At 40.3% G+C, this 272,683-nt stretch overlaps 11 protein-coding genes and 1 long non-coding RNA gene across 18 annotated transcripts; 5 read left to right on the top strand and 7 right to left on the bottom strand.

Annotated features, from left to right (window-relative positions):
• Nucleotides 1-4,655: 4,655 nt before the first annotated feature.
• abhd18 (abhydrolase domain containing 18) lies at nt 4,656-17,757 on the bottom strand. The gene is made up of 14 exons (XM_084718566.1): nt 17,598-17,757; nt 14,904-15,012; nt 14,128-14,212; nt 13,947-14,047; nt 12,363-12,438; nt 11,957-12,041; nt 11,258-11,285; nt 10,744-10,882; nt 10,504-10,593; nt 9,144-9,245; nt 8,020-8,258; nt 7,657-7,793; nt 6,770-6,932; nt 4,656-5,369 (listed from the first exon to the last, which is right to left on the bottom strand). The coding sequence occupies exons 2-14, from the start codon at nt 14,993-14,995 to the stop codon at nt 5,312-5,314; spliced, it is 1,395 nt and encodes a 464-aa protein (XP_084574692.1). The 5' UTR covers nt 14,996-15,012; nt 17,598-17,757; the 3' UTR covers nt 4,656-5,311.
• A 2,315-nt stretch (nt 17,758-20,072) lies between these two features.
• On the bottom strand, nt 20,073-25,376 carry igbp1 (immunoglobulin (CD79A) binding protein 1). Its single transcript, XM_084718565.1, has 3 exons — nt 24,882-25,376; nt 21,435-21,767; nt 20,073-20,712 (listed from the first exon to the last, which is right to left on the bottom strand). The coding sequence occupies exons 1-3, from the start codon at nt 25,338-25,340 to the stop codon at nt 20,440-20,442; spliced, it is 1,065 nt and encodes a 354-aa protein (XP_084574691.1). The 5' UTR covers nt 25,341-25,376; the 3' UTR covers nt 20,073-20,439.
• A 5,167-nt stretch (nt 25,377-30,543) lies between these two features.
• Nucleotides 30,544-35,184, bottom strand: magt1 (magnesium transporter 1). The gene is made up of 10 exons (XM_084718564.1): nt 35,039-35,184; nt 33,969-34,138; nt 33,772-33,889; nt 33,112-33,252; nt 32,868-33,008; nt 32,088-32,177; nt 31,940-32,003; nt 31,527-31,601; nt 31,143-31,233; nt 30,544-31,027 (listed from the first exon to the last, which is right to left on the bottom strand). The coding sequence occupies exons 1-10, from the start codon at nt 35,117-35,119 to the stop codon at nt 31,012-31,014; spliced, it is 987 nt and encodes a 328-aa protein (XP_084574690.1). The 5' UTR covers nt 35,120-35,184; the 3' UTR covers nt 30,544-31,011.
• Nucleotides 35,185-37,312: 2,128 nt separating this feature from the next.
• fbxo38 (F-box protein 38) lies at nt 37,313-54,770 on the top strand. Its single transcript, XM_084718563.1, has 21 exons — nt 37,313-37,457; nt 40,144-40,353; nt 40,530-40,663; nt 41,189-41,352; nt 42,518-42,683; nt 43,085-43,360; nt 44,056-44,149; nt 44,575-44,705; nt 45,012-45,182; nt 45,768-45,910; nt 47,688-47,922; nt 48,754-48,957; nt 49,065-49,220; nt 49,601-50,305; nt 51,024-51,124; nt 51,663-51,765; nt 52,246-52,412; nt 53,056-53,201; nt 53,992-54,095; nt 54,271-54,384; nt 54,533-54,770. The coding sequence occupies exons 2-21, from the start codon at nt 40,220-40,222 to the stop codon at nt 54,709-54,711; spliced, it is 3,627 nt and encodes a 1,208-aa protein (XP_084574689.1). The 5' UTR covers nt 37,313-37,457; nt 40,144-40,219; the 3' UTR covers nt 54,712-54,770.
• Nucleotides 54,771-65,876: 11,106 nt separating this feature from the next.
• LOC146326321 (uncharacterized) lies at nt 65,877-75,900 on the top strand. The gene is made up of 3 exons (XR_014770570.1): nt 65,877-66,122; nt 68,500-68,594; nt 75,555-75,900. It is a non-coding gene; the product is annotated as an uncharacterized LOC146326321 (long non-coding RNA).
• A 19,728-nt stretch (nt 75,901-95,628) lies between these two features.
• On the bottom strand, nt 95,629-131,004 carry csnk1a1 (casein kinase 1, alpha 1). Of its 3 annotated transcripts, none has more exons than XM_084718560.1 (11): nt 130,289-131,004; nt 129,895-130,001; nt 120,782-120,908; nt 118,818-118,916; nt 112,472-112,555; nt 105,420-105,559; nt 105,024-105,102; nt 104,553-104,627; nt 104,360-104,466; nt 103,063-103,211; nt 95,629-96,415 (listed from the first exon to the last, which is right to left on the bottom strand). In XM_084718560.1, exons 1-11 carry the CDS (start codon nt 130,409-130,411, stop codon nt 96,408-96,410), a joined length of 1,098 nt encoding a protein of 365 aa, XP_084574686.1. In that variant the 5' UTR covers nt 130,412-131,004; the 3' UTR covers nt 95,629-96,407. The 3 variants fall into 3 exon arrangements, with proteins under 3 accessions (XP_084574686.1, XP_084574687.1, XP_084574688.1); XM_084718561.1 differs by having other exon boundaries at nt 103,099-103,211; XM_084718562.1 differs by lacking the exon at nt 112,472-112,555.
• A 5,389-nt stretch (nt 131,005-136,393) lies between these two features.
• Nucleotides 136,394-140,603, top strand: LOC146326319 (serine protease inhibitor Kazal-type 1-like). The gene is made up of 4 exons (XM_084719801.1): nt 136,394-136,442; nt 136,677-136,765; nt 139,153-139,262; nt 140,473-140,603. Exons 1-4 carry the CDS (start codon nt 136,394-136,396, stop codon nt 140,522-140,524), a joined length of 300 nt encoding a protein of 99 aa, XP_084575927.1. The 3' UTR covers nt 140,525-140,603.
• A 3,316-nt stretch (nt 140,604-143,919) lies between these two features.
• LOC146326318 (storkhead-box protein 2-like) lies at nt 143,920-194,772 on the top strand. Of its 3 annotated transcripts, none has more exons than XM_084718557.1 (4): nt 143,920-144,776; nt 178,327-178,479; nt 186,889-189,313; nt 194,302-194,772. In XM_084718557.1, the coding sequence occupies exons 1-4, from the start codon at nt 144,437-144,439 to the stop codon at nt 194,504-194,506; spliced, it is 3,123 nt and encodes a 1,040-aa protein (XP_084574683.1). In that variant the 5' UTR covers nt 143,920-144,436; the 3' UTR covers nt 194,507-194,772. The 3 variants fall into 3 exon arrangements, with proteins under 3 accessions (XP_084574683.1, XP_084574684.1, XP_084574685.1); XM_084718558.1 differs by lacking the exon at nt 143,920-144,776 and adding an exon at nt 154,077-155,211; XM_084718559.1 differs by lacking the exon at nt 143,920-144,776 and adding an exon at nt 167,226-167,401.
• A 7,585-nt stretch (nt 194,773-202,357) lies between these two features.
• Nucleotides 202,358-222,006, bottom strand: enpp6 (ectonucleotide pyrophosphatase/phosphodiesterase 6). The gene is made up of 8 exons (XM_084718555.1): nt 221,677-222,006; nt 211,782-211,961; nt 208,897-209,008; nt 207,342-207,483; nt 207,064-207,243; nt 205,490-205,627; nt 203,325-203,448; nt 202,358-203,056 (listed from the first exon to the last, which is right to left on the bottom strand). Exons 1-8 carry the CDS (start codon nt 221,930-221,932, stop codon nt 202,845-202,847), a joined length of 1,344 nt encoding a protein of 447 aa, XP_084574681.1. The 5' UTR covers nt 221,933-222,006; the 3' UTR covers nt 202,358-202,844.
• A 788-nt stretch (nt 222,007-222,794) lies between these two features.
• On the top strand, nt 222,795-236,886 carry elp1 (elongator acetyltransferase complex subunit 1). The gene is made up of 36 exons (XM_084718553.1): nt 222,795-222,929; nt 223,757-223,969; nt 224,244-224,396; nt 225,178-225,259; nt 225,530-225,610; nt 225,749-225,834; nt 225,935-226,125; nt 226,330-226,453; nt 226,547-226,640; nt 227,004-227,234; nt 227,316-227,486; nt 227,649-227,727; nt 227,855-228,010; nt 228,124-228,230; nt 228,630-228,733; nt 228,834-228,887; nt 228,985-229,090; nt 229,252-229,367; nt 229,555-229,628; nt 230,308-230,386; nt 230,762-230,841; nt 230,944-231,081; nt 231,251-231,336; nt 231,487-231,635; nt 231,979-232,102; nt 232,435-232,532; nt 232,946-233,147; nt 233,281-233,342; nt 233,487-233,549; nt 234,319-234,379; nt 234,511-234,624; nt 234,889-234,988; nt 235,075-235,202; nt 235,818-235,969; nt 236,566-236,644; nt 236,743-236,886. The coding sequence occupies exons 2-36, from the start codon at nt 223,820-223,822 to the stop codon at nt 236,808-236,810; spliced, it is 3,942 nt and encodes a 1,313-aa protein (XP_084574679.1). The 5' UTR covers nt 222,795-222,929; nt 223,757-223,819; the 3' UTR covers nt 236,811-236,886.
• Nucleotides 236,887-237,744: 858 nt separating this feature from the next.
• Nucleotides 237,745-268,600, bottom strand: cpxm1b (carboxypeptidase X (M14 family), member 1b). Of its 3 annotated transcripts, XM_084718550.1 has the most exons (15): nt 268,216-268,589; nt 264,666-264,821; nt 257,418-257,527; nt 257,171-257,310; nt 256,408-256,492; nt 248,469-248,628; nt 248,277-248,368; nt 246,410-246,533; nt 241,206-241,402; nt 240,931-241,110; nt 240,400-240,597; nt 240,214-240,310; nt 239,922-240,061; nt 239,552-239,654; nt 237,745-238,404 (listed from the first exon to the last, which is right to left on the bottom strand). In XM_084718550.1, exons 1-15 carry the CDS (start codon nt 268,535-268,537, stop codon nt 238,100-238,102), a joined length of 2,409 nt encoding a protein of 802 aa, XP_084574676.1. In that variant the 5' UTR covers nt 268,538-268,589; the 3' UTR covers nt 237,745-238,099. The 3 variants fall into 3 exon arrangements, with proteins under 3 accessions (XP_084574676.1, XP_084574677.1, XP_084574678.1); XM_084718551.1 differs by lacking the exon at nt 264,666-264,821; XM_084718552.1 differs by lacking the exons at nt 237,745-238,404; nt 239,552-239,654 and having other exon boundaries at nt 240,206-240,310; nt 268,216-268,600.
• LOC146326315 (uncharacterized) lies at nt 250,672-255,419 on the bottom strand. The gene is made up of 3 exons (XM_084718554.1): nt 255,074-255,419; nt 253,497-253,678; nt 250,672-252,907 (listed from the first exon to the last, which is right to left on the bottom strand). The coding sequence occupies exons 1-3, from the start codon at nt 255,290-255,292 to the stop codon at nt 251,113-251,115; spliced, it is 2,196 nt and encodes a 731-aa protein (XP_084574680.1). The 5' UTR covers nt 255,293-255,419; the 3' UTR covers nt 250,672-251,112.
• Nucleotides 268,601-272,683: the final 4,083 nt, after the last annotated feature.

Genomic DNA, 272,683 nt, shown 5'->3' with positions numbered 1-272,683 from the left:
AACAATGTTCAAATTGGAAAAGGAAGGTTCTTTTTCACTTATGCACCATTATGGTACAATGTTGCCTACAGACAACGAACCCCAAAAACTTCCAAAAATAAAAATAAAAATAAAAATAAAATTTCTTCAGATTATGTTTATTTAGTCTATTTTGAGACATAAAAACACTCCAAACATTTTTTCCCTCACTGGTATCATAATGTGTATCATAGAGGGTTAAAATTACATCTACTTCTACTCCCACAAAAGAAAAAGAAAGAGTATAAATTAATTTAAAAAGTTTAACTACTGGATAAAAGATGTCTCCTCCGTCATAAGAGTCAATTCTCAGTGTGTGTCTGTGTGTGTGTGTGTGTGTGCACACTCTTGTGTAAAATGCACACTGGACCACTACTGACTTACAAAAACTATCTCAAAATATAAAGATGAGCACAGGACCCCTCAAACATGATGTTTCAACCCATCAAAAGGTGTTTATCCTCATGAATGAACTGCAAACAGAGGAAGTTTCTCCCTCCAACAGAAACTATTCAATATTCATATCAGTGAATGAGACTGAGAAATACACTGGGTTCTGCTGTAGATTTCAGAATGGGACTCATGTTTACAAGCGACAAGTGTATTATTCTATATAGTATGATATATTTAACACTTGCAGACGTCACTCAGGAGTGTGCCGGGTAACCTGAAAAGAATATTTTGGATGTTTCAGTGCTTCAGTGAGCATGTGTGGCAGCTGGACATTGTGTGTGTGATTGAAAATAAACTCCAGTGTGTGTGTGTGTGTGTGTGTGTGTGTGTGTGTGTGTGTGTGTGTTTATGGCGATGAAGGAACATGTCAGTCAGTGCAACAGTGTGGCTCACTGATGTGTTTTAATGGCTTTTGGATAACAGTGGAGCTCTATGGCACAGAGGAAGAAGAGATATCAGGCTGTGACACACATACAACACTTATTAGCAGGAGAAATAACATTGTTGTACCACAGTTCTCTATTAATTCTGACAAAACTGTCATTTTACAGATGTGACATTTTGCACAGCAGTGTGTTCTGGATCTGTAGCACCACTTCATTAGTGTAGTCGAGGTTTTAAAATCTGTCAAAACCAGTAGAAATCCAAGCACTTCATTTTAAAATACTAACTTTATTAGATCCTACTAACAACAGAGTTTTATCAGAATCAGACATACTTTATTAATTCAAGCAGGAATGAATCATTCAATGCTAACTTTCACAAATTGTACAAATGTATAGATATATATATTAAAAAATCAAGCTGCTGAATTAGCTGAATTGTGGTGGAAACGGGCAGGTCAGGACAGAGGAGGTCTGCTGTGTCAGTGGCAACATCACAGAAAAAACACAAGAAATGAACAACAGTATGGCACAGTTAACTGAAGGGTGACTGCGGGTCAAAGAGAAACAGTACAACATTTTTTTAAAAACTCAAAAAAGGGAGGTGGGGGTTGTTTCAACACATCCTGCTGTGGTCGGTGATATTAATTCTGCGTGCAGTAACATTTACAGCCACACTGACCTCCTGCTTTTCTGTCAACAATGTCAACATGGAACCAATTTTTTTATCAGCTCTGTGTGAAAATGGAGGAAATCAAATGTCAAAATATTTTTGTTAATTTGATATCTGGAAACAGAGGGGGGAGCAACATTAACAAGAAACACTGGGAGAAAAAGCATGAAGCATTTAGTCTATAATGGAGACATCATTTTCCCTGAAACTCATTATCATCATGTGGACACACAGTTGGAGGCTGAAGGGAGATTAGTTTCAAAATTATCATGCCGATTAAATTTAATCATTGAGAAAAATGGAGAGAGTCCCTGCACCAGTTGGAGCCAAAGCCAGGAGAGCAACGGATGCAGTAAAAGTGCAAAGGAAGTTATTTTTTTATCATCTGAAGAACAAAGTAAAAAAATTACATCATGTTCATAGCTTGCCAAGTCAAATTATTTGGCATTTAAAGAATACAGCATGTTGTCAGTGACAACGAGCGAGAAGAAGAAAAGAAAAGCTTATTGTGGATGAAGAGCAGGTGGTCACAGTGCAGGAGGAGTGGGGACAGACAGCAGAAGAAGAGCAGTGGTCAGTGTGTCTGATCTGAGGAAACACTTCCTCTCATACTTTACATGTTCATGCTATCCTCGATGCAGACGTATGTCTAATGCCACACATACATAAGTGTACGTAACTTTCACTTTATTATGATCTGTTGACATGCTGCACGTAACATGTATGTGGACTGAAGCCGTTCCCATCTGTCACCATGTCCTGTCACATACAGTACATCAAAAAACAGAGGCCTCTCGTTTCAAAGTGGTATGTTCTGGTACAAAGACTGGTTGGTGGCAGTAATACGACTGAAAAGGTGGAGCATCACAGACATCGACGCAGTTTAACACAACTTCACTGAGAGCTGTCATCCTCCTCACACACTCCTCATATTTCCTTGAAGTCAGGTCATCTTGGGGCCTCAGCGACCCGGCACTTATTTTATTCAAATTAAGCTGTTTATCCTTATAATCATGTTAATGATTAATCATTAATCATGTTGTAAACTTTTCGGAATGTATTATCAACAATATAAAATACACAAAAATATATTTTTGCTATTTATGAATTTTCTACAATCATTTATACATGTCAGAAAAATAGTTTGTTTTTGTTTTTTTATTAGGGATGTTACAATACTGGACTGTGACAATATCTACCATGATATTATATGATTTGTTATTTTATTATTTTATAAAAGTACTGCCACTAACTGCTGCATTGTTTTTGTTTTGCAGTGGCACAAAATTCAAGAAGGAAAGTAGAAACACTTTAAGTTAAAAGGAAAAAATGATTTTATATGAACAAGAAATGCTGCTCATGTCAGGTTTTTATTTAATACAGGACAATTTTTTCAAGCTGTTATTTTTCTTGGACTTGGGACTTTTTATCATGGTATTATTGTACCATGAGTCTCTGGTTGTTGTCACATCCCTACCTGTTATATTTCACTTTTATCCTGCACTATCTTGAACACTTGAGCACTGTAACGTCTCACAGTCTGGCACCATAATCACAGATCACAGCTGGCACATCACATGGTTGTGCCCATTGTGTGTGGATGGACAGACGTGGCGTCCCCAGTGTGGGAGTTCATCAGCTCGGACAAACTACTACAAACTTTTTTAGCGTTTGTCAGATTAATTGGGAAGTTGTGGAACCTCTTTCCTCCAGTCATAAACACAACAGCTGAAGATCAGGAAAATGTTCAACCTGTCATATCTTCTGGCTTCCCAAGGAAACTTGGCCAAGAAAACTACCTGAATGTTTATCGCAGCAGGGTGGAGGCAGCTGAGGTAACTACACAAAGTTTCCTCATTAGTCCTACTTGGACGGCATGTTGAGCTTTGTCACATTCAGAGCTCGAGGCCAAACAGGAAAACACAATACCTGCTATCACTTTCATCCAGCATACCCCAAATAAACACATAGAACACTTATATCCCCTGAATACTGAGCGTCCCTTTAAAGGTTTTAGAGAAAAACATTAGAAAAACAATGCTTTTAAAATCATATTTGACATTTTGACACCAGAACCTTGTTAAAACAAATAGAGTAATACTACAGAGTTGAGTACGAATGGACCCAAGGTTTGTAAGGGGTTTGCATGTAAGGGTTAAAACTGCATGAAACAATATTTTTACCTTTAAGATGAATAAAACGACTATGCATGATGAGAAAGACGTTGCAGCTAGTGATAAACAGATGGTTATCACAAACCGTGCAGTTCCCCTCAGCTCTACAGAGATTTGAAACCTCTTTGTTTTGGATTTATGCCTCGTTTCACTGCTTTTATCAACCTCGCCTCTCGCCACAGCTGGCGACAAATCATCAGCTCTGCTAAACTCACTGTGCACCCTCTGCACCAAACAGCACACAGACACAGTTACTAGCTGAGACTAGCTGCTGAAATAAGTGGAACATCCAGCGGCTACAAAACCAGAGCTGGGTGGAAACGGAGCTAAACATTTGCCATAACAATTTTATAATATTACATTAACAGGTCATTCTGCTGTTGCAGAATACTGCTTTAAAAATAAGGAAATGTGTCTCACACACCATCACATTCATATTCATATGGCATCTCTCTTAAAGTTGTAATCTTTAAGTTCTCAGTCTGGCTGATTAGACGTCGCCTGTGGATAACAGATAACAGTTAGTGTGGTTTAATTCCACAGAAAGCAATGGTTGAGCAGCTACTTCGTGAGAAATACAACAGAAGAGCAGCTGGTGTATCTGTTGACGGTGCAGCAAAACTCATCTGACTTCACGCTGCACCTGGAGACGTAGTTTTCCACACAGCTGGAGGTGTGCAGCCTGTCACACACTGAATGTGAAGCAGCAGCTGTAACTGAACAGCTCTGATACGTCTGTAGGAGTGTCAATGAGGCTGGTATCAATGAATCCTGTGAATCCCTCATGTTCATGAGTCATTTTAACCCTGTGGTGTACCTCCAATACAAACAATGAAAACTTACACAGAGTTAGTTACTGACTGTTAATAAAATTAATGGTAGCTGCAGAAAAATTGGTCACCATATATGGTATAAAACAGGGTTGAATTTCTATTTCCTTTTCTATAACTGTGAAATTTGTTTGAATTATTTATTTCACTTCTCTGCCATGTAAACAGCTTTGCAGTGAGCTCAACTTCTTTTGTATAATTCCTAACATTTGTTATATTTTACAATATTTCTCTGTCATCAGAATTGTATTTATACCTCGTACCTTTGTCTTGAAATTTATCAGATACTGCGGTCATCTTTGCAACAGTGACCTGGCACTTTTCTCATAGATATCAGTATAATATCACAAGGATTAGCTGTGTGCAGCGTCAGGATGGACTCGTCCAGCAGGGTGGTGTGGACCAGTGGAAACAGGAGAACACACTGCCACACATTATTGTCTGTTAATACCAGTTTACCAAAGTGAAACTAGAGGCCTGAGTGTTGCTTTGACAACCACACACTGAACAGTCAACGACAGCTTTGATTCTTTCAAAGTTCCAGTCACTTAGATTTGTTTGAATGCACCGCGGCTCCGTTTGTAGGAATAGAAAAAGTACAGAATAACAAAGTGATTGTGCTCAGCTGACCATTATCTAAAGATATGCTCAGGCACATCAGGTCTCAGTAGAAGACATGTGAACTGCCATACTTCCTGCTGAGGCCTCTGCTCTGTGGACAGGCTGTCCAACCACAGGTCCTGGTGCTGTCACAGGGGGCGGGGCTTCAGTTTGCCACAGCTAGTGCAGGTTGGGATACTTCAAACAGAATCTGTTGAATGCATCGTATATGGCCTGTCTGGAAATAAAACACATATACAATCAATTTTACAGCAAAAACACAGCAAGAGTTAGCATGGAAAGAGAAGACCATGCAGAAAAATGACTGGAGTTTATGAAACAGTCTGGGATTTGACCAGCTTGAGCTTGAGTTTGTTCTTTTTCCATGCAAATAAGATTTCAGCCTCATTCATAGAAATGGAGGTCGACAGGAGATGTTAAATCAACAGCTGTCTGACACAGTGTCAACAAAAACTGAACACAGCCATCTTCACGAGGATAAGCTCTATGGTAAAAACCAAAGCAACACAGATTGTAAAAGTGTTGCTAATTTTCAGAAAGTTCTGTGTATACTGTGTAAACTTAAGTCCAAATCACAAGTCAAGTCTAAGTGCTAAACTTTGTGTTCAGAGTCCTGAACAAGCTCTTCACCTGATTTAAAGTGATTTAACATTTTTATACACTTACAGAAATAACTAACAGAGGTCACTCAGTGGAGTGCAGATATCTGCCAGGCAACCCGAAAGAAATATTTGGATGTAACCCCTCTGTAATCACCAATACTTTGATTATTTTGTAATTAAACTACGTGTAACTAGTTACTCTCCAGCACTGCTAACATCCTAGTAGACATCTGTGAGAAATTTTCTCATAATTACCGTATTGAATTCTTCAGTTATGGCCAAAAATATGCTTTGTGAAGTCACAGCGACCAAAATCTAACCAGTTCATCGCTGAACCTGAGCGGTCCTGTTCTCAGAGGAGCCATAAAAAAAGTTTTTCAAGGTTTTTCAAGTCATGAATGTGCACAAAAAAATTAGGCTGATTAGTCCAGTCGTATGATCAGGTGTGCTTTGGTTTGTTATTCCTGTGACCTGGGTTCAAATCTCACATCACATTCTTTTGAAAAAAAGCTTTCAACATTTGTGACAAAAGGTAAAAATAACAAAACCGTTAAAATATTTCAGATTCTGATGTCGGATGTCTAGTTTTTGTTGGCTGTAGACAGTTAATCAGATCTTTTTGAATGTCTGATTAATGTTTACCAATCAACAGCTACAACCTGTACATAAAATAGGCAGTGGAAAATATGAAATGTTGATAAAACATGTATCTGACACATTGAAATAACAGCTGCAGCCTTCTTACATTTGTACACCTTAGTTTTCACAGGCTACTTGTTTTAAATGCCTGAATTCATGATAATTGACTCTGGAGCAAGTCATGTGACTCCAGTCAACACCTCTGGGCTTTACTCACACTGGACTTGTTGCTGCTAGGATGAGAAAGGAGTGAGGGTTGTACAGGCAGAGCTTTACTCCAACAAACATTAAGCGTGTCTCTAAACACTCAGCACACCCGACACACCTGATCCCTGAGCACACAGGCCTTTAGATATTCTTTGAGTCGGTGTTTTACCTGAAGACGTTCTGTTTAAACAGGTATGCACTGATGTGTCCTCCATTCAGATATCTGACTTCACATCCGGGCCAGATCTCCTGCAGACTGAGCACTCCTGTACGAGGGATGTAGGCGTCCTCTTTGGCCTGGACCACGATGATGAGACTGGTGTCTACAGGCACTGGGACAGATATAATTAATAACACATGCTGCCACTGGGACGTACAGATGATTCAGAGTGCAGACTCAGATCCTGGGGTACGTCTCTGCTGCTGTCCGAGTCCTGGCTAAAGGTAACCGTCCCTTACAGTCAGGGACCCTCACATCTTGAGCTCCCAACCTAAAGATCTGAGGTTTGCAGAGCCTGCCATCTTTCAAATCACTATTGAAAGCTTATCCTTTCTTTTCCTTTTTGTTTTTTTTTTTATTAATGCTTGTACAACCTTTTGATATTACAGTTTTTATCTGTGCTGTCCCTGTTTCCAACTGAACACACCATAAAAACATAATCTCCCATAATCCTCTGTGGCCATAGCAACCACAGAAACCACAGTAAGAGAATTGATACGGCAGGTGATTTTTCAGCTATCTGAGTTCCCTGAATGACACACCTCTTCACCAGCAGACAACAGACAGATCAATACAGAGAAATGGTACCAGAGCGACATCAGCTCCACGGTCTGATTATCCGCTCCGGGACAATAAACAATGTTTATAAGTTGGCAAAACCTGCACAACTTAAAGTGTCAAGTTGTTAAACATTTCTTCTATTTAAACCATCTGCTCTATGTAGGTGAATCTATCTGAACACCACCTGTAAGAGCACTATAACATCTGCTTTCCTCTGTCCTGTTTGTGTTGTCCTGCCTGTAAATGTGTCTGTCTGTCTGCACCACCTAACTTACCAGAGAAGTTGGCCATGTGTGTGCATTCGTCCATCACTCCCTTCATGAAGCTTATAGACTCTCTATGTAGTGATGGCCGACAGCATTTGGTTGAATCCGTCTTCTTCCCATGCAGTGTGTTATTTGCCTCAGGGCTTCTAAGAAAAGAAAAAAAGATTTTAGATCAAACCTAAATAATGAAGCCTAGTGTCACAGATGGCGACAGGGCGAAGGTGTGACATGTAAAGTTCTTTAGTCCACTTGGATAATTGCAATGTGAAACCAAAACACATCAAACCAAGTGTAAACACAAAAAACTCAACTCAAAAAATGACCTTAGTCTGGACTTTTAGGTGTGAAAGCAGCCTAAGTTAAACTGATTACCTTGACAGACTGTCCAAGCTGATCCCACTGCTGTTCACTGATGATAACAACTGATGTACGCTGCCTCCAACCCCGCCCCCTTCAGGGACTTGGCCAATCAGCAGGCCTCGTCCAGCCTCAGGTCTGCCTGCTGCGTTGGAGTTCTGGTCCACTGACGGTCTGTCGTCAGACAGGCCCAGCAGCTGCTCTAAAGACTCTGTGTTCTTCACAACCTCTGGACCCATCTTAAAGGAATCAGCCTGATAGAAGAGGACACAGACCAAAACACAGATACAGTTTACCTACTGATGCTAACGTGTGTTCGTGGAAGTGTTCTGCAGCAGAACCCTTGTGGCTGCTCTGACTGCTCTAACTGTAGGGCCAGTTGTTGTAGATGGACCCTAACACAAATGTTTCGGACTGAAACATGAAAAATGGCCATCACATGTGAGCAAAGCTCAGATAAGATTTACAATATTGCAATATTGCAATAATTGCAATTACAATTATTGTAAAGTAGGCTTCTTGTGCATTTTAGCCAAACAGTCTGCAAATAGCTATTAATATCTAAAACCACAACTATTACTGATCAAAACTTTTATAATTAAGAATTAAAATATGAAAGACATGATTTGGGGAGCCTGAAATTAACTTGCATAATTGGTAAATGCCAAAAAAAAATACAAAAGTGTTGCAAGTCATTTGAAACTGGAGAACTACAATGTGAGGCAGAGGTAGAACCTACATTTTCTTCATATGACACAGACCTATTACTGACAACATGACCTGTGCTGACTGCCTGTTTCAAACACTGAAGAAAACTCTGTTCAGTTCAGTTCAGATCAGTTTAATTTTAGACATTCTGAATTTTTTAGTTTAGAAAACAGAATAGTTATATTAATCCGGACAGACAAATATTTTTCCATTCTCTCTTTTCCTCTTTTTTATACTTATCAAGATCTGGAAATGACTAAAATCAAATTCCAAACTTGTCCATACTCTGTAAGAACCCTGTACATAACCATCTTTGTCATAACTGATCATTTTCTTTTGATTGATAACTGAACTTACACATTCAGTTCCATATAAAATTCTGGAGATTTTCAGAGATCACTGTGTGAGAGTGTGAGTGGAGGAGGACATACCCCACAGTACTCCAACAGCTTAATGATTTCCTCTTCATATACTGAGTTGATGGCATACTGCTTCTCCAGCTCCCTCCAGTTCACTGCTTTACTCAGCACTCCCTGCACACACACAGGAAAAAATATAGATTTAATAGATATAAAACAAACACATGAGCAACTAGGCTGCAGTCATCTGTTGAGAAAACCCAGACTAGACTCCCATTTTGTCAGCTGAATCTCTGCGGTTTAGTTTTTTAGCCGTGTAACTGTACACAGACATTAAAAGACAGGTTCACCTTTTCTTCAAGGCTATCTTAAAACAATACTCACACACATGTATGTGCATTAAAATAGTTACTGATCTCATAACTGCTCCACACTGTGGATGGAGAGATCCTTCCTAACGTGATTCCAATGCACACATTTCAATACGAGGCTTCAGCAGATTGATTTTGATCAGCTTAGTGGGTGTTTTCTAATATTACAGTGTTTTAGCATCAAGAAGTTCCCACTTTGTGTTACTGTCTCTACCAGCTGTGTAGGCAGTGGCCATTTCTCGTGTGTTTGGCCTGATAGTAGCTGGGACAGCCAGAGGGCTTAAACTAATTAAATCTCTTAGAATAAAAACAAATCACCAGTACCAGTTCTACCTGTGCCGTGAAATTACAGCAACCAGTAACTCCTTCAGCTTACAGACAAGAAAAAATGTGAACCTATCACTTTGAATGAGCATGGACCATTCTGCAAAGTTTGCACATTTTCATTCACAGAGAGGAACATTTTTTAAACTGAACAAAAAAAAATCAGTTTCTCAGTTGATCCCATAATCGATTAAAAATCATGGAATGAACACACATTACAGTGTTTTCAAAAGGTGTATTTGATTTGCTCATCTTGTTCTCATCTATGATCAAACTGCTCATTTGTTTCTATTACAGAATCATAACAAAATGTCATCAACTTCAAAATAAATGGAGAAAATTTACCACCATTGCTAAATGTCCTTTGTCTGACAAGTTGGTGAACTATTCACAGCTTCAGCATATATAAAGGAATTATAAAAGCTCTTCAAACTTCAGACCATTGCTACAGAGTTCATGTTGATGGGAAGGCAGTTTTAGTAAGACAGAAACTGCAGTGTAATACGGCTCATCATTAGAGCTGATCACATCAGGCCTGAGCACAGGACTTATTATCATTGTTTAGACAAAAATCATTTAGGCAAATTCAAAGCAGTTTGATTTTTAAAGGCACGAGTGGATAAAATCAGATTTAGAAGGGTTCGGGGGAGAAGCACAAAGGTACAATAAACCTTAATGCAGCTCTAATAACTGAACTTGTCCTTATTGATCTCTGTCAGGTAGAAAGAGTGTGTTACCGTGGTGAAGACGCTAGAGGCAGTGGACCAGGACAAACAGGGAATCAGAGGGATCGGCTTTGGCCAGTTAGTCACTGCCAGGGACGCCATCTGGACACGAAGACATGCACGGAAAATATTTATTTTTAAAGTTTTAGCAAGCCGTGAGGGATGAGTCATTATTTAGTGCAGAACTGGCAAAACACAGCATACGGCTTTGATAAAAGGAGATCAAAGTGAAATGAACATGGAGGGACTCACGTATCCTCCCATGGAGATGCCGGTCATTCCTAGTGGCCAGTAACCTTCTCTCTCCAGCCAGCGAAGGAGCACCGTCGACTCCAGGATCAACGCCCCTCCCATCACAAACAGGTCGGACACATTCTTCAGACAGGAGCGCCTGAAATACTCACAAATAAAGTCCCCAGTTACTTTATACTGAAATTATCCCAGCTCTTTATATATCATTATTATACATATAGATTTTTTTTTACTAAACTCTCAAATATCAATATCTGTATCAGCTTCAATAATATTTTAGGTTATATAATCAAAATACAGAAAAAAAAAACGTTAGCTTGAGTTAGCTTGATAGCATGTATTCTTTTTTTTACATTTTTTTTACAATTTCTCATTTGTTTCTCTTTTTTAAAACAGAAAAGCTCACTTTTATCTACTTCTGTCTGAAATTAAAAACCCAACCAATTGCCAAATTGATTATCAATCAATCGATCAATCAATCAAGTCAGTAGATTGTGATGGGGAGTTAACTTACAGCTGGTCTTTGGGTTTACGATAGCCATGTGAATGGTCCGTCAAGGAATAACAAAATGGTCAAAGACAGCAGACATCAGAAACATGTAACAAGAAAAGTAAGAACAGAGGGTAGCATTCACATATTTCTGAAATGTCTACATGCCAGAGCATATTCTCCTCTATGCTTATTGATTAATGTGCCTATTTAATCAGGACAGACACTAACTGTCTTCATCATTATTGTATGTTGAGGGCATCAGCAGTGACAGCCTCACAAACTTAGAAATCACACCAAAGCAGAGGCACGTTCAATACCAAAAAGTGTGCATCACTTTGCAACATTTTCCAGACTGAATGGCACGTTTCCCCAAAACGGTACGCAACAGTCTGCAAAGAGCTTTGATATACGTTACATTACAAACAGCAGAATCCTCCAGATCTACTTCTTCTTCTCAGATTTCTGTCTGGATTTTCCAAAAACAACCAGATTCAAATGAACGACCACTTTTTAAAATAGGGCCCTTAGTGTTTTTGGAGCTTGTCCCACCCTGTCAGAGAAGCCAGGATGTCTCGACCTGGTTGGCTTTCTGACAGTTCTTTCAGTCTGTTGTGAGTTACGGTTAAGATACAGTTTATCAGAGGTTGAATTATTTTCAAGGGAAATTTAAAAAAAAAAGAAAGAAGAAGCAGCAAATGTGAGAAGATAATAAAAGGATATAATAAGGGTTCTCCAGAAGCAGCGAAGCCATTCCTGCCTCTTTGATCATGGGCCGGGCCATCAGGGTCCGCCGGCGCCAGAAAAACTATAAACACACACACAGACACACACACAGCACAAGTCATTAATACTTAAGAGTCAGAGAGTACAGATAAAGAGGATGAAGTTAACATCACAGTTGTGTGTACAGGCTTCTACTGCCAGAGGGCGTTAGTGTCCAGAGCATGGTACTAATGGACGCAGCTCAAAACTGGTCCCCATAGCATCTGCTGCATTTTATATCAAGAAGACGAGGCCAGAGGACAAGAAAAACGAGGCCAATATCAGGACTTCAACTGTGGGGGCTGGAGGGGGGTTACACTTTACAGTTCAGGTTCTGCTGAGGTGAAAAGGTTTAGAGCCTTACGTGGTCTCCAGTCCCAGCCAAGTGGATACATACTGGTCTGTCCTTGTGCCATCTCTTAGGAACTATAAACTGAAACCTGAAACAACACACACACACACACACACAAACATGCAAACACAGAGTGAGAAATCGCTTAGATACCACAACACCCAAACATGAGTGATCAGTGGTAATTTGTTTAGTTATGTGAAAGTCAACAGAGGCGGATGTGGTTTCCTTTAGCCTATTTAACAGGAACAAACCAGAACACACTGACTGCATCACATTTAATGGCTGTTTTCACACCATTTATCTTGACCGACAGACACTCTGTGATAAAAAGCAGCAAAACAGACCGGAAAGCTTTTGGAGATAAAAACATCTGGAGTGAAAATAAATGTTCTGCAATAAACTTATCTGTTTGAAACATTTCTTCAACTGTTTCAAAATTTTAAGGTAAACGCACCACCAGCCACTTATTTGCCGTTCGTTGGACATGGACGAAGTGAAGACCTGACATTCAATTTATCCATCAACTTGTTCCTGACACTTAGACAACTAATGAGCTACTTAGGGTTTCCAAGTGGCATTATTGTTGTCTCGAAATGTTTCCCTGTTGATATGTGTTCCCCCTTACCTTTCTCTGCTACACCTAACCATAACCCACCCCTGAACCGCAGAGGGTACCACTACAGGAAACGCTACCTGACAGGGGAACAGACTTCGACACAACGCCAGATCGCTTTCTGTTTCCACAGAGTCAGAGCCTCGCTCTGTGAAGAAATTATCAACACCACTTTGGAAATAAGAGAGAGGAAAGAAGCATAAACATTTTTATGTTGCACCAGAGGTGTTTGGCGTTGGGGTGGAGGAACGTTCTTTGATTTAGTCCATAATAACCATTACACATTTACTTCATAATGATAAGTCAAAGCAGAAAACTTCAATATGTATTCTATAACAGCCATTCCCAAACACTGGGTCGGGACCCACAGGTGGGTCACAGGAGATTGTATTTGGGTGCCCATATTAATAAAAGACTGTGAAGGAAATTCAGCAAATTTAAGATCTGCAGTACACCTTTAATAAAGCATTTAAAAGATGTATATTGTTTTACTGATGAGAGGAAACAAAAAGATCCTGTTAATTCTGTCTAAATGAACTTTGTTTGGTCTAATTTAGGCTGAATGTCCTATGTTGTCTTCCTGATAAGAGCAAAAAACAATGGTATGGTCTGTTAACTCAGCCTAAATGAACGTGTATATTTTCAATAAAGCCTCAAGATGATATAGGATAACATAAAACAGCAGTAAAAATTATCAGGAAAGTTTATTTATGCACTGAACATGAACAATGGACTGGCCTGGGTCACGATGGTTTGTCATTTTTAATATGTGGGTCTCCAAGAAAAAGTTTTGAGAAAGACTGCTGTATTCTATCTGTCACAACTTTCTGCTCAGGTTTTGCTTTTGTCATTTTTCCAAGCTTGTATTTCAAAGAGAACAGTCCCTTTACAGCTTCCAGTGATCACAGAGTTCATATCCGCTGCTGTGACAGCCTCACATTAGCAGCAGTAGCAGCAGAGGACAACGTCATGTTGCGTACCTGGCTTTGACGGCCTCTGGTGGCAGGATTCCAGGGACCAGGTGCTCCAGAGGAGAGATGAAGAACCCATCGTGGATCTGACAGTCAGTGTGATCCTCTGTCTACACACACAAACAAATATCTGTGAGAACATAAAGCAGATTTATTCTAGTGAGAAGTGCGTAGAGGACAGATGGAGCACCTTATTTATGTAAACTGGATAATCCTTAGGCACCAGAGTCTTGCACTTCTCTCTGTCTCCAATGATCTTACGGAACTCAAAGATTCTGTAAAACACAAACAGGAGAGAACATGTCAGTTGAACATCAGCGCAGATCTGTCTGTTCACCACTGACTCCATAACAGGCCGGGGCATCAAATTTATATCAGAAGACACTGTCATAATTTGTTTGATATTGACCGCAGACTCCTCTAGCTGAGGCTGATTTTCCCCACTGGTTGGCTGCTCCACATCCTTGTGCAGAGAAAGTATATTTCCCAGCCGCCCGAGGAGCACTTAGAGATCATCCAGGAGGAACTGGTGGAGGCTACTCAGTTTCCTCCCTTCTCATTATGTTCATCTGTATATGATGAATCTTGACAGTTGTAGTTAAGACTGTACAATTCATCAAAAATTTTATCAAAATCGCAGCATGACATTCTGCAATTTTTGAATTGCTGGAGGTGCAATATTTGTTTAAGGCAAAATGCGTGTCAAAAAGGCAGAGGCAGATATGTCCTGTCCTACAAATTAAATTCTACAGACTTAAAAAACATCTTCATTTGGTACAGATTCCTGCAAAAAACAAACATCACACTATATTCATTTTAACAAGTTGTAAATTATGTAAAAATTACCACTACCTCTAATATCACAAATTATATCGCGATTGCAATGAGTCAAAATAAATGCAATTAGATATTGTTTCAGAATTGTTCAGCACTCTTCGTAGCTGTTTTCTGTTGTGTTGTCTGTACCTCTTGAGGTCTTCAGGCTTCCCCCAACCCCCAATGAAGAGTTTGGTGAGGAGCAGCCTTCTGTAGAAAACATCCAGTCGGCTCAAACCCATGGACCAGCACCTGGCATCTACACACACACACACACACACACACACACACACACACACACACACACACACACACACACACACACACACACACACACACACACACACACACACATACACCTTACTCAGAATGTCCAGAAAACAGTTGCTCCAGCAGAATATAGCAGTCAGACTCTCATATGTCCCAGTATGCAAAGTTTACACTACCTGTCCAGCACAAAAGATGAAGATAACAAATGGCCAGCAACTGGAGAGGCTCTTTTGTCAGAGCTGGTGGAACCAACCAGAGGTCCAAAGATAAATACTGGATTTATCAGGAGTCCATCTAACTCTCACTTCTGGTTTTCTTCATTTCATAGAAGTTTGAACAGAGAGACGTGTTCTATACTGCTGCCTTTTCATGACTGACCTAGTTTGTTGCCTAGCTTGAACATTGAACATTGATCAACATTTGATACAGCTGTGATACAGCTCTTGTACTCTTGGCTTTCACTCTTACACAACATACTGGTGGTGTGACTACAATATATACTGCAATTTCAAAAGCTGATTGTCAGAGATATCAGAATGTCCTCAGAAACATGTCTGACCATGCTGAAGCACCCTTTGAAGGGGTTTATGTGTCTAATCTGGAGCATGTGTGTCTAACACTTGCCCCCTATTCCCAGACTAAACAATCATCGTCCCAAACTGTTCTTTTTCCTCAAAAGTTCTTTTTTTTGCCATTTGACATCAGGGACAGACACTAGTATTTTAAGCGCTGGTCCCACAGGCCACCAAGCCCCTAAATTTGGTGGCTAAAGTACATTGGTGGCACAAATGTATGCCGGTGCCAGTAACTGGAAAAGACAACTACACTGTTTACTGCAGCTTCACTGCCCGCCTGCCAGGAGCAAGTAAAATGACATGTCAGGTAAGTAAAAGTGGCAGCTTGTCCAACCGGGCAAGTGGTTAGAAAAGATTAATAAATAATTAAACTACGAACTTTTTTGATAACTGATACTAATGATTAGAATTATTTTCAAGTAAAAATAGCAGAAAATGCCATTTTCAGCCTCTCAAACAGGAAGGTATCTCACTTTTCTTTTCTCTGAATATCTTTGGATAACAAGATATGTCAAAACAAGATATGTCACATTGGGCATCAACTGGGATGAAAATTTGTCATACAATAAACACAGAAATTAACTTTGGTCTTTCTTGTTATTTGATGACTGCTACTCTATATACAGATCTCAACAGGGGCAAATAAAAATTAAGTAAGACAGGCAGATTTATGACCCACTTGGCTACCTGGGCAACTGAAAACAAAAACAAAACACTGAACCCTGAAATCACCACATACACACATTATTATTTGCCTTTACCCAGTCTCATTGGGTTAATGTTTTGTAAAAGCACAACAGTCATCCTGATAATAATGTTGCGATAGAGATATTTGGTCAAAAACATTGTGATATTTACTTGTTTTATCCCCTCAGCCACTTCCACCCCTTGGAGTACAAAGCATGTTGTCAGTCACAACCTATATGAAACGTCAGTATCGTGGTAGACTTTTCAGCTGTATGGCTCAGGCCAAAATGTCAAAGTGTTAGTATGCAGACTGACACTGCAGATGACTTCTACCATTTCAAAACTGAGAGAATGAGTTCACATTTCACTCACATACATTTGCAGTCAGAATCCACCAGGACCTGCAGCAAATCATGACAGATAACTGCTGGAGAGATGAAAATGACTTCACTGTTTTTCAGTGCCCATTGACGGCACAATTGCCTTAACCTATTTTTCTATGCAGAAAGGAACAGCAGGACGAGTTCATTTTGGTTAGTGGACAGTCAATGACGTCCTGAACACGGAACAACTGGAGATCTCCTCTCACATGAACCTGTTTTACAAATTAAGTGTTCTGTGGCAACAAATGATCACATTTAAAACACGTTCTTGCTTAAAGCACGTGACACGCTACAGATAGCGCAGATAGAGTTAAGGTGAACCTTCAGTGGTGCTTCTTGGTTGCGCCTTGCATGTGAACCGTAATGACAAGAATAGCGACGCAACAGAATGTAAACGGCGGCTGGCTTGATGCTGTGAGACGATTAACAGAAGGCAGAAATCAAATATAATAATTTACACGTTTTCCTGACATAGAGCTCGTCTCGTCATAATGTGGCTTTAGTTTGTTGTAGCATTCAGATGCGATAAATACAACATTAAAAACGATGCACTGAGCTGCCAGTCGCTGTCATTAAAGAATGGCATGTTGACAGTTGATACGTGCTACAGTAGTTACGTTAGTTAGCTGACAACAATGTCAATGAATACTGTTCAAAAATAACAAAGCGTGACCTTTACAACTGTGACTGCCGTTACATGACACCTGTTCCAGGGTGCTGTGTGAGAACATGGAAACCAAACACATTCTCACCCATATCAGCTCACAGACACGCTATAAAACAATGATCTGCCAGCCGTCCGAAGTTCAACTTAGCTAAGTTCAGTAAACGTTAGCTCACTTAGCCTTGGTCATTCATTACGGGTAGTGTGTCAGAGCACGTAGGCTACAGACAGACAGACACACGGAGTAACGTCCCACTAACGTTACCTCAAACTGTCCACGGTCGTCTGTTGTCCTCGGTCCTGGTGTCTCCGTACAGCTAGCTAACAGCCACTGTTCTCCTTCTGAGGGCGAATAACTGAACCGTTCGTCAAACTAACACTGTCACCGGTCTGATTCAGTCTGCATCCTCTCTAACCAACCAGTAATGTCAAGGTACTTCCGTTCAGAACCTTCAAAATAAAGCAGTGCCAAACACAGCTAATGTTAATCATGTCCTCAATCAAAACTCACCACTCGTGTCAACATTAAAATATCTGTTATATCATGTGTGGTCAGAGATGTTCTCTATAGGGCACTTCTACTGTTGGTCACCCTTTCTGAACCATGTGATGAATTGTGGGCTAATATTTTGTTGGCAATGTCCAAAACTTGATGTTTTAAAGTGTACTGCTGCATACAGGTTGCAATGACCGTAGCAGCAAAAGCAGAACAACTTAAACAGCATGAATATACACCCAGTGTAATATGAAAGATAGTTAATTATCATTACCAACAAACACAGTACTAACCCCTTTCAAAATAAAGGTCTGATAAATGGTAAGCAAATTGCTGTTAACTGTCTTTGCTAGATTTTTAACTTTTGGTATTTCAAGTTACCTTTCAGTGGGCTGCATTTTCCCCAGGTCTGATGTAGATCACATGTCTAACCACTGCAAAGTGGTGTCTGAATGTAAAAGTTCATATATTTATTCAGCATTAGTGAAGTACAGCACTGATGTTGGGTGTTAAGGCATTTCAGTTTATCCCAAAGGTGCTGGGCCACGTTGAGGTCAGTCTGCGCAGCCCAGTCAAGTTCTTCCACACAAACATTTCTTTATGTACCTGGTTCTGTGCACAGGCTGCTGACCATGACACAAGGTCAGAAGCAGTGCAAAAACCAACCTATTCTTAGGTTTACTAAACTTACACAGACGACTCAGTCAATCCTGGGAGCCAATTAAGTGATTGAAGTACTTCTGTAATATATTTTGAATTAGCTGGAGCTCTAACTGGCAAAGAGAACAGAAATGTAACCTGTTAACCACTTTCTTATCAGTAATTTATAATACAGGTCCTCAAACTTTGATGTCTTGATGAGTTCAGAATAATTGATACAAGCATCTCAGTTGATATGTGAACATCCAGTAATTGATACCATTGATACAGATAGTAAGCTTTTTGAGATTATCAGAAGAGAGGTGTAGTGTATCATTTGCAAAATGATGACAGTAGGTTTTGTTTAATTATAAAGTTGCCAAGGAAGTGCATGTATAAATAAAAAAGGCAGTGGTCCAAAGGTTGTCCCTTGTAGAACACTAATAAAGTTTATTTTTCAACAGATTTCAAACCACTGATGTAAACAGAATCTTCTTTCTGTGGGAAGAAGTCTTTAGAGTGAGTTAGAACATTATATAATCAACAGTGATTTCAAACTGAACTAAAAGATGAATTACTGTTCTTCAGGTCAGTGACTTGAGTAAAGAAGTGTTTCTGGGGATCTGAGATCTTACGTGAGCACACTGATGGTAAGAAACTGTCCCATTAAATACATTTTTAGCAACATGAAAAAAATACCAGGTGCTTAGAGTTGCAAATTAGTAAACTCCAGGTTGAGCTCTTAAAGTCAAACTAGTAAAAAAGGGGAAAGCCACTTGAAAAATGATGCTGAATGGTTTGGATCCACACGGGGACTTCTTCAGGGCGTGAACAGAAACAGGTGGTTGATGATCTTCTGATTTTTTTTTTTACTTTGACATGCACTAAATAATAAAGGCATTCCTATTCCTCTGGTTCTGTGCAAGTGTGCCTGAAGTAAGCACTGTGGCTTCCCCTTTTTTTTTTTTTTTTTTTACATTTCTAGCATTTTGATAAATGTTTAGATTAGTCTGTGCTAATTAGTAATTAAAAACTGATAGATGTTCTTTTTCTTCAGTAATGCTGAAATAGCAGCAGCAGCAATGACCTCATCATTACATGACACATTTCAGACAATTTAACTGGTTAGTGTAGTCTTCACTTATCAGATTGTGTTGTGACATGATTTGAATTAAAGGAGCAATATGTTGCAGTTACACGTGTAAAAATGAGTACAGCAGTCCAAACAGTGAGCTGGAGCCATAGACTGTATATTATATAGGTTGAAATCCTATGTAATACATGACCTATAGCTGACAAAAGTTGTTCCCCCCTTTGATTCTAATGACATCATTGTCATTAAATGATTTATTACAGTAAACATATTTCAGATTTCTCCTTGAAGACACAGTGAAGTTCTAAACCTGCCTCATTGTGTCACATTACATGCTAAATATGTTCAAAACATCTTTTAAGTATTGTCTATTAAAATCCCTTTGTTCTTTGAATGTTTGATCGTGGAGTGACTGCTTGGCCTGAAGAGAAAAGAGCAGTCCCACATAAGACACATACCTGTGGTACAGATTCTTATCAGATTGTGTACACACTGATTTTCTTGCCTCATGGTTTGGTCAGTCTCTTTATTTTCCAATGACAGTGTTAGGAGAATACACACTACAGAGCAGAAACATTGGCATCGTGGCTGGGCTCTACTGTAGATTTTTATTGAGACTCACTGACAATCATGGCTGTGGTCCCAGAGGATAGTTGAGTCCAACCTTGTAAATGACTGACAACAAAAGATGTAACATTATTAGATTAGCTGTAGTGTCTACCTGCAGCTCACTCGGCAGGTGTGTTGTGATGCTGTGGGTTTCTTGGATTGGTGACCTTTACATACCAACAGTTTTAAGGATCAGATTTATGAAGAATGTCCTCTTCCAGGACTGAGTAGAGTTGAAATGAAGGCAGGCCAGGTATGTGCTGGGATCAGTTAGCCCATGTTTTGGCGGTTTCCATAACCTCTGCGATGAGTGTCTTTCCAGTCATCCCAGTTTCTGGCTTTCAGCAGAGCCTCCTCGTCATCTTGTTCAGCTTTTTTCTCTTTTTCCTCTTCCTCCCTCTCCTTTGCGTCAGTGTCCTCGTCTACAGCGACCCTCCTGGGTATCCCCTGGTCAGGCAGGGCTCCATGTTTCCTGTGCTGTTCATACCAGTCATCTACTGTCATGGTGGGAAGGCTGGGGTAACCGGCCCCGAACACCTGAGCCTGTGGATGAAGCACATTCTATCAAACGCTGTGGCACAGCATAGTTAACTAGCTAACTAACACTCCATGAGGCACATTTTGTTCCTTGTTTTTCTAGACTTCTGTCAGTTAACACATGAATGAGATACAGAGATGAACCTTGACTGTGAGGCATGAAATCTTTTGTTGCCAGCTTCAGTGACGTGGCACCATGGCTTTACTAAAGGAGATACTGTTACTGTCACTATGAGCAGGTCTTTGTTCTGTTAGGTATTATGTGCAATTACACCTGTGATTGATTACTAATCAGGCTAATTATCAGCTAGTTGCACTAACCCTGTTTTGTATTTATCAAAGACCAAAATAGTTCAAATAATAAAACATCTATATTATATTTTTTAGGTTGACACTAATTTTGAAATTTATTTTTAAAAATGTAACAAAAATATATTTGTCAATACTGTTTTAAAATGAACCCATGAACAATATTTATACAGATCCTTTAGTTATTTTTATTAGATACATACCAAGTATAGTTAATCAATGTACTTGTCTGTTAACATTGTTGTGGTGTCAATGTTTCTAAATGACTTTGAACCAGGTTTGGCATTTCTGTACAGCACATTCATGTTCCATATCAGCCGATATAACTGCAATAAGTTAATATCGGTCTAGTTCTAGTCTATAAATTATTCTGCAGTCACCAGCAGCTCTTCTTATTGCTTCTGTCTATACAGTCTCACCTGTAAAGCGTCCTTGGTGAGAATGAAGGGTTTCATGGGAGGCCTGGGCGGCTGAGGTGGCTGCTTGGCAGCGCCCAGCTTCAGACCATCCATATTCTTGAGGATCTCCACCTCCTGGTCGATGCTTTCTATTTCCTCCAGACACACAGTCACCCATCTCTGGACATTCAGAAGGTAAAAATCTCTGATGACTTCATCGTCGGCCTGTCCGCTGTCCACAGCTCTCCGAACGTCTGACAGTCTGGTCTCCAGCTGCTTCTTCTGACGGTACCGCTCAATCTTTGCTTGTCTCTGTGCTGCCATGGAAACCAGGTCTGCAGAGCGGGGGACAGGCTGAAACAAGAAGCACACATCATAGCTTGGAGTAACACGTGATTCATTTTCAAACTTTTTAACAGAAACAGTGCTCCTTTTATTTCTCTCCCTTTACGTCCATTCACTTGTGCACATGTTGTTCCATCTGTTCTGCTCTCTTCACCATCAGCTAAAGCTATTATTTATATTGTTTAAATGGACACTTTGTGCATGCCCTTCACAATAAAAGCGTCTTAATTTGAAGGCAGTGATAGGCTATAACAGTTAATCAATGTTAGCTCATATCATCAAAAGACATTTTCAGGACTTTTGTTGGAAAGAATTAAACAATATAAGGGTGTAATAGATTCTAATACATCACTGATGAAGCACTACTTAGACTGTTGCATTAAACAACTTGTCAGTCACCTGTCTACACAGCTGTTTTCCATTACTCATATGTCCCAGTACACACTCTGTTGCCAGTCTATTAGGCAAAGCTGGCTAAAATTAAACCAGTGTGATACAACAGCTCTGCCATAAATGCTGCCTTCAGCGAGGTTATGTTTACTTTTTGTTTGAACAGTTGTTGATTCCATTTTATGACCATTTGGGAGGCTGAAATTTGTTGTGCTGTTGAGTTACATGACATTATTCTGACACGTGTTTCTAATATCTTGTCCACATTTATGTGAAACGTAGAAATGCAGGCTAAATATTAGAAAGAGCCTCCAAAGTGATCATGCGGTTGAATCATCAGCTGTCTAAAACAGTTTAAACAAAACCTGAACATTAGAATCTTCATGAGCTGCAATAAATCATCTCGATTTATTGAAGGACTTGTCTATAAGACTACATTGTAACTGAGTGTGTCCACACCATTCCCAATCAGATTAACCATATTGTATTCTAGCCTTGTCTATTTTTGCTTGTCTGCATTTGGCCTCTGTCCACCTGTCTGTGGTTCTATTTGTAGTGTATAAGTACTATTATTTAAACAATGGCGGGGCCATTGTATCCAACTGTAACCAGTCAACCCAACCTCTCTGTCCCACTGTAAACAATCTACTCTGTAACCAGTCCTCTCAACCTCTCTGTCCCACTGTAACCAGTCTAATCAGCCTCTCTGCCCCACTGTAACCAGTCCTCTCAACCTCTCTGTCCCACTGTAACCAGTCTAATCAGCCTCTCTGCCCCACTGTAACCAGTCCTCTCAACCTCTCTGTCCCACTGTAACCAGTCTAATCAGCCTCTCTGTCCCACTGTAACCAGTCTAATCAGCCTCTCTATCCCACTGTAACCAGTCCACTAAGCCTGTGAAGTAAAAGTAAAATTGTTATTTGATGCGTGTAACCTATCACACACTTGATTCTCATGTATTAAATCATAAAATTATGCATTATTTTGATTTAAATATAAATATGCTAGTACTCAGAAACTTAGCTAAACACCGAAAGAGTTGATTCCTATTAGCTATGGACTAATAATGATCAATCTAAAGTTAATTGCATGAAAACAGTACATCACTTCGCATCTACTGCCATGTACGTCTCCCTGGTGATTTATGGTATGTCGCTGCTGTGTGCCACATGCTCTACAGGTGTTGTGCTAGCAAAGGCATCCCTGCCATTACCCCCTCCTGCATACTGGGGTCCATAAACAGTATAAGAATATTATAAACTAGGTCTGACTGAAGAACTGACACTAGTGTGGATTCAATGTGCCTCATGCATAGTAGCCATTTCAGTGTAGTGACACTATTTTTTGAAACACTCACTATATAAAATGACCTACAGTGACCTCTAGGATAACCACAGCCTTGTGAAAATTCACAACTACAAACTAGAGACCTGCAGCGTTCAGAAGATGGATAACTTTCCTACATATACTGAAAATAAGAGGGTCTCTATACAGTCACCAATAACAGGGGTGCTTGTAAGCCAGTTGCTCCAAAATACAATTCTTAAAGAAATCTCCAAATGTCAAATGTTTTTGCTGCAGGTTTTATTGTCTTAGTGTGATATCTTGGGTGGATTTTGACCATTTTTATCAAATCTCTAGTGGATAAATATGGCTTTACATTCATACAGTCTTTATAATAACCTAAGTTTTATACACTAAGATTTCAAAATGTGAATAGGCACCTACAGAAAACACAACGTTTTTTTAGAAACCTATGACCAGAGGGTCCTACCAGGATATGCCACTACTGACTGTGGTATCCAGTGTTGGGCAGTGATATATTATTCTGTAATACATTACTGTAATATTACTTTTACCAGTAACAAGTAGCATAACAGATAACAATTTTCAAAACAGTAATAATATTACAGCTTCTATTTCAAGTAACTCTGAGTTACTTTTTTACCTAAGCTATCCTATGATGATGTGTATGTGTAGCAGGTCAGGGCAAGTCATGTCTGCTGCTAGCACAAAAGCTAAACAAGGGATGGAGAATGAAGGAGAGGGACATAGTCATTACTTTGAGTTTGTTTGGCTCCTCAACAGAGAATACATGACAGTGGGATCTAATTTTAAGGCCACACTCTGGACAGCCAACAACTAAAGCTTTCCTGGTGTTCACTGGATAGGATGGACAGGATTGCCACCCTCAGTGTGGTAAAATAAGGGACACCTTGCCAGCGACTCCAGGCAGAACACAAATCAAGCAGGGGGTCTTGTTGTCCTGCCTCAAACATTTTATTTCCTACAATAAGAGAGAAGTAACGCGCAAGTCTCCGTAACCATGACAACAAGGAAGTTGAGCGACAGACAACCTGTAATTCTTATTAGTAGTGTCATGCATTAGAGCAGGGTGTGCCTAAACATAAGGGACAGATTGCACCTCGTATTGATTCAGTCAGCGACAGTGCAGTTTATTATTATTACCTGGATCAGCTGTGAAACTTGCCCAATCAAATAACTGTACAAATAAAAGAGGAAAATGTCACTATATCATGCCCGTTGGTGAAACTTAGCTAACGTTAGCGTTGGACAAAGCAAACTTTACGTAACACTCACTATGCTCGCCGTTAGCCACGCGGCTAACTCGACTCAGATAAGTCACATTAAAACGGTTCAGAACATCTATGACAGTTACCTAAGCTACATGCTAACATCAGTATAATGTTCAGCTAACACTGAAGCTCTTACCGGGGCTCTGGAGAGTCCATTTTCTGACGCTTCGTCGGAACTTGTGTTGTCATTGTTGCTCTTTGGCAGTTCAAACTGGGAAACGTTGTACTCTTTACATCTCGTCAAGAAATCAATGAAGTAAGCCCGGGCTGTGAGCACTATCTCCAGCCGTTTGTCTCGGCTGGTCTGCTTTAAGCCCAGAGCTCCTAACAGGGCGGGCAGCAGCAGGTACTTGAGGTCCACCGTGGCCACCTCCTCCAGCTCTTCATTCCGGCTGAACAGCTCGAGCTGAGCCGCCATCCTGCTCGCTTCTTCCAGCATACTCAGCCCGCGTTTCACCCTGACCTGGACACTGTTAGAACCAAGTGGTTCGTCCGTGCTGTCCACCTGCTCGAATATCTTCCACCCACCATCCAGCAAGTCTGACAATTTGGGAGGTTGTGCGTCTTCATCGTTCTTCTTCTCACATTCCGCCATCTTGTCATAACTTCCGGGTCCGTCTTCTTCGCTTGTATTTTTTTTTGTGACGCAATGTCTCAAGGAATGGTACTGTCCTCCACAGGGCAAATATAACACAGCATAATAACATGTTCAATACTGGTGATTATTACATGGCTTTATTGAATACTAGATTTTGATTGGTCAATCACAGCATTCTAAGATCTGTTATTGGGTGTGAATGCTGAAAGCATTCAAACCCTTTGTTCTTCTACTACCAAAATTCTTTATTTTTTTATTATTATTATTTTTCCGCCGCGTTTTTCAAAGTCCTGTAACTTCAGCATACTTCAACCGATTCAAACCGTTCAAATTTCAATTTATTCAGATTTATTATGACACGATTGGAAACCTCTTCAATTTTCCGTAACATTCAAATTTTCCGAAATATTCCACGTTAAAATTCCCATCCCTATTAAATCCCATTCAAAAAAAGCTTTGTAACGCTTCTTCTTCCACAAATTTCAACCGATTCAAACCATTTCAAGTCATGACGTTCATCTGAATTTTTAGGACAACCAATGTATATTTGAAGCCGTTGCGTTCAATACTTTCCGAGATATTCCAGGTTTTTTCCGAACGGCGTTCCCATTGAAAATGAATTACGGAATCTTCAGAAATCTCAAAATTTCACCTTTTTTCAAATGTTGACTACCAATTCATACTTTGAGCTAGAAACTCCATTCAAACTGGAAAATATTCAACATTTCGCTGACTTTTTATATTTGTTTCAACTTCTTAATCCCATTCAAACTTTAAAAATTATTCACCGTTTTCTGAAATTTGGTTATAATGGAAGTCAATGAGAAAATCCTTCAAACTCGCTCGACTTCACCCTGTCGCCATGGATTCATTTATTCACGTAGAAACTCCATTCCAACTCTCAAAGGCTTACAATCACGTGGACTTTTGGTCACTAATTCCGATTTTCGATATCTCTTTTAGTTTTTCCACAGCAGCAGTTTAAAAAACATGAAAATTTCATCTCTTCTCAGACTTTATAATGGGTGTGTATTGCGTGCGGTCGTTAAAGCTAGAGTGGGTGATGTCATCGCTAGAGTGGAGAGGGGGTACAAAATCATCCAGAAATTTTCTCTTCAACTCGCCGCTACGGCCACACCTTTCGCTCTACATACACAATTTTTACAGCATTTTGTAGGAAAAGCCGTGCCGGTCGCAGAGGTGTGACCGCCGAAGCCAATGGACAAACGGTTTGGGCTGAGCGGGGTCCGAAAGGGCGCCAAGTCGAACCGGCTGCCCTATTCGCTCCCATGTTAAGCGAGAGCCCAACATTTCTGGAAGAAAGCAGATGATCCCTGTTTTTTCCATCGCCCTACCGGCCTCATTTTTCACACTACAGAAATAAAATTTGCACCACCGCGTTCGCCATCTCATCCTCTCACTCACCGTATCCGGTTTTTAGCTGTAGCAATTACGGTTGTTTGTTAAACGGCTGGAGTTTGAGTGGTACGTTTTCTCAATTTTTGCCTTTGTTTGGAGTATTTGAAATTGAATGTGCGGTTGCTTGCAGGCGATTGGCTGATTCAACCAACAGCAGTTAGGCTGAAATTGACCAATCGCCTGTGTGTTACAGAACATTTAAATTTGAATACTGAGAGGACCTGAGTTCTTAAAACCTCATGCAGAGACAATTACACCTGAAGCAGCTCAAGGTTTGAAATGACTAGCAGTTTAGAAAGACTGTTTATCTATCTCTGTCTGCCACTCTCCATACCTGTCTGTCTCTGTCTCTCTAGAATTGAATGTGCTGTGTGTTCGTCTATCTCTGTCTCTCTATCTCTGTCTGCCTAGAATTGAATGTGCTGTTGCTTGCAGGCGATTGGCTGATTCAACCAACAGCAGTTAGGCTGAAATTGACCAATCGCCTGTGTGTTACAGAACATTCAAATTTGAATACTTTGAGGACCTGAGTGAAAACCTCATGCAGAGACAATTGCACCTGAAGCAGTTCCAGGTTTGAAATGACTAACAGTTTAAAAAGACTGTTTGTCTATCTCTGTGTCTCTATCTCTGTCTGCCTAGAATTGAATGTGCTGTTGCTCACAGGCGATTGGCGGATTCAACCAACAGCAGTTAGGTCCTCTCAGTATTCAAATTTGAACGTTCTGTAACACACAGGCGATTGGTCAATTTCACCAGCCTGAGTTCTTAGCAGTTAAAACCTCATAGAGAGACAATTACACCTGAAGCAGGTCAAGGTGTTTGAAATTATCAGTTTAAAAAGTCTGTCTGTCTGTCTCTCTCTGTTGCTCTGCATGTCTGTCTTTGTCTTTCTGTCTGTCTGTGTCTTTCTGTGTCCACCTTGGACATTTTAGACTGCAGTCTTTTTTAACTGTCAAAGTTTCAGTTGCTTCATGTAAAATTGTTACCTTTCTTTCTTCAGATTTAGTTCTTTCAGCTTTCTAACATTCAAATTTTACACATAATTATAACATTATTGTATTTTCATATCAGCTATTCAGCGTGGCTTTGGCTTTTTAACTAATATTCAAATATTCTACATGATTCAAATATCGATTTATTGTCAGCGCAGCTATTCAGAGTGGTTTCAGTGTTTCAATAAAAATTCAAATATTATACTAAATTCAAATATTAATTTATTTTCATGGCAGGTATTCAGTGTGGCGTGATCCTTTCTTCAAACATTCAAACATTTCACATAATTCAAACCTTCTTATATCATTCAGGCAGCTATTCGGTGTGGCGTCAGCCTTTCTACATACATTCAAACATTCAAATCGTTCAAAACTTTATTGTATTCAAGGCAGCATTGCAGTTTGGCTTCAGCTTGAAGCATTCACACCCGCAATTTCTTCAGAAATTGCTTTTCTAGTTTCTTTATAGTAGACCGTTGTTATATATAACGAACCGTTGATATGAAGAACAGACCATTGCTATGGACACAGTTCTGATCATACACTCCGTAAGAAGAATAAAATCATTGATAAATCACTGAAATCATTTTAAAATTAATATCTTATGTCAAATTATTAATTTTTTAACAAGCAGGATAATTTACAGCGAGCAGGTCACTATTAAAGATAAAGTGATCAATTAAAATTGAAGTTACTGCCTTTTGCTTTGGTATGACCCAATATTTTTTGGTAAGCTCTGCAAAGGCAGAATTCAGTAATTTCTAAATAAGGATCAGAGGTCAAATCAGAGGTGAGGATTAATATGTATAAAGAATAACCTAATATATTGCCATAAAACTGCCTACAACTGTTTCTTTTTTTTTCATTCTGTGTCTCACCACAAGCAATGCCTCCCTTGTGTGTTCTGGGCTTTGTTCCAGAAACTGAGTGAAGAAGAAAGAAACTAACACTGACAGGCAGTTAAGGCACTTTAATATAAGAAATAATCACATCAAATCAAATATTCTCTCCTGGTACAAACTGATAAGGCAACCACAAACATTTAAAGCACTTTGTTTTATACAACAGAAAAATATATACTTTCTGATGAAGTATTCTGATGAATGAATTTATATACTTCTCATGATGAATAAAAACTCGGGGGTTAAGGCTATTTAAAAACCGTTTTTTAACAGGAAGTGTGACGATTCCATTTTAACCGAACACCAGCTCACTGCAGGCTTATTACAGGTGGACAGAATAAAGGTGTATTACACTAAACCCATGTGAAAAATAATTCACTGTCATGTGATTTGGTAAATCCAAACAAGGCTTAATTAAAGTAGAGGTTTGCTCATTCTTCAGTTAACCAATCTCTCATTTGTTAATTTGAAAATGAATGGTGGAATAAACTTTGGAAAGCTTCCATCCCTCCATCTACTCATACTTCATAGTAAACTCCAGGGTTTTGTAGGAAACCCTGAGAGCGCGAGTGAACACATTGATTTTGATTTCTGAAAAAACAGCAAAAAGGCATTTCACCACTTGTGCATCCACCACACAGGAGCCATTTATTTGAACACAGTAACGTGTTCGACTGACCTCGCAGAGTGGGAGAAGTGATGAGTCACTTCACTGGCTCCAGTTCAAGCTGCTTTCAGATTTACTCAAATCACTTGACAGTTAATCACAATTACATTCAGGTCAGGAGCAAACATGTCATCAGACAGCCAGAGGGGTCATCAGTGTAAGGCACAGAGCTTATAGAGCAGCAGAGTGGGGGGCAGCTGATGTTCCAACATCAGTGTTCATTCACACAGAAACAATTATTACAACATGTACAGGGCTCTGTTATCACCACAGGTTAGGAGTATTTCTATTTTGCTTCCATGAAATCACGTTACCTTTGGTTTCATAAATTGGACTAAATACTACAGTTCCCACCAACTGTAGGAACATGAATACTTTGTAAATAGGAACCATCAGAGGAAGTGAATGTTTGTCTGGTTGGTAACGCAGCCAGGCAAAGGAGCAGCTGAGCTCCAGGCTTACTGTGTCTCCACTGGTTTAGACTGATGTCACGGAAAATGTGTTTGGGGGTGTGCACTACTAACACACAAGAAAAAACTGAAATGAGGGTCTTCAAGTTCAAATTTAAGATTCTGAATATTAAAGACAATTTCACTCTCTACATGTATTGAGAGCGCTCAACAGGGCAGCGGGGCATTATAGGCAACTGGTTTTTATGCCTGGTGGTCAGATGTTTCTTACTGCCTCCTGGGAGATCTTCAGGTTTTTGCACACTCTCTGAAAAGCTGCAATGAAGCCCAATTTTCTTACCTGTGTTGCACTGAAATGACGCAGCGACCCAAATCACAGCCTGCCTGAAGCTATTTTATGGGTCCCACTAGTGAAAACATTTCAAGAGAGGAACTGAGAGGGTCCTGGATGGAAAATATGCACGGTGGAACTAATTAACAACAACAAAGACTAAACTTAACTATATTAAATTTGTCTGCATGTGATTAAATAATCAGAAGTGAGCATACATTTTAACATATGTGGAGCATAAAGGTCCCAGTGATAAATACATATTTGAAAGGAGTTATTTTATTTACTTAATAGTGGCCCATTTTAGTTGCTGGTTCTTTCTTTAAAACTTGAATAAATGAGTGGGTATTTATGAAACTACAGGACCTGTAGTTTCATAAATACTATAAGGGTGAATTACTGCTCCCAGTCTGCTACTCCATAAATCTAATATCCTGGTTCAAGTTCAGCCACACAAACAAACAACTAATACAGAACAAAGTCCACAGCCTGTTTATGGTCCCAACAGTTTAAAGAATAAAGAGACAGATTGACATTTGTGGCCAGCAGCAGCTGGACTAAACCCTAACCCATCAATTTAAGAAATTCTGATTTTGTTTTTTTCCAAACTTCTAATCTACAAAACGTGTTTTGGCACAACTGCATACAGATGATGAATGAACTGCTTGCGGAGTCTTTGTAAAGGCACAGTGTGTATGTGTGTGTGTGCGTGTGTGTGTGTCTGTGTCTGTGTCTGTGTGTGTGTGTGTGTGTGTGTGTGTGTGTGTGTGTGTGTGACACACAGACTTTTGGCTCAACGGATCAGAAGACAAACCATGGCTTAGCAAACAGAGAAAAGGCATCGTAGCCATGGACAGCACCCTGCTTGTGGACAGCATTCTGAGGACCCTCCTCAAGTCCTCAGGTTCATACTCGCTGTGACGCTGGAGGATGTTGACTCAGTTTTAACTCATCAGGAAGCTGCAACAGAGACAACAGGACTTCAACAAACCAATCGGAAATAAGGCATTTTTCTCAGCTAATCACAGGAGGTGAGACAAGTTGAACAGATAGAAATGAGTCCGTCTGTGTCTACCTGTATGGGTATCCGTGGTACTTTGCTCTGAAAATGGACAGCAGCCAGCTGAAGAAGAGCATCACCAGACCAATACCTGCTACACACATAACTGACACACACACAGACACACCAAGACAGACAGAGGTTTGGTTTATAGTATAACTGTGTGCTTGTCCACTCATATTCAGCAACTTCATCAGCAAATCAATAAAACCCCTTTTCATTTCAGCATCAGCAATAAACCACAGAAGTCGATACTAAACTTATTAGGGTGTTTTCAGACCTGCAGTTTGTTTGCTCCAAGGAAATAACAGCTGGGAACCACTGATCTAGAGTGTACAAGTATACACAAAAAGACTGAAGGAAACAGGAATAATCTGTGTGTGTGCGTGCGTGTCATACTTTTTCTCTTGCCGATGTCCATGTCAGAGGTAGCAGCCTCACACAGCAGCACCATCCCCATGGTAACAGCAGCATCTGACAGTTAGGGTCAAGGTTTAGACAACAAATGTACATGATGCATGACGTCATTTATTTAAAACCCCACTCCAGGTCTGACAGGTGGTGCTGTGGGGTGACGTCTGGGGGAACGGAGGTGGTCTGCTGAAACTGAGAGAATTAGTTTAGAATAAAAATACAGCAAAGCTGGAAGAGTGAAGGAAATCTAAAACAGGACTAGTTTTTATCTGTGTATTTTATAAAAGTTCATACGTAACACAATGTTTGGTTGAATATGTGCTAACTGTAACTGTGTGTGTGTGTGTGTGTGTGTGTGTGTGTGTGTGTGTGCGCGCGCGCACACAGCTGAAGGATACTGAAGAGCAGGACGATGTGCGTCTCGGCCACAAACTGAGCCTGACTGCTGCCGTGGATGTAACTCTGGAAACACAAACACAGTTTATCTTAATTTACTGATAGCTAGTTCACATATTATATCGTGAAATTGTTGCGTCTCAGTCTTACAACTTGGCCGGTGCTGGGGTTTTTGTGTGCATAAGGCGGCCCCCTGATGTGGTTCCACATCTGGCCTGAAGTCATGATCAGGACAAAGCACTGAAACACACAGAAGCACAAAAGATGAGGATATATTCATCAGAAACTTCATCACTTCCTCCACACTTTCTATATAATGGGCATGTTTCTACTATTAACAGATAAATTGATATCACAACATTATCACATTCAATGCATTTCTCTCTGTTTTCTCAGGAATCAGAGGTGCACATCTGTGTGTAATACAAAGCCAAATTCACAGTGGAGAAGCAGCTGGATATTCATTCTTTTTGAACAAAACACCTCAGTTTGATCTTCATTGTGTTCTATTAGATATTCATTACATGTATCTGTTAGGATGATGACGACTGATTGATTGATACTTTTGCCAAAACAAGTTTGAAATTTGTCCTGGTAGCTCTGTTTGCAGCATCACAGATAAACATAGCACAGCATACACTTAAACTGATCATTTTTTTTTAGGCAGCTGAAACACATTTTGCTGCTGACCCTGTCCACAGCAGTAATACACTGACTGTGATTAAGTTTTTCATATAACCCCACTTAAAATGATCTGATCCATCCATTTAAGTGGCTGAATATTTGTGTCATTTCAGTTTTTTTTAATAAATGTCCAAACATTTCTAAACTCAAAATGGTCAGTGCTGAGACATATTCACTTTAAAGCAGTCTAGCAGTCTGGTGGTGGGTGGATGTGTGTGTGTGTGTGTGTGTGTGTGATGTAGTTACCAGTGCAGAGAAGGCCCAGACGTTCTTGTTGAAGAGAAACTCCAGATTGTGTCTCCGTAGATATGCCAGGCCACCAATCACGGCCAGGAGGAAGCCCAGCAGGAGAGGCCCTGCGTAATTAGGAGGACGAATGACACGGATCTGAAAACCAGACGAACATAACAATCAGTGTCAGAGAGGAGGGGGGTCTGAGAGGAGATTGATTGCTTTATTTCTCAGATTTAAAGGTATGTTCTGCAGTTACCTGCACATCAGTCCTGTCTGCAACCCATCTGGCCAGCTGCTCAGCTGCAAAGCCTCTGACCTGCAGCTCGTAGGTATCAGACCTGCGAGGTTTCCCTTTGGATGGGAAGTGGAGGAAGGTCGGGGCAGAATTCATATTTAACTGCAACACAAACGCAGCCAAAACATTTATTACATGTTGCAATGATGGAATCCAGGTTGAGCCTCAGAGTTTTCAATAACAACAAACATGATAAATTAAAACGAAGCAAAAGTTGCTTATGTACACTTGTGATTCTGAGCCTTTAAAGCAGAGGGATGATAAAAATTTCACAAAAACCTCAAAGCACCGCTCATCCTTTCATTGTTCATCAGTTATCATCATCATCATCATCATCAGGTTCTACTGCCTGACTGTCACTGTGAACATCCCCGACCATTTTATGATACAATATTCAGGGTTCCTACACATTTTCCATAACAGAAAAAAGAAACCCCCAAAAAAACAACTTGGCATGTCGAGGCTTTAGGAGACTTGGATTACTTGGATTATTAGCTGCTGATCTGAAATCAGCTGCTCCAATGTTTGGTTGGACTCTCTGGACCCTCATGTACAGACAGCACAGTCTCCGAAAACAAAAAGCTTAAAGTCGAGTCTCTGAGAACAAGAGGAATGTCTCACCATCTGGAAGACGTCTGATCCTTCATCAAAATCCACAGATGCAAAGAAGACTTTGTTGGTAAAGGCAGAGGAGTAACGCCAGGAGTTAGCCAGCACCTGGAACTCCTCATCAGCTTGTCTGAAATGAGATTCATGATTGATTGTCAATTCAGAGATTAGAACTGAAGTAACGTGTTCCTGTTGCTCGTGCTTCTTACCTGCAGACCCCACACTGTCTCTGTGGCTGCAGAGCTGTAAACATGATCACCACCGAGTAGTTTCTGGGAGGAGCCTTGACAAAGCGACGGAATTTGTCTCCATTCATCCTGATGACTGAACGCTTGGAGGCCCACTCCATCATCTGAGTCACCTTCTCCGACAGCAGAGTCTGCACGGACGGAGACACGAAGACAGCTGATGGTGTTAGACGCAAAAACAGGAGGATGGAGAACAAAGTCCACACTGAAACTACAGGCTTCATACAAGATTTTTAGAGGAGGCTGCACAACACATCCAAGATATTTGTCCACATGACACAAAATGTTGATTGATGTCACAAAAATGATTATAACTCATTTTTGACGAAGTTTGAAGTTACTGTTTTTTCCTTTGTGGGGCTGTATAGTGATGTCGATTTAAATAATTATTTTAGAGAGCAAAAAAGTGGTGCCATGGTATGATTAACAAACGCCTTTATCACTCATGAAAGTCTCCTCTACAACATACAAAAGTCCTAAGAGATCCAAGTAGTGGATCTACGCATTGGTCAGATTTTATGTTGTAATTTGTGAGAGGTTCACGCCTTTTATCTCATCACATTACTGTATTAAAAAGACTGTTTTTGTAAGGATCATATTTAGGCAATTGTCAAATCTTCATACGAATCCTTCAGACTTTCTTTTCTCACACAGGAGACAAAAACTCTGTTGAGTTTGTGAATGTTGAGGCACACTGTTTTCACTGTGTTTAGTTGACGTTAGCTCTGACCGGTGAATGTGTCACAGAAACAAGTTGAAGTGGATCCACTCACACTGACTGGACTTATGACTCGTCTCAATACTACGTTACAGTCAGTACTGCGATTTAACGAACCTCACAGTGTCTATGAATGAACATCAAACTAGGTTCAGGTCATTTATTGAAAACTAGTAACTGCCACACAAAAGTACACGTTAGCCTTCTGCTGTTAGCTTAGCTTCTGAGACCGGGCGGACGACAGTCAACTTTAAAACACGTCTCATCGTCTCTTCGTGAACTTTGTCCGCTCGGCGTGATGAAGGTGTGTTACCTCTTTCTTCTTCTGTGCCTCAGCAGCCTCATTGTAGAGAAGAAAGAGGACAGACAGCGAAATGAAAAGTTTTCCAAACATTCTGCAACACCGCTGCTGCCGACCATACACACTACAGTCCTCTGTCAGCTTCCTATTGGTCACGTCTCAGCCAATCACAGAGAGCTGTCATTCCCGTTTCCTTCTTCTGTCATTTCTCTGGGTTACATTGGCGTTTTGCTGCCCTCTATTGTCTATTATAATTATTGTTCCTTTTGAAAGTAATATATATATATATATATATATATATATATATATATATATATATATATATATATATATATATATATATATATATATACATGTACATACATAAATTGTTTTTTAAAATTTATTTATTTATTTATTTTCTCTTTCTGAGAGGTTTTGCTATTTTTTTTGTGTACATTGTTTTTTGTTTCTCTAATTGTTAACTGTGTTCTTGTGTCTTATTTGTGCATACGATGTCACTGAATATTTCATACAATACTGTAATTTATGTTACACAGTGTGCATAGTGTCTTATCTCACTTTTCACCCCATCTTTCCTTAGCTCCATTTTACGTGCAAAGGCTTGAAGGTCAACTTTGTAACGTTCAGCTCTGTAGCTGTCGTCTGTACTTCTCCATAAAACAGTCTCTGAGTGAAGACAACAAGTTTCTCACTGGAAATAATTTGCATTTAACTAGTTACATTTAATTTACAAAAAATAAATAAAATGAAAACATATATAAATAAATGTAACCGTAATCCAGTACAGTTACTGGGGAAAAAAAATTATTAAATTACAGTTCTTAATCAAAATGTCAGTGATTAAAAAGGGGTTATATCCAGATATTCTTTTCAGGTCCCCTTGCAGAAATCTGCACTCTTCTGAATGACCTCCGCTCGTTTAAAGGGACAGTTCACCCCAAAGTTAAAAATAAGTATATTTTCCCCTGGCCTGTAGTGCCATTAGCCAAGTTTTGAAGATATTGGCCATAGAGATATCTGCCTTCTCCCTAATATAATGGATTAAATGTCACTTGCTTTGAGCACCACAAGCAGAGTGCTACTTCAGTTCCATTACATTAGAGAGACTTTAAGATGAACTCTTCCTTTAAGTGAGACGTGTCTGCTGGCCCATCGACAAAACACCCATAATCAAGTACTGATCTTATCAAAGCCCTGTACATATCTATCTATTTATGCCTGTTTATGTATTCCCCAGCTGTACACTGTAAAACTGAATGATCAGATTAATTAATTGTAAGTAGGGAGAATTGGTTTAGAAATTCTAATAACTTAAAAATGATGAGTTCCAGTAGAATTCCCTTTTTTGTATTTATTAAACAAAACTTTTTGGTTGATATGAAATATCATATACTTAACTGAACACGATCTAATGAGTTTTTACACTAGTTCTGTACTCTAAAAAATGTTTAGAAAACTTGTTTTAAATCACACTCAAACTCTTAAGTTTTGAAATAAACTTAACAAACATTTGCCCACTTATCTTTTGTTGAGATCATTTACTTTTTTCTTTTTCTTTTTTTTTTGATAAACTTGAATCTTTGAGTTTTAGAAATCCCTTCCCAGAAATCTGTATTTCAAAAAATGTTCAAATTGAGCTGTGGACCTGATTTTACTCAACAGTTTAGTTTAGAGTAGTTTAGTTTATTTGATTTATAAAAGGACAGTGTGCAAAGACATTGATCTTTTACAAGAAATGAAAACATGGTAGCACCAGATTTAGCGAGATGCTAAGTTCCATCTGTAGTCCTACAGTGGGTTTTCAAAAACTCAAACACTCAAGTTTATCTAAAACAGAAAAATAAACCATCTCAACCAAAGATATTTAGTCAGTTTAACTTTTCTAAAACCCAAGAGTTTGAGTTTGAGTCAAAACTAAAAAAAAAACTATTAAAGTAAGTAGCCTTGAAATTTTGAGTTTTCTAAACTTTTTCAGTGTGTGATAAATGAAAGTTGTTGCATTTAGTGAAATTATTTGAGTTAGCTTAATCGGTTATTTTAATTTAATTGTAATGAAAGAGTACATGTAAAACTAACTATATTTAAGCTCCGATCGTGTCCAACCTTTGAGTTAATCAACTTTAAAAAGTGTTTAAATTACTAATTACAGTTAGCCTAACAGTTTGTTTGTAATTTTGTGTCTTCCATGTTCATATCTGGTATTTATTTCCTTTTTTCCAGTCATGCTGACGCTGCACACTCCGGGACAGTAGGAGGCGCCGTGCGGCCTTCATGTCGGTTTGCACCGAGCCTCCAAACACAAAGAAGAAGAAGACGACAGAGAAGAAAAAGTGCTAAAGCGGAGCTGGAGTGTTTCGCCCGAGCTCTGCTGTAACACAGGATGGCTGAAGAGAAGCGACACCAGCGCGGCTCTGACAGAAGCTCAGCGGTATGTTAGCTCCACGGCTACAGGCCGTGTTGAGGCTGATACGGCTCCAGTCGGCGTGCTCTCTCTACTGTTTACTGTGTGCTTCTGTCTTTGTGTACACTGTTAGCCGCGGCTATGCTAACTGTAAGCTAGCTTTGACAAAGAGCAGGTAGAACTTTACAGCATGGGGACGTTCAGCGAGTCTGACAGCTGTGGACTAACGGCACGTCTTTAACGTTAACGTTAGTCCGTTGTCACCGTGCAGATAAAGCTGTGTGTCTACTGTTCGTCAGCTGGATAACACACATGAAGAAGGGGCGCTGTGTTGGTGATTGTGCTCAAAGCTTCACACATACACTGACATGCGTTTACCTACCTAACCTACCTAACCGTGCCATCGGTGAGCTGTTCCCTTTTGGACTGTAAAATGTGCACACACTGGCATTTAAGCTAAATCCACATGTGTGTCTGAAAATAATGAGAATTGGTGTTAAAGTTACCTGACGGCACAAAACTTTACTGAGTAGTTCACTGGTGTGTTGACGGAAGTCTCGCCTACATTTAAGTAACTGCTGTTAGTCACATTCTTTGTTTTTGTAAGTCATCCTTACTCACTGACGAGGGCGAGGTTCCATTTAAACTGTGTCGGTACTGGTGCAGTAACATGCACTTAAAGGCGACATTTTCCTAAACAAATATGTAGCATCTGACCCAGTGTCAGTGTGAGGTGGTGTCTGTCTGCAGAGACACGGGAATGACGACATGGGAATGACTCAACAATCAACTATTTTTTTTCTGATGCGTTTACGAACGGCTCAGAAAAATCCCTACTACTTCTGAGCCAAACGTCTGAAACCCCTTCTTATTTAATGAGATCTTAAAGGGATGGTTCACCCCAAAAGTTAAAGTTCAGTCATTAGCTCCTCTGTCTCGCACCGACTGAAGGTTAGGTTTCTGTTTTTTAGTCCACAAAACACTGCTGGACTTAAACAGGAAAACAATGTTGCAAAATCTCTCAAACGATGGAAGTGAATGGTGACCAGTTTTCAAATGTAAAAAAAAAACAACAGAAAATAAACATAAAATGCCTCCATACTGCTCGGCTGGTGTGATCAAAGTCTCCCAAAACATGGATATGTCAAGTTGACTTGAAATATGTCATTTACATCATGTTTATAGTTTAAATTTTTACTGTAGATCCTTAGCTTAGAGCCACATTCACATGCACATGCACACTGTTGGAACTGAGTGTGTGTGGTGTGTCTGGTGTGCAAACAGCATGTCAGGGCTTTAGGAGTCTTAGATTCTGCCAGACAAGCAGTATAGAGGCATTTTAGTCTGTTTTTTCCCCCCATTTGTTTATTACATTTAAAAACTGGTCACCATTCACTTCTATTGTTGGGGAGGTGCTGCAGCGCTGTTTTCCTGTGAAACTCCAGCAGTGTTTTGTGGACTAAAAAACTAAACCTGACCTTCAAGTGTAATTGGAGAAAAAAGGTAAACCTAGCCTTCAATCAGTATGAGATTGAGTAGATAATGACTTTTGATTTTTTTTGTTTTTTGGTGAACTGTCCCTTTAACAGTTGCACTAGAAGCATGTCTAAATATAACACAATAGATGATCAATGACATTATTAGGGTTTTGAATGTAGCCTATACAGTGATGTATTACTGCATTTCCATGAAGTTGTTGGACTCACAACCGATACGAGTTATCAAAGTTGTTGCAAGAGAGGCTGAGATATCCTGACTGATATCCTGAAGACACCGGACTCTAAAAGTCCCATGATTAGTGCTTAAAATTAAGGATGTCTTTGGGACTAAAGCAGCTGGGACACAATGATACAGTGTCTGCTAACATGGCTGCATGCTGTCAGAAGTGACAAGGGCACTAGCTACATGCAAAACTAGAGAAAAATCAGTCAGGAAGGATAAAGAGAGAGAAATGGTCTTTGGCCACCACCACCTGCAAATTCCTTTTCTGGAGGTTGTCTTGCTGTTGCCTCTCCTGTCCACCTGTTGTGGGTATTATTTGCACCAAAGAAGGTGAAATTGATTTAGAATCGCTCACGCCTCGTAACTGGACAGATAGATGTCCTAGAAGTTTAATTTACTTGGTGTTCTACTATTATGGTTAAGTTTTCCCTCAGTGTTTTTTGAGCAGTGTATATACCAAAAAGAAACAGGATTACACTTTTTGCAGTGCAGTTTGAAAATCCACTACAGAATGAAGCAAACAACAACTTCAGTTCAGGACAGTGGTTGTTCAGACTGGGACAGTTGAAAGTGGAGTTTCCATAGACCCCTGATGTAAACCCACATATTTCAAAATCTGTACCAGTTTGTATTTATTTAGGCTCTCTGTTATAAAATTGTAGTATCCAAGCCCAAACTGAGAGAACCTTGATAAAATCAGTATGACATAGCCAGACATTTAAAGGGGGTTCAGATTCAGCTGATGAGATTGCTACGGTAACTAGAGGCGGCAATTTCTGAAGAAATTGTGGTGTGAATGCTGAATGTTGAAAAACTGATGCTGACCTGCATTGCTGGCTGTAAGAGTTGAAGAATACCAATAATGTATGAAAGATGTGCAATATTTTAAGGTTTGTTGAAAAGCAGACACTGAACTGAGTTGCTGGTATTAATGTGCATGGTCTTCCCTTACTCCCATTAACTTGTCCTCCTTTGTACTGTGTTTGTCCAGAACTGAGGTTCATGCTCTGGAAATAGTTTCCAGGCTGCAGGAGGGAGGAAGCGTGTGCATAGAGGCCTGAGCAGGGATGGGTCCTCGAAGGAAGGCCTCTAAACTCCAGCCTGTAGGGGGCAGTGGTGGAGAGGAACTGGTCCTGAGACCCAGTGAGCCCAAAGACTACATCAATGAGCTGTCTCATGAAGTCCTCTGTCATATATTCAGGTACAATGACCTGCAGCTATACCATCCTGCTGTGTACTTTACAGTATATTCTGGGGCTGGGTGGGATTCTACAATATCCATGGTTTTATTTGTTTTAAAAACTTAAAATTATGATTACTATGTGAAAGATGTTTGAAAAAAACGATTAAAAGTTTGAACATTGTTTGGTTTTGTAGGTACCTTCCCATGAAGGACATCATGTGTATGGAGTGTCTGTCCAGAAAGCTTCGAGAAGCTGTAACTCTGTACCTGAGAGTGGTCAAGGTGGTGGATCTGTGTGCTGGTCGCTGGTGGGAGTACATGCCCTCAGGTAAGAGCTCACAGCACAAACTCTGCATCCCTGACAAAGAACGTGACTGAAAGTATGTCCAGTGATGAAGTCTAACTGCTTGTTTTAACGAAATGACAGTAGGAAGTTCTATCATGTGATTTGTCTGTCATGAAAGATGGACAGTGACTCTGCTGTACTGACGTCAGTGGGGAGATAAATCCATAGATATCGGAACATTAGGTGCTGTGTTTGTGATTTGACATGTGTCATGTTGGAGTGGTCAAGATACAGTGCACATTTGTTTACCATGCTTTGTATGGGTGTGTCACCAGGGTGCAAAATATTTTTTTTGTGTACTGGTTAAATGGCAAGTGACTGTTCAGATTCTACCAGCCAGTCAGGTGGCTGTTTTTTGACTGGTGACAGAAGCAAATCTACCAGCCACTTATTTACATATTTTACAAGCTTTTGGCTGGAGGCTGGTGCTCATATTGTGCCCTGCGTGTCACCATTCATATCTATATGATTATATAAGCATAAACCGTGTTGTGTCTTCTGGTTTAGGTTTCACAGACAGCAGCTTTCTGCTCCTCTTGAAGAAGATGCCTGACCTGGAGCAGCTGTATGGCCTCCACCCTCGATACCTGGAGAGAAGACGAGTCAGAGGCTACGAGGCTTTCAGTATACCTGGAGTCCTGGAGGCACTACAAGCCTGCCCCAATCTGCTGGTCAGTATGTAGGCAGAGAGGTGCACTGATACATCACACAGAGCTGAGAGGATGCAAGTTTTCAATCTAACCAACAAATGAATCTACTGACTGGCCCCTCTTCTTTGGTTGCTGGTGTTTTAATCAGCGAAATGAGCCTCTGTCTCTGTGTACTTTGTGACACACAGCAGCCAGTCCTTGCCCCACAGGCTTGTGATAATTTTTTTTAGTCTGCAGAGGGTCAGTTTTTGCTCTAGTGAGAGGCTGAAGGAAGCATTGTAGATCCTCATGAGTTAGTTGTTCCTTTCAGTCACCAACATTGTTGCGTTCTTATTGAGGTAGTCTGCTTCTAGAGAGGAGTGTAAACCCTAAACAGGATGAAGATCAGAAATATTCAAAGGGCCTTTTAACTTCCATTGTAAAGATAAACTGTGCTTTTTAAAGAGTATGGCCCAATCCCAGTGTCCCTCCTCACGCTGTACACCTGAACCCTCCTGGATTTATCCGACACCTCCTGGAAGTGCTCGACTGTGAGAAATGGACAGCACTTTGAGACATGTCACCTTACCTTGTGGTTTTGGGACTTTTTATTTTGTGTTTTTCACTGCCCACACAACCAAGGCATTTAAAGGGATAGTTCACCCCCAAAAAAACTTTGGAACACAGAATAATGAAATGAAGATATTCAGCAGTGCTTCTGAGCTGAGCTTCTGGGGCTCCTGTGCTGACCTATGTAATGTCACAACACTATGAACTGTGGGTAATTTTCAAAGTGTGCAGAAATGCAGACTTTGGAAAGTGTGCATACAGGGCTCAAAAAGTCTGTCATGGACTTACATGATTTGACAGAGGGACAGGTCTTGCAGACTTATCGGGAATGTGTTTCAAAGTCTGCGAGTCGATCAGTGTGGACATTGGGATTGGGCCCAAACCTTTTGGCTTAGACCATCTGTCATACTCTGCACAGGATAATACAGTATATTATGTACTAACTACTTAGAAGTTATTTCCAAAGCTTTAAAGTGCATGTCAGACATCCTCAGTGGATGGTGATGAGAGGTGAGCTAGTGATATCACAACTCAGCAAACTCTATCTACCGAGGAAAACTAACGAAATAGGGTTGAATAAACAAAGCTCGTAATTGACCTTGATGAAGATTGTTAAGGTGATTTGATCTGATTTCAGGGTGTGGAGACGTCTCATCTGGAGCTGGTGGAAGCCATATGGAACTACATGCCTCAGGTTCACATCCTGGGAAAGTTCCGCAACCGGAACGGGGCTTTTCCCATTCCTGCTGAGAACAAACTGACTATCCCTATAACTGCCAAGATCCAGACCCTGCATCTAGTGGGTAAGGAGGACAAGACGACACACTGACACTTCCTGCTGCTGCCTCAACATTTTAAGCTGAAATAGCTGAAATACAACGTAATGTAAACTAGTAAGAAATACCAGCCCCTTCCACACTGCCTATTTAAGGCAGGAATGTTGTATCTTTGGTGTGGCTTTATGCCGGCAATACTTTGATGACTTTAAAAACACAAAGGTGGCATTGAGGTGAGCCTTCATTGCAGTAATATTGTGTGATTTATGTGTTTATAACTCAGCCTCATCGCTGTTAGTTCATGACCTCTGTGATGAACACCCGGGTCAGAGAAGTTCCCCTGTTGGCTCAGAAGGGGCCACGCTGCTTTAGTTTTAATAAGACTGTTTGTGTATGAGTGTACGTCACATGCTGTGTGTTTGTTGTAGGTGTGAATGTCCCAGAGATTCCCTGTGTGTCCATGCTGCGCCACCTGTACCTGAAGTGGGTCCGTCTCACCAAACCACAGCCATTCAAGGACTTTCTGTGTGTGAGCCTGAGAACCTTCGTCATGCGGAACTGTGCAGGGCCGACCAACTCCCTCAAGTATGTCCCTCTGGTTACTGGTTTAGCATCAGCCCGGAACCTGGAGCAGCTGGAGCTGGTGAGGGTGCCCTTCCTGGGAGGGCTGATCCAGCATGTGGTGGAGGACAGCTGGAGGTCAGGTGAGAAGAGCATGGGTTCATAAACCTGAGGGATGTGTGTTTTAATGAAGTGATTCAGTGCCTTGTTATCAGGACTGAAAAAAAAAACAAACTAGTTAGTAGGATTCGTTGTTGGTTTGGTTTGGTCTTGGTATTTCTTTCTAGTTCTACTCCACTACAAATATACTTTTTATTCCTCTACATTTTTCTGACAGCTTTAGTTACTTTTGAAATGACAGTTTTTCATACCCTTCCAGTCCAGTGCAAACCATGTTCTTTATCTTTTACCTTATTTCTCATGCAGATTACCATGTAATTGGCATCTGTAGTTAGTTACATAAATATAAAGTGATGAAACCGACAGCCTCGCTATTTACAGAATTTTATTTTAATGTTCAAATATACAGCATGACTGTTTCAAACACATTTAAATGCCTGGACTGTGTATAATTCAACAGCCCAGTACTGTATATACATGTAGCTTACTGTAGTTTCGCTGCTGCATCTCATTGGCTCGTTTCTGGAGACTAAGTTTATTCTTCCCAAAACAGAATACATAATAGTAAAACACTGACAGACACAATGACAACTTTTAATGTTTACAGTGTATTTTGCTAATAGTATGTAATACTTTTACTAAAGTAACATTTTGCATGCAGGACCTTTACTCATATTGGAATATTTTTACAATGTATATGCTGTGTGTGTGTCTCCAGGAGGATTTCGGAACCTGCACACCATTGTGTTCGGAGCCTGTAAGAACGCTCTGGAAGTGGACTTGGGCTACCTCATCATCACGGCTGCTCGCAGGTGCTTCTTTAAACTGGCGCTGGTCCATAGACAGCTCATGATTTTAAAGCAAAACGCAAATGCTTTATGTGTTGTTCATGTTGGTGAAACTTGCAAAGCAATCTGTAACAAAGTCTCAACATTGAAAGTAAGAAGTTCGGTAATACTTATATTTATATACAGCTCCTCATACGGAGCGTGCTCTGTCAACATTACAAATATCTGTGGGCACCACAGTATAATCAGTACACAACATGATGTCAGAATAATTATCACAGCAGTATCTTGCTGTCCATATATTAGAACTTTTATTTAAATGCACATTGTGGGGTTCTTGTTAACATTTAATAGAAAACATGACATGTTGTAAAGTATTGGCTATGGCTTAATATGAAGTAGCATAAAACCATCGATTTAATGACATGATTTCTGTGTTTTTTTAACAGGCTTCATGAGCTGCGCATCCAGCCTTCACTGACAAAAGATGGAGTCTTCTCAGCTCTCAAAATGGCTGAACTAGAGTTTCCTCAGTTTGAGACACTTCATCTGGGATACGTGGACGAGTTCCTGCTGCAATGTTAGTCCCCTCTCTAAAGTATCATGTTCTCAGAGAATGTTGGGTACTTTCTCTCACCTCAGAAATAAGTGATTCTTACGGGTTCTCCTGACCATTTTTTGGCATTTTGCCTTTTGGTCACAGTACAGACGCAGACAGGAAATGATGATCAGGACACTCCTGCCGCAACTGATAGAGTTGAGATAAATTGCCGCAACTTTTAAAAATCTAAAGTTCACTGTAAGAAAGTCTAATTCTGGTTTAGTTTAGTTTACAGGTGTGTGTAAAAGCATAATGTCTTATCTGTGTTTGTGTGTCTAAATTCAGGTAAGATGAGTCATTCGGAGCTGGTGAAGTACGGTCTGGCTGACGTCATTGAGAACCCAGGCATCATCACCGATATCGGCATAAAGGTGGTGAACGAGGTGTTCACTAACATCAAATACCTCCTCATCTACAACTGTCCTCACCTGCACAACCCTCACCACTGGATCACAGGTAACACACCCTCCTGACTCACTGTCTGCACCGAGTCCTCAGCGCTGTTTGCCAAACCTCAGTCACGCATTAATGTCCACGGGCCTAATATTTAACAGATCCTAACTGATCCTGTTAGATTTAAACAGTCATTGAAGTTACCTGACTTTTGGATTAAGTGCAGTACTGTAGAAGCAGAGTGTACGCATGTTGTGAACCTGCCACTCTGCCTTTGTCACTGGTGCACTTGCTTTCTGCTGCCTCCAGATAGCAATGTGGCAGGATTGCACCTGACCACACCTCATTTTAAGATGAACACACCCATGAATGCACAGATAGGCGCAAGCACATTTGCTTCTCACACAATTTGGGCACTGGCTGAGAAATTGACAGCTGTGTTGGTCAGACAATAGCAATGACAGCTGCGCCGTGCTGCGCGCTGCTTTGTGCCAGGTGGATGATTGAACCCCCAAATGTCTGTGTATACAACAAAGAAACCGCTGTAAGCTGAGTAGAACCTTCGTCTTGCTGCTGTCTCTCATCTGCGCCTCTGAAAGACGAAGTCATGTGGTGCACTGTGTGTAGCTGTTACGTTTCTGTCCTCAGATCAGTCCAGATGGAGCCGTCTTGTTGATCTCACCCTGGTTCGCTGTCATGCCATCAAACTGGAATCCTTCTCCCAGTTCATAGAGTTACTGCCCAGTCTGGAGTTTATCTGTCTGGACCAGATGTTCAGAGAACCACCCAAGGTATACACTATGTCCATAAACACACACACACACACACACACACACACACACACACACACACACACACAGGGACTTTTCACACATATTTATATTTATGCAGCTCATGGATCATATCTCACACATGCTTACAGTGTTTTCTGGAATATATCTGTGTTGAGCATGAATCCCACGTCTACCCTTCAGCCTTTATCTCTGAACTATAAATGATCAACTGTTTCCCTCTCAACTATTATAATAATAATCACCAGATCATAGACAAGCAGAGTGTTTTTAATCTGCTTCATGAACAAATATTATTTCTTTCAGACTATTAAACATGAATTCATTACAGATGTTCTAAGAATTGATGTGTAATTGTGCTTGGTGACCTTGCAGTCTGTTATAACTCAAGCATTATTTATAATAACTGTTGCACTTTTACGTTGCCATGATATCTGTCCCTGCCAGCTGCTGATTGTAGCTATATTTAGAGTATGGGCCCTGATTAGGGGGACAATTGACTAACATCCTCCCAGGGATCAATAAAGTATTTCTGATTCTGAATAACAGGGAAGAAAATGGAGGAACCTTGGTAGATCCCAGGGTGGACTAATTCACAGTCCCTGTCAGTGTCGGGGTATAACACAGCATATCATCTGCATTGTCTTTTAAATGATCATTTATAACTTGGCTTTGATTGAGGTTTTAATGTCACATTTTTAATGATTCCCTTCAGATTCTCTGCTTTGAATAAAACTGTCTAACATGTTTTTCCCATAGATATAAAACCATAATGATAATTATAAGTACTTATGTTCTACGGGTTCAGAATCTATGACTATACAAATATATGTAATTTTAAATGTTTATCACCAGTGTGTGTTTCCTGTTACTGAATCACAGTAAAAAGCAAAAATATGTGACTAAAGTAGGAAGTAAACTATAACTCCAGATGTTAATACATTACTCATTTTGGGGTTGGGAATTTGTTCATCTTACTGTTGTTGACAGTTTACGAGATTGCAACTTTAAAATGCGCCAACCCCAGTTAAGTTTTCCATATCCTGACCTGAGTGCTGCCATCACATTTGTTCAACCTGACAAACTCACAGGTGTACAGCTGCTGTAGGTTTGCTGGTGTTGCAGACACGGCAGTGAGCTGCTGTGATCAGAGATGCTGCACCAGCTGTCCTCAGTGCCCACACCACAGCTTCCATTGATTACATACACGCTTCTGCAGCTCTTCATCTAAACACTCCAGCTGTGTGTGCCTCTTTTTTCGTTCTCTGTCATTTACTAAAACCAACCTGCCAAACTGCTCTTTTTTTTTTAATTCCTGTTGCAAGAAATATGTTGTTAGTAAGATGTTGGGTCAGTCCTAGCTCTCTGAGCCATTCACCTTTGTTGGGATACATTAAAAACTGTTGTAAAAATTATTTTAAAGTGCAACACTCAGCATTTGCAGTGCAGTCTTGCAATATTTCAAAACAAAATTCTGACAGAAAGGGTAGAAACCTTGCACATGTTAGCTCCTGTGTCATTTTCAACATGTCTGCCTTCACAGCGCGGCCTACCGCTACCTTTACATCAGAATGCATTTATTGTGAAGCACATGCATGATACTTAATGAGTGGTTATGAGCAGTTTTAGTGCTGTCACTGAATCACCAGCCCACCGTAACTGCATGTATACAGAAACACTAGATTTTATAATAAACAGCAAAGACGAAGAAATCCTATTGTGGCTGATACCTGATCTGTGTAACAAAGTGTTGATGCATTGTGTGTTTGTGTGTCAGGGCTGTGCCAGGGTGGGCCTGAGTGCAGGAACTGGCATCGGCGTGTCCTCTGCACTGGTCAGCAACCAGAACTCCAACAACGACAACGACAACAACAACAACCACCATCACCACCACCACAACAATGAAGCCAACCTGCCTCCTGCTCCTCCACCTGTCAACAACAACAACAACAACATCAACAACAACCAAAGGCGACAGCAGCAGCAGCAGCAGCAGCAGCAGCAGCACAATGGCAAGTTCCTCCTGCAGTTTCAGTCAGTCATCAAAACCCAGCAGCTCATTGCCATCAAGGACTGTGGCTTTTAAATTTATCATTTTTTATTATTCATTTCACACTTAACTTATTGCCAACAATCTTAAATATTCCTTAGAAACACAGCAAGAGCGAAAAGAAGCAGTCAGACTCAAGAACTCTGAATCATGGCAGTTTAAATTTGACCTGTAACTGTGGTGACATCAACTAGCAGAGGTCACTCAGACTGCAGATCTCCATCAGACAACCTGAAAAGAGCATTCAGTGTATTGTAGTGTGTTGGTGTAACTATTTCTTTATAAGCATTTACTCTCGAGCCTGAATTGTTGAGTTATAGCTAAAATCACATGACTTGTGACCTTTAACCACCAAAATCTAATCAAGTCATCTTGGAGCCCATAGTGGTCATTTGTGCTGAGTTTAAAGGAAATCCTGCAAGGTGTTCTTGAGATAACATGCACAGAAATGAAATTACCCGAAATCATAATGCCTCTGGCCACAGCTGTCGCCGGCGCGGAGCCAGAAAAAAGGTTGTTTTTTTAAGGTTTTTAAAAAATTGTGGATCACAGAGATCCTTCAGCATACAGTCATGAATGTGCACAAAAAAATAGGCTCCTCAGTCCACTATTAGCAATTAGAGATGAGCTGTGGATAAGCTCCAGGTCTGTTGGTGACATAGGTAAGTAGATAAAGATGTGAAAGCAGAATATTCAGCAGATCGCTGTCAAACAACAATTTTTAGACAACTGATTGGGCCTGGAAACCTAACCTCTATGAATCTAATTCAAGAAGTTTTGTTTGTTTTCACAGCACCGGTGGAGGTAAACGGGATGGAGGATGAGGAAGAGGAGGAGGAGGAGGAGGAGGTGATGCTGGAGGAGGATAATATGGAGGCGGAGCCTCAGATAGAGCTGAAAGGAGCAGATGAGGAGGTGCGAGTGGAGCAAGCTGATGCATCTCCAGGACCCAGTCGTCCAGCTGCAACAACACAACCTCCTGATGAGGAGCAAGCAGGTTTGGAGCTGCTCTGTTGTCCTGGTTAGCAGAGGAACAGTTTTCCTCACACTCTTACTCCGCATATTAGAAATCTGTTCTTACTTTTGATGTTCCCCCACCTCCAGGTCCCAGTGGTTTAGTCCAGCAGTGCAGACCAGCTGGTGTCGCTGTTCCCAAGCCCCCCCTGGTCATCTCCGACTCGGACAGTGAGGAAGAGGAGGGTCTTGTTTCAAGGCTAATGCCAGCTTCCTGTTTACAACGACCAGCTTCCTGCACAGAAGGTGTTAACTCAGCACACAACCAGAGATGTTTAACTACCATTCTCTCCTTCCAATACTGATTCCATACCTGAACTTTGTGTATCAGTAGATACTGAGTACTGAACATCTTAGAGTTCCTAACCCTAACCCTTCTACTCAGAAAAGAGTGTATTTTGTTTTCCACTCAACCCTAAAAAAATCAGTCCAATCCAGCAAAAGACAGACAACTCAAAAAGTCCACTATAGGATTTACTGCAGATCACACACACAGACACACAGCTACACATGAAAACAGCAGAAAAGGTTAAAAAACACACATAAATGTTAAGAGCTTGGTTTATCAACTTGGAGTGATTAGAGTGTTCCAGCAGTGTCACATGAATGTGTGTGTGTGTTTGCAGGTAAAGGAAAGACTCCTCTACGGCGGAGCAACAACGTGGCGGTATCTGTGGCGTCCTCAACGGATCAGAAGGCTCAGGTGTCGGAGAGCAGCTGTGAGAAGAGCTGTCAGGTGACCAGTGAACAGATCAAGGCAGACATGAAGGCTGCGGCTGAGAACAGCAAGAGGAGCAGCAGTAAAGGAATCGCCACTGAGGCCGGGGAGACCAGTGCACGGCCCGGGACTGACAGTGGGACAGCACGGGGCGCTGTGGGTGCTGGGAGCGCTGGGAGTGCTGGGATAGCAGGCAGGACTGGAGTGAAGCCAGTGACCGGGTCAGTGGGAAGGGGTGGACCAGGGGGACCCACATCCAGGCAGGCGTGTGGATGTGGGAGGGTGGTGGCGGGAACCTCCCACAGAGGAACAACAACTACTGACAGAGCTACAGGAACTGGCAGGACTAGTGACGGCACAGTGGGCCCCTCTGGAGCGCAGACGGGGGAGGCGGGGGTGAGAAAGAGCTCTGGTCCTGCTGGTGTGGACAGTCTGGACCCCACAGATGCTCCCAGGAGAGCAGCACTGCAGGCTGGACCGGGAGAGAGACAGTCTGTCTCTGCTGGCTCAGGTCCACAGCAGGGTCAGGCCACAGACAAAGACTTTGTTCCCAGACGACCTTTGACCCGATCGTGTACCCGTATGTCTTCTGTATCCCTGGTACCTGAGACAGGTAAGACTGAAGTTCCGCACACAGAGCACGTCTCCACTAAGCATCACTTCAGACGCTGGTTGTGTTTAGCTGCACCTCTGCTTTCATGTTAGTGTGCAGCAGGTTCAGTGAAGCACTAATTCTGTGTCAGTTAGTGGAGGGGGGCGGGGTGCACATTATCAATGAACCTGCAGATTATTCTTTCATTCTCTTGGGCTGCACAGTTAATCGCAATATTATAGAAACTGAAGTATGGCCAAGTGCAATATCCAAACTGCAGAACCAAATGGCAATTTTTTGAAAAAGAGGAAAAAAAGAAGTGCACAGCACAGGCTTTCATCACATGGTTATATGATATTATGCAGCCGTATTTTTTTGACTTCAGGTAGCTCTCTTTTTTTTTTTTTAATCTTACATGTCTTTATATCCCTGATTATCCCCGAATGGCAGCCAATTGGCTGTCTGTGTAGTCGACCGGACTGGTCTGTCACTAATCTCTGGTTCTGCTGCGTTGGTTGTAATTTCTTTTCTTTTTTTTAAATATTCATTCTGAGCCTGACATTTTTATAGATGTGCAATGTTAAATCAGTGGAATATGCTTTTAAATTGCCTACAGCTGTTTAAATAGTTTACTTCCGCTGGGCCTGTTTGTTGTCTGGCAGTTTAATGTGAACACTGTTTGAGTGTTGCTTACTTTTGTATCGTTCAAGGAGACGTTTTTACAATTTCTGTTTTGTAGATCTTTCAAGAGCCAGGCCTCGAGTAGCAGTGAGGAGGAAACGAATGGCTGACAAATCAACCAGCACCTCTGACCCGGTCACTGAGGACGACCATGTACAGGTACACACACACACACACACACACACACACACACACACACACACACACACACACACACACACACACACACACACACACACACACACACAATCCAATTTGTAAACATTTGTCTTCACTGTGACATTATAGTCTTAAAGTCACTGTCTATCTGTGTTCAAACTGTGAAACCAATTCACTGTCATTCAGGTCTGAGGGTGGAGGTGAACACTTCCTGTATGCACCATACGTAGTCTATAATAAAAGTTCACATTGTAAAATATTCTGAAGGCTTTCCTCCCCTGGGGGGAGCCAGAGTGTTGCAGGAGGGGCTCAGAGGAACTTTTTTTCCTCATGTTTTGTTTCTCAATAATGAAACAAACCCAACGTATGTAGACATGTCTTCGGTTCCTCTGCTGCTTTTCTGTTGTGGACTTTACTTCAGCAACACCAACATGATGTGAGCTTCACTGAGCCAGGATGTGAGGAGCAGATAACACTGACTGTGACAGTGTGTATCCTCTGTAAGTGTTGGTGACTAAGCTGCTTTTTGCTTGTGCAGGTTTTGTCTCTGAAGAGTAAGAACCTGGTGGGCATCACACTGACCAACTGTGGAATCACTGACCTGGTCCTCAAAGACTGTCCCAAGATGATGTTCATTCATGGTAAATAACACACGGACATTAATAACTTACACTGATGTTTTTATCACTTTTATTTTTTGATCACTTTGACTAAATATCTACTTTTAATCTTCAATGAAAACCTTGTACTGGAGGATATGTTGTAATGGCACCATTTTTAATCTGATTATCCGATAGAATGGCACCCTCTTTTTAGAGTGTTGTACAGTATAAGTTACTGAATTAACCTTTCATAAGGGGACCTAATATGTCGTAAACTTCTGTAAATATGACTAAATGCAGTCTCCACACTGTCTGCCATGTTGAATATCCAGTGTAAACCTTGCAGCTGCCTCAGTACTGACAGCTTGGTTTAGGTCAGACGTATCAGTATCCAGCTGCAGTAACCTGTGATGATATAAGTGAGTCAAACAACTTCATGTTGAGCTTTAAAACACAACTACCAGCTGTTTATATTCAGTCACAAACTGCGCCGTGTCTTTGCGTCATCCCTCTCTGCAGCCACCAGATGTCGAGTGTTGAAGCAGCTGCGGGTAGAAAGCGCTCCCATAGTGAACAGGTTTGATTACGCTCAGTGCAAGAAGCTGGACATGGAACAGGTCCTGGATCAGATACTGAGAATGCCTCCTGAGAGGAACCGCATCATCTACATGCGACCTATGCACCAGGTTGGTAATCTGCGTTGTCTTCTCTTTTTCCTTAAAAACTGAATCCGAGTCATGAATGTATTTATAGAGTTGAGCGTAGTCGTGCTGCTCAGTCTTGCTGCCTGTTTGTCTCAGTGGCCACCTGCAGTATTACAACAGATTAACTCAGAAGTTGTGTTAAGTTACTGCTGATGAAAACCCAACATCTCCTGGTTTTGCTGCTTCACAATTAAAGTAATGGAGGAATTTCTATTGTGACAATTTGTTGTAAATTGAAAACGTTTTATAGCGACTATGATCAGTAAAAAAGATGCACCATCAAGTGCGTAAAACAGATCTGACAAACACTGCTGTCAGCATTTGAATGAATTAAACTTAAATTCAGATATGTTTTTTTTGCACCACAGGAGAAACAAAACTAAAATCCTACACTGATATATTTTTTTATAATTTTAGACCTGGATGATTTTGGTTTTTCAACCAGTCTTAGCTGCTTTTAGTTGGTAAATCAGTTTTATGTAGTTAATACATATGTAGTGTAGGTATAGTAAGCTTTCAGTAATGTTAAAGTTATATTATATTTGAACCTGATTGTCTCTTGTCTCAGTGTCTTTGCCCTCACTGAACACTCATGTCTTCATTTCTCTCTCTCTCCTCTCATCAGATTGACTCAGTAGCGTTGGAGCGTCAGCTCTTCCAGGGGCCCTATCCCTATCACATCGCTATAGTGCACGAGTTCAGCAACCCACCAAATATACGCAATAAGGTTCGCATTCGCAGCTGGATGGACACCATAGCCAACATCAGCCAGTGAGTAACATCTCTGTCTCTCTAACACACATCACATGTTTTCACTGTCCATCTGAAAACAAAAGGACATGGAAGATGCTTGCACATTCAAACACTAAAGAGAACAAAATCAAACAGGCTCGTGGAGCTTCCTGTGTTAAGATCCCCTCCTCCCAAAACTGTGTCTTTGTATGTTTATGTCCCTAAAATGTCTGCTTAGATACAAGTCAGTGTAGTCAAGGTCAAACTTTGTCACCAGAAGGGTGTTTTCACATTCCTCTACTGAAGGAGGAGATGTCTGTGCACTTCCTTGAAATGTGAGATTCAAATATGGCCCATATTCAAAAGCCAGTTGCTGTAGTGGTGGACAAAGAAACCAGAAACCTCCGGCACAGAGCGAACAGTTAGTACAGAGTTAGCATTATCTCTCAGTTACATTTCACTAACAAACAAATTAAAGACACTCACTGTTCTGATGCGTCTGACTGAGAGGAAACATGGAGAGATTCAGCCATACATGATTGAGCTTAATGCTAATGCTAATGCTAGCCATCTTGATGCACACTGCTCTCTCACCGGTGGATAAGCCATGAGGTCGGATGCAGAATCTCTCAATGGGGGAGAAAAAGTAAATGTGCTTCCAGGAGTTTTTAAAACTTTTTAATTTATATGGCATAACGTAAATTGTGTCTGGAGTGAAACTTAAAACAGTTATCAGCAGAATATTAATGAGTGAGTTAACAGTATCGCTCTAATTTTATCTAATGAAATGCAAGTGAAACATTTTGTCATGTCTTTGTTTTTCTCTCAGAGAGTTGATCAAGTATGAGTTCTTCCCAGAGGCCACCAGGACAGAAGAGGATGTGAAGAAGTATCCCAGATACCCCTGGGGCAGGGATATCTATACACTGGAGGGTAATACACTCACACATGCATTAACCCACACAGATTCCTAGTTTACCCCTGAAGGTAGACAGGCACCAACCTTTTTTTTTGCTTTGTACCCAGTAACACATTTAGATGATGTATAGTGCATTCTGTTGCTGATTTTAGTTAAAAGTGACCCGTCTTCTCTGATGTTCTTGTGCAGGAGTGGTGGATGGTGCTCCCTACAGCATGATAACAGACTTCCCCTGGCTCAGGACTCTGAGAGCAGCTGATCCCAACAGCTACGCCCGCTATGACTTTGAGGATGATGAAAGCAGTGAGTGCAGTCAATACAGCCATTTGTCCTATCAGCATCTGCTTTTTCCCTAAATGTGCACAGCTCTTAGTATCTACCTGTCATTACAATTGTTCCTGTACATAGAGGGATGGGAGTGTTTGAAATGTTTTCCTCTGTGTTGTGTCAGCCACCATCTACGCCCCGCGGCGGAAAGGCCAGCTGTCAGCTGACATCTGCATGGAGACCATCGGGGAGGAGATCTCAGAGCGCCGACAGAACAAAAGAGGAGTGTTTCAGAGGGTGGTGGTCGTCTTCCTCCATCACTGTGATACACCTGGAGAACCTGTGGATGATGACTACATCTAGACACCACAAATCACCCCGCCGCATGAGGAGGGATCCCAGCAGACGGCGGTCCTGCTGCAGCAGTGCCTCGGCTCCTGACTGTGAAACACACAGAGAGGTTTATAGTCCTGTATGCTGTGGAAATGTGCAGGTCACAGACGTGTTCTTACACACTGACACACACACACACACACGATGATTCAGAGACCTGCCTAGCTTCATGAAGGAAGGAAAAACTACAATCCAGTGGAACTGGGGGGCGCCGCCAAAGATGATTTGGACTGTGGAAGTGGCCAAAACTCAACATGTCGAAGGCACTTTGCAAAAACTCTTCCAAAGAATGTACACACGTGATTTGGTTCATTAGGACCAGATTGGAGGCTCAGTTAGTTTTCACTCTTTTTCAGTTTCATGGGAAAATAAGTGGATCATCTAAGGTGTGTTTGGAACATTTGGATGATGCACATGACACATTGATTTTCTTTTTATTTGAACAAAGAGTAAAGATGTGAGTAAAAGAAAAAAATTGGGTCATATATATATATGTATATATATATATATATAATTTCCACCACCGATTATGGCTCAATTGTAGATTCAGCCTGATGTACATTTTCATTAGAGAAATGAAAATATTGGCTTTTAACCTGAGATAGTTTGGAATAAAGGCCTGTCTCTACTATAGGCCTGTTTCAAATAAAGGCCTGTCTCTAATATAGGCCTGTTCCAAATAGAGGCCTGGCTCTATGTGCCGTTGAGGCCACGACCGACAGCGTAACCCCGGTTGTCTGAGCAGCTTGTGTTTTCAGCTGCTTTTCTCGTCCATCATGCTAGCTCCGAGGACACAGCAGAGAAACATCTGTGTTCTCACCCCATTTTTCCATCTGTCCACTGCCACTGTCTGCCTACCTCTGCTCTACTCCTGACCATCACAAATAGAAATGGCCTTAGACAGAAATGTCACAGAAAATAATGCTTTTTAATTTAATTTAATTTCCCTTTGGATATTTTTTTAAATGGCAGAACTGCTGCAGAGTTCTACAACACTGGCTTTGTTGCAGTTGGCCAGTTGTGACCTTTCCCTTTAGACCCTTTTACAGTTTGTTAACAATGAGCAAGCTGTGCATGCAACAGAAGTATGGCGAACCACAACAACTTGTCAGTGGGCGCTGCAAACATGAGCCGTTTTGATCGCATCCTTCTGACTGATAGTTCTGTTGCAAGCCGCTTTTTCAGTGACGTGGTTGTAAAAGGGTCTACGATCAAACAAGAATCCTTCTGGTTCAGTCCAGGTCAGACGTGTCCAAGAATACACGAAAGAACACAAAGTACAAGTACAGCATATGTATGATGTTGCCAGTTAACATCTTGCTGGTTGGTCATGTGGATACTGCAGCTTAAGTTCTTTTTCTTGTCTTGTTTATTTTGTTGTTTGTTTTTGATCCATGGTGAGTTAAAAAAAAAAAAAGGCGAGAACCAGGACTGTGTGGAAAAATTTGAGTTTTGAGACGAGGCTGAATTTTCAGGAAATAAATGCAGAATTCTTACCTTGTCAGTATTTAGACTTTTCCCCTCAGACTTTTCCATGTTTCCATTTCCATGTGGCTCTGCTCTGACTCTGACCCACAGGGACTGTAAAAGCTGGACGGGTTGGTGTTGTCAGACATGAGTTCATACTGTTTGTCTCACTAGGTTGCAACTGACGATAATCTGACAAAAACTTCTCACAGTGTAGAAATTTGAACAATTCAGCAAAGACAGAAACGCTGCAATACACAAAGAAGGAAACTGACAGAACGACAATGTTTAACTGTAGTCGGAGTCTGCTTTGATCAAAGAACTCCTCTTTGCTTACAGCAGCTGAGTGCTCAGTCTGTCTCCTGGTGCTTCTCAAAGTCTTCTCCTTCTCCACGTCTGCGTGACGCCGTCATGGGTCAAAGTCAGACTGCGAGGTTGAAATTGTGTGTGTATTACGACAAGTATTCCTGGGTCAGCCCTTAACCCCATTTGTCTAAAAGGAGATGCAACAACCACTGAACCATCACATGATTTAAAGCCTTGAGAAATTAGACTTCATTTTTTAATTATTTTTTTTTTTATTTATCGTCATTGCCAAGGATTACTTGCCCAAAATGGTATGGATTGTGTTTTCCTGTAGCTTCTTGAAGGAATGAGATGATTGGTTTTGCTTCTGAAGGATTTCATTGGTCATCGTATGGTCAGCTCTGTCATGTAGGACTGCAGAGCAGTGGATAGAACTGACTGTTCCCAGTTCAGGATTTGTTTTTGAGAACAATGAACAACATCAGTAACTAACAGTGAATGTTAAATTGTGTTTGCAGGTTGAATGGACTGGACGTGTCGAGTCCGGCCTTCTGTTTGTGTATCGACAACTGTACAGATGTCATGGAGGACAATATGCTTCCATGGTGTTTATATGTTTATAAGGAAAGAAGACTATTTCACATACTGAAAAATAAAATAACGGAAAATAACTTAAGTTCTCTTTTTTTTTTTTTTTTTTTTTACGTCTTCATCTCTCATCTTCTACCTTTGACCATGGAATTTATTATTAGATCCTAATATTGCCATAAAAATTGCATTCTGACAGTTGTTTTAAAGGAAGGTGGTCGCAAGACATGAAGATTAATCAGTTAATGGCAGACAACTGAATCATTATTCATGAACAGTTGGTGAACAAAGTGGAGGTTATTGAGTCACAAACAGCAGGAACAGGCTGTCTGATCAGTCAAAAGAATAACTGACTACATACTGATTACAGTTGCACTTATTTTGTAATTTAATTACATGAAACATCTAGGGTTGGGCTATGTGTTAATTTTCCAACCGACCATCGTCAGTGATTATTGATATCTTGCAGGCTGTTACATTTGCAAAATAAATGACAAATATCACCTCAGAAATCGGCCAAAAAAAAAGATCAGCTGGCGATGTATTTGTCCGATCGCCTAACCCTACTAACATCCATGTTTTTAGCCTAGCAGTTGTTGACCAGCAGCCCCTACCAGCCATTATATAGTGTCGATCACCACAACCACGAGTGGTCCTTGAGCATTCAGTCATGATATATAAAGGCTGATAGGTAATGTAGTCTGTGACATTAGCAGCAGACAATCTGCAGCCCTGTTGGTCAGACACACAGCCCCTCACATAATCTCCTCCATCTTTATTCTAGTGTTTAGTCCCAGACTTTGAATATTTCCAACCTAAACGAAGCCTAGAATTATCACTCTAATTTCATCAGCTCTCACCATCTCTGCCCTGTTAGCCAATCATTTCGCTGCCATCTGTTTGGGGGTTGACTTGTCCGTCACCGATCGATCATCTTCTCAAGACTACATTATTTGTTTGGTGTATCTGCTGTCGTTGCCCGTCTGTTTCTCAATCTGACCCTCACTGAAAATCATCAAACGTTAGTACAGGCATTATACGACATGACCTCACACAGAGGGCTCAGCGTATCGAGTCTGCTCACAGTCAACCACAAACTGGTTTACAGGAGACATAAAGTTGGATGCAGCTCGGTGGAAAAAGGAACTTCTTAACCCTTAGATGCATAAATAGGTCAAAATGTAGTTTAGGGCCTGCAGGTCAAACCGCTGAGACGTCGGCGTTGTGACTTGCTTTGAGCCTCTTTGTGATGAAGTTAGAGAGCAGAGCAGAGCTGACAGGAAGCAGACACGAGCAGCAGGACGGCGGACACACAGCAGATCTACCTGAACACACTGTTCTAACTCTGCCTGCACTCATCTCTGCTCTTCCTGCTTTGACAAGTTGGAATACAGCAAGATGGAGTAACACTCGGTCTCTTTGTCACACACACACACACACACACACACACACAGACAGTGTTCCAGTGAATCAGACAGTGAATGTAAACAGAGTGAAACAGGCCACAGCCTCCTGCTGTTCACTGGCCTTCCTGTGACACTGACCAGCTTCTGTTCTACTCAACACGCTCTGGTCTGCTGTTTGGAGTGCATCGGTCCCAGGATCATGTCAGGAGTTCATGTCATGAGTTGTTTAAAGTGAGTAAAGGGCACAGCTGGAGGTCAGAGGTCTCTGCAGGAGGAAAGTCTTGTGTTAGTAAAACTCCTTAACTCTGTTTCATCAGGTACAAACACCATGATCCAGTGTGTCTCTCTCCAAACACCTGATACAGAGTGGAGTCTTTGGCCCTCTTACAGGCCACCCATCCATTTCTACTCCTCTCTACTCTACTGAACTGAGTCTTACCCACAGCTACGTTATGTTCCAAACTGATATATTTCTGCACAAACAGGGACCATCAGTGTGCTTGAATATCGCTCCTTCATACACCTGCCTTTACACAAGATATTTGCATTTAGATCACTGAAATGTAATTTAAAATAAGTTTTCTTTTTCATGTAATATTTTTGTTTCAATATCAGTCTGCTATATAATCACATTCATGCATGTAGCATATGATCCAGAATCAGTGTCACAGCAACACAACCCTAGAAAACTTGGCACGCACTCATTGTAGGGCTTCCAGGGCTTGGTCACCTGTGCGTGTATGAAACCACGAGAAACTGAGCGTTTGGCTGGCAGACTAAAGGTAAAGTGTGTGAGCCCACCTGTCTCCTCTCTGATCCAACACCAGTCAGTCAGCCAGCTCTCTCTCTGGCGGCTGTGAACAAGAACACAAAATGAAACTTTGCAGGGAAACGGGGAAACTCGACCTCTTGTTGCAGCGATCAACACTTCATCCTCACCCAGCTGCTCTCCATCGTTTTACTTTGGCACACCCTTTCAAACCAACTAGTCACCAACTGTGTGACGAGGTAAAGCAACCCCCCCAGCCTAACAGCCATGCAGTACAGCCAATAGGGAGACAGTGTCCCGTGACAACAGTCAATAATCAATAATCTTCATATCAAGAATTAAACTGCCTCCTGCATGAAGTGACTGTAACTGAATAGACTCAACCCAGGCTGCTGTATTCAGTCATAAAGGTGGTGCATGGAGAGCCTAATATTTTGTGAGGTATGAACAGTTTGAGAAACAAAGATTTTTTTCTGTATTTTTTCAACATTTAGGTCCCATGGGGCTCACCAGAACATGCATGACATCGGTACTCTATAGGCTATGTTGCTTTTTTTTTTTGAAGGTGTGGGGGCCTCTCCAGTGGCTCTCTGTGACTTCAGCAAAAACTTATATGGAAACGAACATCATTGTTCTAGGTCTGCGAAAAAGAAAAGTTGAAAAGTTGAGACTGGAACAGATTGTTGAGTTTTGAGCCCAACTCAAAGTTTTGAAAAAGTTTTACCAGCTATATTTTTCACAGTGTAAAGCGATTCTTGCATTTGCCAACTGCAAAAATAAGTAGCCTATAGACCAAATATTTATTTATTTATTTTTTAGATATTTAAAATATGCATCATAGCCTGTGTCTATGGCTCGGTGCCTTCTCCTCTCAATTTGACGGTGGCTTGTCTTCTTGAGTCTCCATAAGCTATGGATGCCAAATTAAAAAAAAAAAAAGTATTCAAGGAAAACAGAGAAACAGACTTTTTTTTAATTTTTTTTTGCTTTTTTTGCAGACCCCTGATGTGGGGGATTGAGGGTGGATCACCTTGGTCAGGATGTTGAAGGAGATGTATGGCCTAAAAAGTCTGGGACCTGTGGACAGAGAGCAGAGCACTGTCCTCTGAATGTGTGATATAAAAACCACTGAGCGTACCTCAGTGTACATGAGGAGCACACCGACTCCGAGAAATGTCTTTATTCAGTCCTCCCTTCATTCCACCATCTTTGAAGATCTCAGGACCAATCGTGGCCCCAGATTCTAAATGTACACATCTAAAAACTGAGAACGTCTCATCGCTGGAGGCTGCTGGGAGCAGCTCAGAGCCAGAGAGAAAGCTCTGCCTGGAAGCCACAGTTCAGGGCCCAAAGAGCCCACACCCCATCTGCAGCAGTGAGTCTGTTTGTTCTAAAGATAATACATCAGATGTTGCTGTGTGCTCTCCGCACCCCTCATACATTAGAAACCCTTCAAAGGTTCTTGTCTTGTGCTTTGCATGTAGCAGAAGAACAGATGTTAGTTTACACAGTCGGTGGGCAGGACTCGTCTCCATATGAGGGAAAGACTGGAGAGATTTATATCAAATTTACTCCTGATGTGGACTCATTGTACATTTAGTGAAGACTAATGTCAGTCAGTGTGTGTGCATGCATGCATGTGTGTGTGTGTGTGCGTGTGCGTGCGTGGGTGTGTCCATGCTTGGTTGCCATCACTAATAGCCCGGTCCTGTCAGCTGCTGTAAACAGTGAACCATCTCCAAACATTACCTTATTAAGACACAAGAGACAGGACAGACAGAGGAGAGTTTAAAGCTGCTTCATACCTGCCCCCCCCCACTTCTCTCTCTCTTTCACACACACGCACACACACACACACACACACACACACATCTTACTTACACATCTACTTTAATAGAAAAAAATCTGTATTAATAACTGACTGATGACTTCTGAGAGCTATTCTTACCTGTAAGTCTTTAAAATGTGTCACTGACATAAATCTGCAGTGATATTAAACACATGCATGAAACGACCATGAAGCTGATTCAACAAGGAGAGATGAAAATTCTGCAGGAGTGTCCTCAGCCACTGGTTCTTAACCTGAGGTCCTGGTCCCCCTTTGGGTTATACAAATAAAATTAGATGAGTGGATCTGATCATAAGTGGATAATTATTATAACCGATGTTTTTCTTTCTCTGTATCTCTCATGCAGATTGCCATCTAATTGATATTTGTATATTTATAACATAATTACCAAATAAAGAAACAGAGCTTTGCTGGTTTTTCCCTCACCAAAGGCCTGCTGGAGGGGGGATAACGTGGCTGTGCATCGATGAGACAGCTTGGACCACGGGTGCTTTCCCTGTAAGCATTCATTTTCTGTTCTCGCCGACTGTTTCTGTTGTTTGAGTTCACAAGGCAGCCTGAGGAACACCTAGTTTTACTGCTGTATCTCATCTTTTGTTGTTTTTGCCAGTTTGTGACAAGCTTTAAGGAGACTTTTTTTTTTCATTGAGGGAAAATGGGTTTCTTTGTCCGGTCATGATCTCAATGCGCATCAGACAGAATCAGTTGGGTTTCCACAAGTAAAGTATCCTGGGAGTAAATATAAAACTTTAAAAAGATAACTGTAGTTTTGAAATAGTTTTCTACGTGCTGTTTGTATGATGAGACCTGAAATGAACACCGTAAAAAGAGTACTTCATTACTGGAAGCAAATTATTTAAGTAGCATGTGTATAGGAATGATTTGTCCAAAGCTCAAGAGGAAACTGTTCTGGAGGGGGGAGAAGAAAAAGTTTGTGTCCGGGGCGAGAGGAGTTGGTGACAATCTTTTTGCCCTCCTCTGGGTGCTGGAGGAGTCCAGGTCCTGAAGGGATGGCAGAGTGCAGCAAATCACCTTTTCAGTGGAGTGAATGACGCACCGGACGTTGATAGAGGAGGTGAGGATCGACTCCATGATGGAGGTGTAGAGTCGAAGATAGAATTTCTTCGTACATCCTCTGTTTCATCACCAGGTGACACACACAGTGCTGCAAACATGTTGTCGGGGTGTTTGTAAAATGCAGACAATTTCAGCAGAACAACCTGGAGCTGCTTCAGAATTATGGCTGATAAAAACCAAGCAGGGACCTCCGGGGCTAAAAGATGAAGCCCACGTGGAAGCACTAAACACTGCAGGCTTTCACAGACGCTGGATGTGTTGGAGCCACGGACCACGCAGGTCCAATCTCAGGTGTCTGTTCCTACAACAGCAATCCAGAAAAAGATTTTACACGTAAACCACAATTCTAACTGAAGGCACCAAATCACCAGAGCTTCCAAAAATACACCATTACACGCTTTACTGCAGTAGACATTTTTGTAAAAAAAAAAAAAAAAAAGGCTCAGATAAAAGTAAAAGTACTGATTCAACTTCTTTACTGCAGTAACATTTCAACTGGCTGCTTATGAACCATCTTTCATTTTCATTGTCTGTGATTTGCACTGATGGATACACCAAGAAATCAGCTTTTCTACGTGTTATTGTTCCTTTTATTACAATAGTACACGAGTAAAAGTTCTGAACGTTAGCCTGAATCTTCTGGAGGTCACATGTGTCTAACAGTCAGACAAACAACCGTTGTGCTTTAAAGAGTCATATGTAGTATTTCTAACCTTCCTGTAGTTCCTTTTGAGTCAGGAGGCTTCTAGTATTCCTTGTGTCCCCAAATCCTTTGGAAGTCTGACTGGTACTCTGTTGTGGCCACTCAAAGCAGATCCTGTACATTTATTGATAAGGTTAAATTTAAATTTGAATGATAATAATTCACACATAACTGACCCACACTCTGACAGTCATCAGTGCAGCCTGTTTGATGTTCCCTCTGTGGCAGTTTTCCAGAATTCCAGTGCTCCTCCATGCTCAAACTGGATTTCTGTCTCAGATGTTGCTGCATCCGCCGTCACACACAGGACTTCTGATCTGATTCAGAAATGAAAGGGTGAACAGCAAGGATCATCTGCTGTCTTTCTGCCTTTAGATCTGGTTTCAAAATTCCTTTGGTGATTTTCAATCAGAGTTTCATAGCACTCCGCAGACCTTTTGAATTCTTCGGCAGTTTTGTCTCTTTTTGTGCCAATACATGCTGCATCACTCTTTGAAGATAGTCGTAAAGTGTCGTAAAGAACAAATGTGGACACTCTTTGTAGCAGCTCAGCCAGTGAAGTCATGATCCTGGAGATTTGAAGCCAAGTGGAAAAGTGACAGGAAAGTTTGGGACAGCAGGTAGAAAAGTTTTGCTCTGTTGAAAATGTCTTTCTGGGTCAGAAACTCAGTGTGTCATGCAGAGATGAGGGGCAGCGGTCTGGTGAGTTCACTTCAGACTTGTTTGATTATTATCGAGGACATTTATCAGATTTCATACATTTATTTTATGATTTATTTCTAAAATCATTGTACTAATTAAATGAAAATGAAACACACACCATCTGCCGAGAGATGCAGAGTTGTGAGACTGTGTTCACATTGTGCTGCTCTGCACTCATGTCATTTTAGTTAATATCAAATAAATACATAAGTAAATAAATAAATATGCCTATTAAATAAATCCTGAAGTAAATTTATCAATAAATGTTAGGGTAAATATTTAAATGAGTCAGTACAATATAATATATCACAGTCATTCCCAAAGACTGGGTTGTGACCCACAGGTGGGTCACAGACGATTATATTTGGATCCCCTCAAAAATAAAAAGAGGAGTAGAAGAAATTCCGCAAAATGTAAGATTTATATCTGCAGTACATCTTTTGTAAAGCATTTAAAATGTTTTACAACTGAAAGAAAAAAACAAGAGCCTTTTAATTCCACCTAAATGCACTTATTTTGTCTCATGTCATGTCTCATGTCTCAATGTTCTATATTGTAAAAATGAAAAAATTGAGGAAATTCACAATTTCAAGGCAACTAACTTAATAGATTTTTGAATATTACCTTCTAATAATGTTTAGCTGAGATAATTTACTTTTTAGAGTTTTAGAAACCACCAAAAACTGTATTTCAGAAGTTGAGTAAAGTCATTGAAATAAGTTGCGTTGAAATTTTGAGTTTGAAATGTATTGTTATTTTTTTGTGATCATCGATTTACATAAATACACTTAGATTTTTACTCCTTGTACTGCTGGAATAACTGCAACCAACCAACCAATTAGACTTCACTGCAGATTATTAAATGACTTTCGCCCGACTGTTGATCAGTTCTCCACATAACTAAACAATAAACAACTAAATGATTTATATGTTCTGACATCAATCAATCAATCAATGCAATTTTATTTGTATAGCCTAATATTACAAATAACAGTTTACCTTAAGGGGATACAGATCGTAAATCTGTCAGGGCGCCTGAAATCGCAGGGGGTCCCCAAGTTTTTGTCTGCTGTGAGGTCGTTGAAATCAGATTTGAACGTGTCGACTAAAACCACAATTTCAGGGTTCACGCACCTTTTCCAAAGTTGGATTCAAACACTTTTCAAGCATTTTCAAAGTGCATTTTCAAGCTTTTCCAGCAGTTTACAGCTGATAAATGATATATTTATCTTTAAAATGACTATTTCACCTCCTCATCACATTAAATCAGATGTTATTGTTCTATTATCAACAAAAAATATGTTTTCTAATGAATTCTACAGACAAAGAAAAGTTTCATGATTCTAAATGTGTCACCTGTCTGGAGACTTTGCTTTTTATCAGGGTTGTGAAATTTGTGCATTTTCCTTAACTGATGGTTGAACGATTGACTTATTGATTAATCATCAATAATTAATAATATGCAAATGAAACACTTTTTTTTTTCTCATTTTAAGCTTTTTTCTACAGTGACTGGCTCTGCCAGATAAAACAAATGAAGCACAGTTAATGCCATTTGTAGAGTATCAATTAATTATAAATTAATATGTTTAATTGGTTAAATTATTGCTTATTGGCAATTAATCAATTCTGTCTGTCTGTCTGGCTGCCTGCCTGTCTCTCTCTGCCTGCCTGCCTGTCTGTCTGCCTGCCTGTCTCTCTCTGCCTGCCTGTCTGTCTGTCTCTCTCTGTCTCTCTCTCTCTGTCTGTCTGGTATTTCAGTTTGTGTTCAGTCCAGTCAGCTGCCCGATGCAGAAAAAGCCCAAATTTAGAAGAAATATGAAAATTGTCAGCTTTTTTTTCATTCACCGAGGAAAATACCCCCCCCCACCCCCTCACTCACACTCCTCCTTATTTCCCTTTCTTTCAATCTTTCTCTTCCCGTCCTCTGTCTTCCCTCCTCTCTGCACCTCCCCTTCTCTCCTCACATCCTCCTTTGTTTCCAGCCTCTGTCTCCTTTTACTTCTCCACCTTCACCACCCCGTTCTCTCCCTCCCCTCTCTCATTCCCTCGTCTCCTCTGTTTATCCCTCCGTCCCTCCCGTCCCTCCATCTTTCCCAGACGCACTCACCAGGTCACTGGTTGAGGCTCCTCGGTTCCTCTGACATCAGTCATGTTGCGAGGGGGCATTCCCTGGTGTAAGGCCCGCCCCCCGCTGACCATACAAGGTAACAGTGGAATGCATGGCTTGGCAGTCCATCTGCTTCATAAGAGAGACACACACACACACACAGGCAGAGACAGAGCAGAGGGTGTCCCACACTGATCCACCGTCCAAACTGTAGAACTGCAGTGTGCTGTGAAAACACTGAGAGAAGAGGCTTTGGAGAACGTTTGGAAGATGCCGGCGCGGTCGAACATGCTCTGGACTCGCAGATGACCTCATCAGTCCAGATGTGAAGCAGTCTGCCAGCTGCTGCAGATGACAGCTACCCAGCGGCACCTCAGCTGACCTGCAGCACAGGACTCAGTAAGGTATGATCACATTACTGCTGCTTTAGTCACTCTGCTAGAAATTACATCACATCACTGACAGTCAGTGTTGGAACAATAACACCTTCTTTATTTTGAAAAATGTGTTTTTCTATCAGTTGAGGTCTGGAGTCACCGACTCGATCTTACAAAACTGAAATTCAGTCGTTATCTACTCACTCTCATACCGATTCAAGTTTGGGTAAAATAAAATGCCTCCATGCTGCTCGCCTGGTGTAATCCAAGCCTCCTGAAGTCCCAACGTGCCAAGTTGACTTGAAAGACAATTACACCATATTTTTAGCCTGAATCGTCAGTGCAGATCTTTAGCTTGGAGCCACGTTCACGTGTCCATACACACCGTCTGATCTGTGTGTGTGTGTGGTGTGATGGTGTGTGCGTGCAGAAAGGGGCCTAAGGAGACTTTGATTACACCAAGCGAGTAGCATGGAGGCACTTTGGATGCCTTTTTTTCTTGTTTTTTTTTTTTTAGTTTGAAAACTGGTCACCATTCACTTCAGTGTCTTTGTTTTCTTGTGAAACTCCAGCAGTGTTTTGTGGACTAATTAAAAAAAAACTAAACTTGAGTTTCAGTCGGCAGGAGGGTGAGAAAATAATGACTGAATTTTCATTTTTGGGTGAACTATCCCTTTAAGCGATCAACTGCCTGACATGAACATCTTCCAGCCTGTTGTCTTACACTCATAGTTGCTCCTCCCATATTTAAAGACTTTTTTTTAAATTAAAAAAGTACAAACATTCAGGTAAACAACAGCAGCACATACAAATCAAATTTAAATGACACAAATACACATGAAGAACATAAGATGAAATTATTAAAAGACAATTACATATAAACATAAAAAACAAGAGTACCCGTTAGGAAATAAGAACCAAGTAACACTGAAAATGTTTTGCACCCAGATGTTTTTTCTACATCTGGGTGCAAAACATTTTTGGGTGAACTATCCCTTTAAGTTAATTCATCCATCACAATGAACACAATGCACAGCATCACAATGCCATGAAATCAAATGTTGATGTCCACTGAAGGCGTTGGTGGGATTCTGGCTGGTCTAAGATCAAAGTTCAAAAACCTTCTCACCGTCAGATTTGTCCGCTGATGGCTGCCGTAGAGGTTGTGTCAGAAAATCAGGACTCAGTGTGTAAGACGTCCAATTACAATACAGCAGGCCTGTTCAGCTGGTGACCCTTTAGCAACCAAAATCAGCCCTTTGATCATTTATAAATATGAAAAAAGTATATAATTATGATTTTATTTAAAGAACTTGCTAACACTCTGAGTATATGAGTGTTCACATTGTTTGTTGAAGGATCGTTATTTTATTAGTCGGCTAATGAGACGTTCATTGGTTCACTGGACTTTATTATTTTAAAAAGTTTGATCTCAGGCTGTTTAAGCAGACGCAATTTAGGAGTCTCAATGAAAAAAAGATGTTAAATACAACTGTGTGTTTATCAGAACAACAAATTACATCTAATTCAAGATGACAAAGGTTGGTATATAAGATTTCTTTTCAAACTGACAGCTGTTTTACAGGTCAGGCAGAGGAAGTGTAAATGTTCAGCCCCTTTGCACTTCCTCATTTTCAAATCCAGCCCTTCTAAAAAAGTAATTGAATAGATCTACAATGCAGCATGAAGTGATGCAGAGATGCAGCCATAGAATGCAGATTAATACCACATGTATTAAAAAAAATATATCTTTTTAAGTGAGTTAATGACCCGTCTCAGCATCTGACTCTCCTTAAAAACTTACAGACTGCAACCGAGTTCCTATCTGTGTCTCTATCTTATCCGTCTCACACAGTGTGACGTGCCGTGAACCTGTAAGCCTGCTGTCATCACAGAGTCAGGAGACGGACGACAAAGTTTTGACTCAGTGTGATTTGTTTTAGAGCGCAGTGGAATGAATACAAACCAAAAGAAATGTCAGGAAAACATTCAGAAATCTGCAGCACCACTGTGGTTGATAAGTTCTCAGTTGCATGTGAAGTATATGTGAGAAAGAGTAAAGCCTGGTTGGTTCCTCCTGTGTTACTGAGAATCTCACAGATCTGCAGCTGTGCAGCCTCACTTCACTCGTGTTGGAGTTGCATCAAAATGCAAGCCCGGAAAAGACTGGAGATTTCTTTTCTGGCCTCCGATTTAGAGTTTCCTAATTCTGCTCACTTGGAGGGAGGGTGGAGGGGTGGAGGGGTGGGGGGGTCATGTCAAAAAGTCCAATCTATGCCTCCATCCTGGGGGAGAGCAGGGTGCGACGCTGTCCTTAAATGGTAAAAACAGAGCAACAATCTGATGGGAAACCCTCTTGCAGCGTGGCTTACATCACCCTCACACTATGTCTCGTCTCACACAGTGGACCGGCAGCGCTGACTGGGACCAGGTCTGTGCCGTGGACAGCATGGACAGCAAGCAAGAGGACAATCAGGAGGTGTGGAGGAGACAGACAAGGTAGGAGGAACACATCCCCTTAGTCCCCTTAGTCTCAACTAAACCTTACCCCTGACTAAACATGATTCTAACCTGAACCTTAGAGCCAAGTCTTCAAAATGTTCTTTTAAGTGGTGAAGGACACCCAAAATGTCCTCACTGCGATGCTTTAAAACTGAAGTTGGACCTCACTTAGCAGATAAGACGAGTGAGCAGGACGAAGCAGCAATGCCAGCACAACAGTGTATTTTCTCTGACGCGTTGTGGAAACTTTTGGACATGAGAACGTGAACAGAGGGAGGAGAGGAGGAAATGCTCTATTTATTTATTGAGCAGTCAAAAGTCTGAAGGGCACTGGGTTAGCAGGACTTTCACATAACCCCCCAACACGCACACACTCACAGCGGTTCCCCTCCTCTGGGACCCAGAGACCATGATTCCCAGGGTCAATTTCACATGGGAGAGGGAGGGTGAGGGGGGCGGGGAGGGGGAGTAGGACGAGGAGGAGAGGCATATGGAAGGTGAGAGAAGTGGAAGGGGGAGAAGAATGCAGGAAATGACAGAAAGAGGCGGAGTGAGATTAACTCCCATTCATCACTCGCCTGACAGATTTTATCAAAAAGTATCAATCCACGCCGACTCCGAGATCCCTGACTGAAACCTCATCTGACATTTCTGGATTTCTGCGCTCTAAAAGTCTAAAAGTAAAAAGTGACTTGATGACATCAGAGCGGAAGTGGCTGTGTTGGCGTGACTTCTGACGGCAAACGTTTTCTGTTATTAACACCAGTGGACTCAGACTGTCTCGTCCACTGATCACAGGGCTGGTGGTTTGATCACCTCCCTCTTGTCCACATGTCAAAGCGTCCTCGGGCGAGACACTGAATCCTGATGGTCAGGACAGGAGGCTGTGCGGTCGCTCCCTGTCATCAGTGTGTGTGTATGAATGAGTGGCAAAAACCTTGTAAAGAGATTTGGAGTCCAACAACCTGTAGGCTTCTTACAAACTCACAAGGCCTGAGTCCAAACATGACTTACGATCCTTTTATTACGCTATAGATTTCTCCTTTTCAATGACATAATCATATTATTTTTTTAAATTGTCTTGTGACTGATTTTTATAAACCCCTTTTACTCTGGAGAAAAAACCCACTAACATCTGGCTTTTTCAGTGTCAAAGGGCGGCAGAAGGACTCCAGCACACTGTCTAACTTATAGCAATATGATATTTATTCGTAGCGTTTCGGTACCAAACCTTCATCGGATTTGTGTCAATGAGAAGCATCTTAATTAGGGAGTGGTATTCAGTCTGCAGCCAATCGCATTCCCCACGTGCAAAAAGAGGGGAAACAAATGTCAGTGGGTTATTGAAACACACTACAATATCCAAAACAGAGACAGAAAAAAATTAAAACACTCTGTATGATAACAATCAAATGTTTGAATTGGTGAATACACACATTCATAACAAATGTACTTAATTACAAATAGATTCATAGATATTCCATATGCAAATACTGCAGATTACGTTTGAAAATAAGCGAATAGGGATACATTAAATTTGTAAATTAAGAACAGCATCACTGAATCAATAGAACCCCTATAAAAATAGATCCTACAGTTACAATAAAAAATAATTGCAGTAAAAAAAAAATACTCATATTCAGATTCTAAAATTTGTGGGTGAACTTTTCTAAACTCCTAAATTTTAATAATATAAAAGCCTCTACAGTAATTAACAGGTCCTCAAAAACCAGGCAGCAGGGACACATACGTATATAAATGGACACAATCAGCTGGTCAGACGAACCTGATGATGTATGTACTGTGATGATGATGATGATGATGATGATGATGATGATGATGATGCAGCAGAGTTTTTACGTATATTTAACTTTCAGAACGGCAAATAAACCCGTAAATCCGTAAATTCTTCACAATAAAAGTCCCCCATTAATTTGTCATCTGACAACTTTTATTATGAAACAGCAAAATCATGAAATGTTGGATTTTCATCAGCAGTAAACACTCTTAGAAATATGGGTTCCAAAAGGGTTCTTCCTGAAGGTCTGTGGTTCTACCAAGAACCAGGTCTTTTGTAAGACTAATGTTTTATTTAAGAACCCTCTCCATCCAAAGAACCTTTTTAGAAGAAAGAGTTCTCCAAGGGTTATTGAAATCCTTGAAGAACTTTTTCACCAAGGGTTCTTTGTGCCATAATACAAAACGATTCTTGGTAGAACTCCCTTGTTATGTTCTAGATAAAACCCTTGGAATACAAAGAGATTTGCTGTAGAACCTCCTGAACCTGTCTGAGACAAACCTGTGGAATATAAAAACATTCTCAGTAGAACGCTCTGGGTAGATTGTATTGAAATCCTTAGAAAGGTAACAAGGTTCTGGATAGAACTTCCAGGCCACCATAAAAGGGTTCTCTGTAGAACCTCTCACAGGGGGTTCTAGGGGAAACCTTTTATAACAGTTTATATTGTGTTCTTAGTAGAACTCTTTGAAAGGGTTCCGAGTAAACTTTTAGAAAACGTTCTAACAGGAACCAATAATGATTCTCTGATGAGGACAAGCCAGAAAACCCTACATGGTTCTAGTTGGCACTTTTATTTCTGAGGGTGTTTGTAACATGTCACATGTTGCTGTGGAAAGTATAATTAATCGATTCATTGATCATTGATTGAACGGTAACTTAACTCCTAAACCGCTGAGAGCGAACATGAAACTATAAAATAAAACTGTAGCAGGTTTAGCCACGTTTAAAAACTGCGCGCTAATGTTGGTGCAGAAACAGTACTTTCTGTCCGATGGCCTCCAGGGGCCCCGGTTCACGCTGGGAACCATTGCCCTGGGTTGATTACAGTATTTTGGCTCTGGGCTCCCAGAGTTCCTCACAGCACTAAATTGTTCTTGATAGATCTTGAACCCTGATAACAGCCTGTATGTTCTTTACTGCTCCGCCAACCGGCTCCTGCTCCTGCCGCTCTGATCAGTGATCAGCCTCTGTGTTTGACTCAGTCCTCTGCTCAGTGTTACCATTTTTGGTAACTGATTTTAAGAGACTCACTTTAACGGTGACTTTTATATGTTTCTGTTTGCATCTGTTTCTGACGCCGTGGTGTCGAGCTCTTCAGTCACCGCAGCGCTAAATCTGACTCTGTCCCGCTGTATATACAGTATGTGATGTCCTGGAACTTTTCAGATTAAAAAATAATTAATTTTAAATCACACTGTGTGCGTGTGTGAGTGTGTGTGTGTGCGTCTGTGTGTGTGTGACAGACAGACGGAGTAAAGTGGAGAGAAGGCTTCCTGTGTGTGATTTACAGAGCCGAGGGGAAAGAGAAAGAAAACCATATTAGGCAATGTTTGGCTCAACAGGAGAGATGGCTCTGACTGTTATCACAGCCTGTCTAAACACACACACATGCACACTCTCTCACACACACACACACACACACACATTCCCTCTCAGGGCAGCGAGCCTGGAGTCAGACTGTGACTGTGGAAGTTTGTTGCATTAAATTGTTTTAAAGAGCATTATTACAGAATGATTTCATGTGTTTTGTGTTATATGAGGTCAGTCAGCCGGAGTGTGTGAGCAGCTGCCGCCATTCATTCTGTCCCTCCTGTGCTGTGAATTTCTCTCTATACTGTAAAGGATTCAGTTCTCTCTCTACTCAACTGATCCTCTGTGTTCCAGTTTTTATTGATCCAGAACAGGGACTCCCAAACTTTTCCATAACAAGGACCCCAGATAAGATGAGTTCATGGCTGCACCCTTCTTTTGTAAGGTGTCTTTAAAAACACTTTTGTCTATGGCGAGACACAAATAAGTGTTTGATCCCGTTTGAATTGTTGCATGAATTACACACATTATATTTGTCAATTTAAAAGATAATTTTACAAAGAAAGAAAGTTGCACTTTGTTGTAAGTTTGTTGTAGTTTATTTGCAACCACTCAGAGAACTACGTCTCTACATCAGTTTTGCTGCTACTTGTAAAGTTATCCTGCTTTAAGTGTTTTATCAGTGACTCTGGATGATTTTATCTTCTGAGTAGAGAACAAGAACGAAACAGGACTGTTGGTCATGTGATGACATCCTGGTGTAAAACACACAGCCATCGAACGTTAGCCTTTGGAGAAAGTCGTGACGCTGTTTACTCGACCGTTGTGTGTGTAGTCTTTCTAATTACGTACCTTCGTCTTACACTTCAGTTCGTATTCTTTTTTCTCATTACTGTAAAATGTGTTTTGTCTGGAACTAAAAGTAAATTTGCTAAAACCTTAATTTATGATGTAGCAACATTCCTGCAACATTACACTTAAAATGTCAAGTTGCAACGATGTTCCGGCAAAATTAAACTTAAAACCTGAAGTTGCAGCAAAGTTCCTGCAACATTACACTTAAAACATTAAGTTGCAATGACGCTCCTGCAACATTACACTTTAAAGCGCCGTTCTTGCCCATCTTAGCGGGCATGTTGCATGAAACATCCTGCTGATATAAAGTGACATTGTCACAACATCTCCAAAAAATAGTGGAAACGTTGGAATCCAGAGATGCGACATTTTAAATGACGACACTTTAGAATTTCACTCGATAGGTTGCCACAACATCAAGCAAAAATGACCTTGCAACTACTTTCCTGCAGAGACTTTGTGTTAGTCTGATGTAAATGTTTGTAGCAGCTGGCAGCTCTTTCAGAATCTCACTTGGTCGACTGACTCATTGTGATCATGTTTAGAGTGTGTGGACTGATTTCTCTGAATATCTCCGGTGTGGTCAGTCTGTAAAACTCCACCTCTGTCTTTGGTGGTGGTTTTGGCCCAGTTACAGATGCCTGTGTGCAGACATGAAGAAATGTCATCATCCTTGCAGTGTTTTATTTTGAAAGATCAGTAAGAGTGAGCGGTCGGTCTGTTTGTGACGTGCTGAGATCACCAGCATCTGTCTTTTAGAGTTCCAGATTGAAATCCTGAGTCTGAGTCTGTCCACCTCTTCATCAATGATGTGCCATCGCTCATGACTTAAACCAAGGTTTTTATAGTGGATTAAAACTAAACTACAAACTAAAACTAGGTGTGAAAAAACCTTTTAGTTAACTGAAATAAGAATAAAAATTAGACTTTTGAAAAAGCAAAAACTGAAACAATATTGTGTACTTACTAAACTACCTAAAATTCAGCCATGAGGAGGCTCTGGTGCATCTGTTTATTAAGACTTAGATGTTCTGTACCCCCTCTATTATAATAAAAAATAATCATAGTACACTAAAAATTGTAGTGAAACTAATAAAACTAAACTGAAACTAAACAAACTGAAATGTGAAACTGAAACTAAACTTTAAAATAAAATAAAAAATTTAAAACATAAAAAGAGAGAAAAACTAATGAAAAATACAAAACTATAATAACTGACATGAATAGGAACGAATAGCATATTTAAAGGAATAGTTCAACATTTTGGGGGATACGCTTTTTTTGCTTTCTTTCTGAAAACGACATGAGAGGATCAATCTGACAACATCTGCTGCAGCCTGAGCACAGAAGAGTTGGACATCTGGATTCGCTTCAAACCTCAACCGCCAATCCTGACTGCGGCTCGACGCGGCTCGACGCGGCTTAACACACACGAGGCACGAGAACGATCTCAATCCTGTCATCTCACCACTCCCAGGATGAAAGATCGATAAGCAGATTTAGCAAAATATCTGATCTGTGGTTGAAGTCGATCAGCTGTTTATAGCTCTGTCAGTTGCCTGTGGATGTAAAGTTCAGCCTGTTAACCTGAAAACAAAACGAAAATACACACTCAGCGACCGCCTGCCAGACTCCATTAACATTTTGCTGAATTTAACCGTTATAAACATCTGCTCCTTCTGAAAGATTATTAATGATTTGCAATGACTCATAAACAAAGACTTCACTCAGTTACGGGCTGAAAAAGAAATTTAAAAGGAGAACACCATGGCTGTAACTTTGTTATCAGAGCAGCGAGTATTTCAGCCTGTTTCCTTAATCTCTCATGGCTTATCTTGGTCGCTTTATGATTCAATCTGATACATATATATGACAGATTTCTCCTTTAATCTGCAGATGGTGAGAATTCATGCCAGCAGGTTTGACATGATGACATGTGAAACAAGCCTTATGATGAAAATGGTGATTTTAACAGTATGAGATTCAGGAACAGGATGCAGCCTTCAAGCTTGATGTCATGTAGCGTACACACACACACACACACACACACACACACACACACACACACACACACACACACACACACACACACACACAGACAGACAGACACACAGACAGACAGACTTGGGCTGGGAGAGGGCAGGTTTGTTTGTTGGTTTATTTTAGTGAGGGCAACACTTCCTGAGGACAGACCGGTGGGACTTTGGCTGTCGGAGCTGTGTGTGTGTGTGAGTGTAAGTGTGTGTGTGTGTGAGTGTGTGTGTGTATGTTTCTTCTTAATATGGACTTGTTGAGCCCGTAGAGGAGCGAGGAGGACTGGGGGAGATAAAGGCCTCCTCTCCTCTCCCTCTGCTGCCTTTTAAGTGAGTCTCTCCCCACTGTGACTAGAAAAGGGAATGTATGTAGCCAGCTGGAAGGAGGAGGAGGAGGAGGAGGAGGAGGAGGAGGAGGACGGGGGTGAAGGGGGGGAGTGGATGGGAAGAGGGAATGTTTATCCAAAGCAGCAATCCCATTTTCCATGATCCCCAAAATAAAAGGCTGGCTCAGGCCTTATATGGACCGACTGGGAGTTTCCAGCCAAGTCAGAGTCAGAGCATTCCTGGAAAACACCCGGCGTCTCTCCCCCCTCCGTCTGCATATGTCTCTCTGTCTCTCTCCCCTCAGTCATATAGACAGTAAGGTGCTGGCGTCCAGAGGACTCACGAGAACGGTGCAATCAGACAGTTTGTTTGCATTAAATATGATCTCCGTTCTCTGTGCTCTGTCGTCAGGTGCTGCTGGTGAGATGATGGAGATCAAAGATGGACGTCCTACAGGAGGGGTAAGACAGAACCACTCTGTGTCCACTGAAGATTTTGTGGGAATCAGTCTGGAGTTGTTCCCACAGAGACACTTTATCTTCCAGAAGAACATATGTATCATCTGCTGAGCTCAAAGTCTTTATTTACAATCAAACAATCAACGAATACAGTATGAACTCACATATAAAATATATCAAATATAAATGGAAATGTTGTAGTGGAGTATCAGTTAGTATTGGTAGAAGGAAAATAGCTCCACTGTCTGTTATACTGCTGACTTTTTGACATTAAAAGCCGCGGGTGCTGAAGAGGTGGTCGGCTGAGTTCTCAGCTGTCTAATGTTGTATAAATGTATATAAATGACAAACATAACCAAACCATTTCTAACTGAAATGCAGCTGTAGTTATTAAATTCAGTAAAATGTCTGATTTATTTGTTACATAGACCTGCTGTCAGTCGTAGTACCAGGTTACAGTAGATTCATTTACTATGATTATACAACAGGTTTGTATGGTGAGATTTAGATGTAGTTCCCTCTTTTCCTACTCATAAAAAACATTTAAAATCATTTATTACAGCTTAATTTATCCTTATATTATGTTTTGTAATACTGTGTGAGACGTTACATGTCCCACTTTTAACAATAAGATTTTCTTAATGCAAAAGAAATTTTTGACAATGATTAACTTTGCAAAAAAATGCAATTGATCTGCTCCTCTTTACAGAAAATACAAACCTGTGTGTTTCTGTATAAATACGTACATTTAACTCATGAACTGCCGAGCACTTTCCAGATTTTTCCTGACATTCACTCATATTATACGAGACACTCAAATTACTCTCATCTTACATATTGTCAGACTTCTCTTAATCAATGCGTGTTGAAACAGAGAGGACTGTCTCTCTGAAATTATCTACCTACATTACATCACTACAATCAACATCTACATCATGACTGTTTAAAAAAACACCTGAAAAAGTTTTTCATCAGCAAAGATTCGTGGCGATTTTTGCATTTCACTGTAATGCATCTCAAACATTCACATTGTTATTTATAAAGGCGAGGTGTCTTCTTCATAGTCTTTGTTTGGCTTCTAACTTCTCCTGCACTAGGTTCTATTTTTTTTTTTTATTACTTTCATTGTCCTTTTAATACATAAATATAATGTGCAAATAAACTAAATAACAATTTTACAACACAGGGTTGTATAAAGAGATTATGTTGTAGTTCCCTGTTTGCTACTCACAAACACAAATAATATGTGCAAAATTATATATATAAGTAGATAGGTTTAATAAATAATAAATCATAGAAATTAAATTAAAACAAACTAGAGTAAACTTTAGTTTTGTTTGGTCTCTGCAGGCACCTTCCCTCCCTGATATCACTGATGCTCAGTAGACAGGAACCAGTGATGAAGTTTAAAAGTTCTTGACGTGGGAATTCTGCTTTCTGAAGTTTCTTTGATAAATAAATTATCAGGTTAATTATTTAATAAGTGAAATCAATGAGTCAGTTAATTTGAAAATTAAGATTTCCAAATAACTGACAAATATTGTTAATGATGGTTTATTAATTGGCTCCTGGCTTCCTGTGTGAACATCACTGGTCAAAACTAATCTGTCAGCGCAGGGACGCACTGGTGAGACAATTTAAATTCAAGGGAGGACAGATTCAACTCAACGTCCTCTCAGTGTCCTCCCACGTTCTCCATGCTGTCAGGTCTGAATCTTCACATCGATCAGAACTTGGATGAGTCTCAGTCAGAAGCTTAGTTGTAGTTTTTTTTGTTCACATTCTTCTGTATCATGAAACTGATAAAACGCTGCTCTTAAGAAGACGGTATGTGTCCTCATACCTGCAGTTCATAAACACTGTAAAACCAAACAATAAGTAGCTTTATTGAACATGAAATAATTGTCTTTTATTTTTAAAATTAATTAGTTATGTCCTGTGAAAAAAAGTTGACATAACTCTCAATTTCAAGGCAGGTGCCTTCACTAGATTTTTTGAGTTTTGAATCAAACTCAAACTCGCAAAACTTTGAAAAAGTTTTGAAATAAGCTGAACAAACTTTTGCTGACCTCTAATCTTTTGTTAAGATAATTTAATTTCCTTCTTTAGATACAATTTAATATTGTAAACCTGAGTTGGGTTCAAAACTGACAGGAAAACAACACTGCAGAATCTCACAAACAATGGAAGTGAATGGTGACCAGTTTTCAAATGTGAAAAAACAACAGAATAAAAACATAAAATGCCTCCATACTGTTCGTCCAATCCAAGTCTCCTAAACCCTCATCAAGTTGACAAAAAAATAAATATAATTCACACCATGTTTTTAGCCTGAATCCTCACTGTAGATCCTTAACTTGGAGCCTTGAGGAAACTCGGATTACCTTTTTTTTTTACATTTGAAAACGGGTCACCATTAACTCACATTGTTTGGGGGATTCTGCAACACTGTTTTCCTATGAAAGTCCAGCAGTGTTTTGTGAACTAAAAAAATCTAAAGCTGACCTTCAATCAGCATGAGTGTGAGTAGATAATGACTGAATATTCGTTTCTGGGTGAACTATCCCTTTAAACAAAGAAATAGAACGATGACACAGTCGAGCAAAACATCTCAAACTGGAGTGAATTCACCCGGGCAGATTCCACTTTAACAGCTGGATGGGAACAACAGGGAGGCAATGGTTATGATCTGGTTAGCAGCTTGTGTGTATGTGTGTGTGTGTGTGTGTGTGTATGTATGTGTGTGCAGATGTAACGTCTCTCTTTTAACAAAGTATTTGTGTTGTGTTTCAGATATCAGAGAGAGCAGAGGTGAGTATCACACACACACACACACACACACACACAGATAATCATTTTTAAAAGCGTTGCGTGTGTGTGTGTCTGTGTGTTTGTGTTTGTGTGTCTGTGTGTTTGTGTGTGTGTGTCTAGGACAGGAAGTCAGTATTATGTAGGTCTACTGGGCTTTTAAGTCATTTCCTGTTTATCCCTCCCCAACAAGAATGTTTGTGCTGCACACACACACACACACACACACACACACACACACACACACACATTTTGGTCTTTTCCAGGACATGAATCTGATTGGTTGTTAAAGATCTTTCATGTCAGGGTTTAACCGTGACTTCACCGCTGCACTTTCACATTCTAACACCACGACCTTTCAGAATTACTCAGACAATCAAACCATTAAATTTTACTTTCAGATCCAAAACAAAAACACGTCTCCAACACTCACTGATCTGGTTCCAAGACACAACGTCAGACACGAACACATCACTACATCAGTCTCCCGTACTCTTATAAAAATATCTCTGGTCAGAGATCATTTCTTCACACATGCGCCAAACTCTGGAATGAGATCCTGTATTACATTAGAACAATAACCTCTGTTATAACAGGCATATAAACACCATCCGATGGGAGGACACTCTTATACCCGCCAATTTAACCCAAAATATCTGCTCACTTTTTGTTTTTGTTTTTTGTTGACTTCTCTGTTTTTTCTGTGATTTTGTCTTCTAAGTGCTGCAGAACAGAAACCTGCTGTAAACCAGTTTTAACTGAGTCTGCAACTGATTTTATTATGTTATGTTTATTATTAAATGAAATGAAAGTTTCTGTGGTTTTCGAGGAGTTAAATCAATAACTTCTGTATAACGTCTCTGCAGAGACAGTGTGTCTGTCTCCAGCTGCTCCGTCCCTGCGGCCCATGGTGCAGTGCTGCATCTCTGGTCAGTTGGTAGTCTGAGATGAAGCACTGTAGCTCGGGACGGAGGACTCGTCTCCAGAGCTGCCAGCTAACACTGACAGCGTCCAGCACATTCCACGAAGCCCTCTCTCCATTTATAGGAAAGTTGTTTCTGTTAACGTAAAATTATTAACAAAATGATGGTGGTGCAGGGATGAGCGGTTCACCACAAGTGTATCACATGACTTCCATCTGTAAACGGGAAGGACGCTGGACCACTGCATGTAGAATCCACTGGTGTTGATGTGACGATGATGATGATGATGATGATGTTGGTGGTGGATGCATCACATCAAAAGAGGACGAACTCGCTGACCTCTTCTCCTCTCTCCTGGGGTCCAGTTTTCCCAGGAATCCCTTGACCTATCAGAAAGGGGGATTCCTGGAAATACTGTTCTTGGGGGCGGGGCCTATCAGCGATACCATTCACATGATCATACCATAATTATATATGTTGGTGTGTGTATTAATGTTAATGTTAATGTGGTTACTGCTGACTGTTAAATAAACATTCAAAGAAAATGGCTGTTTGTCATGTCAGTTACTGTTTATGACAAAGTACTGAAGCAACAACAAGATCACAAAGTTCAAATAACACACTACAGTAAAAATACTACTGAAGTACAAAGTCAGATTGGTATCATTGCTCCTTCTCAACTTACCTCCTCATAGAGCTCCTGTCTGAGTGCAAATACAAGAAGAAATACTTCAAAGAAATACTTGAATCCTTTTGCACTGAAACCTTTTGTGATCGGTCTTTAGCTCTCCAGAACTCTGTGTTACAATCTTCAAGGCAAAGTTGGAAAATCTTGTCATGTTAAAATAAATCTTTCACTGATATCTGAAACATCGATATGGTTTCACTCTAAGATTAGAAAAACCAAAAAGTCATTCTGCTCATATCAGTGGGCTAAAACATCTGAGGGACTGTACTGTACTCAAGTACAAGTACTGTTACATTACTAACATATTACTCAGTTACAAGCAAGAGTACTTGTGTTGGAAAACTATTTAACTTAAAGTCCAAAGTACTCTTCTCAAAAACTACTTAGAGTATTAGTTACTTTTTGACTGTTATCAATAGCAATCAATCAATCAGTCAATCAGAGGAGTTTCTGTTTTTTACAAATCTTCAATCTAAAATACTAAAACTCAGTTAACTGTTGGTTAATGTCGTCTTGGTTGATTTACTATGATGTGTGTCAAATAAGAGAACGTACAGGATCTATACAGGCAAAAGGCTACAGACATTTTTATACTCTTTATCACTGGTTCCCAACCTGGGGGTCCCGACCCCCACCAGGGGTCTGTGAAGCTTCACAGGACGTTATAAGAGCGTCTTGATTTTAAGGGTTGTAAGAAAACTTTAAAGAAAAAGGCTGTACCTCTGCATTTCATTCTATTCTGTGAAGGAAACTAAATCAAACTGTCATTTTTCCGTTTAGACTGTAAATCTCACAGGACACAGTCAGGATCTTAACACAAGTTATTCACTGTCACTGCTTTAGAAAAGTATTGAGCATTGATTGATTGAGAAAATTACGCAGTTAAAACAACCGGAGCCAACAGAACAATGGCTGTCAATCAAATGTAAAATAAATTATAATAATAACTTAATAACTTTTGAAGGAAGACAAACACATTCTTCGTCTTACAAACAGAACTGAGCAGTGAAGAAAATCCTGTTTATAATCTGCAGAGAGGATTTAACATCAGAGAGCATCAGCAATGTTTTAAAGGCCTCCATCCCTGACCTGGGTGACCCTGGAGCTCAGATGAGGAGTGTTAACTAATACGTGTTTTTAACATGTTGACCTCATATGAAACATGAAAACACCAGAGACTGGGCCGTAAAACTGAGTGAAATCACAGTATGTACGATGTGTGACCACAAGGTGGAGCTGTTGTATCATGTAGCTGCACACAGGCACACAAACACAGGAACACACTGTTCATTTATTATTATATATAGCATTTATTATAAATAAAACTGTTAAAAAGACTGAACACATTCTGTATCAGATCTTATCTTTCAGTACAAATAAACATACTTAGATTACAAGACAGACGACAGCAGGAAATTTTACTCTACTAATAGTAGAAGCAGAGGTTTTCAAACACACGGTCCTGTACAGAACTAAGTTCACTCCTCACGCACGTCGCACAAGAAAACTGTGAAACTAAATTTAAATGATTACTATCAGCCATTAACAATTTGATCGATCAAGTAAAATGTAATCGATCAAAATAAAGATCTGAAATATAATAGTTTTTTAAATGAGCAACTAAGGAAAGAACTCACAATTTGCAGCCTACTCTATATGTATATACACTATATACTATATGTATATATATTTGAGTTAATTAAATCGTATAATCATTATTATTATTACCATATTTATTATAATTAACATAATTCATGATTTCTCTCCCAACAGGTGAGTGTGTTCTGTGCGCTGCTCGACTATTGATATTGTTGTTGTTACTATGAATATGAATTATGTTAATATCATATGGATGTTGTTATTTTTAGTGCTACTATAGTATACAGTATGATTACATCACAACTGTAATATCACTTATGATATGTTTTATAGTATTATATATAATGTAATATATACACTTAAGCTAATTTAAAAAATGTTTTGAAACATGAAAAGGCGACTGACAGGACATTTCCATAACTTACATTATTTGAAAAACAGCCTCGTCTGTGTTTTGTTTTATTGTGTTTGTTTTTTTAACATATTATGTCTTATGTAATGTATGATTTTTATGCACGTGTCAGACTCAGAATCCTATTAAACTAAAACTAATCTGTCCCTTGTCCTCCTCGGAGTCAAATCATAACATGAAACCACGGGACACAACCAGCAGGTCCAACAGCCAGCAAACACACACTCTGTGTGTGAATATGGGAAGTTGAGTTCCCCTTTTGTGAGACACACAGAAACACTCCTGTCCTCTATGTGACAACAGGTGTAGCTGCCACACACACACACACACACACACACACACACACACACACACACACACACACACAGTGAACATACTGATGTTGAAGTAGGGTGACCAGGTGTCCCACTTTATGTGGGACAGCACAGCATTTTTATCTCTTGTCCCATGTCCCACATATTGAGACCATGTCCTAAATTTTGATTGGCTCTAGTTTTCAAACCACTGCAGGACGGACGTTCTTCTCAAGTCTGTCTTCCATCTCCAGGCTGTAAGGAAACCAGGGGAGGCCGTCTGTCATCACGGGGCTCAGGTTGATGTCAGTGATGTGAGAGTCTCAGAAAAAAGGTGCAGCTCAAACAGAGATGTGTCGATCTGTGGACGCGTTCAGACAGACAGGTGAGGTGATAACCAGGATTCACCACGCCGTGCAGAACTCTCAGGCCCACAGGTCAGCAGACTGTGGCTCCCTGTCACCTGCAGTCTGTTCATTGTGTTAACTTAACTGATCAAATATCAAAGTGGACCCACGGGCTTTGCCCCACATTTGGTTTGTTTGGATCTGATCAGGCCTTTCTTCAGTTTGAAATGACCTCTCAGTGGATTTGATCTGCACACGTCTGTTCAGTGGCGTAACGAGTCAGCCGGGCGCCTTTACATGGATGAAAAAATGTAGGTTAACATGTGACGGGACACCTGCACATTGACAACATTATTCATGTCTACAAGTTCCACTACATCATAGACACGCTCTCCTTAACTCATCCCTGGGAACAATGTGTCTTTGCTTGTCTTTCTGAAACTTTCTGAAAGAATTTTTGGACATTTATTTTTCTTTCTCAGCTGCTTCTTTCAATTCTGGCTTCTGAAACTTGCTGTCTTTACATTTCTAACGTTTCTGTTTATTTTCCCTCGCTGCAGTAATGCGCATATCCATAATGCAATAACCCAGACTATGTACATATGTTTAACATGAAATCCTCATTTAAATGAATTTTTATAACAAGGTTCAGGAACAAAGACCACGCCTCAGACTGATTTGTTTCCATACTTAAGCACACCTCATCTGTTTCCTCACCCTTTGACTGTTTCCACGTCCTTCCCTCACCGACCCTCTCTCTTTTTTTTCTTCTTCTTCTCATACAGGAACCAAAGGGGCTCCGAACACCAGAAGACTGCAGGAGACGGTACCCACACCCAGAGTCTCGACCCTGCCTGGCCACAAGCAGACTCCTCCACGCCAATCCGTCCGTCCGACACCTTAAACCCGCCCCCCCATTTCCTCCCATCCCGTACATCCCTCATCCAACATCCCCTCATCCCTCTCCCTTCATCCCACCATCCCTCCTACCCTAACCACTTCCTTCCTGCCCTTCATCCCACATCTTGCCTCCAGACACCTGCCTCATCGTCCAAGCTCTCCTCCATCCTTAATGCTAATAACCTGCTTCAAATGCATATCTAGATGTGTGAGTCAATAAGTGACATGCTTGTAAAACTTATCTTATTCTAATGTGATTTATTTGGTGAATACCATCAAATATGTGACAAAATTAACTAAGTGTCTTGATTAAATAAGCATTATAAATAGGGTGTATGTCCTTAAAAAGAGTGGTTGATAAAACATGGAAGTGACAGTCATGTGAGTCATGTGAAGATGAGGGCCCACACTGTACAGTATGTTCTTGGAGACTCGTACACATCGGCCCTGATCAGTCGTGGGCCCTGACGCAGCTGTAAAACCTGAATATATGATTGTTCTGCTGCTGCGTCTGTTCCAAGAGATGGATTTGAAGCACCTCTCCTGTATGTCAGCGAGGTTTGATCTGTTGAAGTGTTCATCTTCAGAACTTGTTGCTTTCTCCTCACATCTGTGACTCGCAGTCGGCGTGTGAGGACAACACGATCAGGTGAGACACAAGACAGCTCCGGGTCCCAGTCAGAGTGCTGAGCGAGCAAACACTAAAGGAGAAGTGCACAAATGTCACGAGAGAGGCCACGATCATTATATAAGACGGAGGGAACAAGACGAGGCAGGCTGATGGGAGTTTGGCAGCAGGTAGGATCTCTCCTGTCAGAGCACGCAGAGCCGCACGGAGCAGCAAGCCTTTAACACTGCGAATAAAACGCCCAGGCGGAGCAGTTTTACTACTCAGGAACATCACTGTATGTGAAGAACTGGTGCCACACAAAGTGACAGACACCACCTGCTTTCTGTAACATGTCTTACAAATCATCTCACGGCTGTAGTGACAGAAATGATTTCCTGAGGCAACGGTGATCAAAAATACATCATGAAAGCTGCTGCACACTGGTGACACGACAAACGCTGTTCTGTTTCACCAAAACGCGTTTGGCTTCCAGCTCCACAGCGGCTCTCATCAAGTCAGTCTGATAATATGATTAGCTGGCGGTGCCACTGACACCACCGCCTCACTTCCTGTTTCTAGTTGTGAGAAACACATTGAGACGCTGCAGAACAGCTTGTTCAAAGGGTGCGACATCATCACGCCAGAGAGTTGGTGAAACAATCAGGAGAACAAGTCGGAGTGAAAAGACTCTTCATCTCTTCGTGCTCCTATGATCCTCCGCTGACGGTGGTTGTGTTGATGTTTGTGTATGTGGGTTTTTAAAACTGCTCAAGTCGTGTAAGAAGCAAGAAATAACTTCCTGGCAACAAACAAAACATGTTTTTGGAGTTTGGTGTAATTTAAGAGGAAAATTAAGTTTGTTTTTGTTGTTTTGGCACCACTCTTCAGAGCATGTGCAGATCAGTTTGTGAGGTCATTTTGTGGAAGGCACTGGGTGAAGAAACCAAAAAATAAAAAAAATAAATAACCGACAGTTTAAAAAGATGCACCAAGAAATTATTTTAAACTGAATATCTTAGCTGATCAACATTTTTCACCATTCTATGGCCCCAAAGAACAAATGAATGAATCAAGACAATAACGGACAGAATAATCACTGATGAATTTTGAATTTTAGTGAAATAAAGGTCAGCATGGCAGCATCACCAAACTTTCTCCCACATAGATCGTATTCATTCAGTTTTGTGTCACTCTGCTGTTTATCCACGCCCCCCCCCCCTGCAGTGGCTCTGGTCCCGCCCCCCAGTTAGGAAACCACTGAGCCAGATTATGTTTTAATCACAGAAAGATGAAGTTAAACACGACCAGATACTGTCTTATATTTACTGAAGTACTCAGGCTACTTTGACAACTAATCCCACATTTGGGATGTAGAATCGTGTGGACTGTGTTCCTGCTGACTAACGCTGAGCAAACACTTGATTTACTGCAGCTCAGCCTGAACGACGTCACGCCCTGTTCTTTAATGTCTGACAAATCAGTTCCTGTAAAATGTGTCCAACAGAAACTGAGCATCGGCCTCCTCCTAACACAGATTTTAGTGATGTAACAACAGAAGAAAGCTGGTCGGACAACTTTACATATGGAACTGTGTCAAAGTGTGTGTGCGTGCACGTGTGCGCGCGCGCGCGTGTGTGTGTGTGTGTGTGTGTGTGTGTGTGTGTGTGTGTGTGTGTGTGTGTGTGTGTGCGTGCATGTGTGTGTGTGTCACTGGAGGAGGTGCCTACAGGTAAAAGCATGTTCCACATCACACACACCTGAGGGGCCAATAGTCTGTTGATTTGTCACGAAGGAGTGGCTGAGCAACACACACACACACACACACACACACACACACACACACACACACACACACACACACAAACACACTCTATCCTCCCACATATGTGTGTGTTTAAACCAACAGAAATGCTCGTTGCAGGGTGTGACTCTGTTCAACTTTCACTGACTCACTGCAGACCAGTGGAAATTTCTTGAAGCAGCAGAATGTCGATGAACTTTAATGATTGAATAAGTTGATTTATAAACTGATATGAAAATGTTGTTTCTATGCTGGTGGATAAAATGTAACTTGGTTGCTAAGAATCACATTTTGGGCATTTTCTGTAATTAGCATAAGTAGCTCATTAGCAGGTCAAATAAACATGAAAATTAAAAAACATGTTAGAGCAGGATTATTTTAAAGCTGTGTTTCCCAAACTTTTGTTTGGGGACCCACTTTTTTGAAAACGACAAACCATCGTGATCCAATTCATAATCGGACTCATCGATAAATCTTGGGAGATTTACGTGCATAAATGAACGTTCTTTACATTTTTTAAACCTCCATTTCTGTGTTACCTTATATATTATATTGATGTGTAAAAACATATACATGTTAAATATTTTAGAAATGAGAAATAATTGAATTTAGGCTGCGTTAACAGGCCATCTCTTTGTTTTTATTTCTTTATAGAACATTTTTGTCCTCTCATCAGTAAAACAATATGTAAATTTTAAATGCTTTATAAAAAGTGTACTGCAGATATAAATATTAAATTTGCAGAGTCTACTTTTTTGGGGACCCAAATAAAATCTCCTGTGACCCACAGGGGTCCCGACCCAGCATCTGTGAATGACATTATGAGACAGTCTCAAGTTCATATTATCTCAAATGAATCCAGCCTGGTGTCTTTTCTTTCAGAAATCCAAATGAGAACTTTTCTGATTGCTACCTCGTTGGTGCAGATGAGTCAAGTGAAACCTGCTAATATGCTACTTTCTCATGATTTTCTGAGGAGTTTTGTTTTCACCACTGAGCAGGTTTGGTGTGTGTCATCACATGCACAGTCAGTGTCATGACATGCAAAGATAAAACAATAATGGAAAGAAGCAGACAACATGACCTAAACACGCCAAGAATATTTCCAGAAGGAGCTCAAGAATCTATTTAGTTAAAGCCGATGTAAGAATGTTTGCTGATGACTCAACTTTTTCTACTTTAAATCAGGTCGACAAAAACTGTTAAATGACTGTGTGACAACATCTCTGTATTTAAAGAAGTTTGCTGTTAACGTTCTCTGTTGTTGTGAGTGTCTCAGTCATGTGGACACCCTCTGTCCAACCTCTGGACTTACAAACACAAACACCAACAGAGTGTGGGAGAGCGCCTCCACACTGTGCTCAAAGTCCACACCAAACTCTGCTGTGTCAGCTGAAAACAGACACACACACACACACACACACACACACACACACACACACACACACACACACACACACACACACACACAGGCGGAGGTTTCGTCTGAACATTGAGGGGAAGTCCTCCCCCAGGGAATATCAGCGTCAAACTGTTTCCTGCACTCTGGTGAAATTTTATGCACGACTTGTGTATTTTCAGCATCAATTTATGGAGGAATTGTCTTTATTTCTATAAAGGAAAACACAAAATTCAGGCAGCAGGTGACGGTAACTCTCAGGCAATCTGTATCTCTTTCACATATTGATTCACATGTGGATGAACTTTTCTGATTTAAGATCGTCCCTGCTGAGGCAACACACATGAAGTTCATCAGGTTCACACTTTATCAAGCTTTGCACCGCCATTATTGACACGGCCATTTTCTCCGTGAGTGGTTAAATGAAACCTCTACACAAATGAAATGAGAGAAATCTATTAATTGCTTCACTCGCTGCAGATCCACTCTCTCTCTGCCTCCTGTGGTGGAAGGAATTATAAACTACACAACAAATAAGGTGACTACTGTTTCATCACTGCAGCCTAAAGTCATCGTAGAATCTCTGACTGCACCAAAATGTCTCATGTTCAAGTTGAAAACGCTTCATTCAAACGTCTCACGCTGTTGACAAATCACATGTTGCTGCTCTTTTGGTTGTCTTTGGACAGCTGCTGCACAGCTAATGCTGGATTTGCTTGTCTAGCATGTTTATGGGAAGGCAGCACTATCTTAAAGGGATAGTTCACACAAAAATGAAAATTCAGTCATTGAAAGAAGATCTGGTTTACTTTGTTATTTCGCAAAACACTGCTGGAGTTTCACAGGAAGTGTTGCAGAATCTCCCAAGTCTGGTGTAATCCAAGTCTCTTAAAGTCCCAAAATGTCGTTTGCACACCGTCACACACAGTTGACGGTGTGCACGTGCACGTGGCTCCAAGCTATGGATCTACAGTGAAGATTCAGGCTAAAAACATGATGTAAATAATTTTTTTCTAGTCTAATCGTCATGTTAGGGGCGTTAAAATCCTTCTCATTTTCTCTTCTTTTTGCTACAATTTATCCTCTTTTTGACAATCAGCTGTTTAGGGCTGCTCATGTTCTCACGCTCACAGCGCAGGCTTGTTTTAGCCTGGCCTGAGTTAACTGTGTTGTGGAATTTGAAGTTAATTCAAACCAGACTCTTTGATGCTTTTAAGCCTTTGTTGTAGATGTTGTAGATGTTGTATTTCTATCTTTTTATTTAGTTGTGCCACCCTGTGTTGTATCATGATAAATAAATTCCACTGATACCTTGATCTGATTGAAGTCATCTAACCTCTTAACCTCTGATTTGCCTCACATCGTACCTAACAACACCCCTCAGCTGTTCTAAAATCACTGTAAATCTGGTCCCTTGGGGCTTATTGTTTTATTCAAAAATCACCAGCTGTCAGTGTTTTGACCAAAACAGCAGAAGAAGTTTTTGACCACTGTGGTTTAGATCTCATCGTGTGAGTAACTAAAGTTTGGCACCATAACAACACGCCTGCAGACACACCTGTTTAGTTAAGGTTTGGCTCAGCCTTACGGGCTGAGATAAGGACAAAATAATGGGCCTCATTCAAGAATCTCTCACACAAACAGGTTTGTTCTTCAGCGGTGTGTACAAGTGATTTAGGAGAACTTGTGGCTTCACCAATTTTCTCATATTTTGAATTTTTATTCAGACACAAACACAATTTATGAGGTCCAGACCTGTCGGAGAGTCATGTGCAGTCAGTCTGCTGGTATCCAAACCAAAGTTTTTCACTAATGACTGTACATTTCATTAATTTGAAGACATTTTGAGATTGAAAAATAAATTACACTTCATAATTGTGTAAAAAAAAATCCTTTTGACTACATTTCAAATTATAATATGATTGAAAATTTACATAAAAAGCCTCTCATCATTCATTCAATGATGTATTATTACCTGCTGTCAGGTGTATTGGTCATATATCTGCACATGAAGGTTTATGAAGTCTCTGTCCAGGAGAACATCCTCACTCTTTGATCTCTGTGATGAAAACTCCCCCCTCCTCCCTCTGCAGTCATCGATCGCCTCTTACTGCGGCTGTGGCGAGTCGTTTTTATTCCCTGAAGTCATTTTCATATCAAGACATTTATTCTTTATTTCAGTGACAGTCTGACCCTCCTTAAACACAGCAATAAAATAACTCGCTTTTCCTATTTCTTTGCTTTAGCAGGTCTTATAATTCCACTGCTGACGCTGTTAAAATGACAGATTTTCCTTTATGGATCTCTGAAAGCAGAACGTCAGACTCCAAACACGTTTTACTCTTTGATGCCATTTTCATGTATGAACACATCCTGACATAAAGACAGGAAGTGCAGCCATACATGGTGTTGTTGGGGCGTGAATTATGCTTATTTTCAAGTCTCATGCACGTGCGCTCAACTAAGCACAGGTGGATCATTCACACAGATATCTGAGGTTAGGAGCGTTTGACGTGGCGTGTTCATACGAGCCCTTCAAGAAGAGAAATTAATACAAAAATGTTCTTGCATGAGACCCTTTCTGTTTATAGTCCATCGCTCATTAAGAGCTGAAAAGATGAGATTTTATTTCCTATAAACAGATACGAGCTTCACTTGTAGCTGCCATGTGTTTCAGTGAGAGTGAGGGTGGAGTCGCTCAGTGAGTCAACTGACTAATTAACTCCACGCTGTGACTGAAATGTCTCTCTCATGGTTTAGCGTCTTTCCTGACCACGAAATGAAAAAAAAATCACACTAACAAGTATGCGAAGATCCCACGATGCTTTGCACCGAGGCCCTTCACACTCAGCAGCAGTGTGACGTCTGTCTGCCTCAGTGAAGAAGTTCTGCAGTGATGTGACTTATGGACGCTGCTCACGACAGCTTCCTGTTTCTCGTCAGGAGGCGTGGCTTCGCCGGTTCTACTGGTTTGTACAGGTGCCTGACATTTACACCTGCGGCTGCCTGCAAAGTATTCAGCAAACTGCACAGCTCAGCACACAAACACACAAACACACAAACACCTGCCGCTCTGCTGTCTGCACACGTCACATCACATTTTAACCAGTTGATTTCTTTCAGGTGAGTTCTTTCAGTGCAGTGGGTTTACATTTTTACTAATATTTACAACATTATCATTTTGTGAAAATTCTGAAGCATCGTGTCCTTCAACTCTCCACTAATCCGGTTATTCCCAAACACTGGGTCGGGACCCACAGGTGGGCCACAGGAAATAAACAAAAGATTTATTTCTGCAGTACACATTTTATAAAGCATTTAAAATGGAGGAAAAAGGAAAAAAATGAGAGCCTGTAATTTCTGCCTAAATGCACTTTTTTTGGTCTCATAGTGGCTGAAACAGTGATTCTCAAACACTGGGCTGGGACCCAAAGGTGGGTCACATGAGAGTTTATTTGGGTCCCCAAATAAATAGAAGACTGTGGAAGGAATTCTGCAAATTTAAGATTTATATCTGCAGTACATCTTTTATAAAGTATTTAAAATGTGTGTATTGTTTTACTGATAAGAGGAAAAACAAAGAGGCTGTAATTTCCATCTAAATGCACTCAATTACGAATCAACCAAATTAATTTATTCTCATTTATAAAATTTTAACATGTACATGTTGTCAATAATGTGTCCAGATAATATAAGGTGCTGCGGAAATGGCAGTAAAAAATAGTCAGGAACTTTCATTTATGCACAAATGAACTCTTCCGAGGACATGGCCTCTTGTAAATTGGGTTATGATGGTTTGTCATTTTTAAAAAGTGGGTCCACAGGAAAAAAAGTTTGAGAAACTTGATCTACTTTGGCAGTGGAGGTTGTAACCATCGCAGCGAGTCATGTTCCACCACAGTCTGTTTTCCTCTTCCTCATTAGTGCTCAATTTGGATTGAAGATCAGATCTGATTTTTTTTTTTTTTAATATGGCCAATATCAGACTCCAGTGTGAACTGGTTAGGGTCCTGGACTGACTCACATCCACCAAAGAACAATAACAAACAGCACAGTGTCTTATGAAGAAAACATGGAGGCCACTGAAGTCAGCGTTTACGGTTTCATTTAAAATTGATGTGCAGCTGAAGCTGGAGAATCAGTGAGCAGATAGAAAGAAGAACGAGCACGAAGTGGAAGAGGGGTAAATTTTTAATTATTGCTTTTTGTGGGGCAATGCAGCGTCACTGCGACGCATACGTGCATCACATGCTGTGTCTGGGGCACCGAGTGCTGGGGGCAGCGTGATCATGGACGCAATACACAACAGAGCACGCACAAGAGAGAAACAGAGACATGAGGACAGGTTACAGAGAGAGCGTGAGAATAAGTCTGAGGCGTCACTGACGTCTCTGACAGTGAAGAGAAGACAAACACTCTACACTCATCTTTGATCAAATGTCTACATTAATGGAAGCCCATTTCCATAAAGCCAATTTGATTGTTTAAAAAAAAAGATCCTTTAAGTCATCCTTTATTTCAAAATAATGAATTTCATCTTAAAATGAGAAACTCTTTCAAATTTTGAGATAATTACTCAGTACTTTGAGATAGGAGACAAATGGGACAAATGTAACATTTTTAATATTTTCCTTCATAAGTACTTCTTGTAATACAGTAGTCATATTTTGATGAGAAACATACACTGCCTGTCCAAAAAAAATAGTCACACAGTCTTACGCACACTTACATAATGTCACATTTATTTCTGTCCAGAGTTGCATTAATTTTCACCAAGATCTCGTATCGATGATGGAGAGTCAGACGGCTGCGTAAAGTCTTCTGCAGCACATCCCAAAGATTCTCAGTGGGGTTCAGGTCTGGACTCTGTGGTGTGAAAATGACGTCTCATGCTCCCTGATCCACTCTGTCACCATTTGAGCCTGATGGATCCTGGCGGATCCTGGCGTTGTCATCTTGGAATATGTCCGTGTCATCAGGGAAGAAAAAATCCACTGATGTAAAAACCTGTTCATTCAGTATATTCAGGTAGCTGAACTCAGTTTTTAGACACATAATGTTGCTGAACCTCGACCTGAGCAACTGAAGCAACCCCAGATCATAACACTGCCCCCACAGGCTTGTACAGTAGGCACTAGGCATGATGGGTGCATCACTTCATCGGCCTCTCTTCTTACCCTGATGCCCCCATCACTCTGGAACAGGGTAAATCTGGACTTTTTTTCTGATCTGCAGGTCAATAATTTGACCCTTCTGAAACAGAGTAACATCTTTTCCACGATCACAGGATTTGTCTTCTGACACGTTTAAGAAACGAGAAGCTGCTCACTGCATCAGTTAGGGTTGTCAGCTGAAACATATTAATCACTGCAGTAATTATCCAATGGAACTAGTTTAACGGGTTAAATCCAGGTGGTGACTTGTATTTATTTTATTTTATTTTTTTGGCCAGGCAGTGCACGCTGTCGGTTTTTCTCTGAGATTAAAATGTTTTTAACAGAACATAATGCCTATTATTTCTATTTGTTAGCTTTACAGGCAGGATCTTATGCGTACAGCAGCAGTCTGAGCCTGTGATGCAGCACACAACAGTGACAGACCCGGGTGGTACTGCTCACCTACATGACCTGTTCCACTTCACCCAAACTCACCTGTTACCTGCATCTCCTCATCTAACTACCTCATGCTGCTGCTGCCACCAGGAAAGAGGCATTCTGCAAAAAGAGGTGTTTTATATCACAAGTTTTACATAACAAATAAATATTAATCACTGACATCTCTGATGACCATCTGCTTTCAAGCTGCAATCCCTGTATTTTTTCCACACTTTTCCCCATCATTGCCTTTAGTCGTCTGTGCATGTTTCATTAAATGTTGAGTATCTTAAAGGAACAGTTCAGTTTTTTTATTGAGGCTTTCTAGCAGAGTTTCAGGAGCAGGACCACACCTCAACCACAACTCTTCTGGCATTAATACCCACCTAACCTTTTCCCCCTCTTTTGTTTTGAAGCTACATTTTCTCAACCACAGTCCTTCTTGTATATCCCTACCCATGGGAGCGCCTGCTTCTGCGGATCACTCCACAAATCAGCTGTTTGGCTCGGAGTTACAGCGTTTTATTTAAGAGAGAAATGCAAATGCAAAAAAATAAATATGAGTGATTATGGCAGTGATGACGAAATGTACACAAGGAAACCTTTATGAACAGAGGATACGGAAGAATTTCTGCAGAGGGACAATGAACAGTCCAACGGACAGAGAGGGGAAACTTCTGTGGAAACTAGAGGACGAGCTGGAGGCTTAAGAGCACGAGCCAACTGTTGGGGCAGATGTGTAAATTGTAAACCCATGTCCACAGACCTGGAGACCTACTGCTGACTTGAGTGGGACTTGGTTACAACACAACTGGAGGATGTTTGTGAATCAGAGGATGTCAGCGCCTCACATTCAGTGTGATCACCAACCATCCAGAGCTGCCTGCTGTCCTACAGAAAATAAAAAATAAAAACATCCCAGACCAGAAGAGCCTAATATCTTTAAAGTAAGTTTTCCGTTCTCACTTCATTTCTTTGCATAATGACTGAGACAACAACACAGTTTCTAAGGCTGTTTATTTATGGTGTTGAGGACACTTTGGCTCTGAAGGTTGTAAGATCAGACTGGGATCAAATTTGACACTTCTAAATATTTCAAACAGCTGACCTGCAGAGTGATGCAGACTGGCGCTCCTATACAAAGGGATACAGACGAATCTGGCAAAGTACCAGAAGTTAGCTGTCATTGCTGCAGTGGCGTCTACCTACAGTTTGAGCGCGAATGAGTGCGAGCCATCATATGAAGTTTACAATTTTCTACTTTTACATTTATTTTTTATGTAATGTTACTTTTGACAACAATGTCTGGGAAGTTCGGAAAGAACCTGTGCAGGTCAGCTGCTCCAACAGTCGTGTCAAACTTAAAACTTTGGAAAAAAACAGAATGCAAAATACACAAACTTCTACCTGATGAAGAGTGTCCCCGTCCCCATCGTACACTGTATCCTACAGAGATTCACTGAGTGTACAGTCGACCATGATGTGTCACAACAGATCAAAATATTAACAGGGAGAAACTTTGTTCCTGAAAATCTTGAATACCTGAAGAAAAATGTAAATTCATGGATATTTCTTAATATAATTTAAACAGTACTTCATCACTTAAATGTTGCAGAAGTGGCCTGTTTTATCTCTTCTTCATTATCCATCTCTGGCTGTAGTCACAAACAATGTTGAACTACTAAGGAAAAGTTGAACAACATTAATATCACCTTCATCAGTTACTGAGTGTCACTGTTTAACATCATCAATCCATTTATCCAGACATGGTGTCTAGAAGGAACCCCACACCAGCAAGATGTGAATGTTTTAACTGAAACCATGAAAAGTCTCACAACTTTTGGGTTCACGTCTAGACAACCAGGAGACACGGCGTGTGACGGACACAATGTGGCACCGCAGTGATGGCGGCGGGCAAGATGACAGAATGCACAAAGCAGTCGCTGGATTCATCTACACACAAGGACTATGGTTGAGAAAATGTCATGCCAAAATAAAAGGCTGTTTGACAGTAGAGCAATGAAAAAAAATCTAAATTAATCATAAACTTGACAGGAAGCTTTATTTTTTTTTTTTTTTAGGTAGGCCCTTGTGTGGCTAAAAACCTAAATGGGACTGCACCGAGTGTCATCTACTGAAGGTATCTCTGAAGTATCTTAAAAAAAAAAAACCAGTGAACTATCCTCATAGTCATGATGCAGCAGACTGACTCTTCAAATAACAACAGAGGATAAAGAGGACGAGCAGAGGCCTGTCAGAATTCATTCTGTGTGCTGTGCAGCTAGACTTTAAATTGTTTTGATGTTTATTGTCATTCGGGCAGAATAAATGACCCACATTTCTGTAAAGATAAAATATAGACTAATTGTTCTCTTAATGTTCTCTGACCAGCTGAGAGGAGTTACACATGCAGTACTGAACACTGTACAGCCAGAGTGTGACAGTGGGACAAAACACACATCAGCAGTGGAAGAAAATCACTAAAAAACTGAAACGTACTTCGCCCGTGGTGTGGAGACGGAGGACTTTGTTACAACAATGCTTTTTCTGTAACCTGAAAAGATAAGCTGAGCATGTTCAGACAGAAATCATCCACGACTGAGGCTTCACATTTTCACTGTGCAGGTGGTTGATAATGACTTGTGCTTGGAGGTCTGAGTTATGTCATGTTTTTATTGGTATTTTTGGAGAAGACCATAGGTTTTACAACAGATTTAATAATAATAATTCAGAGCTCTAAAGAGAGAGGGAGAGAGCCAGAGTATCATTCTACCATTGACTGTTGCCAAGAGCTGCTTATATTGTCAACAGGCAAACTCCTAATCACCATAGGAAAACAAAAAGAAAACAAGAAAAAAATCCAACATTTTTGATTTTTTTAGTAAATAACATCCAGGGTTGCATCATTCAATTATTTCAGAAACAAAAAGGGAGAACAGTTTTCAGGTTTACATGTTTTAACATTTGCTTGGTAAAAGGAGGGAGTGAAATAATGAAGGGTTGAAGAGGGGGGAGAGATGCTTTGAGATGTTTCCACTGGGAGGGAAAAACAGAGGGTCAGCTGACTATCTTCTTAACTTCAGTTTCCAAAGAAACCTTACAAAAAGTCAACACTGAAAGGAGGACAGAGACAGGGATCGATGGGGGGGAGGGGTGTATGTGTGTCTGGGGTGGGGGCAGGGGGCTACAGCCTCCACATCCAAAAAACCTGCTTTTTCATTCTTCTTTTCTTTCGGAGTGCAGAGTTTTATTATATATACATATGAATATATAGATAACACAGCACAGTGTGTAAATCTATACATTTCCATTACATAGATAGTTATTATGGAAGGAGAGACACAGACTTTCTGTTTGTCGCTTGTCCAGGAAGAGAGGCTTGTTGGTCCTGGTCACCAACGCTTCTGCAGCTCTGCTCTGGGCAGAGACCACTCAGAAACCTACAGACACAGACAGAAACACAGGCAGCATCATTAGCACAGTGTTGAGACGGCGACAGACAGCGGAGTCAGAGCCACGGCAGCAGCTTAGTGTCTGGAAGCGGGAGGTGAGCTCGGAACAACAGGAAACAACAGGAAGGGAAGAATGAGTCAAGAACGCGAAGTTGGTTCAGTATGCCTGCTTGGGTTTTGTGAGAGAAACTAATTTCACTCTCTGTATCTGTCTAACTTTACTTGGACAGGCCACCCAGGTAAACTAATGGCTGCCCAAGTATATTAGCAACCCATTTACCATGTTTCTTTTCTTTTTTTTTAATCTGTCAAAGAGAACAACACCATATGTGATTAACTTGTGGACCCGTGCTCTGCTCCTCCGGTACCTGTTTAATTCTGCAGGGAAAAATTGTGAACACATTTCCAAGAAGTTACACTCCATGATCCAGTTGCATGAACCATCTTAAGATAAATTATCTAGTGCCCTTAAGATTTTCTCAAGACAACGTGAAGTTGTAAAACCTTCATTCAAGCCTTGCGCTTCAGCTGAAGGAACAAAAGGAAATGTACCAAAGGATAAATAACATAACAAGATTTTTACACACTTGTGTTGTCCAAAGTTTTTCAGCTCAGAGAAAATTCAAATTCAAACTTTGAGGATGTTGCCAGCAGGTTTAGTGGTTAGCAATAATCAAACAGGTTCATGTCAGTGATAAATTCAGCACAACAGACATGATGGATTAAGAACAACAGATAAGGTAGTTTCTAATGCAGATTTTGGTTTGTGATCAAAGACAAAAATTCAAGTCTGTTCCACTAAATTGAGTTTGTATGAGTCACTTACTAAAAAGAATCAGGTTCTCAAGTCACTCAAATCACCAGTCAGCACACACCGGCCCCAGATCCCATAGACCATGCACACCAGAGACTTGCACCCGCCAAGACGGCTAACTTCCAGTTTGGCCCTCTGCTAACTTGAATGCGATTAAATAATTTTAATCAGGCAGCTCTTCTAGACTTTCCAAATGTTTTCTCAGACTGAATGGATCAAATTCCGACAGTGAAACGAGTAATTTCATGGGGGTTGTGATGCCCATTCATGGACGGCTACTGACTGAGTAATTTGTGCGGCCTGGGGCAGATGCTCAGCTCAGGGCTCGTGCTCTGAGCTGGGAGAGTGAGTGAGACTAAGTGAGCGACTCTTGCTGGGCGGGGCAGGCAGCTCAGGCCAGAGAACACGCGCCAACCTGAACGAGCCCAGTTCTGACTGAGGGCGTCTCGCGCAGCATTGGTCAGACAGCTCAGAGCAGAGAGTGGGCTCTCAGCTGAGCGAGTACAGCGCGGGGCCGACCTTCGACTCAGTGCAGGGGCAGGGAGTGGACTCTTGACAGGAAAGCAGTACTGAGTTGAATGAAGCACTCAAGTAGTTGCTTTTCTCACAGGGCTGATTTATACAGTAATTAACTTGATAAATCTCCACAAATATTATGAATACAGGAGGGAGTGATGTGGGATCTTGCCTCATTTTCGCAGTTCGCTCTTCCTTGTAGCAGGCAAGAAGCGTGAGTCAGTGAACAGGTTAATTAACTTGCGGGCTCAGGTTCACTGAAGAGGATCTCAAGTTTCGAACAATTTACTCATGATACTCGCACATCACAGGACAGACAACAGCTCAGGCCTGTGTCTGTAGATACACACACCAAAGACACAAATACACACCAAAGATGCTCGATTGGATTTAGTTCTGGGTAATTTGGAGGCTAAGTGAACACCTTGTCAACACCAGACCACGTTCTTCCATTGCTCCATGGTCCAGTTCTAACACTCACGCCCATTGGAGGTGCTATTGGCAATGAACGGGGTCAGCACGGATGCTCTGTGTGAAAGGTGTGTTCTGACACCTTTCTAATATTGGTAGCTTTCACTATTTAAGCAGTTTGTGCTACAGTAGCTCTTCTGTGGGTTTGGACCAGACAAACAATGATAAGCCCTTTCATACATGCACTGCAGCTCTGTAATTACCCAGATGCTACCTGGAGGAGCTGCATGTGTGAACACAAATGCCTGCATTTTTTGACTTGTACTTAACCCTGCCAGCTCCCTAGTCCTCAGTCTAGGTGAGCCTCATGTGCATACAGAGCAGATCATTGTTCAGAGCGAACGGGTGGGCGTGTTGATGATGCTGCACGGTTTGCAGCTGCTCACCTGTATCATTTCATTTTCATCCAGTCTATCTGCCTACACAAGTCTAGTATTTTTTTAGCTCCTGTTTTAATGCCTTTCTTCATCGTCTGTGTCGTGAAAACATCAGAATACAGTCAGAAACGTTAAGCGTGTCCTGCAAAACACAGAACACCACGAGTGTCTCTCCTGCAGACAGGCAGAGTGCAGTCAGCTCACCTACTCCACTTCCATCACAGTTTGTTAATTTCAGACTCAGTTTGTATTGATATAAACGCAAAAACAGTCATTACAGATTAGTCCTCCTCCTCTTCCTTCACGCACTGCCGGCGCCACTCCTCACCTAAAATGTAAAGATTATTTTCAACAAGTATGAATATGTCTGATCCAGACAATCTTTGGGTGCATGCTGCATGTGTGACAGGATACGTTCGGATGACGTCCTGACCTGATTCGGAGGATATATAGTTCAGAATACACATGTGAACTGCTTATGAGACTTGGGCACCCATGACCGTGCTGGTGGTTCACCATTAAGGCTTTTCCATCGTCACACCATCAAGATGCATCCTGTCTGGACTGAGGTCACAGCACAGCTAACCTGCCTCTAGATCCAGACTGAGGTCCCGTCTCACAGACTGCAGCCATGACTGCATTTCTCCCCTTCAAACAGTGTGTGTTGAGACTGAGCTCAGAAGTGGAGGAGAGCAGAGAGAATGTGTCTGTTTTCAGCTCACAGTACCTTTGTAGCTTCTATCTCAGTCTCTGGTTTGAAGTTTATTTTCTCTCCTGTACCCATGTTTGTACTTGTATCTGTTATTGCAAAGAATTTATAGGAACTGAAATGTCTTCATCGACCATTTTACAGCAGCTCGACTGAGGACAAGCTTGTCATTAGTTAAAGACACACCTTCAAACTTCAAGAAGTGTCTGCTGACTGCAACTCACCTGATGTCATTAAGACACACAGACATCTCTATACACAAATGGTCTTGTGTCAATCCTGAAGTTACAAATGCCAACATTCAGCATTTGTTAGGTAAAAACACAGCATTAACCATTTCACTAAATTGATTATTAACTGATGATGAAAATCTAAAACTGCACAACTGCACAAATATAATCTAAATTAAGTTTTTCTTCATCCATGTTTTTCCTCTAAATATTCTTCCAGAATCCACACTGTTGAAATTTATGGATAAAAACATCCAGAAAGTTTTCATTTGAAATATTTAGTTCTGTCCAACATAATACAAGTCCTAAATTATATGGGGAAATTAAATTTAATAAAACTGCATTAGTAGTTTGATACACATGACCTTTGATCGTTGACATGGAAACTGTGTACTGACAAAGCAGTAGTGTGAAAACAAAAATTAATGTGGCGACTTGAGTTTGTCAGTGTACAGTTGAAGAATTCCACTACTGAAGGTCACAAGAGACTCATAAGAGCTCAGCTCAAAAGAGACTTACGTACAGTTACACAGACACACTGCTGCGAGATCACAGTTTCCGAGGTTTCACTTATTTTAGTTGCACGCCTTTTTCTTACCAGAAATTACAGTTCCATCAAATATGCAAATGTAAAGGAGTGTGTTTGGTGAAGGGAGAAATTGGACATGTCGAAACATCGTCTAGGTCTAATAAGTCTTTGGCCCGAGGAGAAGTCAGACGAGGTGTCTCGTGTACAATAAGGCAAGAGCAGGCAGAACCAACATGACTTAAGTTAAAAGTAAATCCTGAAATCGACATTTTGTTAGAATTTACATGACTACAGACAACTAATAGACCAAGTACCTTTTTCTCCCCCCATTCTGTATTGATTGGCTGAACGAGACAATGCTAATGTCGTCATAACTGATATATTTCTGCACCGAGTGTGATTTTTCCAGGTAAAACAACAGAGATTTCTTTTGTTTATTTCTAAATTCAACACAGACTTGTTGTTCAGCAAAGAAGTGATAACTGTCTGTGGCAGAGGATGCAGGAGATATTCAGTTCTAGTCATTAAGGGTGGTTCAGAGGATTTTCATTTGGTCTGGATAAATGTTGTATGTATGTCTCATTATCAAGTTTATTTTACTGCAGTTTAGATGGATGTAAAATCCTCAAACTACAGGAACAATGAAGTCATTCTGTGAATGCTTTTGGAAGCTATTAGCAGATAACTGACATTATGACTGAAGAGTGCCGCAGCACTAAAATCTGGTTTTCAGCATAACATGTTTTAGACTGTACAATTGAATTGACTCATAAGCCAGTTTTCCAATAATGTTATGAACAAAGTGCCTTTGATAGTTTTGAAGGGCTTCATCTCAGACGTTCCTGACTGTGTGACTGTTGACACTAAACCTGCTGAAGCTGAAACCAAGCGGTAAAACACCAGTGGAGGAACAACCTGGTGAAACAGTAAAGTGAAGTACACCACAAACTCATGGCCAAGCTCAATCCAGTTTCATATATAAAGGAAACAGACTTTAGTTATGGTGACCCTGAGGTGCAATACACAAACAATGGGAAAAAAAAACTATAATTGCAAAGTCAGGAATTTTAATGGTTACCTTATTTGGAGAAGAAAAGCATAATCATAAAATCATACTAGGTCTTAGGGAATGGTTTTGTTAAAAGTACAAACAAGATTGTCAGCTCAAATTTTCAAAAAACCTCTGCCATCACTTACCATCTAACTCGCCACATGACACATCCCACATTGTATACATAAAAAAAAATCTAATACAATTTCAGCTAAATTGTTTCTTTCATTTCCTTTTGAAGGGATTACAATTATGCTGAGCAAATATCTCCTATATTCCAGGTTTACACCCTGCATTTTGGTGTTGGTTGGCTGCATTTTTCTCACTCCTCTGGTGTGTGCTTCTCCAATATGCAGTGTGACTGCTCCACTCTGGAGCAGTGAGGAGTTGACGAAAACTCATTACATTACTCAAAGTGCAATAAAAGCTTCCCAACAAGAATAATTCATTAATGTAATCCCTCTAAAACTAAAGATAGATAGCCCACTTCTCCTCCTCAAACAAAGCTCGTCTTGTGAGACTCAGCTCTGTCTACACCAGAGAGAAAGATTTATAAAAAGGGCCAGTGTGTTCATCTTTATTTTACAGTTTCATGTTTGCTTTCAGTGGTACAAGAGTTGTGTTAAGTTTCTGCTGATTAAAACCCCACATGTCCTGTTTTGCTGCTTCATATTAAACGGTTTTAAACAGAAGAACAGGGGGGACTTTAACAGCTACCGACAAATATTGCTGTCCCACTGAAGGTCCCATGGATTGTCGTTGCATTTTGCTTAATGTTATGTTTTCTAAAAACATTTTGTGAAATGTGGTTGCAATTTGTGAAAACCAAAAGCACCACCGTACAAAATGGTCAAGGAAAAGCAAACACATGTTTTAAGACATTTATGTAATTAATAACTAAACTGGTTTTAAATAAAAGAGAAAAAGTCAAAGTGGATAAGTGATAGCAAGTGTATGAGAATCCTACTTGAAACATAAGTATCAGATATCTGGTTGTGTTTCAAGCAGGTTTTGTCACTTAATCAATATCACAACATCAAAGAATATTCCTGTTTGTAGATGGGATTGTAAAATATGTCTCCTCTATTACGCGGCTAGAACTTGTGCCTGAATTCTTTCTGAACCAGACTGTGAGGTTAATTACACAATAACTCTTTACCATTTTTGCAGCATTTTCCATGTGTTTGTTTCCTGTGCGAATGCAAGGTGGAGACTTCATTATTGCAACTCAGGAACATCAGCATAGAGTAACATCATTGGTATATACCCTTTATTCCAGTCCTGAGAGACCAGTATTCTTCAAGTTGTTGTTCCTAATGAGCAACACCTAGTCTCCATCTGCTTGACACCAAATGTGGATCATTAATGTCACAATCAAATAAGGAAAGGAAAACAAGTGTTATATCAGGAGGAAAAGACAATGAAGATAATTTCAACACTGTCCAGTTTGGAGATGGAATGTTAATAAAGACAGACTGCAGGAGAGTCATAGTGTGTGATCAGAGCGAGTTGGTTGGCATTAGAGCAGTGTCACAACAGAGAGAGCCCGTTGTCCAGTCCCAACAAAGGAACAGAATAGCATGGCAGCAAAGTTAGTAGTCAAATTCCCCAAGGACGTCTTTGCTTCTGCAAGACAGACCAATTGTGTCAACTTCTTCTATTTTGTTTTTTTTTTTCTTTTAGGGTGCCTCCTCAAACTTAAAATGCTGTCTGGCTTCATCATTCCAACAGGAATAATAAGCTTCATTTGCTTTTCATTTCCAATTTTTTTTTTTTTTTTATTGTTTTTTTCTTTTTTCTTTTCTTTTTTTTAAAAAAGGGGCACTGGGGTGTGGGTTAGGGAATATAACATTATCTAATAGTCCTAAATACAATACTGACTGAATATATGAGCAATTGGTGTCTGTAAAAAACGTCGCTTGGCTGTTTGCTACTAACCTTTCATGTTAGGCTTGGGTTTGTCAGTTTGCTTGCCTGTGGGGGTTTGTGCCTGCTGGCCCTGGCCCCCGGAGGAGGCCCCCTGCTGGGCTGCTTTCTGTTTCAGCATGGTCCAGTCAAATGTGTAGTCATACTGGTGGTTCAGAGTCCTAAAACAAATAGAAACACATTATTGCACAACATTCTCATCAGCCGACGCTTTGAAAGGGGCTATGGAAGGACGGGGGGACAGCAGAGGAAAAGGAGCAGGAGACGGAAAGCAAAGTCAGACAGGAGAGAAGAGGAGGGAAGAAGGAAAAAGATAGTAGAAAGGAAAGAAAATTATTCCAAGATGATGACTGCATACATATCAGTCTGCTGTTTTACTTAAGAATCTAAAGGAATACATGTTGGTGATAGTAGGGATGCAGCAAATACAAATCCATTATTCAAGAAAACAAATAATGTGAAGCAGACAAATTTCTTCTACCTGAAGTTGCTTGTTAATATTCAGGACTTTTTTTTTTAAATGTAGCACATGAAGAGTGCTGCTTTTTATTTTCAAATCAGTTTTTAGCTGGTTATGAAACAGTCCATCCTTCAGAAAACTGGCTTTTTCAATTAAGTTATTCTTAATTCCTGCCACTGGGTTGGGTTCTCCATGAAATCAGATGAAACAAGTCTGTGTTTACATTTTCAAAGTTCCAGTGAACTAGCCTGGTAAAAGTAAGAGCAGATTTTTCTTTTGATAATTCAGTTTTGTTTTGACATTTCATTTTTTGTTATGGTGGTGGAAACACCATCTTTGTCCACAGCAGCCTAAAAAAATCGATACAGCATAAAAGTTCCTTGTTGTAGCTTTAATCTAAGTACATTTTCACACAAGAATTTAATTTTAACATTAAAATATACTATAATATTAATATATGTATAATATTTTAGTATTGTGAACTGCAGAACTTTATGATATCACAGTGAAGTCGACCTTTAATATTGTGGATATAAAATGTATTTTCTCAAAGAAGCCTAACTGAACTTCTGTATCTGGTCTTGGCTGTCACTGGGGGCATAGAAACTGAAACACCTCTATATATAGTCTACAGCCATTTGTAAAACTTAACATTAAATACCTGTAACAGATGGCAAAATCACAAGTGATGGAGTGAAGTAGACTATGACTGTCGCCTTTGCAAATGTGTCCTTGCACTAGTTACTTTTGTCTCAGGTAGTATAGAGGATAGATGTAAATCAGCTATGGAATCAAAACTGGCCACTGCATAAACTGCCTTTTTGCTTAGGTATCCATGTATGTGTTTACCTGAAGAGGATGCGGAACAGTTGGCGCAGATACATGTAGTCTGGAGCCTCCTCAAAGCGCAAGCCACGGCAGTAGTTCAGATACATGGCAAACTCTGCTGGGAAACCCTGGAACACGCATTCATAAAGTTGAGTTGTATGGATGTGAAGATGGATAATTTTCACCACTGCCCCTGTGTTTAACATGTTCTTACCTTACAGAGGACCTCAACAGGGGTGGACATCTTCTTCTCTGAAATCTTCTCATACTTCTGCTTCTTTGTGGCAGCCTGAAAAACACGCAAAACATTAACAATGCTTGTAGAATCTACCACTGCAATGTCTTTTTAAGTCCACTGTGACACTGACAACAGTAGCTTTTGTAAAATTAATACACTGGGGTATTACTTCTGCAGAATAACACAGCTCACTGCTTTCTGTTGTTGTAGTAGTGACATAAAATGACATTTTCTTCCATACACTGGGACTCACTAACCCCCTCGTATAATCTGGACAAGGCCAATCTACCACAGATTGAAGGTGAGTATTAAATTTTAAAGCTGTTTATTTTAACTACAAAAAGCATCACCAGCAGCATAAAACATATACTATAATCGGTTTATAATATGTAATCGAGAGAGGTGGCTAAAGACCATTCACCTGCACAGTCAGTTATATTTTCATACCTTTAATCCCTGCCATGGCAGACTGGTTCTGTTGAAGTACATCAGCACGTAGCCTAGTGACTCCATGTCATCACGGCGACTGCAGAAAACAATGATAATAGTTGTTGAGTGCACAAGCAAGGTAACACTGCCTCTTACACAAAAAACAATGTTTATGAGATATTTCCTTTTTCTTTTTGTGGTAATGGAACTGAAAAGATTGGCTGCATTAATGTTGCTAAGACCATGATCCCTGTGAAAGGAAACTCGAGCCCTGTTTTGGTTGCATTTCTCAACTGAGATACCAAACAAATCCATACACATTTTAATATTTCTAGAAACATTTCTCTTTCAAGTGTCAGAGTAAAAAGGAAAATCTTTTTCTTTGATAATCAAATACTAAATGTGTGCACAGACCTCTGTTCAATGCCCAGGTGTGCATTGATGGAGGCATAGCGTGCTGTGCCAGTCAGGTTCTTGTCTTCTCTGTAGGGGATGTGCTGTCGTGTTCGGTTGTCTCGATACTTCTTCGCCAAACCAAAGTCAATAAGGAACAACTGACAGAGAAGGAGAGAAAACATTGTGGTTATCTGTTAGTTATACTCCACAAAAAGTGACAATAATCCAGACATTAATCAGATATGAAAACAAAATTATTTCATATTTTGTTCATTTAGACACTGAAAATTAGAGTCCTGCTGTAAACATGAATGTCCAAAACATTATTGGATAGTTTCAGGAGATTCGTGTGACAACATTAACAGGGGAAAAAGTGTCATATCAACGACTATGTCCTTAAAAAAAATTAAGGCACCTCTCATAGCTTCAATGTCGCAGCAGTACTCTTGCATTAAAGTAAAACTAGCCCACTTCCATATGTTTTCTGTCAGGGATGCATCAGACACCTTAATGTTATTATTGTAAAATTCGTACCATTTAAATGATCATTGTTCCATTACAACACATTGTTGTCTTTAAGCTGTGAGACCACACTGAGTGAAATGCCCTTTGTATGGCTGAAAAACTATTTATGGCTATGAAAGATGCTCATTAACCCATGATGTTTACATATAAGAGTTTTAGTCGTGGAATACAGTTAGCACTATTAGGCCTGGACAATAAAACGATGACGATATGAATTGGAGGTAAATGTGCCATTAATTGCAATAAGAAAGCAGTTTCATAAAACATTAGATATCTTCACATAAATACATCAAATGCAAACCACCATGAAAGCACATAACGAATACGCCACTGCTCCTAAACATCCATTATATCCCCAGGACAGTGGTCAGCAACCTACAGCTCTGGAGCCTCGTGTGGCCCTTTTGCCCCTGTCCAGTGGCTCCATATGGATTTGGACAAAAAAGTTAAATGGAAATGAACATGAGAAAAAAAAGCCAACTAAAATGTGCTCCACAGTCTATGTCTATGGCTCAGTGCCTTTTCCTTGAAATTTTGCCGTTGGCTCGTCTCTAATCTCCCTAGGTTACCCCCCAAAAAAGTTTCAGATGAAAATAGAGAATTTAATATTTGCAACTCCAGGCAGATTTTTTGGGGACAGAAATGGCTCTTCTGAGAGTCAAGGTTGCCGACCTTTGCCCTAGATGCCATGACTGACACGCAAACAACCAATCATTTAACAGGTGCCTGATTCGGTTGCACCAGCAACACATGAGAAACAGCGTGTAGTGACTTGTGACAACAAACAGCATGGACTGACAAGTGAGACAACAGAAACAGCATTCAAAATGAGTGCAGATAAACAAGAAAACTATCAGAGGGTGAGGGACTCAGACATCCAGTGACAACTCTGAGTAGAACATGTTGCTCCTCCATGTCAAAAGGAGCCAGCTGAGGTGGAGGAACTGGACAGAGTTGGTAAAGAGAAAGACGTGATGCTAAGCCAGCTGCTACCATGAAACGACTGCTAAAAAGTGGTAGAGAATGGATGGATGGATGGACAACTATCAGACGAGCATTGTTTGTTAACTACAGGAAAAGCTTCTTGGCCAAGACTGGTAAGACAACAAACATTTTATCACCTTTGCCTCTACCCTTTAGAGTACGTAACATGTCATCAGTTCTGAGTTACATGATCAATAGTTATCGATATCTACCGATATGAAATTTCACTACTGTGACTAGGCCTGTGCATTATACCGGTTTGTACTGAAAACCAGTCTTTATTTTCGTTATGATATTAATTTTTCATATACCGCCATACCGATGAATAGCCCAAACAACACCTGGAACGTGTGCAGCGGGAAAGTGTTCCAGCGGGGACCCATTTCACTGCTGTACACCAACACCACAGGCATGCTTGCTTGAGCGTGTGCACCAGGGCTGTTCCTGGCAACTAACTTCCCTGTCAATTAAACGCAAAATTTAATTTACACTAGCTGACTAGTCTAACACTAAGAATACACTCAGAAAGCAGTTAAAATTTACCAGAATTTATTCATTTATAATGTTAAACACTGTCTGAAAAAAATACTGCATGTATTAAGAACCATTTGCAGCCGTTAATCAGTCTACAATCGCCAAATCGTACTTTAAATGCTGCTGAAATGTGCGCTACTTTGCGCTGTGCAATACAAACCTTACACATGAATGTACAAAACATGACAACAGTTCAATAAATGCTTCACCTTTTCAGACCAAAGAGGGTCACAGTGTCTGCGGGTAAAGGACCCAGAGCTATAACCTTAGCTACCCGCCTGACACACAGTGTGGCTAACGCTAGCAGTGCTAGCAGTGGCAGCAGCAGCAGCTCTGCTCGCAGGTTTATGTCTGTGTATGTGCTTAATGTGGTCACATGTTTCTCCAGTCGAGTGAATATATATATATATATATATATATATATATATATATATATATATATATATATATATATATATATATATATATATATATGTTTCATTTCCACAGCCCCGACTAGTGGCGGATGGCTGCATAAAATCTTAGAGGCAACAGATAACTGATATCATGCATGAATTAAATATTGATCAATATTTTAAACTACTAGTATTTCTGGTGCTGACTACTGTGGGTGGGGACGTTTAATCGTATAGTCGTCCCCGCCATGTAACCATACTTTGAAGGGGTCATGCTTTTACCTGTGTCTGGACATGAAAAAAAACATGATAAAGTCCTTATGACAGTAAAATGGCCTTTTAAAGCTAATCAACTGCAATCATTCTTTTCTCATTAGAAGAAAATGTGGGTAACCGTCAAATACCGTGAAACCGAAAAAAACAAAAAAAACAAAAAAAAACCATGATATGAAAATTTTGTCATACCACCCAGCCCTAACTGTGATCAACTTTCTAGTTATATCATCCAGGCCTAAGTATTATGGTAATTCATTATATCATTGACTGAAGTTGCTCAGTTTTGCACTCGACTCAACATCAAGCTGCCCAGTTTCAATTTCCTATGATATTTTGGGCGACTGTTCACTTTAGTGCAACCCTACAACAATTATGACATTTGGTTACACTCTAAATTTGACAGGGTGTGTTATGTGGCTAAGTGTGTTACAGAGACAGATATTCTTCCATCAAAATGAAAGATGTCTTCTGTAATCCTTGATGCCAGTTAACACCAAAGTTATGCAGTGACAGTATGCTGATCATGCACAAGTTTAGTAACAATGACACCAAAAAGACACATTAAACCAGCCCAAACTCAACATAACTGCATGCCAACTAGATTTCATACCTTTCATACCTTTTCTTGCGGTACACAGTGTTAGGGGGAGTATTTGTGTAAAACACCTCAACGTGACTGTACTCCACTGCAGACAATACTCCCTCAATGTAGGCGGAGCTGATCATCATAGCTACGCTTTTCCTGAGGTTGGGAAATGACACATAGGAGCTGTGTGCTTCAGTCTTTAGAACCTGCCGCCTAAACTGTAAACTGATATACTGTAACCTTAACTGCCAGACCAACAACTTCACGGCTCACCATTTCCTTCGTTTAGCTCTCTCTATACTGCCCAAGTCTCGTGCTGACTGCTTATTTAAAAGCAAGACAAGTAGGCTGTATGTTGCCATTTCAGGACAAAAGGGGTGATCATATGGAGTATAACAGAAGTTCAACTGGACACAAAATGACAGGCTGAGGGCTCTGCCTACATGTTTTCCTGCATCAGTTTATCCACCTGCGTACTTCCTCAATAGTAAAGACAAGCTCTCCTGGCCCATAACCCATAGCTAGTCAATGTTTGCCAAAGCAGTCAGTGTGAAAAGCAATGTGTTACTGGTGTAAATAAAGTCTAGAGAAAACACCTCTGCAGTGGGAGTATGACAGTTCAGCAGCTCAGTCTCGTTATAAGATTACTGTCATACGCCCACTTCCAGGATTTATAAAGTTCAGACGGCTGCTACAGAAAAACAGCAGTTCTTGGTCCGTATAGGGTTTTAAAGATCTCTACAAGTGGTCCTTTAATTGATAATTTTCAACCTGAATTCAACCCATATCAAGTTAAAATATCTAAGACAAGCGTCCTAATTATTTTCTTGGCATGTGACATGTTTTCAAATGTTAACAGTGCAGAAGAACATTTGCAAAATATGTGCTACATGAAGGCCTTCCAGGGTTTCTCCTACATGCATTTAGTACATGGACCATTTAGTATAATAGGACCGCCACTGCTGGAATGAGATGAGAGGAGAGGGCTGAGTCTCATCTCTGTATAAACTAATGTTATTTTGCGCTACAGAGGCTTCATATCCAGGTCAAATCACACACCTCTGAGCAGGGCGCAGCCACACACCAACGAAATGTGGGTAGATTTCGGCAGTGGCAGGTAACAAAGCTACTCTCAACAGCGACTTTGGCGGGTGGCTGAGGGCTTGCCAATCAGTCTCAATACCAGATTGCAACATTTTTTACTCTATATGAATCTATCTGTAGATGCCTCTGCTAGTCCTCCCTGCCTGTCTGCAGGAGGGCAGGGCTGCTGAGCTCTTCCACACACAGTGGACAGCAGCGCGACTTCAGAGCAGAGCTCACAGCGGAGGGAATGAAACATACTGTAGAAAATATTTTTCAACAACACCAATATTCATTATCCATCAGTGGAACAAAAGGCAGACAATACAATGAAGTTATCAAACACTCGCAGTAACTGCTTGCCGCCTCTTCATAATCCACAGATGGTCTGTTTTAGCTTGTTATGATAAAGTGGTCAAAGTGAGGCCTGGGGAGGCAGGGTCTAATACGTGACAGCTGTCAAAGACAGCTAACAGATTTTCCTCACAGACATATTAACCTTCATATTACTTGGATAGGATCCCCATAAAGAAACGTCATAAATTTTATCACTGAAAATGGCATTATTTTTAAGTGAATTAACACTGATAGTACAATAGTGAGGTGCCACAGGTTAATAAGTTGATATAATACATTTTTATTCAATGATGATCAGTAATTGTTTTAAAGATTATGCCTATGTTGAGGCCAAAGCAGACTAGCACCCATGTGCTCCCCCATCACTGAAACTTTAAGTTACAGAAACACATTGTGTTACTGAAACATATACCAATCATGGTAACACACACACACACACCACCATCTCAGTACAATACAGTAAAATTGCTCTAGAACCGCCACTACATTACTGTGCACAAATAAGGGTCTAATGTATGGCCTCAAGAGCCCTTGTGGTGCCAGCAGACACAGAAATCTGCACAAAGAAACTGCATGCAAAAAAACTCTTGATGTGCTACAACTCCGTCCTGGTTTTTCCTGTTGTCTTCTGTTGCTTCCAAGTTTAAGAACAACATAATAAATATTGATCGGACATCCTACACTGAAGCAGAAAGCTATAAAGGCCAACCTTCAAGACAAAAACTGATTTACAACCCAAACAGGTCCTGTCAAAGGGAACACAACCAGAAGTGAAACAGAAACTGAAAAATCCCTCTTCCACAAACTATGCACTACAGTTACAAAAATATATACTGTCACTTTGCACAATATATGGAAATTCCTTGTCCAAACAGATTATAACATGCTACGACCAACTGTGACCATACCAGACAATCTGGAGCAGTTTAGAGATACTGTGTCTTAAAATTCTGGTAAATTCAGAAAAACTACAGGTGTGAATAGGCTGTGTTACTGAGATTTTACACCTTAAGTAAATCACCATACTAGCCACTCCAATATCTTACAATACTAACAAGTTATTATGGAAGCTGCATCAGGGAAATTTATATCTATCCGTCTTTTAAATGTACACTTGTGGTTAGTTTCAAGCCCTGAATGGAGTTAAACTTTCTATTTTATGTAATTTAGGCTTGACAAGATATATTTACAGTTTTGCTGATAGGTACTTCTATTTGCATAACTTCACCAACTCAAATTCACCACACCAAATTGAAATGAAAGCAAATGTTACAACAGAAAATCCAGTTAATACTGAACAGACAAACAAATTCAGTTAAATCAAGAAAGAACCTAAATTAACACATGTCTGGACAGCAGAAGCAGCCAATGTGAGCGGCAGATTCCTGGTTAAGTTTGTGATATTTAAATTGGACTATGAACAGGAGCATTCAGGAAGAAAATATTGTGGTTAGGTTTGTCGCACAACAATCACTATAATTTCAAAAACATAAGGCGTGGATGTTGTGATGATTACTGCTAATCAACTGCTGGTGAAAGCCCTGTAGGTTAATGCTAAATGAATGTGATGCCCTAACACTCACGGAAAATTAGACCGTACTTTAGGGTAAGCTGAGCCGGACAAAGAAATTTAAGTTTTGAAAAATAAGGTGCTGACAGTTTACTCAGACTTTTGCGTAGCTAAGCTTCTTTTTCTAAGCTGCTAAATTGGCACTTTAATCAAAGTGGTAGCTTGGCTGTGACAGACCAACTTAAAAAATCATTTAAATTTGAAGATCAATCATAAGCTGGACACATCGTCCATCTTATGATTATGTTGTTCAGTAACATTCCCATCATTAGATAGCCTTTTGTCCTTTTCACATACTATTTTTGTATTTATCAGTATGACTGCTTGCTCAACACTGCTTTAGCCCAGAGAGGTTTGAGTTTGGCTGAACATGAATTACTATAAAATGATAATGATGATGATATACATTCCACTTGGATAATTGCTTTCACTACTCTCAAGCCAAACATCAGATTAAAGAGACGGGAACTAGCATTTAATGTAGGTAAGAAGCCATTTGAGCCACAATTAGGAGGGACTGGGAGCCCTCGTTGCAACAAATGGTGATAATAGCTACTCCATAGTTAACACCGATGGAAAGTTTGCTTTCCTCACCCACTGTATTAACGTGCACACTGGGTGGAGAAGTACATATACTGGAAATTATGAGTGAAAGATGGGTTCTGGTGGTCTGATTCACTTTTTAACCAGTGTAGATTGGTATGATTGCAAAGCGACAACTGCTGTTGTGAGGCAGCTGGTGTTGTGGTAAAGGTCACACCTGGTTTAATCCTGAGAAAGATGGGTCCTGAGAAGAGCTAACAGCCAAGCTTCTTTTCCTCTTCCCCACTGACGAGTCTAAACACTAGGGCAGACAGTAGAGGGGCAGGGGTCAAAATCACACAGCCTCTATCCACCTTTAGTCACAGTTAGCATGAGTACAACAAGCACTTCTGGTTGCACCCACATGGTTTGCTCCCTTTGATACAACTAATAGTGTCCTATATGGCTAGGATAGGCACTACTTTTTGTACATCCAAGGCTGGACCTACACAGGCAAAAAATTCCACTTTAAATCTTTGTGGTACAGATGTGATCATTCTGGCCATCAGTCTAGAAGAAACCACATGACCGTGATTTTCTTCTGTCAGGACAACCGTGGAAAGATCAACCCTGTACAACAAGAAGCCAAAAGTGTCTCTGGAGACGTGGGGATGTTTAAACTTCAATATCATGTCTGACAGTGACAAAAAAGGCCAGTGCAGACAGGCAACACCATGGCTCAGAGAAGACATGGGGGAGAGGGGAGGGGGATTTGGGCAGCTGATGGTGAAGAGCCCATGGTTGACCATCATCCGCAAGCAAAACTGACTGCATTCAAAATATCTACCAACAAAGAAAGCTTTAACAGACCACTTAAGAGTGAATTTCTTTTGAAATTTTAACCAGGTTGTTCACAGGCCACCACTAACAGACTCTAGTCTGTTTCTTCTATATTAAAAACATAAATCATACCCAACTAAACAAAGACAAATAATGGGTTAAAATGTACTAGAGTGGGGTTAGTACTGAAGAAAAGCAGGTATTAAACCAGCTATAAATTGCATAATTGTGTTATCCTACACTAGCAACCATTTATATCACATTAGGATAACCTCTGAAGCCTAGAGCTACACTCGAACTGTTCTCCCTCATTTGGCATTTTATTACGAACAACAGCTCCACACATACAGTTAGCTTTGAAATTATGTGCTTGTTTATTGCAGAGCCTATTAGCATTTTATAAAACAAACAAATCTGAAAAGTACACAGTACACATTTATGTACTGAAGCAAAAACGATTACTACAAGTACTTGCATAATTGCACAAGCTACATCATAAGCTATGGAGCAATAGTAACTGAACAACATCAGTCCCACCTCAAAGACAAAGTATCTCTACAAAGACAAGCTTGTGCTCTGCATTTGTCCTTTTCTGGCCAATCTCAAAAACGTAGGTCCTAGCACTCATCTGGGGCTAGACCCTAGAACAATATTTAATATGTTTACAACTCAGCGAAGTTAACAATATAACTGAGCCCCCTCAAATCTGAAACATTGACTAATATATTGAGATTGGTTTTGCAAAGCAAGCATGTAAGACCAGCTGAGCCCCAAGCCACACGCAGCTCTAGCTTAACCGGAGCCAGAGGCCTGTGTACATGATACAAACTAAGAATGTTTCGATGACAAAAAGTTGTCCTAAATATGTCCTGGGGTTCGTTATCAACAGTCTGTGCTAGCTAACTATCTGGAAAACCTGAGAGCCCATGCTGCTTTGCTTTGAAACGAAGCGCTGCACAGTCAAGCTAGCATGTATGTACATGTGGAGGAGTTGCAGCGTGATGATAAATTAAAAGAAATGACAACGCAGAGCATTACTAGATTTTTATGTGGCAAACTAATTTTAACAGATAAGATTATTAGATAAGATTATCTGTAATAATTTGCAACAGTGCAAACAAAATTTGAGGAGGAGTCAGTGAAAAGACTGGTGCTATGTTACATGGAAATGGTTCTAGTTTGAAAAGTCAGACAATGATCTGCAATCATGTCGGACGACAATGGTTAAAAGGGGTGGGAATACCTGATATACTTTTGTATTACTGTAATTTTTATTATTCCAATTTTGTCCATTAAATAATCTTTAAAATACCTCTGTAATGTGAAATACATCCTAGTAATACAGTCAAGAGAACATTAATAGATGCCATGCAGTTGCTGTACCGGTGTTTTTCCCCTGAGAGGCATTACTATTGAAATTTTAATAAAAAGGAATATATCATGATATATTATCATTAGCGTTTGTGTGCTGAATTCAATTATTTTCAATTAATTATAAACTAATGAAAACATACTTAGGAATATTGTATTCCATTTCTGCTGTATTCTGTCAATAGATCCCTATAAATCTTACACTGAATCTCCTATTTGCATTTAAGGCACTGTGAGAAAATTACCACGGAGACAGCAGTATAAGAAAAACTAGAATTACTGCCTCACAGCTGTATTCCTCCACAAACCAGTCAAGTTGCAGTTTATGTCCCTGTCTGTCCAGACTCATATATGTCCTCTTCCAGGTTTCAATGGTGGAGTAGAGGTTGAGAGACTCCAGTCTGTTTGGTAACACCTGCCATTCCTTTGGAATCCTTTCATTATATGTAGAAATTATTTTGTCATTGTGAATATATCATGACATTGGTCAACTGTGCACATGTGACATCTATTGCATGTCTGTGAGTCCTGGTAGGGAGGTACTACTATGTCGCTCCTGAGGTTTTTTCCATTCTGCCCATTAATGAGAGTTGTTCTAATCCAAGCTGAGGTTCTACGGTTGTTGTTGTTTGTTCTTATGTATGTCTAAAAAGAGTCTGGCTCCTTGTATGTTTACATGCCTTGCCAATAAAGATGAATCTGATAGAAAGCAAACCTGTACCTATGACTGTAGACAACGCTTCAAATAGGGATGACGCAGCAAAGAAGCTTCAAAATTCTAAAATGTGGATGCTCTACACACATCATCACCCAGCAGCACTGAAGATCTGTACAATTACCACAGTGTCAGGTGTCACCAAGGCCAATCACCTGTGAAGTACGGTCACAATCTGCCCTTCTGGAAAAAATAACGAGTGTTTTTGCAGAACATTATGTCACAGTGAAGTTGACCGGTGATCTTCTGGATATAAAAAGTCATTACTTCATAATTTTATCCTATTAAAGATTTGTGTTAAATTTTCTCATAATTAACATATGAATTCTAGAGTTATAGTCAGAATGTGTTTTGCGAGGTCACAGTGACCTCTTACTACCAAATTCCAATCAGTTCATCCTTGAGTCTTATGGAATGTTTCTGCAAGATGCAATGAAATTCCCTCCAGGCATTCCTGAGATACTGCATTCACAAGAACAGGACGGACAGAAAACCCAAAAATGGCTGTTGTCAGCATGGAGGCAACGTATTTTAAACTTTGACTGAACTGTACAGTTCTTTGTGCTCATCCCTGCTCAGCACTCCATGCAAATCAACACACTCAATGACATGCTTCAGAGTCATGTTCTGGTTTCCTCAAACAATATCATCTACATTTGCTTCATATACAGCCACACCATACCTAGTACACAGCTCAGCTCCCTCATACCTTCATTTAGTACTGGCACAATGCTCACACAAGCAAAATGTTTTGCAACAAAAGACATCATATTTCGATTTCTACAACATGCACAGACGGACCTAATGCCATCCAAAGTGCCACGGCCCGCAGCAGCTAAAAATTGTCATGTAACTGTTTGACGCTTGTTCTGTTTGCTTACTACAGCGATACACAAATAATGTCAGCTGGCAAAGTCATGAATAAATATGAGCGAAAATTCTGTCGCAAAGGTTTCTTATTCAATGAGACTGATCTTCCTGAGAGATAAAACACAACCTAACATAGTATGTCAGGGACATCTGTGACATGATGCCTAGAATTATGTTCCCATTTAAATCTGAGCAGACATAGGTACACAGTGAAAAAACTCACTGAGGGCCCTGACACCACCTACTGACAACACCTACTCAGTAGTCTAAGACCAAGAATTATGACTTGAATGTAGTAGTATGTTTAAAAGAAAAGTAAAAACAAGTAATATATTCTGCTATGTAGCTATAAAATGACACTTCTGTCAAATTCATTATTTATCTAAGATGCTTTCCAGTGATTATGGAATTCATTAATCCTAAACCAATTCAGTTAAAACAACTCCATTATATTGAAATACTCCATATTAACCAGAACCCCTCTAGACAAAAATGAACATGTCTGTAACAAACAGAGAGTTAGACTGTAGTGTCAGGGTTTGAATGCTGGCTGTAGCAAGGCTGTCACATCAAATGTAAGCAGGAAATGGCAATGAAAGTTGGGTTGTAATTGTGCACATGTTGTGCAGCAGAGTGTACATTCCTTTGGAAGTTGGTAAGACACATCCCATGCTTTAACTTAACCAAACGTTGCCTGTCTGCAAGGGCTCAAAATAATGGGCACAGAATATTCCATTTTAATTTCAGGCAACATGATTATACACACCTCTGACCATACGCAAACAAATGACATCAATTGACAAAATCAAAAATGACAAAATTGCATATTTGAATATTTTCAAATTTCAATTGAATGTTTTTGTTGTGTGGGTGGCTAGAAAAGTAGCATCATTGTCCAGCATGCAGAATCAGTTCTTCAGGAAGAATCTGGTGCAACAACTATCATTATAAATGAACTGGGAACAATATAACTCATGGAAATTTTGTTCAAATAAGAAGGGCCTTAATTTCATCATTTCTGTGATTCCTACTTCCTTAAAAAAAAGTTTGTAAATAACAAAACCTGTACTGTACAACGCGCTGTATTAAAACTCTGGCGAATTACATCAGCCTTGTTATTTTGCTAGATTTTATCTTTTTCACTTTGGTTTGGCCTTTTAGTAGGTACTGGACCTTTGGGAAACAATTTTAAAAACACTTGGATGTTTAAAACTTCTTGCATTGATCAGCATGAGCGTGGACTGGCATAAAGGGTCAGGTCACTCAAATTACGCAAAAACATTTACCTCGTTGAAATAAAGTGCCTCTTTGAACATTAAAAAAAAAAACTAACAGGGGCAAAACAAAAAATAACCGACACTAGGAACTGCTGTCTTTGTATTTACACTTTGGATTAAAAAAGCCTTTTGTGTCTGTCCTATGACAATCAGGTGTATGGATAACACACTGACCATGTATACCCACCCCATGACACCCCTACTCTGAGTATTACATCGTAACATTAGGTCACAGAGTTTATATATTTGAGATGCTAGAAGACAACAAAGGCAACACTCTTTCACTACAGGCATATTGACCCTTTCACAGCTGCATGTTAAAATAGACTAAGATGATAGTTTATATTTTACATTATTTTTCAATATTCTGTGAAAACATGTAGTTCAAACAAAAGAAGTATCTGATTGTTCCGTGCCTATTCAAAAATCAGAGTATATTGCAAATCACAAAATTTCTTGCACTGTGATACTGTCATTATCATGGTGGAAATACTGTTATCACAACATCAGTTACTCTGACTCCTAGTCCAGTGACTGTGATGTGTATTATGTTGCTGCCTACAGTGTATTTATTTAATAATGAAGGGGTTGTTGTCATCTCAATGATGAATCTCCTTTGTTAATACATTGTGACCTTCTGATATTTTTTATCAAAAATTAGTTATTTGGTTGGGCAGGTTACAAAACTTGAAGTCTATTTTAAGTTTAGAGAACCAAATGTTCCATCCTCAAACTCATTTCATTACTAGGTTCTATCTGCAAAGCATGGATCAGTTTTCATAAGGTAGAGAGAAGGACAAATCAGGTTGCAACTCTGTCACCTTACTACTCTTTTTCTGAGATGCAGGGAGTTGAAAAGACCGTGGAACTGTGAAAAATCTTTATCATCATGTTTTGAAATCTCAACTTCTTCTCAACTTATTTTATTGGCCATGGTTAATTACATTATTGATGTCAATAAGGGGAGTTATTTTTTGATCTTGTTTGAATTCTAGCAATTAGCATTACTGGAAACAAGCTACAAAAAAAGTTTTTTATCTATCTAAATTGATACATAATGGAGACATTGATAATGCTGATTTTGGTTTTACAATAAACCCTACAGTTGAGTGACACAGGTTAAATTATTATGCTTTTGTACTATCATTCTACTGTGAAAAATTGACCAGGCAGGTTGCTGTCAGCCAAAGAAGTAACAAAGGTACTGCATTTGGTACCATTTGCAGGCTTACAATAACATGCCATGGACCAAATGCCAATTCCAAGTTTTTCTGAAACAGCAGTGACGATGAGTCAAGTCATAGCCATGAAAATATATATTTTTAAGTACATTCAGATAGGACATGACCATGAAGAGATCACCTTCTCTACAGCTACATTGGTAGATCAGCTATGGATCAGGACTGTGGTCTAAGCATGGTTACCATGACATACGGCTGTCTTCCAACAGCTCTACAAAGACCTTAAATAATGCATACTTACAGTATTTACAGGACCTGGACTGGTCTTACCTTATTACAGTGACGGCCGATGCCCATGAGAAAGTTGTCTGGTTTGATATCTCTGTGGATGAAGTTCTTTGTGTGTACATATTCAATTCTGCTGATCATCTGAAGATGAAAAGAAGAGCATGGGTAAACATTTTACAACGTTATCCTCCCAAATCTCTATGACACACTGCAATACATTTCCATTTTAATGAACGTGATTCCATTAATTTAACTTGCCAACAAATAGCTTATCTTGTCCAGTGATGTGGAGAAACATCAAACAAATGAGTTCATACCAACATTTAGACACATGGGCAATTTAGAGTCATCAATTCATCAACAGACCTTCTTCACAGACGGCCCTTTGATGTATTATAGCAGGAAAAACAGGTTTAATCAACAACATGAATTAAAATATGTCAGTAAGCCAAGCCAATGAATCAGCATGCCCATAACCATTGTCAACAAAGCCCTGTGCTTTCCTGCTATGAAAAGTGAAAATATCAGATACAAAAAAAAAGCCTTTTTACCAGACCTGCATCTCTTTGGACTGTAGGAGAGAACAGAAGTAGCCAGAGAAAACCCAAGCAGGTATCATGCTCACGCCACACAGACTAAAGCTTGCAGGTTGGAACCAGGGGATTCTTGCTTAGAGGCAGCACCACCCAAGTACCTGTATTTAACCATATTCTCAGGCACATTCACCGCTTCAGAAGATTACATAGTGGCGGGTGTCTAATAGGCTTGGGCGGTATAAATGTATTACTGTATACCAGGATATTAAGAAATCTTGACAGTAAGATTTTCAATTCCGTCATGAATACAGACGCTTGTCTTTCCACTGATCTGATATGGAGATCCTGCACTGTAGTGCGGAGAGCACGGCACCAGGGGTCAGTCTCTCCACAGCAGCACAGCTGAGCAGAGCAACATGTGGGGCTTTTCCACTGGCACTTTTGGCCACGTCGAGCCAAACAGTGCTGAGTTGCATTTCCATTACTGCTGAGCCGTGCCTGAGACGGACCTACTCTGGATTGAGACTAAAGTGAGCCTGACCTGCCTCCAAGCGGGCTGCAGTGACGTCTTGCTGATCGTGGCCAACCCGTGACAACCCTCAAGCGAGTGTTGTGATACTCAGCACATGTGTGTGCAAGAGAGCAGAGAGAAAGACGTCTCTTTATGTTCAACTCTCAGTAGTTTTGTAGCTTCTAACAGAATCTTTATATTTTGAAATTTTGTTTTTCTCCCGTGTTGCTGTTTGTATTTTCAGGTATTTGCATCATTTTATCATTTCATATTTGCTTTTAACTGTGTCAAGGTCAGGTTAAATTACTGCTGATGAATCCCCAAATGAAAACATTTCCTGTTTGTGCTGCTTCACAATAAAAGCGTTACAATTACAAAACAACAGGAAACTTATACCTTGAAGAATTTAAGGAAACAGTGAATTTATGCCAGAGACGTATAATGAACAGAAAATGGCTCTGCCCCTGTATGAGACTATATTGGGTTTAGTCCCAATGATATAGGATAGCCAGCAAACACTGCAGACTACTGATTGTTCAGAGTAGCATTTTGTAGTGTGTAATTTTAGCGAGTGTGAGAGAGAGCGACTGTCAGACTAATTACTGTCTGTGGTGGCAGAGAGTGACGGTGAATGTACCCTGAGTGGAGCAAAAGCTTATCCGTGAAGTTGTTGGTCTGGCAGTAAATGTACAGAGATGGTGCTGTAAATGTGCACTCGAAGTTTCAATTTGTAAGGGAATGAAGGCTACAGCCTCTCAAGACTGAAACAGAGCCCCAACAGCATTTATATAATCATCAACTCCGCCTATAGTAAAGGAGCATTACAGTACGGAGTCATACAGTCTAGTTGAGTTACTTCACAAAAATACAGTCACAATATGGTACACCCGGGTAAAATTTCTTGAAGCTATGAAGGGATTAAAACATTGATATTGCAAGCATAATATCTAAAGTGTTACCTGGTCTGCCAGCATAAGGACAGTCTTCATGGTGAAGCGGCGAGAGCAGAAGTTGAACAGATCCTCCAGACTGGGTCCAAGCAAGTCCATGACTAGGACATTGTAGTCCTTCTCTTGGCCATACCACCTGGTGACAGAATAGTGATAATATGAAGTTTGGTCTGTGATCAGTCTGAATCAATCAAAGCACATTGTCTGAAGTGACCTCACACAGTGAACTCAGATTTGACACTACTCAGCTGCCATATGAAAGGGTAGGGGCATTTTTAAGGGATCTGTGTTGTCAACATATGGTTTTATCAAAACATACATAGACAGATGACTTATAACCAAAGGGGAACCTAATTTGGCCACCTGTGCACAATGGAAAAAGACAAAAAAGTCAGATGGATTAGAGTAAACAACATAATAAAGACATTAGGGGTGCAATTTTAGATATATTGCTATTCTTTCTTGAAAGATTATGAACAGACGCATAAAAGTCCATAATAGGATATTATACAATAGATGGTTCTGACCAAACAATTTTATTGGTCAACTACATATTTTGAACATGATCAAATCAGCATGACAGCACACCCTCTTCATCACTAAAAATACTAGCTGCTGTTTTACTAAAAACCTCAGAAACTTTGTTCTTCTGTCTGCCATGCTGAGGTCTGGAGATAAAAAAAAAAAAATCTACAATCCAAGCTATTGTGGAGCTATGGAGGTTAGAGTTAACCAGTTTTGAAAGGCCAGGAGTTAGGGCTGTACTATATTAAATGTACTTGAAAAATCTAAAAACATGATATGAAGAGAACTACCAGCTGTATCTAAATGGTTTTCAAGTGCCTACCAATCCAGTGGCAGAATATGGCAGTAATGGAATATAATTCAATACCATTCATAATGTTTGCATTAATGTATGATCACCTTAAAATAAGACTTGTGTTTCTTCTACCCTTAGAATAGCCTCTTTACTCAATATGAAAAAAGAGCAGGTGTTCTTCCAATGTGTCCGACATATTGCACCACCATGTTTCTACAGTAGCCCAGAACACACAAACAAAACACTGGATCTAGGAAGGCTCTTTCATGTTTTTGCAGCCACAATTCTTGTACAGGTTTGAAGGGGACGGTGATCAGCTGGTTGCAACCTGCAATGCTAGATCACTAAATCCTGCACACTGGTCCTTTTAGGCTGCAGTGGGCAAAACCTGTCCAAACATATGCAAAACCTAAGGCTCTCTTACCAAGACCTCAGGACAGAGCGTCCCAAGCTCAAGAGGCAGCTGTGGCATCTAACAGTGTCATGAAAAACACACACCACTGCCCCCAGCACCCAAAAGTTATTCCCCACTGCTTATCATCATGCCTCTTTGCCACTCACTGATATGAGTGCTGGGGCTATGATGGTAAAAATAATTACAGCCTCTTTTTTTTTTTTTAACTTTTGACTTCCTCTTGTAAGAGTAGCATAGCTCCTCAGAGCGAAGGAAAAGGTTAGCAGTAAGTTGTCAGCAAATGTTCAGTATACCTTACAGTGTATCAGTTAATTAAGTCTGCAGCTTCTCAGGACCAAGAAAACTCTTGTCTGATATTTCCCAAATACTGGAAAAGTGATGTCTTTATAGTTATCTTGAGTAACCAGTTTGTGATTTTAGGAAAGAAATCATAGCACTACAGGCCAGACGAATAGTCTGTATTTTTGATTTTGGGGTGAGCTGTCCCCTGCATTTAAAACATCCCTCCAGCTTGCAAGGTATCATGAGACAAGTCTCACATATATTTTCTTGTAACAGCGTGGTTCAATGCTTTTGCCGGTCAGAAACGTACATGGCCAAAGTCAATATTTACTTGGCCACACCACAGCTAAAGATGTGTTCCAGAGCCACTTGAGTTAGACCAAATCTTACAACAACACTGTAGATGGCCCATTAAGTTATTTTTCATGTTTAATCTAGGACTGCAATATCTATAAAACATCTGAAAAACTAGGATGGACACTGTAAATGTCTTTTCTTGTTAGTCTAACACAGAGATATTTAGTTTAACGTGATTACTAATGAAGAAAAGCAGGAACCTTATATATTTGTGACTCTGAAAACAGTTTTTTTTTACATTTTACATGAAAAATTACCTTAAAGATTTATCAGTTAACAAAATAATGGAATACTTTTTCAACACTTGCCCAGTCAGAGACATGAGTTGGCATATTTACTTCGCCCAAGTGGCATTGTAGTTGTCCAAGGCAAGCAGGCAGTCATTATTGTTGAGCCCTGAACAGGCCTTCAAGGAACCAGTGCAGCTTTATGTTGTGGTCAAGCACACTACATTGTGATCAGACTGCCCCAAAGGTAATGGTGCTTGGGACACAGCTGTTGTTTGCCTTACAATAAAACAAGTCTCTGGTGGAACAGGTGACAAAGTGTTTGAAAGAGTAGATGGATTAGAGCATGCACTGATGGAAATCTCTATTGATACTGAAAATAATGATGACTGACTAATCAGGCCAGATATCAGGTGTTTTCAGATAATCAGCATTGGCCGGTGCCTGACCTCACAAGCCCGATCAAAAAAACTGTGTGCAGGCACATCTCTGTGCAGCCTCATCAGTGTGACTGCTGTAGAACGATGTTAACGTTCCCCCATGTGCATTCTGGGAAGGGGCTGAAAAAGTTAGTTTGGAGCCCTGTATTCTTACTCTGCTGTAAACATTTGCCTAAATGACCTCATTCACCATGATCTTTACTAAATGTTAATAAGTTTCTCCATCCTAAATAACAGCAAATCTAACAAAAGAGTAACAGGTTAATGTTAAATATACATTATGTTACACTGTATTGAATAATGCAGTTGAATGATGTCGCTTCTGACATACTGTACCACGCTATCCCTTAAATTCTATGATGCACAATATGGATTTTTATTCAACTGATATCGATTATTACCTGCTTCTCATGGCTGATTCTGATAAGATAACCAATAATTTCATATTTCTCTATTTAAAAAATAAGCTAATAGAATCTGCACACCTCAGGGTAAGAAAAGCTCAGATATTTTTGCTAGTTAAGTGGATGAAAAAAGCTTTAAGGAGCAATATATAGCAACTGTGCAAGCAAAAATCAGCACAGCAGTCCAAATAGTTGGAGTCGTATGCAACATATTAAATGGGTTGAAATCCTATTTAATATACAATCTAAGGTGGAAGCGAGTGGTTTCCCCTCCTGCCTCCTCTCCAGACTCTGCAGGCTGGAAGAGCTCAGTAGGATGCCTGCAACATCATAAATTGATAATAACAAGTGTTGATGGGTCCTACACTGTAAGCTGTTCAGCTGTTTATTACTGTCAGTTGTCTGTCAATATAAAGTTAAGCCCCTTATCTAGAAAACAAAAATGACACACTGTCTTAAGTGGCTGCCTGTCTCACAGTCTGCAAGGCTCCATTAACATATTGCTCAATTTTACACTTATAAACATCCACGGTCAGAGAAGTGAGTACTTCAACTTAACATTTTCCCTTGATCTCTGATATCTCCTTCCTTTTCTCTGATACCTGGTATATATTTATTGGCTATTATTTCATTACTGCAACAAAAAAAAATTCCCATTATCGGCCAGTAATGTGTCGACCTTGATAGTCATTGTGCATCCCTAGTATTTTTCTATTTCATTCATAAATAAAACGTCTATCGAGAACATGTTACTGGCTAAGACTACCAATTATATTAGAGTGTAATGTGTATGGACTACTGGAATTATACATGATTTTTCTTTGTTTTGATATCAACATTATACTTGGTCACACAAAATATTGGCATTGGCCACTGAAAAACCCATTTTGTTCAATCTCTACGTAAGATACTAAAAAAATGTATACCAGCACCTATGCCTATTGATTTTATCCATATCAGATAAGCTGCCATACTTCCTTTGTCTTGACAATGAGCAACTGTATACACACACATCACTTCCCATCAGTGAGCACCAGCCCCACCTCCTCACACTCACTATGCTGTTTCACAGACTGTAAACTAGCTTGCTGGTAGCTGCTGCAGAGATTTAGCTCTATGTGGAAATACTTCAGCTGAGAGGCAGGGAAACCAAAGGGATATCAGCAAGCCTCAAAGCAAAACAAAGAGCTGCACCAACATGAGTTGCAAATGACTCAACAAATTTAGCAAATTCCAACTTTCCGAAATCACATCCCCAAACAAGATGACAAATAGAACCATTTTACTTTAGAAGTAGTACTTCATGTGTGTTGTGCAGACCCAATGGTCTTGGTATTTCAATAGATGTTATTAACAGATAATTTGAATATTGGGTTGTTTCATATTTATACGCAGTAAAACTGAAATGGGATCCAGTAACCTCCCTTTTAAATACATTTTTTTCTTGTGAATGTCTGCTATTGTTGGATATTACAGTATTACAGTCTACAACTGAATTTGTTGCAAACAGCCATTATGAAAACGAGGTGTATTTTCAGGGTGGGACTAAGGCTGGGCATATAATAGTGTATCAATATTCTGATATGAAACTTGATATTGTCTTACATTTTGGATATCAATATATCACAATAGGGCGTATGTGTTGTTACAAAGGCTACATTACAGCATGTAATTTTCTGAATTCTCCAGACTGTTCTAGCTGTTATATCAGTTGGCTTTAACCAATTAGTTATTAAATCCCCATTACTGATATACCAATAGTCATCCCTACAATAATGTTGCAATACATCTGAGGTATTTAATCAGATGTTGTGATATTTGATTTTGTACATCACCCAGTCCTACTAATGGATGGTTTAATCTACAGGGCAATGCATCATATGTATTGTCATATTATCTGAGAATTTACAGCATTATTTTAGAGGAAAGATGTATATTGTATATCTATATTGCAGAATGGAGGCAATGAGAAGCTGACTAGCCAATCAGTGTGGGTGAGAAAAAAATTAGGCCTTAGCCAATATGGGCCTTTGATGTGCCACACATCAATAATTCCCACCATCCAGCAACTGTACAAACAGCGAATACTAGGCTTTGCTTTTAGAGAATGTTACAGGCTTTTTTTTCTCAGGGAAAAGAATTTGCCTCCATATTCAAAAATGAATGCAAACAAAGTACTGCTACAGTAAATGATAAATATATAATTTTCTGTATAGTGGTATTTAGGGTGATAATGATTAATTAATGATCGTTTAATAGGTCATTAAGAATTTGGCCAATAAAGTAAAATAGAGTTGATGTATTGTCAAGATCTGACATAACAGATTATTGTAATGCATGCACTCCACATGATCTTGTATTTCAGATTGTGCAATATGTTGCTGTGGAAATAAAGCTTTGAGGTTGAGAAAAATGCATTTGAAATTCATTGGTAAAATTTTTGTTTTTTAATAATTATTACTTGATTAACTGATCATTTATGACTGTTCAAAGAAAGTACTTGCAATTTGCAAGCCTACGTTGTATATTGACGTAATAATGCATAGTTGTCACAAAATCCCAAGGCAAACCTGGACTTGCCTCACAGCACACCCGTATGCCTTGGCAACACCATTTGGGAACCACTGGGTTAACATACATCATATGGTAGTCTTCCAATTGGCTAAAGATAAATAGAGAAAATACAGATTTTGTTTTGGCATCTGCTTAGGACATCTCCTGGGTCCCTCCACTTGGAGATTTTCCAGACACATACTACTTGCAGGTGACCCAAGGGAAGTAGTACTAGTAGTAGCATTGCAGGCGAGAGGGACATCTGAACTACCTTGCTTTGCCTGCTGCCATCATGACCCAAACCAGGAAAAGCCAAGGACCCTCTCCTTATTCAAACAATGACAAATATCTTAAATCTAAAATATCCAAGGCTGGGGATGTGTGGGGAATAGAAAACACAACCATACTTAGACAATTAGCCAAACATGGTTTTAAAGGTTTTTTTTACACTATATTACGAACCATACTTCTTTTAGCTTCATTACATTTTACCACTGAGCGCACTTTCTTAACCTTAACCAATAGGGCGAGTTAGTGGGAAAATAACACAGCAAGAATGAGGAAAAGCCAAACTATGAAAGGTGGTGTCTGTATAAAAGGTAAGTCAGGTTGTAGTAGGAGTGGAGGAGGGGCAGCAGGATCAGCAGGTTGGACAGGCTCTGACAAGACTTTGCTGCAACATGAAGCCAGTACTGCCAGTACAAAGTTTCAATGAACAGTGGCTGCTTGCATTACAGGTGGAAAAGCTTTGCTTAAAAACCTGCAAAAAAAGTGGACCAAAACAACCATGTGTCCTATGAGAAGTAATTTGGCTACTTGTCAGGAATAAAAAGTCGCCATTTTCTCTCCAGTATAATAAAAACAACAGCAGTACACATTCATTGTCAAGTGACGCTAATCTCATTTATGTGTCCCACTAGTTTTATTGGCACTAGTTTCATAATTCAATGTTACAATTCACTTCCTGGTGTCTCTAAAGTCGTTGAAGTTGCTAGCACTTGGACTCTACCAAGTGCCATGAGGTGTTCATAAAAATGCACAACTGGCATCCAACCCATGTTCTTATATCCATGACAGCAGTTACTTTACAAAGCAGTCTGCAAATTGTAAAGAACGTGTGTGAGTTCAGATTTCAACCAAGTCACCATGCCTTAGTGGCTCCGCTGTCATTGTCTTCATTCAGCCATGTGCCAGCTGTACTGTATACTGAATATGGCCGTGCATGTAAGCACTGTCAGCCAGATATAGAACAGGGCAGGAAAATCAACACCAGCCAAATGTTGGTATTTTCTGTCTTTGCCAGCCATTTTACCATGTAAATAGGTAGATAGTTTATTCTAAAAGAAGCTAAGGTTCCTGAAAATGTCACCACTGACAGGTGATTAGATTAATTATTTCTATAACAAGAGAATGGTCTATAAAGTGGTATCTATATCAGGATTAAATGTCGAAGTGTAAAGAAATTTCAACATTTCTTCCTGTTAAACATCAAAAACCCTAATCTCCTGTGATTAGAAAGGTCAAAAACAGTTAAACTTGGTTTATGAAAGCCATAGAATGTGGTGATTAACCACAAAAGGTGCAGTAGTTATCGAGTCACATGTATTTACGTGTATTTCTCTACATTTTTGTCACAGGCATTTTCGTCATCTTAGAGCCTCACTCAAGGTTTGGATAAAAGTGGCAAAACCGAAGCAGCTTTTTGCATTCGATAAATATGCTTAAAAAACAGGTTGGTGCCTCAAACACACCATCTGTATCGCAGAGCAGGTAGACTGAATTAAGTATGGGAAGAATCAAGACAAACCATTTTAACTAGTACATTGCAGACAATTCATACAGTCCCTCAGAGTGACTCAGGAGATAAACATTTCTACAAATCACGGCATGACGTGCAGCACTACACTACTACTCTTCTCGCATTTAAACCATTTCAGGACATCAGACAGAGAATAACTGTATGAGACTGTTGAATGCCTATACACTTGCTAAACAGGCTGAGGTCAGGTTTTAATTGGGCGTTTGCAGTAAGTACACAGAGAGGAATGCAAAGTACAAGTTTCCAGAGTTTCTATCGCTCAGCTAAATTAAGAACAAGAGAGCAAATAGATAAGGATGAGCCTGACATTTAGTAAGTGAGACAAAAGTCATTAAATAACATGAATATTTCCTTATGATGAGAAGTGCAACAGGGTCCAAAATTACCCATCTCACTCTTTTTAAGTGTTAATGTTGACCCATATGTCATGCCAGTTCTCAGCTTTCCCTAAAATGGAAATAAAAATATAAAGGGAACAAATAAACAAATGTATTGTATCGATTCCGCAGAACAAGTAAAATAAAACTGAGGCAATTAATCACACAAAAAGTGAACCATGCTGAGTAACACCAGCTCTATTTTATAATTAAAACACTGATCACCTTTCACCTTAATACAAGTAGTTAAACGGTAATGAATTTCAAAGGTTTTAACTATGTGTAGCACTCAAGAGAATGAAAATAACATTAAAACTATTTTTTTTTAGCAGGACTGGCAGACCAAATATAATTACTCCACCACTTTGGTCGATGTGTGAAAATTATTAATAGGAAAAGACACACACAGTCAGTACAGCCATTGCTGTATCACAATCACTCAAAACATGGGTATTTCAAACAATCCTACATCCATTATCATGCAATAAATATAAACTATTATGCTAAATAAACTCACTCTCTCTACAAATGACTTCTCATTGCTTATCAAACTTCAGTATACCATGTCCCTGTCAGTGTGCACATGAACATATCAATATGGTTATTGTACTTCCACTTTCATACATCTAATGGCCAGTATTACAGTCTTACTTCCATCTCCATCAACCAATAAACAAATGAATACATTTCAAAGACTCTGAATGTGTCAGCAGTAACAAGTCAACTTTAGAGACCATCTCATAATATTAATAACATAAAGGCAAATCAACATACATGAATACTGGTACACTGTATATTCTATAGTCGTAACATATAGTGTGTAACTGGGGCACAGCTTGTATCTCTCCAACTTTACCATTTGCTCTGTTGGGCTATACCCCACTCTTAACAGTTACTTGAAGACGAAAACATAATGTGTGACCAATAACAGGGGTAGGCAGAAGCCACATAAGGGTTGAAATCAAGCGGTGAAAACACGCTTCTATCGTGAGACTTGGATTGTTGTTTTCGCTTCTGTGCTCCGCCGCCATTTTCTATCAGGGTAGAGGAGGACATGTTGGGAGCTCTACACAACAAAAGAGGAGCGGCCATTTCCAACCACATAGCTGCTTCTCTTCGCCCCTGACAGCTGTTATTTCCGATAAAAGTACACAATTGGTTACCTAACAAGGCCCGATGGGGAACAACTTAATATGTAAAGTGAAAACAGGCCGGGATTTATGAGCCTTTGCGTACAATTCATCGTTACTAGAATACATGAAGTAACGTTAGGCTGATTAGCAGGCCTACTGCCACTTCCACATTAGTTGTGTTTTTCAACATACAGCCACCACACTAACATGGACAAACGATAAAATGTCAAATAACAACAATCAGTCGCTCTACTATATGTAACAACAGCACCATGTTAAAAATAAATGATCTTACCTGATGTGTGGAATCCCAACTCCGCCTTGTAGGATTTTGTAGAGCTTGCTTTCGTATAACAACTGAGGATGTCTGGCTTTCTGTGATTCCAATTTTACAGCTACCTCCTGAAATTGACCCACACAAAAGCAAATATTTATATCTACAGCTCTGATATTACTGCGTCAGTTACAGTAGCGACAAATACCTGGGCACACGACATAAACCGAATATTAAGAACTAATACATCATGTAGCAGCTTGAACCAACTCAACAGCTTGGTAGCTGTAACGTCAGACTGGCTAAGTTAGCTTACAAAGTCATGTTACAATCTGCATCAAATACTTTTTGACTTGGCTACCAACTTTCCAACAAGAACCAAGACGAAATGAATTGATAGGTGCAATAAAATTACCTCTCCATTTGTGATGTTGATGGCCAGATATATGTCACCGAAAGATCCCGATCCGATTTTTCTGACAAGCTTGTATTTTCCACCGACTATGAATTCGGCTTTGGAGCCACTGCTGCTCGCCATAATGTCCACCAAATGACAATCTCCACCTGATTCTCTTTAAGAAACTGTGTGTGGCAGCCCGCAGTCCTGTATGTCCAGTTGGTGTTGATGAGGGGGAATTATGGACTAGCTGTTAACGTTACTCCAAACAATATTATCGACCACTAACGTAACATGCAAGTTGGAAAAAAGATTTGTCCAGGCGTATATACATAGGCTACCGGCTACAATGGATCTTCGTTCAAATAAAACCTCCTCACGGAATGCCGTGTCAGCGTCGAAGTACAGGCTACATCCAAAACTAAATCCGAAAAAGCTTACGGCCTTCAGCAACCACCCAGCTACCTCGAAGTAGCAGCTAGTGATATGTAGCGCTGGCTAACGTTAGCACCAAGCTAACGCTGTCGGAAAAAGTGTCCGGACCTCCTCGGTGCTGAGGGGCAGAAACTGCCGTTGGAGTTACACTTCCGATGATGTTGTTGCTTTTCCAATCTTTTCAGTCCTTTAAGAGCGTTTTCGACAAACTTCGAGGGTCGCAGCCGTCTATACAAAGCGCAGCCCACTCACTCCGCCATCTTGTCTTCTCTACCCTTTCTCTCAGCTGGTTTCCGTTGGAGGCGATTAGCTAAGGTTAGACATCTCATGACCCTTTCAGGTGCCATCGGAAATAATAGAATCAGTTATGAACGCCGCAACAAAGCGACACATAATTGTGGCTGGAAAGGGGAAACTGTCCTATAAGAAGCACACAATGTACCCAGTACACAACTGCAAAGTTAATTGTTAATATAAGTTACTTTAATTAAAGTTCATAGTTGTTTTTTTATGCAACCATTTTGTTTACTAGAATGCTAACAAATGCTAAACCAACCATAACTTTTATTTCTTATACTTTTGTGCAGTGATGCGTCTTTTTGCGTAAGATTCCTACTGTCAAATATAAACCATTAACGCTTCTTGAGAATCGAAATATTTGTACATAGGCAGTGTTTTTGACAAGTTCGACCCTGAATGCACCCACAGGTGATATTTACGACTGACGTCGGAATAGGCTGCGTCATGTCTCTCCCAGTACCCATACACATATACGTAGACGCCGCATTGACCGCTTTGGCTTGTTGCTGCGTTACGCCGACGTCGCCGCCATTTTCACTTGGTCAAGACTGACCTGAGAACAAACGCAAGGAAGCGGGGAAGCTGTGGTTTTTCCAGATAACAGTAAACGCTTCTCTGCCTTTCTTAGTGAGTGGTGTTATATTCAAGGGTTTGTGATTTACATGGAGAAAGTTACAAGAAACAACTTCTTTTTTCTTGCTCCATGTAGATCATAAACCCTTGAATAATCCTTTTAACCCCTGGTTAAAAGTGCAGAACTCCACGTCCTGCTGCGTGTAGCCCAAACTAAAGATAGAGAGAAAGACAAACAGAACGCACAGCAGTTGTTCAAGGCCAAAAAAAGACTAAAAAGTCCAGGTAATATCAGAGAGGCTGAATTATTTCCTATGGAGACTGAGGGTGAGGACTCTTGTTCTGAAAGTTGTGTGGAAATTGAGAGGGGTTCATTTACAAACTAGCAGTGTGCACTTAGAAGAGTACAGATTTCTACCAGGCAACAGATGTTGAAGCACTGCAATGCCACCACCACTGCCAGATGCAACCAGCAAAGATTTGCAAAGGTCTGCCATCATTAAAGTGATAGTTCGCCCAAAATGAAAATTCATTCATTATCTACTCACCCTCATGCCAAATGAGGTCTGGTTTGTTTTGTTAGACTCAAAACACTGTTAGAGTTTCACAGGAAAACAATGTTGCAGAATCTCCCAAGCAATGGAAGTGAATGGTGACCAGTTTTCAAATGGAAAAAACAAAACAGAACAAGAAAACATTTACCATACTGCTCGTCTGGCATAATCAGAGTGAACGTAGCTACCAGCTCAGGATCTACAGTGAAGATTCAGGCTAAAAACATGGTGTAAATACAGTAACATTTACCAACTTTGCATTTAGGGGCTTTAGGAGACTTACATTACACCAGCTGAGCAGTATGGAGGCATTTTATGTGATCCCAGTTTTACAAAACTTGACAGGACTTGGATAGTTTTGATGCTAAAAATCAGAATCATCTTAATCCCACTGGAAGAGTGGACTCAGCATTGATTCGAGGTTGATGTAGAGACATGTAGGACACATGGAACATATTGAATCATTCTTGGAAGAACTAGAAGAACAATTGAACACTTCAATGGAGAGATGAAAAGGTGCTTTAAATGTCTGAACAACGTATCGGTAAATCTACAGCGAGCATGCAATATCATTGTGCTTCATAATATCTCTGAACAATGCAAAATTCCTCACAGAGATGGAAGTAGTGATCATTTACAGCCCCAAACAGACCCTGACCTGTCAGGACTGCAACCAGATGAACAGTAATAATGATAATAATAATAATGCATTTATTAGTAAATACAGCAGTAGTTAAACTGGATGTGAATATGAATAATATGCAAAGTGATTTGCACTTCTTCTCAATGTTTTCACAACAGACGGAGTGCTATCTGCAGATCTAGATTGCATAATCTTGATTTTGTGGGGTCTGGATCAGAACGATCCAATCTGAAAATTCTTTGAAAAACCAGCACAAATTCTGCAAGATCAGTTATATCTGGCATGACAACTGAAGGGATTATAATATCTGGACTAGATTAAATGTTTTAAAATACTGGCCCCAGGGTGTACAGATGGTGTAATCTGCTATTTGGATGATATTTTCATCTTGAGTGTTTGTTTGGCCACAAGTTCTCTGGTAACAAACCATGACCCACCATTCAGACAGTCTGTCTGTCACTGCAAAGGGTTTATCACACAGGACCATGGACAGTAGAGGCGCTGAAGGTGCTGCAGCACCCCCTGTTGGACGGTAGAATACCTGCATATTCACAGCTACACTATAAAATAAATATGGTCATATGTTCACAACTACAAATAAAAAAACAAAAGTAAAAATGTTTCATTTATTTTTTTTGTTTGGTTATGTTGTTTTGTTCTGATGATTTTCTTTATTTCAGTTTCAACTAAAATAACATTTAGATTTAGAAAGACGTGACCACACACTTGTTGCAAACAGGGCTCGTGTCGAGCAGAGAACGCTTGATTTGTGAAACCCTGTCAAGATGTGCACCACCACTAAAGCATGTCATGTGCATACATGGAAGTGAGAGCAGCGGGGTCAATTTCAGGGTTACCGTGAAAAACATTCTAGTTTTAAAACTATAAACTAAAATAATAATCTGGGGGAAATGGGTTTAGGGGCAAAAGTTTTATTTACAATCATGAAAAGCAAGCAGGAACTGAAGCAGGTGACATTTTGTCTGCCTGTTCTTCAGTCTCCTCCGCTCCATGTCAGAACCTCGGTTCCTCCTCAGTGCTGCTGCCCCGGTGGCACACACAACAAACAGCGCACACAGCATTGTGTTAATTAGTGAGGATAAATGTTCAGAAATTCTAATGTTATGAGCAAACAAACACACAACACACAGTTCATTTTTACTGTTACTGATTTATTTCTGGAACATCATGTTTTAAAGTTTCCCCAAAATGTCCCAGAGTAGACTTTGAGAGGAGCCCACGTCCTCTTCAGGGCAGCTGAGCTCCCCTTAGCTCCCCCATGATTCAAACCATGTTTGTGCACATTGTTTCTTTATTGTGCACCTTGTATGAACTTATTATATTTTATAATGTGGCTGTTGCTGTGGTCATGTACTGGGTACAGGTTTAAGGACAGGATTAGAAAAAGCTCATGGTGTAGATTGAAATATTGAATCTTGCAAAAGCTTTCGTGGGTCAAGCACAAAAGCAAATTTTGGATTTCTTTATGGATCAGTCAAAAGAGGCAAAGCCCAAAGCCCCACAGAGCATCCAGCATGACGACAAAGAACTTAAAGTTACCTCAAACTACTTTTTCAAAGTAGACGTCTTTTGATGCTGAAAGCAGTTTGGTTGATGGCAGCAGAGCTGTGCTGCACCGTTACTGTGTGACCTTCTTCACCTGTGATATTTCCAAAGACAAATGTCCGACAGTGTCGTGGCTGTGCGAAGCTGGTTCAGTTCTATACTAGTTTTCTTTTTATTTTGTTGTTTGGGAATATTTATTCCTGTTTGTACTTCCTGTGTTTCATTGTTTTGTGTATGATTTTTTATTTACTTTCACGTCTATATTTTTAGATTTCCTCCTGTTTGTGTTCCTCTATTTGCTCAACTGTGTTTTTTAATGTGTATTTGCTCGTCATAGTTTTTATCTGGGCCGGTACACAGTGTGGTGCTGAGGTGTGTTTATCAGCTTGAACAGATAAGTGACCTCTGTATTATATTGCCACCAGTTTATTTGTTGTGTGCTGGACTCACTGAGACTTAACTTAACTGTTTGTCTTCCTCTCCTGCTGGACAGGCGCTGTGACAGCAGGCGTCCCCTCACTGATCCCTGTGGCAGATCATTCAGCGGGTCATTTAGATGGTGTGGGCTGTTCTCACGCAGGACCCTCCCCCCCTCAGCTAATCTCTTTTGCCGCAGTAAAGCCCCCAGCTCTGCTCCCTGTGTCTTCTGCTTACTGCTCCAGGGTGTTGTTTATATTTAGTTAAATTTAGTCAAACTACTATTTATTTGACCCAATATCAAATATAAACTTTCACATTCACACACGTAGTGTTCTCAGTCATACCCAAATGTGTGTGAGTGTCTCATGATGATGATGATGACGATGCAGACCAGTCATTCCTGAAGACTGGGTCGTAACCGCGGTACAGCTTTTACAAAGCATTTAAAATATGTGTATTGTTTAACTGATTAGAGGAAAACATGAGAGCCTGTTAATTCTGCCTAAATGCTCTTATTTTGTCTCATTTATGAAGTAAGCTAAAATGTCCTCTGCTGTAAAAAAAAAAATGGAGAAAATTCAAAATTTCAAGGCAACTTACTGCAATAGACTTTTGAGTTTTGACCCCAACTTAAAAAGTTTTAACAACTAATAATGTTTTGTTGAGATAATTTACTTTTCTCCTTTAAATAAACTTTAATCTTTGAGGTTTAGAAATGCCAAAAATTATATATTATATATATTTTATATTATGTCAAAAATTGTTGAAGTCAAAGTGAGTGATATTAATATTAATATTAATAAATAATTAATATTAATATTTTAGCATTTTCAATTAATTTTCAAATGTCCACATAATGACAAATTGGCTTCACAGCTTAACTTCAAAGATTCAAGTTCATCTATAGAAAAAAGTAAATTATTTACTGGTTTGGCAAAACTTTTTTAAACTTAAGAGTTTGATTCAAAATTTAAAAATTTTGCCTTGAAATAAGTTGCCTTGAAATTTTAAGTTGTCTCAACTTTTCTTGGTTTTGCTTTCTTGATGAGAGGAAATACAAACAGTGAGAATGTGCTAACTGAGCCTAAATGCATTTATTTCTCATTTACACATTATTTAACATGTATATGCAAGTTTGAAGATAATATATGGTGGGATTTTCATTTATGCAAGATTTATTGATAGGACTTATTGTAAATTGGATTGTGAAGGTTTGTCATTTTTAAAAAGGGGGGTCCCAGAAAAAAACGTCTGGGAAACACTGACTCCAGATCACTGTATTCCCACCTGCAGCTTTAAGTCGATATTTGTTTTTTCCAGCTGTTATTCTTCTGATCCAGCTGTGTAAACCCATATGACCTGGTGAGTATTACATTATATTACTTTTACATTTTGCTAAAATCTTGTGGTTACAACTCAAATATTGCAAGAATTGCAACATTCAGAAACGGTTCAGAGACAGTTTTTTTTATTTTCAACAGATGGGCTTTCAGTCTGCGGTGGAGCATTGCCTCGCCTCTCTGGTGCAGCCAATCAGAGGACAGCTACAGCCAACTTGACCTGTCTCAAAAGGAAAACATAATGTGTGAATCAGACACCTGCTGCTCAGACAAACATCCACACACTGGAGTCATGAAGCTGACCGTGCTGCTCTGCTCTGTCCTGCTGCTCTCCCTCTGCGGTGAGTTCAATATCAGCAGAAAAGAGTTGATTTTAACAACTTATTTAGTCTCACAAACACCTGAAATGTGTGAATTTTCCACCTGTTCTGCTGTAATTTTCTTGTAATTTAAGATTTTCTTGAAATGAGACACAACATAACAAACGATGTTACACCTCAGCTGTGGTGAATCATTTATGGAATAAAGTTAAAGGTTGTGTGTGTGTGTGTGTGTGTGTGTGTGTGTGTGTACAGTCCTTTCCTTCACTCAGCAAGCAGGTCAGTTTTCTGAGCCAATGATGTTTGGGTCACCAGAACAAGAAGATGTGGCTGAACCCAGACAGGTGAGACTGAGGATGATCTGATCTGATTCTGTATCTCAACAACTGGTTACCAGTTGTTGTTCCAGCGTTTTGTTTTGTTTTTTGTTTTTTTCGCTGAGTTTACTGCACACTGTTATCACTGCTGCAGAATCTCACAGTGTCACGTCTCAAGTTCAGCAGGGTGAGATCATGACCATCAACTAAACTGCTTTAATTTGAAAACTCATCTTTAACATCTGTGTTAACAACCTACACTGCCCTACAAATGAAAACTGTAATATTAAAGACATCCTTTGTCATTTGGAAGAAAGTGCTTTATTTTGGAGAAAATATGGGGTCAGTATTACAGCAACTGCAAAAATCCTCAGAGAAACCACAGGAAACCACCGTGACTTCAGTTATTGTATTCTAACATGTCAAATATCTGCAAGAAAATAAAGAAATATGTCAGTTATGTGCATTATAGTGCTATATTTAGCAACAGTATATGCTGCAGAGTCATAACTCTCAGACTCACCACTACAACAATGATGATCCCAGGTGTGAAAATGCATTAAAATTAAGCAATCAGTGTCATATTTTATCAGAAAGATTTTGATGGTATTTAATATTTTTTCTGTTGCAGAATATTGACTTTTATATTTAGAATTCTAAAATTTTATTTTATCAGAATATAAATATTAGCAGCTTCAGATGCCGAGAAACATCCCAAAACCACTGAAATAATTGGATTTTAAAAGTTACTTGGAACATCACAAGTGTATCATAATATCATAATAAATAATGATAATAAGAATAATGTAAAGAATAACAGTAAAATGATTTTATCATATTTGTCATTATACTGATTTTTAAAACTAAAGTGATAGTGGTAGAAGTGATCAGATTGGTTGGCAGAATACAGGAACTTCTAGCTAAAGTCCAAAGGTCAAATCAGAGGTCAGGACTAATATGTAGAAACAATAATCTGACATAAAGCTATGAAATTGTCCAACTGTCCAATCATCTGCCTGCAAGAATTTTGGCTCAACAACAAGTTCAGTTCTGCGTTCTGAGAAATTACTTTTTTTTTTTCCTTTATAAGGCAGCATAGTGATGTTTTCTGATCCAGAAATGCATTTTGAAAATGCTGAAAAACAGGAAATGCTGGACTGGTGTTGTCATATAAATAAGGAAACAAAGCTTTACAAAAACAAGCATCTTGTGATCCCTTTAAATGAACATTTTCTTCCTTTCCAATAGTGAACAACATTGTTTCAGATACAATAAGTGAAACGTTGTTATTTAGAAATGAGTTGCAGAGATCGATCAAGATCAACTTCAACATTATTTTTTACTTCTCAGGGGATTTCCAGTGGACTTCCCAGTTAATAACCATGACACCCAACCATTGGATAGGTTGGCTTTAAACGTTCTGAACTGGAGTGGACTGGTTTCCAGTAACACCTGATTACTGAGATGAAATGCAACAAAGGAATTTCACGTTCTACTTTTTGATATTTTTTATGATATGATATATCACCAGTTTTCTCCTGGATAAAACTAATGATGTCCTAAGATAAATGATCTGTTCATTAACATTATAATGTTTAGTTTTAGTTGAACTGTTTTAGAGAGCTGATGTTGAACATTATTACATGATACTGAGACGTGTTCCTGTTATTTTACCGACTGTCACTGATATAAATCAAATGCATTTAACAGCACAAACAAAATGACTGTACAGTTGAATCAACCCCAGTTTCAGAAATTGAATATTTTAACCGTCATGAAGGAAGGATTTATTGCAGGACTGTTTCTTTCTTCTCAGGGCTCTTTAGCCAAACAGATTGTGATCTCAATGAAAATCTATGAACTGTTATGAACTATTACAAGTTGTCTCAACTCCTGCGATGCTTACGGACTCGTCCCTGACCCAAAAACTAAGACCAGGGATGTAAGAAATGAGAAGCTGCTTTTGTTTTCGTCTCTGAGGAATCACAGATCTCGTGTTTCAAAGATTACACCAACTTTCAATGTTATCTGCCACCATTATCACCATGAACTGGATAAACGCAGTGCAAGCGCAGAAAACTTCGCCAACTTAGCAACAGTAACTTAGAAAGGCGTGTGTGTGTTCATAACTAGTAACTAGTGTGTGCTGGGGGCCCTCTACACTGAGACTCTTCATGCCTCAGTCAGGTACCTGCATGGACTCTGCTTCGTGCAGATCTGCACCTAAATCATAAATGTTTTGCCACTGATTCTGAGGACAGCAGCATCAGGACAACATCAACACCAAACACCTGCTAAACAAGTCCAATAAGTGCATTTTTTTCAGAATAGGATAATTAAAAACCGACTGCTAACCTAGCTAACCTAAATTTCAGAGTATTTAATCAATAATAAATGTCTGTGTTGGTGTCCAGCCGGACTGTGACATGTATGAAGGAGGAACCTGCACCAAGCAGTACGATCCAGTCTGTGGCAGTGATGGAAACACCTACAGCACAGAGTGTGTTCTCTGCCAGCAGAACAGGTATGTAACACACACACACACACACACACACACACACACACACACACACACACACACACACACACACACACATTTCTCTAGGTATCCAGTCTCTGCTGATGCCTCTGTCTTGCCTCCATGATGCCAGTTTTCAGTCTCACTCTGGCAGGGATGTGTGGTGTCCTGTAATCTGACTGATAGGCAGCTTTTTATGGTTCTGGATGGGGTCCTCACCTCTCCGTTCGTCCAGACTTTCTGTCTGGGGAAGACTTTTATTGTCTTTTTGGTCACTGATGTATATTCTTCAAGGTTCTTTCTCCTGGGTTGCGTCTCAAAACAGTCCTGCAGAGCTGCTGTCGCTTCATCTGTCCACACTGTTTTAACTGATGGTTTGACCCTTTTTACCGGCTGAGTGTAGACAGGCAGGAGAAGCAGGAAAAACGAGGGCAGAGGAGGACTTTATAGCTGCTACGAATGTTTATATAAAGACTGTCAAAGACATTTGTGCCTCAGTAATAAAGCTGAAAAAACAACACATTTACCTAAATGATTTTATTCTAATAATTTTCATTAATATTATTAGCAGTATTTGTTTGTTTCAGAATATATATTATATATATTCTGAATATTGGGATGAAATACTGTTAAACAGGTAAAACAAAAGACGGTGCAAGACATAAATAAGCAACACAAAGAAACAAACTAAGGATATGACCTAAATAAATCTGTGCATAACACAAAACAGTGTAGTCAGTGCTCAGCCAGTATGATTTATAGTGAGTAACTACTTTTAAATTGATTTGACCCTCAAAATAACGACTGAAGACTGGATCATTTGCCTGTAAATTGAATGTGATTTTAGTCATTTAGTGTCAACTCATCGTCACCTGATGAGTTGCTGACTGTACAGTTTCCATGTCGCAGCATCACTTTCTGAAAATGAACTTAGAGATGCAGGCGGCTGTCACAAACTCTGCTCAGGGCAAAAACAAAATCTGTAGTTACAGAAAACTCTCCACAGACAAATCTCAGGCAGTGAAGCACAACTGAGTCACAGTAAAAAGACAGTTCCCCCGTTTGAGGTGGAACTGAAGAACTGTCCAGCTCTTGTAGTAAAAACTTTTCACTCTCCACACATATTTGCAAATAGTAGTAATATTACTACAATAAATACCCAGTTAATAATTAGCATATATTCACACATAATCTGAACTTCTGTTTTTCTCTACAGACAACAGAAGAAGAATGTGAAAGTGGCAAGCAAAGGGCCGTGCGCCGCTTAACCAACTTCTGGTTGTGTAGCAGGCAGATCACATGCATTCACTGTAACTTGCCTTCTCAATAAAACTCCATACTGCAGCATGTCTCTAGTGTCTCTAGTGTTACTGTATTCAGTGCATGAAACATGTTATCAATTTAATAGAATTTACAGCCTGACCTTTATGATCTCAAATCAACTTTTATTCCTCTCATTTTTTTACCTAGTTTTTTTTTCTTTATTTCCTTTCTCTTTTGAGAATGACAAGACATGCTATATTTTTCTTTCTTTTTTGTAGTTAAGTCTCAGGCAGGGTGAATGGTATGACAGAGTAGTGATGTATCCATACAGAATACAAACACTGTCAAAGATGGCAGTAATGGATCTCTTTTAATATTTGCCTTCAGGAATGTGCAAGGATTAAATAATCCATGTAAAAAAAAAAAAAAGCAAAGTCATTCCCTCAGCTGATACTTGTTTTACTGAAAAGCTTTACTTTTTACTGAAAGCAGAACTACAATCTCCAAACTTTTAAAGCTCTTGGTTTTACTCTCTGTTGCAGTTTTTTTTTCTTTTATGAATGAACGTTTCCTGACACATGGAGCAGGAAGTACAGCCTTATATGATATTGATGAGGCCTTAATTATGTTAATCTACAGGTCTGATGCACGTGCACCCAGATACACACAGATGGATCATTTACACAGTTATCTGAAGTCTGGAACTTTTGCTGAATCTGATGAGGTACACCTGCAAGAGCCCACTGTAGAAAAAATAAGAGAAAGTTGAAAATATGAAAATGTTTTTTGCCTGAGGCTCAATATTTAATGCAGCATTTATACATTAGTTTCTTACTGTCACCACAAGAGGGCAGTGAACTCTGATGATCACTTCTACCTGATCACCAGTGGTGGAAAGAGTTCTGAAAATCTGTACTCATGTACAAGTACTGTTACAGTACGAAAATATTACTCGATTATAAGTAAAATTAATGATGTTAGAAAAATACTTCAGTAAAAGTACAAAGTACTCATCTCAAAAACTACTCAGGGTTACTTTTAAACTGTTGATGTTTAAACATCAATAGCAGCAGTCAGTCGAAGATGTTTCTGTTTCTCTGAATCTAAATGAACTTCCTCTCTGTTCTGCTCGGTGCTCACAGTCACCTCTACAAACTTTATAAGATACAAAACACACTTTTTTTAAAAACTTGTTTCACTTTCTTTGCATTTTCTTTTTTTCCCGTTTTATTTTGTCTTTTCTTTTTAAGTTTTTAAGTTCCTTAGTCAACAAATGTTACTGCCATTTCTAGACTATTGATTAAAAATCAATGGATACAGGTTTTAATTGGTTAAGTTTTCAATGCTGATTAATCGATTAATCATTAACATCCTCACTCCAAACCTGCACTGCTGCAGTGTTTGGTTTTTCGTCTTTATGTCCTGGTTTTCATCGGCCTGTTTGTGATCAGATAATCTTATTGGATACAAAAATGCAGATGACAGATTTGAATATTCACTCAAATTGTACTTGGTGCTCAATTATGATTTTGCGAGTAGTTAGTAGATTACATGGTGTAATAAATACTTAAATAAAAGTAAAAGTACAGACTTGAGAATCTACTTATAAATGTACAAGTACATGAAGAAAACAATCTGACCCATTTTCTGTAACCCTGATCGACATTATTACTTTCATATTGTGACAAGACATTGCTAAAATTAAATGAATTACAGTAGCAACATGTAAGACATTTTTTTTTTAAATACTTAAACTATTTTTTACAAATAATCAGTGGTGGAAAGACGACTGAAAATCTGCAGTCAAGTACAAGCACTGTTACATTACTGAAATAATACACAATTATGAATAAAAACACTAGTGTTAGAAAAATACTTAAGTAAAGGTACAAAGTATTTGTTGTAAAAACTACTCAGTATTAGTTACTTTTAACTGTTATGAAGTGTGTCAGTAAACTGTGGAGTTCACTCTATGTGGCTTCATTCTATGTGAGATCACAATAATCAGTAATTGTCCTCACCTGCTAACTCACCTGATGATTTAAGAGGTGACTGAAGACGTGTCTACACTGACGAAGTCTGACCCTCTTTTCTTGATTCAGTGTTAATTTATTTGTCATGCTGCCACACACAACAAAATGCAAGTTGTGCTGCACAAAGAAAAACTGCTTTATATGGTAGAGTGCAGAGGATGAGTCGAGACTTGCAGACTGAAGAAAGAAGCTGCCCTGTAGTCTGGCAGACTCAGAAGTCAGTCTATAAACTGTCAGAGACCGAGCCGATCTGAGGTCAAGAGGGAGTGAAAGGCTGCAGCTAATGAAGAGAGAGTCCCTGTCACTGACAGCGCTCTACTGACCCCCTGGGGCTCTACTGGAAAATAGTGAGAGAGCACAGGGATGTGTGTCAGGGTGTTGGCTGTTTACCAAACCAATACAAAATACAACTGAAAAACAATACAGAGCCAGTTACACAAAAAACCTAAAACTTGCCATGGCTGAATGACGGAATCTTCATTTTGGGGTGAACTATCCCTTTAAGTAAAAAAATAAAATAAAATAAATAAAACATACATAAAAAATGTTTTTTGAACATTACATTGAGCTCATGTTTATATTCAAATTGATCTTAGAAGCTCAGAAATGGTCTGAAGGTGTTAATTGGTGTGCCAAATTAAAAGTCTGACCCCGCACAAAAAAATAAAAATGCATTAAAATCAATGTTATTGCTAATCATTGATATCACCACACTGTTATAACCTCCTAAAAATCCACTTGGCACTGGCAGTTTATTATATTTACTTCAGTTATTGTATTTTTGTCATTAAAATCATGCAAACAAGCTGCATTTGAAGGTTTAAAATCCTGAAAATGACAATACACATATAATGTAGCAATACAACCTTAAAGGCGTAACAATACATTCATATCATATTTATATTCATATTAATCATAAAGGCCGAAGGAGTTAATTAACGATTTTTTAAAGAATGCCCTAAGGGTTAAGTAAGGTGTCACAGCCATATCATTGCAAGCAGGTTGGGTCCAAACTCAGTGTTACGGGGGCACTTTTACTTCAAGCGCTCTGATTCCAGATGTCTGCAGATGTGCGGTGAAATGTGTTTTTTCTTTCTTCCCAGAGCGACTTGTTGCTGCGCTGTGTAGGTCTTAATTTGAAAATTCTGGCCGGAAGATGGTGTTTTCAGTGTGGTTAACGCTCCCTTGATGCAGCTCGGTGAGGAGGATGCCTGCCATCACTGTACCTGGATGAGACGCTCCGCATCCAGTTCTGTTGTCGCGCGGCGCAGCGGAGCGAGCCCGGCGCTCACAGGACGGTACCGAGCGGCGGCTGGACAGGTCTTTCCTTATCGTTATAACCGTGAAGGCTGGTAAAAAAAAAAAAAAAAAAAAAAATACAGGTGTCCCACGAGACCCAGTCGCTGCCTTCGACGAGGAAAGGGGAGGGGGGGCTCGCCGCATCTGTTGCCTGGGTGAATTCTTGAACACGCTAGCATCCAGCTAGCTAGCTCTATTTCTTGCTACCTGGAGTAACAACGAGGTTTGCGCTAAATAACGACGAAAATCACGAATGTCATCTCCTGTTTGTGGCGGACGGAGCTCGACATGAATCTCTGGTAAATATTGGCTTCGGTTACGGGCCGATTTATTCCGTCCGGAGAAGAAGAGGAACCTTAAAGGTGTCGGGATGGGTTTCGTGCAAGGCTAGGGAGCTAACGGGAGCTAGCAGGCTAGCTTCATAGAAATCCAGTGGTAGGTTATGCGGCTCCTGCAGAGTTTAGCTTGTAGCTAGACACCCTGCTAGCTAACATGGACTGTTTGTTTCCCATGAAGTCTGACGGTGTCTCAGTCATTATAATGAGAATATTGCATACGATAGTCAGCTAGAAGGCCGACGCGACAATGGAGTCTTTCCTGCAGATAGCTCCTCATTCCCTGGCTATAGTGCTGTCCAGGGTCGGGGCTGCCGAGGCGGTGGGGGCGGTCGGGGTATCAGAGAGCGACGAGCTGCCGAGACACCACACCGGCTATGAGATTTTCGCTGATTTCAAAGCGGAAAATACCCAGCAACATGTGTGGAACCAGCGGATTACTGAGGCTGTGTCCGAGACCTTCTTCCTGGGATGGATAGACGAGCATGTGCTGCTGATACAGGGGAAGGAGGACCATCTGGAGGTGCTTAGGGAGGGATGGATGCGGAGGTCCCTCAATCCACCACGGGGATTCACCATCAAATACCTGGGTAAGGCCTCTACACCCACCCTGTCTGTGTAGGTCTAGGCTGGCTAATGTTCGTCTGCTTTTGAGTGTCTTCACATTTATTCATTTATTTTGTCAATCATAATCATTATCAGTATCATCAAAGCCAGCTGAACTATTTCTGTGATGCCTTCAGGCTCCGTTCTATCGCGGATTAGTCACAAATTCCACTGGCATGTGCCACATTGAACATTTAAAGGAGCATTTTAATTGTAGGAAAAGTTCCTTTTAATTGCCTTAAAACCATTTGGGTGGATGGGGAAAGTGTCTTGATTTTCTTTTTTTTAAATGTAAAGCTTTTATATTAATATATATGACAAAGGGCAGAACACTGACATAATACATATAGCATACCATACTGTTAGACTACACTAATCAGTCCCTCCAGGAAGTTGTAATGTTGTGATCGCAACAATTAATGCAAATTCAACCAGTCACCTTGAGTTCTGCATAACCTTGCAATTTTGTACATTCAATGCAACTTTTTTGCAAATTTGACCAATCATCATAGTGTCCTGCATTTCCACCAATCATAGCACATTACATTATATGTGTATTTTTCAATGAACTGACTCAAGGTTTTGTTATATTATTGTATCTTTATTTTTTATTTTGTTACAGGTACTGAAAATAATGTTCTACGTGCTTATAAATATGTAATGTATTCCATCATTTTGTTCTTGCTCAAGTTTGAGTTCCAAAAAGATTTTTTCTTCTTCGTGGAATACCCCCCAGGTTTACTTTCTCATTTACAAATACAGCATATTTTGCTAGAATTTTCAGAATCTTTTGTTAAGGTTACTCAGAAGACTCAGAACAAAGTGTAGTTTTATTCTCACTGGAACAAAATTTGTAACTTTTTTTTTGCTATTTTCACAATGCAATGTACATCACAGTTTTTTAGGAACAGCTGCCGTGAAATTAGGCATTTTAAGCCGCAACAATCCCCAAAAAAGCCTCCAAAATCCTGGAGGAGTTGACTAATACAGGCGTGGGCGATATAGCTGAAAAACCTCTCACGATAGGGAAGTTTCATATCAGTCAATATTGCTAATTATTGATTCTGTAGGTTGTGACTGATGACATGCTTTGTTCTCTAAGGGGTGGAAGCGTCTGAGGGGATAGAGTGAGTAAATATCACAATATTTTTGACCCTTTGAAATGACTGTTGGTGCTTTCACAAAATATTAACCCATTGAGATTTTTTGGTAATCATCAGTAATGTAGATATAATGACTAAATCTAGGGCTGAACAATTAATCAAAATTTTATTGAAATCACAATATGATCTACAGCAGTGTTCAAATCACAGGAGGTGCAATATGTGTTAAATGAAAAACGTGTTAAATTAAATATTGTCATGCTGCAGAAACGTCCTGGCCTACACATCATACTTTTACAGACTTAAGAAATTGTCTTTGTTTGGTAGAGATCCTTGCAAACGTCACACCATAATGATATGTTTTACATGAAAATGAGAATAATCATGTGAAAATTAGCATTCCTTCTAATATCGCAAATCATACTGAAGTTGCAGTATCAGTCAAAATAATTGCAATTAGATATTTTTTCAAAATCATTCAGTCCTAGTAAAGTCAAATAATAGAACACTTACAACAGTCGCAGGAGTTCAGAAAATTGCATCACTTTACTGTAATGCAGTATTATTATCTACATTAAAGCAGTTTGGTTTGCGTGATTTCCAGTTCATCATGAGTCTTGCAGTCTCTAATTTGTACCAAGTAATTTGGTTTAGTTACTTTTCTTATACATCTTATTTGTGCCCGCATATGTTCAGAACTACATTAACTAATGCAGAAGTCCAAATTAATTTGCTCTTGCACTTTTAAATCACCCAGAACAAGACAGAAGTAGTAACTCATGCTAAAAACCAGTGATGTATGAGGAGGTTAAAAAAAAAAAGGCCTGAAAGCATTTTTTCTTAGTGCAGCGTTTCTGTTGCTGCTGCTGAAAGCCTTTTCTTTTTACACTGAGTTTGCAGAAGAGTCTTGAAGGCATCCAGTAGACAAACAGCGTTTTTTTTTTCATCGTTCAGAGATGGAGGGAGGGAGACAAAAGACAGGAAAAAAAGAAAAATGCTGCCCTTGACCCAGTTTTTTATGTCTGTGACATATTCTACAGACACAGACTTTGAAACTGTAGTGAAAGGTGTCATGCTGCTGATATGATGTCGATATGACTATCAAAAGATCACATTTGCTGTAGTTTTGCGCGGGCCCAAGCGGCCTGTGTGGTTGCTCTTACCTGCTAATATGGGCAGCGAAATAAGAACCAACAAGTTCCACCACGCACACACACACACACACACACACACACACACACACACACACACACACACACACACTGCTCAAACAGGCAGTCTGGCAAAGTGAGAATATGATGCATCGCTGTTGATTAAACTAGCCAACAGCATATAATAGAGCTGAGCAATTAATTGAAATTTTTATTGAAATCGCAATACAGTCTACTGCAATTTTCTACTGCATTCAGACAACTTTCATTTTAGCTTGTTTTTAACAGTTCGCTGTTAGCCAGGCTAGTGGGTGTATTTATATTTGTAGTATAATATTGGCTTTATACCAACATAATTTTATTGCACTTACTTCCAGTAACAAGCGTAGTTGTTGTTAACTCAAATAATCCGCGACTCAACTCATCGGTCTGCACCTGTGGTGTCATCCGTAGATTTCACAATGGGTCAATTAATGGTCAACTTCTTTGATAATGGATTAATCATTAATCATTAATAAATAATTAAGTCTTTTTTTTTTTAATTCAAACTCTCTGATTTCAATATGTGTGTATTGTGGACAAAACAATATATTTGAGGGTGCCATCTTGGGCGTTGGGAAACTGTGGTCAACATTTTTCACCATTTTCTGATATTTAATGGGCCAAACAACTAATTGAATAATCGAGAAAATAATTGGCAGATTAATCAGTAATGAAAATGATCATTAGCGAGTCTGTTGCCAGGCCATTAACAAGATGACAGGGAAGGGAAGGCTCTCTGGACAGAAACCGTAGAAATATGCCCCATAGTTGAAATAATAGAAGTATTGGTTCATGCTCACAATACTAAGAAGAGGGGAGAGGATGGTCTCTAAGATTAAGAGCAGAAAGCCTGCTCTGACCATCGACAAAAACAACAAGAGGCTGCAACACGATGGGGCAAAAAGTTAGCCCCCTGACAGCTAGCCAGGACGGTGACAGCATGTACAGGTTCACCTGACTCTGATACTCTGAGAGATTTGTGACTTAAGACAAGACAACAAAAACAGTTTGAAGACATCAGAGGGGAGATTACAAAAACTAACTCCGGGTTGGATGAAACCCAAGTTAGGATTGTAGAGAATGAAGGGAGTTTGCAAAACGCGGAACAGGCATCAGCAGAGATGCTAAAACTGCAAGAGCAGCTCCAGTTGAAACTAGCAGATCGCAAGGGGCGCTCACAGAGGGAAAATATGAGGATTTATGGAGTACACATAGGTGCCGAGGAAGGGCCCAGTGCAATGATTCCCTCTGTGGAGGAGCTACTTAAAAAAACCTGGATACCAAAGAGCCTGTCAAGCATTAGCAGCACATCCCCCGGCAGGTTTCCAGCCCAGGTCGATCCTTGTCAGATTCTTCAGTCTCAGAAGTAAAGCTGAAGTACTTACACTTGCATGGAAAAAGAAAGGATTCATGTGGAAAAACTGCAAAATCAGCCTTGACCACAATTACACACTGCATATCCTGGCCAGTCAAAGGGAATACGCAGAGGCATGGAGGGTGCTGAAGGAAAACAACAGATAGTTCTGTTAGTTTATGAGGACGGGTCAATAATCTATGAAACGGTGGAGGAGGCGGTGTCGGACCTAGTGGACTAGGGATTGCTGGTAAAAATCGTTGCACAACTGGAGTCGCTTCTGGAGAAGATCCAGCGGTGGTCATGGCAGCCAGCTCGATGCACACAGAGTTCTAGTCTAAATTAAAATCTACGTTTAACCGACAGGGATATAAGTCACCAGGAACATCCCTAGTGCATGGGAACCTATTTCTTGTTGTTAGACTATACCATGAACACACACACTGTTGTTTATTTGGAATCAGTCCCTTATACACCATCCTGTTGTCCGAAATACTCACAGGCACCAAATATGGATTGTGTCTCAGACAAATGCACCATTTCCTCCTGTTTAAGTAACATTGGTGAAAACTAGTGGGTAGCTTTTGTAGGAAATTTACTACATCTTTGAAAGCAATTTGTGGACTGTTTTTAAAGATCCAGTAGGAGTAGGACTTGGAGCTAAGAGACCAACAGTAAAGAAGTTTGGACCGACTAACACATGCCTGGTGTGACTCATTTGAATGTTTTTAATAGTTTTGGACAACAGTTGAGCTCTATGGGACAGAGGAAGAACATATATCAGGTTTTTGCTTTGCACATGGGATTCGTTGACAACAAGACAAATATACAATACTGATCCTTACTCAACTCTTCTCTCAACTTGTCTTCTGCCTGCCCAGCACTCCCAGCTGTATTAATCAGTGTGTGATACTGGGTGTCTGTTTGACTCAGGGGCACTTAAACAGCTCCGTGTGCTGCAGCGAACGGTGGAGCTGCCATGAGTCAGAAGATCAAGTTACAGCAACTATGTGGTTACTCCACACCTTTCTCTGTGTTTCTCTGGAGACCCACACACACACACACTTGATCGTGTGCAGACAGACGAAGTGAATTTTGAAAGTAATTGAGCTGAGCCTTTCATCAAGAGGGAAATTACTTTTACCGCTCACAGATCTGTATGTGTGTGTGTGTGTGTGTGTGTGTGTGTGTGTGTGTGTGTGTGTGTGTGTGTGTGTGTGTGTTGGTGCCAGCTGTGTGTGCCTGCAGGCATGGAGTTTCCTGCCCCTACACCTTTCTCTATCTCCTCTTTTGTTTAACTCTTTCATTTTTGTATCCTTATAATTAGTTTTTATTTGAAATTTGAAGCCATGTGCTGACAAGACAGGATTTTCCACTGTTCGCAAAGCAAAAACACAACATCAACAACCACAACAAGCCAGCTATAAAGTGGTTTTCTTTTTCTGTGGCAAGACTTAAACATGAGCATGACAGAGACACAACCCTGCTGAAGAACAGGGGGAGAATGAACCGGTGGACCTTTTGTGATGTTAGCATACAGGTAATACAAACTGGAACTTTTCACCATAAAATGTTTCCGGTAGTTGTCTTGATTTTGACCAGACTCACAAGCTGGAACGGCAGCAGAAAGAGTTTCTTGCCTGGCTAACTTCCCCCCTCTGCTCTATACAGTGTGAGCCTTGCCAAGTTTTAGAAATCAACAGATCCTGTTTTGCACTGGAAATGCAAATGCACTCTTTACAGTAAATATGTATATAGAAGGGAATCATCTTAAAGCTATAGTTCACTCAAAAATGAAAATTCAGTCATTATCTACTCACCCTCATGTCAGTTGAAGGTCGGGTTTATTTTTTTAGTCCACAAATCTCTGCTGGAGTTTCACAGGAAAACAGTGTTGCAGAATCTTCCAAACAATGTAAGTGAATGGTGACCAGTTTTCATCTGGTGTAATCCAAGTCTCCTGAAGCCCTGACATGCCAAGTTGACTAAATAAATGTTATTTACAGCATGTTTTTAGCCTGAATCTTTACTGTAGATCTTTAGCTTGGAGCCACGTGTGACGGTGTGCAAACGGCATGTTGGGATTTTTAGGAGACTTGAATTACACCAGCAGTACGGAAGCATTTTATGTTTTTTACCAGTTGTTTTTAACATTTGAAAACTCACCATTCACTTTCATTATTTGGGAGATTCTGTAATGCTGTTTTCCTATAAAACTCCAGCAGTGTAAAAAACTAAACCCAACCCTCAGTCGGCATGAGGGTGAGTAGATGATGATTAAATTTTCCTTATAAAATATCACCAAAGCAGACAACACAGACTTGCATGAGTAATAAAAACTCCACAGCAGCTGCAGTCACAGACACCCAAAGCAAAGACAGCTGCACAGTTTTCAAACACGCTAACTAGCTGACAGCGGTTACATTTGGCAGAGGTTTGCAGTCACTTTAGCAACAGTTAAACCCAGCTATCCATCAGGAAACTCTGTAAATCACCAACAGTTGACATCAGAGGGAAAAGCAGAAAATACTCTCTTCACGGTCAAAGTGAGGTAAATCATCTAAGTCACTGGTGTGACAGTGGCGAGCCTGAGACTCTCTCAGACGGTGAGCAAGCTGTATGTGACTCTTTAAATTGTGTGCCTGAACATTTGGGTCTTTAAAATGCCTCTCAAACAGGTTTTGTGTTTGTTAATCTCATAATGAATAATTTTCTAAATGCAAATGACTTTTGAACTTCAAGATGGTGCCTTTAGATCTTTTTTCTTGCAGTAACACCTTTAGTCCACTAGATGACAGCATAACGCTGTAAAAATGTGAATCATGGCTCTTCCTCACTGGTGGTGTCTGGTTCAATGAAATAGAATTACACAAAAATTATTTATATCCACAAAGCAAGAATTGTTGCACTATCAAGAACATAAATCCAAATCCAGTGGTTTAGTGTTGTGGATAATTATTTAATGATTATTTTCAAAAATCAATTAATCTGTCAGTTACGTTTTTGATTAGTTGTTTGGTCCATAAAGTGTCAGAAAATGGTGAAAAATGTCAGTCTGTTTTATCTGGCACTACAGCTGTAAATTATCTCAACAAAAGATCAGGAGTTGGTAAAAACCTTTTCAAAACTATTGCAGTACATTGCCCTGAATTTTTTTTACAGTGCCTACAACAATTATAAATGAAAATTAAAATGTTTAAAAAAATAACTTATTTACTTCCATAAAATTTTTTGCCAAAGCCACGGGGAGCCACTAAAGAGGGACTAAAGAGCCCCATGTGGCTCCGGAGCCACAGGTTTCAGACCCCCGGCCTAACATCACAATCTTTCTTTTCATCCAGCAATCAAATGTTAATTTTTTTAAACGGCTGTATTAACTTGTTGGTTTGTTTATGCTTTGGTCCTCCATTTTCTTAACAAAACAGCACATCGTCAACATTATTTTAGTTCAGTGATATTAGGGCTTGCAAAATGTGAAATTGATATTGAAGTTTTAGAGCGCCCCCTGCTGGATCACAAAGCAAACTACTTCAAATGGTCTGATGCACTAAAGAGACTGCAGTCTACATTTCAAATATGAACTTTTCACCCCGTTCAAAAAAATGTCCGATGTTTAAATAAACAGACCTTAGAGATAGACCTTTTAGTTAAAGAGTAAGATCATTGTTCTCTCACCAGAAACAACCTGTACTTGTTAGACTAAGTTCTTCCAGATGTATTCTTCTTTTTCTGGCACACTGAAAATGCAGGATTGCTGTCACAAGCTGTCTATTAGTTTTTGCACCAATTTTTCATGTAATTAAACATTTTTCAAATTGGACCACTTTTACTTCGTCTGACTTTAAGAATCTAATGTTCTTACACCACAGATGAGGCAGACAGGCATTAAAACACGAGTGTTACTGGTCAAACACTCATGTAAGCTGATGTAGTGTGATGTAGTTTAGTGTGGTGCACTGAATTAAAAAAAAAAAGCAACAAATCGTCAAAGTATCGTATATAACACCCAAATCTGCTTTGACTGAATTGGATACAGCCCTACTCAGGACTTGGTTTAGGTGGTAGATTTCAAACCCTAATGCCTCCCTTATATGTTACCAGGGTATACGGTTTTATGCCATTATTTGTGTAAAACTTATGTATTGTAGGCAAAGCTGAACATCATAGCAATGCTGTTTCCAAAGTTTGGAAACCACATACAAATGCACTGGAGTTCTGTTTCAGTCTTCAGAGGCTGCAGCCTTTATTCACTGACAAACTCACTCAACATTTACAGTGCTGTCGCTGTGCATACACTGCCACACACACACACACACACAGCTTCACTGCTAACTTTTCTTGGATTCACCATCACTTTCTGCCAACATGGACAGTAATTACCACTAACCCTCTCTCATGTTTCTTACGCTCTTACTGTGATGAGCTCCTCTGACCAGTCAGTGGTCTGCAGTGTTTGCTGGCTCACTTTTATGATGAAGACTAAATACCAGTCCCTGTTTTTTTTTTCTAACAAGTTAATCCTTCAACTTTATCTCCCAGATGCCATGTTTCTTCTTCTTCTTGCAAAAGCCACATTTGAGGCTGGAACTAAACTGAAGAGGTCAGTTGATGTTGATGAACTGTGTTTGGGAGTTTTCACCATCTGGGAGTTTGTTTAATGTTCATGGCTTCCTTCAACCACCATGGGGCGCTGTAGGATTCAGGCTTGTTAGGTTCACATGTGCTGCAGATAGTGAGCTGAGACACAGCCCTCATAATGCCCATGATGCATTGCTGAGAGTTTAAGTTTACTATTTATGTTCCAATATATAAATGTTACATTTTGTTGGTGTTTTTAATACACAGTAGTTACTTTCTGTTAGTGTTTGTACAGAAAATGGTGGTCACCAGTCCAGTTAGAGTTGCTGAGAAGAGATGGGGATTAGTGTTTCAGGCACATGATAAATGCTGTAAGAAGTAAAGATAATGCTTTTTGTGTTAAATGTTGTAGAGAAGGGAAACCTAGTGGAGTCGATGGCAGAAGTGAAAATACAGTGTCGTAATGATCAATGCAATCATAATTTTGGAACAGGTTTTAAAATGGCACCGGGTCTTGATGCTCATCCCTGATGTTGACTTGATGCCTTGGTGTTGCGATGTGTTGCAGCATTCGGTCAGTTTGCTGCTAACTAAATAGTCAACTTGAGAGCCCCGTGCTGATTGGCTGGCTCATAGACTTGGCTGCTAGCCAACTAGTCTTTGAACACATGCATGCACGCACCCAAGTCTTAGTCTTTTCACAAACACAAATGGCCTTTCTGGGGGGCTGGTTGGAGGTGGGGTGGGGGGGTTGACTGACACGATTCCTGCCCTCCCTCTCTCCATCCTCTCTCTCCCACAACAGAGTGAGGGCAGAGAGACGAGCAGCAGGCAGAGACAGAGGCGAATGGACGAGAGAGAAGGAGAGAGAAGACAAAGGAGAAGCACAGGAGCGCTCGCTCTGCTATGGATTAACCCTTTCTCCTTACTAAATGTTGTTTTTTGTGGATTCCTCTCTTTTACACGTCTTCCACCATCCCTTTGCTTAGCCACAGAACACTGTCACACACACACGTACACACACATACACACACACATACACACACACACTTTTTTTCCCAGGGGATCAACAATTGGTGTGGGTGAATGGAGTCCTGGAGGAATAATAATGGATGGATGGAGGTAAAAGGGAGGAGTGTGTCTGCTTTTCCCATGGAGATTGTGTCGTTCTCTCTCCTCCCTCTGCTGGCCGAGCAGCCTCTTTCCTCCTGCTTTCTTTTGTATTAGCGCACCCTCCCTCCCTCCCTCCCTCCTTCCTTTCTTCACTCCCTTCACTGCACAGGCTTTTGTCTATCTGACAGAGATCCTGGCTTGTCTTTTTGCCGCTCTCCCTACCAAGCGACCCCCTTTGACTTACTAAAACGGTACCATCCCCTCATCCTTCATGCCTCTGCTAAGGCTAGGACCAGACGAATCCGACGCTGAGCAAAGGCACCAGGCTAGGCTAACAGCTAGCCACTGGAGCGTTATAGACATCCCAGCTTGTCACCGATAAGCTTGTTGTGCTTGTGTGTGTGTGAGAGAGAGAGAGAGTGAATGAGTTCAGATAGCACAGTAGAGGCATTAGCTGACAGATGACCAGTCGTTTCATCTTGGATTTGGTGTGACCTGAGAGGGAAGGAAGGCAGCAGGAGGAAGGAGAGGTGTGTATGCAGAGTTGAGGGGAACACTTGCTGCTCAATGCTCTCTCCTGAATCGCTTCTGTGGACTTTTTGGTCATGTCAACAGTGACATGACCATGACAAAGACTGGCCAATCCGGGACTGGCATTCTTTATTTCCCAACATGGTGGTTGTTTGATTTTCAGTAGTTGATTTATTACCACTAACGCTCCACAATGGAAATTACGTGAGGCGCTGGGAACTTGCAGCCTTGGATGAACCATTTGGTCAGAAGTTTGCGAGTGGGAAAAAGAGCAATTTTGACTGAGCCTTGTCGATAGATTTACTATCCGTCTGCTGTCTGCCACCCAGCGTGGCGAGAATGAAGAAGACGAGCAGCAGCACACTGAGGCGGGCATGGCCCAGCTCTGACCTGTTAGAGCGCCTGTTGCCACCTGCAGCCTCTGCAGAGTCTCACAGGAGCCGACGCTCTCGCAGCGAGAGGGACTACAAAATCCACAAACACAGCAAGAGGAGCCGCTACCCTCTACAGTATGTGTTTCAGAGTCCGTCTGCGTACATACACACAGGTACTGTACAACCACTCAGACAGACGCACAACCCAGGGTTTGTCACAAGTTGAGAATGGGTTCACATGAACAAACGTTCAGTGGGAACCTGTAACTGTGCTCTTTGGGTGCTAAACAGCATCGTTTTCACAAGTTTATGTCTTCTTAAAGAGGTCTTTTTTTTTTAACCATTTTACAATTGCATTTGAATGCTCTATAATGTATTAATATAATTTTAGGATGATTTAGTGACCTACTTCCATAAAGTTGGGGGACTGACAAGAGACTGGTTAAAAGAAAATAGTCTAAATCTCTAAAGACTTTAAGTTCTTACTATGGTGATCAGGGAGAACTACTGCATGGTGGAGTACAGTCAGGCTGAGCCGTTTTACACAGATACCACCATAATACCATAGTGTTAATTTTGAGCATATCCTAGGTATCCGATCACGATTAATTGTAGTACCACCTTGATGCCAGCAGCTACTGAAAGTTGCACTGAGCAACAGACTGACAGAAAGACATGTTGACTAAATGTAAGCTGTCCTTTATCTACCTCTTTCTCTCAGAAGTCCTTTCAGAAAATGAACTCAGAACAAACACTATTAAGCTAAAATTAGACCCCACTCCAAATTATATTCAAAACAAACAACAGAAAAGACTGAATTCAAAATTTCAGTGTCATGGTGCCACTGCACCACATAGTATGCCCCATGTTGGCATGTGAAATTTTAATTGTATAATTATTTGAGCTAAAATTGTCTTAGTGTACACCATCTTCACTATAAATTTGAATTAAAGCGTGTAAAACCTCAGTAGGATGTCAAACTTTCTTTAGCCCGAACTGTTCCAGTGTAGCTGTTTATCAGGTTGGACTGTAGAAGCTTCAGGTTTATAACTGATTGGTCAGGCCGCTTCTGCAAAATAGATCCTGGCTCCCAGTGAAAAATGAGGGGATTGCCCCTTTAATTTGCTCTTGATGTAAATATAATCAGTGAATATCTACATTGTCACCCTAACTTAATAATTTGGAAAGATGGCTCACAAGTTTCCTACTTCCGTGTTCACGGCCACCACCTACTTAGCTAGGGGACCTGATGGTGGTTGTTGCCCTGGATACCATTCAGTATCCATGGCAACTCAAACCACCACCATTTGTGCCAGTTCATTACAGATTCTGGTTACCTTGGCTGGAATGCAGGTGGTGTGTTTTTGTTTTGTTTTTTTTTTTGTATTTAGTGTTCAATGAAAACAATGAGCAGGCAACTACAGTGATACGTGTGTGTGTGTGTGTGTGTGTGTGTGTGTGTGTGTGTGTGTATCTTAGCATTAGCTAATGATGGCTAGTTCTACGTTTCTGCTTCTTGTACACTGAGTGGCTCCTGAAACACGAGAACCTTCATGATGTGCACAGAAATTAGAACTAACATGTAGGGAGGTCTCCATCAAGTGCTTTGGCCCCAATTCTGATGAGAGTTGTTTATTATGGAGTATCTCCTGAGTCCAGTCTGATCAATATTTACCTAAATGTTCATTAAATATATATAATGTAACCGCTGTACACTACTAAATCTAACACAACTAATTAATGCAGCTGAGAGATATTTAGCATTTTAACCAATATAAGTGACAATCTGTGCTTGGTAAAAGTAAGAAGCTGCTAGCTGAATGTTTTGTTCACTGCTGTTGTTGCTAACTAGAACGACAGTTCGAGTCGGAGATTTACAAAACTGGGGAACATTTTTGGCCACTGCAGCTGTCAAAACTTAGATTCACTCGCAAAGATACGTTGACATTCCCACACTCTAATGTTCTGTCTCATATACAGGTAAAAGAGGTGGACAGAACACAGTGGAGTTCAGTAAATAAATGCCATACATTAAAGAAGCAATAAGAAATGCTGTAGACTTCAGTAAAGAAACAGTAGAGTTCAGAAAAGAAGTCCTGTTTGTTGTTCTTGCATGCTGTAGTAAGAAAGGCAGTTGTATATGTGTTATTAGTAATTTTGCCAGTGTACTGAAGCCTGGATATTTTAAAATAAAATGTGCTGTACAAGCAGTGAACTTCTTTTAGAAATAACTCGCAGATTGTGTACATTAGTGCAGCCATGATGAGACAGATGGAGTGAGAGTGAGTGTGTGACGTTCAGCTGTGACTGTAACAGTGCGGTGTGTGTACAGTTAATCAGTGAATAGCCCGTGTGCTGCAGCTCCTCAAGACCCACAAGATCCCGTGTCCTGTTTGCTGTTGAAGAGGGTTAGCTCAAAGTTATTAACAACGTCGACCCAGGCTCACTTAAGGTGGACTGACCTTTAAGGTGGGCCAGGCCATCTGTCATTTTAGTGACAAGATGCTTCTCCTTTCTTTTTTTTCAAACTCTAAATTATCCAGATTTAACATAACAGATGGAGGCCTAACCAAAGACAGCAAATCTAGAATCTGTAACCCTGATCTTGTGGTATCTGGATCAGAATGATCCCGTCTGAAAATTCTTTGAAAAACCACGACCAAATCTAGATCAGATCAGTTTTTATCTCTGATAGCAAAAGAAGACATTACAAAATCTGGATAATTCTGATGCAGATTAAAAGTTTTAAAATACTGGTCTCAGGCTGTGACACCTCCACCTGATGTTACTACTGCATGTATATATGTTTATATTTGTAGTAATTTGAAAAATATGCAGTGTTACGTTTCGTTGCATCTTTGTGCTATTTTTAGCTCAGAGAAGGTGTTTTCGTCAAACTAGCAGCAGCAGACCTGTGGACAGCCCCGTCTGTGTTTTCTCAATCTCTGAACCCATCAGCCGTCATCTCATGATGATTTAGCATTCATATGCATATCCAATATGCCTACACAGTCTGTATTCATATGCAAATTATAGAGATTAGTATTTTCCCTGCACATTGGTCCCCATTGTAAGCAGAGCAAGTTATGTAATATTTGGCTGCATGGGTCACAAAAGTGTCTAAATAATAATTGTACTGTTGAAATTTAAGTAATTGTGTAGAACATATTGTATTTGTGTGAAGGAAAAGTTTAATGAGCAGCAACGGTTGAAAGTAGGGTTGGGTGATGAGATAAAATTCTGCACTCTGCTGTCGTGTCCCAGGAGCGTCTTTTCACAGCCTTACAGGAGACCTGCCCTGACCTGGATTTTAACTTCTGATCCACTGTACAAAAGACAGGGATTAATAAAATATGTTCTTCTTTTTTTACCTGCCTTAACAAAACAATACAAGTTAGCTTGTTGGATGTTACCTTTTCAGGTGATGGAAAAGATGTGTTTCCCATCTTGGTTGGCACCAACTGATGGCATGTCTTGCAGACTGTCTTAATCTGCGCTTTATTGCTTTTATAACATCCAAACCAAACTGACTTTATGTTACCTTTTTTGTTCAACAGTTTCCTCAGCTTTAATGGAGGATTCATGAGTTCAGTTTCCTCTGAGCTGAGCTGACTGACTGCGGCCTTGTGTTTATTTCTGCTGTGTGATAGGCTGTTAGATTGATCCATATTGAGTGAAATATGTCCAAAGTCCAGCCCCATATTGAGATCATTTTATCATCTGTTATGTTTCCCACTGAAGTGGCTCATAAGAGTGACTTTGGTCAGGTGAGCCAGTGCTCATGTCAAGCCCTGATTGAGACTATGATGACTGTTTATTGGTGCATGTGATAAATTAGTGGTACAGGAGCTATAAATGATCACATTCATGTGTAATGGTAGCATATAATCACAGCTGTTCTGATGCTGTTGGAGAACCTTGCTGATCAAATATAACTGATTAAATTCCACTTTTTCTCGTTATCGGGTCTAAATATCTTTATGCAAACTGATGTTAAAGAGAGTTTCCACAATGAACAGAATCAGATGTACACACAGCTTTAAAAATCTGATGAAAGAAATGCATATTCATATTTCTGTTGTTAATCTATACAGAGTTTTATGCATCTGGCCCCTGGTGCAGGCCGTCTTTTAGTTTTGAATGGAATTTCCATTATGTCAGATTGCTTTCACAAAGGAGCTGAGCCGAGCAGCATATTCCCAGAGCTTCCTCTGGTCTCATAGTAACCTCAGAAAGACATGTTGGAATAGAACCAACAACTCTCTGCAGGACAGACTTCCGAAGCTGCTGTGCCTCATTCAACCGTACTCACTACAACACTACTTTAAGCCTCTTGTTTGGGCAGAGAAAGTGCAATATCGTGCTGGGTCTTCTTTTGTTAGCAGATCTGCACGCGGGAGTTTGGGTGCTCTCACACTTGTTCATTCGGTCCAGACCTGGAGTGGACGGAGTGGACGGAGAGTCTCTGAGAGAGGCGCACACTGGACTGCATCTCCCAGTCAGCACTAGTGAAGGGACAGGTAGTGATGTAGGTTTGGTTTATGAGAGCTGTCCAGCAGTTAGTGGGTCAGAAATGGCCTGTGTGTTCTTGCTAGTTTGACGTTCAGCTCCTTTCTTCTTCCACCACATGTTGTTGGTCTTACTGCTGTGGTGGTGGAGTCTAGAACTGGGCTAATGGGTGGAGTACTTGACTTGTGACTTGTGTGTATGTGTCATCTTCAGTTTTTTGCAAATTTTCTAGCTTTTAGCATTAGCTTCATTCACAAATGGAGCATCTGGTATTAGTTAGTTAGATTTCTTGTCTGATGTTTTGGGGGGGGTTTTTTGCTTATTTTTCACCAGTGACTTTCTTGATGTTACTTTTGTCTTCACATGAAGTGTTGGAGGAGATTTCTAAGAGTGAATCTGAAGGAAAAGGGGAGTTTAAGCTTTGATAGCTTTTGAGGAGGGTAAAGAAGTCCTCCTCATCATGTTAGTGCAGAAATCATGTCTCCAGCACAGTCACAACAAATGGTTTGTCACCCTCCTCTGGTACAAATAGAAACTACAGGATGTGAGCATACATACAGAGTTAAATATTCACTTGTTGAATCTTTATTGACAAGTGAGCACAACTCGACTGATGCTGAAGATTTCATTGCAGGGGAGGTATAACGTACAAGCAAACAATGAACAGGGAACAAAAGTGTATGACTTATGGACAAATGGGCTATGTATGTAATCAGATAAACTGTTGTTGGAAACATGATATAGGCTAAACTGTAAATAATATACATTTGACAGTGTAATTTATTACAAACTAGCAGAGCCAGGGTTTTTTTTTGGTGTGAGATAAATTTATTTATTTCTGTGCTAGCCTTAGTCTGAACTGATGATAGATAACTTTTTGCATCTGCATAAGAACTACAAAATCCATGATACAGGGGTGACACTGATAATGTTAGAGCCTATGTCCCAATCTGTCATGAAGAACACTGGCAGGCATGAACACTTTGTTGTCAGATTGTTGGTGATTGGTTGGAGTTTTCCCGTTAGCTGTGTGAGATCACCATGTCTAACAAACGCTCAGCATCAGTCTGAGATTCACTCTTGCTCAATCACTGTCTCTTTTTCTCTTAGCTCCCTCTTTTGGTGTACTGAGAATACCTAGCTAGCTGAAGAGCCATGGTTGGCGCTGTGTGACGTACAAATCCTGGTTGTTTCGACTGGCAGCGATGTTAACTTGATCTGATGTGTCAAGAAGCCAAAATCAAATCCCTTCAACACTACAAATTTAATTATCCATCTTAAACTATCATCCCATTAATTATGATGAATTTATCAAGAGCAAAGAGAAACAATGTTGGATCTTTGAGAAATTCATATTGCTGACATTAGTGTTTACTGTATTATTGATATTACTCCCTCTGTACTCACAGTTCAGTCATGATTTTGTATGTGGAGGTAAAAATTATCCTCTGAATCAGTGTCAGTCTCTGAATAACTTACTGGCTAAACCCAGTTTTACTGATGTTTGAGAACTTTGAAATGCTCCTCTGCTCCCTCTCTTCTTCAACTCCCTGCAACGCTCTGGAAGCATGTAACGCTGCAGCTTTGCATGCTCAAACTGTGAACTCATTAACCCTCACTCAGCCGGACATATCTCACACACACACACACACACACACACACACACACACACACACACACACACACGCACACACACACAAGCTGATGTAATGACTGCTCCTCTCCTGTAATGCATTCGTAGCTCCTCCTTTTCTCTGTCTGCTGAGTTATGCTCAGGGCGGCTGTACACACACACACACACACACACACACACACACACACACACACACATACACACACACGCACACACATAGGCACAAAATGTCTTTTTCTCTCTCTGTCTTTCCCTGTTTTCTCTCTCTCTCTCTCTCTCTCTCTCTCTCTTTCTTTCTCTCAAACACACACACACACACACACACACACACACACACACACACACACACACACACACACACACACACACACACACAGCCATTTTCACAATTGACATCGTCTCTCCTTTCACAGACACACTCTCCTCTCATGGCATTTTGACCAATCAGATCGTCCAAAGCCCTGGCCTGGTTTAGAAGGGCCGGCCCCCTGCAGTCCTGGGCCTGCAGCGGCAGGGGCTATTTCTGTCCGCTTCTCTGTTCCTGTCTATTACACACACTAGTGTTGTCATGATACCAAAATCTTGACTTCCATACCAGGTTAGCATCACGATACTCAATACTAAAACAATACTCAAGACTGAAGTGATACAAGTTCAATACTCAATACTGAACATATCAGAAACAAAACGTCTGCAGGGGACATTAACCCTGCACATACAGCATACTGTTGCACAACATAGATTGTAAAAAAACATTTACAATGAAATCGAAACTATTTCATTTCAATTTCATACACACGAGAAAATTTCTAATCAACAGTTCATTTATTCAAATGTTAATATTATTATGTATTATTGTATTATTATTAAACTACAAACTGTAGTTATACAAAGAGGCCATTTCCTCTGAAACATTATTCCAGCAACTAGGCCTGAGCTAGAAAAATATGACTGTGATTATTTCGACTAATATTGTGATCACGATATGATTTGTGATATTAGAAGAAATTATTATATTTTTTTTTATCATTTTTGCAAGGTGCTGTACTAAACGAAGATGTTTTCTCAAGTTTGTAAAATACGATGTGTAGGCCAGGACATTTCTGCAGCACGACAACATTTTACATTTACACCAGCAACCCAATTGCATTTTCTTTTTTTTTATTCAGGAGCCTTAGGTTCACTATGGTTACCACTATGTTCTCTAAATTTACAGTGGGAATCAGTGTGCCTTTTTTTTTACTGGCTGTTTTGTCTGACACTATGAGCCCCCATAGTTGAGAAGTGACCTGTAGCCAGTGCTGTTAGCTCTGTGCTCTTTAGCTGTTAAACATTTTAAATAGCGCCACCAAAATAAGGAAAAAGAGACACCAAAATAACTTTCCTGCAGAAAACTGCTGAGCTCCAGGGAGCTTTGGGGGAGAGAGCCAGGGGCAGAGTGGAGCTTCTAGAGGAATAAATACTGCAAGTCACATCTAATTCTGCTCTGATCCAATTTATTTTGCTTCATAAACACTCAGACAAATGTACACAGAAGAGAAGGGGAAAAGAAAAGACAGTGGAGGGTTTAACAGAAGTGAGCCGAGTGACTTCATTGTGGTGTTCAGTCACAGGCTGAGCTGAGCAAAGAAACACGCCCTTGGTGCTGTGCGAGGTGAAAATTTGCTTCTTTCTCTGTATGAGCTCATCAACGTTGATGTAAAACAAGTACTGAACTTTGGCAAATTCTAATACCAGAACGTCTTTAATGAAAAGTATCAAAAAAGAAAGACCTAAATGAATGTATACCGTGCGTACCTCTGTTCCATACACGTGCTGGCTTGACATGACTCGATTTGAGTTGGCACGTCAATGCAGCACAGCAGGGATCAGCATTTCCATTACAACATGGCCACCCACTTGAAGGTGTGTCTTTTAGTCAGGCAGCTATAAAACAGCAAATTAAAACTTATTTTCCTGTAAATTGATCACAATAGAAGTCCCCATTTATTATGTATTTAAACACTTTTGTTATAAAGCAGCAAACTGAGCCTGACTGCAGGCAAATATGAAACGGTTAAAAAAGCAGATGCCTGACAGTACAAACAGCGACATGGGTGAGAAACTTCAAACCACAAATATTCAGTTAGCTACAAAAGTACTTTTTTCTGATCTGCTCCACACACATGAGTTGAATCTTGCAATACATGCTGGTTTGAGGTGGAGAAAGGGGGTCATCAATTAGCTGGTGGACAAAACGTCACTGCAAGCTACTTGGAGGCAGATCAGGCCAGCTTAGCCCCACTAAGGTGGTCCATCACAGACACAGGTTGATGTGCTGTAAGTGGTAATGAAATGCAAATTGGCGCTTCATGGTTTGACTTGGCACTGCAAAAAGTGCCAATGGAAAAAATGTAATAATGTAAAATATGTATATTTTTTTTATTCATTACATTATAATTTCAGTATTGGCCTCACACTGGTCTGCCTTGTTGTGTATTACGGAGAGATGGGTCAACTAAAGAGTGAGGGATGTTCCCATTGCTCTCTTTCTCTCTCTTTACACACACACACACACACACACACACAAACTGTTGCAACACTACGACACCTTGTGCCCTTAATACATACATATCCAGTCATGTTCCAGCAGTAGCATTCAGTCTCTTGTCTGTGGATTAGGTTGAGATTTGTTCATGTTGACCAATCAGCTCTTAGCCTGACTCAACAGATGTGGACTGTTGAGAGAAAAGCCTCTTTCTGATGTGAATCTATAACATGGTTGCTTTCATCTGTTAGTAGTGTGTTGTTGTTTTTTTTGACGGGACTGTTAGGAAGTTTTAATGACAAAAACTTTGGTCTCTGGTGCAAAAGAGGAAGCTCAAAAGGCCTTGGTGTGAGGATGAGGGATGGTCAGCCAGTCAGGTTGAGGGGTTATTCAGTTTTGTACAGACTTTCATGGCCACAGAAGACCAAATGTGAGTCCACTTGTATGCTTTTCAAGCAGGACTCTACATACATGTGTACACCTGCAAATACGTAATTGGCTCCTTGTATGTGTAGTTCAATGTCCATCACAGATGAAGGAGGCAATGGCGGGTTCTGCACAGGTGAGAGTGAAATTAATGCACTCATGCACACAATAATTGTCACAGATAGTTCACACACACCCACAGAGGAGACAACACACCACTTGCTGAAGTGACATGCTGAGAGCTTCATAACTCATCCTCATCCTCTGACTTTTCATCAGTGTGTTGGGAATCAAGACCCAAATCTAAAGTAGAACCAGTTCTAAAATTATGATTCTTAAGGAATCATTAAGTAACTAAACTTTCGATTCCACTTATCTGATGTCCACTTTCTGCTTTGTAGGTATTTTCGCCCCAGCAGCAAAATATGACAGAAAATTGGCTATGCTTTTTACAGTGGTGTTTGTGTGTGCTGGGTACAATAATCCCTTCTCATGATCATCACTGATGATTTTAGGGTGGGTTTCTTAGCAATCCTCCTGTGGGACCCCCTGAAGAACATGGTGATGAGCTGGTAGCGTCACGTGTAAACGTTTCAAATCATCTTCCAGCTGACCAGCATGTGATGCCTTTAACTGCATACAAACTATCAGTGTGGCTTGAAAGCTTTTGTCTGCATCTCTGCTGAGTCACAGAACAACCGTTCACAATGTTGATCCTGCTGCCAGAAGCTGATTGACAAGCATCATTCTGAAATAAACAGGCCATGGAATAAATAAAATAGGCTTTGTTGTTTGTTGTTTTTGTTCAGTCAAAAACAACAAACACAGGAGCTCTTTTGACGTCTCCATTTTTTTTCCTAATGTGCATGCTTCTTCTTCTTCTTCTTTATTTTAATGGCAGTTTGCTGCCACCAGCTGGAATGGAGTGTGTTGTCTCACCTTCCTTAAACTACACTGTTTTAAGTTGTGTTGTCAAAACTGTTGTAAATGTCAGATTCCTCTGATGAATCACCAACGTGCTGTGTTTACAGGGGGGGGGGTGTCTGTTTTTTTTAGTACAAATAGTAAATAGTACATTTTCAACTCTCACATTTCCCAGGATCCCTTTAAAGCAACATGGATTCCACCACCGACTTGATTGACATGCTCCCTGGCTGTACTGTTAAGAGCAGTCATTTCCAGAGAATGTGTTGTGATAGTGGTTTATTCACTTATTTTGTCTAATTTAAAGCATTTAAAATGTTTATATTGTTTCACATGCACTTATTTTATCTCATTAATGAAGTAGGCTAACATGTCCTGTATAGTTTTACTGATAAGAGTACGGCTCTTTGCGCTGTGCAGTACAATTGCACATTAAATCAGTGGGTCCTCAGAAGAAGAGTTGAAGAAACACTGATTTAGAAAGTTTTCCTTTCTGTTGGAGCTGTGTACTGATCACCTCCTGCAGCATAATATGGGAATTTCTGATACTCAGAACTGTTTTTTTCACATGCTAATCTCACACACTTTCCCACAAGTCTGCCTGCCTGCCTTTTAATAACACTCAATACAGCACTTGTGATTTTCTACTAGCCTGTTGTATCTGCCTCAGGTTTTTTATCATTTCTATTATATCAAGAAGCATACAGACAAAATATCTCAGAGGGGCGCTTTCTTGTTGCTGGGAAACAAAGTGGTAACCGCTAAGACGTAGTTTTACTGCACTTTAACCACACTATAACCAGTATATGATGAATAACCCTAACCCTAACCCTATGATCAGTATGGATCATAACGCCTGTGTCATCAGTTTGCAACTGCACAGCAGGGCTGAACGATCCTGACAAAATATCTGCGATTATTTTAACTGATATTGCGATTGCAACATAATTTGCAATATAAGAGGTAATTTTTGTGGCTATCTGTACCAAACGAAGTAGAACTGAAATAATTTGTTGATTAATCAATTAGTTCTTTGAGTCTCTGATTTCAGCTCCTCAATTGTGATTATTTTGTGGTTTCTTTACTTCTGTCTGACGGTAAACTGATTATCTTTGAGCTGTGAACAAACCAATACATTTGAGGATGTCAACTTCGACATTTGGAAACACTGATCAACATTTGCTGACATTTTATGGACCAAACAACTGATCGATTAATCATAAAAATGCTTGACAGATTAATTGATAATGAAAATAATCACTAGTTGCAGCCCTCCAAAGATATTTTCTTTGTAGAATCTCTGCAGCAGACAGGGTTTTTATCAAATATTGCATCTCCTGCAATTTGAAAATTGCAGTAGACCATGTTGCAATTTCGATAAAATCTAAATGAGTTGTTCAACCCTACTGCACAGTGAATATTATGTGATAATATGTGTAATACACAGAAGTGATTTAATTTCCTTATAATGATAATATAACTGTGACTCCTCTGTTATATTTATATAAGCAATCGTTTCATAGTACTGGAATGTTCTGTTTGCTCTCTCTCTCTGTGTGTGTGTGTGTGTGTGTGTGTGTGTGTGTGTGTGTGTGTGTCCTACATCCAGCCTTAGTGTTCTAACTGGGTCACACCAGAACCCAGCTGCAGTACTGCAACACCGACTAAGAGAGCATGTGCAGACTCACACACACACACTCACACACACACACACACACACACACACACACACACACACACACACACACACACGGTGTAGCAGGTACGTACACGGCAGAGCAGAGACATGCTACAGAGATCTTAAAAAGAGAAACTGTGGAGACTGTGTACGTATGTGTGTGAATGTACGAGTGATAGCAACAAAGAGCGACTGGGGATGCGTTGTCATGGCAACCCTCTCGGCAGCCCGCCCACAAGTTTGTATGTCGGTGGGCATTACACAGTGAGGGAGGAGGGAGAAAAAAACACGGGTGCAGAGTGAGGCAGTATGTGATTGGTCACACCCCCTTGTCTTTGTGTGGCGCAAGGGATTGTGGGTAGCCCTTGACTGAGTGCTCATTTGTGTGTGTGAGTGGGAAAAGAGTGGGGAGGGGGTGTGTGTGTGTATGCGTGTGAGAACATAGGAGAACGACGCCTGTGTGTGTGTGTGTGTGTGTGCGCGTGGGGGGAGGGGGAGGAGCAGAGTATGTGTGTGTGAGAAAGAGGAGGTAGTGTGTATGTGTGCGTGTGTGTGTGTGTGAGAGAGAGAGAGAGAGAGAGCGAGCTGTGCTACCATCAGGAGCTGTACTGGGCTTTTTCACTGGATTCTATTTTTGATTAAGAGAGTGGAACACTACCAGCCAAGGTACGAGTCTGCCTGTCACACTGTTTGTCTGTCTGTTCTCTGTCTGTGTCACTCTTTCATTAGCTAGTTAGCTGTTAGCAGCAGTTGCTAGTTAGCATTAGCAGCATAGCGTCACAGCTCTACAGAGAGAGAGAGAGAGAGAGAGACACACACACAGAGATGAGCGATAGGGAGATAGATGCAGACATACTGAAGGAGAGGTGGATAATAAAGGTTTATAGAAAGCAAGAGAAATGGAAGGATGGAAGGAGAGAGAAATGGAAGGATGGAGGGAGGGAGAAATGGAGGTTGAGAGAGAGAGCGGGTGAGAGAGGGAGGGAGGAGGGAGCGCATGACAAAAGGAGGGGGTGTGGTTTAGTGCTGTGGACAAAGGAGGCTGGCTGATTGTTTACTACCACTGCAGTGAGAGAGACATGGACGATCAATGTTCCATCATTCTCCCTCCCTCTCTCTCTCTCTCTGTCTTCACTGCTTCACACGGCTGCTCCCCTCTTTCATCCTTTCCTCTGCATCACAGTGTTTCTATCTTAAATCTCTCTATTCCCTACATATCATTTGTTTTACTCCTGTGCTGAGTAGCTCTGTCTCTGTAGTAGTAATGGAGTTAGCAGGGCTGTAAGCTAACAGCTGCTGCTACAACATGGCTCTTCTTCACCTCCAGCTCAGTGATTTTATCGTCAGGACTGGATCAGACATACCTCTGAAAACCAACAGTAAAACTCGACAGTCGATGGTCCGACTCTGTACTGATAACTTGTTTGCACTGATACACTATGTGCACCGTTCTTCACCAGCAGTAAGAGAAGAAATGAAGCAGTAGTTGTCATGGTAAACAGCAGTAATAAAAGTCGCAGCAGCAACCACAACTACACCAAGCAAGTATGGCAGCACTTGTAGCAGGAGGTGTTGGTAATAGTAGTAAATAAAACCAGCAGCAGTAGTCATGGTAATGATTGCAGGTTTTTTCATTGTTTCACAGGTTAGATTTTGCTAAGTTAAAGGGACACTCCACAGATTTTACTCAGCATGTCAGATCAGTTGATTTGGTCAGTACCACTCATCCTGTGAAAACAGCTGTATAATGTCCTGATTCCTCCTTAAAGAGGTAATCTGTCCAGTCTTCCATGTGACACGCTCTTTTAACTGAAGAGCTTGGCAGAGCACGTTTGATTAGAGCTGGGCCATATATCAATATTATATCAAATCATGATTAGGGATGTACAAGATCAGTCAACTACATGATTAAATGTCTCCACCCCACTAGTCGGCACCAGAAATACTAGTCAGTTAAAGTATTTATCAATATTTTATTAATGTACAGTGCCAGTTAACTGACAGCTCATAAAACCAGCGCAGTTTGGCAGTGTTTTGATATAGAAAATGGAAATAAGGCTGAATGTAGACTGTGACAGAATAAACTGATATATAATCACTTCACTGGAACAACATGTGACCATATACAGCACATAGTTAGCTCTGCTAATGTTAGCTACACTGTGTAGCAGGCTGCCAGCTAACATCAGCTCCAGGTAAACAATGTTGTTAACCTGCAGACTCTGTGATCATTTTTGGTTTGTAAAGGTGAAGCATTTAGTGAGTTGTTGTCATATTTTGTAGGTAAATGTGCTAGTATTTGTACTGCACAGCACAAAATGCCATATTTCACCAGCATTTAAAATACAGTTTGGTGATTCTAGACTGGTCAGGCCTGATGAGTTGTAGAGTCTGATAGCACCTGGCAGGAATGACCTCCTGTATCATTCAGTGAGGCTGAATCATTCCGCTGAGAGAAAGGTGCTCTTTAGTTTGTCCAATGTTTTCTGTAGATGTGGGTGGCATTGTCCATGACTGCCAGCAGATCTGCCAGCATTTGGCCTTGAACCAGCTCCTCCAGTCTGGCCAGCTTAAAGCCAACAACAGACTCTGCCTTCTTTATGAGTTTATGTTGGTGTCTTTTGCTTTGATGCCTGCACCCCAGCACACCACAGCAGAGAAGATGGTGCTCACAACAACAGACAAAACATTTTGGAACATTTTGTTGCAGACATTCAAGGGCCTGAGCCTCGTCAGGAAGTAAGGCCAGCTTCGGCCCTTCACGTAGACGGCCTCCGCGTTGGTAGACCACTCCAGCTAGTCGAGCAGTTGTATGTCCAGGTACTTGCAGGACTTGATGATCTCCACATCTGATGCAAACTGGAGAAAGTGGGGCCTTGTTTTCCGCCTTTTGTCTTCACCAGCTTCATTCAGATGCAGATGATTTTCCCCAAACCACCTTACAAAGTGGTCTACCAGGCCCCTGGACTGGTCCCCCTGTCCACCTTCCACACACCCCATGACGGCAGTGTCACCAGAGAATTTCTGTGGATGACATGACTCAGAGTTGTACTTGAAGATGTGTAGGTGGTGTAAAGAAAGGGCGATAGCACGCTTCCCTGCGGGTGCCCAGTATTTCTTATGAGACACAGCTCTGCAGCCTCACAAATTGTGGTCTCCCCATCAAGAAGTCCTTGATCCATGTGACCAAGGGGGCGTCCACCTGCATGTCCAGTTTCTACTTCAGCAGTCTCAGCTGGATAGTATTGAAAGCGCTTGAAAGCACTGTACTGTTGGGCCTTTTCAGGCAGAAGTATACCCTCTGCAGCAGACTGCAGGGGGTCTAGTGATGAGCTCACTGGTGGTTTCAGGTGTGCTAGGACCAGTCCCTCCTAGATTTTCATTATGTGACAGGTTAGTGCTATCGGCCTGTAGTCGTTCAGGGCTTTGGGCTGCCCCTTCTTAGGTACTAAAAGCAAGCATGATGGTTTTCAGAGCACAGGGACTCTGGAGGGGCAGACTCATGTTGAAGAAGTGCTGTAGTACACAGCTGGTTTGCACACATAAGCCATGAGGTAAGCCAAGGAAAACTGGCTAGAAAATTATTTTCATTTCCATGTCAGGACACTGCTGTCTAAATGAGTTTTGCATGGACAGTACCTGTATGATACTGATGTTTTAGCATATGGAGGAGGAAAAAAAGACACTCTGTGGCCCAAGATGGCTGAAATTGAGTAAAATGCTGCAGGTATCCTTTAATTTCGAAAAATGCCAAAAATAGACAGTTCTACAAAAGACACATTAAAGCTCAAAATCAAAACGTCACAGCATGCCTCATTATAGTATCCATTAGCCAGCAGTGGAATGTCACTAAGTACATTTACTCAAGTACCTAGAGAACTTTTGAGATACTTGTTCTTCAATTTTATGCAACATTTCTTCTTGTACTCCACCACATTTGTCTGACAGATGTAGTTATTATTTACTTTTCAAATTATAATTTTTCATACCCTTCCTGCTCAGTGAAAACCATGAAGGGTTCCTTTATGGTTTGAAAAAAATCTTCTTTTCAAATAAAATATAAAGTGCTACAAGCATATGATGATGATATGATGATCTTATAGACCATGATGCATTGCTGCCAACAGTATGTAGTTAAAATGAGCTCACCAGTAAAATGCAACACACACATGAATGCAACAGTAACAGCGATCCAAAAAACATCAGATAATAAAACATGGAACATTTTACTGAACACTGAGTACTTTTGGTTTTCATACTTTTTGCTGATGAAACATACTTACTGTTACTTCACTTATTGAAGTAAGGGATCTAAATGCTCCGTCCAGCACTGCCTGTAGCTTAGTTGGAAGAGCATGGTACTAATAATTAGGTAGTGGGTTCTTTTGTGGAGAAAAGTGAATATGATGACCTCACATATACACAGATTCACAGCTAAATAAATACATATCAGTGCTGGAGTATAAAGTGACCTTGTGTCCTCTGTAGTACGAATAAAGACCCCTGAAGTTGGTCTTTGCTAACCAGCTGTTGGACTTGAGGTGTTTTGTGTCACTTTCAGATTGGCTAACCTCAGTCGACTCTGTTGTTTCTGTGCTTAGTGGATGAGGGACCCTGTTTATTATCTGCAGACAGAATGTCAACAAAATACATCTCACGCATGTTGAGCCTGTTGGGGGAGCGAAACACCAGCTGTGAGAAATCCTCAAGTTTGTCCTGCCCACAATATAAGAATACATAAAAACTTATCGCATGGTTAGATCACACAGAAAACCAGTTTAGTTAAAACTAAACTCACTGTTGGAAGATGATTGCTTGAAAAGTCCACGCTCAGCTGACTTTTGCTGTTATTCACTTTTGGCATTTTTGTGAGACTTTTCTTCAACCAAAGCTGCAGTTTTCAATACATCCGTCTTATGGTCAGAATGACTTTGTCCAGAAGGATCCAGTTTAACCTGGATGTTGTGTCTAGATGTTAATTTCCATCGTAGCCTTCCATACACTTTTACACAAATGGCATTTTCTGTCAGTAGTGGTGTGTCCTTCTAGTCTTAATGCAGTGTTTCCCTGCTCTGTTATAGTTTATAGATGTATATGTACCTGTTGCTGTATGCAAAACGATGCTTGTCTGATCACACAATAAATGCTACAAAAATGATGTAATTAAAAGTTAGCCATGGTCGAATCCAGCATATGACATTTTTGATTTTTTACTTACCTGCTGACAGAGATTCTGCCTGTGACAGATGCTCCTTCTGTCTTCTGTCTTGTCCGTTTTCTTACAAATTATGTTCAAGGCAGGAAGCACAGGACCAGCAGAAGGCGCAGGCAGGCCCATCCTTGAGTTCACTGGTTTAGAAACTATCAGGTGGCTCAGACTCGACTCCCTGCGCATCTTGAGCTTCTGACAGCTTCTGAGAATCTGCTGGATTTCAGCTCTTTACTGCATATCTATGACTTCTTACTGATCGCAACATTATATAAAAGCATTTAAGGAATGTAAATGAGATCAGCATACTCTCTGTGTGACTCTGTAAATACAGTGTTTTCTCTGTTGCTCACAAACTCATGACAGCAGACCTGTTTGTGAACAGCATGGTCCGACACTCTGCAGCGTTTCCCACACAGAGACTTTAATTGGGTGGCACCCAAATATATTTTGCAGCCAATTGTGGCATTTTTGTTTGTTTTTTTTAATAGTCTGAGAGGACGACAGCTTCTGTGATTGATTAGTGAACAATCTGCCTTCCTACCCCTCCCTCACCTGTCTGCTCTGCTGTGTGAGAAGGTCTGACTTGGCTTGAAATAGTAACAATGCATATAAGATATCGAAGTTTCTCATGAAGCATCCACAAAGATCTGACTGAAAATAAGCATTCATAAGTATTAATTAACTTGGTTCAAAATTAGCTCATTTTGCTGTTTAGACCATTTCTCAAGTGTGTGTTGGGGGCATGTCAGCTCACGTTTGATTGACAGCTGCCTCAGGAGTTCCAGTGCAGACGCTAAGTAATGCTGGATTTATGCTTGCTGTAGTTTGCCCAGCACGTGACAAAAATGATATCCTGCGCTGGGCTCAAGTTCGACATGTATGTGGTGGAAGATTTGGCAAGCAGGATCACATGTGCAGACATTATCTGTAAAGACCATTATGTAGTGACTGGACTCTATGCCAAAGTTATAGAAAGATGCACAGATGTCTGCACTCCTGCACACATTATAGTGTGTTAAAACTGCATGTGTGCAAACAAGATGGATCACAAAACACCTGTGATATAATGTGTATTAAATTCCCACCTTAAAAATCATTATCATGATGAAATACTCACCGACCTCTCCTCGTGGATCCTACAGCTTTTTAAGAGTAAAATTAAAGCACCTTAAAGGTATCTAAACAAAAGATTTCCAGACTCTCAAAGCCTTTATCATCTCATCTTAATTACTATAAATGCTGTTACAAATTCCTTTATACCCACAGCAATACTGTCACTTTATTTTACCAGCTGTTCATATTAATATTAATATTATGTTTTGATCATGAGTAAGAGATCAACAGAGGACTTATCTAGCTATGAATGACAAATCTGACAATGGGATCTCTTCATTTGAAACATTAAAATATTTTTGGTTTATGTGAGTGATTGTGTGTTTCGGGAACTTAATTAAGATCAGCATAAATGAAGAAGTTCAGGTTTCAGTACCAGACTATATATATGTTAATTATACATATATGTATATAATTTGTATTTTTGATCGACAGGTGTGGAAACAGTTAACTTGATATGTTAGGAAGCAGTTTATTATTTATACATGTAGTCATATGTCATTTACAGTCACATTTGTGTCCACCTGATGACTTTTAAGTCCATTATGCGCTCAGGTTTATGTGTCTTTGGCTTTTACCAACTCATCCTAATTAAAAATATAAAGCTTTTTAGTTGCTACATGTAGCTGCAGCTGCATTTCCTTGATGCATCAGCCTCGCAGCACGGCTGTAGTCCCCATCATGGCATCTCTCTGCGTGTAAGCAATGCACAGAACATGCCATCTTGGGTTGTCTTTATTATTTTTAACAGTCACACACAGATAAATTCCTCTCAGCAGTGACAAGCTTCATGGTCAGCAGGAGCAGCCATGTTGGTTAATGATGTTTTCTGTTTCTGTTGTATTCACAGAATATTTTGTTCGTATAACCTCAGCGAATAACACACTACACAGTAATGTCTCCCTGCCAGCTTGTAGGTTGTGCACCATCTACAGGGGCCCGTGCCACAGTGTCTCACACAAACATAAACAAGGCTTAAAGTACTGCTGTTGACCGCTGTAGACGCAGGCAGAGACAAGTTCACTGCTTTATTTTGTCGTCAGACAATGTTTTCCACCGGGGGAACTAAAGTCGCCGTCTCTGCTCTCTTTACAACCACCAGATTCCGTTGGCTTTTTACCTCACAGGACATGGGAGTTGTAGGAGTTTGTGTTATTGTCTGACTTTGGTGTGACTTTGATGTTTAAACACATTTGTATGAGTCCAAAATAACGTTACTAGCAGCAGATCGAGGCAGCGGTACACCAGAAACTCGTGAGTCCTGCAAGGGAAAATAAGGAGAAAAGTTTTTTCAGTTTAGTGGCTGTGAAGAGAGCACAGACAGCGGCCTCAGTTCGCCATTGGTAAATGTTTTAAATATAGTGTACACCTAAACTGATATTGATTTTGGCCAGGTTTTGCATGATATAACGTTAAGTTGGCTCAGACTCAGAGAGCAGCTGCAGCAGTGGGAGAAGAAGTTTTGTTGCACGCACATAGAAACTGACATGACTAAATTTCTGAGCACAAACACACCCAATTCAAACCCAATACAAAAGTATTGAAAAGTGTACAAAAACAGATGTGGGTCTGATTTAAATCTGATTTCTAATACTTTTTATATCCTTTCTATTATGTACATAAGACCCTAAATTACAAGGTTAGAAGAGTATAGTGGATTTGGGTTTATGGAGACTTTAATAACTGTGACTTCCTCCACATGCAGCCTGGATAAAAAACAAAATGCAAGTTTTGTCCAGTTTATAGTCCAGTCTGGGACGTGGGGGACATGGCAGTCTGTAGGGCTCCTTTTTACACAGAGATCCCACAATATTATCGCAACGAAGGCTCACCTCTACACCACCTTTGTGTTTTACACTGAACCAAGCAGTGCAGCGTGTCATTTTTTACAGAATGCCGTCTTTGCTGAATCGAAATAGATGTGACATAACACAACAGAGAACAAGTCAACAATTGATTCCAATCATCTGCTTTTTTATAATCACACAGAGCTGATACCTCCATGAATTTACAATAGGGCTGAACGATTTTGAAAAAATGTGTAACTGCGATTATTTTGACTGATATTACAATTGTGATCTGATTTGCGATATTAGATGTAATGATCATTTGTATATCATTATTCTTATTTTGACTGAAAAACAAATGACTGTGGTGTGTTTTTTTTTGTTTTTGCAGGAATTCATACCAAATGAAGATGTTTTTGTGTAGGACAGAACATCTCTGCCTCATTTAAATTTTTTGACACACATTTTGCCTTTAACAGACATTGTACCTCCTGCGATTTGAAGTTTGCAGAAAGCCATACTGCGATTATGATGAAATTTAAATTACTTGAGCAGCCTTAATTTATAACAAAGGTTTTTATGTGTTCCTGGATAAATGTGTCACTTCTTCTGCTGCAGATAAGTTAAAATGCATCTGTGTATGTCTGCTTAGTGCATGCAGCTCTTTGTCAGCGCTGCACAACGTGTCCTCTCATAGCTGACGAACACAATCACAAACTGCAACAGCAAACATGTACGCTGTGCCAGTTCACCATTTACTGGTGGAAATGATCCTGCCCCCGAATCCTGCCTCTGTAACTTTTATACAGGCGGCGAGTCCAAATAAAGGTGCAGCATTCCCGTCTTGAACAGGCTGTGTCAAAGGGGGTTGTGGGAGTCAGCAGGGGGGTGGTGGGTGAGAATGACAGGGGTGTGAACGAGTGGGGTCTACTGAAGGAGTTGGTGGGGGGTTGTGGGGAATGTGAGAAAGTCCTGGGGTCACAGCCCAGAGGAACAGTGGGAGGGGGGAGCTGCTGGAGATGGGACATGCATGAGTTAAACCTGTTGAAACTGGTTGAGTTCGTTTGCCCTTTGTAGAGTCCCCCCAGCTGCACCCCCGCCTGTCCTCAGGAAGCTGGTTATTTCTCTCATCTCACGCATCCCTGGTCTTATTCCCCTGCAACTTCTCCTCAAGTTTTTCTCCTGTAGGAGTCCTTACTCTCCTTTAGTGTCTAGTCCCTTTTACACAGCCTGTCCAAGGTTGGAATACTTTATTCTGCCTCGCCGTCTGTATAAAAGTTACAGAGACAGAATGGAGGGACATTTCTATATTCTGCCTCTGATCCGCTAGAGGGAGGTAGTAAGAGAGCCGAGCAGAGGCCTGTGTAAAGGGAAAAGCTGGCACAGTGAGACAGGACACTGTTGATTTATATGTTTGCTGCTGTTCCTCATTGTGTTTTATAAGTCAAGTACTTACTTCACGTATTTGTCAGCTGTGTTTAAGCAGACAGATGGAGGGAGACGAGAGGACACATTCTCTAGCACCAACGCAGTGCTGTATGCACAAAGCAGACACACACATCTGCTGCAAAAGAAGCAATGCCCCGTTTATCCAGGAACACATAAAAAGTGCTCTGTCGAGGTGTTCTTGAACAAGGCACTGATCTCCCGCAATTGCTCGGGGCAGCATCCATCACGCTACCACCTCTCGCACAAATTGCATGTGCATGTGTGTATAAAGGCCTACGTGTGTGTAAAATAATTAACAATAGAGTGAAAAAAATGTAATTAATAAAGTTAGTTCTTCTTCGTCTACTGTGTGCAAGACTTTAGAAGTCAGCATGATGTAACCACTGATCTCCAGGTTTTCAGAAAGTATCCTGTTTTTAACTTTTGTTAAAGTTTGTTACTAAAATGCGCAGTAGACACCAGGAGCTGACCTGTGTTGTTGTTCTTCATTTTGGAGACTCACTTTTATGTTTTTGATGGTTTTTGTGTTTGTTTTTTCAAGGCTGTGTGATAATTCAGATGATAAGTGATGGTTCAAAGAGACAGTGTGCATTCACTATTAGTGTTTGAGTAAAGACAACAGACCTACAGACCTCACAGACATGTGTGTCTGTCAGTAGATAGAACGATGGACATGCACACTGTGACACTACATACATTATATACTGTTATATGACACATTTATGGATTAGTGAATATCACAGGATCATAGATTCAATTCACTCACCTCCAGCTCTCTCTACACAGTTTATACCAGTTGTTGCCCATAACTACATCTAGCACTTCACCCAAAATGTTTTTTTTAGCTTTTCTGTGCAAACTGACTGCAAGTTATTATTTGTTTGTTATCTCCATCGATATCTTGGCTCATCACACTCAACAATGTTTCTTCTTTCAGGATTTTGGAGATTTAGTTTCATCATTAAGCTGATTTCTGACTGCAGAAATCGTTGCAGTCAGACACGTTGAAGTGTGTGTAGGCGCCTTTTCCTTGTAGATTTAAGCTAGTCTTCAGGTGTGTTCTCAGTTTGCAGCAAGAGGCGGTCTCCCTTCTTTTTTTTCTCTGTTTAACTTGGCTGGTGACATGTGGTCTACCCATCTTATTTGGATAAGGAAAAAACAGGTGTTATTGGAGATGCAGTAAATGCAGCAGACTATATTTTAAAATTAGATCGGCCAGAAAAATACACAGAAGAAAAACACAGTACGTCGCATTTTATGATACAAAAGCATGTTCAGTCAACTATACAGTATGGCGTAACGCTGAAACAACATTTTACTTCACAGTAGGGGTGTGAAGATTCACTCATGCATCTGATGTATCAGGCAAAACAAGCGCACCCCCCTCCCTCTCCTCTCTCCTTCATTTCCTCAAAACAGACGTCACACCGCGCCACACCACCAAACTTTCATAATGTGCAAGGGTGGAATAAGTTTGTGTTTTGTAAGAAAGATGAGAAACACAGCTGCAAATCATTTATGCAAAATGTGTCAGGGTCTCCTGAGACGTCATGTCACTGGGAGAGCAGGTGACATGTAGCATCATGGTTCCTCCACACCCCACTTCCTCTACACAGTCAAATTCATTCAAAACCACAGCACTCTTCATATGAAACAGAGCAGCTGATCATCTTACTGCAAAATACATTTTAAACAGTTTTAAGTTTTGTATCCTACAACGGATTAACGGATTAATGGAATAATCATTTGTTCTCTAGAAAGCTGCAATCGGCAACACCAGAGGCCAAGCAATCAGAACAGGCATGTTTTGAACGGATGCTGTACTAGTAACAGGAAATGAGGGAAGAGAGTGATTGGCAGTGGCACGCAACAGTGTTGCCCAGCCAGACAAATGGAACAGGGATTTTATTTTTTATGTTTCTGAATGGTAGATCTCAAGCAAGAGACTGCATGGTGTTGATATAACCCTACAGGTTCTGGTTATAGATTTGCAGATTTTAACCCACTGACTGATTTTTGTCTCTTCACAGGTGATGTGTCACCCATCAGTATGTCCCCCATCAGCCAATCACAGTTCATCCCTTTGGGAGAGGTTTTGCTATTGGCTATCTCTGCTATGAACTCTGCCCATAAGCCTGTCACGCAAGAGGCGCTAACCGAACACCTGCAGACATGTTTTCCAGGTAACTCCAGCTCACACAACAACATCAGTCAAACAGTCATTGTTTTGTCTCCTGCTGCACACTTTTAAGTTAAAGTGAAATTCTTTTGCTAAATTAAATGTAATTATTTAGGATCGTCCTTTCATATTGTAATATATACAAGGGCTCACAGTACATTTAATCAAGTCCTGTGTGCTTGACTAAATTTTCAGAGAGAAATATTGTACTATATACTTCACTCAATAGACTGTTTTAACAGCATCCATTTTGACATTAAATAGTAGTGTAAACAGAGGTGTTCCCTTCAGGTCAAACAGATAGAGGATGCTGTTATGTTGACTCATTGGAAAGGCCCTGCTGCACTAAATGGAACAGGACCTTTATTCATTGTGAACACCTCTGATTACCCTTCTGTTTCATATCAATATGGCTGCTTTGAAAAAGGTCCATGTATCTGATTGCTATAGTTACTAGTTACTTGGCAAATTAAATATTTAGTTTTAAACATACATATAACAGGGCTGGGTAATATATTTGACATTATATCTTATCATGATATTAGACTAGATACCGTGATAGATTTTGGCAGGGTGGTACAGTGTTGCCTTAAAGAAGATTCCGGGTTCTTTCTGTCTTGAGTTTCAGTTTAAATGTTCTCCCAGTGTGGGTTTCCTCTGGCTGCTCCAGTTTTCTCCCACTTCACCGAGGACTGGAACTTCCATCATTTTCCTAATATTGGAGAGTCGGTATCAGATAGTTAGTCTGAACTCAGTGAGCGGCGGCAGGTTAGGTGAGGTAGTTGGTTTCAGTCAAAGCCTGCTGGTAGCTTTGTTTCTGAAACAATGGGTCATGCATGAATTGTTTGTGAGAACAGATTTGATCTTAAATTCTCTCACTGAGACTGAAACTGAGACTGACAGCCATTTGAACATTTCTCTTTCAGAAAGAAAGGGAATTGAATGTTTCCTCCCACCTATAGAACAAGGCAGAGCAGTTCCCAGGATAGAATATCAGCTGAATAAATGTACTTCTATTTATTCCAGATGTCCAGAAATGGAAATCTGCTGTGGGCACAGACCCATTGGAACTTTACAGAACCTGAACTGTGTGCAGGGACATTACTGAAGTATAATCATTAAAATTAAAAGGCAAATACTGCTCCTCGCAACTACAACTAATGATTGTTGGTAAATGTGTTGATTAATTTTCACATTAATCAATTATTCGTGTCGTCTCTGTTGTAAGAAAATAACTAGCAGTGTTAAACCAGTTTCCCAGTGTCCCAGTGTGAAGCTAGAACCAGAGAGGGCTTTGATCATTTTCGTCAAAGAATAAATTAAACAATAAATCAGTCATCAAACTTGTTGCCAGTTACTTTTCTGTCAAGCTGTAGTGAATCTAATCAGTCTTTTTCCATTGCGTTCTTTGCAGTGTGACAGTTCAGCCCCTTTTACACTGGACAAAACACACACACTAACTCACTCCCGGGTCAAATGACTCTGCAGTTGTCATGGATTTTTATCGGCTCCAGCTCTGATTGGCAGTTATGGAAACATGACATCCAGGTGGACACGCTAAATTTTGCTCCTTTTCCGACAGAGGTAATGAAGGCTTGTCACCTCCGGTGGTAACTTCTGCAACCCTTTTGACCCTTTTACACATGTGCTGCTTTACATGACTCAGTCTGATTCAGCGCGTCAGCCCAGCACAGCAGCTTAAAGGTGTTTATTTAATCAGTGGCGTTTTTCACAATAAAAGTCCCCTGATATTTCGTTATATAAAAGCTTTTATTATGAGGCAGAAAAATCAGGAAATTTTGAGTTTTCATCAGCAGTAAATTAATACGAATCATATGTGTCTGAAAGTGAACATGAAACAGTAAAATAAGACAGATATCTAAAAGTACAAACAGCGATGCAGGACAGAAACTAAACTTCAGAACACAGGGATTCAGTTAGAAGCTACAGAAGTACTGAGAGCTGAACACATAGAGACATTTAAAAGAAAACCACGAGTGTAAAACGGTGTTACGCGTGTTCATTTGACGTCATTGCTGAAATGATATATTGTTAAAGCCAAGTCAATATATATATATATATATATATATATATATATACATATATATATGTACATATATCTATATATATATATATATATATATATATACACACACACACACACACACAAACATTTAGTGCTTGTGTGTGTGTTGGTGTCAGTCAGTTCTGGGTTTCCCTCTTTAGAGAACTTGCGTCATGTCACCAGCGCAACTGCACTTGCATGATGTAATGACAGGCAACACACACACACACACACACACACACCACACACACACACAGCTGTCTGTCCAGCTGCTGTGCAGTCAGTGTGCTTGTATTAATGTGTCTGTGGCTGAGTCATCTCCTCAGACTGATTTTGAGGGATCATCTCTCCCGTTTGAGACAACTTTATCATCAAATCATCTGCACTGATGGCATCACTTTGACAGTTAAATAATAAACCCTACGTGTTCTCTCATATTTTCACCTAGAAACATACCACTCAGTATGCTTAAACACAATATTTTCTCTCCAATTCAAACAAGATGTCTACAGAGTTTAGATATGTTTTGGGAAAAATGCTTTTTTGATATTTAAAATGTGATGTCATGAGAGGCTGTGTCATAGAGGGGACAAACATCCCCTCCCGATGGCTGCAGCAAGAACTACAATCCATTATGACTCTGTTGGCAGACTCAGAGATTCTGGTTTACCACACTGAGTGGTTAGTTTGTGTTATTGTGTCTCTATGTTGTTTAGTTTGGATTCACAGAAGTCACACAGTAACACAAACAGTGTAGCAGTGGTAGACCAGCAGCTCCTGTGCTCTGCAAGGTAAAATTACTGATTTTTGTCAGTGGAGTCTGGTTGAGTGAAAGAGAGACTGATGTTTGGCTTCTATAAATATAGCACACACTTAAATTGATGTTTATTTATTTGCTGCTGTTCCTGTCCACAGCAGTACTGCTGCTTCTCCAAACTGGGGACCAGCATTTACTGTAAATAATACACCGACCATTGATAAGTACCTCATACAACCCCACTTCAAAAAATCCAAACTATCCCGTTAAGTTTGTGTTTGGGATAAATATCAATTATTCTGATAAAAAGTAGATCAGTAAATTTTAATTTTTAACAGTTTCAAGGGTTCATTTACAGGACTAGAGTGTAGGATTTAGTGCATCTAGTGATAATCTTGCAGATCGATAGCCTTTTGTTTCAGTCTCCGCTGTGAAACTCGTATCTTGAGATTTTTCTGTGTTACAGGACATATCAGGAGTTAAATAAGCAGTAAACATCATGTCAGAGCATTTCTTACTTTGAGCAAAGGTGGTCTCCAAAAACAGATTCAGTCAGGCTGGGTATATGATGTCATAAACCTAATTGAGGGGGTGGCGCTATACAGATCATTAGAGGTGATGCCCAGCCAACAGGAGAAGCTGGATGTAGCTGGATACTGTGATTAGTCAGCAAAACCAAGCAGAAGCCAGGTGAAGCTATTTTGGGGTACGAGTGGGGGTTGGGGTGTGTGTGGAGTGTGTGGGAACTTTTTGCATATTCCTGAATCCTTGAATACTAAATGAAGGCGAGGTGTAGAGCTTTATGTAGCTCATGTAAACACAGAATTTTACAAATTATTACTTCTTGCAGAGCATTTTATGTTGTTTTAACAAATGGCTGGAGGTGGACTGTAAATTCCTGCCATATTGTGCCAAAAATTCCTCGTAAATTTTACACACTTGAGGTTTAATTCTACAATGAAATTCATGTTTGTAGTCCGTCTGTGCTACACACACAAACAACACGGAGCAAAAGCAAAAACTATTTATTTGTTGAAAGAAAGAAATTCGTTAAGTCTTCAGCCAAAATGCTTTCCTGCTCTTTTGTAAAAGTTAACAAGAACTTGACGCGGTCATCAGGGCTGAGGTGTGAGATGACTGACAAATTCTCAGACAGGGGTGTGTTTTTGTGTGTCTTTGCTTCTGTTTTCCTAAAATAAATGGTTTTGAGTTGCTCTAAGGCAGGACTTCAGTTCCGTTTTGACTTGTGAGAGAGGGAAAGAGTTTGTTACATCTCCATGCCCTGTTTATTATTTTCTTATTGAACCTATCCTGTTAGGCAAACCCAGGACGCTCTGTTTGCTGTGGTGTTTCTGTCCTGCAGGCTGCTGATACACAGTTTTTACACCAAAATTAGTGCGTATATACAGGGTTTTAGATGCCGATAAACCCACTACAAGTAAGTGATTGACCCTCTTCCCATTGCCAACAGACCCACTTGCCCTTTTGTTTTTTGTTTTTTTTCCAATGTGCACTGAGATTCAGCTTATGTGTGCAAGAGAGCAGAGAAAAAGAGGTTTATAACAGTGTTTGTGTGTTAATCTCTCAGGACATGTCTGCCTTATTTACTGTTTTTTTGTTCAGTGTAAAAGGGGCTTTAGTGTGTTTTTTTTGTTGTCATACCTAAGCTCCCCCAGTAAAACTATCCAGTTAATTTTGTTTCAACCTTTTAACCCAACTGAAATCCCTTCACACATGCCCTGCTACTCTGCAGTTATCCACACACTACCCAGAGGAGCTATAAATGTGAACACAAATGTCTGCATTTTTGGAGCCCAGACTTAACCCTGCCAGCTGTCACCAGTCCGGGTGAGCTGTGTGTGTGAGGAGAGCAGCTCAGTGTCCAGAGCGAGTGAGTGGGCGTGTTGATGAAGCTGCGCGGTGTGCAGCTGTTCGCCTGTGAAGCCACTGATAGTTTGTTCTCACACAGACTGATCAATATCAGCCTACATTATTCTAATATTTTTGACCTCATGATTTAGTGCCTTTTTTCCATCTTTTGTGATGTGAGAATTAGGGATGTTCCTGGCAACTAATTTCTGTGTCCATAAAACGCAAAATTTAATTTAGACTAGTCGATTTGTCTAACACTAAGAAAACACTCGGAAAGCAGTTAAAGCAGAATTTATTAATTTATAATGTTAAACACTGTCCAAAAAAATACTTTGTGTATTAAGAGTAATTTGAAGCCGTTAATCACAATCTACAATCACCAAATCATACTGGGGGGAAGAGGCTGACAGTGTCTTTGGGAAAAGGACCCAGAGCTGACGTTAGCTGCCGACCTGCCACACAGTGTGGCTAACGTTAGCAGTGCTCTGCTTCCAGGTTTATGTCCGTGTCTGTGCTTAATGTGGGCACGTGTTTCTCTAGTCAATTGAATATATATCAGCTTATTCTGTCACAGTCTATTTTCAACATTATTTCCATTTTCTAGATTAAAACACTGCCAAACCATGCTGGTTTTACAAGCGGTCATCTGTCCAACTTTGCTGATATAAACATCCAGGATTGCCTAGGTGATAGGGGCATACACGCTGGGCGAGAGGAGCTGCCACCTGACAGTGCCACAGCCCCGACTAGTGACGGGCGGCTGCATAAAATCTTAGAGGCAACAGATAACTGGCATCGTGCATGAATGAAATATTGATAAATAGTTTAGCAAACTTGTATTTCTGGTGCTGACTAGCGAGGGTGGGGACGTTTAATCATATAGTCGACTCAAAGAATAACACAAAGTGTCTGACTTGCTGGACAGCAATTATTTTTTTCCCAGGATGGCCTGGCAGGTAATGCCTTCACCATGCACACTCACATGGTGACATCAGCAGGAGGGGATGCAGATAAAAGGCCGCAGTGTGCAGAGGAAAAGTAGAATCAGAGTCAACTTTTGTAGAAACACGACCTGATTTCTCCCAGCTGCACCCTCGCTTGTTTTATTTCATGTGTCCAGCTTTGACATCTGACATTATTTTCTGAAGGTTTTGCAGTGCTGCAAACTCACATGGTGGAGCATATGAGGCATGGGCAGTGTGTTGTTAACAGTGGTATAGAGAAAGGACTACGACAGCCTTACCTTCGAATATCACCCTGATATTTGCATACACAGAAACTAAACAGTATCTCTTCATGCATACCTGCCCACACTTAACTACAAGGTGTATCCATATTAAATGCAATAAACACACATAAAAGGTAAATACCCAAAAGCATTTTTAACACAATGAATGAAGAAATGGAGCACACAAACTGATCTTTGTTGGGCCCCTGATGTAAATAGAGGCAGACAGAAAAAGGTAGCGTTAGAGTAGAAATAGTAAAATAATTGGCGTAAAACAGTAGATTAAGTAGATCCTAGATTAGATACGACTGCCAAGTAGCAACAGGCGTGGTTTTAAGTTTACCTAAGTTTTCTTCAACTGGATCCTAGATAGATTTGTCCCCTGTAGACCCCCTGAGTGTGTATTTTATCTGTTCTATGTGTATGAAGTTATGATTTCCACCCACTGCTCTTGAAACAAGATGAGACTTTATTAGGAATATTTCAGAAATGCTTACTTTCAATTTTATAGGCAGATCAAATCAGTAGCTCTGTAGTACACAGTCTGTTGTCAGTGTATCATCCAGTCTGGTCCTGGAACTCTCATAAATTGTCATGCACACTAATCTCATCATTAATAAAAGACAAGTTCTTCCTTGATTCGACTCCACTGAGAGCAGAGAACGATCAGCTTCATGTTGTTCCCCCTACCATACATTTGGATATGTATTACAATGCGGAAACGTGAGTGTGTTGATGTCAGGATTACCCCGTCGTGAATCCAGAACAGCAACTTTCAGACACAGCCTGCTTCTGTCTCCACCTCCTTCCCTCTGCTCAGCCTTCTCATCAGCAAGATGGAGAGGAACAGGGTTGGACAAACACTTTGTGTGTGTGTGTGTGTGTGTGTGTGTGTGTGTGTGTGTGTGTGTGTGTGTGTGTGTGTGTGTGTGTGTGTGTGTGTGTCTGCAGTCTGTCTGTCTGTCTGCATGGTGTTGCATCATTCTGGCTAGGCTGAAAGGCTGCTATGATGTAACTGGCAGTAATACCTCCAGACTGACAGAGGGAGAGAGAGCATGAGATACCAAGAACAGAGAAAAAGAGAGAGAAAGAGAGAGAGAGAGGCTAGTGGAGGAGAAGAAAGGAAGAGAGAGAGCAGGAAATTAGAGAAAAAACAGGATAAATGAGAAAGAGATGAGAAGATAATAAGAGGAGGGTTGAAGCAGAACGGCTGTCTTGACATTTGTAAACTGAAATGAATACACACACTGTCCTCTGTCATTCACAGGTTTATACACCGCACGTGATGATTCCCATTATAGCTTCATTTAGCTTGCTGATAGTGATAATTAATTGTTTTTGATATGGTACATCATATTCATGAGGCAGAGCTACGGCTAAGAGGATAATGAAAGGAATTGGTTTCAGAAATTCGGGGTTCTAAAACGCAGAACACAAACCTTACAGTGAAAAAGTGTCTGCAACAAGTCAGAGGTGATGTACAGTGAGCTGGTCATTCTGGAGAGATAAACCACTGACACAGCGATGCAGGACATTTATTGATTTCACCGTAATGACTCACTCACTGTTGATTGTACCACTAGCAGGGCTTTTCACACTGCACTTAAACAGGTATTAGCCTGAGACCAAGAACTCCATTAACCTGGGACTTGGAGAGCTTTCACACCAGCACAATCCTGGACCATTCCAAAGTGGACTAACCCCAATGCAGCAAAAATGATTCTTTGCATGAACAAAAAAACTTGAGCACAAGTTCTTTCACTTGTTCCTTACAAATACAACATTCAAATACATTTAATGAGTAACTCCTTCTCTCATAATTCACAGGACTTTGTTTATCTCTTAAACTGACAAACATCAGATGTTGGATTTGTGTCACAATTGAAATGGGATTTAAAGAAAACTGTCTCTCGCTAAAAACAGCAGTTTATATTTTTTCCAAAGTTATGTCCCATGGTGGCTTCAGCGATCTGTACTCAAAAACAATCAAGATTGTACAGTGTCTAAAGGAAAATGTTTTTCTTCCTGTTCTGATGGACACACCCAGCGACAGAGTAAAACAGTTTCAGATCAGTCACAGGGCTGACACAGAGAGACAGACAGACATTCACACTGACAGTCCCTCAGGCCATTAGACCACCAATTAGCCTAAACTAACCACGTAAGCTAACTGCTGCACCACCGTGGTCTTTGGGAGATCTTCACTGCAGGGTGGTGTGGTGTGCAAGCGAAGGTCTTCCCCACAATAACAGCTGTAAAAATAATCTCCACCTCCTCACACGACACCAGAGGGGAACAGGGTCATGTGGTGCCAGAGAGAATATGAAAATATTGTATAATATACAGTAAATCCTCATATGTTATATCTTTATGTAATTCTCTGTTAACATCTGTCTGCAGTAGTACAGCAAAACCAAAATCACATAATGAAAAGTGAATGTAATGTGGTCCTGTTCTGTTCTAACTGGTTCTTGTCTCTGATTGCACTCAGGTGTTCCCACGCCAACGGAGGAGGTTCTGCACCACACGCTAAGCATGCTGGTCCGTGAGCGGAAGATCTACCCGACACCTGACGGATATTTTATTGTAACCCCTCAGACTTACTTCATCACTCCGAGCCTAATCCGAACCAGCTCTAAGTGGTACCACTTAGACGAGCGATCTGCCGACCGACACCAACAGCAGCAACATCAGAACCAACAGCAGCATCAGCAGACGCAGTGCACCTCCCCTCTCTCTGGCACTATCACCCCATCCACCTCTGGGGCCGTGCGAGATCGAACACACCCAAAGTCCAGCCAAAACCACAGTGGGGGAGGTGGAGGAGGTGGGGATAATTTTTACAACAATTACCGTGGAGAAGACCCCCCCAGCCACCACACCACCCTGCAGCGCCGATCCCCCAAAGACCACCGGGAGGCGTACTCGTCCCCACACTCCCCACAGACACCTCCTCAGCAAGCAGGAGGCAACATAGAAAAGAGTCGCAGCACCCTCGGGTTCCCCTTCAAGACGGACACGCTCACCAAGCACCGAGGAGGGGGAGGTGGGGGAAGTGGAGGTGGAGGAGGAGGAGGAGGAGGGACTGGAACTGGAGAGATAGACAAACAGACAGGTGGAGGAAGTGGTACAGGAAGTCGGAAATTTGGTTTGAAGCTGTTCCGTCTGAGCTTTAAAAAGGACAAGGCTAAGCAGCTGGCCACCTTCTCTGCACAATTCCCCCCTGAGGAGTGGCCGCTCCGTGATGAGGAGGTGCCCAGCCAGCTGCCACGCCATGTAGAGATGGAGATCATCCGCAGAATCAACCCTGACCTCACCGTGGAAAACCTCGCTCGGCACACAGCGGTCATGAAGCGTCTCGAAGAAGAACGTGCCCAGAGGAGCAAAGCATCATCAGCCAATCAGAGCTCCAGGAGTAGGAGAAGTGGGGGTAGACACAGGAAGCAGTCTCAGACCAAACTCAGCCGCTCACATAGCAAGACAAGGGCGTCCCGTGGCGAGCCAAGTGATGGTTCCCATCTGGAGCTGACTGACAGAGACTATAGAGCCTACTCGTCCTCGCTGGCTCGGTCACCGAGGGAACACGCACTGGCCATGGAGCGGCAGCGGGCCCGGCTTCACCTGGCGCACAGCAACCCCAACATCCTCGACTCCTCCCACCTGCCCGTCACGCCAGAGTGGGATGTGTCCGGAGAGCTCGCCAAGCGACGCACAGAAATGCCTTTCCCCGAGCCAAGCCATGGCCCATCAGCCCACCACTCCAAAGTTCACCGCTCACACTCCCACACCCAGGAGAGGAAGTCCAGGAATGAACGCAGCGACAAGGCCAAGGAACGTTCCAGATCCATGGACAATTCTAAAGGACCACTTGGAGCTGGGTTGATCGGACCACCTGATTATTACGACGACCGGAGCCGCTACTATACCGATGATGGCACCCTGCGAGCCAATCAGAGCTCTTCTCACTACTCTCGTGTCACGCCACCCTCGGCTAAGCTGCCTGTGGATTCTCTGGGGTTGGATGGTGGCAGGAGCTTAGAGAAGAGTAAGAGCAGGGACAGCCTTCCAGCGTATTCACCCAAACCACTGCTCACCTCTGTCCCTCCAGATGAGTACTTCCAATGTGCCGGTTCCTCTGAGGGTGTTCTCACTGCAGCAAACCCACTGGGAACTCTGGGCAAAAGTAGCCATGATGGATTAAAGCTTGGCAGCACTGACAGGCAAGCAGAAAGACAGACACCCCATGTCCTAGAAAATAAGGAGGACTTGTCAAAGGTGGGACCTAAGGGTGGCAGCCTGCCTCCAATACCTCTCTCTATCCCTGACCTCCCCCTTCCTAATGGACGACCTCCCCACAGTGCCTCCTCTGGTCAGGAGAAACGTAAGGAGATCTTTAGTAAAGACACACTCTTCAAACCTCCTCCTAGCCTCCCTTTGTCTGGCTACAGCTCTCTGAGAAAACCCCCAGCCCTCGCCTCGTCTACTCTGTCCTCATCCTGCGATGCACTTGATTCCCAGGAGGCCTTTGATGCTCCCAAACCTCTGGTGGCGACACCACCTGCTCCTCCAACAGGGATTGAACCCGCGACCAGTGCTGCAGAGGCCTCTTTCGACTACTACAACGTCTCGGACGACGATGAACTCGAGGAGGGGGGGACTAAAAGTCGAGGAGAGGACGAGAAGGCTGGAGGAGGTGTTGTTGGGATGGGAGGCGGTGGAGCAGGGACCATGCAGTGGCTATTGGAGAGGGAGAAGGAGAGGGATCTACAAAGGAGGTTTGAAAGAACCCTCACCTTCCCTGGTGCTAAAGAGAACCTTCCAGAGCCCAGTCAGAACCAGCAGTCAGCCCACTCTGCTAGACTGGACAGTATGGACTCCAGCTCTGTCACAGTTGACAGTGGATTCAACTCACCACGGTGAGAACATGTACACAGTGTCGTGCAAATTCACACCTCATAAGAGCTAACTGAAGGTTCAGTTCACAGAAATCAAAATGAACACGTTCACAGTTTTGTTTTTTAAAACTTTTAAAACTTTAAAATAGAACCTCCTCCTACCAGGGATGCTGTAATCTGTACAGTAAGATTATATCTGTAGTTTGAGAACGTTTCACACAGCAGACAGCAAACTTGAACTTGAAGTTTTTCTCAGTGGCTCAATTTTTTAATGAGAAATACGTTTTTCAAAACATTAAGTACTAATCTCTGAACAACTAGTATGTTGTTCTCAACAGATTGGAATTTCTCTTTCATTCATGCAATTTGCACACATTTTAGTTTAAGCTCATGTTCAGTAGAGTAAGTACAATTGTTAACAAAATCGCACAGTAACCACTTAAGTTGATTCTCAGTGAAACTTTTAAACTTCACAACTTCTACACCTGTGTGTAACACATTGATATAAAAATAAATGTACTGTATCTGTGTATCCTTTTTATCTGTACTACAGTGTTGTACACTGTTGACCTTCACCAGTAAACTTCTACCTACTGTTGAAGTCTGAATCTAAAGCTCAGTGAGATGCATGTATAGTCTAGTGAGGAATCTGTGTCAACAAAAAATAGATTTGTATAGAAGAAACTTTTGCAGGGTTGTCATGATGAAGAAACAGCTAAACATTTGAGTAGCATTGGCCACTTTACTGATGCAAAAATTAGGTCTTAAAACATGAATGAAGTGTTTTGTGTGAGTTTGTACCTTTTGCAAAAAGGTTGTGATGTTCCATGAAACAGTTGTGACAATTGCACTTAAAGTTTTGAGAAAGTTAAGACTGTTAAGAAAAATGAACCAAAACAACTGAGAAAAACTGTAAAATTCCTAGGGGACCACTGTCAGTCATTGTTTGTAGGGTATGGATTTTAACCAGCAGCTCTTCTGATTGTCTAGAGGACTCTGATTGTCTTTAATGGGTGATTCTAAAATTTATAGTCTGCTACAGAAAACAAACATACAACAAGACAACTTTATGATGCTTCAGGGATATGGGGCTTTAAAGAATATAAAGTATCAGACTCCATACAGAACAGAGCTGCAGAGCTGTTTTTTATTAGGTGTTCATAAGCTAGTTTGTCTGTTCATGGTGTGAAATGATCAGACTGTGGAATCATCTGCTTAATATGTCAGAAAACAGGATCAATAAGAGGGTTTTTCTTTGGAGTAATGTGCATATTTCTCTGTTACAATGTATGTGTCGTAATAATTTGACATGCAGCATAAACACAATTAGAAGATTTGAGGCAAAATGGTTAAGTAATATTTTGTAAAAACTTAAATTACAAACTTATATACAAATCAAACACGATAATGGCCAGGAATGTGATGTTGCAGCAAACATAACAAAGAGTCAAAGATGTTTAGTTGCACAGCTGAGAACAGGAATCCTTCCTCTGAACCTTGAAGTTGGCAGATTTAAAAACATCCAGGAGGACGTTGGAGGTTGTGTGAATCAGGAGAAGTTCAGACTGACTCACATTTTCTTCTATATTGTCCTTTTTATAATGAGTTAATAATACTGATATTCAATGAAATGTCTGTTCAAAATGTGCTGATGCACTGATGATGACAGAATGTAATGGTTGTTTATTAGTTTACTTTGTTTCTAAAGCTTGGAGAAAAACGTCAGGATGCTGTATTTGTTTAAGTGTAATTCATGTTGCTATTCTGGTTTCTGGTCCATTTTTCTAAATTATTGTGTCTTGTAAGCCTGGGTTCAAGCTGGGCACATCACTTGTGCATGACACAATAAAAACAATTCAAAAGCATAAAAAAAGCATTTAATACAGCAGGAGGAGAATATGTCCGTTATCTCAAATGCACATTTGCTGTGTCTCCGTCTATGGCAGTAATACTGGTCATTTTTATTCATCTGGTAAACCCTTAAAATGTTTGAAAATGTGTTTGCATTTTTCACATGCAGTGAGGAGGTGCAGCTCTGGTTCAGGTTCATTGAAGGTGCAGTTACAGCAGAGCCAGATTTCCCCACGTCTCCCTTTTTTCACTCTGAGGTTGTGCTCCATCAGTCTGCACTTTGTCAAGTTTCTTTTTAGTTGTTGATCAGTCACCACACTCAAATAATCTGTTATGGTGTTCTGTTGATTTAGGATAGCGCTGCATCTTGCTCTGTGTTTTTGTTCTGTGTTTCCCAGTAGGTTGAGTTTGATTGGGGTTGTGTTTTTTCCTGTGGTGTAGAGCAGGTTTATGGATTTAAACTCGGGATGAGTTGGGTCAGGGGGTCCTTACTCATCAGCTCTTGGCTTTGCGGTGTTTGGTAATTATATGAGAGGGTCACTTAGTTTTAGGTATGTTCAAAAGTTTAATGCTCTTTTTGTTTTTTGTTTTTTTAGTATTGCCCTTTTCCCCTGGAAATGTAGGAGAAACTTGACATGCAAGGGTTAGGGTTAGGCAACTGGTTCAAGATAAGATAAACTTTATTGATCCCATATCAGGGAAATTCACATTACAGCAACTCAACAAGAACAGGTAGAAAAAGGGGTGAGAATATTTATAAAATAAGAACTGAGAAATATGAAATATAAAGTCCTTAATTTGTCAAAGCTATACATTCATGACTATGTATTCTATATACACTTTTCATTTATGCAGATATATGGAGATATTTGCATGTGTGACACACAAACTGTAATACACACATGGTGTGTAGCATTATAATATGAGAAAAGCCTTGTAAAGGCAGATCAGGTTGCACAGAATACAAGCAGCAAAAAATAAAAATTTATGATTTACAGTAGAAAAATATATTATTCTTATATACATACATATATGGATTTTGTGCTGCTATATGTGCTGCTGTAATGCTCTGTCTTTAATAACATATTCAATTAATTTTAAACAAAGTAAAATAGGTATTTTTGTTTGTATATATGTTTTTATGGCACAGAAGGCCCGACCTGCTTTCTCGCTCAGCTCATGAACAGATTCATTAAAATATCCAGTTGAAATTTGTTTTATTCCTAGATAGATGTAGTGTGTGCAGTACTCTATATGTTTTGTACCAATTAAGAATTTTGGGAGAATGTCCTGAGACCTGGATCTTTTCTGGAATTTCAGGGCCCAGGTCTGACAGTAATCCTTTTGCAGGTCTAGGCTCTGCTGTGGGGGGACAGCAGAACCACAGCAGGACAGCATTTCCTCCCCTGACTGTGGAGACTCACACCAGGGACAGGAGATTTTTGAAGTATAGTATAGACGCCAATTCATTAATGTAGATATTGAAACTCTGGATTCTCTCACATGTTGCCAGTTCACCTGTTTACTTGATGATTTTTCCAAATGTTTTTTTTTGTTTGTTTTTTCAGCATTCCACAACTTTCACAGTCTTTTGTTGCCTCTTTCCCAACTTCTTTGAAACATCAAATCAAAAAGAAATTTGAAAAATGTCCAGTAGGGAGCGATATTAATCTAAAAATTAAAGTTGGGATCTGTGTTTTTTTGTGTGTGTGAGCTACTCTTCACGTGGATTTCTGTCCCTGTGAAGGGTTAGAAAATGGTTACAGGTTTGGTCAAAGTGTTTGAATAATTAAAATAGCATTGATATCATATATTTGTGGACAAAAATGGACTAAATATTCCAGGTGTACAGGGTGAGTTACATAGTGTGTGTTTATAACTGAGTGTAGTACTGCACAGACAAACTTAGAAGGTGTAACTATAATATTCAACAACAACAACAATAATAATAATTACATTTTTAATATATAATCATGAAGTTGTATTGTCCACTCCAGCCACAGCTTCTTCACTCTGCTGCCTTACAGTAAATTATAACTCATAATAATAATTTTATTCATGTAGCACTTTTCAAGCTTAAACACAAAGTGCTTTTCATAGTAGAAGATTTACAGAACAAGAGTTAAAAAATCAGAAACCCACAAAATCCCATCCCCTGAAATACAGAATTAGGAGCATAAAGAACATTTAAAAAAAACATTTAAAAGAGCATTTAGACCAGATGAAAGTGCTAAGCACATAGAAGCAAAACATTATTAAAACAGTAAAACATCATTAGTTGTAGGCCATCTAGTGGACGTGGGTTTTAAGAAGTTGATTGACAGCAGCAGTGGAGTCTGCTGATCTCAACCTGAGGGGAAGTCTGTCCCTGTTCCAGAGCCGAGGGGCCGTCGCTGAAAATGCACAGTGAACCTTAGTTTTCAGTCTGGTGTGAGGAACAGCCAGAAGGTTTCGATCGGCTGATCTTAAGGGCCTGCCGGGAGAGTACAGAGTTAAAAGCCCCTTAATGTAGTCTGGAGCCAGTCTGTGGACGGCCTTATAAGTAATTAATACAGTTTTTAAAATGTGTTGTAAAAATTAAAAGGCAACCAGTGCAGGGATGCTAAAACTGTAGTGACATGACAGGACTATAGATTTAGTAAATAATCTGTGATGATATAGAAGTATCTGCTTCTTTCCTCTGGCTGTGACACTCCTCAATAGTTTATGACTTATATAACTTATTATTTATTCACTCATTTATGTAATTTTTGTTTTGTGAGTAGCATAAAGGGGCAACAATGACGAGGTGATTTATTTTTCATTTACAACAAGGTAAAATGTAGAGGTAAAATTTAGCTGTACAGCAGTGGATACTCCAGCAGATGACATCAGGGTGAAAAGGCTGTGGTTGGGTGTTTAGTATCCTCTGGTCTGTGTGCAGGCACGTGCACGTCTCAGCCTTCTGGTCCAGGATGCAGATGTGTGACGTCCATGACAGGTCCTCTGTGATATTGATGGTGATAAACAAGCATTTTGTCGCACAGCCATTGGTGTACAAAAAGTACAAAAGGACCTGTTGTCTGTTTCCCCTTGTTTGTCTTGAGCCTAAGTAGAAGCTTCAGGTACTTTCTTTGTTGTTGTGGTCGTATAATTTCTCACTGTGTGTCTCTCTGCAGAACAAGGGAGAGCCTCGCGTCAAACACCTCATCCATAGTGGAGAGTAACCGTCGGCAGAACTTGGCGTTGAGCCCCGGCCACCTTGGCATCACTACTGGCAACGGTCCGCCCTTCTCCTTCCGTGCCATCCCAGAACCTGCCGGCAACCAGCCGGAGAAACTCCAAAAACCTAGCGCCTGCCTTGCGTCAATCACCAGCGTCTAATGGCGGAGCTAAGGGCTGGGTGGAGCGCCGAGAGCCACTGGACAGGTGCCAGAAAAAGAGAAGTCCCACCCCCAAGGACTGTTACACCTTTAGACTGACAGACTTTCTGAATCAGTGGAGCTGCCACAGACCCACTGTGGAACCATAGCTGTTAACACACACACACACACACACACACACACGTGCACACATGCACAATCTGACAAACAGTCATTTAGACCACCAGGAAACTGTTTTTTCTGAGCCTGTTCAGACCTGGTATTAACATGCATCCTGGTGATCCGATCACAAGCAGACAGCTCCGAGTACGTCAGGAGAGACCAGCTAAAGCAAAGAAACTGGAAAAGAGAGTGCTGTTAATGCCGTGTTACCTGAGGGTCAAGGAGGAGGGCGTCAGGGGAAGTTTTCATCGTGGTAATAGAGGAGAGAATAAGTGAGAATGTTCCCCTGGACAAACTCAGAATGTCTTTAGATTAATGAAATGTCATTAGTGAAAAACTGACTGCACATGACTCTACGACAGGTCTGGACCTCATAAATTGTGTTTGTATCTGAAAGAAAATTCAAAAAAACAAGAAAATTGTTGAATGCCACACGTTCTCCTAAATCACTCGTACACACCACTTTAGAACAAATCTGTTCGTACGAATGGTTCTTGCATGAGGCCCGATGTTTTTCATTAAGAAAGAAACAACTTAATGTATTGCATTTAATGCACGATGGGCACAAAGCTTTTACACAAAGAAAGAAATAACATTTGAATTTAGAAGAAGGCCCAAAATGTGGCCCAGGACACATTTGTGTTCACGCTGCTAAAAGACAGTGGTCACATGAGGCCCAGTCCCCCTCCGAATGCGGTCAGACCTCAAATCTGTCCGGGGTGCGTTCACACCTGTAGTGAGGGCTGTCCACTTGTGATCAGAACACCCAGGATGCATGTCGATGCCAGGTCTGAACAGGGCCTCTCTCTCACACACACACACACACACACACACACACACAAACACAGACACACAGAAACACACAGACACACACACACACACACACACACAGACACATGAACACCAGGCCACTGGGCAGACTCTGACCATGTCATTCTACAGCCCCTAGTTTACACACTGCTGTTGTGTTGTTTCACTTACGTGGGTTATAGTGTGTGTGTGTGTGTGTGTGTGTGTGTGTGTGTGTGTGTGTGTGTGTGGTGGGGGGTGGGCGTGCGGGGGCTGGGGGGGTGTTTGTATAATGTGTAATCTCAGGTCATGTTATTTCCACTCCCATTCCAGCTGCTCCAGATCAGTGCATCTTCCTCTAGTGGTGTCTCCTGGTATTACACACTGAAGAGATGCAGCTCTGCTGACTACTGTTACTGATGGTACACACACACTCTCACTGATCCAGCTCCTACTCACTACTTATGTTTTCTGGCTCTGACACCCCGTACGGTGCAGTGCCTCAGGAAATGACAATGAATACCGCTGACCATCACTCCAAAATGCAACAAACATGCGAGGTGGTTAATCAAACTGAGTAACCTGTAACCAGGACTGCTTTTACTAGAACAGCCTCTGTGGGATGACCTGTTGAATGCCATGATGCCCATCGAAACTGCCTGAGCACTTTTGCCAGTTTTTAACCAGCTTTTATCGATTCGCTCCAACTGTCCACCTGTCAGATATACAGACAGCCTGAGGTGTCGCTCCAGGGATGAGATTTTAGATTAGACTGTTTAAACTTTCCTAGAGGAAGATCTCCCTCCCGTTTTACCCTCCCTTTCTAAGTTACCCCTCGCTGCCCGTGGGATGCAGCTGTGTCACCTTTCGGCCCCGTCGCAGCTGTCAGAAACAATCTTCTGCCGCTGCAGTCAGCGTGCCAAAGTCCACTGGACACATGCTCTTTTCTCTGCTCCTCTTTTGTAACAGACCAGGTGTATATTTTCCAGAAAGACTATTAAAGACCAAGTAGTAATAAAACATATATCAAACTATTTGAAATAAATAATGAAATATTAAAGAAATCAAAAAGGCTATATACAGTATATATCTTACTATAGAACTGAATGTATACAGTTTATATATGCCTACATTTATTTAGGGTTGACATAGAAATAATATTTAATGGCAAACTATTTTTTCTTGTTTGTTTACAGAGTCAGTTCACAGTGGTGTTCAGAGATAAGCTATTGAAGTCCTGCAAGTGACATGACAGCTTATAAAGCTGCCATAACATGTTTTTCTTTCATGAAAATGTATTTAAGAAAGCCCAAAAATGAATGAAAAAAATCACTTGTTTTGTTTTTTATAAGGACAGATGACACCATCACTGCTCATATACATTTCCAGTTGAAGTGAAAGGAGGAGAAAAACCCAAACATCTGAACCAAGCAACACTAAGTGTGTGAAGATCGCACTGCTCAAATGACACAGCTGCGTCCCGAGGTTACAGTCGGTCACATCCCTGTCGAGTTTCACAACTAAGCTGAAGTAGCAACCTCCTAAGAGTTTTAACCAGAAATGTGTAAATCTGCGGCATCAGAGACAGTAGATTCTGCTGCAGGTTACAGGGCGGCCCAGCGTGTACGAGTGCCCGTTCATCAGGAGCAGCTGTGCTGGCACGTGGTGGCTGAGTGTCCAACAGAGACGTGATCCAAGACAAAAATAAAACTCATCCTGAACAGTATTATAAACTACAAGCAGGGATATGACAGTTTTTATTCTCAGTATTTCTTTATTTATAGACAACTTAATCATTACTTTTTCTATTAAGTTACTACTTGAGTTTTTCTTCAAACTGTTAGAATCAAATCCCTGAGATACTCTCACTCCTGGTGCTAAGGCCACGATAATAGTCATAATAAAAAGAGTGATGACATAGTTGGAATATAATATTAAATGGCTGCTTACACTTTTTTAGGTTAGGTACCACCTGCATACTTTTAGCAGCTGCAGTTTAGTCCCTTCTACGAAGCATTTGTGTGAACAGGACTGGGATTACACAGTGACCGAGCAGACAGACGGGGCGACCACTGACCACAGCACAGGGAGATGTGAAATCAGACCTAAAAATGCCTTGGTCTCATTATAAAACCAGACCTGAGCTACGCTGGATTTAACCTATTTTGAAAAAACTCCCGCAGTCCTATAGGTCAATCATATCCCATCCTCCTATAGGCTCAGGGAGCTGTCAGTCATCCCAGTGTGTCGTCCTATAGGCTCCTCTACAACTACCTCCACAGCAGCAAAAACACAGTCCGTCCTTTCTGCTATCACGCTGTCATCAGCCTCTAGCCTGTGAATGTCTACACACGCACACACACACACACACACATGCATACATACATACACATATATCCACTAACACACTACACATCAAAGTGCTGGACTCCCTGTTGTTTCCCTTTCTTCACCAACAAGGTTTCTTCTAATGGTACATGATAATAGCATTGTGGTTTCATTGCCACACTTGCCTTTATGTGTGTTCTCAGTTTCCACACTGGAAGGCGGGGGGGTGGGGGTGGGGGTGTGTGTGTGTGGGGGGGGGTGAAAAGTGAAAAGTCTGCCACCAGAGCCTCCTGGCTGAAAGAAATGTTTGCTGTTCCACTCTCCAACAAGCACTTCGTTTGAAGCTTACTGACCTTTTAAGTGTGCCTCAGTAAAAGATACAAGTGTAGCTGCTTTTGGTGTTTATCAGGACACTTGTTGCTCTCACATTGAGTTCACATGTGTGGTTGGACCTGACATTTATTTATTTATTTATTTTTTAATATTTGGTTTCTGTCGGTGTGGGGCGTTCACTTCCCTCTGCCCTTGTCTTGCTTGTCACAGCTAATTATAGACGAATCCTGCAAAGTACCGGAAGTTATTAAGCCGCCGTTCCTGCTGTGGCGTCTCCCTGCAGTATGAGCTCGAGTCATCGTAAGAAGTTTACAGTTTTCTACTTTCACACTTACTTTTTCTTTAACATCACTTTCGACAACGATGTACAGGAAGTTGGGAAGAAGCAGTGCAGTGCAGCTGCTCCAAAAAAAAAAAACAACAACAATGAATGCAAAATACACAAACTTGTACTTGATGAACAGTGCTGCTGTTTGAGATTGTACACACGATCCTTCAGAGACTGACTGAGTGTACAGAGGATCATACTGGATCAAAAGTCCTGTACCTGAAAGTCTTGAATACCTGATGAAAAATGTGAATTCATATATATTTTTTTAACATATTTTACACAGTACTTTATCACTTAAACGTGGTGGAGGTGGTCCGTTTTTTCTCTTCTCCATTATCTATTCCTTTTGTCACAACTAATGTCTAACTACTGTAAAATTTGAAGAACATTATTATTATATCACCATCCTAAAAGGTACTGTCATCAGTTACTGCGAGCCGCCAAACATCCATGCTATCACTGTTAGCATGCAGCAGCAGACACAGTGTCTAGAAGGGAACCTCAGATCTACAAGATCTCACAAGAGGGAACATTTTGACCAAAACCATGAAAAAAATCTTGCAAGGGTCTTGCAAATGTGGGGTTCCCAGCAGACACAGAGAGCGACGGATAAGACGTGTCAGCACAGCAATGGCGGCGCCACAAGAAAGCAGAACACACAGAGCGGTCACCGGATTCGTCTGTACTGCTGGTCTGTGCAAGTGTACAGGAGCCACTAGTGTCGTGACAGGTACGAGAACCCCCTCTGTCTCCCCACCTGTTGGAACCCACGATCATAACTGACCTTTTTGTTCCCATTGCACCGCTGCATTTGATTCTACTCTGCATCTCGCCGTTACACGAGGGTCCAACCATACATCTTTACCACTACAATAAAAAGGTTCAGTACGCTTCAATCTACAAATACTAGGGTTTAAACTTTTTTTGTCCCCCCTCTTCGCCAGGGTGATGGTTTATATTCTGTCGCCAGTGGATTGAGTTTCCTGTTCTACGAATATGGTCACTGTTCCGTCAGTATTTTATTATCTCTTTTCTACCACTGGAAGAGATTCACAGCCTGTTCCACTGCTGTTCTTGGGTTGGACTAAAACCCTCGGGGACGTGCCCAGTAATTCAGACGTTCTCAGAGTATTGCAGGATTGTAGCCAGTCTACGACGCCAGCAGGGATCATACCTCTGAAGGGTTTTAGTCCTTTCTCTGTCCATGTTCTAGGGACATACAGTACATCCTGTCTGTATTTGTAATAGGGTTCTTGTCTCTGCTTTAACACAACAGTAGGCTTCCGGTCCATTACCAAGCCCACAACAGTAGGACATTAATCCTTACTACATCATTACAGTAGCATTCTAGTCCTAATTCTGGTTTTCATGCCAGTTGTACCCACATAATTGGGCCTTATCCATTAATCTGTGACTACAGGACGTACAAACGGGGTCAAGTCCAAAGTCCCTGTTCCACCTTCAAGTACAGTCTCTATTGTACCACTAATCTTGGGTTTACCACTACAGCTGAGTTCCTGTCCCCACAGTGGAGTTTAATCTCCACAGTTAGCTCCGTTTCCACAGCCAGTGGGGTTCTTGCCTCTTTTCCACCAGTAAAAATTGGGTCGTAGTCCCCTGCCTGATGGAGTTCATGGATTCTATCCCTCATGTCTGATTTATGCACTGCCCCCCTCCACCCTCCACCCTCCAGCCCCAACCCTCCCTGCTACTCTCTGGCCCGGTGGCCCTCCATCAAACCCCCCCCGCTCCCTTCCAGCCACAGTCCCATAACCTTCCATCCCTTTTCTACACTGACAGTCCATGAAATGTCTTCCCTTAACATCGGTGGTGGTTTATAAAAATGGAGGTTCAACAATAACATTGTTTCTAATGGTGACGGTATGTCATACCTGTAAATGATGTTTATCTGTCATGCCTAGTCAAATAATTTAAACAATAAAAAGAGGGATTTTTTTAAATGTCTATAATATCTGAAAGTCCCTTTGATGTGTAGTACTGGTGTTACCGTTGTTGTAGTGTATGTGATACCCTATGGGGATTGTGTTACTTTTTAAGATAATAAAATAACAATGTTTGGTTACTCCACTGTTGTGTGTTTTAATGTGACTGACATTACTGCCTAATGAGGAAGCTTTACCGCAGGAACTGGGGCCTAACTTGAAGGGATAGTTCACTCATAAATGAAAATTCAGTCATTATCTTCTCACCCTCATGCTGATTGAAGGTCAGGTTTAGTTTTTTTTGAGTCCTCAAAACTCTGCTGGAGTTTCAAAGGAAAACAGTGTTGCAGAATCTCCCACACAGTGGAAGTGTACGTCTCTGCAGAAGCCTGATAACGAGCTGATCATATGAATCAGGTGTGTTGGAGGAGAGAAACATCTAAAACATGCAGGGCGGTGAGCCCTGAGGACCAGACGTGAGCAGCACTGACCTGGAATACAGCACCCTTCAACAAGTCTCCACTAGATGGTGCCATTAACTCTTGATAAACAGCTTGCTGGGTTATAAATATGTCAGAAAGTCAAGCAATACAAAACTGTTTTACCTCTGCAAAGATTTCCCACACTGTCTCTCTGAATAGAAACACACAGCCAACTTTGTGCTTTCAAACATCAAAACAGCACAGCATTTTTATCCTGTGGACGGACTCAGCTTTCCAAGGAAAAATGTTGGGAACCACTGGTGTCCATTATAATCTGTCACGACCCCAACTTCCTCCTTATGCCGTACTTTTTATTCTAATCTCTGCTCAGTTTCATTGAGAGATCCCTCAAACAACAGAGCCTTTCCACCAAATCTAACTTCATAATCATTATCTATTAATGATCAGTTCCTTCAAATAAATTTCTCTGGCTGAGATGCTGTCTAACAAAATCCTAAAGCAGGTCTTTTCCAGTCATTCCCAAAGGCTGGGTCGGGACCCACGGGTGCGTCACAGGAGATTTTATTTGGCCAAATAACTAAAACACTATAGAGGAAAGCAAATTTAATATTTACATCTGCAGTACACCTTTTTATTAAACATTTTAAATGTGTACATGTACTGCTGAGAGGAAGAAAGAGCCAGTTTATTCTGTCTAAATGCATTTATTTTGTCTTATTTATGAAACTTCCTAGTTTGTTTTTCTGATAAGAGGAAATAAAAACAGTGAGATGGTCTGTTAACTCAGCCTAAATAAATTTATTTCTCATTTAGTTTTCATGATGATGCAAAAATGACAGGAACGTTAATGCACAAATGAACTATTACTAGAATTTATTGATTAGGCTGATTATGACTTGGGTCACGATGATTTCATTTAAAACAACTGGGTCCCCTGGAAAATGTTTGGGAGACACTGGTGTATTCTATTAAGACACAGAATCATTTTTCAAATCAAAGCACGTTTATTTATTGCGCACTTTTCACAAAATGTGTCATTCAGGGTTTTACACATCGAACACAAAGACATAAACATCATCAGAAGTGGCTGAATTAAAAACCAGATCAAAACAAGTTTTACTCATCTACCACAGAGACTGAACAAGATTTTAAAAGAACCCAGGCTACAAGATCAGGATAAATGTCAGGGAAATGTATTTGTGCTTTGCCAACTTAAAAAAAAATTACATCATCTCCCCGATATCTACTCTAACTGTTACACAAATCAAAAGAAGGCAACATCTGCACCTTTTACTGAAGAAAGTCTATCAATTTACTGTTAAAGTGCTCTTCTTTGATATCCAAAACAAACGTCTCAGAACAAAAATGGCAAGAAAAGAGAGAGAAGAGGTTTACATTTAACAGCTTCAAGATAACAAATACCCAGAAATCAGTCCTGTTTTATTGTTTGTGTTGTCTGTACAATATCCTCAAAAGTTTCCTGGGAAGAACTTCTCTTTCTAAGAATTTAGAAATACTTGTTGGTAAAATCAAGAGTTAGATTTTCACTTTTTATTACTTTGTTTCTAGAAGTTGTGTGGTCTAACTTTGACTGAAAAAAACTACAGTCTGAGAACAGCAGGTCAACTGAACATGCAAAAATGTGAAATTTATATATACATACCTTTATATGGAGAGAAATGTCATTAATTGTTAAATAATAGCAAAATGAACAATTTGTGAGATTTTGTTTCCTAGACATTTAAGGTATGTGCCACCTCAGACATCCGCACAGTTTGATCGGACGTGGAGAGCTGAAGAAGGAAGAGAAAAAGTAAGTTTAAGGCTCTTAAGGATCCAGAATGGAAGTCCCTTCTAAACTGTCATGGGATTATTCAGGAGTGAGGTCCTGGCAAACTCTCCAGGCGCTTTAAACCTTCGAGTTCTTGGTCCCTAAGAGTGACAGTTCAATGTTCTAACTGGTTCTAGCGGATCATTTTTAGCTACCGTGACGTGCCGCGGTCAAACGTTTCAGTCCAGCAGTGCCAGCAGTATTCCTAACAGACCCAAACAACAGGTCCAGAAGGTCGTGGGTCTGGATGGAGCGTCAGAGCCGTTCAGGAGGTACTCAACCCGAGACCAGGACCCGTTATTTGGCAGAGGTTCCACTCCCAACGTCCAGCACATCACGTTATAGACGTCCACCGCTCGAATTGGAGCCGCTCGAACGTTTCGCTTGAAGTCTGGATGAAATGAAGTAAATGTAGTTAGATCCACATCTCACATTAAAAAAAAAAAAAACACCCAGGAGATTTCTAGGAACAAACTGTTTCATCTCTTCACTGACTTGGTGCTGTTCACCCTGCTTTAGACACACAGTGGGTAACAGGAGAGGAACATGGCTGCTTAAGTACAGATAGGATTGTGAAGCAGGGTGTTGTTGCTCGACAGATACCAGGATGGTAAAATATGATATAAATATAAATAAATAAATAAATATTTGTTTGTTACCAGGTCCTGACGCCACGAAAAACCCTCTCATGTCGAGGAACTCGTTGTCGTAACCATGCCAGCCATTTTGCCACGCTGAGGGTTCTCCAGTATCATTTCTCCAGTATGGGAGTCCTGCCTTGTTCTGGAGTGAAAACACACACACACACACACACACACACACACACACACACACATACACACACACACCAGATTTTAAGATAGAACAAAGTATGTGGTGAGGTTTCACAGACTTTTGATGGTCGTAATAAAACCAGCTGAACACTCTGAGATTGTTTTGTCAGTTACTCTCCAAAGTAAAGAAAGAAGAATCAAGCTTGAAGGTGTCCTCCTGAGTTTTCTTGCAAACATAAAAAAGTTTACGTTCAGTGTTACCTTTTGTGCATCATTGAGCTCTATATGTTGAATCCATGTAAACATTTTAAGAATATTAAATCCAGCATTGTCCACATCTATGCTTACTTGCTAACAGTCTCCCTCTTCTGTCTTTTTGATGCACCGCTGCATATTTTTGCATGTTACCACCACCTGGAGGTCAGTGGAACACTGTGAAACCATTGGCAGGATTGTGTATCACGTCACCGTCGTGTGTGTGGTCGTAAGTGTGCATGAGATAAAAAAAAAAACAGGGGTCCAGTTATAGGAAAACAGCTCCATTAATGATACCAGAGGTCAAAAAGTCCACAGGAAACATTTAGTTTTAAGTCAACATGGATGAAAAGTCCCTGAGGTTCTGAACTGAAAGTCTGAACATCTATTCTGAGCAAAGTCGATTTGCTGATGACGACCAGAATGGTCTCAGCTGGAAGAAGGAAACCAGAACCCCCTCCTGGTGACGTCAGTCCTGGGAGGAGCAGACAAGAGTGGCGGTTTCCATTTTTAAAACACTCAGCCTCTCCAGGAGAGTTTACTGCAGGATGTTTGAAAGTAAACCCCAAGTCATGTTTTAAGTGAGTATTCGACCTTGTCAGGGCTGCCCTTAGTCTGCGATCCTGCCCCGAACTGTCAAAGACGGGATCTGAATGTGCAGGAAACCTCAGAATTGCTTCTTTGCTTTTTGCAGATGATGTGGTTCTGTTGGACTGATCAGGCTGTGACCTACAGTGCACACTGATCCAGTCTGCAGCGATGTGCTGAGCGGCTGAGCTCAGACCTCAGCACCTCCAAACCTGAGGCTGTGGTTAAGGTTGGAAAGCAGTGACCGAAACAATGGGATCGTGGAAACAAGCCGCTGAAATGAGTTTCCTTCATAGGTTGGCTGGGCTCAGTCTCAGAGACAGGTTGAGGAGTTTGGAGTAGAACTGCTGATCCTTTGTGACGAAAGGAGCCAGCTGAGAATTTCCAGGCATGTCCTACAGGGAGGAGACCCCAGGGGAGAACCAACGCTCACTGGAGGGATCAAATATCTCATCTGGCCTGGAAACACCATGGGATTCCCCAGGAAGAGCTGGAAAGTGTTGCTGAGTGTTGCAGCCTGCTGCTACTGCAACCCGACCTCAGATAGGAGGGAAAAAATTGATGGATTCTTTCTAAATGATCAATAAATAATGCGGACAACTCAACTACAATTAACTTCTACAACTACATGATACTGTCAATGAAACCGTTCAAACAAGTTTGGAGCAGAAAGAAATGATGAAAAGTCTTTAAACACTCTGAACAAATCTGGGACCACTCAAATCTCTGCTTTCACTTCCGTTGCCCTGAGGAAGACAATCAGCAGGTGAACAGAAATCTGCCTCTCTGCCTGCGAGCCACTCCCTCTTCATCAGCTCACTCCTTTCACCTGTGCACGCAGCTGCTTCCAGTAAAGTCTGTATTTAAACCTCTCCTGCTCACTCACTCATTCCCAGACTGTCCTTCGCCGTCCCCGACGCAAGACTCTCCAGCGTTTATTCCCAGACTGATTCCCAGTGCTGACTCTGCCCGTCTCTGACTGACTGTCTCGTCTGAATCCTGGAAGTCACTTCAGCCTTCTGTCCCGGACCACGAACTCTGCCCATATCAGTCCGCCCGTTCCCACGGCTGAGGAACAATCTTTCTCTAATATCACTACTGAATTTAATTCATTTCTACTACCCTTTTTATGGTTTCATTATTGCTCTGACAATACTGATTACAAAACATTCATGTCAGTAAACCACACTGCATTGAAATAGTGTTACCTCAGCAATAAACCAGCCGGGCTCAGCCACCAGCGTCAGCGGGGAAACAAACTTCCCTCCTCTGAAATGGAAACGTTCAGGGATCTCTTGTTTCGCATAGACTCTCATATTGGGAACCTCGGACAATGAATCATACACCTGGACAGACAGAGACAGAGAGCAACAACACATTTAGCTGCACAATGTGTGACATATCACAAATAAACATGTAAATAAACTGTGACAAATATCTTGAGTCTTATATATACATGTGTAAAACACACACAGTTTTCTTTTTCTCTAATTTAATTATTCAGTTGAACTCCGCTACTTATTTTTATTGTGTCAGAACACTTTGGTGAAATCATTCAATAAAACATACTGAACTGAGAAGTAGCTTTACAGCACAGTTTATTTTACTGTACACAGTCTGAGTTTAATAATCTGCCATTATTAAGCTTCAAGTCATGTTGCTCTCCATTTATCCAGGGAACAAACAGATGAGTAGTTTATAGTGAACACAGTCCCACAGTCTGCATGATGTCCCAAGTATGTCATTTCGTCTTTTCTCACATTTTGGTAAGATCATCACCATTATTTCCTCTCTCAGCTGCTTAAACAGCCATACGGTTGTAAAACAGAAAATACTAATTTCCAGAATTAATGACTATGAACCTGGAAGCCCCTCATTTCACATCCTGCAGCGACAAATCCAGAGCAGCAGTTGATATTCTAGCACACGACACAGAAACTGAGATGGAGGGAGGTGGAGTCGGGTAAAGGAAGGTTAGTCAGGTGGGTGTAGGAGGGCAGACTGAAGAATGATGGGAGATCCTGGACTTTTTATTTTATTGTTTGCTTTTTTTCCTGTTTTTTAAAATTATTATTCATTTTATCTGTTCATTTTATTATTAGATGTTCTTGCACTTTGTTTTTATAATGTTTCTTAATATTATTATTTATGCCTGTTACAATATTTAATTCACATTGTACCATTGCAAGACATTATAGTTTCTTTTAAAAGCTCGGGGACGACATGGAAGACGACATTTGGAACAGTGCAGAGCGAGCGACAGTACTTCCTGCACAAAAACTAAGCATAAGACAGTTCAAGTTTTACATCATGCTCACATTTCCAAAGCATAAATCCTATTTCAGATGGTAGTTGTGTCTGGTGTCAGAATAACCCGGCTAGTTTAACCCAAATGTTCTGGTCATGCTCTGATTGGCAGCTTACTGGTCTGTGATCTTTAGGAAAGTAAAGGCCCGCGAAATCCTGGAGGTACTGATATATGTTGTATTTTTGTGTATTATGAAGGAACTTCCCTGTGTTGTATAATGATAATAAATGAAGTTTTGAATTATATCTGTGCTTGACTGTGAAGAAACTTCTTATTCTCATTCTGCTCACTTCACCTTACATCAACTTTATTCCTGTACTTTTCACTTCATTAAAGGATATAAAAGTCTTACAGAAGCCTGGCGATTTTACTTTATCTCAACAATCAATATCTCCATAAAATATTTTAGAATCGTTCCATCTGACTTTTTCTGAATCACAAAGGCAGAGCAGAAAACACAGATTCTGGTCTCACCTCCTGGTACTTGTTGTCTTGGGGCCACAGACTGACCACCGGTCCTCTGTCCATCATCTTGACGATGTCTGACATGTTGATATACTTGTCCAGCTCGATGACCTTCTCCATCCACTGGATCTTCGTCATACCGTGGTCTGAAAACAGCACGATGTTCAGCTGATTCGCCATTTGCATCTCCTGCAAGAAATTCACAACAGAAATGGATGAATAATAAACTGAGAGGAAAATCAGTAGAAGCTGTGACTGTGATGACTAAAGGACTGATAATAACTCACTTTGACTCTGCGGTTCAGCGTCTGCATGGCGACATCCAGTTGCCGCACAGCTGTTCGGACCTGATGAGAGTCTGGACCGAAGTGATGGCCCTCCACATCGATTTTCTCATAATATATCGCTGCCATGCCTGCTTGCCCCGACCTACACACACACATACACACACACACACACACACACACACACACACACACACCTTAAGGTATAATGTGCAACCATTATTGGCGGTATCTAAATATTTACATGATCGTGCTGAATTTATATCACTGTAATTGTCACATATCATTTTAATTTCTAGCTGTGATTTCTGCAGCATTTGATTCTCTCTCTGCTGCTGTTATCACACACGTCTGATGGATTCGCCTCATCAGTCGAGTTGCGATGTTTAATCTGCGATCACGTACAGCCTGCATGTTAGAAAACGACGTCCTAACCAGCCTCCACCCTCACCAGTTTGCATTTAACAGAAGTGTTTTATTTAAGATTTGCCTGCATGTCCACGCCTCCACCAGGTGAAACAGTAACCCTGGACCAAAGTCCTCTCCAGCCTCCACTGTGGTCAGACTTCTCCCACCTACTTACTCCCAGCTGATAAAACGGGTCAAACCATCGGTAAAAACAATTTGTATGGACGGATGAAGCTACAGCAGCTCTACAGGACTGTTTTGAGTTAGATTGGCAGATATTCATTCTGCCCCACAAAGGAAAAAGGCAGTCACTTCATTTTTTGTCAAAGATGAGTTTTTGTGACACTAAGGACATCCTCTGTCATGTGGACAAATGTCTTCTCTCAAATGTGTTTTATTTTAGAGAAAATAGGGGGTTGAAATTACAGAAACTGCAAAAAGCCTCAGAGAAACCAAAGCAAACCACCGTAACTTCAGTCTTCACACTCCAACATATAAAATATTTTTTTTGTGTAGCATTAAGCGACTACAGCTTCACTGTGCAACCCTGTGTTGTAAGAATGACAAATAAATCTGACCCATCACTGTAGCTTCCCGCAAGTTCTACCAATCATTGCAGTCCTCCGTGCAAACATTTATATTTTTTATTTTACTGGTACTCACAATAACACAACACCAGTCACTGTTATTACCAACGCTCTGTGGACATCTAAAAATAAAGCAGATTTTGTTTGTTGTGGTAAAGTTACTCAGAAAACTCAGAAAAGCGTGGCCTCAGGGAGGATCATTTTTCAAGGGTCAGACTGCTAAACTGCTCACAGCGGCCGCAGCCTTCATGGCCTCCGTGAAATTCTTCTCCTGAAATTAACCTTGTTATAAAGCAACTGTGTGGCTTTCTTCATATCAAGGTTAAAGGTTCATTTATCACAGGGTGCAGGACAGGAGCAGTTGAGATTGTCTCTGTTCTGAGAACTGGGTTCTGTAGGAGTAATAATTAACACGCGCGGCTCTAAAAGCACACCTGCTTTATGTTGTTGTTATATGCTGTTATTACTCTGAGGCTCACGTCGGCCGCTCTTTCCCGTGTTGTGGCTACATGATCAGAGGACATCACAGGGTACATGACGGCTGCAGGTCTTTGTGTTGTTACCTCAGGACGTTGAGGGCTTTCTCTATTGAGTCTGTCAGGTTTTTCTCTGATGGGTTGTAGACGTATTCCTCACAGAATGTTGGACGGACACCTAGAATCTCCACCTCACAGCCTGAAGACACACACACACACACACACACACACACACACGTACAATTACTGCATTATTTACAGACAGTTCTTAGGATTAAAACTGCAAACAGGAGCAAACATTCTCACCCAAACTTAAAAGTTTATCATTGAGAGTTTATGCTGAAGCGGTAGACTTGGTGTTTCAATGCAAAATCAGTAGAATGAAATATATCGGCCCATGGATCCGTGCATGAAGTAAAATTCATTTGCACGCTGTATGATAAAAAATGCCAGTTCCTTCAGCTCAAACGTATTTCTTTCTTCAACCAGTAAACACAAAAGCAACTCCAGTGTTCTGTCTCCTTTTTTATCTTAACAAATACAAATGAACATCGTATCTGTTTTAGGAGAACTTATACTGAACACATTTACATTTCAAAAAGGCAAAAGGTGTGAAGAGTGTTGTGATTCATGTGTACATAATGATTCATTATATTCATCAGTTTATTTATTGATTAAGGTTTAGCTACTTCATCTGTTGCTTTGGGTCAACATTATACTATATTCTTAGCCCAGGGCTAAGCCCTTTACTGACTCTGCTGTCATGACAATAAAAATGTTTTAGTCAAAGCTTATAAAACTCTTATTGCCTTGTGTGATAGTGCACATCTACACCAGCTGCTGGCTGCATTGAACTATTCATTTATCATTATTGTTATTATTATTGACTATTAAATGAATCAATATATTTATTATTTTAAAATTATTTTACTGATTTTTAAATCACTATATGGCCTGGCGTCATTTTATCTGTCTGATATGGTGAAGATGGAGATGTTCCTGCCAGATCTCTGAGATCCTCTGACTCAAACCTCCTGATTGTTCTGTAGGTTAGAACTAAAAAAGGCACAGAGAGGCAACATTTGCTAATCACACCCCAAAACTATGCAACAGTCTGCCAGAGAGTCTCAGCGCCTCGAAATCTGTAGCAGCCCGGTGTTGTTCTCAGGTGATTTCATGAAGGTAAACACGGTGACACGAGGATCATATCAGCCGCGTTATCTTCAGGTGCTGTAAGGATTTAAAGAGCTGAAGGAGAATATTACAGATCTCAGCATAAACTGTATCTTGAAAGGCAGCAATAAAGTCAAAGTTCAAGGTAAATCAGCTCATCACCCGAAGTAACACGAGTCAATCCTTAATCAATAAACAAGCTGATAGAAGTTTATACACACATGAATCACAACACTCATTGACATTTTATTCACCGTCAGTTATGAAACAGTGGCATAAATATGACTGTGTGTTATGGATTATCTTCATTTCTTTACTTATTTAGTTTATCTCGCTGCAGCCATCATGTTTCAAAATGCTCAAAACTCTAAGCTTTTACTTTTTTCTATTTATTAATGTACAGGTCTGATGATGGCACAAGCTGGTCACTTTTTTTGTTTTATGAAGGAAAAATTAGGAATACAACATTCATTTGAATTTGTTAAGATAGATAAAAGAACAAAAACATTGCAGCTGCTTTTCAGTTTAGTGGTTTAAGAAAGAAAAATGATTAAACTGAAGTGACAACAACTGCAGATGTTTTACACTTCATACACACTGTTTAATAAGAAGCAGAGAAAAAGGCAAATATGTTGGAGGTCTGCCTTCATCAGAGTGTAATCATTCTTTCACATCATGTTAAACTGTTACAGATACAGAACTCACACATGAACATAACTACCTCAGATTAATCTACAGACGTCTGTTAGAAATCCCTCCTTCCTTCCTGTGTTTGCTGACAGTAACCATCCTCAGTTCACTCTCACCTCTTTATTCTCTCTTTCTGTGGAATATTCAGAGTTTCTGCACATTTTCCAGTACAAAAAAATGACATCTCAGTACAAACAGCTGGATGTTATGTGAATAAATAGTTTAAAGTTGTCACTGTATATTATGTACTGTGTGTGATATTATATTCGTATATTTGATTGACAATTTTCTTGGCCGATTCCGATGTCTGACCTGCCGACTACGACTGTTAGCAAGAACTATAACTGCCTGGATTCACAAACACTTCTGCAACTTTTCTTTTCACGATCATAAAGACAGAGAGAGAAGAAACTATTTACCCACGTAGCCTGTTTATCCATGGCAGAAGCTCAAAAAGCGAAGAAAGAGAACCTCATTAACATAATCTGTGCAGGTAAACATAATCAGGTGGGCAAAACGCTCCGCTGCTGAAATGCTTCTGAACAGGAGGAGAGATTTTAACTGTCAGTGTGTCCATTTAAGGAGAGAAAGCAGAGTAGAAAATACAATAATTTGTTGTGTGGTTTTGGTACAATGGTCACACTGAAGAGGGCAGCGAGGGGACCGGGGTCCATTCTTTTTCCCGGGACCGTGCCGAGGATGTCAAGCATTGCAGACAAAACTGTTTGCATCTGTTGCAGCTGTCCTTCCTGTCCGGGTAAATCTTAGCTCATCTTGCACATGTGGAGGAAGTATGGACAGGATTTAATATTTGTCCCCACTGTTCTTTGGACAGGGTAATCCTGAGGGAACGGTTCCAGATGCCCCTCAGCGAGTCTTAACTGGTTGGGTTTAACTTGAGGATGTGATCATATGTAATTGAATTGTGTGAATAGAAAGGAGTCAATCTGGAGAAAAACCCGAGTAAATAGTTGTCTTGATAAAAATGTGTTCAGTCAGAGGCACAGAAACACTTTCTGTGGAGACAAGGTGCAAAACAAGGCAGGGAAACTTGTCTTAAACATGCAGACAGCTTCATCTGAGCGTTCGAGTTAACAACACGTGCTCACCTGGCCAGTAGTACATGAAAACTTTCTTTCCGAGCTTCTGCAGGGTGACCCATAACGGCTCTGATCCGTCCCACCAAAGCGGCAACCGGCTGTCGGGATTGGTTCCAATCAGAAACTCCTTCCTGGAGGCTTCATCCCACATGTAGTTTCCAGTCATCTGATGAATGTCACAGTGACGGCCTGACAAAAATGACAACAACAAACAACAAAAAAAAGCAAACAAAGTCAGATATATCTCATTCCTCTGAGCTACAGCAACATTCATGTCCGATGTTTCTGAGATTCTGCATCACTGCTTTACTGTGAAACTCCAGCAGAGTTTTGTGGACTGAAATAAACTTAACCCGACCATAAATCAGGATGACGGTGACTAGACGATGACAGGATTTTTATTTTTGGGTGAACTATTCCATTAATACAGAAATGTCCATCTTACTAAATCAAAATCTTTCTCCACCAGTTTATCTTTTTATCTTTATAATTTTATCTTTTATCTTCAACCATCTGATCTGAACAGACGAGGGCAGGCTTTCTAGTCTGCGAGTGAAATGTAAATAATCTGAAATCTGAACTGAGAACATCGGTCAGTCGAGTTTTCTTGTCGTAGAACAGAATAGTTGCAGGCAGATAATCAGATATGTGGCAGTTTTACAGCTTTATATCAGATTATTCTTTCTACATATTAATCCTGACCTCTGATTTGACCTTTGCAGAGCATACCAAAAAATATTGGGTCGTACCAAAGAGAAAGGCAGTAACTTCCATTTTATCTGATCACTTCAGCTTTAAAAAGCAGTATAATGACAAATATGTTAAATTATTTATTTACAACATTTATTATTATATTACAGTACACGTGATGTTCCAAGTAACTTTTAAAATCAAATTATTTCAGTGGTTTCGGGATGTTTCTGAGCATCTTAACTTATATTACTTACTTAAATTTATATCCTAATAAAATAACACTTTAGGATTTAAAATATTAAAGGCAATATGCTGCAACAGAAAAAATATTAAATATCGTCAAACCTTTTCCACTAAAATATGATACTGGCTGATTAATTTTAATGCATTTTCACACCTGGGATCAGAGCCTGTTAATGTTGTTATGTACAGCAGTATAACACACATATTTCACATATTTCTTCATTTTCTTGGTTCCTCTGAGGATTTTTGTAGTTTCTGTGATTTCGACCCCACATTTTCTCCAAAATTAAACACATTTGAGTGACGATATTTGTTCACATGACAAAGGATGTAATGTAACAAAAATTATCATAACTTATTTTTGACAAAAAAAATAACGGTACTGTTTTTTTACTTTGTAAGACAGAATGGTTGTCTCATTCTTGTTTGTCTTCATGCTGCTGGAATAACTGAGATAACTGCCTCCCTTCAGGAGGATCTCATTTAATACCTGAGATAACTGTGGCTTCAAAAACATGAACCGCTCTGTTTTAAAACCATCTGAACCTGGGAACAGACTGACCTTTAATTTAGAAACGGACAAACTCAACCTTGTGTGCTTTTCAGAACAAGCAGATCGACATCGTTGATTTTTAGTAAATTTTGGAGCCTTTATTAGTCTTTAACTACACGTGCAATCTGTTTTTAAAAGACTTACATCTTTAGTTGAAAGCAGCAGGCTCGGAGCTGCGACAGACAAACTCCGATCAGAAAAGTGCTGCGCGACGGAAAACACGTTGTTGATTTTGATTTACAGCAAATTCAGAAAGTCAGAAAGAGAGTCAACACCAAGTAGAACTGGCTGGCAGAGGGACAAGGGGAGGTTTCAAATAACTGGTGCTTGTGTGTGTGTGTGTGTGTGTGTGTGTGTGTGTGTGTGTGTGTGTGTGTGTGTGTGTGTGTGTGTGTGTGTGTGTGTGTGTGTGTGTGTGTTTGTGTCTCCAGCCAGTGAGTCTTTCAACAGGAGAATGTGCTCCATCAAAACACACACATCAGCACATCTTTAGGGGCAGGCTCCAAAGCTCACATCCCGTTGGCCAGGATGGCCTGTTGTTTTTAGGGCTTAGTGAGCTACAACACACAGGCACGAATCACACACACACACACACACACACACGCAGCTGCCGACCACTGAACATCTCAAATTATGTCCATCTCACCAGGTTACCACCCTCAGTCTTAAAGTCACTGAAGTTATACTTTATGTTTTATCCATCAAGACATAGAGATGCACTGATTGTAATTTTCTTGGTTGATTCCGATTTCTGATTTTTAAAGGGTCTGACCTGCCGATTCTGATTTTCAGTCTCAGAGAGCTGCTGTAAGGGACTTGGGACGTGCCGGCAAGATGGCAGAGGAACTTCCAGAGACAAAAGTAGAAAACCTTTAAACTAGACTTAAGATATAAGACCACACTAAGAGTCAAAATGATCCAGCAAGGACTGTAGCAGAGGTGATGACTGATGCTGGACGGGTGAACTGACTGCTGATGATGAGCAGGAGAGGGAGGAGGGACGACTACAGCCACAACACAAACTCACAACACATACAACCACAGACAGACTGGGAGGTCACAGGAGACACGACCGAGGCCTTGACAGTTTCTTGACACTTTGTGGGTTTACTATGAGTTTGGATTCAGTGGATGAACACAGCATAGGTAACGTAATGAATTCTCTCCCACCTGAGACTTGAGAGGCAGCGGGGACAAATATATCACCAATTGCTCCAAACGCCATGTTTGTTTACTCAGACCCCTGGCGGCGTGTGCTGCGTACAACAATACAGTGTCTCTACTGTAATACCTTCATACTGGCCAGACTGACCACACTGTACACTTCAGTTACAACAACTTCCCTTTTCATGGCAAATAATGTGTCATTTATCCGTTCACTGGATAAAGAAACTTAGAACTGAACTTAAAATAAGAAAAAAGAGAAAAAACAAGAAAAGGAATGAAAATATATATTGTGATTCATCAATTACAATCTTACAATCTCATTTATCAGACACTTTTATCCAAAGCGACGAACATCTGATCAGCTGATACAACACAAACAAAGATGTAGTCAGGAGAGAACAACACGACCAGGAGCCATGAAGCAAAGATCAAGTCAGATCTTTTCATCAACTGTTAGCATTTTCAACTAGAAGTTAACTAGAAGGAAAACAGGTGACACATTTTGAAACGTCAAACTTTCTATCACAAAACATAATTTGGTTGATAATTGCACAATAACATCTGATTTAATTTGATGAAGAGGTGAAATAATAATTTTGTACATAAATAAGTAATTTACCACGGCTGTACGGTGCTGGAAAAGTTTGAAAATTAAACCTGAAAATGCTTGAAAAATGCTTCAATTCAACTTTGGAAAAGTTGAACAAACCCTGAAATTGTGATCTTAGTTGACATCTGATTTTCAGACAAAGTCTTGGGGACCCCCTGTGATTTCTGGTGTCCCCCCAGAACAACCTGACTACAGGCTGGGAACCAATGCATTAATGGTCCTTTTTCATACACAGAGCTGGCCAGACTTCAGACTGAAGACGAGCTCAAGGAGGCAGTAAGGCAGTGAATAAACCGTTCATTAAGTCTGTGGGATAAACAGTGTTTCCTTAAATTCTTCACAATAAAAGTCCCCTGTTCTTTAGTTATCTAAATGCTTTTATTATGAAGCAGCACAAACAAGAAATATTTTAATTCCTGCTGTTCATCAGCAGTAACTTAACACGACTCCAGCGAGTATGAAACGGAAAAATAATGCAGATACCTGAAAGTTCAAACAAGTGACAGAGGAGAGAAACTACACTTCAAAACATAAAGATCTCACTGCAGCTGCTGATAAGACTGAGATCCCAGTTCCACTGTGCAACCAAACACCCGAGGTCACTGCCAACCCAGCACACAGACTGACCGACTGTCTGAACTGTAAACACCCAGAGAGTTTTTCTTGTTAGCTGTCCAGATGTCAGCTGTGGTGGAAACAAAGTCTTCCACTCCAAGAGAGGCCTTGAAAATAGATTCAGTCACCACATATTTGTCATGGTTTGTTTTTTTATCGTCCCTCTCTGTTTTATTTTGGTATGTCTTCCCTTGTGTGTCTTTTACTTCCTGTCTATTTGTCTGTTTTCCCGCTCTTTCTGATCACTGATAATTTTCACCTGTTCTCGACTGCCCTCACCTGTGTCTTGTTATCCTCCCCCTCCATACTGTATTTAATCCTGTGTCTTTTCCAGATCCGAATGCAGACTGCGACGACAGAGGATGAGTTCAAAAGTTTAACAAAAATAGAAAAAGCTTACGATGATGGCAAAGGCGAAACAAAGGCAGCCAAAAAAAAAAAAATCCAACAGAATAGACACAAAAATCAAAGTCTGGGAAATGAAATAATCCAAAAAAACCAATGTACCAACTTAATTCTGTTCTCTGTGGCAGCCTGTCAAATGTCTGTCACCCAAAATACAGAAACCATCTAAGGTACGAAAAGAGTTAATCAGACTGAGGAAGACATGTGACCCGCGACCTTTGGATCCCCAGAGAAGGTGACTTACTTACTTACTTACTTACAAAACTGGAGTGTTTTTATCTGGTTAAACTTAAAACACTCAGAAAGGTCAAATTGAGAAAATTGTGAAAAAATATTTTGGTGATGCAAGATATTAAATAACATTTTTTGATTTTTTTTTTTTTTTAATCTATGATCTAGAGAATGTCTGTGTTGATTTTTAATACAGAGTGATGGACTTGAATTGACCACAGGTTGCAGTGAGACAAACTTTTGTCAGAATTCAAAAGATGTGCTGAAGAAATTTCATCTCTGTAGAACCAACAGCTGATTTTTTTTTTTTAAGTCTGGATTGCGAAATATCTCGAATAATTAGATTTGTTGTGATACACTTTAAGCAGTTATTACCAAATTCATGCATCGACTGAGTTGACATATTTAACTCAACACTGAGCAGCAGCAGAAACCTCACAGGGTCAAAACTCATAATACAGCTACTACTTGGAAGAGACATTGTGTGTCAGGAACAGCTAGCATGTAGCACTTTACTTTAAAAAGTTATTTACCTTATTCTATTTAATATTTTCCTGTGGCATCAGTTTGGTGAGCAGGAACAGCTAAACTTCAGGAAGTATTTAATTTACCACTTTTACATGGTGTTTAGAAATGATGCTGCTGAAATAAAACTCAATGATATACATCATTATTGGAAATATGAGTCATGATACAGTCTCTAAAAGTGTATGATTCAACTTTTTCTCATGGTGTAGTGTTACAAAAACAAACCGAAATCTCAAAAAAACCCAAAAAACATATTGAACTGGCATCTATATTATCATCCCAGCCCTGGCTACTGTCCTGTCATCTGTCATCAAAATCTCACAAAGTTCAGCAGCAGAAATCTCTGCACTTTACTTTGTAGACATGGCAACTTGCTCATTTGACAGTGTGGTTGGTTAGAGAAAATATACAGTGAGCAGGTCGTTAGTGTGAAATAAATCCCAACAAGATGATGCAGATCTTGAAAGGAGATTTATTTCAAAATGACGACCTGCTCGTTGTACTTTATCACACTCATTACATGGTTACTTACTAGATATATATATTGGCTAGAATACTTTGTATTTTTAACACCAGTACTTTTACTTGTGATTGAGTAATATTTAAGCAACATTACAGTACTTGTACTTAAGACCACAATAACACACACACACACACACACACACACACACACACACACACACACACACACACACACACACACTACCACACTACAGCATCGCCAGCTGTCACTTAACTTCCAAATATAACAGTCAATGTTGAAAATAAGTTTTGAGTGAGAAGAAAATATCTCTTACTCTACCAGTGACCTCTTTTTGTTTAGTTTAATGTTAGCACCAGTATACTTTATCATTTGAAATATATTGTGACGGGCGGCACGGTGGTGCAGTGGTTAGCACTGCCGCCTCACAGCGAGAAGGTCCTGAGTTCGATCCCAGGGCCTTTCTGTGTGGAGTTTGCATGTTCTCCCCGTGTCTGCGTGGGTTCTCTCCGGGTTCTCCGGCTTCCTCCCACAGTCCAAAGACATGCATGCTAGGTTAATTGGTGACTCTAAATTGCCCGTAGGTGTGAATGTGAGTGTGAGTGGTTGTCTGTGTGTGTCAGCCCTGTGATGAACTGGCGACTTGTCCAGGGTGAACCCCGCCTCTCACCCAATGTCAGCTGGGATAGACTCCAGCAGCCCGCGACCCTTACGGACTAAGCGGTTACAGAAAATGAATGAATGAATATATTGTGACATTTTTGTTAAATGTAATGTAAAGTTCTCTAAAAGAGAGTGTTAAGTCAGACATGTCAACCATAATCCACATAATCACTCTTTACTCAGAGAGCTGCAGACAGTTATTCTCCAGTGTCACCTGTCAAATGTGTAAATACGTACAGTTACTCAGTGGGCACCAACCGGGATTTCAACACTGATATCTAGTTAAAAACTGCTGGATCTGAACATCTAAAAGTGTTTTCACACCTGCCTTGTTTGGTCCGGTTAAAACAGACCTGGGCGTGAAAGCTGCCAATCGAACCCTGATGTGGACCACAGAACCGGACCGAACCGCCTGAAAATGTCTCGGTACGGTTCCAAGTGGACTTTGACGTGGTTTGTTTGTGGTGTGAAAGCAAAAGAACCAAACCCCAGGATTTTATGATACAAGATGTGATTTTAGCACGACTTCAAAAGCTACACCGCTAATTCATCCTTCTGTTGATCATTAAATATGTTCAGGAGGCGATCGTATAATTGATCTGTGGATATGTATATCCTATATTTATATAAAATTAATTCAGTGCACTTCAGTGTGGATATCTTCCCCGATTAACGGGTCAAAAGCTGTTAAAACTGCTGTGCTTGTATCCTCCTCTGTGTGCTTTTGTCAGAACAAAAAGTGTGTGACAGCGATTCCACAGTGATTCAACTGTATGTCACACACATGAAAAAGTCGGGTGAAGCGCAGATGTGCTGTCTCTCTCCCTCGATCTCTCTCTCTCTCTGTCTGAACGAGGGACAACAAAAATCCTGGCGTTTTCATCTCATTCTTTCCTTCTTCTTCTGTAAACTCAGTACATAAAGATAGACAGTCGGGCCTGCAGGTGCAGCCCTGCAGCGCTCTGTCTCTGTGTGGACATGATGCACATGTGAGACACAGCAGGTCAGCGAGGTGCACACAGGTGCTCAGTGACCTGTGAGATACAAGACGCCTCCTTTTCATCCTGTTTCTGTCAGTCTTTCCTCATCACATGCTGCCATTTGCTAAATAATGGTTCTAATTGCTTATTTCTCTCTGAGCTTAAATATACACATCTGAAGCATTAAAGTGCTGCAAAAACTTCTGTCAGTCACAGGAGTTTGATTTCCTCCTGTGGGTCCTGATGATGCAGGATGACACCAAAAGTGTCCAATCAAGGAGTTACCTGTCAGTCTGTAAAACTTCATGTTTCCTCCTCTTGATTTGTTTATAAAAAGGCGACACGAACACGAACGGCACCAGAACTAAAATACAACAATAGTTCTTTTTTGTCTTTTGGTTTGGACTGAAAACTGCAGGTGTGAAAACGCCCTCAGACCTTCTTTTCACTGATAATTTGTTCAGTTGTAGGTTCAAAGAGGGATGACACTGATTAGCTTTAAGGTATTTCTCATATTTCACTGGTTGGTAAAATCTGGTCTACACAAAGACTTTTCAACACATTAACTGTTTCATAATAAAATGTCATTAATATGAACTATGGGCTGTTTGCTGCATACAAGAAGCTTCCTGTTGTCTAACACACATGCACAAACACTTTCACGTGTTTGCTCGACTAATCAGGGATAAATGCACCAGGACAAGCTATAAAAAGTGGCAAAAAGGAATACTTGAACAGGAAAATGTGGCAGATGAGAGGGTTAAATGTAGGATTATCAACTATGTATGAAATTTAAATGTGGTTTCATCATCATATTTCATCAAAGACTTCCACTGACCTTTACATTGTTTGTTTTTTTTTTGCAATTGTGCATGTTATTCAAACATTATTGCCAAAGACAAATGCCAATTTTTTGCACATGCTTTTATTTTATTAAAAAAGGAAAACAGAAGCACTGCAAGTTAAAATGATGAACAAATTTTATACAAACAAAAATGTCACACACATCAGATTTATCATATAATGAAGTTTTTTTCAAGTCTTTTTTTTTGGGGTTGTTTTTAAATACTGTGATAAATGTCGTATTGCAGAGTTTTCGATATTGTTACATCCCTACAGTTTACACACTGCAGAGGATGGACACTGGTGTCAATGTGAACATTTAATCAACATCTTCAAATAGTCGGAGAAAACACTTTTTACTTTTTAACCTTTTCCTTTCATGAGTGACCGTAGTATTTTTCTTTTCCTTTTAACAGAAAAATGCTCACTGTTTGATCTCTATAGAGGAACCGGTTAGTGTGGTGAACCTGTTTTAATTGTTTGAAGGTCATCGGGTCACTTTCTGATGGTTTTAGTTTCTAAAACGTGAGCCGGCTGAGGGCCTGAATGCTGACACTTCTGGTAATTGTATTCTGATGTGGTTCCCCAGTTTACAAGAGTTTAAAAAAACAAACAAACAGCTGTCGATAAATTCTGGTAAGAGTTCTTACTGCGTAAATTAATGTTCCTGACTTTTTTAAGGTAATTTTGTCATTACCCTTTATTATCTTGACGCTTTATTAAAAACATAAACATGTTAAAACTTTATGAATGAAAAATAAAATCATTTAAGCTGAGTTAACAGGTCATCTCATTTTTTCTATTTCCTCTGATCAGAAAAACAATGTATGACATTTTATAAAATAACAAAATAAGTACATTTAGATGGAATTAACAGGCTCCTGTTTCTTCCTCTCTTTGACACCTAATTAAAAAACTACATTGATATTTCTCATTGAAAGTCAGATGTTTGGGTTTTTATTGCGACAAGCCTCAAGTCCTGATTTCTGAGGTCAAAGTTACGTTTTATCCACTTCATCTCCTCACTCAGCAGAGCGTCTTTGTTCCTCTTTATACTTTGTCCTGGTGCAAACACCTTTGGAAAAGTCAAAGTTGCGATTATGACGTGTGCATTAAGCCACAGCAAGAACTGCAATTTCTCTATTTTATATTAAATTAAGAACGTCTCCCTTTATGATGTTCTGGACGTTTGCAGCACAGAACCTTTATAGTTCCTATTTCTGACATTTTATATGAAACAATTAATGCATTGAAATTACGTCTTCGTGTTCACCAAATTTCATCTACCAGGGAAATATGACTTAGGAGAAATACCTTCACATTAATCAATGTCATCCCTCTTTATATTATATCGTATCGTGATATTAGACTAGATATCGTGACAGATTTTGGATATCGTTATATTGTGAAGTGGCATAAGAGCCGTCTTCTCCTGTTTTTCCAATAAAGTGAGGTAATTTTCTGAACTTACCAGACTGTTCTATTACTTGCCTTTAACCAATTAGTCAGTAATTATCAAAAAATCTGATTGGGTTAATATTTTGTCAAAGCACCAACAGTCATCCCTTCAGTATTGCTGCAATATCGAGGTATTTGGTCAAAAAATATTGTGATTTTCTCTCATTTTATCACCTTAGCCACTTCCACCCCTTGGAGTAGACAACATTTAGTCAATCACAACCTACATGATCAGTAATTATCGATATCAACCGATAAGTTCAGACCAAATATCTATATTTATCTATTTTCAACTAGAAATCAGCCTTCAATACATTCTTTTAGGTGCACTGATTGGCCTTGAATTTATTAATTGATCAATTAGTGTTAATGGGTCAGTGTTCCTGCAGGCTCATAGAAAGATAGGTCGATAAACAGATAGATTGATTGATTACCTGTCATTAAGGAGTAATAATTAGGGTATGACAAACTCGGGAAGTCCGGTGTCATGTAGTCCACCTTCACCCCACTGCCCACGAGCTCGCGGAATCCGGGTAGCGCGTGCAGGTCATCGAGGTAGTCATACCGGAATCCATCGATCAGGAACACGAGCAGCGGATTGACCGCGAGACACTGCCGGGCCGCTCCGAGCAGCACGAGCAGCGGCAGGAGGAGGCGCAGGTTGCGCGCGGGTGTCTGTCTCGCAGACATGATGATGTGGCCTCGTGCGGTGCTGTGGTCGCAGACAGATACCAGCAGACAGCTGCGAGGGAATCATATCGGCCCAACATAACAGCGGAGGGCGGGGTTACACTCTGTATGGGGGCATTAATGGCACGCAGCCAGCACTCGCAGACAGCACCCACGTGTGCGTCCTAGACAGTGGGGGACGGTGGGGGTTTGGCACACAATCCTGCAAAAATCACAACACAATCATTTTAATGTCAGAGTGACCAGATCCCAACAAAACAAAGGTTCAGCAAAGAGTATGTGCATGTGGGACAATGTGAAAAACAAAATGTCTATTGTTCGTTGCAGGGTGCACGTGCATTCAGGGGGTAAAACGGTTTTTATAGCTGGTCAAAAGATTATAGTCAACTGTTGTCATCATAGGTATAATTGGGCAAGTGTGCAAATGGCATTTTGGGGCTTTAGAAAACTTGAATTACATCAGACAAGCAGTATGGAGGCATTATTCTGGTGTTTTTTCCATTTCAAAACTGGTCACCATTCACTTCCCTTGTTTGGGAGCTTCACCAGGACTGTGTGTAGTCTAACAAAATAAACCCGACCTTCATCCGACATGAGGGTGAGTAGATAATGACTGAATTTTTATTTTTGGGTGAACTATCCCTTTAAGGAGAGGTCTGCAAAAAAGAAGTCTCTTGGGCTGCAGGGGGATTCATGATGAGCAAGCATCAAAACAACAAAAAACATCTCCGCAAATCTTTCTTGCTACTTTACAAGAATGCATTTTTTTAAAGAGATGCATAAAACAACTCAAATTCACCGGTCATATCTATAAAAAGTGTATTTATTGTGGATGTGTGATTTTCCTCCAGACCGCCAGGGGGCGACAGCGCGGTCACCGCCTGTGTTTGCGTCAGAGAGGTCAGAGGTTGTGAGTGTGACACCGCCACATGCATCATGTTGTGTTGTTGATGCTGGACTTTTAAAAGGCTGTAATACTCAACACTGTTTCTTCTCGGTAAGTTTGACAGGTTCGTGTCATTTAATGAAGTTTCAACGCTGTAATTTTCCGTTTGGTTAATTTAATTATGGCTGCTAAACGTCATGTTGGTGCTTCTAGTTTAAATGTAAGCTACACGCCCTGTAGCTAACTTAATGTTTCCTTCTACAACCGTCAGTTTGCTCCCCAAAATACTTATACACTAGTTATTCAGACTGTCAACGTGTTTTAAAACTACAGTGTTATTGTGGGTTTATATTAAGAGCACTGAGACAAGACTCAAGAAAGCAGGGCTAACAGGCAAACATAAAGTTTTCAAGATATGCTAACTTAACTATGTGGCGTTAAATCAAAATATGACAGTACCAATTTAATAAGGGCGTTGTCAACCAAATTGTGATTTAAATAAGGAGAGAGAGAACATATGATATTTATTTTCCATGTCCAGGGTTACATGAGACAGAGGACAGCTCACAGTCTCTCAGATTTGTTTATCTGAGGTCCATCTGAGGTGTTTTGTTACTGTGCTGATATTGTACCACTGTATCACTCAGATATTAAAATCAGAAATACTTTATTGATCCCTGGGGGGAAATTGCTCACCTTACAGATGCTCCCGTTCAATACTAAATATCAAATATATACATAGAGAAATTAAGACGAAAGAAAATCAGTATATAAAAAATATGTATTTTCTCTTGAGATATATAACAAAATAGTATAACAATAGTATAAAAAAAAACATATACTCAAATATATAAAAAAAAGACGAGTGCCATGTTTTGTAATCTGAACATCAGTCGGTGTTTTCAGGACTGAACATGTTTAGTTTTTTTCTGTTTCAGGTGTTTTGTAGCCTGTGGATCCAGACTCAGGCTCGGTGTGTTTTCAGTCGGTCCTGAGGTAAAATGCGGAACTTGAAGCTGCTGAAGAGCCTCAGGAGCTCTGAGCTGCAGGGTCCAGGCTCCCCGCAGTGTGTCGCTGTGCGGGCCGACACCGGCTCGCTGCTGGTCGCTTCACACTACTCCATCACAGAGTACGACGCTCGAACTGGCCAGGTGAGCTGCCGACGGCTTACTGCACTTGTATCTTTGTCTCTGGAGGAGACATTGTTTCTCTGCTTTGAGTTTCACTGTTGGTTTTCAAAACTTTGCAGATTTTTTTATTCCCTTCAAACAGCACACTTGCTCTGTTTACTAATTTACATATCAGCTATATTTCTTTGATGAAAGTAATGTGTCCAGATTTGAATTTAAACAAGTCATGAAAGAAAGATGCAATATTTCAGTCTCAGTTATAAATTACATCTGGTTCCTCCATACTGTTCTGCAGGTGGTCAGTGAGGCTTCGTTGACAGCTGAGGGTTTCCTCCCGGAGGACGGCGGTGGGACGGTGGTTGGACTGCAGGACCTGGCTGAACTCGAATCGGCATGTTTAGCCACAGCTGGTGGCGACGTCGTCCTCTTCAACCTCAACACCTGCCAGGTGAGTGGCACAAGTTGGAAAGGTTGTGTATTATTAGGATTTCATTGATACTGATATTGCTTATCGCTATCAATACTATGCCTGTTGATACTCTTATTGATACTAATCACCATAAGCTGGTGCAAAAAATAAAGATGTGACGTGAAAACGTGTAAAGAATCAACATTTATTTTTTTAATGCTTTTATTTTTACAGTGAGCCCAGACTTTTGAGTGTTTTGCGTTGATAGCTGTTTATTGAACAAGTTTATCGCTATTTTGGTACTGACCAATCAGGTTGTGGTTTAATACCAGTTCTTGATATCCATACCTACAAGTTCGGAGGTTCTCACTTTTTTTTTTTCAACCTTCAGTTCTTCAAAGGGCTGTGTGGCAGTTAAGAGGTCCACTGTGTACGATTAACTGCAGAATATGGCAAAAATGGAATATAATATTCTTAAATATGTTTTCACCAGTGTATAACTGCCTGAAAATAAGAATCATTGTTTTTGTTACCTTAGAATGAGCTCTTTATAACTATAGGCCACCATGTTGCACCGCCATGTTTCCACAGTAGGCCAGAATGGAAAAAACAAACAGCCTTTTCAGTTTTCTGTGTCTTACTTACACAAAGGAAGGGTGATATGAGGCGTTTGCAATCTGCAAGCTCATTGCTAGATGCCACTAAATCCTACACTCTGGTCCTTCAAGATGTTAGTTTTAAGTCAAGGTTAGGATAAGGGGTGAGGGAATGCACTGTGTCACTGAGCATCCTCACAAATGTGTGTGATGATGGTCCACAGTTGGAGTGTGTTGGCAGTGTGGACAGCGGTCTGACCTCGATGAGTTGGAGTCCTGATGAAGAGCTTGTTGTTCTCACTACTGGTCAGTATGTTCTACAAGTGTCAAAACATGTTATTTATTTAAAAAAAATTAAGTTTCATGCTTTGAACCATCAGTCAGAAAGAGACCTCTCTGTGGAGCTGCCAGTCTTTGTCAGATTATTCCTGCAAAGCACCAAAAATATTAAGATACAGATTATTCTTGAGTCAACAATGAGCTGAAGGCCAGTGCACACTCAGTCCAGTTACTATATTAAGCAGAGTTGCAAATTAAAAAAATAGCTATAATAATAATGATAATTTGTGCTCACAGGTCAGGAAACGATCATCATGATGACCAAAGACTTTGAGCCGATCACTGAGGTCGGAATCCATCAGGATGACTTTGGTGAAGGTACGGTTGGATTGTGTTTAGGACCCACAGAGGGGCACGGCATGATGTATGGAATGTGGAAATATTTGTAAAATTGCCATTCGGCAGGTAGATAATAATTTTTATACGAAAATGACATGTATATGATGTGTTTTGCAGGGAAATTCATTACGGTGGGTTGGGGAAAGAAGGAGACTCAGTTCCACGGTTCAGAGGGGAAACAGGCAGCGCAGAAAAGGATCCTGGTCAGTCTTTAACTACAGAAACAACGAAACCAAGAAAACAGAAGTATCAAAATGTGTGAAAAGTATTCTGAATGACATTTTAATAAACATGCACCCACAGGAGGTGCAGCCGGCTGCATCCTGGGACGACCTCAGGCCGCGGGTGACGTGGCGAGGTGATGGTCAGCTGTTTGCCGTCAGTGCCGTCTGTCCTCAGACCGGAGCCAGGAAGGTCCGGGTCTGGAACAGAGAGGGCGTCCTGCAGGCCACCAGCGAGCCAATCAACGGCCTGGAGCAGGCGCTCTGCTGGAAGTAAGAGTTCTGCTGAAGAAATTTTCTATTCGTTCATTAAATTAATTTGATTAGCTTTTATTTTTTGACTCTTTTCCATGTGGAGAAATGTGTGAAAGATGTCTGTCCTGGATAAAAAATAATTTACATTAAAATATAAGCAGCATTAGCAGCAGTTGCCTGTGTGCTGCTGATGTGAAATTAAATGTTCTCCTGCTGTTTCAGACCCTCAGGCAGTCTCATAGCGAGCACTCAGCGTCATCCCAACAAACACAGCGTGGTTTTCATGGAGAAGAACGGACTGCTGCACGGAGACTTCACCCTCCCATTCAGCAAAGACCAGGCCAAGGTGAACCAGACTCACAGACGATACTAGAAATGAAAATGAACTTCAGTTCATGATTTTAGTTCTTCAAAACACTTTGGTTGGTTTGTATTTCAGGTGAAGGATCTGATGTGGAACAGTGACTCCACTGTTTTAGCTGTTTGGTTGGAGGACATGACAGCTGGAGAAGACAAACAAGTCAGCACTTACAGTAAGTTCAGCCAAAGTTGCAGCTCCTTCCTCAGGCCTGTCAGTGTATTGTTGAAAACAAAATGTGCCAATACAGAAATCTGACTTTGGAGTTTGTTCTTTAACAACAGTATTTGGATGAAGATGTTTTTGCCTGTAGAATTTTGCAATTTAAATATTGAAAAGCAGAGCCTGAATAATAGCTAAAGATGATATTGCAGATTACAGGGTTCAGCCTTTAAAGGGAAAGTTCAGCTTATTTGAAGCGTGGTTGTATGAAGTACTTTCATTTCAGTTTACACGATATTGAGAATAGTTTCACAGCTTTACTTTGCTGTCAGACATAAATGAATAATTCTATAAATTATCCATGTTGTCTCTGCAGTCCAGCTGTGGACGGTGGGGAACTACCACTGGTACCTGAAGCAGAGTCTGGACTTTGGCAGAGACCCTCAGAAGACTCCAGTCTGTGTCTGCTGGGACCCTGAGCGCCCGTTAAGACTCCACGTGGTGACCCGCGGCTGGACCAGCATCACCTACGACTGGGGCTGGACGACCGAGAGGAGCCTCGGGCTGGACGCCACCGACAAAGCCAACGTGGCTGTGATTGACGGAGGTGAGAGCCAATGAGACGAGAGGACGTGGAACTGCAGGATGATTCCAACATGATGTTAATATTTATTTAAAACCCCCTCAGATAAAATCCTGGTGACGACCTTCAGGCAGTGTGTGGTTCCTCCTCCCATGAGTTCATTTGAGCTGCAGCTGACGTCACCAGTCAACCAGGTGACCTTCCTCTGTCAACCTCAGAGGACCAATCAGCTGGCAGCATTGACTTCTGACAGACAGATCTCAGTCTACAGCCAAGGTGCTTTTATAACCGTTTTGTGTATTTTTGCACCTTGACCGCTTGAATTTCCCAATCTGGGGTAATAAAGTTTACTTAGACTTGATGTGTATCTGTTTGTTCTGTGTCTTAATATTATTCTGATCATTTTGTTCTATTTACTTCTCCCACCATTCTGTCCAGATGCAGGAGAACCGGCTGACAAAACAACAAATGGGTTCCGTGTGGTGTCTCGTCCCCTGGTCCTCCAGAAAACCTTCAGGTAACGCAGCATCCTGTGGTGCTGCTGCAGGCTAAAGATGCTAGCAGTCTGATTAACTCTCATTGTTTTTGTTTTTTTCATGGTTTACTGGTGTTTCTCAAATAATTTTCCTCTGATTTTCCTGCAGAGTGACGGTTCCTCAGGAGGAGCCTCTGGCCCTGCGGCAGCTGCTGTGGCTGGAGGACGAGCTGTTTGTGGGTGTGACCTCCGGCCTGCTGCCAACCTCCTCCACCCTGCTGATGCTCCGCCCTGCTCATGACGCTGATGACACACTCACCGTCAGGTCACTGTCCTGATAAGCTCATGAATTAACTAAACTGCACTGAATCCTTTAAATTGAATTATTCCACGGCCGTGTTATAAGTCAGGGCTCAGCGTGGAGTTTTTGTGTTTCAGATCGGAGATAGAAGTGGGCGGCGTTGTGGTCAGTATGGTTCACTGCTCTCAGACCAGCACTGTGGCTCTACAGCTGGAGGATGGACAGATCAGGAAGCTGCTCTGGAGTGAGTCACCAACAGTCTTCTGCTGCTGAATTGTGTGTTACGTGAAGTTTTGTTGGAAATTTAAAATGGAGATCCAGTGGCTTTCAGCCTTCAAGATAGGAGGTCATGCAACATAATAATGTGCTGCCTGATGCAGCCAAGTCTTAAATGATCTACACTAAAATGATCAAATGATCAGCTATTCTCAAAATTCACTTTGAAATCTGAAAATCATCTGTGGCCCACCCAGACCATGACATCCCCTGGCTTTGGTTTATTAATTCTGATTACTTTTTCAATTAATTATAAGTGTTTTATGGTAGTTTCAAACTTAAAAAACTGAAAGTTAAAATTTAATCTATTTAGAGACATTTAAATGCAGCAATAACTTACAGAAAAACAATATTTTTTTCTGTGTAGACTGTCCTGAGCCGTCAGTGGAGGATTGGCGTGACTCCAGTGGATGTAGCATCAACTTCCCTGTTCCCTGCGTTCAGACGGCGCTCTGCAGCATCAGTGGGGAGGTAGAAACACGTGTACTTACAATAACATGATTTCTAGAAGTTGTCTTGTGTATAGGCCTAAATGCTCATGTTTCTCTTTGCTTGGCCTTCTTGTCTTTAGCAATGTCTCCTCGGTCTGACGGACAGATCCCACCTGTACGCTGGAGACACAGAGGTGAGCTGCCACCTTTATCTTACAGGCTGTCTCAATGTGTTCACAGGGACACAGGACAAAGGAGAAAAGTTCTCATTTCTGTCTGCTTCTTTCTCAGCTGGCCTCCAACATTTCGTCCTTCACCATTTGCAACGACTTCCTCCTCATCACCACACACTCACACACCTGCCGCTGCCTCCAACTGAGCACGCTCACTGTCAAAGGTACGATGGAGACACACACACAAGCACAGAAAAGTCCTGAGTGTAAATACTAGTGATGCCCTGTTCGATTGGACGCGTTCTGAGATGAGTGGTGGTGAGGTTGGTGTTGTCGCTGTAATATTTCATGGTACAGCTGAGTGTAATGACCTTTGACCCCACAGGGCTGCAGGCGGCTTTGGCCTCAGATGGAGGTCAGAACGACGAGACGCTGCGGCGGGTGGAGAGAGGATCCAGGATCGTCACTGTGGTCCCACAAGACAGCAGAGTGATTCTACAGGTCTGTTTAACACATGCAGACATGTCGCTACCTTTCACTACAGCAGAACTGAAAAACTGATCATCTATGACTCTGTGTGTTATTCTCATGCAGACTTTAGAAAATGTTTAGAATTTTTTTTTATTATGACAAATTTATAAGTTAGAGGTATAAGTTGTCTGATGTATTTTGGTGTGTTTGTGTCCAGATGCCTCGAGGGAACCTGGAGACGGTGCATCACCGAGCGCTGGTGTTGGCTCAGCTCAGGAAATGGCTGGACAGGTGAGTCTGATATTCTTCCTTCATATCACCTGCTTGTTTTCTTTTTAAAGAGACGCTGACAGTTACGTCACTTTTTAATCTAGTCTTTATCTCAATCACTCCTAGACCGACGCTAATCTTCACCATGCTAATCCTGCCTGTTATCTATTATTGTATTTTAATTAAAGATCCTCTCCAAAATTGTTAATTGTTCTGCTCTTTATACAAAAGTTCACTTATCTTGTTAAAATCTTTGAAATGACTTCAACTCCTTCATTAATCCAGAATCTATAGATATTCAAACACCTGGTCAGATTTCCACATCACACTTTTGCGTGTTGAAAATTGGACCAGGATTCACTCTTCATTCACTGTTCACGCTCACAGACTCACCCTCGAAAATGGGATTTTCAGTGAGCCCAGAGAAACTTTCCACTTTCGGCAGATGAATTTTAAACATCCTAATATTAAACTCTGCACAGAAATCATTCTGTACACTGAAGCTCAAACATTCAACTGTTAGAAGAAAAACATTTCTTGGATTGGAGGGAAGCTTTAAACTCTTAAATACTTAAAAATCATCTTGATGTCATGTAAATGTCACAGTTTGTAGCCTGATGCTTAAAGACTGGAATCACTGTGAACAAAAGTGTTAAAATTGCACCATATATTGTATTTTTTTTTGTTGTTGTTTTTTCAGTTTGAGGTTCAAAGACGCCTTTGAGTGCATGAGGAAGTTGAGGATCAACTTGAACTTCATTTATGACCACAACCCAAAGGTATGTTATAGAGATTAATGTATATTTATGTGACACGTCATCTTTAATTTTGTCCATACAGGCAGGCTAGTACACATTTTCTCGTTCATAGCTTCAGTGTAAATAAACAAAATGCTCTATAAATGCATTTATCTTCTAAATGAGAGATGAGGAAAACAGTGAACAGATGGTTAAAATAAAGAAATGAAAAGTGATTTTAAAAGAAGTGATTTGATGAAGTAGAAGAGGAAAAATCAGGATTTACACAGTTAAGTGTCATTAGGTATTTTTCATCTTTCTTGGTTATGAAAAGGAAGATTAAAGCATAAAAACTAAACCCTGATGCCACGTGTGTTTCTTGACTCGTCACGTTTCTCTGTCCATCTCCTCCTGCAGGTTTTCTTGGAGAACATCGAGACCTTCATCACACAACTCGGCTCCATCAACCACATCAACCTCTTTCTCACTGAACTCAAGTAAGACTCTTTAGATCTGCTGGAGCCGATTTTTAGAGAAGGAAAAACAACTCTCGTTTTTTACTCATTCATTCTGCAAACTGTTTTGTGTTTTGTGTTCAGGGAGGAAGACACGACCAGCAGCATGTACCCCCGTCCTGAGGGCAGCCCCGTCCAGACCCCGCCTGCGTCGGGGCAGAAGAAGGTGGATGTAGTTTGTGATGCTTTGCGGAGCAGCATGGAGTCAATGGGTCCAAACAAGTCAGAAAAATTCATTTATAAATATCTTTTTAGAATTCTAGTTAACATAATAACATAACAGTTTCATGTAGGAGCTACTTTCTTTCTAGTAGATTCTAAAGTAGTTCTGGTGGATTCTTCTGCAGAAAGAAAGTAGCTGTAATTTTAACTGTGGATTAAAACTTTTCAGGTTCTTCCTCTCCATACTGACGGCTCACGTGAAGAAGACGGTTCCAGAGTTGGAGATCGCTCTGCAGAAAGTCCATGAACTTCGAGGTGAGCACACTGATGACCTTTATTCACTCTCTCTTTAACTTAATGACACACACACACACACACACACACACACACACACACACACACACACACACAGAGCAGATTTTGTAGTTCCTCACTGTGTGCTGCTGTGTTTGTGTATTTGACCAGCGAACCCTCCTGAGGCTCCCGGTGCTGTGAGCGCTGAAGAGGCGCTGAAATACCTCCTCTTCCTCGTCAACGTGAACAACCTGTACGAACACTCGCTGGGGACGTACGACTTTGATCTCGTGCTCATGGTGGCAGAGAAATCCCAGAAGGTAAAAAACGGCAGGAGGAGGAAGAGTAGGAGGAAACATCTTCATTATCTTGTTTTATTCGACTCACAATAAGACTTTTACAAAGTGATTTACAGCACAAAAACAAATACAAAGTGATGTCGTATATCAAATACAATCAGTTATATTTATGAGGTTTTTAAGAACCATCAAGAAAAAAGTAAAACATGTTTTTCAAAATTCTAGACAGCAAAAAATGCAGTAGAATCAGCAGTGTAATAAATATTTTACACACTCATGATGCAGCTGAGCTGTGATTGGTGGATGGATTTTTCAGTTTATGTAAATTAATTAATTAATTATTTTTTGTCCACAATCCCTGCAGGACCCCAAAGAGTACCTCCCTTTCTTAAACATGCTGAAGAGTCTTGAGCCGAACTACCAGCGCTACACCATCGACAAACACCTGAAACGCTACAGGAAGGCCCTGAATCACCTCAGCAAGTGTGGTCAGTCAAAATGTTTCTGTCAGCTCCTTATACTGCAGGGTTAAAGGTAAAGGCCAAACAAATCTGCAAAAAGTCTTTTGATAACAGTTGGCCCATAGTGGATCTATCAAAACATGGAAATGCTGAAATTTTGACCACAGCCATTAGGAAGTTGTTTTCCTGCAAATGTGATTTATGAAATAAAAATATTTCTCGCTAACGTTGAGAGTCATGATGACAATCATGGCCATACTTACAGTCTGAAAAACCTGTCAGTCTGAAAATGTGGAATAGCAGGCTGGAAATGATTACTAGTGTTTTGCAAAGTGAACTAATCTGTGCTTTGTGTTCAGGAGAGGAACGTTTCCCTGAAGCTTTGCAGCTTGTGAAGGAGCAGAAACTCTACAGTGAAGCTCTGCGACTTTATCCAGCAGACAGTGTTCACTACAAGGTACAAACACACACACAGCTCATCCAGATGTTCGTACAGCTGCTGGTCAGACTGTCTGAGTGCTGCAGTTTTGGCTTGGGATGGGTTACTGTCATTGTTAAATAATAAAAAAAAACTCAACACACTTTTAGTAGCAGGTACTTTCAATTTTCACTAATTTTTAACTCCGCTTTCATGATCAATATTATCAGCACTGAGGACTTTATTGTTTAATTGACTACATTTACCATCAACACTGACTGGACATCCACATAAAAAGTGGTGAATTTTCCCTTTAAGGATACACATGATGTGTTTTGACAAGTGAAACTTCATGTAAACAACCTTTTGTTTATTTACAATAAAACTCTTCAGGGCCCCTTTAAGCATTAACCTGAACTTTGCTGCTTTGACCTTTGACCTCTGACCTCTAGGCTCTGAGCTGTGCTTATGCCCAGCACCTGGTGGAGCAGCAGCAGGCGGAGCAGGCCGGCCTGTTGCTATGGCGATGCGGAGAGACAGCCAGCGCCCTGCAGGCGTTCGCCAGCAGCTCCAGTTGGAGAAACGCCATCTGTGTGGCGCAGCAAATCCCTCTACCACCGGACCAGTTAGCTCTGCTGGCCAGAGACCTGGCAGGTAACCATGGCAACAGGTAGACAGACCAAGTGCAGATTGACAGTCAGTCAGACAGACAGGTTAGCTGGTGAGACATGCCACACTTCCACCAGGGGGTCACTGCAAAAAGGCTAAAATAGTTTGTTTCTTATAGAGAAACTGACTGAACAGCGACGATACTCTGAAGCTGCTCTGCTGTTGGATCAGTACGCTAAAGTAAGAAGAACCTCTGCAGCAACAAAAATACATCTGAAATGATCTGTGAAGTTTAATTTTATTGTTAAAATATTTTAAAAATCAAGTTTTTATCTGTTGCTGTTCATCGAGGCTAAACGCTCTGAATGTTTCTGTTTCCAACAGGACTGTGAGGAGGCCATCTTGGCTCTGATCACTGGTGCAGTCTGGGAGGAGGCACTCCGTTTGGTTAGTAAAATAAACGACATCATTTTTTTATTTTTAACTTTTATTGAAGCTGAAGCACATTTTAAAGCACAGGGCGTCTACAGGTCCTGAAAAAGTCTTAAAATGTCTTAAATTTATATGTATATGAATAAAAGACCTTAAAAATTATCAAACCTTAAATTCTGTTTGGCCAGATCTTAAGTATTTGTTTCAGCATAGAAATATAGAATTTGATCTTGATAAAGCCTCATTTCAGACTTGGCTGTGAGAAAATTAACTTTTACTAAGTCCCGCCTCTTTATGCTCTGTGCTCCAATGACAGTGTAGCAAGCTTGTAGTCTGACACACTGGATGCACACTGTGTGTCAGGCTACTAAGTCCTGCCATTGGCCGCAGTATTGCAGTGTCTGTCTATGTTTTCAAAGTCCTCAGGAAAAAAGAACAACATCTGAACTGCAACCTGCACACTGAAAACGGCAAATTAGCACCTGGGACGCTAACGGTACAAACATAAGAAGCTTTTCTTTTGCAGTGATTTGGTCATTTTAAGTACAGAGCTCACCTCCTGATGTGCAAATATTCCACCAAAACTAGTTCCCCCTTGACACTATTTTGCAGCAGCACTGCATCCGGGGCTTAGCGTCACCCAAGAAGTTTGTGAAAAGTCTTATATTTAACTTGCTGTACATGCAGACATCCTGCATGCAGGTGTAAAATGAAAAATATTTAATCTGCAGCACAATGTTTAATGTTTTGGTCTGTTATATGACTTATTTTTTGTCTGTTTCAGATTTACATGCACAACAGACAGGACATCACTGAAACCAACCTGAAACCTGCTCTGCTGGAAGGTAAAGATCATTCAGGCTCTGTTCATTTATGTGGCTCTTTGTTTTTCTGTTTATCCCAGAAAAAAATGAAAAACTTTGCCTTGTAATAATGTTTTGTTTCTTTGTTATGATGTTGTCATGTTTTTTTTCAGCTGTCGGCACCCAGACTGCCTTCCTGGAGGCTCAAGTAGCGACGTTCACGCGGCACAGGACCCGACTGGCTGTGGTTCGAGAGCAGAAAGAGAAGGCCAGACTGGACATGCTGGGTGAGAACATGTCTGAGTTAACAGGACATTGACAAAGGTCAAATGTTTATAAAATTTTCTCACACCAGTCTCAGCGTCACTGTGCTCAATATATTCCAGTCATATTACCACTACAGTACAGCTAAAACTCTTCTCTCATTAAATGTGAGCGATAATTGTGGTCAGCTGGCTTCTTTTGTACCGTTTAGGTAGAAAACATATCTAATGCAGTTGAAATCATAATTAAAACCTGAATTTGCGGTAACCCCGTGTCTTCTTCATCAGATGAAGACGGTCCAGACTGTCCTGATGCTGAGCTGTACTCTGAAGCCAGCAGCGTGATGACCGGCTCCAAATACTCCCAGAGTAACTCCCGCATCTCCTCGTAAGACAAACACACCCTCGCCTCTAAAAACGATTGTTCAGATTCTTACTTTTGCGGCCGGTTTAATGTTGACGCTCCGCCTGCAGGAGATCGTCAAAGAACCGTCGCAAAGCCGAGCGGAAGAAGTTGAGCCTGAAGGAAGGAAGCCCGATGGAGGACAGAGCACTGATGTACGCTCTGGGTGAGATCATCACCACCGTGGACAAGATGAGAGGTACACACACAAACACTCGAAGGTTTTGTCAATCATTTATATGTCTCATTTATATTTACTTAACTTTCTAGTTATTGTTTTTAAATGTTGAGACCATGCATGTTTGATTTGGTAGTTTCTCCCAGTTTGTTTTGTCTGCATGTTGAAAAATTACCACATTTCTGCAGAGTACAGTATAGAGGTAAAATGGTTGGAAGCAGCCAGGAATGATGGGAAATGTGGTCTTCCTCCTGAGCTGACTTCTATGTGTGCATGAGCTTTTTGGTGTAGAAACAACATGGATGCTGAGGGTAGGGTTGTTGTTGTTGTAGTACTGGATGTGGCATTTGAGTGAGGGTTAATGATAATAAATAACTTTCCTCACTAATGGAGGTCAGGATGTTGAAATTAACTGCCCTAATACCTTATTACAAATTACATGTGAGCAAAAAATTGATACGCAAAAAGCGAATTAATAAAAATTACATTACATACTTTGGTCTGCACTGGTCATGCGCTGAAAAAAATCAAAACTATCCTGAACCATTTGGTCCAGCTCCATGGAACAGTTTTGTTAAACCACGGAGCTCATTCATCCAGTTTGACTGACAGCTCCTTCCTTTCTCCCCCCTGCAGAGGAGGTACACAACCTGCTGAAGGCTCTGGTGTTGTTCCAGTTTGACAAACAGGCGGAGAAGCTGCAGCTGGCCTACGAGGAGGCGCTGCAGATGATGGAGGCAGCAGTTCCTGAGGTGTGGCCTGAAGGCCTGCAGAACAGTCAGACTCCGGTAAATATAATACAGTTGTATTTGTACACTCTCAGTACGCTGCAGTGATTTGTTTGAACAAGCAGTGAGCATCGTTCGGAAAGTTTCGATACGGGTACAGATAGATTGGCTTGAATACCAGCTCCTGAATTTTTCAGTGACGTTTGATACTCAGCTCTACGAAGAATAAAATCAGAATTAAGTTTTCAGAAGAAGAGTATATACAGGATTTAAAGTTTTCTGTTAATTTAAGAGGAATAAAATTGTATATGTGAAAAAAAGAAATACAATAAAACATTAACTAAATAAATAAAAGGAGGAGTTAAGAGTCAAGACACGTGCTTTCATCCATTCTGCAGTATTGTTCAAATTATTTCGGATTTTTAAATATTCTTTGTACTTTTTTGTGTTTTTAAAGCTACATTTTTGTTGTGTTGATTTTAGAGGTCTCTGTAGACAAAAGCAGTTGTGTGTCCTTCTTCATAAACTTCAAAATGTAACGTCAAAACAACATTACTACTCAGTTACTGTGCTGAAGATAAAGGCTGTAAGAAGATAAAGTTAAAAATCCCTTGTAGTGTTTTTAATTTAACTGTTTTGTCATCCTTGTTTTTCAGCTCACTGGACCAAACTCGACTGCAAACAGCATCATGGCTTCGTTCCAGCAGCAGCAGAGACCTGCAGCTTCACAACAAGGTCAGCAGAGGTTCTCATTAAAACACAAATTCATTTCATCATGTTGACTCGTATCTGATGTGTCTGTTTCTCTTACTGAATTTTTTTATTCTCTGTAGCTGCAGAGGTCATGACGCCGCCAAAGATGAGAAACGGAGTCAAGTGGAAACTCACTGTTCTGACATAAGTTAAGTTTTATTTGTATTTTTTAAACTGTAAAGTCTAATAATAATTATGTAACAAATAAAGATTCAGTAAATGTCCTCTCTTACTAAATGTGCTCATTCTTCAGAAACGTAACAACATGATAAGTATTTCTCAAATTAAGAAGAGTTTGGTGTCAATAAATGTTTAAATTGTTCATGTGAGCAGATTTTGGTGCAAGTCAAGAGTGAAGGTCTTCTTACCTCTTACTACACTCACAGGAGCAGGGATAAACTGACAATAAAATAATTCATTACATTTGTTATATTTTTCTGCAGTTAAAAGCGCTATTTTTAAATAAAACTTTAAAAAACTCTTGGCTGAAGAATGAAGAGACAGGATGTCAAAACACCAAGGTATCTAAACTGTGAGGGAAATCAGTCTGAAATCATCAGTTAAAGGGATAGTTCAACCAAACATGAAAGTTCAGTCATTATCTGCTCACCCTCACATCGATTGAAGGTCGGGTTTAATTTTTTGGGGTCAGGTGGAACACTCGTTCTTAGGTCTGGATGGAGGTGAAGTCTGCTTCACCGTTATCACAGTACTTAGAAGTCACAATATGACATTAAACATTTTGCAACATGCTGAGTATTGTGATAACATACATTGCAATCTATTACCTTTTTCAACCGTGAATTGTGTCCCTTGAGGAGGACTTTTCTCACTGCATATTCTAATCCCAGGGAAAAGAGTTAAAAACCAGAAAAGTTCTCCCCTATTAGTAATATTAATAATTGATGTAATAAAGGATCAATATTTGGTGTCTTTCATTTTTTTCCCAGCCGTAGTGGAGGATTGTGTATCAACATTAGAACTACATAATATAAACTGTTGTGATAAGAGTTGTTATCTAACAATATGTAAGGTTTTTCTGTCAGTTTTATCAGCAACTGAAAGAAGAACGAGAGCAGAAATTTCAACATTATTTTCTTTATTTATCCAAAATTTGCACCTTGTTTCAAACTTCAAAACACACGGTTCTGTGCAAACAGATTTTTGTCGTTGTGACTCTGTATTCTCGCACATTTACAGTGATTTAATGTGACTTTAAACAGCAATCATAAAAGTGGAATAAATGGAGTTGTCAGTTGTTCTGCTGCTCTACAGCAGAAGGTGGAACTGTTAGTTTGTGTGTTCAGGTGTTTGTCCTCGATAAATAACAACATTTAAAGAAGAAAAGTGACGTGAATCCAGTGAAGTTGGGTGATTCTGAACCCGGAGTGAACTGAACCAAGTCCTGCTTTGTTCTCAAATGATCTTCTATCATCTTCACACCCTCTTTGCCCGTTTTGCGGCGGCAGCACGTCTCTGGTTCAGGGCCTTGGTGGTGATGCGCAGCTTACGCAGGCGGAGCTGTCGCAGCCGCAGCTGCAGGTCCTTCGGGAGCTTCCCCCCCTTCGCCAGAATATCTTTTAGCCTCTGTTTGGGCATCTTGGTGAGGCGGAAGTCGCAGATCGTGGGGTAGTAGTCGTACATGACCTGGCAGGTGCGGGAGGAGGGGAAGTAGCCCTCTGCCTTGGCTGTGACACGGTACTCACCGGGGTTCAGCAGCCGCCAGTAGTCGCCATCGGCAACTGAAAGAGGAAAGACGAGTTACCAGTGAGCAGTGACCATGAGCAAAGGTTCCTCAAAATAAGTTTTTGTAATTATTTCTAAAATTGAACGTTTGAGCTTCACTGTGCAAAATGATCCATGTGCAGACTCTGACACTAAAAGGATGTTTTCAGGTTCATCTGCTGAAAATGAACAGTTTCTACATGAAATCCAATTTCAGGACTGAGCCTACAGGCGTGATTTGTAACATCACAAACTGTTTGCAAACCAATCGTTCTGTATTTTTAATATATAGCAGAGAATGAAGTCACACACTCCTTGTGTGTGTGGTTTTGAAAGCTTCTCTTTTTCTCTGGGATGGTCACACGTGTTTGTGTGTGTTTGTGCGTGTAAGACCATCTCTGACTTCCCCAAGTCTGTTTTCGACATGGCGGCCTCGTCCTGCAGTTTACAGCTGAACAGCCACTAAAATATGTCTCTGAAAACATTTTGAGCAAGAAATTGACCCTTTCTTTTTTTGTAAATAATGAGAAATCTGCGCGCGTAGTTTGGCAAAGCAAGTATGGCGGACCAGAACTGCTTGTCAAAGAGCTGATCGTGTCCTCAGTCCAGTGAACACATTTAATAACTTGCGGCCTCAGACGCGGCTGTTTGCTCTGAAACAAGTCAACCAGTGGAATATTTATTCTGATGTATCGTCTACGCAACAACCAGACATTTTGGTGATTTGGTGCCGATAAAATGTTTAATTCAACGTTTGCAGCTTGATAATCCCTCTGGATGACTCGGGGAGGTCGCTACTTCTGTTGCTAAAATGCTCATGCAGCTTTCAGTGACATCTGCTGTAAAATGGTCTATAGGCAAAGTAATAACAGATTATTGATCTATATTTGATCAACACTACCTTGTTTGGCAGTTTTATCTGACTTTTGAGTTCTGTGAGTACTATGACTTCAGATGACACTTTTTTCCAACTTAATTGACTAAATGAGGCGATTTTTTTTTTTTACTTTGAGATGCTGTGACCTCTAGAGGAAGTAAATGTCATGAACATCACTGTGTGTGGAAGTGCATGAATCAAATCTGCTTGGAAGACTTTTAAAATACAGTAACTTCATATATTACTTACCATTACTATTACAGAAAGCTCTTTGTATAAGATTGTACCTGATCTAATATGATGATCGATGTCTTCAACTTCAATGATGGCATCAGGAATACCAGCCTCTGTGTCTTTGTCACGAACCACACCTTTAATTCCACGGTGGACCTAAAAAAAAAAAAACAGAGATCGCCGTTTTATTGATGCAGTATAAATAAAACAAATTTATCATAAAAAGAAACATAATATAAGAATAGATTTGGTACCTCCCTTCTTTCAGGAGGGGATGTTTGCTTGACTAAGACTTTTTAAAGTTATAGGAAGAATAATAAGAAGGATATTAAGATATAAAAATGGAGGAAAAACAAAGATTTAGGAAGAGTAATTGAAGATTAAAAGAAAAATATATTATAAAGGTTAAAAAAGCAGCCAGACCTGCTCCATGTAAGTCAGCAGAGATTCCCTGTTGTTCTCCCACTCGATGGGAAGTTCACTGGCGTGAGGGAATTTATCGCAGGACAACTCCACCGTCACCTCGAAACAGTTGGTGTGCAGGTAGCTGAAGTCATTCATACCTGCAAGGACAGAAGAACACATGGGTGTTTATGTAATTTTAGACTTAAACCAGGCCAAATTCTACCAAACACATGAATATAACTATTGTATAGTAATGTTAAAAAATAATGGATCAAATGAAGTTTATTTTGAAAAACACACACATTCTTACTTCCTGGTACGTTGTGCCAATCGGCTCCGTTGATGATGTTGTTGTATCTGAGGAAGTCCTTGTTGTGGCAGGGCCGGCGGTCTGGGTTGGACATCACCTAGTTAAAGAAGACACAGGAACATGTTCAGTTCAGTTGTTTTAACAGTGAGGGCAGGAAGTGACGGGAGGAAGAGGAGGAGGAGGAACCTGATTGGTGCTGGCGTACGCTGTGGCCAACCAGCGGAAGAAGCTCTCGTCAGAAGTGGGCGTGTGCTCGCGGGGCGCCCAGTCCCGGGTCATGTCGAACGGGTATGTGACCACCAGCTCTCCGCCGTGGAGGTTCGCACTGAGAACAAACGGGATGTTCTGCATCCAGTTGATGACGGCTCGGGTCTCTGACGCCACCTACAGGTGTCACATGAGCGTAGACACATCTTTTACATTCACAGTTTTGAAGTTCTAGACATTTTCTGAAGTTCTCATCACACCAGACCAGTGACGATCAGAACAAACACAAAAATAACCTCCCCTCCCAAGTTCCCAAACTTTTTCTGCCATATCCCCTTTCAGAAGCTTAAAAAAAGTGCAAGGCCCCCCCACCCCACAATTCTTATCAATTATTAACAATAATCAGGGAAGAAATATTAGAAATAGAAATATTGCAGAGAAGAAGCAGAAGATGAGTGATTTTGAACTAATGTCAAACTTGTTTCCAGGTTGTGTTTGTATAAAACGTACAAAGGCGTCCTCAGAGGTGTACTGCTCAGGGATGGGGAAGTAGTGGTTGATGAGTTTGGACCGGTCCGTCTCCAGCTCGATGGCGTTCCACATCACTGAGTTCAGGTCCGCAAAATTGTGGTTCATGTCGATGCCTTCGTAGCTGTAACGGCCCAGAGCCCAACCTGCCAACTCTGAGCCCTGCGGAGGAAAGAGAAATGGGATGGAGCCTCTGCTTTTTGTCACAAAGCACAAAGAAGTCTGGAGACATCGTGGAGATTACAACAGTCTGATACCTTTTTAAAGGCCATCTCGTATCCGTCAGGGTTCATAGAGGGCAGGAGGTGGATCCGAGTCTCTTTGACCAGGCGGACGATGCGCTGGTCTCCACGTTTGTACTCCTGACACATGTACTGCATCAGATTGAGCAGAAGCTCTCGGCCCAGCACCTCGTTCCCATGCATCCCTGCAACGTAGCGGAACTCTGGTTCTCCTGCAGAGGGCGCCAAAACACAGACGGGAATAAGAGCACTGATCCTGATATATACATGCTTAATGTGTTTACTTTTGGTTTCCGAAATCAAAATGAGTTGAAACTGTCAGTAAAATCTAAAATGCCAAACCAAGACAGAACAAAAGCAGCGTGCATCATCTGACATTTTCCAGATAATATAATCATATCAGCACGTATTTGTCACTTTAAAGGGATAGTTCGGTTTATTTGAAATGGTGTTGTATAAGGCACTTACTGATAGTCAGTGTATTACCTACAGTAGATAACAGTCAGCATGAAGCAGAGAGGAGTACCAGCAAGGAAGCATTGTACTGCTGTGGACACGATTAGCAACAAAAGGTACTTTAGCTGATTAAAAAACTTTCCCTCCAAACCAACCAAACTCCATAGGCGAAATCAGTCATTTTACTTTGCAAAAAACAGGAGTTGCTGGTTGACTGTTGCCTCATTCTGTTAGTTGGGTGTGAATGCTGCAAGCATTCAAAGACTATGTTCTTCTACTACCAAAAAAGTTTATTATTATTATTCCATCGCATTTTCATAAAATATTTTCCTGACTTTTTACATTTGATTCAACTTTTTAATCCCACTCAAACTTCTGAAACTTGGTTATAATGGTAGTCAGTGAGAAAATCCTTCAAACTCACTCAACTTCACCCTGTCGCCATGAATTCAAACATTCATGTAGAAACTCCATTCCAACTCTCAAATGCTTACAATGCCGTGGACTTTCAGTCACTAATTCAAATTTTCAATATCTCTTTTAGTTTTTCCACAGCAGCAGTTTAAAAAACATGAAATTTTCATCTCCTCTCAGACTTTATAATGGGTGTGTATTGCGCGCGGTTGTTAGAGCTAGAGTGGGTGATGTCATCACTAGAGTAGAGAGCGGCTCCAAAATCATCAAGAAATTTTCTCTTAAACTCACTGCTATGGCCACATTGTTCACTCTACATGCACAAATTCTACATGAATTCGTAGGAAAAGCCGTGCCGGTCGCAGAGGTGTGACCGCCGAAGCAAACGGACTAACGGTTTGGGCTGAGCAGGGTCTAAAAGGACAACAAGTCCAACCGGCTGCCCCATTCGCTCCCATGTTAAGCGACAGCCACCATTTCTGGAAGAAAGCAGATGATCCCTGTTTTTTCCATCGCCCTACTGGCCTCATTTTTCACACCACAGAAATAAAATTTGCACCTTCGTGTTCAGCATCTCGTCCTCTCGCTCACTGCATGCAGTTTTTAGCTCTAGCAATTACAGTTATTTGTTAAACCGCTGGAATTTGAGCGGTATGTTTTCTCAATTTTTGCCTTTCTGTGGAGTATTTAAAATTGAATGTGCCGTTACTCACAGGCGATTGGCTGATTTAACCAACAGCAGTTAGGCTGAAATTGACCAATCGCCTGTGTGTTACAGAACATTCAAATTTGAATACTGAGAGGACCTGAGTTCTTAAAACCTCATGCAGAGACAATTACACCTGAAGCAGCTGAAGGTTTGAAATGACTAACAGTTTAAAAAGACCGTCTGTCTATCTCTGTCTGCCACACTGTGCCTGTCTGTGTCTCTCTGTCTGTCTAGAATTGAATGTGCTGTTGCTCACAGGCGATTGGCTGATTTAACCAACAGCAGTTAGGGCCTCTCAGTATTCAAATTTGAATGTTCTGTAACACAGAGGCGATTGGTCAGTTTCACCAGCCTGAGTTTTTAGCAATTAAAACCTCATAGAGAGACAATTACACCTGAAGCAGGTCAAGATATTTGAAATTAACAGTTTAAAAAGACTGTCTGTCTGTTGCTCTTCCTGTCTGTCTGTGTCTCTCTGTCTGTCTGTGTCTTTCTGTGTGCACCTGGGACATTTTAGACTGTGGTATTTTTTAACTGTTAAGAAATTCGAACTTTGAGCTGTTTTTTCAGATTAATTTTTTTCAGCTTTGTAACAAACATTCAAATTTTCTACATATTCTAACATTATTGTATTTTCATGGCAGCTAATCAGTGTGGCATCAGCTTTCTAACAAAAATTCATATATTCTACCACAATATCTTTACATTAAAAAGGCAACTATTCAGTGCTTCAGCTTTTCAACTAATATTCAAATATTCAAATATTGATTTACTGTCAGTGCAGTTGTTCAGAGTGGCTTCAGCTTTTGTATTCACACCCGCAGTTTCTTCAGAAATTGCTTCTCTAGTTTGTGTTATTATATGGCATTATATGGCATTGGTGTTTTACAGTGCACCAGCAGCTCCTGTTTTCTGTGAGGTAAAATTACTGATTTTGCCTATGGAGTTTGGTTGGTTTGGAGAGAGGGATATTTGGCTTCTAAAACTGCCGGTGCATTGTTGTAAATGGCTTTCTGACAGCAAGGTAAGGCAGTGAAAATATTCTAAATATAGTTTATAGATTTAGATTTATTTAGATTTATTTTTAGATGCACCTTTTTTTAAAAAGCTAAAATACATGTTCCTGCTGACCCCGTTCACAGCAGTACATTGCTTTGCTTCCTTCATGGTCATGGATATGGGTATGTTTAAGTATCAACTTCAGCGAGCATTTTGAGGCTCACAGACTTGAATACTCCTCCACGCTCCCCCCTGTACAGATGAAGCTCTGTCGCTGACCCTGTTCAGAGACCTGTTTCCTGTTTGTTCTGCATACACTGCACTGACAGGCAGCTCTGAAATCTCACACATCCTCCTCACAAATGTTTATGAGTTTCGGCTCCATCTCCCTCCGAAACAACACTGAACTTTCACACAGAGCTTCTGATGAGAGTTTGCTGATCTGGGTTTGTCCAGATGTTTTTGCATCTAAAAATCAGCATGCGTGTATACAATAATAATTTTTTTTTAATTGATGAGGCCTCTATCGTCAGAAGAGGCACAATAAACAAAATGCTTTATGCTAGAAGGAGGAGATGATATTTTCATTAAAATGAAGAGTTATATAATAACGTTTAGAAGGAAAGCAGCACAGATGCTGTCTTTGTCTCTAATATTTGCTTTGCTTGTCATGCTTGAATGGTCGCTGTTGTTATTCCAAGATGTAAACTCATATTTTCATTTATTATTCTTGTGGTTTTGTTACATTTATTTATGTAATCTACAAGTGGACATACTGAGATACAAAAAAGTGGCAGAGCAAAGACAGCAGCATCAACAGTAACATGAAAGTTTTCATACAAGTTACATAAGTGTGAGAAAGAAAAGCAGCAGAGGAGGATATTTGAACGCACTGAGGCCAACCGTAACCACTGAGATGGCAGAAAATATTGAACTCTCAGTCATATAAGATCGTTCCAACACGTGGAACATTAAATTGCACCAAACCAATATTAGTCCCTGGAAAAAAAGACTTTGAGGTAGACAAAAAAAAAAAAATCAGGCCACAGACTGAGCGGAGTGGAGGGAAAAACTGACATTTTCCTCTCTATACACGACCAATTATCCTGACATTACAGGATACCAGACTAAACCTGTTTTTCTATTTATTATTATTTTTGTATTTTACATGAGAAGGATTGTGGGTAACATGTTATGGTGAAGGTGCATGAATTATCATGAATTCACAAATGAAAAAGAATGAATTAATCCATGTAAACTATCAGGAATGTACAAGAATTAACAGCATCTCGTGCACGAACGATGACGACTTAATGCAAGAGCAATATATTAATTAATGCCGCAACTAAGATAATTAGTTATTAATGAAGTTGTTCTTCATAGTTAAGTCTGCAACGTAAAGGAACAGGACAAAAACCTGACCAATCACAGCAGTGCACATATATTCTGTTGAATTTCAAAGTGCTGTAATCATTAATAACTGAGTTTGACTGAATCAAGTTTGTGTCCCTGAAACACTGCAGTTGTTGCTTTAATTAACATTCTGTTCTTGTCATGTATGGACGGATTATTCCTTTATCAGTTGTTTTGTATCCCTTTGTAGCTGTTTTGTGTCTTTTGTGGTACTTTTTGTGCCTCTTTATAGTCGTTTTGTGCCTTTTTGCAGCAGCTGTGTTTCTCTTTGTGGTACTTCTGTGTCCCATTGTAGTTGTTTAGTGTCTTTCTGGGGTAGTCTTGTGTCTCTTTATGGTCGATGTGTGTCAGTTTGTGGTGTTTTTTTGTCCGGGCCTGTACCCAGCAGGCTGATGGATGGAGTCATGCATGAGATACTGTTAATTCTTGTACATTCCTGATAATTCATGACATACTACATGAATGAATGAATGAATTTCATGCATGAAGTCACGTTTGCATTCATGATAATTCATGATAAGCTATCCTTACTACAACGTCTATAACATTAACAGATCGTTTGTTTCTCTACAGGTAGAAAATGTCATGACAGTCTTGCTTGAAACATGTAACTGCATTGAAACAAGCTGAAATATCTGTTAATAGAGGTTTTTGCACTTGTGAGAGGAACAGATTGATAACTGAATACAAACTTGTTGCTTTCTTCTCTGCCATGTGTGTTTTTGGCGGGAAAAGGTCTCCTCTCTGCTGCCATGTGGGCGGAGCAGCGGAGGCCAAAGAAAACATTTGTACACCTCAGAGCAAACGCAGAGAGACTCTGGTCTGTATCGGTTTATGTTTCTCACAGTGTTTGACTGTCTGCAGGGTTGGAGGGTTGGGATACAGTGGCAGCCGCTGTTTTCCAATCAGATGCCTCAGATCACCATGTGATCGGGATCTGTCCCTCGTTTGATTAATGATCCCTCTCACTGGAGCAGAAGCAGTGTTGCAGCAGTGCAGCATGTGGAAGACTTAAGTTTTAGTTTTAAAAGCATTTCTGTGAGTTTGAACGACAGAAATAACTTTGAGCTTCTCGAACTCACAACATTTGACCTTTAATTCATGAAGAGCTCCTGTGAACACACATTATTTTGGAAGCTATACTGTGATGAACCTTTTTTCTTTAAAGCAGGCGTGGAAAATTTTTAATAGTTTACTCTTCTTCACATCTGTCTTCAGTGTGTCTCACCCAGTTCGTGTTTTCCAGGGTTGTCGGAGATCTCCATGACGTAGAGCTTCAGACCCGTGTAACTCTTCCCGATGCTGTAGATGCGGGTGATGTCAGGACACGCCTCGTTCACCGACTTCATCAGCTGAGAAAAAAACAACAGTTGTTTAAGTAAGTGAGATTGTGACAGTCATCTTGAAACATGCTCAAGGCACTAGTTAAAAATATTTAGTTACTGATGATTTATTTAATCGATTTAAATGCATCAAAAAACGACTCAGAAGTAGGTTTGAATTTCTGCATGCATGGTACACATGCACAGACAACTCCCTGACTCTTTGAACTTTATCTTCTCTGTGTGACAGTAGATTTTTGCACATTCCTCCTTCATCCTGATATGTGAGAGAGCAGGTTTTTTTACTCATGAAAAGTCCACAAAACTCCTTGAAACAAAACTGTGAGAAGATTTTACTTCTGCTAAGTTTCTACACTGCTAAATATTTGTGCACTGATGCTTAAGAATGCATTTTGCCACTGATGATTGATTAATATGAATGTTTGTTTATGATGCACTCCTACAAAGTGATGACATTTCTATCATCTGTAAATTTTAATTTAAGACATTGTTATTAGATTTGTAGTGTGATTATATGAGGTACTTATCAATAATCAGTGTATTACCTACAGTAGGTGGCAGTCAACACGCCCTCAGTTTGGAGAAGCAGCAGGAAAAGCAGTCCACTTAAAAAAAAGGATCAATATCATCTTAAGTGTACGTCATATTTAGAATATTTTCAGCTCTTCACTTTGCTGTCAGACAGCCTGTTCAGATGGGGAACCACCGTTGCATAAACCAAATATCACTCCAACCAGACAAAAACAAAAACAGCAATTTTACCTCACAGAACATGAGAGTTGCTGGTCAGCTGCTGCCTTGTGTGACTTCTGCAAATCTGAACCAACCCTTTAAGACATTGAATTCACACAATAACACACACTAACCTACTGAGGAAGTAGTAGACCAGCAGCTCCCATTTTCTGCAACATAGAATTACTGATTTTGACAGTGAAATGTGGTTGATTAGGAAAGAGCAATGTATGGATTATTTAACGGTGGTTTCTGTCTGATGGCAAGTAAAGTGGTGAAAATATTCTAAATATAGCACACATTTAAACTGATACATTTTGCCATTGACCTTGTAACCATATACCAACACTCCTGCTGCTTCTCCAAAATGGAGGCAACCATCATCTCCTGTAGGTAATAATACACCGACTATCATTATATCATCATGAACCTATGTCTCCCAATCTCTTCATTAACCTACACTTGTGTCTGACTTGCCAAAGTTAAAATGCAGAATCTATTTGCACATGTGGAATGTGGACCTCTGTTTGTCTCTGTGGACTGTTCTCTGACCACCAGCTGCAGGACGGTGTCTCCAAACAGACCGCGGGTAGTGGCAGCACAGTGAGGACGCTGCCATGAAGGAGTGAAACCTCCCATAATATTTGATTTTGGTCAGACTGAGACCAGACCACACACGCTGTGGGCGCTTCATAGACCCGCTGCCAAAACCAAAAACTGGTCAGTGTCAACACGGGACTGGAGTTTCTGGATGGCAAAGCCTTTCTGTACTGTCCAAAAAATGTGTGAGCCATCAAATGTGATGTTATGATCATGACCGACGTAATCATTAAAAACCATGATATCAACATTAGAAATGGTTAAGAACCAAGAAATAAGCTCTAAAATGGTCAAGAACCCAGAGAACAACACTAAAAAATGGTGAGAAACCCAGATATCATTGCTGAAAATGGTTGAGAACCCAGATATAAGTGCTAAATGTGGTTGAAAGCCCAACATATAAACACCAGACTGTCTTACTTTTCTCATCTCCTTGTAGTTGTGGTGTCTGAAGTCCAGTTTGTCTCTGGACTCTGTCAGCTCTGTCTGCCACGCGTAGATATTGTTTGGATCTGTGAAATGAGAAAGCCGTTTGTTACCACAACCAAACACGGTGCAAAAATAATCACATTAAGTCTACATAAAGTAAACACTGTTTAAAGCTTCCTGTACCTGGGAGTGTGCAGCCCAACACTTCGGCTCTCAGGCAGATGTCACCGTCCGTCCCGTTCTGGTACCAGGTCTGCGGGTTGATCCGGATGTAACGGGCCACAGTGGACGTGTTGAAAAGGGCGAGGACAGGCGTCTCCGAGTCCTGGTTTCCTTCAAACACCTGCAGCACAAGGAGATGAGGTGAAATACAAGGAATCAGGAGAATCTTGTGCTATGAGTGGTTTGAGATGGAAAACATGAAATAAATCCAGCCAGAGACCTTTGTCATGATGTCGTCCCTCAGTCTACCTGCCTTATCTTACCTGTCCTTCTACTGAATCTACTCAATATGCAATACATGACTCTTGAAGATGAATGAATTGATTAATTTAGCTGCAAATCATTATTTTTAGCTTCCATTCAGAAATGACTCTTTGCTTTGATGTCTTTTCCTTCTGTGATGTGATGTTTCCACTTTTTTCTCCTCTTTTTTCCATATTTGTATTATGCTCAAGAAAATACAAGAAGACCTATAAACTGACTAATGAAAAGATGTATTTTTTTCCTCGCATTTGGGTCTTAAGAACCTTTAATCCACTCTGATGCCCATGGAAGAAAAAATTGTATGACTGACACTTCATGGTCAGCCTGGCGTTGGCACACATGCGTCAAAGACCACTCGGATAAACAAACCTAACCAAGGCTGCAAACTGTCCAAATCTGTTTTGCCATCCTGAATAACCAAATGGCAGAGAGAATTTCATAACTATAACCAAATCATACAGCCCTGTCACCGGGGATATGGAGATAATAAACGTATCCCTTACTGAAAAGAAATTATTTGTTCACTGGTCACTGATTGTTTGCATGCTGTAAAAGAAGAAATATAATTTAGTACAAAAAAAAGTTCAATATTTTTCATGTCCTATAAAGAATAATGACCAAACATTCCTTTACAGACCTTTGTGGGAATGGTGGAAACAGTTTGTGAGTAATTTTCACTGTAATGACTTTTCCGTTCTTATTTTCTTCCATAAAGCTTCCATTAATCATTTGCTGCAGGAGTTTAAACATGAAGCATTAACTTAAAAATGCAGAGCAGGATGGGCTCAAATTGGACCGTTTTACAATTAAGAGATTAAAAGGAAATACAGCGTTTCAACCTCTTAGTTTCTTACTAATTTTGTGGATACTTTTCTAATAACTCGCTGTTATTGTTGTTAATTCTTATGATATTTTCTATAAAGGAGGGTGTAATCTGGTAATATCATTTAGATGAGTTTTCACTTAGTGCTGTTTGTAAGTACTCACACTATCAAATTTAATGTTTTAAGACAGAACAAAGAAAGTAAACGATAGAAATAGAAAGGCATTGATTAACCTCGTCTATTAATGAATTCATCTTTTAGTTAATAAAATGTCTGTCAAAAACTGCGAGCGTTTCCAGGATAATGTCTTTAAATAGCTTTTCTTTTGGCAAAAATCCAAAAAACATTCAATGTAGAATGAAATGACACAGAGAGCAGAAAATCCTCACATTTGAGAATCTGAAGCCCAAAAATTTTTTTTTTTGGACAAATGTTGACAAAATGACAAAAGTGGTAGATTGCTTAAATCTTTCTGTTGATCATTGGATCAATAGTTTTATCTCTGCTAAAACACGTCTCACAGCAGCTAAACTATAGTTCCTATAAGTCTGTGGATTATCTTGAGTAACCAGGTCATGAGAGACACCAAAAACTAGATGGAGAGATGGCACGATAGGTAAAAAGAAAATTACAGTTGTGTGTATTTTTGATTTGGGGTGAACACACTTCTTACTCATCTCTCATCACATTCCTGTCTTCAGTGGAAAAGCCAGTAAACCATCTGAGTAATCTTTTAGTCATCTCACCCAAAACCTTCTTCTCTCCTGTTTCAGTTTTCATCAAATAGTTTTTCAAGTTACCGTCTATCATGTTACGAAAAAAAAAATATTCCTTTATCTTTTTTCTGCTGAACCACCATCACTGTCCGCTTCAGACAAAACCACACAGAGAAACCAGACGTCCTGAAAAATTCAGGACAGACCTGGATTTCAAGCTGTTGTCCTAGATCCAAAATGAGCCGTTAAAATTAAGATAATATGAATATATTATAACAACATATGAATTTGTGAAAATATTCTGATCAAATTGGTTATGTGGACTGTAGTTCTTTGTTTAATTATTGAAAAAGGTATTGTTCATTTTTGCAAAACATAAAATTATGACTGATTGTAATTCAACTGCTTTAGAGCAGCACTGCAGGAGGAATTAGTGATAAAAAAAATTCTGTAACTGATCTTCATAATATTAAGAACAAATATAAAATATGGAAAATGACAAATCTTTAAAAGAAAATGCAGATGACATTGAAATAATTTACATTATCTTTATTTATGACAGTAAATTAAAGTTGCAGTTTCAGAGATGTATTAGGGCCAGATGGAAGTGAATGTGGTGCAGCTGACGAGTCATTTGAGGGATTTGGACGGGTGGAGGGAGTGTGGTGGGAGGCTGGTTGGAGGTGGATGGGGTTAGGGTGAGGTGTTTGACACAGGGTGGTTGTTTTGGTTAAGGGTGAAATCTTTATTGATAAATGTTAAAATGACTTGTCTGTTGTCCTCTGTCCCCAGCTGGACTTCTTAGAGCTCCTTGTTGGTCAGTGTCCTCCATTTCCTCCTGATGTTGTCTGAAAGTTCCTGGAAGAAATCGGTGATGTTCTTTTTCTTTGGCTCTGCAACTCCATCGTCTGACCCCGTATCTTGGGCGTTCGCAGGCAGTGGACCTCCCACTTCCTGCTGGAGCCTGGAGGAAGCAGAGATCCTGCCGAGGCTTCCCATCACCTGATCGGCCATCAGCTGAGCGTAGTCATCCATGACGACCTCGTACTTCCTGGCCGACTCTACCCAGTTAGCAGCAGATGAAGCGCAGTTTTGGACTTGGATCATGTGACCCATTCCCCAGGATGGTGGAGGGAAGACGAGTGACGCCAGCAGGTGTTTCACAGCCTCCTCGACGAATACGTACACCTGCTCAGAGGGCGTGATGAAACCAGTGAGGCATCTTGTCGGCTGGCTGAGATCTGAATCAGACAAAGCCTTTCTGTTGTGATCCATCGACTTAGTCAGGCTCACTTCCTGTTGGTGAAACGTGGTCATGACTTTGTCAGCCAGCAGCTTTGAGAAGGTAAACAGCTTGTCCTTGCTGATCAGGTCTTCCAGCCCAGTCAGCACTGCATCATCGCTCTGCACACTGCTGCCATCTTGTTTCAACGACTGCTCCATTTCATCCAGGAAAGACTTCACAACGCCTGCCATGTTCTTGACCGGGGAATCACATAAACCAGCCATGGTACTGTGGTGACTGTGTCTACCATTATCCTCCTGAGTGTCCTCTGCTCTCTCGTCACCCCAGTTGGACAAAGGGGGAGTCAAAGACCTCCTTTCCTCTTCCATTTTGCCCTGCATCAATTTGTCCAAATCCTTTTTGTGGAAATTCTGCAGTTTCTCCTGCAATTTGAGTTTTAGCTCCAATGCCACAGAGACCACTCGGTCCTCAGATACTGTGGTGTTTTTAGACTTTTGCCATGGGAAGGTAAATTTCTTGGGCTGGGGCTGGCACAGTTGTTTTACACTGTTTACTACAGTGTCCAGCATCTCCACGGTCAGAGTGTCCAATGAGGCCATGCAGGGTTCACACAAAGTGGCCTTTGCCCCAACGCTGCGTGAGGAAAACATGAGCACTGATCTTAAGAGTAACCCCTTCAGTTCCTTCAGGCTGGTATTACGAAATCTTCTGCATGAAAGGTCTTTGATGACCTCCTGAGTGGACACAGTCATTGGATAAGTTATTGTCATGTCCTGAGGAGGTGATTCATGTCTGACTTCAGGCTTTGCCCCCTGTGGTGTTTCATCCTTTTGGCCAAAGGCTTCTTTGCTGGTGCTGATCTTAACTTTCCCACGAAGGCACCAGCAGCAGCCAACGTTAACTGTTCCAGAGTCACTCCAACTGTCCCGATTAGATGTGTCCAAATGCTTGTCTTTTGTTTCTGCCTTGGTGCATGTGGAGCATCTCATTCTAATGGCCAGATCTTTTAGGATTTCCCAAGCAGTGCTTTTTGTTTTTATACCTATTTCTGTCTTCTCTTGACAGATGTCCAAGCTTCTAACAATCGCCGAGATCACCTCCTGTGTGGCCAGCTCCAAAAACTGTTGGGGGTCCTGCCATGATGCCTGTTCTGCACTCACCTTGGCAGAGCTCTCAAGAGGAGGGATGAAGGTAGTGAGAACAGACAGATCCTGGTTCACCTGCTGCACTGCTTCTCCCAGAATGCTGCTGGCAGACCACTGGGAATCAGACGTGACTGACGACTTGGCCAAACTTTCTCCACTTTGGACAGGATCTTCAACAAAGGGTAACCCCATCCCAAGTGGGTATCTGGAAACAAAAAAAGTAATACCAATCACATACAAATACTAAAGACTGGTCCTAACAAAGCCCAACACAGCAGTCAGAACCAGGTAAAAACTATTCAGTGCAACCAATCCCCAGGAAACTAGCCTGGGAACCAGACGAATCTGTTGAGCTTATATTTACATTTACATTGACAGATACGTCTGTCCATGAAATCTATTTTATAACAATGAAAAATGTCTTAATTGTCTGTGAACTAAAACAACAGATCAGCTACCACCTGATTCACAGAGATTATTGCTAATTCCTCTATTTGTATTTGTGCTTAAATTCACTAATATAATGCTGATGATATCATCTTCATTATGAACTTTGACTTTATTACCGTAATACATGTTTAAAAATGACAGCTCTTACTTAGATAGAATGTCTGAATTTAAAAGCTATTGCATAATCTTTTATTATTACATGCAGACTGTAGGATCATCTGGGATCTGGAGGCCTGCTTAGGACCCAGAATGTTCAGACTGACTAATTCTGCTTGGTTTTCATCAAAGGTGTGGAGGAAGTCCTTAGAAGTAAAATCCTGCAGTGACCTGTTATGAGCTCCTACCTGCTGTCTTTGCTCTGAGTCTCGTCCTCACTATGTAACTGTGAGGATTTTTTGGCTGAAGCCTCTAAAAAGTCCTTGGCCTGCAGAGGAACCGTCAGGATTGGGAGCAGCAGCTGGAAGACGAGCTCAGACACCACCCTGATGATCCTCTTGGACACCCGTGCCAGGTGATCCTGTGACAGCTGGAAATGCACAGAAGGTGTTTAATATCAACTGAAAACATTTAACAGCAACTTCTTTCTTCTAACTTTTCTAACACTTTAACTCAAGTATGTGTGAAGCTTTAAATTCACAAGAACCTGTAAATTTTACATCTTTGAGCCCAAACTTCTCATATTACACTAAAAATGGTTTATAATTAGATTATTAATTAGGTTGTAAACGCCTCATAGATCATTAATAATCTCTTACATCACATTAGCTGAAAAGGGGCAACAGTGACATGTTGCTTGCCAAATAGTGAGCCCACATTGAACTGGACCTCAGACCTCACTTCTTACTTAATTTACTTTATTACATGGCTTCATTAAATACTCGACTCTGATTGGTCAATTACAGCATTCTGAGGTCTGTTATTTCATATGTTTCAGTATTGTTATTTTATTATTACTATTAAGAACAGACTGTTGATATGGACACAGTTCTGATCATAGCATCTGGAGGAAAAATAAAATCACTGTTAAATCACTAAAATCATTTTAAAATTAATATTTTGCATCAAATTATTGATTTCTTTCAGGTACATAGCCATGTAACAACAGGATGTACAATGAGGACACTATTGTGAAATAAAGCCATAATAAAGCCATAGTCGCTTTAAAATTAATATTTTGTCTCACATACATGTGTGCCAAATATATATACATATATGTATAAGTATTGTTAAGTAACGGTTTAATAAGCAGGATATCGTACAGTCAGTGGGTCACTATTGCAAAATAAAGCCATAAAATCATTTTAAATTTCATATTTTGTGTCAAATTATTTATTTGTCTGGTAGATAACTATGTAATAAGCAGGATAATGCACAGTGAGTTGGTCACTATTGCAAAATAAAGCCATAAAATCATTTTAAAATTCATATTTTGTGTCACATAAATGTGTGACATATATATTCATAAGTAACCATGTAATTAGCAGGATAATGAACAGTGAATATACACAATGACCTGCTTATTATTCATTATGACACTTACTGAATGGTTACCTACAAAAAAATTAGCTCTAATTCATTTTAAAATTGTTTTATGAATTTTAAAATCATCATCCAGAGTCCATGATTAGAACTACACCCATAGCAACGGCCTGTTCTTCATAGCAACGGTCTGCGATAAAGAAAAAGACCTGATTTAACAAAATCACGTAGTCTAATAACTTTATTTAAAGCTGTTCAACCTGATGAATGGATTCAAATAAATATTATCTATGCTTTGGACATTTTAGTTTAAAATCGTATGTTAAACAAAAACTAAAAGCATCTGAAGCTATAAACTAGCTACTTGTTAATATCTTTGGAGCGACTTTCTGTAAAGATAACTGCTGGTTTAGTTCAGAACATTAAAGTTAAAGTTACTCACTGGTAGTCTCATCCTGTCTCGTAAATTCTCCCACTGTCGGGCCTCCAGACTGTTAATGAAGGAGGAGACGATGTTGAAGCATAGATCCTCATCTTCCTCCTCCTCCCTCAGCATCCTCTCCGCCGCTGCTCGCTCCTCTATCCAGTAACCCCGTGAGTTCACCGACCCGGTGTCGGTGCTCACACCCATACTGGTGTGTTTCTCCCCTCTGCTGTCCATCAATCAGTCCGTTAACTTTCTCCAAACCGACCACACAGACGGATGTTCATCAATAATCAGTCAAATGTAAGATTTTTACCGAGACTGCTGCCGTGAGAATCAACGTTGTTTTGTGTTTTAAAGAATGACAACGATCATTCCAACTGCTGTAACCATGACGACCAAGACCCAATTTAATGGACTTTTAACATGTTTTAACATTTTATTTTTTATTTAAAAAAAATCAATGGATAATAAATATATACATATATATACATATATATATATATATATATATATATATATATATATATATATATATATATATATATATATAATTTTTTATTTTTTTTTTGCAGTCACTAGGGGCACTAAGCTTCAGATCAGGCAGGTGGGTCAGTGTCAGGTCATGTACCAGGAAGAGATACCTTTCTTTCTTTTTTTTTTTTAGCAGAGCGAGAGAGAGGCAACATGTGATAAACATGTGTTTGCTTTTGACCTGGAAATACTTTAACTTCAAACGTGGATCTTGCCTGGAAATTGGACTTCTTTATTTCCTGAGTACAACCCAACTAAATGATGCATCAGTAAGTAGGTTTTTAGGTTTCTGATTTTTTTGTCTTTTTCGACAAATTGCCAGTAGTTACTATTTACATTAATTATGTTATTTATTATTAATATATTGTGCATTCAAATAGTTTTATTGGCATGAACAGAAATATGTTATTGCCAAAACAGTTTACAGAAAAACCACGTTACATATTACCTACTGTATACTCTATATATTGTATTTGAATTACATCAGTATTATTTGCATGTAACCAAATAAACATGTTAAGCATTAGTTAATGAATAACCCCTAATTAAATTCTGTAGAGCTGCAGATGATTATTATGATGATTAGAGGTACTCATTAACTAATGTTAACTAGTGTATTAGTTCCTCATTCATTCCCTACTTATTTTACTTATTGTATAACTTTATCTTATTTTTGGTGTACCTTATTTAAAACTGTTACCCAGTGTAATTCACACTGCTGACCCACTGTTATCACCATGACAACAAAAGTCTTGACAGACAGATGAAGGAGCTCCTGATCGATGGTTTGAATATCAGTGAAGTGAATGTTGACTTACAGCCTCTTCAGTCCCGTTCATACACGGCTTCCAGACCAGCGTGTCGTTACTGAACTGCACCTTGTAGGTGTGCACCACGTCCCAACTGTGTGTGAACAAGACACATGTATCATATATCTTATGACATGAGGAACCATGCAACAGACCTCATAAGAACCAAACAATAAGAGAAAAAAAAAATATGTACATATCTAATATTTCTATTTAAGATTAATCAAATATTATCTTTGGCTCAGGAAGAGAAAACGAGAAAGACAGAAGGATATTATTTATGTGTCTTGCAAAAAAAAAGTTTTATTTATTTAACATTATGCAACTGTTTTCTTTAAAATTAGACATTCAAAATAATTTTGATGCAACACTGTCTTGTGTTTCTTGACTACTCTGCACCCGGCTGTGGTTAGATGCTTTGTGGTACACACTGCCAATGAGCCGGCCAAAGCCTTTATCACTTTTATTGGTTGCAGCTGTGCTGTTTACATCATTCTAATGTCAATGTTTATTCTTAGAGAGGCAGCAAACTTGGAAGACCGGTCTGGAGTTTATTTGCACATAAATACTCAAAGTAACTTGCTTGATGTTTGTTAGTTTTTGATCATAAGTTACATAATAATTACAAATACATATGTCTATATTTACAGTGAATTGCACTGAGAAACTGTAAGGGCGCCAAATTGCAAAAATCTTACATGCTGCAGGGGAGTGTATTCTGCTCTATAAAACTACATTTCCCAGTGTTCACTGTGACACTGTATAAACTGACCTCCAGATGGAGCTGCGACCCTGCAGGATGACACCGGTGAAGCGGGTCAGTCGCCGGGCGTCGACCTCCAGCCACTGATTCTTGTCTCTGTACTGAGCACACCAGGCGCCATCGTAGATATCACCGTCCTCTATCCCAGACTGCAACACACACACACAGGAAACACACACACTGTTATTGTTGCTCTGCATGCCACATACTGTATAAAATGTTATATCTGTGGTTTGCGGTTAGCCTGTGATGTTACCTGGATGTTGAGTCGGCCGCGGTGAGGACCCAGGCCTCTGCGCTTAAAAGACGATGCTCTCAGCTGGGTGTCTTTGACCTTCAGTGACTCCAGACCCAGTGGAGGACATTCTGACACAGTCAACAGGGATTTATTCAACATTTTAATATAATTTCAGCATGACAGTGGAGAGCAGAGCAGCAAAGTAAGAACAAGCCAAAGTTCCAGACTTAAACTGGTGTAATTTGTGCATAGAGACTTTTAAAAGACCAGCTGTTTGAGGTTATAAGTGAAATTTGTTGAATAAATTCTGGTTGAAACATCTGAAATTATTTCACGTTTCAATGTGGATCAGTTTTGGATCAACTCTAACGCAGTGTTTGGTTCTTGATTGCGTCCATGTTAAATAATTTTTTCACAGCTGACCAGCATCTTCTCCATAATGAGCAATTTTCCACTTTCACTGTCAAAATAACCTAATGGAACCAGCATCTTAACCCACTTTGCTCCTCAATATACCATAATAACACAGTACATGCAGCTTTGCACACATGTGCTGCAGTTACACAAAATCATACACTCACATGTACATATGTCATAGTGAACATATGTACACACACTTGACCTTTTGAGATCTAAGAGACAAGATCAATTCTCAAAAGCATGTGAATACAAATCAGATCACTCAAAAGAAAGGAAAGGAGAAAAAACGTTTACGTGATTAGATATTTTAATGTTATATAATGTACATGAATTATATAACACTAAAAGCGATTTCTCACATTTTATCGATGTGACAAATGACAGGTGACAGATTAAAGAAACAAGCTGAATAAATTAGTGCAGGAACAGAACAAATGCAGATGGTACCATACAGGACATGAGGGATCTTTGAATGTATGATCAGCAGGGACATTATGTAAATCATGCTGCAGACATCATAGTCACCATATCTCAACCCAGCTGGGTCAGTCTTTCTTGCTCTTTATACTACATCATCTGACTTATTTTGTTCCTGGTATTTGATGCATCTGCACTGCACAGAAGTTAATAGGAAGGGTTGGTGTATCACCTGCACACAAAACTGGACTTTAGCAGATGCACTGCACATTATTTGAAAGTACAGTATAACATAACTTAAAAGCAAGCAGGACTCTCCCTAAAAACAATGCATAGACATTTGTAAGGGATAATGTACAGTGAGCGTGTCGTTACTGTAAAATAAACCCTTACGGGGTGATGCAGGGCACAGACACAAAGTGCTGGGGGTTTGAATCAATGTGAAGGGATTTATTTCACAACAATGACCTGCTCACTGTACATTATCCCACTGATTACATGGTTACTTACCAAAACAAATTGATAAATTGACACCAAATATTGATTTCAAAAAGGATTTTGTTGATTTAAAAGTGATTTTATTGCTCTTCTAGAGTGTATGATCAGAACTGTGTCCATAGCAACGCCCAGTTCTGTTATACAGAAATAACAGACCTTAGCCATGTAATAAACAACAACAATCCCTTATAATCATTGCACAAATCATTAGAAGTGTGCGGCCACACCTGCGTCCACAGAGACCCCGCCCTCCACCTGCACCTTCTTACCTTAATTTCTCATTATTTTGCTGTTCATGGAGACGCTCTATCAACCCAAAACATCAATATTTGTCAACCAGCGAATGAAGCTGAAAGCAACTGATAAATTCTACTTATTCTACTTATTTTAACTCAAACCACAATCTTTTCCTGAACCTAAAAAAGTAGTTTTGTTGGCTAAACTAAATCAAACTGTGACCATATCATAACGTTAACCACATGTTTATTTTTGTTCAGTTCACCTGAATACTGATCTGCTCTCTGCAGCAGTTTATGGGAAGGATTTTCATGTCACCTGCACACATATATGCACTGCACGCTATTTGAAAGTGTAAAGTTGTGTTATTTGCACGCAGAGTGAGGAGAGCAGGTTGGTTAGACTATTCTCTCTACAACCATCAACAACATTAAATGAAGGATAGTTCCATGTTTTTACTCTAAGATTTGTGCTTGTTATTAAGTATTTTTTTGTGTGTTGAAGTTTTAGGATTTTAACTTCAGTAAAATACTTCTTTCAGCACTGATGATTTACAAAGTAAATTGGAAGAGAAGTCAAAAGCAGAGCAGGAAACAGAAAAAGCCACGCTCTCTTGCAGAGGGTGGCATTTCTTCAAACCCGTCCAGCGTCCTCTGCTGCCTCAGACAGACTCACATTGTCTGGAGAGTTCAGTTCAGTTCACACCCTCTTCTCCTGCCAGGAAGCTTTACTGGCTGTTAAAGAGTCTCAGGCGGAGGTATAGAGGCGGTGTAAATTAATGCTAAATGAAGGTGGCATTTCCTTTAAAGACCCTTTCCCCCTTTTTGCCTTGTAGTCCAGCAGGATCTCTCTTGTGACTCAGAATGTTGCTCAGCTTTAAAAAGTGATGTCTCCCTTTGTTGCTGTTGAAAACTGGATTCCTGCCAGACCACAAACTTTGGAAAGCTGAGCCAGAGAGACCTGGTGAACTGACTCTAATGCCCAGAAGTGAAAGATCTATTTATTATACATTAAAGCAGCTGATTATCTGTGTAAATAAATTCCACTGGAAGAGAAAATAAATCATGAGGGCAAAACTTTGAAGCAGCTTTGTAGTGATGGGAATTCCGGCTCTTTTTAGCGAGCTGGTTCTTTTGGCTCGGCTCCCTAAAAAGAGCCGGCTCTTTCGGCTCCCAAGTGGCTCCTCAGATTTTTTGTTGCTCAAATTAATTTATTACCCAAAATAATGTAAAATTAATTACTAATGTAAAAAACATACATTATATCGAATGTTTATTATTTATATGGCTTTATTTATACACTCAATATACTTAACATGGAGGAGAGTACTACAATATTAAGCAGAGTGCTTAATTTTGACAACAAACACCACATATATTAATTACAAATTTTCTGTGTAATTGTAATATTTAACACTGGATATATTAGTCTTCTGTTGTGCAATGAAGTTTTAATCTGTCAACAAGGAGATATTTTGTCTGATAATAATAAAGATTATATATATATGACTTATATATGACTTGGTTTTACAAGGCAGATAAAAGAACAGATGTTACATGTATCAGAAGGAGGATCTCTTCTATTTTAACCTCAATCAGCGATCAAGAACGCACTTTATTTCTTCAGCTATGATCGTGATCTGCAGACTACAGGTAACCTATTCTCTCTTAACTCTGTTGAAAACTTGACTGTAGATTTTCGTCTCCACTTCCTGCTGCGGCCGCCTGATCTCGTCTACTTTCCAGGTGAGGCACAGTTCATCTCAAACGAGTGTATTTTCTCACCTTTCAAGCGTGTTGTCTCTGTCTGTAGCGCATGTTCTCTCTCGTCTCCCTCCCACTTGCTTATGTGCTCACTGTGTTGTGTGTCTATAACCCCTCCCCTCCCCCTTATACTCAGTGTGGACACACACACGCCACCAATCATGTGCGACTTTAACAGAAAAAAAGAGGAGAAAAAAACAAATCGGCTCCCAATCAAGAGCCGGTTCCCGTCGTTCACTTCAAAGAGCCGGCTCTAAGATCCGGATCGTTCGCGACCGACACATCACTACAGCTTTGTGTGGAGAAAAGCATTATTAAGACTCCTTATTGTTCTCTGCCTGAATCTGAGGACCCTTTCTTTTCCTCTAAATAACATTTTTATAATGAACAAAGACCACGACTCATGCTCAAACCTACAGTAGTTTTGTATATCATAATAACTCCTATTCTTTGTTTTTTTTTTTTTTTTTACATGTTTTCGTTTCCTTCTGCCTTCTTTTCTCTTTTTATAGGAACCACAAGGGAAAGATGGAGCCCTGAGTCATCAAAGAAACATTCTCCCAACCTTTCCTCAACATGACCCTCTGACTTTACCATCAGTGCTGTCGGGCCATGTTTGGACTTTGAAGAATTACAAATTGTGGAAAATGCAAGTGAGTCAGGCCACTTGTGTCAAACTACTTGACCAAGTGAGTTAAATTCATGATAACTAAATAACTACTGTAACTACAGATACTCAGCATTGAGGTTTGTTGGACTTGATGTCAGGAGGAAATGTATAATCTGATATGATCCATTACCCTAAACTCACATAGATGAGCGAGACAGATGAGCAGCGTGTGACATGAACAGTAGTGTTATCATCATGACGCCTGTGTGGAGTTACTTTAAGCTCAAGGATGAAAAAAAGGCAAAACAAAACCGAGTACAATTCATGCAAGTTACTTAAATTTAATTTTGAATATTTGAGTGTTGCTGACCAATTACTGCACCAAAAACACATCACTTGTTCCATGTCAAACTTACCGCTATATATACTGAAATCTGATTTTAAAAAAAAGATCTTGAGATATCCTGCTAACAATTATACAAATTGGACTCAAAGGAGTGTCCTTGGATTAGGGAGCAAATGTCTTAAAAGTCCTAAAGAGAACAGCAGCATCCTTGTCGACCTGCACAGTTGTAATCGAAATAAAATCACAATATGGCGAAGTGCAGTATCCAAATCACAGAGCCAGAACCAAATCGTAATTCTTTGAATATGAGAAAACAGCATCATACTGAGGTACTGTAGTGCTGCATAGATGACCTGACCTAAAAATCTTGTTTGGTACAGACCTCAATAAATATCACATCATGACGATTTTAATAACAAAACTGATCATTTCCACTAATCATACTGCATAAAAAACTTTTTTTTAAAAAAACAAACTGCGCAGCCCTAATCTCCTGCTAAAGTTGATTCTAAATGGTGAAGTTGTTTCAGCTTTTTAATCAAGTTGTGAAACATCTTTGACTGCTAACTCATCAGCAATGGAAGTTGCTTACAACATGGATGGTGATGCCTTTTCTTCCTTTCATGGTCACACGATTTCAAACCTTTGGCTCAGGAGGCGAAGCTGAGGACTGTCTACATGTTGTACTCTGTGTATCACATCTAATTGTCTAATTTTGCCATATTTCTTCTCACAAGAGGGTGAATGAATGAAGATTGTCACTTAGTTCAGTACTTTGTAGGATGACAACTGTTCTGGCGTATCACTCCCAGCAGTGTCTGACAGGCCTGAGTGGACTTTAATGAGCATCAGCTCTGATTTGACATGACGTGACAAGTTGCTTACTGAGCGTTTATTTCCAGCCGACCTCCACAAGATAATCTCTCTGCTTCCCTCTGCTGTACATACACACATTAGATATACTGACGCTCTACAGACACACACACACACACACACACACACACACACACACACACACACACACACACACACACACACATTTAAAAGTGCATGTTCACAAAGCAGCTGGTGCATCAGCTGTAGCTCTGGAAGCTGAACCAGAGACGTCTGAACCAAACAGACCTAAGAAAACTCAAACTGTGTGTGTGTGTGTGTGTGTGTGTGTGTGTGTGTGTGTGTGTGTGTGTGTGTGTGTGTGATTGTTTTACAGTAATGGCTGGGGGAAAATATCCAGTCCAATATTGTCAGTAATTTATTCTAGGGTGAAGACTCAGTTTCATGTTCAATGTCCTCATAAGAATAGCAGTTGAGGTTTTAGACAGAGAGAGACTGACTGGAGAGAAAATGGCAGAGAGGCAAAACAGAGAAAAGACAAAGGTGGACAAACAGAAAATAAAAGAAAGGAAGACATTTACAATGTCTGGAGGCCAGTGAATAAAGATAAAGGACATCTCTGTTGTCAGCGAGCTCATTGATCACCTTTCTATTGAGTATGAAGAAGCCTGACAGCTGTTTTATCTGCAGCAAAAGATTAAAATACAAATCTGTGATATAATGAATTATAAAAGTTCATGTATATTATATATGATAAAATGGTACTTAGACAACAAAACATAAAATGTCCAAAAGAAGAAATACTAGTACTTGTACTAAGTCAAGTATTTTAGTAGCACCAGTACAGAGTAATATTTTAGTAATTTAACAGTACTTGTACTTGAGTACAGACTGTCATTACTCTTCCCAACACTGACTGTAATTAAGTAAATTTACAGATCTTATAGAAATTATCCACGGGAAACTCATTCTCATTTGTTTTTAAGTCATAAACACAGGAGAATGAATGAGTAGGATCAGACAAAAGATCAGCTGATTGTTTTTCTCAGTTGTCTGTCAGGGCTTCAGCATCATACAACTGAAAGAGCTGAAATGTGACACACATTCACTGTACTGCATTTCACCTTTAATAATCAATTTACAGATGGAAAAGTATGGGAAGAAACCAGCTGTACTGTTGACCAAAAGGATGACAACATTTTGACGAAACAGTTCAGTAAAAATATAAAAAATTCTTTGAACTCTTATCAGAAAGATAAACACGTTTCACAAAAACCTCCTCATCAATAAACCCTGATTCTGATTCAATGCATTGCATGCTACATGCTAAATGCAGCCACACAACCCCAGTAGTATTATTTTGATACCAATATTTTCAGAGTGTTAGTCCAGGAAGAGGAGAAGTCTTCTTGTTAACAGTTTATGAGAGATTTATTTGAACTGAATCTGTGCTTCCTATTAAAGGACCAGTGTGTTTGATTTAGTGGCATCCAGATCGCATTCAACTGAATATCACTCACAAAAACTCACTAAAGGCCCTCTCTGGAGCCACTGTTTGATTTATCCATTTTGGGCTACTGTAGAAACATGGTGGTGGAAGAAGTCTGTAGATATAAAGGGCTCATTTTAAGGTAACGAAAACACAAAGATCTTTGTTTTCAGATGATTACAGACTGATGAAAACATACTTATGAATATCATACACCATATTCTGCCAACAGGCCACCTAAATCGTACACGCTGGAGCTTTAAGACAGTTGTGAAGTTGTGATTTTGAAGCAGCAGATTGAATTAATTTCATTATAATACACAAGTTTAGATATACAGTATGTGCTGCCTCAGCATGGACCCTCACAAATCGGATCTGGGTCTGAATTTAGTGTTAAATCCACAAATAGTTTTTTCATTTGATGCTTTCCTGGGTGGGTTCACCTCGACAGACAGTTCAGGGTGTCCCAGTGAGGTTCACAGTCCCCATTACAGAATGTATTAATGGTTGAAAAAAATACTTGGAACCATTTAAATTTTTCTGATGCAGTAAACCCTGCAGCCAGTGAAAGCACTTCAAACTATTTGCCTCTGATATCTGACCCGTGTCTGATTGCCATACTGTATACATCAGGGCTGATGCCCATACGTACGTGGAACCGTCTCCGTGGCCACTGACGGGCTCACTCTGTGTTTGACCTTAGGTTTGGTTTTCTTAACAACCTTTGGCTTCTTGGTGATGAGTTTGGGTTTCTTCTGGATTGTTTTGGTCTTCTTTGCTACCTTAACGCTCCTGGTGGACCTTCGTTCTACAAAAATGCAAGCCATTTAAAGCTGGGAACATGCAAACCGTGTAGAACATGACTTCAGGCTTAGAACAGCAGGAAGAACCATTCTCCATGAAACTTATTGCAGACTTAATAATGTTTTTTTTTTTAACTCTTAACTACTGTGATGAAACAATAAAAGAATAGTTGGGATTATTTGATGTAGGGCTGTATGTTATATTATCAGCTACATGGCGGTCAGCATGAATATTTTCACTTCTTTACTTTGCTGTCAGACCGACTTTTCTGACATGAAATCCCCATTATATAAGCCAAATACCACTCTCTCCTAACCAGCCAAACTCCATTGGCAAAATGACTATTTTTACCTTGCAGAACACGGAAGTTAGTTTGTTTGGGTAACTTCAATCTGAACTATCCTTTGAAAACACTGAAATCACACAATACAACAAAGAAATCAACAGGTCAAAGCAGCGGAAGATGAGCAGCTCCTGTGTTCTGTGAGGTAAAATTACTGATTTTGTTAATGGAGTTTGGTTGGTGTGGAGAGGGCGATATTTTTTTTAATGAAAATATATGAAATATGGCATACACTTAAACTGATATAGATTTTTTGAAGCTAGGTAAGGTATGTTTTTCTACTGACCCTGTCCTCATACATTGCTTAGCTTCCTACACCGATACTGTCACATCGTATTTGTGTGTGTTTGGATGTGTTCTAGGTCTTCTGTGTGCGGATCTGGAGTCAGTTTCCAAGGATTTAGGTATAAATAAATGATTTAATTTCAAATATTTATGCGTATTTATAGATATTATTAATGAAATTTGCATGCAAAATAGGTCCACCTGACAAGTGGACAAAAAAAGTCATTCCACGGCAATACTTCCATAAACGCAGACCTGGCAACCCTGAAACTGGGACATGTCAACCACCATCTCCTGCAGAGAATACACTGACTATCGACAAGTACCACATACAACTCACTTTAAGGGAAAACACTGGGAAATACTTTGGGAAATATGTTCAGTCACCGTCTTACTGAGAGTTGATGAAAAGTTTGATACCATTCTCAAACTGAAACTGTAAATGTTTAATTTGAAGCCAACAGCTGGTTAGTTTAGCTTAACAAAGATACTAGAAACAGCTAGTCTGTCTCTGTTCATAGGTAAGAAAAGGTAGCCTACTAGAACCTCAAACTAAGGAAGGACGTCACTGCACCTGGCCAAGACATCTGGCACTTGACCCCCGTAAAACCATAATTTGTCATTGTCATGACATTTGAGTTTTAAAGGGATCTAAACAAACAACATATAACATTAATTAGTGAACTTTAAATGTGCTGCTGGGTGACTGTTTGACTTCTAGACAGAACCAGGCAAGTCTTTATGCTAAGCTAAGCTAACTGCTGCTGGCTGTAACTTAATTTTCTGATGCAAAAATATTACAGAGGTGTCAATCATCTTATCTAATTATTGGAACGGTTCCTTTAACATTAGCTGGAACGTTATAGCTTCATTTCCCACCAACAGAAGATGCCATGGACAACCACAGCAAGCAGCACAAACCAGCTTTCAAACCTAAATGCTGCTGAGCTGCAGATGTTTACATCTATTTACATTACATTACTGTGGCTGCAGCCACAGCTTCAGTGAGTCTATGTACAGTTGAATCAATGATGCATGAGCAACGACACGCTGGGTTTTGGGGAGTGTGAAGGGTCTTGTTCTTCTTTTTCTTTTTTTTGGGGGGGTCTCAGGCATCGTGGCCCATCTGGTTTTCATCAGCGGAAAAAACATGCAGTGAAAATCCTTCGCTGCACGCATGGAAGTATGTGGAACATCCTCCCCCAACCCCTCGGACACTGACTCTCTGACCGCACATGTGCACAAAACAGAGCTCTCTTTACACTCTGGAAATCTGTCTGCATTTAAGGAACTCTAAAACATTCTTTAACCACTTCTTTAAAGGGACAGTTACCGTGAAAATCAAAAATACATTTTGTTCCTCTTACCTGTAGCGCTATTCATCCATTGGTGTGAGTTGCAGAGTTGTAGAGATATCGGTTGTAGTTGCTTTCTTTCTAGCTGGTTTCTACCATAGAGAGAAAATAGTTCCTTTATGGAACTGCTCACAACAAGGTCTGTGGATTATCTTGAGTAACTGGGTCATGATTTCTGGAAAAAGACACTGGTGTCCAGTTTTTCAGTTATGTTGAATTTTTCAAACAGAGAGAAGGCAGACATCTTTGTGGCTGATCTCTCTAAAACTCTGCAACTCACACCAAAACTATGTCAATGGATAGAACTGCACTACAGATAGAAGAAACATATATATTTTTGATTTTGGGGTGAATTGTCCCTTTAAATTCTGAGGCGAAATCAGTAACTGCAGCTCTTTTGGAACTTTTGACACACTGAAGTTTGGTCTGAGGGACATTTTTAATTCCCGACCAGCAGTGAGTTTTGCAGATTTATTGAATCTATTTTCCAAGGATACAAACTTAAAAACATGTTTACAGCTCTGAATAATTATTTCTCAGGGGATGCTGCGTTTGTTTGCATAGTAACACATTATTGTGCACTTTGATTCTTAACTTTTCCAGCATGGATGTTTCTGTTTCTGGGAAAAGTAATAAGAAAACAGTAAAACCAGTGAAACAATTAGTCACGTTGTTAAAAAAGAAAGTGCATTTGGACAGATTATCACAGTTTCCTCTTATAAATATCTTTCGAAAAATAAGGAATCCTATAATAAATGTCATGAGGCTGCAACATGATTAGACCTGCAACAATTAATCAATTAGTTGTCATATCTAAAATAAATCGCCAACTATTTTGATTAAAGCCGATATATCAGATGACTGATATTAAAAGTTGATGTATTCCTTGATATCCGCCATTAACAGAATTAATTAATTACGTTTTAGAGATCACTGCAAAAATCTGTGTTATTTATATATTTTATACATTGTACATTATATTTTGTATGGAGAATATTTGCTGATATATAGTTTTTCAATTCTTAATCTCAGCATCAGCCCCAAAAATCCAGCACCGGTCAGGGCTTATTTAGATAATTAAATCAAAAAAAGAAAAGAAAAAAAAAAAAGTCAAAATCTTCTGATTTCAGCTTCTTAAATGTGAATGTTTTCTGCTTTCTTTACTCTTCTATGACAATAAACTGAATATTTACATATGATTTTTCATTTTAGAGACCAAATACTAATTGATGAATCAAGAAAATAAGCGACATTGATAATAATTGTTAGTTGCACAACATTAAAAAAAGATAAAATACTGTAAAAACATTTCAGAAATGCATCTGATGACTGTGAACTCATTGTTGAAAACCACAGACACACCAGAGATAAAGAAGCATTAATATTCCAACATATAAACCATAATATTCACTCACCTAATTCCAAAGGACCCTCTTCTTCTTCAGTGTTTTTTCTCTGCACTTCTCTCTCTGCTGTTTTTCCAGCGGCCTCAGTCAGATGTTCAGCAGTTGTGATGGTTTCAGGAGGTTTGGTTGTTGACTTACTGTAACTGGTTGTGAATCCTGCGGTGGGAACCTCAGATGAGTTGGTTTTCCCTGCAGAAAAAGGGCTCACAGTCGTAGTAAAAGCTCCATCTGGCTCCACGGTTGTCGTTTCATTGTCACTTTTGGCTGAAATGAGGAGAAACGATCCAGGATGCAGAAATAAAAGCAGAGTGAAGAGCAGAACTCCTGCCATAGTAACTCTCCTCCTGCAGAAACTCTTCTAACACTAAACACTCATTCAACCTTCCTGACCTGCAGCGCTGCAGCAAAGTCAAGTCACACACAATGAGAACACAACTGCCTTTCACCCATTTAAAAATAAAAGCTGTGTTCGCATGCAGAATGTTTTGGGAAATAAATAGTACTGAGGAAAATTACTTAAGTGAGCAAAAAGTAGAGCGGAAAATTTTTTGATTATCACAAAATTTAATTTCCAAAAATATTTTGATATTCATTTAATTCTTAAAGGAATTTTTGAAGCAAAATGTCCCAAAACTTCTATTTCCAGCGTCTTAAATGTGAAGATTTGTTGCCTTTATCTGTCATATCTGATACCAAACTGAATATATGTGACTGAATAATGAAGGAAAAAAGAGAGCACTGCACTGTAACTGCACGTAACTTGATAATGTAATCTGGATATAAAAAATGTTGCTCTATTCCATTACAGTTACACATAAAAAGACATAATCAGATTACTGATATATTTAGTAAAAATGGGGATTATAATTTTAAAGTAAAGAATAATTTACTACCATACACAGTGCACACGCAGCTGCCAATTCATTATCATGACCTCTAGTGGAAAAAATGCTTCACTGTGTGGAAATTTAGCCATTTTTTGTCTATAAATCAATCAATCAATAAATTGTGCACAACAAAGGAAGGAACAGCAGGACAAACTTATAAACTTAACAACAAATATAAAACACCTAAAGGTGCAATGATTATTTACTATTAAATTAATGTGCTTGTCAATTAATTGTTTTGAGTCATTTTTTTAAATTAAAAAAAGTCCCAAATCTCAGATTTCGGCTTCTCAAGTGTGAATATTTTCTGGTGTCTTCCCTTTTTGACAGTAAACAGAATATTTATCTACATCTCAAGATATTTGAGGATGTCATCTCCGACATTTTATGGATCAAACAACTAATTGATTAATTGAGAAAATAATCAACAGATTCAATCAATGATGAAAATAATTGTAAGTTGAGGCCCTAAACATGACTATAAATTTAAATATAATAAAAACATATATAATCAGTCTTGGAGTCAGTCTTGCTGTGTTAGTAGGGTTCACCAACAATCAGGTTACTTAAATTAAGATTTAATTTTCTTATGATAATAAAAATTCAAGAAAACTTTCCTCTTCAACCACCAAAGCTAAAGAAAAGAAATCACAACAATCTAATAATAATTTCATTGCTTTTGATTATCACATGATCATTATACTTTTTAAGAGCAAGTTTGAAAATTGTGACGACAGATGAAGCAGAGATGCAAAGCTGGTCGGCAACACTTTCAAACAGACTACATCTGTAAAAGCGATAAATGCATGCTTTTATTTTGAAAACGCAATCAACATCCTGGCGTCTGTACTGCTGACTGACTTGATGCTCCTCTCTGCAGAGCTGCTGGACTCACAACCGTCCAACCAGAGTTTATTCAGGGATCAAACTCAGTCAACTCTTCCTCTTTCCATCACACACAGGCAGCATGCATGGCTGCAAATTTAGTAATCCACGGATATTTAAAGGGATAGTTCACCCAAAAATGAGTGACTCCTCTAGACCCTGATCAAAGTGCCTCAATATGGCAGCAGCTCTTTCCATCCTTTTTATGTCTATAAACTCCTCCAAGTAGCAGCTCAAGCTAAAACAGAATGGAGTTCTTACCTTCCAAGTCATAACAATTTTCCATTTAGCAGCCAGACAACCCAGTGATGCACATTTGATTTTCTCACAGGTAACCCATTTACCTTATTGGATATTTAGGAAGATCAACTGGAGAATCTGTGTAAAGGCATCTGACCACTTCTCACAGACCAGTCCTTTCCAAAGACTGGATCGCAACCTATGGAAAGCTGTTTTAGTCAATATTAAATAAATAAATATGGTTATGAAATAAATCAATAAATAAATATGAAATATCATGTTTCAGCAAGTTGTTGAGGTGTTTTACCACTTGGGGCAGGTTGGGCAGTTATCTCTCCAAGTAATGAACCATGCCCAGGAACCTCTGCAGGGTGATTTTGGTGCAGGTGGCACTTTCTTTTGCTGAGCCTAAAGCCTGCGCTCTCAAGGATCTGGAGGACGTTTTGAGGTCTTCCTTTGAGCTCCTCCTCATCCCTGCTGCTGACAAGGATGTGTTTGCACTGAAGATGCCAAAAGGGAGTCGCTTGAAAAAGTACCTCCATGTGGGCGTGATGAATGTCATCATTCTGGCTGTCTCGCTGTCCAGAGCCATGAGCCAAAAAACACTTGCTGCGTCAAGCAGGGAGAACCCGTGAAATTCTGCCAGCCATGAAGAGACATAATATAAATTCATGTATGATGTATGTATTAGTATGTTTATTGATTTTTATGGAACAGGAAAGACAGGATAGAAAACAGAAGGAAATGGAGAGAGTGAAATCCCGGGTAAGGGAGATCTGGATGAAGAATCCAAATTATCTTAAGCAGCCACAGTCTAACACCAAGAACATGGAAATCCAATTGAAGCAGATGGAGAAAGAGATCGAGACAGTTAAAAAAGATATCGAGACGATGAACGAGCAGCTCCGTGCTGAGAAGCAGCTACGTGCAGTAGCTGAAAGCAACCTTGGAGCGACTTCTCAGTACATGAAGGTGCAGCTTTTAGAAAAAGACATTGCCATGTCCGAGGCTCACTTGAAGGTGGAACAGTTGGAAAAAGATCTTTTATTTGAGAGGGCTGAAGCTAAAAAGATGCAGGAGAAACAGCAACTTGAAGAAAGAGATTCTTAAACAGAAAGAGGAGGCTAAGACAAGTCTGGAAATATGCAGCGCCTCCCATCTCGCCCAGCTGGAGGAACAAAGAGCTAACATGAACAAGATCATAGCTGCTGTGCAAAACAACTTCCATGAGGAGACTATATCCCTCCAGGAAGCTCAAGCTGCCTGTCTGGCTCAGGTTGAGGAGCAGAAAAATGAGAATAATAAGCTCATGGCTGCTCTGAAGAGGGCTGAAGATCAGATGGAGAGTGACCGTCTCCAGTGGCAGCGGGAGAAAACCTCGCTGCTGGAGGAGATGAAGAAAATGAGGACATCATATGAGGCCCAGTTTTGCAAGCAGAAACAGGAGAACGATGATCTTGTGGCTGCTGTGACGAGGGCTGAGCGTCAGTTGGCGAGCGAACAAGGACAGTGGAATGAGGAAAAATCGACCCCCTTGGAGAGGCTGATGTCAAGAGTTTCATGTATGGAACTGCTTGACCATGAGAGACAGGAGAACAGCAAACTCATGGCTGAAGAAGGCTGAAGATCAGGTAGAGAGTGACTGTCTCCAATGGCAGCAGGAAAAGTCTTCGCTGCTGGAGGAGTACGAGGCACAGCCTGATGGAAAGAAACGCAACAAAAAACTTGTGGCTGAGCTTAAGAAGGCTGAAGATAAGGCTAAGACTGAACGTGTCAAGTGGAAGCAGGAAAAAGCCTCACTGCAGGAAGAGATCAGGAAATCAAAAGCATCACATCTGGCTCAGCTTAACACACACAAGGAAGAGAACAAAAACCTTGTAGATGCTGTGAAGAAGGCCAAAGATCAGCTCGAGAGCGACCGTCTCCAGTGGCAGCGGGAGAAATCCTTCCTGCTAGCGGAAATGGAAAAGTCAAAGGCTTTGTTCATGGCCCAGCTTGATGACCAAAAACAACAGATCTCAGCTGCTCTGAAGAAGACCAAGGAGCAGTTGGACAGTCCAGAGCTGCCAGAGGGCAAGTCATCCATCTCTCAGGCCACACAGGACCCCAAGCAGACTCTGAAAACGAGAAAATGAGCAGGAGGGTGAGCAGTCTGAGGCGTCCCAGACGGACGACCTGATTCATTCATTTTCTGTAACCGCTTATTCCGTAAGGGTCGCGGGGCTGCTGGAGCCTATCCCAGCTGACATTGGGATCACACCTATGGGCAATTTAGAGTCACTAATTAACCTAGCATGCATGTTTTTGGACTGTGGGAGGAAGCCAGAGAACCCGGAGAGAACCCACGCAGACACGGGGAGAACATGCAAACTCCATACAGAAAGGCCCTGCCCCAGCCAGGGAGCTGGGGGATCGAACTCAGGACCTTCCTGCTGTGGGGTGGCAGTGCTAACCACTGCACCACC

Source organism: Lutjanus erythropterus, chromosome 5 (assembly GCF_056507025.1).
Source record: "Lutjanus erythropterus isolate fLutEry1 chromosome 5, fLutEry1.hap2, whole genome shotgun sequence".
NCBI lineage: Eukaryota > Metazoa > Chordata > Actinopteri > Lutjaniformes > Lutjanidae > Lutjanus > Lutjanus erythropterus.
The sequence above is the reverse complement of the archived record's forward strand: the minus strand, read 5'-3'. Positions and strand labels throughout refer to the sequence as shown.

Bases quoted from the DNA above. Each gene is read 5' to 3' on its own strand.
- fbxo38 (XM_084718563.1), top strand. From the start codon at position 40,220: ATGGGTCCTCGAAGGAAGGCCTCTAAACTCCAGCCTGTAGGGGGCAGT. The intron at 42,684-43,084 runs GTAAGGAGGACA...TGTTTGTTGTAG, and splicing joins CCAGACCCTGCATCTAGTGG to GTGTGAATGTCCCAGAGATT. The intron at 50,306-51,023 runs GTAAGACTGAAG...TCTGTTTTGTAG, and splicing joins ATCCCTGGTACCTGAGACAG to ATCTTTCAAGAGCCAGGCCT.
- abhd18 (XM_084718566.1), bottom strand. From the start codon at position 14,995: ATGGGTTTGAGCCGACTGGATGTTTTCTACAGAAGGCTGCTCCTCACC. The intron at 11,286-11,956 runs ATATCCTTTTAT...CGGACCATTCAC, and splicing joins GCTTCTGGAGAACCCTTATT to ATGGCTATCGTAAACCCAAA. The intron at 9,246-10,503 runs GTAACACACTCT...GTGTGTGTGCAG, and splicing joins CCTCTAGCGTCTTCACCACG to GGAGTGCTGAGTAAAGCAGT.
- igbp1 (XM_084718565.1), bottom strand. From the start codon at position 25,340: ATGGCGGAATGTGAGAAGAAGAACGATGAAGACGCACAACCTCCCAAA. The intron at 21,768-24,881 runs GTAAGAGCTTCA...TTCTTGTTTCAG, and splicing joins ATGGACTCTCCAGAGCCCCG to CCTGTCCCCCGCTCTGCAGA. The intron at 20,713-21,434 runs GTGAGACTGTAT...CTTCATCCACAG, and splicing joins TCACCAAGGACGCTTTACAG to GCTCAGGTGTTCGGGGCCGG.
- LOC146326315 (XM_084718554.1), bottom strand. From the start codon at position 255,292: ATGGACAGCAGAGGGGAGAAACACACCAGTATGGGTGTGAGCACCGAC. The intron at 253,679-255,073 runs GTGAGTAACTTT...GTGCATTTCCAG, and splicing joins GAGACAGGATGAGACTACCA to CTGTCACAGGATCACCTGGC. The intron at 252,908-253,496 runs GTAGGAGCTCAT...TTTTGTTTCCAG, and splicing joins ACTCAGAGCAAAGACAGCAG to ATACCCACTTGGGATGGGGT.
- elp1 (XM_084718553.1), top strand. From the start codon at position 223,820: ATGCGGAACTTGAAGCTGCTGAAGAGCCTCAGGAGCTCTGAGCTGCAG. The intron at 227,728-227,854 runs GTAACGCAGCAT...ATTTTCCTGCAG, and splicing joins GTCCTCCAGAAAACCTTCAG to AGTGACGGTTCCTCAGGAGG. The intron at 230,387-230,761 runs GTATGTTATAGA...CTCCTCCTGCAG, and splicing joins TTTATGACCACAACCCAAAG to GTTTTCTTGGAGAACATCGA.
- LOC146326318 (XM_084718557.1), top strand. From the start codon at position 144,437: ATGGAGTCTTTCCTGCAGATAGCTCCTCATTCCCTGGCTATAGTGCTG. The intron at 144,777-178,326 runs GTAAGGCCTCTA...GTCTCTTCACAG, and splicing joins ATTCACCATCAAATACCTGG to GTGATGTGTCACCCATCAGT. The intron at 178,480-186,888 runs GTAACTCCAGCT...GATTGCACTCAG, and splicing joins CCTGCAGACATGTTTTCCAG to GTGTTCCCACGCCAACGGAG.
- magt1 (XM_084718564.1), bottom strand. From the start codon at position 35,119: ATGTTTGGAAAACTTTTCATTTCGCTGTCTGTCCTCTTTCTTCTCTAC. The intron at 33,253-33,771 runs GTGAGACATTCC...TTTGTGTTGCAG, and splicing joins GATCAGACGTCTTCCAGATG to TTAAATATGAATTCTGCCCC. The intron at 32,178-32,867 runs GTAACTACATCA...TGTGTGTTTCAG, and splicing joins TCTGGGCCTTCTCTGCACTG to TGCTTTGTCCTGATCATGAC.
- enpp6 (XM_084718555.1), bottom strand. From the start codon at position 221,932: ATGTCTGCGAGACAGACACCCGCGCGCAACCTGCGCCTCCTCCTGCCG. The intron at 209,009-211,781 runs GTGAGCACGTGT...GTGTGTCTTCAG, and splicing joins TTTCATGTACTACTGGCCAG to GCTGTGAGGTGGAGATTCTA. The intron at 205,628-207,063 runs GTGAGACCAGAA...CTGTCTGTCCAG, and splicing joins AAGACAACAAGTACCAGGAG to GTGTATGATTCATTGTCCGA.
- cpxm1b (XM_084718550.1), bottom strand. From the start codon at position 268,537: ATGGCAGGAGTTCTGCTCTTCACTCTGCTTTTATTTCTGCATCCTGGA. The intron at 257,528-264,665 runs GTACGTATGGGC...TGACTGTGTCAG, and splicing joins GGCCACGGAGACGGTTCCAC to AATGTCCTCCACTGGGTCTG. The intron at 240,311-240,399 runs GTTCCTCCTCCT...TTCTTTAACTAG, and splicing joins CGTACGCCAGCACCAATCAG to GTGATGTCCAACCCAGACCG.
- LOC146326319 (XM_084719801.1), top strand. From the start codon at position 136,394: ATGAAGCTGACCGTGCTGCTCTGCTCTGTCCTGCTGCTCTCCCTCTGC. The intron at 136,443-136,676 runs GTGAGTTCAATA...GTGTGTGTACAG, and splicing joins CCTGCTGCTCTCCCTCTGCG to TCCTTTCCTTCACTCAGCAA. The intron at 136,766-139,152 runs GTGAGACTGAGG...GTTGGTGTCCAG, and splicing joins ATGTGGCTGAACCCAGACAG to CCGGACTGTGACATGTATGA.
- csnk1a1 (XM_084718560.1), bottom strand. From the start codon at position 130,411: ATGGCGAGCAGCAGTGGCTCCAAAGCCGAATTCATAGTCGGTGGAAAA. The intron at 105,103-105,419 runs GTCTGTGCACAC...TGTTTTCTGCAG, and splicing joins CACCTGGGCATTGAACAGAG to TCGCCGTGATGACATGGAGT. The intron at 104,628-105,023 runs GTATGAAAATAT...CGTGTTTTTCAG, and splicing joins TGCCATGGCAGGGATTAAAG to GCTGCCACAAAGAAGCAGAA.